Genomic DNA, 268925 nt, shown 5'->3' with positions numbered 1-268925 from the left:
GTGTGTCGTCTCTTCTAGGTAAACAAACAGGGTCTGCTACGTGAATCAGATGGCAACAGGGGCGTCATCATATGTGAAGTTAGGGTTGCTCCTGGTTTCATTATAAATATTCATGTCATAGACTGAGTTTTCTTTCAAAAGATGTTTGAAGTTGTTAAGCCTGTGAAAGTTGATTGACGCATGTAGGAGCACCACCTGAGAAAAGGGATGATGCATAAAAACCTACTACTTTAAAAGCAAACAATCATTAACTGGTAAACTGAAATAAGAAACCGGTGTACCTTCCCATAAATCAACAACATATCAACCCCAAGATCTCACACCTTCCTTAACATTTCAGGCTTGCCATAATTGTTGTAGCCCGTCTGAACAACATCTCTACACCGTCTTGTCTTCAACTTCGAGCAATTAAATTGGGAATTTAACATGATCTGAATTGATAAAAGTAAAGAGATTCTCGTCCGAGCTCTCACACCGTCTATACATACCCAACGAAGCTGAGAAAGCAAGAACTAAAGAAGCATTCAATAGGAGAGAGTGGGATGTGTGGGATTCTGGATTTGATTATATGATTGGTTATGTTGATTGCATTAAAGAAGGAGAATCGTAAGGCTCTATTCTCTATCGCCAACATCAAATACAAAGAAAAGCTATAAACCAGTGTTTTGAAACCCGACTCAGACACTGAATCGGATGATTGACCGGGTCACTGGGTCATTGGGTCAACCGCGGATGAACCGCATATTAATAAATGAATTAATTTTATTATATAATAATATATTAGCTATGATCTTATTCTTTTTTATCTGTAAATTAAAAATATAATTATAAACTAAGTTAAATAAAAAATAACTTACTCACCTTTTTCCAAACGTATATTGTAGTGTAGGGGAATAATAAGCTTGATCGTCTTTGAGTCTGTTTTACGGATGTGCGGGTCAAGCACGATCATGTTTACTCACATTTCTTGCAAACGTAAATTGTAGTGTAAAAGAATAGGAAGACAGTAATAAAACTGAAATGTTGGCTTCGATTTCCATCTGGTCATTTTTAATGAAACTTCTTTTGGTTATTTTTTTCCTTGAATGTTTTTGGCCTTTTTAATGAAACTTTTTTTGTCATTTTTTTCCTTCAATATTTTATGACAAAAGCTTGAAAAAACTATTTGAGAGAATTGACCAATATTATATAATTCAGATAAAAATTATTTAGTATTTGATATTTCCATTACTTTTTTCTTAAGAAACTCGAAACATTAGCTTTTTGCAAGTGTCATATTAAGATATTTTACGCTGGTTAAAAAATTAAAAAACATATTAACATATACCCATTTAAAGCAGAAATCATCAAATATAAATTACTTGGATAAAATTTTATTCAAAAAGGTTAAAATAAAAATTCAAAATCACATTAAAAATATGGAACAATATTTTTGAAACAAAAATAATAATCATAAATGGCATTTTTTATAAAACAGCTGAAGTATAAACCACTACAATCTAAATCTAGGATTCCATTACCCAAAAAAAGAAAAGAAATAAGAAGCATTTTTTATCTAAAAAGTCAGCACACAGATTCCATTTTACTTCTTTTTAATAACATTTGTCTCCTTTAATTAGAAGTTGAATTTTAGGTGTCTTAAAGACCTCTCTCTTCCTCAAATGATTCACTTGTGTTTAGGTCTTTTTAGATAAAAAATCATTAATAGTAGTTGCAAGAAAAAATGATTTTTTTAAATAATACTTTTAATAACGTCAGCAAAACACTAAACTCTAAACACTAAATCTTAAACCCTAGAGCTTTGGATAACCTCTAAACTTTTGGATAAATCAAAAACCCAAGGGTTTAGGGTTTAAGGTTTATGATTTAAGGTTTAGGATTTAGGGTTTAGAATTTAAGGTTTAGGGTTTAGTGTTTTTTTTAAATCAAGGATTTAGGATTTATCCAAGGATTCAGAATTTACCCAAAGGTTTAGGATTTAGGGTTTAGAATTTAAGGTTTAGGGTTTAGTGTTTTGGTGAATGTGTTAAAATATATATATATATATATATATAATATATATATATATATATATTCAAAATCAAGGATTTAGGATTTATCCAAGGATTCAGAATTTACCCAAAGGTTTATGATTTATTATTTAGGATTTAGTGTTTTGCTGACGGTATAAAAATATTTTTGCAACTACTATTATTTTTTATTTATTTTTAAATTTAAAATTTAAAAACATAATATAATATGACAATATCTTTTTTTCCTTTTAAAAAAATATTCAATATGAAATAACGAAATGCTATTAGTTAGTGAATTTATAGATTCATCGTAGGGGTGAACCAAGAATAATTCCATTTAAAATGAGTAATTTTTGGGTTCATCCCCTAGGGTTTAAAAAAGAAACAAAATATTGTCAAATTATATTATATTTTTAAAATCAAAAGATAAAAATAAATAAAAAATAATAGTAGTTGCAAACAAAAAAACTTTTTAAAAAGTTATTTTTAATACCATCAGCAAAACACTAAACCCTAAACTTCACAAGAGAATCAAATAGATTAATATTGGAATGCAATTTTGGATCCTCTAGACAGCCTCACAAGCATAGATGTTATTTGCAGATCAATCCACTTTGTTTTTTCCATGTTTGTACACTTTGCATTCAATAAACATAAAGAATAGTGCTAAGGCAATAGTTAGATGATTAGTTCCAAGAAAAGCTCATAGTCCTCAAATGACTCAATTTTGGATCAATAAACAACACAATTGACACTCAAAAACAAACGAAATATTAGAAACTACCTCCATAGACTCAAAGAACAATGTCTCCAGTGTTTTAGAGTCTAAAGTTGGTCAAAGAAGTAAAAGAAATCGAGAGTAAAACAAAGAAAATAAGAAAAATTACCTGCAGGTAAGAAGGGTGTCGACCGAAACAGAGGGTGGTGTCGATCGACATTGCTGACCACTCGAAGTTGATCATCAAAAAATCAGCCACCTGATCTCTTTATTTCTCCGCATTCGCCAAATAGATTATGATGGCACACTCTTTCTCCTTAGATAGTTTCAAGCCCAACTTCAGTTCTCGAACGTCGTGTTTTACTTGTTGGCTTGTTAGTGCAAGGGATGTCCCTCAAGCACTGTTGCAACGATCGCAGCACACTCATTGTTCACCTTCGTGGCCTAAAACCGATTATGCCTAACATGACCAATCTTTTTTTGTCCATTCTCATTTCATAGTAGGAGTTTTTCTATCTAAAAATTCACACCTATATCTTATCTAAAAGCATACATCATGTATTTTGGTCATAGAATCAATCTTTTCTATCTGTACATGTATTTTATGAGGTCAAATCCTTTTTTTGTGGTTTAATACTATAGAACACTAATATATAAAAAATATGTGTGTTTTAGACCTTATTGATTCAGGTCTTGGTTTGCGAGTAAACCTCAAGTACACCTCTCCATCTCCTCTAGATAAAGCTGCATATTTGTCTGACTGTTGATCTTGATTGGAGATTCTTTTATCCCCAGTTTATGTCAACCGGGCAAACTATATATTGTTCTTTTAGGGAATCTTAGGAGTATTTCAGTAAAAGACTAACCCTCTAGTGCCACCTATAGGATCCAAGATCCACTGGTGACCGATAGGACCTCCATGTGATTTGCCAGAGTCAAATGGCGTTGAGCACATCATCTGAAGACAGAGGAGAAGCAGAAGCATATCAGCGACAAGAGTATCTTTAACAAGCTCTGTAATATGTGACAAAACTGTCTCAGCAGCAACTTTCCTTAGCTCACCAGAATCCTACAAATAAATTACATTTAAAAAGTCATTAATTTAGTGGGAAAAACAGCTTTTTGTTGTTGCATATGAGCACACCTCTTCAGCAACTAATGAGACAGGTTCATTTTTGAATTCCCTTTCAAGAACAAGGCTAACCACCGCCTGCGACCCTAGAAGAACATTTCCTTTGTTACAACTTACATCTATGAGCCAATATAAAAGATAACCAAAAGGAAGGGCTAAACCATAATCAGGAACTGTAACAGGACTATCATCTGATTTTTTTTTGACTAAAAACGCTGTAATTAGTTAATTTTTGCTTTTGTCATCAAAATTTTTAAATGTACAATTAAGTATAAATATAATGCTGAGGGTATCTAAGCACTAATGATGCTCTGAAGCACTACGTTACAGTCATGTTAGTCATAAAGAAGATTTTTTTATTTGTCATAACAAAAAATCTATATATATGAATAAATAAATATATATATTAGACTATGTATTACTTTTTATTTAACATAACTATAAAATTATGTAAATTGGTGTAAGTATTTACCAAATTTAATATGACTGTTTTGCATTACTGAGAAAGTAATATTCTCTTTAAATTCAATGTCAAAAACCGTAATATAACACATGTAAAAGGTATTTCTCTTTTAATACAGTAAATAATGATAAAAGAAGAAACATATATTAACAATAACATATTCAGTTTTAATGTGTTTAGCTTATTAACTGTTAAATTTATATGTTTATATAGTTTTGTTTGGATATTTACATTTGAGACTTTCTCTTATTTGCTTCGTTTTTATATTGAATCACATTAAATATTTAAGATGGTAGTAGATGTATAGTCGATTTTGGGTACATTTGCATAAAATAGTATAAACCTACCAATATTAAGAAGAAATCAAAAGATAACATGATAATTTGACTACTTTTGTTATATTTTTGCTTATATTTTGCTTATATATATGTTACATATATTTTATATATAGTATATTTTTTTGTAAAAAGAAATCTTCTTTAGATTTTTGTAATGTTTATATATAAATATATCTTTATAAGTACTTATGTATATTTGATATGTAAAAGAGACAAGCCTTTAAATGTACTTGATAACTAGTATAATAACACTTACGAGTTGTGCATAAAAGAAATTAGAGCTTGACCCGCACGTCTGTGCGAATATAGGATTTTATTTATATTACCAAATTTATAAAATTATTGCTTATGTGTACTCGACTCTATTATTACACAATGTTTTAAATTATTGATATGTATTTTTCATCGGATGTTTATCAATAGAAATTTAATTTAAAAACATTTGATGCATAAACTTTTTATTTTTAATAAAAAGATAGATGAACATCCTAAAAATGAGTAAATTGCACATACCTTTATAATATGAATGAAATATTTTATAAAATTTATTAGTTATATAATAAAATAATAATTTCAAGATTTCTAAGTACTAAAAAATATTTTTAGAAATCATTTATGTTACATTTTCCATATATGTTTATATATTAAAATTTAGCATTTTGTTAAACTAAGTTTTGTTATTAGTTTATTTTTTTCTGGAATATATGAGTCCATACATCTTTTATCATCTACGTATTAAGATGTGTCTATTATTAATAATGATTATTAGATAATATATTTTATTTTGGGTTTTAAAATAGATATAAAATAAGATGGTCGCTCCAATTATATCATTTAGACCCGTGATCAATTTATAGGTTTGGACTATGAACAATTTTTATTCTTAAGAAATGCCTTCTTTTTCAAGAGCTCGCTCGAATAAAATAAATGTTGAGAAATTAAACCAATATATACCAATGGCAATAACCTAAAATCCAAGGCTTCACCATCAAACACAAAATAAGAATGTAATTAAACTTTAAGTGTGCGATACCTTTGCTTCTCCTGTTTGGTATGGAATTTGCTTAGCATCTCTTCATACGGATACCCTGGGCGCAGGAAGATCCTCAACCTTGTCAACAGCAACTACAACACACACATAATCAAATCAGTGTCAGTTTCAAAAACGTTTCAACACCAGCTCTTTCAGTCAAATCGTAACTGGTTACACGCTCAAGGTAGTATGCGTCTCCACAACATAGCTCATGTTTTGTGGGCTTCGACCAAGGATGTATCCATTTGAAGGGGACGACACAACACAACAAGATCAGATCAGATAAGTGTTAAGCCCCACCATTTTACTCTTGTTATTTCTGAAATTATAGGTAATGAATTAGAAAAGGCTTTTTGATTATGAAGCCCAAGAAAATGGTCTTCATAGATTATATTTTAGGATCAAAAGCAAAAGTGTCGAGAAATTTATTATTTTGAACCCCAAATTTAAGAGAACATTAAAGATAACATGATAACTTTACTATTTTGTTATATTTTTCTTATATTTTCCTATATTTTTATATGATAATTTTTTTGTAAAAATAGCTTCTTATTTTAGAGTTTTGTTACATGTTAGATATACATTTTGTTAAAAGATTACATATAAGTAAAACTATAGTTGAATTTGCGTGTTTGCGCTGGTTTTGTTTACAATTTTGTAAGTAAATTTTTTAATTTGTTAATATTTTATGTTGTATATAATGAATTAGGTTTCTTATTTGAATAACATAGAATTGAGAATTATAGTTACAGTAAAACATCATCACCAACATACAGTTGGTCTGTGAAGATCCAGCTTCATTAGATGTATCACTAAAATCAAAGTAGAGACAAGATTCAATCATAAAATCTTCAGACAAGACCAGTTTTAGCAAAGTAAGAAACTTGTTTAGTAAGAAACTTGTTTAGCAGAAAGAACAAGTTTTTTACTTTTGTAAGAGACTGATTTGAAAATTTTATGATTGAATTCTGATTTGAAAATTTTATGATTGAATTTTATCTCTACATTTTTATGCAACTTCGTACCGATTATCTTTATTTTTTCTTATTATATTTTACAAATTAACGCATGCCAAATTACTTACAATCGATAATATAATTTACACATCAAAGAAGATTCAAACTAATACAATGTGTACAATTAATTATATTTGGCTGAAGTAAATTAAAAATAGTTGTACTTTAATTTGAAGAAATATACGTACCATAATATATCCGAAAATGAGTTACTGGAGAAACACAAATTTTTATTTCCAAAATCAAAAACTTAATAAAACAATATTATATTATTATTTATAATATTTTTATACATTTAAATTATATAAAGACTCAACACATAGTTAAATAAATATGAAATTCTGAAATAATACTATAGAGATATTAACCAAATAACTATAACAATTAAGTTCTTTTGTATAATAAATATATACTACTGCGCCCTGCACAGAGTGAATGAATTAAAAAGAAAATAATTTAATATCTATAGATATTAGAAACTCAAAAGTCACAAATATTATATAAAATAAACTATCTTACTATAGTGTGCAGGCTTATATCACGTAAGCTTAATTGTTTTTTGTTTAATGAAAAAGTTTGTGTAATTGGAAAAAGGGTAATTGCATGAAGAAAAAAACTGTAACAGTAAGCCAGGACTTGTATAAATGTATTATGGATTTAAAAACATAGGAAATAGAATTATTGTATTCATAATAAAATTATGATGATAATTATTAAAGCAACATAGGTAATAAAACAATAAAACACCAAATCATGTGAAAATTGTCTTCGAAACTCCTCGCTTGCAATCCTATGGAGAGAAATAACAATGAATAAATTTACCAAACAAAATATACTTATTTACTCATTTCTACAAATTGAAATGATATACTTCTTTCTGAGAGTATCGATTTCTGGAATATCATTGGGTTCAAAAATGATTTTTGAAAACCTAAAATGATTTTCGAAAACCTTCTAATGTTAGTAACGTTCTTCAATTTTTCTTTTCATGATAAAGAAAACAATGTCAGCAATATTACGGGGATATCATATATTCAACACAATTTTTATTTTGTACGAAATTCAGAACACGTAAAAAGATGTTAAGTGAGAAATTTACAACTCTTTGCAAAATATTTTCTAGGTTCATTTTGAACCATTCAACCAACAATCTTTTACAAATCATAGCACAAAAGAACTATGGTATAGTCTCAAAAGAAACCAAAAACCAAACAAAAATAGAAGCTATTCTTGCATGACTCTTATAAAAATTTATAATCTTTCTTCACACTAAACTTACACCATACTCCTACTTAAATACATCGATGCATTATCTCCAGCTCCACACCATTCCCACTCAAATCACAATTTGATCACCACCAACACACTGCCAACCAAACACAAAAAGACATGTCTCTTCTCGTTTTCTTCCTCTTCACCATCCTTGTCTTTTCAAGTAAGTCCATCAATAAATCATATGCTTACATTGTTCCCTTTGTTTCCTCCCATACTTGAGATAAATTTTCTTAATTTTACAGGTTCATCTTGCTCCGCGACTCGGTTCCAGCATCAGCATAGGTACATGCAGAGGAAAATAACGCTAGACTTGCCAAGCAAGATTGGCATCAACTACGGTAGACAAGGAAACAACCTTCCATCTCCATACCAATCCATCAATTTCATCAAATCTATCAAAGCTGGTCATGTCAAGCTCTACGACGCGGATCCAGAGAGTCTAACACTCCTCTCTCAAACCAATCTTTACGTCACCATAACCGTTCCAAACCACCTAATCACTTCCATCAGCACCAACCAAACCACAGCTGAAGATTGGGTCCAAACCAACATCATCCCTTACTACCCACAAACCCATATCCGATTTGTCCTTGTCGGAAACGAAATCCTCTCCGTCGAAGACAGAATGAACATAACAGCAAGCGTCGTACCGGCCATGCGCAAAATAGTGACTTCTCTAAGAGCACATGGCATTCACAACATCAAAGTCGGGACAGCTTTAGATATGGATTCTCTCCGATCAACGTTTCCGCCGTCGAACTCAACTTTCCGGGAAGATATCGCCGAATCGTTGATGTTTCCGTTGCTAAAGTTTCTCAACGGAACGAACTCTTACTTCTTTATCAACCTTCATCCTTACTTGCGTTGGTCAAGAAACCCTATGAACACGAGTTTGGATTATGCTCTGTTTCAAGGAAACTCAACTTATACCGATCCTCAAACCGGTTTGGTTTACCGTAATCTTCTAGACCAAATGTTGGATTCGGTTATCTTCGCCATGACCAAACTCGGTTACCCACACATTCGCGTCGCAATTTCCGAAACCGGATGGCCTAACTCCGGGGACATCGACGAAACCGGCGCCAACATACTCAATGCAGCGACGTATAACCGGAATTTGATCAAGAAGATGACCGCAATTCCACCAATCGGTACACCAGCTAGACCCGGTTTAGCTATACCGACATTTGTTTTCTCCTTGTTCGACGAAAACCATAAATCCGGTTCGGGAACACAGAGACATTATGGAATCCTGCATCCGAACGGGACACCGATCTACGAAATTGATTTCACGGGTTCAAAACCCTTAACCAGATTCAACCCATTGCCTAAACCGACGAACAATGTTCCATACAAGGGTATAGTGTGGTGCGTACCGGTGGAGGGAGCTAGCGAGGCTCAGCTAGAGGAAGCTTTGAGGATGGCTTGCGGCCGAGGCAACACGACGTGTGCGGCTTTGGCTCCGGGAAGAGAATGTTACGAGCCGGTCACTGTTTATTGGCATGCAAGCTATGCGGTTAGCTCGTACTGGGCTGAGTTTCGTACCGATAACGTTAGATGTTACTTCAATGGACTGGCTCGAATGACCACGGTCAACCCTGGTGAGCCATTTTCTTAAAAATATTTTTTTTGACAAAGCTTAACTTTTTTTTAGTAAAGTCATGGTTCATGTAATTGATTAAGGGTATTCGTGGAATTATCTTGTAACTGACAAATCTCTTTGTTTTGTTTTCTAAGGACATGATCGCTGCAAGTTTCCAGGCGTTACTCTTTGAGAAAAAGAAGACTGAAAGAGATTGAAGAATGATTAAGGCTGCATTATTCGTATTTATCCAATGTTGTTTCTGCCTTTTATATTGTTTCGTAATGTCGAAAAAAACAAATAATTAATAATTTTTAACAAAAAGTAAAGATCACTTTCTCTCTATCAATTATAAAGTATTGATTACCATTTTTAACTGAGTGGACATCTATTATTGGACTTTTTCATTCAAATAAATTACAGTAATTAAACAAAAACAAGGTAAAGTAAACCACAACAACAGTCTTCCAGTTTCAAAAAAAAAAAACACAACAACAGTGTTTTTAAAAAAGGTGAAATCACAACAACAGTTAAAAACAATTACTTACTTTATTTTATCGTCTTGAACCAAAAAAAAATATATTTTATTATCAATAGTATAAAAAGCTTAAAATGATAAAAGATAGTTCATAATCTAGATTGCGTACAAGCATTTATACTAATTAAATTTTTTATGCTATTTATGCATGAAGTAAATAATTATTTACATGTTCTGAAACAATCATCATGGACAAAAACATATGGTTGGGTCATCATCGACAAAAAAACATATAGTTGGTCATCATCGACAAAAGCATCTGTGGAGTCGTATGTCATGTGATTGCATTGAATAACCAAAAGTTGCAAAACAAAAAAAAATGTTTAAAGAAATAAACACAGAGAAAAAGTAAAAACTAGGAAGAAAATCAAATCAGTAAAATCTCCTCGTTGACAAATAAATGAAAAACAAATCTCCTCCACTGAGAGCAGGCAGACATGATCTTTCTAATCTCCTCCATTGTAATGTAACGACGAAAACGATATTTTGATTAGCGTCACTTAGTGTCTTTACCTGCTTCCAGATCTCTCTCTCTCTGTTTTGTTTCTTCTTCTCTGAGAAGAGGTCCCCCCATCTTCTCTCTCTCTCTCTATGTGCAATTGCAAATGCCAATTCATCTGAAACCTGATTGCTCCTTCTTCATCGCTTCCTTCCCGTTTCTTCGCGCGTCAGCGATGACGTCAACTTCCTTGGGACCTTCGATGCTTCTCTCGTACGGCTCTTCTTCCCGTGAATTTCATGATCTCCGGTTCAGATTGAATTCGGGTCATCGTGTTCGAGTTCCTTCGTTCCGGAGATTTCGGATTCACTGCGGGTCCAAGGTGGGTTCAGACTCTAATTCCGCTTTTTTTTTTCTTTCTTGGAATTGATAAATAATACTGTGACTGGAGAACAGAAATAATAATTTTATTTGTGTTAAATCATTACAAATCTTGTAGTGGTTGAGAAGTCTTTTCAAACTGTATATTTGGTTTTGATGAATAAAGTGTTTTGCTTTTCTTGATTCTCTGGGGTTCATCCGTCTCTGGTATCTTAAAAGATGCTCTTCCTCACTAAAACCAAGGTATGTATGATTCAGGAAAAGGACGTGACGGCAATCATTGAAAGCTCTTCATTGTCAGGAGGAGATGCTGCTGTGGTGCGCTCTAATGAGTGGAAGGCTGTCCCAGATATTTGGAGATCATCTGCTGAAAAGTATGGTGATAAAGTTGCACTTGTAGATCCTTACCATGATCCGCCTTTGAAATTGACATACAACCAGGTTGGTTTTCTCGCCTTTTTAGTCTTATTCTCATACAAGCAGAGAAGAATCATAAGGAGATACTTTTTTTCTTTTCTTCTTGAACTTTCGCATGAAACATATTTGTTTAATGATTTAGAAGCTCTGTACTGCAGTCAGCAAGCAAGGTTGATAAAACATTTATTCTTTGGTGAGAGACAAAAGAAGTCATTCATCTTGTTTACTTTGTTTTCAGTTGGAACAAGAGATTTTGGACTTTGCTCAAGGATTACGTGTTGTTGGAGTGAAATCAGATGAGAAGATTGCACTTTTTGCTGATAACTCCTGCCGATGGCTTGTTTCTGATCAAGGTACGAGGTTATTGTTATGGAACATAGTAGAATATCAGTGTGAAAATTAGTCTGTTGCTCGTTAATCTATAGGAAGAGCATGAAATCATCAAGGAGACTGATTTCATAATTTTTTTTTTTGATTCAAGATTTCATAAATATTTGCATTACCAACCTGCGCTTAAACACATTTACCATTAAACAACAATCTTTCAAGTTACGTTTGAGTTGTTTTTGCTCGTTTCCTTTATTTGTAGTTCTTCACTCATCAAAACACCTTATTACAATCTTCTTTCTTGTTCTGTAGATGTTATAGACGGACAGACAAAATTTCCAGTTGTAGAACTTTGGTTTATGCTTCTTCCTTTCTGAAGAGTTTCGACTGAAAAGTATTTTCGTATGGTTAAAACTGCATATTCGAAGAAGCAAGTCTTTTGTAGAAATTTGATGTAGTATTCTCTCAGTTGGTGATAAGCTCTCACGTTTGCCAGCTTATTGTTGCAATAATTCTAATGTTCACTGCTCTTTCATTTCTCCTCCCCCTGCAGTTGTTAGTAACGTACTGTTTATCACTTTATTTCAGGTATAATGTCCACAGGAGCAGTCAATGTTGTCAGAGGATCTAGGTCCTCTGTTGAAGAGTTACTGCAGATATACCAACATTCTGAAAGGTATTTATGCTATCATAATATACTAACTTGAGTCTAAGGTTTCTCAACTATTGACAAATTTTAATTCCTGTTTAGGAATTAATTTTCAGATTAGGCTTAGTTCTCATTTATCTTATTACATCTGGAGCTCCTATAAGATCTTTTGATCATACTGTGTCTGTTCAGTTGTCGGCGCCAGGTTTGTTTGCAATACAGAGATCAAGAATTTCAAGTGATCTGTATTTTGCAGTGTAGCCCTCGTTGTGGACAATCCTGAGTTTTTCAACCGCATCGCTGACACATTTACTTCCAAAGCGTCTCTGAGGTTTTTGATACTTCTCTGGGGTGAGAAGTCATCATTGTCTACACAGGGGATGCAGATTCCAGTTTACAGCTACACAGAAATTAAAACCCTAGGACAGGAGAGACGTGCAGAATCATCAGGATCTAACGATACAAGTACGTTGAGGATCTAAGTTTTTTTTTTGTCCCTAAAAGATTATCCTGATGCTAATAAAATGAATTACTCTGTAGGTAAATCCATCAATCCAGATGACACGGCCGCGATTATGTATACCAGTGGTACCACCGGGAATCCCAAAGGCGTTATGCTTACACATCGGAATCTCTTACACCAGGTTCAAGCTTATAGGCACAATACTTCTTTGCAAGCGTTTATTTGGTGATTATGTTCCTCTTCTTATCAGGAATAGGTTTGAGCTTATTAATTGTTTTCTTAAAACACTTTCCAGATAAAACATTTATCCGCATATGTACCTGCTGAAGCTGGCGATAGATTTCTAAGCATGCTGCCGTCGTGGCATGCCTACGAACGTGCTTGCGAATACTTCATATTCACGTGTGGAGTTGAGCAAATGTATACGTCTATAAGATTCTTAAAGGTGATTCTCATCCTCCAGCTTTTATTCAGTCCGTATTCTTTTCCAATCGTTGTACCTTTATCAAGTTGTGTTGGTTCCCTTTTAAAGCGATGCTTCAGTTTGTTTTAATATTTTTAACAATGGGAATAAATATATATTGAATACTCATATCTTACCTTTCAAAGTAAGATGTGAAATTTTAACGGATGAATGATTTCGAGTATATCATTCGACGTTGCTCCTTTTGGGTTTTAACTCGTTTTTCTATTTTGTGGTATAGGATGATCTAAAGCGGTATCAACCACACTATCTTATATCCGTTCCTTTGGTATATGAGACACTTTACAGGTTTGTCACTTTTCAAGTTAACATTTTGCACAGTAACTCATATGATGACCTCTTAATGATGGATTGTATAAATAAAGAAGCTTGATATGCGTTTGTATTAATAAGTCTTAAATCTATTTCCTCATGGCTAAGGGACTTGTAGTTAATCATTTGCAAGCATGAGTTGGTTGTTAACCATCATTTTCCTCTCTCTTTTATTTTTGTTTCCTCTTTTGAGCACTGCAGTGGTATTCAAAAGCAGATTTTCACAAGTTCAGCTGCCCGTAAATTTCTAGCACTTACATTGATCAAAATCAGTCTCGCATATATGGAGATGAAGCGAATTTATGAGGTTTTCATGACACATATGATGCTCCTCTTAATATTTGTCTTTACCTTACAGTTTCTCTTAAAGAAGTTTTTTCTGTTTATTCCCTTTTTTTGTGGTGCTTAAGGTTCTTTTATTGTCTGTGGTCTGGTGTACAGGGTATGTGTCTGACAAAAGAGCAAAAGCCTCCAATGTATATTGTTGCTTTGGTTGATTGGTTGCGAGCGAGAGTAGTTGCTGCTTTATTGTGGCCATTACATATGTTGGCCAAAATATTAATCTACAAGAAAATTCATGCCTCTATTGGGATATCAAAGGTAATACACAATTTTCTATATTTCTTGTCTTCTGTCTGTTAGATTTTTAATATCTATTACCAAAAGTATTTCTAGTTAATACTGATTTGATTTTTGTATGTACAGGCTGGTATCAGCGGAGGTGGTAGTTTACCCATTCACATTGACAAGTTTTTTGAGGTGATTTCTCTTGGAAAACTTAAAAGATCATTTTCTTTTGTTGCGTTTGAACATGTGAAAAAGACTTGGTTTCAATATCCTTGCAGGCCATCGGTGTGATTCTACAAAATGGTTATGGCTTGACAGAGACATCCCCGGTTATCTGTGCACGGACGCTTAGCTGTAACGTAAGTCATTCCTGCTCTCGTTTTGTAATTTCAGAAGAAAGCTAACACCTAACTTGACGAGCTACTTGATTCTATCTCTTTCCATTGAGCTTCCAACTCTTTTTGGTTTACTTTTCCTTGTATGGAATTACAAGCTCTCAATTGTCATTATGATTAATCATTTTCCTTTTTATTTCGACTCAATATTGTAATTTGTTTCGTCTTTTTGTTTTCTTGTGAAGGTTCTTGGCTCAGCTGGGTATCCAATGCATGGTACAGAGTTCAAAATTGTAGATCCTGAGACTAATGCTGTTCTTCCTCCTGGTTCAAAGGGCATTGTCAAAGTCAGAGGCCCACAGATTATGAAAGGTTATTATAAGGTAGTATTGTACTAATAACTTGCTTCTCAAGTATCTTGTGTAAGTGATTTTGCCTCAATGATTAAACCTTGTTTTAACTCGTATATTTCTGAATTGATGTGTGGCATCAGAATCCAACAACCACAAAGCAAGTTCTAAATGAAAGTGGGTGGTTCAACACAGGAGATATGGGCTGGATCGCTCCTCATCACTCAACAGGAAGGAGTCGCCGTTGTGGAGGTCTCATCGTTCTTGAAGGCCGTGCCAAAGACACTATTGTTCTCTCCACAGGTATAATCCGACTACACAACATGTTCAAATGCAGTAACTGGAACCCAAAATAGATTATCGATAAAATTTATCGTCACTATAGGTGAAAATGTGGAACCATTGGAGATTGAAGAAGCTGCCATGAGAAGCAGATTGATTGATCAAATCGTGGTTATTGGACAGGTGCCTAAACTCTCTTTAAAGATCTCAGTATCTGCTATTTCTCGTATTTATAACAAGCATCTCATTCACAGGATCAACGACGACTAGGAGCTATCATAATCCCAAACAAAGAGGAAGCAGAAAAGCTCGATCCTGAAACATCCCAACTTAGCAACGAAAAATTAAAGAGCTTAGTTTACCAAGAACTGAGGAAATGGTAAAACCAAAACATCACTTTCTAAACTTCATGGTAAAATTAATTGATCTTATATTTACTCTGTTTGAACAATCTTGCAGGACATCAGAATGCTCGTTTCAAGTCGGACCAGTCTTGATCGTGGACGAGCCCTTCACGGTAATTATATATTTAACTGTTCTTATAGATGTTTTGGCTTTATTTAATTTACGATCCAAAAAATTGGAAACATGTATGTTTTATGACACAACATTGCAGATAGACAATGGCTTAATGACACCAACGATGAAGATTAGAAGGGACAAGGTCGTGGCTAAGTACAAAGACGAGATTAGTCAACTTTACAATTAACTACAGTTTGATTAATCTTGTTCCTTTGTTGATGTAATTATAACAATAAAAGCATACTCTACTAAGAATATGCAAATAATTAACAATTAAAATGCTGGTAAATTCTTGTATTATTTCTGATCGTTTCTATATTTAATAACCAACCAACGAAGATTTCGAAACAAACGGTCATCTTTTGTAAATTTGAGTTCAAACGGAGATTGTTAGATAACAACAACAAATGTGTGAAGTGACAAAAGATAACAAACAAAAGAGTCGTTGTTTAATCGCTCTCACTGACTCTGCCAACTCACGGGTACAGTAACGTGCATTTATTCGAGGTAAATTATAATTCATTATCTAGCTAAGAAATAAGTTGACTATGATATTCAATATGTTTTCTATCTTATTTGTCAAAATACCTTTTAAAATTACCGATGCAACCATTTACTATTTGAATTAATTAGCCAAATGACCAAATTCATGTTTAGATAGAATAACCGAGATTAAAAAACAATTAACTATCAAACAAAGTAACAGCTGACATGAAACTAATAATGCACTAGGTTGAGATCTGCGTCTTGCGCGAACTGAAATTTCTATTTAATAATTTGAAAATATGTATCAAATTTGTTTAAAAGTTTTGTTTCGGTTCTTTATGTATTACACCATATGTAAGTAAATAGTTGGTCATGCATAGTTTTATAATCTGTCTGAAATTATAAAAACAAATTCAATTATAGTATGTAAATTTTTTTTATTCATATGGTATAAATTAAATTTTCATACTATAATGGGATATTATTGATGACTATGTTGACTAATTAAACAAACAAAAACATAATATTATTTTTAATAACTCAGGGTATAGTTATCTCTAAAATATAAAGGATTAATATACAAAAATGAGAAGGTTTCTTGTGTAAATGAATATTTGACAAAAAAAGAGACCTAGTCATTTTAATTGTTTCACAATTACGAAGTGAATAAAATAGAAAACCATATATGATTCTTATTTAAGTTTTTGGCTTCAGTAACAAAATTTCAGTTGGGGTTTCGTGAAAATTGTGTATACCCATATTTTGCTGACCTAAACATCGGGTAACTTAATATTATGGACTTCAAGTATTCTAAAAAAATAAGTTTACAACGCAAAAAGCAGAGACGATTGAGAAAGAAGGTTAGGGTTAGGTACCTCGTTGTGGGTATTAGGCCCAAATTCTTAGCCTAATTCACTTCTAGCCCATAAACAAATCCTGCATATAGAAATAGAAAGCACGTTAGTTTCCTTTTCTCCTTATGAAGTCGGTTAACTAAATTGTTAACACAATTAGTAAAAGGAAAGCCAAGGACGGTGGCTGGAGTTATAAATAGACAAGTAGTCAAAGCTTTAAAATTATCCGAAACACAAGAAGTTGAACAAAGAGGGAGTCGGGAGAGAGATCGGGTAGAAGAAACTTAGGAGACATTGTTCGAATCATGTCGCTCCGGGATAGAGTTTCTTTGATCTCTCATATTCTTTGTTGTCTTTCTTATTGAGCGCTTAGAGCGTTTGTGTAAACCCTTTGATTGATAGTGGATGTTGTGGGAGACGGTTCCTACCCCAAAGGTACCGCAAGGGAACTGGGTTAAAAATCTTGTGTCGTTATTTAGTTAAGCAATCAAAAGATCGATAAATTCCTAACAAGTGGTATCAGAGCAATTCAGGTTTTGATTGCGGGTATTAAAGAAATCAAGGAGTCTGAACAGAAATCGCAAAGAAGAAAAGACAATGGGACCTATCTATTCTTCGAGGAATCTGCGATCCATCGTCTCCAAAGATTCAAGGTTGAAAGATCAAAGGGTAATAGCACAAGGCGTCGAAGCAGTAACATTCATCTCAAAGGAGTTGAACAAGGTCGGTATCGAAAGTCTTCCTAACAAGATTGGAAGTTAGGCGGCGGGTTCCATTACTCATGGCGGTACAAAGTGTGTTCAAGGTTGATCTATGGAAACAGGAAGTTGTTACTGTCTATGTTTCAAGGGGTTTTAGATCAAGGTGGAGATGATGTTAGAGCTTCAGTTATGGTTTGATGAAAGACAATAGTGTTTCGTGATCGTTCGTGAACGTCGGAAGAAGTCGACGAAAGAGCCATGATGAAGGGCTAAAAGAAGTTAAGGTGTAGGAGAGTGCTTTCGTTCTCAAAGTTAACTCGCAAATATGTGACATGGGTCTTGTGTCGATAGTCTTTCTAACACAGGAGTTAGACGGCGTGTCCTATTTGAGTTTAAATAGCGGCGCAAGATGGGCACATGTTATGTTTGCTGGAGGAGGAGAATTCAAGACAAGAGAAAAGGAGTTCTGTTACGTCACAGTACGGTTGTCACAAGACTGATGGGCTGTTCGTATGTGAAGCAGATTCTAGAGAAGTGGAAAGGTTCTTGGACGTCTACTGGCATTAAAAGATGGTATATGTAGCTACAAGAAGGTGATCACATGTGTCTAAAGCCTGACACAAATGTTAAATATAATGCCATGGTTCACAAGGTTATGAATCAAGAAAAGCAGTGAAAAAAAAAAAAAATTCAGAAAAGACATAAGTAACTTTGAAGGATCCAAGTTCCAGGTGGAGTTATTAATATTACAAGGCTGTAATACAGGTTCAAGATAGAATTGTGATTCCAGGTGGAGCTACAAAGTTAGGGGGTGTCTCGGTTGTCTTAAAGTGCAAAGACATAATCTGAGTAGAAGGTTTATCAGCTCATTAGGCGTGAGTTTAAGAAGAGAACAGTAACTGCTTGAGTATGATTCAAAGGGAGAAGGCGTGTGAAGAAGACATAGGTCCAAGAAGATGTAAAGATGTCTACAGGTTCAAGCATGATGATGTTGCAACAAGATTAAAGAGAAAGCTTTCACGAGAGAGCGGGTGCTTGATGATGGTAACTGACATCTAGAAATCAGTGTTGCCGTAAGAAGGATACGAACACAGGGAAGCTCAAGTAAAGCTAAAGAAGAAAAAAAACTAGCAGTGAGGCTCAAGACTGTTAGAAAAGGGATCAGGTTAAACAAGAAGTTTGGACTGGGAGTTTGTGTCGAAAGTCTGTCTAGCGGGTTAGCTTGATGGCGTGTTCTGTTCGGGATAACGGCGGCACAAAGGGGCGTCCAAGACTGTGTTGTTTTAATACACAAGGGTTTTGAAACAGAGATTGCTTTAATATTTAAAGCATGTACGGTATTGTTTCAATGCAACAGATTCAGGGAAGAATTTGATTCTAAGATCAAGTGCACATGATATGAATCAAAAGGATATCAAAGGGAATCAAGTTGCAAGGTTTGATAAGAAAAAAATCAAAAGCTCAGAAGTATGGTGAGTGAGAAGGTTACCTGCAAAATTATGAAGCTAGGGTGGAGAGATATTAGCTTCAGATGGAGTAGCTGCAGGAAATCAAAAGAAACCGAGATAGAGTTTCATAAGAGTCTCAAAGATTGGAAGAGACAAGGCATAAGAAGATGCAGGTCAGGAAAAAGGGTTTACCTGGATTATCAGTGTAGCAGAGTAGTGAGTCGTTGCAGACACTGCAGGGAGATGAAACAATAATGTTTCAGAAGTAAATAAAAAGAAACCGATTAATTCATGTTTCATGTGATGAGAAGGGAATCTGTTTCAAGTCAGAGAAATTAAAAGGATAAGTGGTTTACCTGAGAATCTGAAGCCAAATAAGTTATTGTCTTCAGGTGGAGCTCACACGAAAAGTGGCTAAGAGTTTCTTAGGAGATGCTGTGAGATAAAACATGAAACTTAAGTGCAGAGAAGGAGACGCAGAGCATCGTGGAAGCAGCTGTGAAAGAATTTCGAAAGAGAGTTCGAGATTAAATGAGATTCACATAAGGCTAGCATCAAGGATTGATGCAGAGGTTCAAGGAGTTTATAATCTCAAAAAGTAAGAGCTACAGTCATCGGGATAAGGGATTGACTAAGAGCAAGTGGGTACCTGAGATTACAAAGGGTTGGCATCGGAGGAGTATGCCAGAGGATGCAAGGTTGCATCAAAACTTCACTATCAAGGGAAAGAATCAAAGGATGTTTGGGATGGACAGCTTGACGAAGCCGAGAACTCCAGAGTTCTTAAAATTAATTAGCCACGAAAGTCTCACCGGAAAGTGAAGACATATTGATCGGAATTGCGGCTAGGTTGGTTATCTCGCCAAGAATTGTTGTGACGGTAAAATGGCGACTGTGGTGTCCGTATCTCCGGAGGATGCTAATGATCAGCAAACAGGTTGTGTTTTTCACCATCAGGAAAATAAGCATGAGGGAGAGTCGCGAACTCTCTCAAGCTCATAAGCCCAAGGTGGAGTCACTTGCTATGGAGACTGACATCAAAGGAAAACTCGTCATATTTGCAGGCTTAAGAACAGAGATTCATCGAGACACCGGAAGTATTGTAACTGGCCGAAATCTCATGTGAGAAGCGATTGAGGCGTGAGGGAGAGTCATGAATTTCCCTAGCCTGAAGATGGAATCGTTTGTCTAGCCAGAGCTACCTAATATGGAGACTGGAGCTCAGGTCACTCAAATCGTTAAGCTTGTGGAGGTTGCTGTCACTGCAGGTGAGGAAGACGAAGACGTCGTATCGTATCAACGAGGAAGGAGAAAGGTAGAGAAATCGGAATTTGGGCCAGGTGGAGTTTGTGGGTATTAGGCCCAAATTCTTAGCCTAATTCACTTCTAGCCCATAAACAAATCCTGCATATAGAAAGAGAAAGCACGTTAGTTTCCTTTTCTCCTTATGAAGTCGGTTAACTAAATTGTTAACACAATTAGTAAAAGGAAAGCCAAAGACGGTGGCTGGAGTTATAAATAGACAAGTAGTCAAAGCTTTAAAATTATCCGAAACACAAGAAGTTGAACAAAGAGGGAGTCGGGAGAGAGATCGGGTAGAAGAAACTTAGGAGACATTGTTCGAATCATGTCGTTCCGGGATAGAGTTTCTTTGATCTCTCATATTCTTTGTTGTCTTTCTTATTGGGCGCTTAGAGCGTTTGTGTAAACCCTTTGATTGATAGTGGATGTTGTGGGAGACGGTTCCCACCCCAGAGGTACCGCAAGGGAACTGGGTTAAAAATCTTATGTCATTATTAAGCAATCTAACGATCGATAATTCCTAACACTCGTGATATTTTTGTTTAAACAACTCCAACAGTAAACGGTTAGTTAAATTAAGAACAAGTCCATTAAAAAAGTTGGATCATCTGAGCGAGGTGTCTAGTAAAAATGATGAAGTTAAAACTGAAACACAGAAAAAAAACTCTTTTTAAAAAAGTTGTCTTCACATAAGCTTGGTTTAGGATTTATAATGTCTTCGGTATAAAAAATTTATGCAATTAATCTTAGAATCTAATGGTAATAGCAGTAGAAAACCGTAATAAGTAGGAAAGCTGAATATTAATATTAATAGCCAAAAATAAAAGTATTAAGAAAAAGGTGCATAATATTCTAAAAAGCCAAACATAACAAATAATTAGGAAAACTGCATATTATTCTGAAAAGCAAAACAATTTAAATAGAAAGGTAAGGCTGCATAGTGTTCTCAATACCCAAACGGAACTCAACTTCGAATCTTGGTCTGCCATCAAAATGTTATGGCTGGAATCCTGAAAAAAAAAATTAAATTGAGTAATAAGACAATGGTTCTTCATTTAAAGGGTGTAAAGTTAGAAACATTAAGGCTGAATGAAGGTTACCGATTCCTGAGAGCTTCTATTTCAGGAATTTTTGGATTAAACAGAATCTTTAAACATCCTTCGGTGTTTGTCATAAACTTGAAGCCACCTAGAAGAATATTAAACACTTTTATATGAGTCTAATATATAAACACTAAATAAATGCAGAAGTATTAAAGGTATATAGTTAAAATTTACCTTCACCCCACTGAATTTGCCAAAATGTTAAAACACACAGAACAACATTAGTATTTGTGGATGTCCAATAATGATGCAATTCCATAGCATTACTTCCATAAGCAATACTGTCTGCTTGATGACATCTACAAAACGATCAGAAAGATATATATGGCTTTAATTGACTATTTCGTGAGAAACATAATATCTTATTTGGATTAAAAAAATACTTACCAACCAGATAGCCAGTATTTAAACTGCCATCTAAGATCTCTGGGAAATTCTCGGGTCAAAATCATGTTAAATTCATTGGCAAATCCTAGCTGCTTTTTAGACGGGTAGTGGCAAGAAATCCAATCTTATAGGCATGCTTGGTTGTCCGGTAAGAGCAACATGCGTAAGTGATAGCAAATTAATTATAATCTTTGAGTCACTTTTATTTAGTTTGTCTTCAAACTGAGCCACCAGTTCTTTCTTAAGACTGACATGGATTTTATCCCATGTAAGTAATAAAAAGAACGAAAAGATGTTAACGTATGCAATAAGAACAATCAATTTAACGAAATGAAAAACAAAGCGATATATATAGTTGATAAACTCACGATGGAATCAACCAAAACCAAATCGTTTCACTACTCTGAGCAGAATATTACTTCCATAGGCGAACAATTTTCACCTTAATTTTCCACATAGACTTGCAGAGTTTCAAGTGAGACACTTGATCAAAACCAGCCATTTTTTAATCACATCAAGTGTTTTCTGAATGATTTGTTTTGCGTTCTGTTACATAGAGAGTAAGATGACAGTTACATAGTAAACATAAAACTTAGGGTCCAAGTGGTTCAATAATACAATTTTTTAGAATATACACAGTAATTACGTATTAAATATTCTTTAATATTAATTATTCACCTATATACTCAATGATTACAGTTAAAAGATAAGGAAAATTTTGTTTGAAAACGAAATCGACATTCAAAATCAAAATATTGATATCATAAATGATTCGCAATTATTTTTCAATCACAGCTGAGTTTTTTACAAAATTATTTTTTCATTTTTAATTCTTGACTTTCCAATCACGGGGGAAGATTTTGAATTCGAATTCTATGTCTCTAATGATTTCTTAATTTATATAATTCTTCGTAGAAATATATTTCCCTTATATTATTATAGATATAAATTAAGTTTATTTTCTAACATAAAAAACTTGTAGTTTTGCATAAGACACCATGGTGTTTTAAATAATGTTAAACGACATGGCGTATAACTCATATAAACAAAAGGTATGAATCAATAATTAAATCATGTCTTAAACCGATATGAAATCGAATACCATATTTCCTTCAAATATGATATACATTTTGTTGGTATGTGTGGGATTTTCACTCATCAATTTTTGGTTCCCAAAATAAAGAGGAACAATCAATATATGAGATATATTCTTTGATTTATGCGATTAGACTCATGAACCAAGGCTAAATTGAAAAAGTTTCATATGTTATTTTGTAAATAATAATTTAGGACTGTGATGAAGAATTTACATTTGTTTGACAAAGTAATATGGTTTCTTTGATAATCGCCAGACCAAATAGGCACCCTTTAAAAAGAAAGACTATCATTTGTTCATTATATACGACATACAAATTTATGGACAGCGATGAAGATGTTAGACTGGCTCTTAGAGAATAAATGATATATGATTGGAGTAATATGAAGATGAAAAGAAGTAGGCAATAGAATAAAATAACGCTAAATAGTGTATAGATAGTCCAATATATTCCAGTGAGACAATAATGTAATTATTTTAGTCTTTAAAGGATATTTTGTAATATATGCTGAGAAGCCCTGATAGAACGACACATGAGCTGATTCTCTTGTAAATAACTTGTAACTTTAAGGTTAGTCTGCCTCCAATATTCCCCAATTAGTACATAAGGATGATTTGGTTTCGGATCTGAGAGAATTACATATTTTAATCTTGAACCTCTTGAATATCAAACAAAAAACATTTCTTACTGTATCCCATATTTAAGTTTAAACAACCTTAAACTTAAGCAATATAAATGGTAATACTTAGGTTCACCCCTGAGGTGAAATTATAAATTCACCTCTTTCCTTATTTCAATTATATTACCATAAATATTAATGTCACATAAATAAATAAATTATAAATTACAAAAGAAGTAAACTTTAAATCATAAACTCTAAATTCGAACTCTAACCCCAAATTTTAGATTTTTAATTTTAAACTCAAACCTATACCCTAAACCCAAACTATATAACCTAAATCCTAAATCAAAATTTAAATACTAGACCCTAAACTCAAACCATAAACCCTAAACCCAAACTCTAAACCCTAAACCCAAACTCTAAATCCTAAATCCTAAACCTTAAACCCAAAATCTAAACCCTAAACCCAAACTCTAAACCCTAAATCCTAAACTTTAAACCCGAACTCTTTGAAAATTTGGGGTTTATGATTTATAGTTTGGGTTTAAGGTTTAGGATTTAGGGTTTAGAGTTTGGGTTTAGGGTTTAGAGTTTGGGTTTAGGGTTTATGGTTTGAGTTTAGGGTCTAGTATTTAAATTTAGATTTAGAATTTAGGGTATATAGTTTGGGTTTAGGGTATAGGTTTGGGTTTAGGGTTTATGGTTTGGTTTAAAATTTAAGATTTAAGATTTAGATTTAGGGTTTGAATTTAGAGTTTATAAATTTATTTTTTGTAATTTATAATTTATTTATTTATGTGACATTAATATTTATGGCAATTTAATTGAAATAAGGAAAGAGGTGAATTCATAAGTTCACCTCAGGAGTGAACCTAAGTATTGTTCTTATTTGAACTACTATTTTTGTAGGTTGTTATATCAGTAAAACCATTGAAAGTAGAAAACTGGATTCTTCCAGAAATGCCAGGGCTTATCACTGACTTCTTGATTTCCCTCGATGATCGGTTTTTCTACTTTGTGAACTGGCTCCATGGCGACATTCGTCAGTACAACATCGAAGACCCTAAGAACCCTGTTTTAACCGGACAAATTTGGGTAGGAGGATTACTACAAAAGGGCAGTCCTATTAAGGCGGTTAGAGAAGACGGTAGCACTTACCAATTCGACGTACCTCAGATCAAGGTTTGTTGTACCCTCCAAAACTGAAATCTACTTTTTTTCTTTTCTTTAGAGCATTTGAGTTTCATTTTATATGCATTATCTACAACCTCTTTTTAATATGTCGATGTTTGAAGGGGAAATCTCTAAGAGGAGGACCTCAAATGATCCAGTTGAGTCTCGATGGGAAAAGATTGTATGCAACGAACTCGCTCTTCAGTGCGTGGGACCGTCAGTTTTACCCGGAACTCATGGATAAAGGATCACACATTATTCAGATTGATGTTGATACAGAGAAAGGTGGTCTCTCAATAAACCCTGATTTCTTTGTTGACTTTGGTGATGAACCTGATGGTCCTGCCCTTGCTCACGAGATGAGATATCCTGGGGGAGACTGCACCTCTGATATCTGGATTTGAATCTGCACCCATAATAGAGTAAGCTGAACTTGACTCGTTATATTTTGTAATGTATCTATCTATACTAATAAAGTAGACTTTTTTATCTCCTTGGGGGGAAAAATGCCATGTGGCATTTTCTTTTTAATAATTAAAATATTTTTCCGACTTAAATTTAATGAATTTTGGTATTAATTGTGAAATAATGGGGGGGGGGGGGGAAGGGAGGTTAAACTTTTCTTGATACATGTCCAAGTGTTTATAAGAATGTTTTGAATCTGATTCAGATCCGTAATTGAACTGATAAATATGTGATCCAATAGAAATCAAGTTTGGGTTTTATTGCAGCATTGGTTGAACCAATAGATAATTTTTATTTTTACCATTTTTAGTTTAAGTTGTATTTTGAAATTATTTTTTATATTCTAAATTTCTAATTAAAATTTTGAAATTTCGGTTTTACTGTCGTCTTCCTTTTCTTGATACATGTCCAAGTGTTTATAAGAATGTTTTGAATCTGATTCAGATCCGTAATTGAACTGATAAATATGTGACCCAATAGAAATCAAGTTTGGGTTTTATTGCAGCATTGGTTGAACCAATAGATAATTTTTATTTTTACCATTTTTAGTTTAAGTTGTATTTTGAAATTATTTTTTATATTCTAAATTTCTAATTAAAATTTTGAAATTTCGGTTTTACTGTCGTCTTCCTTTTCTTCTACACTACAATTTACGTTTGCAAAAAAAGTGAGTCATGATTGTGCTTGAGCTGCACGTCCGTAAAACAAACTGAAGTACGATGAGACTTATTATTTCCCTACACTACAATTTACTTTGGCAAGAAAGGTGAGTAAATTTTTTTTATTTAATTTTTTATTTAATTTAATTTAATAAAAATCATTACATTTTTAATTTACAGATAAAATAAAATAAAATCAAATGATCATATGAATTACAAAACAGAGTTTGGATTGTTGAAGAAGAAAAACTTGGCGAAATTGATTATAATAAATTAGAGAATGCTCTTACTGAAAAATATCCCAAAAATGATGAAGTGACAAATTTAGAAAAAAAATTGTTGGTAAGTTTTAAAATTTAGAGAAAACCAAAATTAGTTGATGTGATCTGGTGTTAGTTTATTTTTGTTATTCTGGTTTATTTTGGATTGGAAAATGTCTTGATTTTTTAGATGTCATAATTCTTATGTTACAACTTTTTAAAATAGTCTAAACTATTTTTAGATGTCATAATTCTTATGTTACAACTTTTTAAAATAGTCTAAACTATTTCTTAATATTTTGTATGTACACTTAAAATTCTTAACTTTAGTTTTTATATATATTTGTTTTCATAGCTAATATATTATTATATAATAAAACTAATTTATTTTTAACCTTCAATTCATCTGCGATTAATCCAATGATCCAGTGATTCGGTAAATCATCTGATTCAATGTTCGGGTCGTGTTTCAAAACACTGGGTTATAGGATTTTTTTGTATTTGATGTTGACGATGGAGAATATAACCTCTACAATTCTCCTTCTTTAACGCAATCGACGTCATTCATATAATCAATCCAGAAATCACATTCATCCCACCATCTCCTATTGAATGCTTCTTTAATTCCTGCTTTCTCAGTTTCATTGTATATGTATAGATGGTGTGAGAGTTCGGACGATACTCCTTTTACTTTTTCCAATTCAATCATTGTCGAATTTCCAGTTTCATTGCTCGGAGTTAAAGACAAGTCAGTGTAGAGATGTTCAAACTAGGCTACAACAATTTTGGCAAGCTTGAAATGTTAAGAAAGGAGAAAGATATTGGGTTGATATGTTGTTGATTAATGAGAAGGTACACCGATTTCTTATTTCAATTTACCAGTTAATGATTGCTTACTTTTAAAGTAGCAGTTTTCTTATGCACCATCTCCTTTCTCAGGTGGTGCTTCTACATGCGTTAATCAATTTTTTCAGGTTTAACATTTTTAAACATTTCTTGAAAGAAAGCTCAGTCTATGACACGAGTATTTAAGATTCCAACTAAAAAAAAAATTTACGACTATTAATTTTTATTCTATTTTTATTAAATCGATTAGTAACAACTACTTATGCTATTTTACTTTGAACTAAATAACTTAAAAAATATATATTACGGTCGCTAGTCATTATAAAAAAATCAGAAAATATTATTTTTTACATATTTTCATTTTACATATTTTATTTACTAAAACTATATAATAAATTATAAATTTAAGTAAGAAAAAAACATACAAATCCGGCGCGTAGCGCCGGAATATCACTAGTAATAAATAAGAGGTGGCTAGATTTGTGTGTTTGATCAAGACAATGAAAAGTTGAAAACTTTTTACTTTTTCGTGCCTTAATATGTGATGGAAAACTTTATAACTATAATTATGTTAACGCCTTTGAGTTTTGAACACTTACGTAACATTACGTTAGAATCACATTCAGCCATAACAACAATATTTTTATGGTTCAACTCTAGTTTATTTTAGAACGAATCATTTTATAAATGTATAATTTTGATATTATCGCAAATATTTTTAAATATATAGATTACATTTAGTATTATATATTGTGTAACTCAATAATTTTATTGGTTATGTTTCTTAATCGATAATATTAATATATAATAATTTGTTTAATCTATTTTATTTTGTTATTAACTGTCGTTACGTACTAATATATTTTTAAGTTCCGTACAATAAATCCGAAGTTTGAAATGATCAAACAGAGAATCTCCTTCAATAAGTTTTTTTTTTTATAAATTTCTGCAGTTTACATACAGTTTAAATTTTTATTCAGTTATACTATAGAAAAGATATTTGTTAAGGCTAATTTAGGGGGATTACTGGTTTAAGAATTTTAAAGAAATTATAAAATTTTAAGAATTCATTGTTATTGGTATATAAATTTTAAAAATCCTACCAAAATCCATTGTTATTGGTTTGAAACTTTTGAATTCCATTCAAATCTTTTGTTATTCAAAAAGTTTAGTTATTATTGGTTTTGATATTCTACTAAATTCTATTGTTATTGGGAGAAAATTCATTATATTTTTACTCATAAGAATAAACTTTGAAAATATCATATATACACGTTTTGAAATCTGTGTAATAATAAAAGCACTCATACCGCATATTCAAATTATAAAGACGTAATACACATGTTTAAGCAATCTGCAGTATTAGACCTAGCCATTTCTCCGTAATATCTATATTATTAAAACTGAAATACAAATTATATTTGTTTGGAAACATGTGTAACAATTATTAAAAAGAAATTTGTTTAGAAACATGAATAACAGTTTTAAAAGAGGTTTGTTTGGAAACTTGAATAACAATATTAAAAAAAATATATAATGTTGTTTAGGAAACATGGATTTCAGTATATTAACGAAAAACGTAATGAACTTATGTTATTAAGAAAAATTGGATGTCCATTATATTATGGGAAACTCTCTATTTGGACCAGCTTTAAAATATACGAAAATGAGTTAATCTAATTAACTAAAACATATTTTGTCTAAACTAACCATTAAAAAAAATTAAACTTTATATACATATTTCAAATCAAAATAATGATTTAAATTTAATTTATATCAAAAATTGATCAAAAATATACATATATTCAAAAAAAATATTTTTACTAAAATATTTTCCAGTAACCATTATTAAAAAAATTTCAATATATATAAGAAAAATATAATACAAAGTCCACTTTCATATAACAACTTAAATTATGTTTTTATATTTCACATTAAATTTTTAAAATATAGATATTTATATGATGGTACATATTAAATACTATTAATTATAAGCTAACTTATATGATGGTACATATAAAATACAATTAATTATATGATGATACAAATATAATATATAATAGTGACTAGGGGTGCGCGTTCGGGTACCCACTGGGGTTCGGTTCGGGTTTTTTTGGGTTTTGGGTTTTCGGGATCAAAGATTTCAGACCCATTCGGTTATTTCTAAATTTTGTTTTGGATTTGATTCAGATCTTTGCGGGTTTGGATAACCTATTTAAATTACTTTTAAACTTTTTTAAATTCATTATATACTTTAAATTTCTTAAAATCTATAAACTAAATAATACATTACATATAAATTTGAATAACATATGTCAGAATACCTAGACTTAACATATAAATTGATTTGGTTTAAATATTTCGGATAGAGAATCAATCATTATTTTAAGTATTTTTGTGTTTTGAGTATATTCTAACTATTTTAGATATTTACTTTTGACTATCTGTATATATTTTCAAGTATTTAAATCAACTTAAAAGTACCATATATATTATGGATTTTTTTATATATATTAAATCTAAAAGAAATTAATATACATAAGTATATAAATCTATTTCAGATACATTCGAGTATCTGAAATACTTTGGTTCAGATATAATTTGGTTTCAGTTTGCTTGGAAACTTGAAGAACAGTATTAAAAATATATATAATATTGTTTGGAAACATGGATAGCAGTATATTAAGGGGAAAAAATAATAAATTTATGTTATTAAGAAAAATTGGATCTCCATTATATTATGAGAAACTATATATTTGGTCAGTTTTAAAATATACGAAAATGAGCTAATCTAATAAACTAAAAACATCTTTTGTCTAAAATAATCATAAAAATATAAAATTTATATACATATTTCAAATCAAAATAATAATTTAAAGGTAATTTATATAAAAAATTGATTCAAAATTATACATATATTCAAAAAATTATTTTACTAAAATATTTTCCAATAACCATTATTAATTTTTTTAATATATATAAGAAAAATATAATACAAAGTTCAAAACCATTATGGTTTTTATATGTCACGTTAAATTTTGAAAATATAGATTATTTATATGATAGTACATATTTACTATTAATTATATGATTACTTATATGATGATACATATAAAATAAGATTAATTATATGATGATACAAATATGATATATAACAGTGACTAGGGGTGGGCGCTCGAGTACCCATTCGGGTTCGGTTTGGGTTTCGGGTTCCGGGATCAAAGATTCCAGACCTATTCGGGTATTTCTAAATTTTTGTTTGGATTCGATTCGGATCTTTGCAGGTTCGGATAACCTATTTAAATTATTTTTAAAAAATTTAAAATTCATTATATACTTTAAATTTCTTAAAATCTATAAACTAAATAATATATTATATAAAAATTTGAATAAAATATGTCAGAATACCTAAACTTAACATATAAATTGATTTAGTTTAAATATTTGGATAGAGAATCAATAATTATTTTTAGTATTTTTGGTTTTTTGAGTATACTTTAACTATTTTAGATATTTACTTTTGACTATCTATATATATTTTCAAGTATTTAAATCAATTTAAAAGTACCATATATATTATGGATGTTTTTATATATATTAAATCTAAAAAATAATATAAATAAGTACATAAATCTATTTCGGATACATTCGGCTATCTGAAATACTTTGGTTAGGATAGAATTCGGTTTCAGTATACTAAATATTTTTTTTTTGAATAATTTAGATATTTAATCAATTTTGGTTCGGGTTTGATACTATTTTTTAGATCGGGATCGATTCGGTTTTTCGGATTCGGGTTTTTTACCCAGCTTAATATTGACATAAAAAACACATAGCAACATATTTTGTAGGAGATACATCCACGTAAGCGTGCAGATCAAAGTCTAGTTATAGTTAGACCTCTATATTTCTCTGTATTTCTTTATATTTTTCTTATTTGACCTTTGATTTCGAGAAGATTTCTTTCTCGGTTGATTTTGTATATGGTGTATTAAAACATCATAATATTTTGTTTCATAAAACAACCGTCTGATTCAATAATAGTGGAGAAACAAAAATTCATATGATAACAATAGTTTGATTCAATAAATCTGGTGAAGAAACCAAACTCAAAAATTAGAATAGTGTTTCGAAAAAACAAAAATTCAATGAAAACAAGACTAGATATCCCTTATTTATTATTAATAGAGAAACATTGTAAAAGTTATAACCTGTAGTTTGTACTAATTAAAAAGTGTCATATTGAGCTGTCACATAATTATAGTGCTAATTTTGCTTACGTGGTGGCTTGAATATCAATTGAGAATTTTGTTAGTCCAAAATTAAACTGCTAGGTAATATTATATTATATAGTATGTTCATTATAGACTATTCATTTATCAAATTGAAATTTATTATCTATTATTTTCTTAAATAAAACCTACGAAATTACCTAACGTGATTAAAATATATATATGCCAATTAATGATTTTAAATAATAAAGATTTGCTAAGAATATGTATACTTTCTATCATGTTCGTTTAATTCTTTATTATTAAAATAAATTACACTATTACATTAATCATATAATAAAACTTTAGTTTTTTTGTATATGTTGTATTTTGAATTTTTCAAAACAAATATAAATTACTAAAAGTGTTAAAAGTATCAGATAAACTTTTGTGATCAAAGTTTAAATTTTTTTATGTAATAAGATACAATGATTATGAAACCATATGAATAAATAATTTTATTATAATAGGTGATATATATATATGTATATATATATATTTCATATCGTTGAAATTAAACTATTCAGCATATGAAAATACATAATTTTGACATTTGCGTTGAACATATACTTAAAAGTTAATATTTTAATTTTGAAATATTTATTTTTTTAAATGATTGTAAATTATTGAAACCACTAAAAGTCCACATTAAAAATAATTCCTTGGTGTAAAATTTTGTTACACAAATATGCAAATAATCATAAAATCATATAAATAGAAACCTCATTTAATAAATATTCACATTAAAAGTATACTATAATTTTATGTCAATATCATTTTAATTTAATGATACATCATATACATAGATAAGATTAATGGTTTTGATATATTTACCTTAAAATGATTGCGAACAAACAAAAGTGATCATTAGATTTATATGCACACGCCAATTTATTACCTAATAGTAAATGATTTCTTAGTTATTTAATATAAAATTATTATTTTATTATTTCATAAAATGCAGAAAACATAAAATAAGTAATAAATATAAAATTGATGACAAAAAGTAATAAATATAAAATATTTATTCTGTACAAGACGCAGATCTTAACCTAAATATGTATCTATTTAATAATTTTAAAAATTAAAAATTTCTAAATCTCAGGCAAAAACAAAAGAACAAAATGAGAATAAACTCCAAAATCAATATTTATATTGAGCAATAACCAAAATGAAAAATGCGACATAAAAAGAAAAAAATATTGAAGATATATAGGATTGTCACATGCATGTAAGCTTCTTATAACCATAATTAACTTTTAAATTACTAAATCATGATATAAACCGAGCTGACATAGTTTTATTTTAACCAAATAGTAGGCCTGAGATTCTTCGGTCTAAACGTTAGGTTCTTATGCGATAAGTGATTTTTTGACCTAAAATATTTTTAAAATTAGATCAACTCATCAGTAAAAAAATGTAATTAACAAAAAAATTAAAATATTTGTTTAAGGGCCAAAAATATTAATTCGATCAAAAATATAAATTTTATTTTTCATGTAATATTTCTTATATAATTTTCATATAAATTTATCATGCGCAAGGCACATGTTTTATCGTAGTTATCATGAAAAAAAGGGAAACAAACCAAAGATAACACAAAGAACTATCCTATAAAATGTATGTTGTGTAACACCAAACAAGACTTAATATTCTCTTGAACATGTCTATTGTGTAACAATATTTTGAACTCTAACCAATAGTTAGGAGAAATGTACTCTTCAACCATATATTGCCGGTATCTCACAGACATATTTTCACTCTAATAAGATCACATAGCTTAAGAAATGATCCTGGATACATAGGATATAAAGATCGACAGTGTTCCGGTATCATTGTGTCAATTACGTGATGGTTATATATATGGTTCAACTACGTGATGGTTATATATATGGTTTACTAGGAGATTTGTTTTGGAACTTTTTTAGAAAGATTGTTATACTTAATTATAAGGAGACACCTTCTGAAAAATATTTTATGCAAATCCATACTAATCAAGAGTAATTCTTGGGTTCACTCCCTAGGGTAACCCACCAATAGAAGTTCACCATTTTGTATTTAATATCTTTTAAAAAAAGAAACAAAATATTGTCATATTTTTAAAATTAAAAGATAAAAATAAATAAAAAATAATATTAGTTGGAAACAAAAAAACTATAAAAAATAATTTTAATGCCGTCGACAAAACACTAAACCCTAAATACTAAATCCTAAACCCTAAATGTTATATCCTAAACCCTTGGATAAATCTTAAACCCTTAGATAAATCGTAAATTCTAGGGTTTATGATTTATCCAAGGGTTTAAGATTTACCCAGGGGTTTAGAGTATAGTATTTAAGGTTTAAGGTTTAGTGTTTTGCTGACAGTACTAAAATTACTTTAAAAAATCAAGAATTTAGAATTTGTCCAAGTGTTTAGGGTTTACTCAATCGTTTAGGGTTTATGGTTTATGATTTAGGATTTAGGATTTAGCATTTTGCTGATGGTATTAAAAGTTTTTTCTAAAACTTTTTTTTCAACTACTATTATTTTTTATTTTAATTATTGAGTTTTTATCTTTTAATTAAAAAAACATAATATAACTTGACAATATTTTATTTCCTTTTTAAAAGATATTAAATATAAAATGGTGAATTTCTATTGGTGGGTGAACCTCTAGATGGGTAGAGAGTGAACCCAAGAATTACTCACTAATCAATACAAAATATTTCATGGAAATTTGGAAAACATATATTAACTCAACTTAACTTCTAAAAATCAGTCAACTTATAAAGCTACTAGAGTTTTTCAAAATTCTGATTCCAATAACCCCCCCCCCCCCCCTCCCCTTACCATTTTCATGTTGTGTTTGAAAATATACTTCGGCATTTATCATTTAGTATGTTGCGGATTGTATAAGTAAATATTTTGTTCAGTTTAAATAATTTAGCCATATTATTTTTAGTATATTTTATACATAGAACATCTATCATATTATTTTAGTATATTTATTTTTTACAACATTTTTTAATTAAACTAATGTATTATTTTACCAAACAAACTGAAATTTTTGGCAAGATTGTTTTATACTTTTCTGAACATATTTTGAAATAATGAAAAATAAACATTTAACTTGTAGTTAAAATTTACTTGGCATTAGTATCTTTAATGAATTATTAAAATTTTAAAGTTTTCATATAGCATATTTTTTAAACAACCCTGAAAGTAAAGGTTAATTATATATATACTATTATATTTTGTATATAATCTTTTTTAGATGGTGTATTGTTGTGATTTTTAAAATAAGTAAATAGATAATATATAGTTGTAGATATAAAAGTTTATATGTTAACAATTAAATAATTTTCAGAATTTTAATCCTTTTAAACAGTGAATTAAATTTTATTTATTTATTTAAATGAAAGTATTTTTTTAAAATATGTTACTTTACTAATTTAATATAATTTTCATATTTAGTTCATATATTGCTTCTATTTTAATATAATGTAGACGATAACTATAAATTTATAATAAACGCTTAGAATTATATTTTCTAATAAAATTTAAGTTAATATTAATTTATAATATTATTTTACTAATAATTAAGAAATTAATCAATGAACTAATTGTTTTTAAAATACTTAAAAAGTTTAGTTTTGTTTGATGTCTTTCAACATATTTTGTTATAACTAAATGTAAAATATAAATTTACATTTAAAATGGATTTCTTATTAGTATCCTTATAATTATTAATAATTAGAAATGTTATACGTTTAATAGGTTAACGTAAATAATCAATATATGTAATTGATGAAACTGACATAGTATGGGTTTTTCTGTTAAATTAAAATTTTACTTCTCTATTAATAGAGAAGATACATAATATATAGTTGTAGATATAAAATATCAACATATGTTAACAATTTTATTGTTTTTGCATTCAATTTTATATAATTTACAAATTTTAACCCTTTTAATCAGTGAATTACATTTTGTTTATTTATTTAAATGAAATTATTTATTTAAAATATGTTAATTTACTAACTTAATATAATTTTCATATTTAATTCATATATTAATTTTATTTTAATATAATAAAGACTAATTATAAATATATAAAAATATCATAGAATTTTTTTTGTTTTATAAGAAATTCTTAAACATTAATTTATTGTAATATTATATATTACTAATTACGAAATTGATCAAAGTTTTAAGGGAAAATTGCCAAAATAACCTAAAACTCGATTTTAGATGCAAAAGTATACTCCAATTGTAATCAAATGTAGAAGTAATCCAAAAAGAAAAGTGAAATTATATCCAGCCCCTTATCATCAAATAAAAAATTGGAATACATTTTTATGAATATAACCATTGAATTTTTGTGTGGTTTTGTAAGTCTACTACGATAAGACTTTGAGGAAGTCTTTTCATATAGTAGACCTTAAAAATAATTTATGAATTTGTATAAAAATATTTTTTTGGGAGAAAAATGAAATTACATAATTATAAACCTTTGTAAATGATATAAATTAAGATCTAGTAAAATTGAATTGTTTTCAATAGAGATGAATAGATGTAGTGAGTCATATTCTTTAGTTTAGAGTTTGGTAACATATGTCGTAGTATTAAAAATAGAATAAAAGTCTTGGTTGAAAATGTTAGATTGGTCCGACAATTGACTCAATCACTATGCCGAGTAATGTCTGGTTCTGTTTTTAAAACATTGATCTGCATTATTGACTTGATATGCATTTGATCTGCATTATCGATTTGATATGCATTTGATCTGCATTATTGTGTTCTGCGTCTCCACTCAAAGCCGAAATTGATGAATCGCTGATCAAAATCATAAAAACATGACAAATAAGCAAAATTATATAAAATCATGGAGAACATAAAAATCAGCAAAATCATTTCTCAAATAATAATATATATTATAAATAAATATGTGAATATTATTTTATTTACTAATTGATAATACCATACAATTTTACATCATTTTAAATTGATGTCAAAATATCAACGAAGATTTTTAGAATATTCTACTAATTTTAAAATTTTAAAATACTAAAAACAATTACTAGACAAAAAAAATCCAAAACTAAAATGCAAATTGATGTAGTAGAAAATAGAAAATGGAAACATAATTTATCCAATATGTCAAATCATAAAATACAATTAAACTAAAGTTACTAACAAATATTGATGTGTTTGATCACGATCACCACCATGGTTTCCAACATTTTGAATATATACTGACATCATCATTCTATTTCCTATCATAAAATAGTATAACAAATTTTCATATGAATATTGATTGATAATAGTGGACTGAGACAGATGATTAATTTAGATTCAAATGAAATGAACCTTAAATCAAGGAAATTCGAATATTATTTACACTTAAACGTAATCAAGGGATGATGATATGGGAAGTTCATATAAATATGTATAAAAAAAGATAGATGAAGTGTGGAAAAAAGATATGAATAAATAAGAGATAGAGAAGATGACATGTGTACGGTGGCAGATGAGAGTTTGTTACAGCAGCTAACAAATGGTATATACTCTGTTTCGAGATTGTTTTACATTTTCATCCAGAAAAACTGTTAGAACTTTCTCTTTCTTGAATTCTGTAAACATATCATCTCATCTTCGTTTGATGGTTGATTCTCTTGCAATACCTTCAACTTATGAGAAGGAATATTTGTTTTATGAACATCAATTCCTATTTCAATAAAGATCGTAGTTTGACTCTTTCAAAGGTATCAGAAGTTTCATCATCCTTAGAATCTATGGCAGAAACGTGAGGACAACAGTTGTTGAAGGAAGCAGCCGTTCGTGAAACTTCAGAAGCAATCGGTTCACAAATTGAAAGGATGGAAGAAGTGATTGCCGAATAGAATAACAAAATCGATAAGAGTGTAGCTGATATGTTCGAAGCGACTCGGATTATCTCGCAGAAAACAGAGAAGGTGATCACGAGTGTCGAGAGATGTCAGCGCGATAAAACTCCGGATGTCTCTGTGATGCAACAATTTCACAATACGGTCACCGATCATCGAAATCTGGTACTACTCCTCACTATAACGGAATAACGTTATTAGATCGCCTGGATTTTCCACGTTTTAATGGTGATAAGATCAGAGATTGGCTATTTAAGGTTGAAGAAATCTTTCTTACTGACAATAATCCCAAAGATCTGAAAGTTAAAATTTCTTCAAATCACTTTGATACGAAACTGTTGATGGACTGGAAAACATATCGAAACTTGTTGATCGAAAGATTTGAAGAAGTTTTGGATGATCCTATAGCAGATCTGAAACAACTATAGGAAACATATGGTATTGCAGAGTATAACGAGAAGTTTGAAGTCATTAGAGCGCGGGTTAAGCTGTCAAAGCAGTACTTAATCAGTGCTTTTCTGTCTAGATTGAGAACTGATACACAGATGCATGCGAGAATGTTTCAGCCTCAATCAGTGTGATAATGCTATTTGCTTGGAAGGTTATATGAGATGGCACATCCTAAGAAACAAGTGGCTTAGTCAGGATATAGAGCACATTCACCAAGAGTGCGGTGAATTAAAATAAAAAAGGAGAAGTGAAGTCATTGAGATGAGTGATAGAAGAGCTAAGGGACTATGTTACTTCTGTGATGAGAAATTTTGGCCTGCTCACTACTTAACTCACAAGAAATCTCAGTTGTACTTACTGGATGCCAACAAGGAAGAAGAAGAGGATGCGGAAGTGAGAGCAATATTGGATCAACAAGAAGAATGTTATACTGCTCACATATCTGTCAATGCTATAGTTGGCATTTTGGATTATTCGACAATGAAGGTTAAGGGAGTTCATGGGAAAAGACCAGTGTTTGTGTTGATTGATTTGGGTTCAACACACAATTTTATGGACACCAGAGTTGTTGAGAGTTTCGGTTGTAGTGTGAAACCACCTGGATTGGCGAGAGTGACAGTTGCTGATGGAGGACAATTGAGAGTCACAGGGAGGATGAGAAGCTGAGACGAAATTTTTAAAGTCATGTCTTTCAAGCAGACTTTATGGTCATTGCATTGGGGAACTGTGACATGGTGTTGGGAGTTCAATTATTGAGAACTTTGGGTCCTATCCCTTGGGTCTCGAAGAGTGACTTGAATGGTATTCATCAAGGTTCAGTATGTGAGTCTAAGGCATACGAGATCATCAAAATCAAGGATTCTGAGCCACATTTGTCGATGATATATGTTATGAACCTTGTGAAGAGATGGAAGTATAGTTATGTGTTGTTGAAGCAGTAAACGGTTCATCAAATATGAAACTTGTAATACAACTACTCTTAACAAAATTTGCAGAACCAACAAAGTTACCACCATTCAGAGGGAGCTAATCCAGTCAATCAAAGACCATAACGGTATGTGTTGTATCGGAAGAATGAGATTGACAAAATGGTTCAAGATATGTTGAAGAGTGGAACAATTCAACCGAGTTGCAGTCCATACGCATCGCCTATTGTTTTGGTTAAGAGGAAAGATGGTACATGGGCTCTGTGTAGACTGTAGAGGGTTGAATAAATACGATCAAAGATAGGTTTCATATACCACTTATTGAGGACTTAATGGACGAGCTTGGAGGTTTGGTGATCTACTCTATGATACTTACGTGCAGGGTATCATCAGGTAAGAATGGACATTGATGATATACATAAAACAACTTTCAAAACTCATAGTGGTCACTATGAGAACACGAGTGACTTGGAAGCCTCGCTCCGGCGAGTCTCTCTGGTTCGGGAGCGACCTCGGGTGGTCGCTCTGGAGAGGTCGCTCTGAGATCGTTTCGTACTCCAAATTGATAAAAAAGGCGAGCGACTTCAGAGGCTCACTCTAGCATGGTCGCTCTGGTCGGGAGCGACTTTATCACGTCGCTCTAGAGAGGTCGCTCCAGGGTATTGCTCGAAGGAGATCACATCGACTTCATGGCCTCGCTCCGGTCGCTCTCATCTCGTTGCTCGTCTAATAATCACCTTTAACTCCTCTTTTGAGCCTCAAATGCACCAAAACATCCCCAAGAACTCCAAGTAGCACTCCAATACCTGATAAAGACTTATGTATGCAAAATGCAACCTAGAAATGACTAAATCCTAGTCTAAATGATCAAAATGCACATGGATGAATGGGTAAAACAATGGAAATATGCAAGATATCACTCATCCCAAAAGCATGGGCTTAAGGCCACGCCTTATGGGCCTTTCAGCCGGATGAGGGCTCGTTGGGCCAATATCGAATCTGTAAAACGATCGTTCACTTAATACGCTCAGGTCGAATGGGTCCTTAAAGGCGATCGATCCACTTGATTGGTCTTTTGGCGTTAACAAGTCAAATCCCATTGTTCGATGGGCCTTATTGAGAAATGTTAATTTCCTCTCCAACATCGGTGACGGTATACTTTACTTGGAGAGGAATAAAGAAGAAATTAGGATAATGGAAGATTTTTGAAAGAGAAACTCAAATCTCGACAACAAAAAAGATCGAAAGAAATATGGAAAGAAAGGGAAATATGAATCTGCGGAAAATGATAATGCAAAAGACCTTGGACATTCGAGAAAAGTGATCTAGAAACAAAAGTACTTAGAAATTCATGTTAGCTTTAGAGAACTTGAAACGTAGGTGGTTTGACCGGCAAATTTTGACTTATACGTTTTTCACTTCGTTCTTTTTTTATCTAATTGTTAACAGATTTTCGTATGATCTTTCATGTAATTCTGCTTTGAATTATTATATTTGCAATCAATAAAATGCCATTGTGCAACTTCGTCTTCTTTATTGTCCATCTTGTTTGAGTGTTTGTACGGTTACACAAAGAATTCAGAACCTCAAAGAAGGTTATGCTTTCTTCTAGTATAAATTGATTGTGCGAGTTTGGCCCTTACATTGGACGTTATGGATTGAAGTCTGGAGACTGGAATTTAGAATAAATTCTGATTAACATGGGGATAATTATCGTTGTCAAAAACCCAAGCCTAAAAATTATTGTAGTTTAAAATAAAAGCCTGGTAGGTCGAGGACCCAATAGGTTAAACCTATGGCTCCACCCTCCTTTTCTTATAAATAGAGATCTCTCATCTCTTTTCTTTCCCATCAGAAACCTATGACGAAGCTTTGTATTTCAGAGAGATCAAAAAGGCCTAGTCCTCAAGGTTATTTTCTCTTCTCTCATCGATTTCTCTCTTCGCCCTCCCCTAGCGTCATATCTCTCTCCTTGATCTGGACAACCACAATCGCAAAGACGTCGGTCGTCCAGTGCGACCACCGAGCCCATGATTGGTTGTTGTTGTGTGTTCTTTGCTCTTCTTCTTCAGATCTGTGTGTAAGATCTACTCCTTTTCCAGATCAATCTCCATATCTACATTCCAGATTAGGGGGTCTCGAAACCAGTTTCTTCTCTTGATCTTATATATTTCATGATGCTGAATTAAGTCTGGTCGTTCGTGTTTGATGTTTGATTGGTAGATCATAACGATTGCTAGGTTGATATATGCATATCACATACTGCATAAGAATCCCCATATTGTTGAAGGACTTAATTGACTGATTGTGTTAATGTGAGAGACTAATTGATTGATGTTGCTTGATGATTGTTGTTTATGAATTGTGTGTGAACTAGGTTGTTAAAAAGAACTGAACATGTAGGTTATTAGACATGTATTGGATTAGATTATTGATGTTAGGTTGAGACTATGTGATGTTTGTGATTGGTGAGAATTGTGGTTTGGTGGATTGGTGGAGAAGAGGTGTGAATGAGAGGAATGCTGGTTGGGAGAGTAGTAACATTTTGTGTATGGGCGTCGACCTTGGCCTAAGGGTGACAACAGTGGGAAGTGGGAAATGTAATGATTTGTAATTGTGATTATGCATGTTTTGTGATGAATTCTTATGAATCTAATATTGTAATCAAATTTCCTTGCATGCGGCTAGTTAGTTCTCGTTCTGCATTGAGTCTTTATTTGTTCATGTGAGGAGGCTTGTTGAAATGTTATCTCATTGAGTAATCCATTTTTTCACCCTTCCATCTCTGCTACCTTGCGTGTAAGATTGTAAGTAGAAGTGTTTTATGGTTGGATTGGTGGATTTTAAAAAAAAGGAAACTCACCTGGGACCCTTAGGATCATTAGTGGGACACGATGGCTTGTCTTAGAAAACTCACAATGTCTCTAACCCCGCTCTCTGAACCCCATAGCTGTTTTGGGGGAAGTGGCTGTTATATCTGCATCGCCCAACATTCGGCGAGGTGAAGAATTTCATCATGAAATACTTCATTCAAGCCACAGCTTATCACATATTGAAAGAACGAAATAAGAGACTATGGAGAGCTTCATATTACATCTCAACAGCTACTCAGAATGGTAGATAAAAATCTTCAAAAAAAATCTCATCATTGGCTATTGATTTGGACAGAGAGCTGAACTAATGGAGGAATGCAGTTGTGGCTGGCCAAGAGGCTATCATGAACTTCTATTTTAAAAATATCTTTGTAACTCAGCTATAGAAAATCAAAAACTTAGATGCATCTTTTGTAAAAACAAATTTGATTGAATACAATTTTACATTAATTCAAAAAAAAATCCAAAATTTTCATAATATACTAATTTAAAATTCAGCCAATCATCACAATAGTTTTAACCTTTTGCAAGATTTTTCAAAGCATGACATTTTGCAAGATTTGACCAAATACAAATTTATTATTCTATTTTGCAGATTTTTTTGTATACTTAAGAAATTATGTATATGAAGATGCAATTTGCAGAGGTGTTCTGTATCAGTTCGTGAAGTACTACAGGAGGTAGTACAGGCGTGTCTCATGAAGATGAAACTGAATGGGAGATCGGGTTTTGTGATGTGTGTGGACTTGATGAGCTTGGAAAAGGAAAGAAGATATGTGATTGAAGACATATGGACATTTTCCATAAAGCAAAAGGGAGTTTACTTGAAGATGAAGTTTTCCATTAAGGTAAATGGAAAGTTATCTTATGTGTATTGGAAAGACTTGGAGAGCAAGTGGAAGACTTGGAGAGCGAGTTAAAGACGTGGAGAACAAGTTCTGGTCTGCTATATAAGGAGGGATGTGCCTTATGAGAAAGCCATACCTCATAGAAGAGAGAGAGGTGCTCATTGTATATTGGTGTTTGTTACTGATTGGTGTCGAAGCAGTGTCTGTAGTAGTTGTCGATGGAGTCCGATGTTGACTTAGTTTGGTGGCGTTGGTATTGACGCTTTGTGTGGTGGAGTTAGCCATCGTGTGTGGAGCTCGTGAGTATCTTCGTGTGTGCTTGGGTGATCAAGCTTGGTGTCATTGGTGTGCGCTAGGTGCTGACGTACTTGGTGAAGTACTTCCGAGAAGTGGAAGATCGAAGCCTAGACTCAGGGGGAGTTTAGCAAAGGAGGTTTCATTGAAGAGGTCTGTGAAGATTGCAGCTGTAGAAGACAGTGTGCTCTGGCGTGTCCGGATGGGATCTGCTTTATTCCTAATCTTTGTAGATTGCTTCTTAGAAAAGAGTGGTAAACACTAGTGTGTGTGTTGTACCATATAGCAATTGTAGGTTGCTCCTTGTTCTAAGTCAATGAAATCTGGACGAGGTCCCGGAGATGTAGGAAACGAACCATGTTAACAAACTTTGTTTGCCATTTACTTTCTGCACTAGTTTTTGTCGCCTCATCTGCACTAACAATATATGCACTTGTATATGATTCCGCAGTATGACCATTTGAAAGCATAATGTTTCCAACCTGCATGTGGTGACTCATGGGTTTAGGATATGGGGCTCTCGATCGATCTTTGTAAGCATGGGCATATTTCTTGGATCCGAAGATCTGAACCAGTATTTATCCGAAAAATCGGGTGTCGGATCGGATCCGGGTGCAAAAAAATATCCGATCAGATAAAGTTTTAAATTAGTTTGGGTACCGAATTGGACCGGATAATATCTGGAATCCATACAGGTACCCGAGTATACCCGACTTAAAGCTTAGTAAAGGTATGTTTTTTAGTTAGGAGTTTAGACTATGGTTTTATTATCTTAAAATGCTATGATTTTTTTAATTTGGAGAACTATGGTTTTGTTGTCTTAACATGTTTTTGTTATTGTTTTGTAACTTTTGTTATCATGTATATGTTTTTCGGATATTTCGTTTATGTTCGGTTCTTTTGGATTATTTTCGGTTCTATTGGATTAAATGGTTTGTTGATACACTAAGAACTGAACCGAATCCGTTATTTTTTTGGTTACTTCGGATGTAACCGGGTTTGGATTCGACAGGTATCGAACCGTATCCGAACCGAAATTTTAATCGGTACCATTTTCTCTAGTTCCAATATATCCGAAATCCAAATAACCCGACCCGGATCCGAAGCGGTAATCTGAATTCCCAGCCCTAGGTCTTTGGCCTGGTGAAGGAACTTGTTCATACGCTAGTCGGACTTAACCAGGACGCCAGTACTAATGCATATATAATGTTTTCTTAAGTACCTTTTATTTTAGTACCTTTTATTATCTATCCATACGTGGGGTTTATACGTTGTCTTAAAGTACCTTTTATTTTAGCTCTACTGAGAAAAGTGTTTTCAATATGAATCCGTATTTAAACTTTTTATATAAAAAATACATTATAGGACACCAAAAATGCTAGATGTACAAGTTTAACATTTATGACATATGCATAGAGATAGATTGATTCGACGTAAGTAAAACTTGGTACTCAATTAAGTAAAGCAGTGTGTTAGGTGAAGTGCGGTCCCTCTCTAGTGCTGTTTCCACTAATAAGTTTTATCTTGAAATACTATTTATGAAGAATAGTCCCAATGTGGCGTTCCATGCTTATTTAGTACTCATATAACCCAAGATCCGTCTCCGGAGGTCACTCTCTTCTCTATTCAAAGAAATGGAGACACAGCCTTTTAAGAACTTCTTGACCATTACCATCATCTTCCTCTACCTTCTTGGACACGTCATGTCCAAGTCCTCATCATCACCATCTCTGTGCAATGGTATGGAGGGGGAGTGCAGCACCGTGGTGGAGGCTGAAGAAATGACAGTGATAATGGAGTCATGGTCAAGCCAGAGATTGATGGAGGAGCAGACGCAGACGCTTTCATATAAAGCTTTGCGGAGGAATCAGCCTGCTTGCGACGGTGGCAACCGCGGTGAGTCTTACTCCAGCAAATGTCTTCCTCCGCCGTCTAATCCTTATAGTAGAGGCTGCTCTAAGCACTACCGTTGCAGGGGTGATTCTTGACCATTCGCCATCATTTATGACTCTATATGTTGTTTAATTGTATACTCTTTTTCTTTTAATCCGATGTTTATGAATTTGAATTGTTTTGGTTTGAAGTGTAATTTATGAAATTGGGGTTTCTTTTGTTAGATAAAAGAAAGTGTTGGGTCAAAAACTTTTGACCTAGTCGGCGCCAACTACTACGCCTCTTATCACGAAATCTATTGGAGTGACCAAAATAAAATAATCCGAGTCACCACCATCAAATCAATCAATACCAACTAACTTTATATTTGTTGCAGGGTTGTCAAAATAAACTATAACTCATGAGGCTCAGATCAGCTCGATTTTTTTATGAGTATGATCTATATTTTTTAAGCTAATTTAGTAAATAAACTTAATGATCGAACTTAAATTAGATCACGAATTATATGAACGATTTTTAATGAATATGAGCTAACTAATGAGCTTGGTAGTTTAATACTTTATATATATATAACTTCTATTTTTCTTATGCAAGATAGTTTCTATATGAATCATATTTATTTTCTAAAAATAAAATGTAAAACTAAAAAGTAATAAATATTATATATATATATAATGTAAAGAAATATTGATATCAATCCACATATCATATATCCTTAGAATTAAAATATAAAATTAAATATCCCTAACACTCTCATGCGGAATATATATCTTTACGATTTGAATAGATGAAGAGTTTGAAGATGAATCATCCAAAGATTGTTATGTGAAATATATTTTTGGTCACTGATTTAGCTTTGATTTAATATATTATTAGGACTTGGTTTTATTCAGTATTTAATATTAATATTTTGGATTTTTAAATTTAAATTATATTATAAATAAATTATTCTATATTTTACTTTTTAATTATTTTAAAAATTTTATTTTTATTTTTGATCGCGAGTTAGCTCATTTAACTCATGATCTAGATGATATGAGTTCGAGTTTGCATATTGAAGCTCATATAATAAAGACTTATTCTTGGGTTCACCCCCTAGGGTGAACCTCTAGGTTCACCAACCAATAGGATTGTGTCATTTAAGATTCAGTATCTTTCAAAAAAAGAAATAAAATATTATCGAATTATATTACACTTCCAAAATAAAAATTATACTAATCACAAAAACAAAACTTTTTAATCTAAAAAAATATTTTCAAAAAATATTTTTAACGCTCCCAACAAACATTAAATCTTAGACTTTTGGATAAATCTTAAATTTTAAGATTTATCCAAGAATTTCAGATTTACCCAAGGGTTTAGGGTTTACCCAAGGGTTTAGGGTTTAGGATTAGGATTTAGGGTATAGTTTCTTGTTGATTGTGTTATAAATAGTTTTTTTAAATCAAAGTTTTATAATTTATCCAAAGGTTTACTAAAGGATTTAGGGTTTAACATTTAGAGATTAGTGTTTTTTTGTGGTATTAATTTTTTTTTGAAAACAAAATACTTATTTTTTCCATTTAGTATTATTTTATTTATTTTTAATTTATTTTTTATTTTTAAAACGTAATATAATTCAGCAATATTTTGTTTCCTTTTTCAAAAGATGTCAAATTTGAAATAACTAAATCCTATTGGTTGGTTAATCTATAGGTTCACCCTAGGGGGTGAACCCAAGAATAACTCTATAATAAATGAGCTGAGCTAAGCTAACTCATGAAAGATCCGAGCTTACCATGAGCTGAGCTGAGTTGAGCGATCTAGTTAGCTCATTTTGACATCCCTAATTGGTGGGATCCATAGTTTGGTACTTTGGTCATGTGGGAATCAAGGGCGGAACATATAAGCATTTTTCTTAGTCAGAGACCAGATCAAAGTAAAAATTTAAAAATAAGATGGACGTTCGCGTATCATTCGGATTCGATTTGAATCTATGAGTTTTGGTATTCGGACCTAGAGATTTAAACACATTCAAATACTTATAAGTTTTGGTGAAGGTTTGGTTTAGATCTTTACATGTTTAGTTCGGACTCAGATCCGTTTAAATTATGTAAACAAATTCAGAAATCCACACATGCCTTAAAATTTTCAAAATCCACGGTTGTACGGGATTATTTATATTTGTATTTATAATTTATGTTTTTCAATTAAAATTTTATGTTTTGATGATATTTATAAACCTTGGTTCATGTTAGATTATATTTTTTTGGTTTTCAGTCTGGTTTCGATTCGGCTACGTGTTTTAGTTTTCAGTTCAAGAAATAAAGTAATAGTTGGGTTATTTATGGATTTGAATGTTGTTATTTTGGTTTTTGGTTTGGTTCATCTAATTTTGAAATTATACTTTATTTATAGTGATTTAGTTTGTGGGCTTTGTGGATTATTTTTATTTATAGTTATGAATTAATATTAAAGAATATATGATGTTTGTTATGTATTAAGTACTAACATAGTTTTAGTTTTAGTTTGGTTTTGATGTTTAGAACCACAAAATTTTCAAAATATAAGATATTATCAAAATTACCGAATACTTAATATTCATTCCAACCCATGATTATAGCACAAATATAAAATACTGTAATATTATTTTTGATATTGTTACTAATATTATTTTTGATATTGTTACTAATATCAAATATTTGGCATCAATGGAATCTGGTAATTTAAAATTAAAAAATGCACAGAATTAAGGATATATATTTGTTTCAAAGACATGATTCTATTATTTTAATAATAGATTTTGAATTTCAAATAAATAAAAATATATCTAAAACTATATGGAATGATACGGTTAAAATATATTTTGCAGCATGCTATATTTTCTTAGGAATATACGATGAGGGAATAACACGCTAATGTTGTGTTTGAGTATATAATAGAGATTTAAAAATAAAATATGCGACATGGTTATGAATAAGAAGTTGATGTAATCTAAAGCTACTACATATGAGCAACAATGACTAATCTATATATTATTCTATTAGGTGAGATTTTAGTAAGTCAAAATCATTTAATTGGGTGCATTGAATCTAAAATTTAAAGTGATTTGATTTTTAATGAGTTTTTAGATGATTGTAGAAGAATTAGAAAATTTGATGTGATTTTTGTTAAAACATTCTATAATCTCATCTAAACATTGGGATTTGGATTTATTTTTATAACTATTGAACTCCCCTCAAACATTATAGAAATACTTAGAGTATTCTAAAATTTCCAACTTAAATTTGAGGCAATTCCTCTCATGCCCATATTTCTCACTCTTCAATCTCTATTAGACAGTTTTCTTCTTTTAATTTTATGTGTCTAACGAAGAATCATAAAATTAAATCGGAAACGTGAATATTTTTCATTTGATTTATAGAATTTGATAAAAATATTTCAAAAATAAATAAAAAACTGTTTTTTCATAGTTTCACGAAAATCATCAAAATATGATTAAAAATGATTTTAAATTTTTTTTTTCAAATTTGAAAGGTATAGAAGTTAAATACTTATCCATGGGTTCACTAATCCATAGGGGGGTTAGGGTATAGTTTTGAAAAGGGGGGAAGCTTTGATTAGGGATTTTGTGTTTTGATCAAAAATAAAATTATGAAAAAAGGGTATAAAAGACTAAGGGAGCCCATAGAAGATTGTATGTAGGAAAATAGGGGTACAGGAAAAGTTGACTCCTTAAATTTTTTTCAATAACAGTGGATTTTAGAGTGCATTATAAAATGTCAAGTTCAATAACACAGGATTTTAAAATATTTATTTAAATCTACGTTTGAATAACAGTGATTTGTCTTTTTAATACAAATCACTTCAAATTCTTAGTCGAATACACTCCCCTAAATCTTGGTTTTTGAGTTCATAATTTATCCATGGCAGATGACCATATTGATAAGCTTTAACCTATCGGTTCAAAACATGGAGCAACAATGACTAATCTATATATTATTCTATTAGGTGAGATTTTAATAAGTTAAATTGATTTCTCTCAAATTAATCCATTCCGTGTTTGTTTGGTTCAGTTAAGAAGTAAAGTTTGTTACTCAAATACTAATCCAAACCATAATCACAACATGTTCAATAAGTCTAGATTAAAAACAAAAAAAGGTAAAATTTTAATAGGATCATAAATTAATAGATTAGATTTGGTTCGAATTAGATATTCGGATAGATAATTAATACGTATTTAACATATTTCTGGTATTTCAGTATTTTTTATTTCTTTTACGTAAATATGTTAACTAGGACCGAAGTTCGCAGCCCGAGCCTGCCCATCCCTTAAAGTTATCAGTTTTGGGTTTAGTTTTACGAGTCCAAAAATTGGACATGGGCTAATCCCATTTAGGTTTTAAATATTTTGGTCTTAAACCGCTGGACCGAAATCTCGAAACTTTATATTTTAATTTAAATATATTATAATTCTTGCAATCAAAATTATTTTAATATTTTTGATCCAAATTCTAATAAACCAAATATGAAAGTTGTTGATGCACCTTATTCTTTAATCATTACAATTGTCATATTTTAAAGTTTGCAAATGTACCTTTTTGTTTTATTAACAAACATGTTATTTTATAAAAAATTAAAGTATGAAGCATTTGAATATGTTTATCTTAAATTTTGTTCTCTTGTATATTTAGTTTTTAGTCATATTTGATTATTTAAATATTATTAAATTTGGTTTATTTATAATATGTTTTTAAAACATACGATAAAAAGTAAAACACTTTTGATAATAAACTCTCTAACCCAAATTGGTAGCTCCACATCCATATGGACAATAAATGACGTCTGCTTTTGAGTATTGCGTGCAAGACGATCCGCCATTGAATTTTGTGTCCGTGGAATATGAATGAGGTATGAGCTGATGAAACTTCTCTTCAATATTGCAAGATCTTCCGAATAACTTGCAAAGGCTGACAACTCTTCTGGTTTCGAAACCATCTTCACCAATTGAGAACAATCCGTTGCAAGTGTAACAGTAAACTATCTTAGATTTCTCATATATTCCATTTCCCAAATGAGCATCTCTATCTCTGAATGTAGTGGCGACTGACTTGCTCATTATTCCTTGATCTCATTAAACAATCAAATCCTTCCAAAATGCTATACCATCCTTGTCCTAAGTATGGTTCATGCTTCTTCCATGAACCTTTCGTGAAACACCATCTCCATGGGATAATCAGCAATATTATTTCTGCTGACGAATCAGTCTGATGAGCTCCATGAGAAAGTGTATTATGTGCCTCAGACCATAGCAATGCCTCTCTTTCTGCCAGATTTAAAGTATCCCTAGGATCAATATCCAAATTGCTAAAAACCTTGTTATTCCTTCGTTCCATATGTACCATCATATCCATGCAAAATGATAGTCACCCATTGCCGGATAAACTCTCCAAAATAAATGATCCATGTTTGCAAAAAGTGAATGGATGGGAAATATATCAGGGTTCGATGGAATTCTTGAGAGGGCCCAGACTTGGACTGCCAATGGGCATTCAAAAAACACATGATTTATGGATTCCTCAGGGTCGCCACATCGTCACAAATTGTATCCCCTGGAATTCCTCTTGCTCTTAAATTTTTCTTTACCGCAATACATTCTGATATCAGTTGCCATAAAAAATGTTTCATCTTAGGTGGACATCTTACCTTCCAGCAGAAAGCCTTCTAAGGATTGACCAAGGGCCCATACTCTGGTAACATATTTTCTCTATCTAGGTATACTCGTTCGATTTGATATCCAGATTTAACCGTGTATCTACCTTTGTTAGTGAAATGCCATCCATCCCGGTCTATTATCGGGGCTCGAATTAAAGGTATACTCTCAATTATTTTCACATCCTTAGGCTCCACCAATGTCCGAATTACCTTTAAATTCCATGTTCTCGTTGTGGCATCGATGAGTGAGTCCACTGTCAGATCCGGGTAAAGATTGTGTTGATTTTTGTTTGCTGGTCTCGGGCAAGTGGATGGGAGACATGGATCATTCCATACTGAGATGGAGGATCCTGATCCCGCACTTTTGATTAGTCATTTTTTAACCAGAGATCTAGCAGAGATAATACTACGCCACCCATAGGACGACGACTACAATATAATGGATTCCAGGGGCGATGCATTCCTGAAATAATGACCCTTAAAAACTCTAGAGAATAGAGTGTTTGGTTTCTCTATTAATCTCCAAAACTGCTTCCCTAACATGGCTGTATCAAAGTTTATGAGATCTTTAAAACCTAAGCCACCTTCATCCTTCGGCCTACAAACTTTATCTCATGATTGCCAGTGCATACCTCTAGTGTTTCCCCATGAACCCCAGCAGAAATGTGCCATTGCACTCGTTAGCTTCTTCGTAACCGTTTTCCGTATGCGAAAGCAGGACATCACATGATTTGGCAAAGCCGTTACCACATATTTAATAATTACTTCCTTTCCACCCTTAAAGAACTTTAAACTCCATCCATTTATTCTATTGTTTAGTCGATCCTGAACAAAACTAAAAACTTGTATTTTTGATCCTCCTAAATTCTCAGGGATTCCCAGTATGATCCCATGCCTTCCAGGTTCTATATCCCTAACAAGTCCCGTAATTCCTGCCTGGTTGACTCTTCTATCTTGTATCCAAACTGGATCAACGATTTATCAAAATTTATATGTTGGCCCAAGACCCCTTCGTATTCCTTTATAATCCTGAGATTAGTCTAACATTCCTCTTTCTGAGCTCTAGAAAAGAAAAGACTAACATCTGTAAACAGCAGATGTGAAATCGGGAGACAAGCTCTTGCAACCTTTATGGCCGCTAACAGTTTTTGTCTCTCAGTTTTTTTAATATTTGCTACCAATGCTTCCGTACACATAATAAATAATAAGGAGATAATGAGTCCTCCTGACGTAGCCCCGCTGTGGAATTATATGTCCTTTTGGTTGTCCATTCAATAATATTATATACTGTACCGAGGAGATACATTTATTTCATCATCAGTTGGGTCCAATGATGATGAAACCCCATTTTGGATAGCAATTCCTGAATAAAACTCCATTCAATTCTATCGTAAGATTTACTCATGTCCGTCTTGATAGCCATATCTTTCCCTTGATACGATTTGTTGGTCCGTAATCCATGAAACATTTTCTTAGCAGTGAGTAAATTGTAAGAAATCAGTCTTCCAGGCACAAAGGCCGATTGTGTCTCCGAAATAATGGAAGGAAGACACACATTTAACCTCTGACATAATACCTTTGAAATGATCTTGTATCCTACATTACATAAACTTATAGGTCGAAGTTCTTTCATCCTAGTGGTCTCTCCGTTTTTGATATCAAGCAAATATTTGTAATGTTTTAGCCTTGGATCAAAAGTCCCTGAAGTTAAAAAAATTGTTAACCATTTCCACTAGATCTTTTTTTATTATATGCCTAGTGTGTTGGAAGAAAAGAGCCGTCATTTCATCCGGAGCAAGGGCTTTCTCTAGATGCATCATAAACAATGCTTGTCGGACCTCATTCTCAGTTGCTAGCCGGAGTAGACGCTGATTCATCTGAAGGGTGATAGTATTGGGAATCTCATCCAAAAACCCTTCAAACTCTGAGGGGGAAGTTGTCTGAAATAAAACATCAAAATAATCCACTACAACTTTTTCTACACCTTGTTCTTCAATAATCCAGGTACCATTAGTATCATAAAGCCCCATTATTCTATTTCGAGCTCGGCATTGTTTTGTCAGGGCATGATATAAATGGTGTTCAGATTTCCTGATGTATACCACATATTTCGACTTTTCTGATGTCAGTACTCTTCATCATCCTTATATGCTTCCAGCAATTTCCTAGATACCTCCAATATTTCTTCATGTGTCCTGTTGTTATCAGTTTTTACCTCTTCTAGTGTTTTTTGAAGCTCGCTAATTTTCTCCTTTCTATATGGTGGATTATTCTTTCGCCATGTAACGATCTCATGTTGGCAACCAACAATTTTTGATACAAAATCCCTTGAATTCTTCGCTGGCAACTAACCCCAACCTTTCTCAATTGATTCCATAAAACCATCATGTCCAATCCATCTTTTATCGAACCAAAATTGTCCCCGTCGTCTTTATACCTTATTCTCCAGATAGGCCACTACTGGCCTATGGTCAGAATCCACCATCCTTAAATATTATGTGTACAAACATGGGAAAAGTGTGTGCCAATCCTCATTCACTAATTAAGGTGCGGCCAATCGACATTTAACCAGTACTTTATTTCTTCTTCCTTGCTATGACATCTTGTTTCCTAGTGCCGGGAATTCCAATAATCCAGTATTCCTGATCATATTCTTAAGCAATAAAAAAGATCTTGCATGCCATAAGGCTCCACCTTCTTTTGGGTTTAATTTGAGTGTTGCTCTTTATTTAAGTTTCGTCCGATCGTGTTATAAGATCTTGATTTGGAATAAAATTGGTTTCCTTGGTTATTGGTACTGCTTTGGATGTGATCCTTGGTTACATTGGTGTCTACGACTTGACTGCTCAGACTACATACATTCACGGCCCCCAAGGTTTATTAGATGTGGGTACTATGGAGAAACTAAGGTGTCTGGTCTCATTAAACCGAACACAGTCACAAACAGGATGCATGGAGACGCATACATGTGGGCATACGAGGACATTGAAGAATGAGGACACTTGGGGTTTGGATAGTCAAAGGTTATTACATACGATACGAGTGTTTGCTTTATGGGGGTTTTAAATTGTGACTGGTATGGCCTTTATAGGGGGTCATGTCTCACTATGAATTCCACGCTGGGGCTCCAACAGTTTCAACAAATATGGAGTTAGGATACTAACTCTCGGGTACGAGTGATAATACGAAGCTCCTCATTGGTGCAAGGGGTTATTTTGTTATGTGTATGTTCCAGTTTAATGGTAAACAATTTTGCGCATACAAAGTTCTTTTATCATATACTCAGGAAGGAAAAGGGTGTATTGGTATTGATTATTTTTGGCTTCATATTACAATGGATATGGTTTCAACGATGCTGGATTCATGTATCTCGGAAGAAAATATTAAATAAGTTTGTGTTATCTAAATTTGCACAGGTAGGACCGGGTTCACTCGAGAGGAAAGTGATGAAATCACCATTCAGGTTTTGCAGAGATTTAGGTTAGAGAAACCTGTTGCAGCAAGAGTAGAAGGGAACTGAGATTCAAGCAAAGGAGCAAACAAAAGGAAAAAAACTTTCATTTACATGTAATTAGACAGAGATAAACAAACTTATTTCTCAAAAATGTTTTTTTTCTCAATTTTCTTCACATAACATCTCCAAAGATGTGTTATTTCTATCAAAGGTGTTTTAACTAAAAATGGCCTAAAGCATTCTCAAATCCTCTTGACAATTTTTTTTCGAATACTCCCTCCGCTTAATATTAAGTATCGTCGTAGAGAATTTTTTTCTGTTGCAAAATAAGTGTTGTTTTTGCATTTCAATGCAAAATTTATTAATTTTATTCTCTACCGTATTTTTTATTAGTTGAAATATGAGTAGGTGTATGGGTAATGATGTTTTTATATATAAAATATGAAAAATTAAATGATTTCTTAATCTATGTGCAAAAGTCTAAACGACACTTAAAATAAAACAGAAGGAGTGTTGTTTATGTTTGAATAATAGTGAATTTGATATAGTTTTTATAAATTTTAAATTGAATAACACAGGATTTCAAGTGATTTTAACAACTTTGCCAAAATTTCATGTTCAATAACACTTGATTTGAAAAAAAAAAAAATCTAAATCACTACTTGAATTACACAGAATTTTAGTCAAATTCCATAATCTTCTAAAACTCCTGGTTCAAATAGTGAATTTGATATAGTTTTTATAGATTTTAAATTGAATAACACAGGATTTCAAGTGATTTTAACAAATTTGCCAAAATTTCATGTTGATTAACACTTGATTTAAAAAAAATAAATCTAAATCACTACTTGAATAACAAGGGATTTTTATTCAAATTCCATAATCTTCTAAAACTCCCGGTTCAATTCCTCCCCCCCCCCCCCCCTAATTCCCAGAACAGAAAACTAGTATTTACAAAGTTACACCAAAAGAAATTAAAACGGTTGATTGAGAGAAGCTATAGCTTAATGTTTGGGAAATTGTCAAAATAGCACATTCATACCACTTTTCATGTTTACACTAATCATTTTTACTAGGGGTGGGCACTTTACCCGATATCTGAAGCCGCACCCGAACTCGATCCGAAAAACCCGAACCGAAATAAAAAAATACCTGAACAGGTATTGATTTAGGAGAGTTTGGATATCCGAACCCGAACGGGTAATACTCGAATCCGAATGGATATCCGAAGATAACCGAACATATATATATTTACCAATTTCTAGTTTTCATCTTTCATTTTATTTAAAATATTTATATTGATGTCACACATACTTTAAAATTATATAATATACATATAATTACCGAGAAAAATGATTTTATATTCACTTAAAATGAATATCAAGTTTTTTGTTCATGTATTAACAAAAGTTACATCCAAATTCTAAAAATAGTAGCCAAATGAATGTCTATTTATTCTTGAAATTTATTTCCAAATCTATTAATAATTCAATCTATTAAAAAAAATAAAAAGTCAGTTAATCGAAAACTAAACTTTTAAATACAAGAACCTTAACAATGAAATTTTTTTCTTTCAAAATATTCTAAATATCCGAACCCGACCCGAAATAACCGAACCCGAACTAAAAATACCCGAATCCGAGCCGGAGTTCAGAAATACTCAAACAGGTATTATACTCTTATACCGAAATACCCGAAAATCCGAAATACCCGACCCGAACCCGAACGCTCACCCCTAATTTTTACCGTCACTTTTAAATAGGAAAAAAAACATTTCTAACCTTAATATTAACTTTGACAAAAAAACATTGGTTAACTAATCTAAACTTAGGGTTTTGATTAAACCGGACTTTTTGCTTCTGGACAATAAGTTACTTACGGGAAATCTGGCACAAGCATAAACCGGACTTTTTGTTTCTATCAGAAACAAAACAAGATTTTGGGTTTGTCCAAGGATTTCAAGCACATTTTGGTTTTGATAATCTGGTTACGGTGGATCCAATTGGAACGAGTGGTGGACTAGCTCTTTATTTTAATAATGAGTATCGCATTAAAGTCCTCTATTCTAGTAATCGTATGATCGATGTGGAAGCAGAGGTACTTGGGAAACGTGTTTTTATGACATTTGTATACGGAGAGCCAGTACAAAAACTAAGAGACCAAGTATGGGAACGTCTATCGAGATATGGATCAGCTCGATCGGAACCGTGGTTTATAATTGGAGATTTAAATGAGATAACGGGTAATCATGAGAAAGAAGGAGGCAATATAAGAAGTCTAGAATCATTTGTTCCTTTCAACGATATGATTCGGAACACAGGATTGTTAGAATTACCAGCACGGGGAAACAAAATGTCATGGCAAGGAAGAAGGAATAAAGTTATGGTGAAATGTTGCCTCGATCGTGCACTAGCAAATGAAGACTGGCACACACTATTCCCATGCTCCTATACAGAGTATTTAGGATTGGTGGGGTCTGACCACAGACCTATCGTGGCTTTTCTGGAGGATAAGATTCAGAAACGTAAAGGACAATTTCGGTTTGACAAACGGTGGATTGGTCAGGATGGGTTGATGGACTCCATTGAAAGGGGATGGGAGGCTACATCAAGGAATACTACCGGTGAAAGTTCGAACAATTTTGTCTCAAAGATAATAAGCTGCAGGCATGAGATTTCAACATGGAGAAAAAAATAATCCGCCTTATGGAAAGGAAAAGATTGGTGAGCTCCAGAAGGCTCTAGAAGAGGTACAAACGGATTCTACGAGAACTCAGGAAGATATAATGGATATTACCAGGAAGTTACAAGAGGCATACAAGGATGAAGAAGATTACTGGCAACAAAAGAGCCGGAATATGTGGAACACGGCAGGGGATCTGAACACAAAATTTTACCATGGATTAACTAAACAACGGCGCACCAGAAATAGAATTGTTGGTCTCTACGATGAAAATGGCAATTGGGTAGTTAAGGATCAAGGCCTGGAAAAAGTTGCAGTCGATTGCTTCGATGATTTGTTCCAAACAACTTCACCAACGGAGTTTGGAGGTTTTTTGGAGGAGATAGTACCAACCATCACTCCTCAAATGAATCAGCGGTTAATTAAACCAGCAACGGAGGAAGAGGTGCGACAAGCTTTATTTATGATGCACCCAGAGAAAGCTCCGGGATCGGATAGGATGACGGCCCTGTTTTTTCAACACTCGTGGCACATAATTAAAAAGGAATTATTGGAACTAGTAAATGATTTCATCACTTCTGCTGAGCTGGACACAAGGTTAAATATGACAAATATTTGTCTCATCCCAAAGACGGAGAGGCCAACAAGGATGAAAGAACTAAGGCCCATCAGCCTGTGTAACGTAGGATACAAGATTATTTCGAAGGTCTTATGTCAGAGGTTAAAAGCGTGTCTCCCATCTCTTATCTCGGAAACTCAGTCCGCTTTTGTGGCCGGAAGACTGATTTCTGACAATATACTTATTGCCCAGGAAATGTTCCATGGTTTGAGAACAAACAAGGCTTGCCAAAACAAGTTCATGGCTATTAAAACAGACATGAGCAAAGCTTATGATAGAGTGGAATGAATCTTTATTCAAGAGGTACTAGCAAAAATGGGATTTGATCATGTCTTACTAAACGGTCAGCCGAAAGGGCACATTGTACCACAGAGAGGTCTGCGACAAGGAGATCCTCTGTTGCCTTATCTATTTATACTCTGCACGGAGGCTTTGATAGCAAATATTAAAAAAGCGGAAAGAGAAAAACAGCTGACATGGATTAAGGTGGCCAGGGCATGCCCATCTATCTCACATTTGCTATTCGCAGATGATAGTCTCTTCTTTTGTAAGGCTCAAAAAGAGGAGTGTCAGACAATCCTCCGAATATTGAAGGAATACGAGGCGGTATCAGGACAGCAAATAAACTTTGACAAATCATCAATTCAATTCGGACACAAGATTGAGGAAGCGGACAGATAGGAATTGCGGGATATTCTAGGGATACAAAATCAAGGAGGGATAGGCTTCTATTTGGGCATTCCTGAAAACCTAAGCGGCTCAAAAATACAGGTTTTTGGTTTTGTTCAAGAGAGACTAAATAATAGAGTCAACGGATGGACTTTCAGATTTTTCTCAATGGGAGGGAAGGAAGTGATCATAAAATCAGTGGTCACAGCCTTACCAAATCACATCATGGCCAGCTTTCGTATACCCAAAACTGTTATAAAAAAGCATACGAGTGCAGTAGCTAAATTTTGGTGGAGTCCAGGGGGATCAACTAGAGGTATGCACTGGCAATCATGGGACAAGGTTTGTCTACCCAAGGAAGAAGGAGGCTTGGGTTTCAAAGACTTCACGGATTTTAACACAGCTATGCTCGGAAAGCAATTTTGGAGATTAATAGAGAAACCTCAATCTTTATTCTCCCGGGTTTTCAAAGGTCGATATTTCAGAAACGCATCGCCTTTGGAACCCATCCGATCATACTCGGCGTCTTATGGATGGCGAAGTATTGTTTCTGCTAGATCTCTGGTTAGCAAAGGACTAATCAAAAGGGTGGGATCATGATCATCCATCTCTGTATGGAATGATCCATGGCTCCCATCCACCCGCCCGAGACCAGCAAATAAAAATAACCACAATCTTTACCCAGACCTGATGGTAGACTCACTCATCAATGAGAATTCAAGGACATGGAATATTCAAGCACTTCAGAATCTGGTAGATCCTGAGGATGTAGACATTATTCTAAGTATCCCGTTAAGCAGAACTCTTTTAATGGATCGGGATGGCTGGCACTTTACAAACAATGGGAGATACACAGTTAAAACGGGTTATCAGATTGAAAGAGTGTATCCAGACAAGGAACGAGTCTTATCACAGTTAGGACCATCAATCACACCTTTGAAGGCTTTTTGTTGGAAAATAAAATGCCCACCTAAAATGAGGCATTTTTTATGGCAAATGCTATCTGGATGTTTAGCGGTAATGAAGAATCTCAGTGCAAGAAGAATAAAAGGAGATACTATTTGCACAAGATGTGGAAACCATGAAGAGACAATCAATCATGTATTTTTTGAATGTCCCCCAGCTGTACAAGTATGGGCCCTCTCGAGGATCCCATCAAAAACCACTGAATTTTCCGTGCGACTCATTATTTGCAAATATGGACTATCTATTCTGGCGCGTTCTCCCAGTAGTTGATGATCATCATTTTGCATGGATATTATGGTATATTTGGAAGGCAAGGAATGGAAAAGTTTTTAGTAATTTGAATATTGATCCACAAGATACACTTAAAGTAGCCGAATCTGAATCCCGACTCTGGGCAGAAGCGCAAGCTTCTATTATCTCAGCCGGCAGCCCCATCTCCTGTATTAGTAACACCAGTCCAAACTAATACAGGTAGATGATGTTTTTCAGATGGATCATGGAAAGACAAGGATAAGTTCTCGGGTGAAGGGTGGTACAGTACTCTGCCAGGATTTGAGGGTTTGATGGGAGCAAGAAACACAAGGGCGAGTTTATCTCCACTGCACGCAGAGATTGAAGCTCTCATTTGGTCAATGGAATGTATGAGGAACTTAAGGCAGTACAATGTTACTTTTGCAACGGATTGCTCGCAATTGGTGAAGATGGTTTCGGAACCAGATGAATGGCCAGCCTTTGCAAACTATTTAGAAGATATAAGAAGCCTGAGGAGTAGTTTCAATACTACGGAGATCATTCATGTACCAAGGACGAATAACAAAAAGGCGGACAGTCTAGCACGCAGTGCAAGAAAGCAATCGTCTTACGTCGTTCACATGGATGCGGATCCCCCTGTTTGGTTAACAGAGTCAATATGAGTCTGTAATGCTGCTGACAAAAAAAAATAAAAAACTTAGGGTTTTGAGTTGAGAGGTGGGTACGGTTTAGGGTTCAAAGTTAGGATTTAGAGTTTAGGGTTTAGATTTTAGGTTTTAGGATTTAGGGTTTAGAATTTCAAAAAGTATAATTCGAAAACATAAAAGAATATATATATTTTAAGGGTTTAGAGTTTATAATTGAGGTTTTAGGGTTTAAGGTTTTGAGTTTAAGGTTTTGAGTTTAAGGTTTAGGGTTGAGGATTTAAGGTTTAGGGTTTAAAGTTGAAGGTTTAGGATTAGAATTTTGAAAAGTATATAGAAACAACGATATAAGAATCTTTACGAGTTTAATGAATAATGTATTTTTGAAAATGTTCTTTTAATGGTGGTAAACATAAATAACGGTATCATCACTACAAAAAAATGATTATCTAACATCAGTTATTTTTAATATTTGCATTAGTTATAAATGATGTAATATAAATTTGCATCACTTATTTAAATGACTTTGAAAGTGTGATGCAAATAATTAACATCATTTTATTAAAAACTGATGCAAAAATGATAAATATTTACATCAATTGTTATAAGTGATATTAATATGTATCAATTCAAAGAAATGATATTAAGATTTACATCAATTTTGTAAATGATGTTAGTTTGATATCAATTAAAATAAATGATTTAAATATTATTTACCAATAAATGGCGAAAATTAATATAAATTTCGAATTAAATTTTTAATTATTATATAATTTAAAACCATCGGTTTAATTTTTTTTGTTTATACAATTGGTGGTAAAATAAATTAAATAAGCTCAGTAAATATTTTATTATAATTAAAATTTTAACTTTTTTCCATTGACATACAATATGAAGAACAAGGAAAAAAAGAGGAACAAAAAAAAAGAACATGAATTCAGAGGACAAAACGAATTGTTAAACAAATAACAGAAATCTTCTTCTTTGTATTCATCTTCAATCTCTATTGTTGTTGTAAAACTGAATTGATTCAGTATGTTAAGAGATTCATCAAAACATTCTCCTTTAGACGCATTTCCCATCCCTCAGCCAGCCGTATTTCCCAGAACCTGTTAAGATTTACCATTGAACTAATATAAAAAATCCTTTTAAAACAGTAAACAGAAGAAAATGAATATAATACACAAAAAAAGATTTAGAAGAAGGACAAAAGAAATGTATTATCTTCCCAGAAACTTTTAACAGGTTCGTGTGGCTCCTTTCAGATCCTGCATAAGAAGAAATACAATCATCATCATCATCATCATCATCATCATCATCATCATCATTATCGTGATTTATAAGAAAAAATGCTTAACTCTTTTGACTTCTTTGATAAATCAAATAGTCTGGAACAACAAAATTTAAACTGATAAAAGATTTTAAATTTGAGAAAAAGAGGAACGGATGAATGAGACTCTGAGAGGATCTTGATAGCAAAATAATACTCCCTCTATCCCATTTTAAGTGGTGTTTTAGGATTTTTATTTTGTTCCATTTTAAGTGATGTTCTCACTAATCTAGGTAGAATTTAATATGATTTGAATTTTATGACCAATTATAAAATACTGTATTTTTTTATTATTGGTTAAAATAGTTTTATTTAATGTATTTTTATGTTACTAAGATAAACTACATAAAAGTATGTGTTTTCTTAATCTATGTGCAATAACCTAAAACATCACGTAAAATGGGACAGAGGAGTACTTGTTTTTTTTGTTTAAGATGAAACAGTTATAGAAGATCATGGGTTAATTAAATTAAAACCACAAAAAGTAATTAAAGCTAAAAATAGTAACTACTTCTCGAAAATCTAAATAAAATTTTAATAAGTTTTGTATTAGCATCATTTATTAATGATGCAAGATTTGTATCATTTTAGTAAACAATGTTAACCAAAAAAAACTGATGTATCAGTTAACTAAATGATATAAATTTATATAATAGTGTCATTTTTGTTAAAGTGATACAAACTGATTGAAATTATATCATTTAATTAAACTGATGTTAATTCAAGTAATAATAACATCAATTACTATAACTGATTTTAAACTATGAATATTGGTATCATTTATAAATAAGTAATTTAAACTAATATCACTTATTCTTGTGATACAATTTAAGTGATGCATTTCACCCTTTTTTTTTTGTAGTGCATCAAAATGGTAAAGTTAAAATTTCCCTTACTATTTTTTGCTTTAATTTTTTTTTTTTTTTGTCAACTGATTTATTACTTGAAAGTTACAATGGCTTAGAGCCAGGATATTACATATTGCTGAGAACTTATCCTCGCTCATTTTGCTAACTGATCTACATGTTGAACAAAGTTTCTAGGAGGAGAACTTTTCTCTCTCTTCCCTAACTTTTCTCTCTCGAGCATTTAAAGGCGACTCTGCTATTTCCTCCGACCGACGGCGCGTGCGCGCGCGTTAGAGCGCTCCGTGACCGGACGGCTCGGCGGGACCCTCCTCTCCTTCCCTCTCGTCTTCTCTTTGCTTCTCTGCGTTTCTTCCCACTCTCTCTGCTTTGCTTCAACTTCTAGATCTGGTGGTGCGTCGGCTTCATTCTTCGCTGCAGAGAGGCTCTGTCTCCGGCGTAGATCAACCGGGTTCCGGAGGTTTGGCGCGAGTCGAGTGGTGGTTCTGTCGGAGAAGTCGGCTTTTAGGGTTTCACAAGTGGAGCTTTTTCCCTGTAGAGATGGTGGCGTGTGGAGGCGTTGTTTGGCTCACTCCTCCGACTTTCGTGTGTCTTTGGCTCCGTTTGGTTGGTGGGTGAGTGGTGTTGGAAGAAGACTGGTCTGTTTCATCCTTGGTGTCTCGGAGGAGCGCGGTCTTCTCTTCTCTCGCCGTGTATGCTCTGGAGATTGCTCTATCTCAGAGGCGAGTTAAAACCTCTTGCAGCTGGCGTGTGTTGGGGCTCGGGGTTGGCTCGTGGGGCGCTACTTGGCTGCGATGTCGGAGGTAGTCGTCTATGGCTTCTTCGAGGCGGCTCTGTCTCCCCCGTTCATCCTTTCTTCTCTTCCGGCTCTCTGATTTCAGTAGTGCGATTGGAGCTTTGTCGACTAGCTCAATCGTGCTGTGTTCTATGTTGAGAAGTCTTGCTGGTTCCGTACCACCGAGTTCAGCTTTTTTACGTCAAGGCTTTCCTCACTTCGGTTCTCGGAGAAGGCGTCTGGCGAAGAGTACTGAGCTCTCTCCGGTCTGAGAAAGTTAAGCTCTTCGGTGGTCCAGTCGACTCGGCGACACATCCCGATGCTGTGTGCTTTTGCACATAGTAGTGTTGTTTAGTATTGTCTTGCAGGTCTTGGAGCACTACTGGGTCATTAGCGGCGACCATCTTGTATCCGATTTCTTGCATTTTGGCTTCAGGCTGACGTTCTTTGTGACTGTTTCGCTTGGAGTCTATGGGAGGTGTAGGCGATTGTTCAGGTGGCATTGGAGCGATTTTCACAGGTTTTGTTCTAATCCCATCGTCTATAGTTCCCGCGCGTTTACCGGCAGAGTGGCGATTACAGGTTCTGAGGCGTTCACTAGATGCTAGCTACTCCGGAGATTACACGGATATTCCCGGCATCCTAGGAAACTAGGAGAACCTCACATAGATGTGGTTTAGTCAAAGGTTGAGAACGGCATCTGGTATCTTAGGAATTTCGAGAACGGGTTAGTGGAACGTGCCGGGTTAAGTGGGTGGGCGAAACGATCTTTGTAATTGAATGTTTCTGAGATGTTTTGTTCTAATCAGCCTTGTAATCACACTTTGAATTCCCGTTTAACGGGCAGATTAATATAATTTTCATTTAAAAAAAAAAAAAAAAAAAAAAAAAAAGTTTCTAGGAACATGCTTAAAAGTAAAATTATTCAGTCTAGCTAAAGCAAGGACATCGTGGACTATAGTAGATGCTTCATTCAGTTATTTCTTTTGTTCTCTCTTTGCAATGAGATGTCCAGATTGTTGAATAGCTGCGCCCAATCACCTAAGAACATCACATTCTTATAATGTAGAGCATGTAATTGTTGAACAGCAAGCAAAATAGCCATTGCTTCAGCTTGTAAAGCTGTTTCTGTAGGATCAATTGCTGAGCTACCTTGGATGAGGAGAGTGCCTTCTTTACTATATAAGGACCACCCTATACCTGCTAGTTCATTAGATGTTTTCCAAGATGCGTCAGCAATACAGTAAAGCATTGTATCTTCTCCAATGATGTCGCTGGTGGAATTAGGAAGAGTTGGTTGAGAGGGTAGCTGCGGCTGTTCTTTGAGCTTCATAGCCTCATCCCATAGTTTCTTGTCGATGATCGCTGCATTAATAGTATGGGTAATATGCTCTCTCTTATTTTGGAACAGCAGTTTGTTTCTCATCTTCCATATGCGCCATCCAAGAAGCAATGCTAGGTTATTCTTTGTGTCTCCCATATTCTGTTGCAAGAGTACCTGAACAAAAGAGATGAGATCAAGGTCTTCATCCAAATTTATTGATAGGTCCGTGTGGGAAAGCGTCCAGATTTCTCTAGCAACAGGACATTTAACAAGCATGTGAATTATACTTTCTGCATTTTCCCCACAAGTTTGGCAATCTACAGGAACTTTGCACCCTCTTCTTCTTAGATTATCTGCTACTGGTAAGCTATTGTGAATTAATTTCCACCAGAAATTTTTAATTTTCGGTGGAATATTACATCTCCATAACTTTTGTAGCAATTGATTTCTACTTTGTATAAGAGAAGAGGAAGAAACCTGAGAGAGTTGGTTGGATTGTGCTGTGTCGGATAATCTTTCTTGCTCAGAGTCGATCTGACTTTGGAGATGATAGCCAGATTTGACTGTATATGAGCCTGTTTTGCTGTATCTCCAATATAGTCTATCATCTGAGCCTGTTATGCTTGGTCTGAGACGCATGATTCTTTGAGCATCTTCATAATGGAAAAGATTGTATAATAGGAAAAGATCCTGAACTATTAGCGAAGGAAAGCACTGACTAAAAACTAAAGTTGTAGAAATTTTATTTTCCAAAGCTAACATATTTCTTTTCAAAAAAAAAATTTAATTTTTTGGTATAGATTCATTGAATCTTCAAATTTAAAGCAGACTGTTTTACAAAAATGGATTTAGAAAGAAATATTGCTTTCTAGAACATATAGAGCCTTTGCCAACCATAATTCTACAGCCAAGCTTGTTCAAATCACCACCATTATAACAATTTCAGTTAAGATTCGCTTGATTCAGTTTAGTTTTATTGGGTTTGAATATTTGCCTAACTCTGTAAAAACTGAGGGATGCCAAGTTGATAATAAAGTCTAACATAATCTGTAAGTTTAACATAGAGGAGATTTTGAGTTTTCTTAATTTTGATGAGCACCACAAACGAAAAACCACAAAACTTGATGAATCGTTGAACTAGAGAGCGATGTTGAATCCCGGATGAACTAGGGCTTGTACGAAAGCTTCCATACCTCTCTGACATTTGAGGAGCCATCTGTGACTTCAGACACCAAGGTTGAAGCAAGAACGCCTGCAATTAAATCGATGCAGTGTTAGTAAAACGGGTACCTTACCATTGTAGAGGACGAACAAACAACAATCCTTGCTTTGTATAGAACATTCTTACCGTCTTTCTCAATCATAGACAGGAACTGCCTCGTCCCTCCACCAACCCCGAAATAGTACTTCTTTGCAGCCATGTACACTGCTCCATCAGGATAGGCCAAGCACTGCCAAAAGAATCAAAGAATCAAACCTTGGATGAATCTTTAAGAATGATCATATCTAGGAGACTAGGATAAAACGAGAGTGTACCCTTTTGATCAGTTCATAGAGACTTTTCTGAGCAGAGATGGAATAAATCGTCTCAGCCATTAGAATGATGTCATAACCACCCTTCTTCTCAGTCTCACCATCATTAACTAGTGGAAGAAGCTGATGAACTTCACTCCACTCACCAGCAAAGAAGCGTACTTCTATATCACTATCTGAAACAGACGGAGACTTCTGGGAGAGATTAGCATTCAGATTGGGAATGGTGAGACATCGAAGGACCTCAGCATTAAAGTCCTGGAAATGAACTGCATCCGCACCCTGGACACCAAAAGGAACAAAGATCTAAGAACATGGTTTTAGCCACATTGCATAATAAAAGAGCTGAGAAGAATCAGCTTACCTTGAGACGCGCATAGATTCCTGGAAGTGCATGACCACAACCAAGCTGAAACCATAGATTCAACGACTTAGACGTGAATTACAATAACATGAACATATGATACAGCCTATTCAATGAGTCATCATAGTTGTAATGCAATATATAATATATCTCTCTCTCTTAATATTAAAAAAAAAAGAGGATGAAGAAGCAATGTGGTTACCTCGAGGACCCGTTTTCCAGGGAATGATATGTTCCCAATTTGTGACTCCTTTTCAAGAGCTTTGACAAGATCTATAGATCCTTCCCAAAGCTTAAGCCCACCTATAGAATCGAATAAAGATGAAATGAAACGACGCAAGATCACATGAACCATATCAAGAAGGATCAGTTTACCTTCATATACTCCAGGAACCAAATCCGAATTAGGCAATCCAAAGACCTCTTTAGTGTTCACACGACCCTAATCACCGAAACAGAGACTGAATACATTCACTTCCATATGGACAAGATCATCTTCAATGGTTTAGTATTTAGCTAATTCAAGTAGTATGAGTTGAACAAAAAAAAAGCTGACCTTCAAAAGAGTGACTTCGCCGATATTCACTTTATCTACTGTGAAAGCAACGGAGGAAGACACCTACTGCGACGGAAATCAAGAGCTGGGAAGTTACGGGAGAAGATAAGAGACAAATGAAAGGGACGATACCTCGGAGGAGAATACTTCAACAGGAGGAGGCGGTGGAGGACGAGGTGGCTCTGGTGAATCGAAGAACCCTAAACCTTGGGATGATGACTTATCGTTCGAAGAAGAGAAAAGCTGAAACGTCGCCATCGATGAAAGCTTCGGCAGCAGCTCTTCAACATCAGAGCACAAAGGGAAACAAATAGAACCTCATCGTACCGTCGGTATAACGCTCGATTTAACGGTTCACTAAACCAAGGGAAATTTTCCCATTTACCAAGTTATTACTATCATTATATCATTACTCATGTTTATCTTTACTAAATGACAGATTAACTTCTTTTCATAATTAACTTTTTACTAAGAGCAATTCAAACTTCATTCTAAAACCCACTCCAAATTCCATTTTGCAGTAAAATCATCTTCAAATCTACTCCATTCCAAAACCCAAAATGAAATAACAATTATTCAAAATATCTAGTAAAACAACTTATTACTCCAAAATAAAGTTAATTTTTTTATTTATAAAATAATTTTCTACATTTAAAATTTTTGTTTTTAATAAAATATTATTATAAATAAGTATATTAATATTATTTTACTATATAAATTATAGAATTTACTGTCAAATTTTCTTAATTATATAAACAGCCATCTAATGAACTATTTTATGTAATAAAATATATATATATATATATATATATATATATATAATATAAAAAATAAAAGATCATACATATAAAAGTAAAAGATAAGCACCATACAGAAAAAACATAAAATAAAATTTACAACATAAATAATTACTTAATAATCCAGTAAATCACCTCCGGTAAAAAGCGAGGTTTTTCTCGGAATACTTGGTAACTTCGATTGCATGCACTGGCATGGAAAAATTATTCAACCGCTTGTGTGGGATAATATACTGGTCACAGTGGATCACCGATGATAATTCTTGAAGCCGTTGCTGATCATGATTTTTGGATATAGCATGCATATTTCGTAATGCTGGAAACCAGCGACAATATCAATGTCTTGAGAGTCTTCTCACATTTTCTCTAATCTTGCTCAAAGTGTTGTTCCTCATGTTCATTATAACATACAAGGAAATGAATATAACATCGGCTATTACTTAGCTGATTGTATATATCCAAAGTACTCCACTATATTGCAAACTATTCAAGAACCAATAGGTCGAAAGAAAAATATTTGCTATGCAACAAGAAGCATGTAGGAAAGATTTATAACGCGCAATTGGAGTTCTTTAGTCTCGGTTCGCTATTATGAAAGGACATGTTCGTTTCTAGAAAAAATGTATTCCATGATATTATGACTACATGTATCATCTTAGATAACATGATAATCGAGGATGAACATGATCTCGATGCACCAATTGAAGTTGAAAGAGAAATTCCATCTACAAAAATCGAAATTATAGGAAATAATAATGTGAGATTCCAAGAGTTTTTCCCCATTTTTTTTACTTCGAAATGCATTAGTTGATCATCTGTAGAAAAATTACACTAATTCTAATGAATAATTTAAATTGATGTATTATTGTGTTTAAGCTATGTAATGTAATTTTTAATGTAATAAATATTTCCTTTTTAAACCTTGTCGAGTAATTTTATTTATATAATAAAAAAATAATTTTGGTTAATATTGTATTTAATAGAAATGTTACAAACTGAAAATGAACTGTTTTGTAAATAGTATAAATGAAAGGATATTACTAATTTTTAAATAAATATAAAATATAATATATTTGAAATTGTGACAACCCTTCATGTGGACCTACCGGTCCCGTAGACCTCAGGTTCACAGCCCGGTAGGGCACCAACCCCAACACTTCCATTATAAGCTCTTACTGACTCCATAATTAGCTTGTTTGTGCTCTTGGCATCCCTCAAACCACCCTTTAATTGGTGACAGTTTATCATATGGGAGAATTGTTAAATGGTGGATCTTGGGTTCGAGGGATACCAAGTTTACCAACAACCTAATTATGAGCTCATAATGTAGGGGTTGGGATCGGTGCCCGCAAGGCTGTGAGCCTGAGGTCTGTGGACAGGTAGGTCCACGGGACGGATTGTCACAAAAATATTCAATTTTGAAGTAGAAAATAGAGTAATACATTGGAGCAAAATTCAACTCCATTTTGGAGTAGAAAATAGAGTAATACATTGGAGAGGCTCTAAAGTGGCAAAATATTCTTATACCTTTTCTTTATAGATATATAAATATCAATAATTATTTTTTAAAAAATAATGCTTTTCGAATTATAAATTTTCAAAATTCAAACTTTTTTAATTTTTTTCTTTTTTTCTCTTTTTTTGCAATTCTTCTTAGAAATTCAAAAATTTCTTTTAAATCTATTTCTAAATTGTTTTTTTAATTTTTTAGGTATTTATATATTTATTAAAATTCTAAATCCCACATTCCAAAACTCCACCCCTCAACTCTAAACTCTAAGGGGGGTTATTGGGAGAAGAATTTGTATAGAGTTTGTGAATTTTAAGAGTTGATTGATTTTAAAAGTTATGTGGATTGTGAAAATATATATACATTGACTTATAGAATTTGATCATGATTTTCTTAGATTTGTCTAGCTTTTCATCAACTTGGATTACCAAACGAGGTTTCATTAAAGAAACACACTTGTTATATATAAAGAATAATAACAAAAAAATTTTAAAAAAATATTTCGAATTATAGTTTTCAAATTCTAACATTTTTATAAAATTTTTGTTTTTTTTTAATTTTCTTTTTGAAATTTGAAAATGATTTTCCAAACTATTATAAACTTTTTATTTAAAGTTTTTATATATATAAATTTAATTATATATTGAAAATGATAAACATTATAAATATAAATTATGTTTTCAAAAGTGTAATGGTATACAAAATGTAATGAATTATAGATTTGGACATAATTTGGTAAAAGTTGCACATGGATTTTGAAAATCACATGGATACATATGATATTTTGAAAGTTGAGTCTCATGAATAAAAATGAATAGAATTCATGTCCCAATAACAATAGATTTAGTTAGAATTAGAGAATCTATAATAACAAAACTTTTTGAATAACAATAGATTTTGAAAATTCTTAAACTAATAACAATGGATTCTATTAAGATTTATGAAATCCAAGAACCAATAACAAAGGAATCTCAAAATTTCCAAAATTCATGAAAATTCATCTCCCCCCCCCCCCCCAAAGTCTAAATTAATTAACCATGGGATTAAAAGTATCTATTTACCTCTTTGAAAATGAGGGTAAATGTGGTTAAAATAAACATGAAAAGTGGTATTAGGAATGTGTTATTTTGGCAATTTCTCTTAAACGAATCAGTTATCTATAAATTCGCTTATCAGAGTATTAAATTCATTTGATTCAGTTTAGATTTTTGAATACTTATTTAGTTATTTATTGATATACCATGAATCTGACCTACTTTTAGTCATAGTATATTAGTGTTTTAAGATATATTTAATGTGTATATTTAATCTATTTTGGAGTCTATATAGCATATTTATAGGTTCATGAGCAATTGGAAAAAAGATAGTGATTTTGGAGCATTTTAGAGATTACACCCGAGAAGACCAAATCGACCACCTTAGATCGACACGGAGAGACGCGCGTAGGTCGATACACCTTCAGTGTTATCGATCGATATTAAACCGCATAAGCCCGGATTTTATCCGAGAGACAGAAAACGGAAAAGGTCAGAGGATAAACTTGATGTGGGAACATCTTTCTTCTCTGGTTTTGAGTTCAAAGAGGCGGTGTTACAGTATACTCTGAGAAAAGGTCGAAATATAGAGCAAAATAGGTGGGATAAAACGAAATTTAGCTTTAAGTGTGCGACGAGAGGAAAGTGTAAATGGAGAGTTTATTGTGCTTATGATGAACCCACTCAGAAGTGGTTGGTGAAGACTAGGTACATATGTCATAGCTGTACACCAAACGGAAAGTGCAAAATGCTTAGAAGTCCAGTTATAGCAAGGCTGTTCCTTGATAAACTGAGGGAGGATGGTAATTTAATGCCTGAGAAGATTCAAGAGATTATTAAAGAGAAGTGGAAGCTAATAGCTTCAAGGAATCAGTGCCAACGAGGAAGGACTTTGGCATTGAAATGGCTTCACAAGGAGTATGCAGACCAATTTGCACATCTTCGAGGTTATGTGAGTGAGATTGAAAGGACCAATCCAGGTACGAGTGTAGTCCTTGAAACTATCCCTAATGCTGCTGGGAAGATATGTTTGATCGGTTCTATGTTTGCTTCGAGAAGCTTAGAACGTTGTGGAGTGGAACTTGTAAACCTATTATAGGTCTTGATGGAACATTTCTAAAGCAAGAAGTGAAAGCCATATTACTTACTGCTATAGGACATGACGAAAATAACCAGATTTATCCGTTTGCTTGGGCTCTGGTACAAGGTGAGACAACCACATGGCTCTGGTTTATCAAGCAACTCAAACGGGATCTCAAGCTAGGAGATGCAGAGAAATTTGTTCTTCTATCCGACAGCTCAAAGGTAAGAATTCAACATTTAAATACATTTTTTGTCTTATATCAATTATGAGTGTCTGAAGCTTTATAATTGTGACATTACATGGTCTCATAAGCGCCATTGAATCCGAGTTACCAAAGGCTGAGCATAAAAGGTGTGTTAAACACATTGTTGAAAACCTGAAGAAGAAGCACAAGAAGAAAGATCTTTTGAAACTCATGGTATGGAATCTAGCTTGGAGCTACAATATCACTCAGTTCGAAGAGCAACTCACGAAGATGCAGGACTATAGCATGTCACTATACGATGATGTTATGAAACTGGAGCCGAAGAAATGGTCCCTGCCATACTTTAAACTTGGAAGCTGTTGTGAGGACGTTGATAACAATGCCACTGAGTCATTCAACGCCACCATTGTCGGAGCTAGAGCTAAGGCGGTTGTGCCTATGTTGGAGACCATCCGAAGGCAAACCATGATCAGAATTGCAAAGAGAAGAAAAAAAGTCTCTTAGGCGCCAGCAGAGGTTTACAAAATATGTGGTGAAAATGCTTGAGGAGGAGAAAGAAGATGCTGACAAGTGTATAACGACTCCTGGAACTCATGGTGTGTTTGATGTACGTCTTTCAGGACAGACATATGACGTTAACACTAATAGGATGACGTGTACGTGCGGGAAGTGGCAGATAACTGGTATACCATGTGAGCATGCGTATGGGGCGATGATAGATGTGGGCTTAAATGTTGATGACTATGTCTATGAGTTCTTCTCCACGTATCTATGGCAACAAACTTGTGGTGAGTCCATCAGCACGGTTAGAGGTCCACGTTTCTGGATGAAAAAGGATAAGTACAAGTTGGTTGTAGAAGCACCTGAGCCTGCACTTCCTGGTAGGAAGAAAAAAAATAATTAAGAAAAAGAAGTTCCCGAGATTCAAAGGTAAAAATGAATCTCCAAGGAAGAAGAAGAAGAAGGCAGTATAGACTCTTGGAAGGAAAGGTCGCACCATGCATAGTTCTAAATGGGGAGAAGCTAATCATAATGCAGCAGGATGCAAGATACACCCGAAGAAAAAGATCAAGAAAGAACCCAAGGAGAAAGTATATTTACTGTTTTACTTGTACTCGTTTACTTGTTCTCGTTTTGGTACTGCTTTCTAACCATTTTATCTTTGTTGTAGGAACAAGGAAGCAAGTCTTTGTTGGTACAACAGTCTCAAACAAGTGAAGACTAAGGAGGAAGATGCAGTCTCTATGCAGTTATGCTAGTACAAGTTGTTTTGTCACTGTTTTTTTCAACTTGTAATAATTCTAAGATGCGGTTATGCGGCTATGGATGTTTTCTCACTGTTTTTTTTCACCGTCTCTATGCGGTTATGCGGCTATGGATGTTGTTTTTCTCTTGTTAAACAGAATGTTGTTTGTGTTTCAAAAAAAAGTGTTGTTATGTGTTTTAAATCTTCGATTCAGTGTGTTTGTACTACTTATTTTGTTAAGAGATGATGATTAACATGTGACAAACACAAAATAATAGCTTAGAGATTTGAAACACAGATAATAACTTAAGGTTTGAAACACAGATAATAGCCTTAACATCATTCCCAGTCACACAATTACAACATTATCCATTAATCTTCTCTATTATAGAGCTTTCCACAAAACCATCCAATGGTTCCAATGCATCCATAGAAACGCCATCATCTTCCATTTCTGGACATCATCTTCAAACCTCTTCTGTTGCACATGAAGCATACGGATCTGATCAAGGAACGCCTCATCCTCCCATTTGAAGAGATGATGATCTTCATGTTTTCTCTGCAACAAAAGCAAACAATTTGTCAATCATACACACCTCATCTAATCATGTGAATCCACATTCTGTTTACATGTCTAGCGACTACACACCGATAGAATCTTCGGTACGGGTTTTCATTCGTTTTGGACACAAACGTGTCGATCTCTCTCCCACACCAACAGCCTGTCGGAACTCCATTAGTCTATCGCCTAGAAGTCGAATCGTGATTACTCATCCCTTCAAACGAAACTCAATTCGATTCCTAAACCCTTCTCCCAAACTCAGACGAAGAACTTTTTTCACGAAAACCCTAGAGAATCGTCGAACCCTAAGCCCCAATTTCTTTTTTTTTCTATCGATTTGTGTTTGTGTCTGGTTTTTTTGTCCAAAATATTTATTGGCTTTAAAGTCGGGTTAGTCTTAATCGGGTCGCTCACTGGGCAATCGTTTTTCATTAAACGCGTTTTAGTTATTAAATGTGATTTGTTTAATCTGTTCCAAATTGTGGATAATTGATAAAAAAAATTAGTTTAAGAAACCAATTGATGAGCCGAAAAGTCTGGGTAGAACGAGTGTTGGTGCATATAGTACAGGGGGTCAATTGACGCCAGTCCGATATTATATTATACTTTTATATATATTCTTATTTGAATTACATGAAATATTAATTTGTATTAGAAACACCTGTGTAGAGTAACAAAAAAAAACTCATATTTATAAAATATAAAATGCAATTATTTAAAAATAGAAAATTATTATTTTATAATTTTAATTATATATTTCAAAACAGAAAATTACTATTAATTTTAACTTTATTGAAAAATAATAATCATTGAAACATTGTATTTATACAAATGTAATATATTTTTAATATATGTGAGCAAGTCAAAAATATTATACAAATTAAGTCAACTGAAATTCATCGTTTTAATATATGTGAACAAATCAAAAATATTATACAAATTGAGTCAACTGAAATACAGATTAGTAAAAATGTAGCAGAATGAGGTATTAATAAAAAAAAAATGAAAAAGGTGTTTATTTATATATTTACGGCCATCTAGAGAGCTTCCCCCATCACCATCCTTCCTGCTCCTTCCGATTAGATCCATAGATGAACGGCGCATTAGGTAACTCATCCGCATCCGTTAACAACGGTGGCGGCGGAGATGGAGCAGGAGGACCGGCACCTTTCTTGGTAAAGACGTACGAGATGGTAGATGATTCGTCGACGGATGAGATTGTATCGTGGAGCTCCAACAACAACAGCTTCATCGTCTGGAACCACGCGGAGTTTTCACGCCTCCTTCTCCCTTCCTACTTCAAGCACAACAACTTCTCTTCCTTCATCCGTCAGCTCAATACCTATGTGAGTCATCGCTAAAATTGAAGTTAGGGATTTCGATTTCGATTATTAGAATGTGTTCTTGTTAATAGGGATTCCGGAAGATTGATCCGGAGAGGTGGGAGTTTTCAAATGATGATTTTATCAAAGATGAGAAGCATCTTCTCAAGAATATCCACAGGAGAAAGCCTATCCACAGCCACAGTCACCCACCTGTTTCGTCCGTGGATCAAGAAAGAGCCGCTCTGCAAGAGCAGATGGACAAGCTTTCACGTGAAAAAGCCGCCATCGAAGCTAAGCTTTTGAAGTTCAAACAGCACAAGTCAACAGCAAAGCATAACCTAGACGAAATGGCTGAACACGTTGACCATATGGAGAAGAGGCAGGAGAAGCTGATGAGTTTTCTGGAGACGGCGATGCGGAATCCCACTTTTATCAAGAACTTTGGCCGTAAAGTCGAGGAGCTGGATGTTTCAGCTTACAGCAAAAAGCGAAGGCTCCCTCAAGTTGAGCAATCAAAGCCGCCTTCTGAAGATTCCCATTTGGATGATAATAGCAGTGGTAGCTCGAGACCTGAGTCTGGAAACATTTTCCATCAAAACTTCTCTAGTAAATTGAGATTAGAGCTTTCTCCAGCCGTTTCGGATATGAACATGGTTTCACACAGCATACAAAGCTCCAATGAAGGAGCGAGTCCCAAGGGTAGTGATCCAAAAACTACACAAACAAGAAGAGAAGGTTTACCGTTTGCACCTGAAGCACTAGAGCTTGCGGATACCGGGTCATGCCCTGGGATATTACTGTTAAATGACAAAACAATAATGGAGCCCTTGCAGCAGATGATAACTTCTTCAGAGGAGACTGACGGTAGCTTTTCATGTCATTTAAACCTTACCTTGGCTTCTGCTCCATTACCAGACAAGACAGCTTCGCAGATAGCTAAGACGACTCATAAAAGTCAAGAGACTGGAAGAGTTACTGAGTTAAACTTTAACTCAATAGAAACAAGTGCAGCAAGTGAGAAAAACCGAGGTCAACAAGAAGTTGCAGCTGGAGGAGGTAAACAAGCAAATGCAGCACCTCCGGCTAGGGTGAATGATGTATTCTGGGAACAGTTCCTAACAGAAAGGCCAGGGTCTTCAGATAACGAGGAGGCAAGCTCCACTTATAGAGAAAACCCATGTGAAGAGCCAGAGGAGAAAAGAAACGGGCATGTGATGTCACGTAATACAAAGAATATCGAGCAGCTGACCCTGTAACGAAACAAGACCGGTAATACATCCTTAAGCTTACTCCTTTGTTTGGTTCCTTGTACTAGTTGTTTGATGGATATGCTAGCTTTCTTGATACTTGCATGATGTTGCGCAACTATTTGGTTGTCTAGGTAGGCATTGTTGACAAATTCTTGTATCAGAACTTTGCATATGCATCCCTATTCTGTTTGGAAATCATCACACATTGATTAGAAATGTGTAACGCTGTACTAATTAGAACTTAGTATTGTTAATTAAACTCAGCAGGTTGTCATCTTACTCAATACGGTGGAACTGTAACCAGTTTATGCCAATGTAATCTTGGGAACTCACCCATTTGTTTTTTTCTTCCAGGTCATATCAACGATAATAGTCTGTGGTACTGGTAAGTATTGAAACATTGGACTGAAACAGCGTCTAAAGAGTAAGTAGCCTTGCATAAACGTATGTATCCTCACCTTTTTTGTTTGTTTCGACACTTGTAATTGACTGTAGATTTAAGAAATATTGACTTATTAGTTTTGTAACATTCTTTGCTCTTTTGCAATTCTCACGCAACGTTGGCATTTCCTCAACAACTAAAGCGATACACGCTAAAAGTTGAAGACCAGACTTTGTTTAAAAGTACAAGGGAAGATCTCAAAAATGATGTATACAGTAATCTCTGAAAGCTATCTTGATTTTTCAGTATAAAGATAATAAATTTAAGGTCACCACCACCATCCTGGGATGCTTTCAAAAGTATCACCTGGATTCTAGTCTCCTTGACTCTCGTTTTGCTCTCTTTGTCAATTACCTTAGTTAGATACCAAAGTGAGTGACAAATTATTGTTTTCCCACTACGATTGATATCCACAGCGATATTATCTTTTCTGTGCCCACACTATGATTGTACAAATCTTTCAGGCTCCTGAAACTGTACAATTAGGTAGATAAAGTACAAAGTCAAATCATCTGCTAAATCCACAAATGATATAAGCTAAACAAAACACACCCAAATCCACCTTAAGGCATTTCTCTACAACATGCAACACATGTTTCTTTCAGTGCTCCTTCCATTTCGACTTTCTTCATTGTGTAAGCAAACACTGCTGTATCTCATGGAACATTCTCTTCAGTTATCAACAACAAACTTAAGATACTTAAGTTGTGCTTAAAAAATAATTAATAAATTATTTTAAAATATTACATCATACTAGCAATAAAATAATTATAATTTACCATTAAAAATTATCAAAATATTATAATTATTATTTCCAAATAAAATAAAGTAACATGTTCTTGATTATTATTTTTTTATAAAAGAACTTATGTTATAGTAAAGTATAAATCACAAATATACACAAAATAAAAATATTTAAAATTGGAAACTAATTAGAAAAAAATTCCTATATAGATTATTTTAATTTTTAAAACTATATAACTATTATTTTCTGTTTGTTTATTAGTTATTAAATATTGTTTGGATGAAGAATTTTTTTTCAAAAAAATAATTGTTAAAAATATGTGAAATTATATTTTACAATTGTTTTTCAAAATTTATAGAAATAAAATTAATAACAAATAAATATGTACATTTTTATATTTTATTATTTAAATGTATTAAAACATTAAGGTTGTTAAAAGAAACTAAAAATATTTTAACTTGTTTTTCAATTATTGAATTTTTAAAATATAAATTTTACTATAGTTTTCAAATATATATATATATATATATATATTATATATATAACATACATATGCATTTAACTAGTGTTGATATATTATATTTATATATTTACAAAAGAAGTTTTCGTTACACATTTCTAAAAACCAACAAAACATGGATTTTGGTTTTTCATTGAAAACTTGGTCAAACATCTAAAAATGGACGAAAAAGTAGTTTTTGAAAATAAAAACCAAGAACCAATCTACAAACAGAAACAATCAACCTATAAATAGAAAGAAGATACTACCTTTTTGCATAGCCAACCAATAGTAGGTGTACTATTCCATCAAGATCTATCATATAGAGTAATAACGAGAGGTGGGCACGGAGCGGATATCCGGAACTTTAAGAACATCCGTGATCCGATCTGTTCTATATGAATAATCTATTTTTGATCTGATCCGATCTGTAATTTTCCAGATATCTGGTATTACGGATATCCCAAAAAATCAATATATTTTAGCGAATATCTGATTCGATCTGTTAATCCGGTAAAAAAATAAATTTTTTTTTTGAAAAATATTAAAAGAGAAGGAATTTTTAATATAAAATAATAATATTTCATTACAACAATCTTAAAATTACATACTTTTAAAAATTTAATGACCAAATAATTATTTTAGTGAATAAAATAACTAAAAACTATATAAAGATATTAATTATGTAAATTTTATATATACATATATATGCATATGTACATTACGGATCGGATCGGATATCTGTTTTTTTTAAATGAGTATTTGTGATTTGCTCTTTAATTGACAAATATTTAGTTTTAGTATTTGCTTCGATTCGTAAAGTTAATGATATTCAGATTTTTTCGGATTGACTCAGAACGAATAACGGATCGAATCAAATTTAGTGTCATGGTCAAAAAAACCGCCGGTGTGGCAAATCCATTTTTGTCTCATAAGAAATCATAAACCGGTTAGATAAGTCATATTATGGTAGATTGTATAATCCGCCTCTAGTAGGATATAATATTCTAGTAGAAAACAAAATATTATCTTCATAGATTATTGGTACATAGGCAGATTTTATGATTCCGTGTTAGTAGATATATAGGAAACATTAGTTCATGAAATCTACCGTAGCTCAAATCTTAAAGAAAATTGTAGTCAATTCATTCTATAGTGATAGAATGATTTTCACTTGGTAGATTTCAGGGTCTACGAGCAGCAGACATATATGTAATTAACTGAAACTACAATTTACATATTCGTAGATAGTAGATTTTCTTTTATGTTTTCTGTAGATCAAAAAATGAAATTGTATTCCACTAATATTTAGTCAACCAAATTTTTTTTATATGATTACTTCGTTTTATGTACATTTTGTATATTTTTCATATTTTTTTGATTCTTAAAATAATTGATATGAATTTTGAAAATTAGTCAAGGATATTTGAATACAAAATAGACCAAAAAGAGATTTATGACAAATGGACAATGTAGCTGTTTTTTCTATTTCGTTTTGGCAATTTTCTATTATTTATTAGCCATAGGCATACATCATTTTGACTTTTGATTTTTTGATAATCTAGTTATTTCACCAATTCCTAAAGTTCTACTTCTCGTTCACTTGCATACCGACCTGTGATTTGGCGATCTAGACATAATATATTAGAGGGTAGAAAACTACCCGGTTTTTCTAATTTTTGTTTTTCCAAACTCTAATTTATAAATCGATTGCTTTGTAAATGACATTATTATATATTTCAATAAAAATAACTAAGTAGATGATGGAGACGTCAGACTTTAAAGCAATCAATTTTTTTCGTTAAAAATAGAATCACTACACATGTTATAATCCGTAAAAGACAAAGTATCTACAAGTATACTTTCATCTAATATATCAGGGGCTTGATAATGTAAATATAGTGAAAAATAAGAGGTAACTAGATCATGACCCGCTCGACCGAGCGGGAGTCATTTTTTTTTATCTTTGTTTTACTAAATGTTATACATGATCGCCAATGTGTATTAATATAAAATTTTGATAAATAACAATGTGTACTAATGTGTTTAAATAAGCAATGTGTTTAATTACTAAATTTGATTTTTAAATTTTATGATAACGTAAAGTAGATATTTTCTGTATTATTTAAAATATATAGTGCTATATATTTTGTATTTTCAACATTTATCATACAAAACTTACATTGGGGTATTATTTATATGAAAATATGTGTAACATAATATATTTATATATTATATAAACATATGCACACCCGCACGGGTTTTATTTTTAAAATGTATTCTATATTGTTTAGTTTTATGTAGTATCGAGTTTGTATAATTCAATTTTGTGTTTAAAGAACAATATCAAAACTGTTTTTCGTATGTAAAAATAACATTTTGCAAGCGCGAGTTGTGTCTTTTTATTGTAACACAAAATTTTATATAAAACTTATGTTTTTTTGTACATTACGAAATTTAATTTTTTAAAATAATTATTACGTAATTTCAGAGTGAATTTTTTCTCTAAGGTCTAATATATTTTGTGTGTAATGGTTCAAAGCATTTTCGATATATATTATATTTCAGTTTGGTTTGTTTTTAGTATTACTGTATAAGTATAATACTATACAATATTACTATATTCTATACAATGTATGAAGCTATGTGTTATTTGTTTTAAAAAGTAGATTAGGCCCAATGTAGTTATAAGAATAGTCATATCTTAACTACGTGTCAGTGGTCAAGTGGTATGTGCTCCCTCGTGTTGTCCGCAAGGTCGAGGGTTCGAGGCTACCTCTTGCAGATTTGTGGTGATTATCTTGAGGAACCTTTGGGCCCAATACGGAGAAGCCCAGATCTGCTGCGCGTGGCCACTGGTGGCTTAACATGGGGTGATCACCAGCCCTCCTGGATGTCTTCGGCGGGCTCTCTGGCGGGCAATGCCCAGATTTCCGAGACGGTCATTAGGCGCTAGTCGGATTCCTCTCGAGGTATTCGGATACCAGGGTCATCAAAAAAAAAAAATAGTCATATCTTTATGTATGTATCTATGACTTATCTACCTAATGTTATTCGTACTAATAAAATTAATATGGCTAATGAAAATATACTGATCAATTTAAAATGAATTGTATAGGGTAATTATAGAACGATTAATATTTTTTAGTATTCTTAGTATATATCTTATTTAAATCGACATGTAATAAATGTAAAAATCATATATGGAATATTGACAAAAAGAAGAATTGTATTTAAAGAAATACATCAATGCAAAGTTAGACTATGGTACATATTATATATAAAGAATGAGACATTTAATTTAAATATATGAGGTTCACTTTTAAAAATCCACCTATAAGAAGTTGTAATGTTCCTGTTTTAATAAGATAGATAGATCTAATAGATTAGATTTCGAAAATCTCTTTTCTCTCAGTCTTATCACAATGAAAGACATTGAAATGATATAAGATCTTTCCTGGAATCTTTGTTCAATTTCATCTTCTTCCTTCCGCTTGTTTAGACACATTTTGAATCGTTCATCATTCATCTGTTTATTCATGGCGTTATGTTTTTTCATATTTTTTCCTGGATTTGAGCATCAGTCTCATCATTTCGTCTTGGATTTCTCTGTTTTAAGTTCAATCTCAATTCAAGTTTGATTCAATTCAATTTTGTTAGATTCCTTTTATGTAGTTTACTTTCCGATTGCGTTTCCTTCTGATCGAGCTTTGTTTTTTCAATCTATACAATATTCTGATTGTGTTTCGTCTTGTTTACAATCTGTTTTAATCATGTTTCAAGTTTCTATCTGATTGAAAAATTTAATGTGTTTATTCAGCAGTGGTATTTGCGGATTTCTTCTGTTTGATTTCGCGTTTGTGCAATTTATCCAATCAGAGTTGATCTATCATAGTCAGAGTTGACTATTTATTTTGGATCAGAGTTCATCCGTGTCCATATTTCTTGAGCTGGATTGTGTTAAAATTATATTGATATGATAAATATACCTTCGACAATGTGTAATTTTGTCGAGTCTTATACACTTTCAGAAGAGTCACTTGTTGGTCACAAGTTGTTTAGATTGTAATTTACTCTTTTTGTTATCTAGGATTTTGATTGTGAAGGGGAATTGAAGCCTGAGTAGACCGAGCAGCTGTCCACTTCTCCTTCTTCACCAAGTTATGCTGCCTTGGCATTTGTACCCAATCAAAGACGGTAGGACGATCCTGCTGTATCCTAGCTTTTATCGCCAGAGAAGGACAATGATCTTTTTCATGAATGAGCATGCCACAAATGGAACAATGCTTAAACAACATCTCATACTTGATTTCGACTGTAATCTCATCACCTTCTGGAGATTCAGCCTTTCTAGTGAATTTTAAGGGCCTGCGAGTATAAACAACGATGAGTATTATTAATATAAGGGATAATTGGAAATTTTCAAGTTCGCCCTAGGAAACCTCTCAGGTCCGAGTCCCGATGTGCGCCGCTTGGATGGATCTCCTCCGCTCTGCCTAGCTCTCCACCCCCTGAAGCAGCCCCTCCCCTCCTTCGTGATGATGATGGTGACTGCTCCTCTCTGTCCGCTGTCCAGGCCTCTTCCTCCGCTGTGGCCCCGGCCTCCTCCAGATCCACCGCCGTACCAGGAGCCCGATGGATCTCCTCCGCTCCTCCACCCCCTCCACCTCCGCCTAGCTCTCCACCCTCTCCACCTCCGCCTAGCTCTCCACCCTCTGAAGCAGTCCCTCCCCCCCTCCGTGTTGATGATGGGGTCTGCTCCTCGTTCGCTGGCGTCTCCCTCTACCGTCCTTCCGCCAGAACCACCGGACCCTCTGGATATACCTGCGGCGTTTGTCCCTTTTCGCTTCTACTTCACCTCTACCAGTATCTCTCAAGCCAAGACCCGAATATCAGATCTCGATTTTCCAACTCCGACGCTTGAGTCTCGAAGCTGCGACGCTCCCATACATCTCCTCGTGCTTTTACCCAGATCTCAACTCTTAAGCCTCTACCCAGGATGGCTATAAAGACTGGTGATGGTGATGGTCTCCTAGTGTCTACAAGTGACACTCTGTTCGCCTACGAGCTCCATTCTCCTGTGATATACAGGTTTATATTGGGTTGTGTCGATGACATTCCCTTCGCCTACGGGCTTTTTTCTCCTGTGATATACATGTTACTACTACTATTTGGGGGTGTTGACTGGCCTTCAATCAGGTCTTGTTTCGACCTCCCTACCACTCTTCCTTTTGAGGTAGAAGAGAAAATCATAGTCACTTTTACTCCGATGAATATGGATGGTGCGGGTTATGATTTCCCGCTTGTCCCTCATCTGAATCAGTCTTATCTCCTAATATTTCCTCCTATAGAGAGTGAAATGGATGAACAAGTTTCGTTGGTATTGCAAGGATCTTCCTCCCTTCGAATGCTCTCCTCTGCGTATGGTGCAGTGGGTGTGATCTCACGGGTTACACTAGATGCGGTCTTGGAAGAAGCTTATGATGTTGTGATACGATTTCATTTGGTTTCTGTTTGGGACTTGTATCACCTTTCTATCCCCTATTTTCATGTTGTTGTTGTGTTTAGTTTGGCTGTCAATAGCCTAGTTATTGTTGTTAGTTTGGCTGTCAATAGCCTAGTTGTATCCTCCTCTGTTAGAGGCTAAACATATTTAAATGTAATGAAAGTTTGGATCGATCAAAAAAAAAGGGATAATTGGAAAAAAAGACACTTTAAATTTTTTTTTTTCACTTTAGGACGTTTTATACTTTTGGCAATTTTGGACATGTTTTACCATTCGTTCATGAGAAAAATAATAAATTTAAGTAGAAAACTGTACAAAAATATGAAAACTATTAGAAACATAAGTATGACAATTTATATGTTTAATTTTTTTTTTCAAAAAAAATTTTGAATCATATTTTATTTTGTTTTCTAACCGAGGTTAGAATACACATTCTAGTAATCTACTTTATCTATGAATTATAAGTTTTATACATCGCTATACCCAGGGTATCAATACTATTAAAACAGAAGTACAAATAAGAAATACCTCTTAGATTTGCTTAATATTTACAGTGGAATACCATTAAATTAATTAAATATTTTTTTTGTTTTTCCTGTTTAATTTATAATTTCCTAATTTGAATTTTAACTAAAAATCAGCTATAAATTAGTTCCTCAAATCTCCATATCAAACACTGTCAATAATTAGCATCCAAAATATTGCCTAAATTTGTGCTAACCAATATATTCTACATACATAATATCTTGTGAACTTAATTCACGTGATTTTCCCTGCAAAATGGGTTAATGTATATTCTCCACTCTAAGGTTTCATATATATATATAGGGTTTACAAAATAATTACTCAACTATTCGGGTAGCGGGCATTTATCAATTTTTTCCTTTGCATTTAGCAATTTAATATAACCTAATTTAATAATAAAAATCTACACAAAGTTAAGCCCAATAGTAATTTGTTATCGGTTAAATTGAATTGGTATTTTCATTTTATTTTCTTACAAATTATAATCTTAATATGTTATATGTTACAGAGTAGATAGAAATTGAACAATTATTTTATTTTGTTACAATAGTTAAAACTTAGGGATAATTTGAGAAATACTCTAATTATATTTTAAATTTTGAAAAATACATTTATCTTATTCAGTTTTGAAAACTACACTTTCTTGTATGTTATAAGACATTTTCATCCTGACTTAAGTTGTAGATACAAATTTATTAATTAATTTAAAATTCAAAGTAATATATATAATTCAAAATACTATAAATAAAGTTATTATAATAAATTGTTTTATTGTTTTATTGTTTTCAATTGTTCTTCGTGACCTTTGCTGGTATTTGCATTGTTCAAGTTACTGCCACTTAGTATTTTTATCACAGATAATGATAAATGAATTGAATCTCCTTTCTTTGGCTGTTCATCCATTTTTTTCTTTTTGAAACTTGTGTTCATCCTTTTTTACATCATTAAAGTAGACATTTCTGTATTGTAATCAAGAACAGTAGAAAATTTACGACAAGGGTTCTTCTGCCCTCCATGTACTTTAAGTTCGCAAAAAATGTAATTTCTTCTCAAAAATTGTCTTGTGCTAATCCAAATTGGAATTTACAGTAAATAATAAATGGTGATAAAGAGAGAAGAAATACATACAGGCACTATTTGATTCTCAAAATTTTTATCTAGGTGGTTTCATGTGTCTTTTTTTCTTGTAGAAATGTTTCATGAGTTTATATCGTATATTAACCCAAAAAGGTGTCTATGTCGTATATGAGTATATCAAAACAGAAACAAGGTTCTGGTCAAAGGAAGAGATCCTTTAGCTATTTAGTAGAGAAGTTTTACGCATCATTAACTGATTGTTTTTGTTAATTAAAGGATCCTACGGAAAGGATATGTTAACTGTGATGATATGCTGTAACGTTTGTTTAGGTAACCGTGAGGAAGATTATCTACTTTACATTGGTGAGGAAGAGTTTTTTTTCTGAAAAATAAAAATTTGATTGTTGATAGAATTTCAACGTACTGTTTTATGTTAAAAATAAAAATCGTTAGTTAAGATATTAGATAACCATAAACATTAAAATTGGATAGTGTCATTTCACTGATAATGAAGTGTATTTTTCAAAAGAAATTAAATATGGTGTAGTTTTCAAAATATAATCTTATTTAAGGTCGTTTTTCAAAATTTTCCCTAAAACTTATGTATCATATTTTGATAACATACTAACTCATAGTTGTCTATTTTTCGTACTTTTAATTCAAAGCAATTGTTATTTATATATCTTATACATATATAACTTTATATATATAAATGTTGGATTGTTATATGATATCTAATATCGGTGATAAAATATATGAAAAAACACAACCAAATAAAATTACTCAATGTAATCTAAAATATACTTCATGTGTACCAGTTTAAGTGGTGTTTAAGGTTTTTCCATAAATATTAATAAAATATAGATTTCTATACGATTTATCTTGGTTACATAAAAATAATATTAAATAAAATTAATTCAACTAATAAAAAAATTACAGGATTTTTTAATTGGTTACAAATTTTAAATTGCAATAAATATTATCTATAATAGTGAAAATATCACTTATTATGAAACAAAATAAAAATCTTTAAACACCACTTAAAATGGTACATATGGAGTAATAATTATATAATACAAACTGAAATTCGCCCTCAATATTCTTTAAATATTACAAGTCTATGTCACTAATTTAAACCATGTTTAACACTTAAATAAAACCATTTAAACATAACTTAAATAACTAACCAAACTGTACATAGTAAGTAACCAAACAAAGGTCAATTCAATCACATTACTAAAACCAGAATTAATTAAAAGCCTTAACCACTCATCACCCATTTCTTTAAGCAATACGAAATCTTATAAATTTGGAATCACACCAAAAATACAATGGCATCTTCTTATCGTACACTGTTCCACTATAAATTTATAACCTTTTATGGAAAATATAAACCATATAATTATCATATATTCAGTCAATGAAAATTCAACTAAGAACATATTATTAGTTCGTTATTCTTTGGATTACAAAGTGAGTATAAAAACTAAGAAAAACAACTTTTCTAATTTGAATACTTTTTTCATAAATAACTCCAATTATTATTATATATTGAATCATTTGGACAATATCGACAAACAAACATTTTCTATATCATAAGCATTGGTCAATATCGACCAACAAACCTTCTCACGATACATTTAAAAATATAATAATACATAATTAGTTATACGGTAAACATTAAAATATATATATATATTCTAATTATAAAAACAAATTCCGTAACTATTTCAAAATAAATATAAATATAAATATACCCGCACGGGCGTGCGGGTCAAAATCTAGTATAACGTTATATATACTTTCTTGTCATATATATCTTAAGTAGATTTTATAACGTTACAATCTAGCAATATGTTTTCACTCTACCTAAGGATATATAACGACATATAGCCAAAATTCTATGATGTACCTTACTTATTTTTTGTGAAACTAAGCTCATGTACCTTTTACCTTATGTGACGTTTTATGAAGAATATGATTTCCACGTATTCTACTGTGCTCTGAGTTAGGTAGGATACGTTTCTAGACAAATCCGAAAAATATGGAAACTTCCATATTCGGTTATAGATGCTTCATAAATCTATCCTAAACATTTTAGAGAATATTTTCTCCACGGTTTTTCCTCCTCCCATGATCCCTTTATCGACATATCTTCTCTTCTTCTTCATCGTCCGATTCTCTTCTCTCTTTTCTCCATCAGTACAACATGGTTCTAATCTATGTAAATCTGTGAATGAATGTCTAGTTGCAGTGACGAGTGGAGTTTCATGATAGACAAAGAAAAGTGTGGTCGAATGATTACACTAGAAACTACTACCCGTCCGATGAAACTACTTGAAGAAGAAGACTTCGATTTCGATGTTTCTTCGGAGTGATCGAAGAGGAAGATGACGAAAACGAGGTTAGATACTAGGAGAAATGAAGAGATCGCTGGAGAGGAGAAAGATTGATGAATCTCCGTAAATCGCCATGGAAGGCACCTCGGCGGAGAAGACAAGGCAAAAAGTAAAGAAAGGAGATTAGGGTATCGATTTACCGGATGTCTCTCTTTTGTCTATTTTTTAAAAAACTTTTTACTAATTTAACATTATAAATTAATTACGAAAATCTAAATCATATATTATAATTCAACTTAATTGATAATTTAAAGGTATAATGGTATTTAAAGGGTTTCAAAATCTTATTTTCCTAAAATATTTAATTAAAATTATAATGTGATAATGTGATAAACCGGAGAAAAAGTGGCTCTTTTTCCCAATTTTTTCTTAATATAATAATATCTTAGGTTTCGTTGGTTTTGTACGAGTTATATTGGTCAAATTTAATTAATTAGATTAGCCCAAATTAATTTAATCAAAAAAAGGTTAGCCCAAAAAAAAAAGAAAACACCAAACCGACGCCGTTTGCGCTCGGTTTTCTCGAGGGCTGAGGGCTTCGACTTTCTCCGCTACAAGTTTCTTCTCCATTTTTTGTGTTTGCTTCGACAAATAAAAGTTTCATCTCCAAGGTGAGTTTTACAGCCAGACGATTTTCGTAGGTCAAGCCGGAAACTGAGTCTACTTTAGAAGTTTAGGGATTGTTCTCTCTTTCTGGTTTGCCTAACATGATTCAGAGCACTAGTCAACCTTAAACCTTTCTGCGAAATGTGAATAAGTATATCCAAAAGACAATACGAGAGAGATATACTCTTAGCTTTCTACTTGCTGTCGTTAAGTTTTAGGTCTCCGTTGCAGTCAAAATCTCTATATTTGTTCGAGTCTTTTAATCATTGTTTGACTGTATCATGGGTGCAGATGGCTAGATGGGATCAAATCTTCTCCCTACCTGTGCAAAACCCAACTTTGCCAGAGTTCTCTTCTGCGGATCTCGTCTGGTCCAAGGTTGAAGGTTACAGAGAGAATATAGACAGATTAGCCCTCATCCCTTACACGAGGGTTAATGATTTCGTAAGAGGTGAATCCTCCAATAAAGATTGCCCTACCAGCTTCCATGTTGAAGCTAGACGACGTAAACCCAAAGAGAAAACATATAAGGCCAAAGTTGATGGCATCTTGGAGTATATCCTGTAAGTTACTTACCACACTTACTCTGTGAGAAACAAAAAAAAAACAAACTTTGGTTATAAAATTAGTGTTTTTTTTTTATAATTTTGTGTGAGTAGGTATTGGTGTTCCTTTGGACCAGATGACAATAGGAAAGGCGGATCTGTGCGGCCATGTAGGAGCACATACGTTCCCAAAAAGAACAAAGCAGGTCGGCCTAATTCGAAGAGAGGCTGCAGGTGTCACTTCATTGTCAAACGCTTGATTGCTGAACCAACGGTGGCTTTGGTTATTTATAACCATTACAAGCATGTGGATGAGAAAGGGTTGCCCTGCCACGGTCCACAAGACAAAAAGGCGGCGGGGACGAGAGCCATGTTTGCTCCTTATATATCAGAAGATCTTAGGTTGCGTGTGTTGTCTTTGCTCTACGTTGGTGTCTCTGTGGAGACAATAATGCAGAGGCATAACGAATCGGTTGAAAAGCAAGGTGGTCCGAGTAATAGAGATGATTTGTTAACCCATAGATATGTTCGAAGACTTGAGAGGAGTATTAGACGTTCGACGTATGAGCTGGATGAGGATGATGATGTTAGTGTCAGTATGTGGGTTGAAAGTCATCAGAGCCATGTGTTTTTCTACCGAGGGTTCTCTGGCACAGAACCGTTCTCATTGGGTATTCAGACCGAGTGGCAGTTGCAACAGATGATTCGATTTGGGAACTGTAGACTTTTGGCTTCAGATTCAAGGTTTGGGACTAATAAACTGAAGGTCAGTTTTCTTACTGTTTTGCATCAGTCGCTAAATGTGTGTGCTTTTATATATATATATATATATATCTTATCAGTATATGTGCTGCGTTTAAATTTCAGTATCCTATCCATAGTCTTGTTGTGTTCGACTCCGAGAACAAGGCTATTCCAGTGGCTTGGATAATTGGACCGCGGGTTTCAAGTGGAGATGCGTATGGATGGATGAGAGCTCTTTGTAACCGAGTCCATGCCAAGGATCCCTTGTGGAAGGTGGCTGGGTTCATAGTTGATGACCCTTTGGCTGACATAATAACGATCAGGTTGGTTGCTTCAAAGTCCATTTCTTAAGTAGAAAAACGTATTTTCTAGAGTCTACTATACCACAAAAGCATTTAGCTTCAGATGAAGATAATTACTGAAGTATTTAATGAAGCTGCCATTTGGTAATTTCAATTGTGGATCAGACAACAATAGGTCTTGAATCGTTGGTTGGACTTGCCATGTGCAGAACGCTTGACATGGATACTGAACCTATTGTTCTCTTCGTGAATTAGAACTTTATTGAAAGCATAGTTTCAGACAAGGAACCATAGTGTCAACCCTCACTATTATATTATCTGATGCTATTTCTTGCGATGTTCCCAGGGATGTGTTTCAGTGTCCGGTATTGTTTTCGTTTTGGCGTGTTCGCCATGCATGGCATAAGAACATAATCAAGAGATGTCCAGACACAGAGACTCGTGTCGAGATTTCAAGACAACTTGGTCAGGCCGTCGATAAAATCTGTAGAAGGCAAGGAACAACCACATTGTTTGAAGGTTTAACGGAGCACTTTGTTAATAGTCCGGAGTTCGTAGAGTACTTCAGAGCTGTTTGGTCTCCCAGAATAGGTTATTTTCGAATCTACCTCTTTTTTTTTTCCTGTCTACTCTCTACCTGCAATGTTGTTAGACCCTAAGTATCAAATGTTTATATGTAAATTGGTTTCCTACATTTTACCCTGTCATCTCAAGAACTGACTGTTTCTTCCAAATCTATAATAGGAGCTTTGACAAGTGCTTTACAGACTCTTCCCTTGGCAAGCCAAGAGATCTGTGCAGCGATGGAGCTTTACCACTATCAGATGAAGTGCAGGCTATTGAATGAGAGAGCCTCTGAAGCTTATCAGCGTACTGATTGGTTGGTCGATAAGTTAGGAACGAAAGTACATTCTTACTTCTGGCTTGATGAATATACTGGAAAAGATGATTTTGCCAGGTACTGGAAGGAGGAATGGGTGAGCGGTTTGACTTGTTTCCGAAAAGCCTTGAGTATACCAGATTCTGATGTTGTTATCTCTGGTATGTCTGCAAAAGTAACAGATAAATGTGATGGCAACGAAGTTCATGTTGTGTGGAGTCCAAGTTCCCATTTTGGGGTTTGCAGTTGCAGCTGGGCAGAAAAGGGGTACATATGTCAGCACATGATCAAACTTGCACAAGTCTGTCGTGGAAACCGGACTGCTAAAGAATCTGCTAGCCTTCTACAGTATTATCAGACCTTGGTTGATCTGCTTCACTGCCCACCTCGCGACTCCTTGTTTCGTGATTACGCAGTTTCTTTAGCCGTCTCTGTGGAAAAGCAAATCAAAGCGCTTGGCGATATGTCAAAGAGCGATGCTAGTGAAGAGACTGTGCAGAAAGAAGTTGCTGACATAGAAAGATCTAATGGTAAATCTCTCGATGAATCTGGCGAAGTAGCTACTGATTTGGATGGAGAGTTGAGTAAAATGCCAATGAGTAGGGTTAGAGGTAGACCCTGCTCAGAAGATGCAGAAGACTCTATTTCCCCTTCTGAAATGGAAATGGATCCTTCACTATGTCCAACCAAATCTGGTTCAGAAGATGTTACCTCTACCGTGCAGAATGAGACAGACATCGCCACAGAGAATCATGAAAGAGGTGCAAAAAGGTTGAAACTTTGCAGCACCCGAGCAAGGGAGTATGTCAATGAATGATGGTAACCGAGCCGAGATTGTAGCCAGAGGTTCCAAGATTTGACTGACCATTTCTTTGAGCATAGACAAACTGTGAAGCAACTTATGCTCAGACTCGGGAAACTTGATTAGCTATGATGATGTGGCTCCTACAAAGAGGAAACTGAAAGAAAAGTAGACATTGCATCTAACCTACAGAGTGATTGAGACATCCCAAGTACATTTGCTTTGGTCTGAAACAGCTCTGAAGTAATCAGGAGACTTTTTTGTACTGTCAATCAATCTGTTCCAGTTTTTTTAAGACTTGGTTAATAGATTATGAAATTTACTTAGGTTGTGCGGTGGATTTCTCAAGGGCTAAGTACCTTTCGCACATAGAGAAAGTGTCCTAAAATGCAAAATGCATCAAGCAAAGTATCTGAAATTCTACTCCAAACTCTATTTTGTAGTAGAATTCATCTACAATTTCACTCCAGAACCTAATATAAAATAGAGTAATAAATATGATTACTCCAAATATGGAGTAAACCAACTCATTACTTCAAAATAGAGTCAATTTTTATTTATTTATAAAGTGGTCCTGTATGTTTAAATATTTTTATTTTTCATAAAATATTATTATAAATAAGCATTTTAATATTAGTTTACTATATATATTATAAAATTTACTGTTAATATTTCTTAATTATATAAATAGCTATATAATGAACTATTTTATGCAACAAAATATATATATAATATAAACACACAAAAAATCATACATATAAAAAAGTAATAGATAAGCACCATATAAAATAAAATGATAGTATTTCTAATGAATAATTTTAATTGATTTATTATTGTGTTTAAGCTATGCAATGTAATTTTAATGTAATAAATGTTTTCTTTTTAAACTTTGTCGAGTAATTTTTATTTATATCATAAAAATTTAATTGTAATTAATATTGTATTTAATAAAAACTAGATTTTGATCCGCCCTTTTTAAGGGCGGAACATTTTTTCAGTTTTTTTTTCAAAAATGATATAGATTTGTATTTATGTTATGATTTTATTTGTAATTAGATGAATCTTTTGACAATATATGATAAAACAATACATGTCTTCATAATAATGGTTTGAGATTTGATTATTTCATTTTGCTCTTTTTTATGACAAAGGGTAGTGATGATTTGTGTGTAGATATGTTTTCTTTTTAGATATAGTTACAAAAAGTATAGGACCGGACAACTAGAAAAAACAACATTAAATCTATTTAATTCTAATAATCATATATATGTAGTGGTGTATAATGTAGGTATACAATATTTTTATTGTAATTAACATGTATACAATACATGTAAGTATGCTGTACATCAAATTTTTTTAGTACATCTTGTTTTTTTCTTTTAGTTTTAGATTTTTAGCTGTAAATTAATTTTTTAAAGCTCGATATATTTCAATATTTTTTAACCCGCACGTTCGTGCAGATATTTTTATATTTTATAAATTTATTTAATATTATTACAAATATTTTAAATATGGAATTTCTATTTTAGTGTTATATATTGTGTAATTTATCATATTATTGTTTATATTTCTTATTCGGTAATATTAGTATATAATTATTTTTTAAAAACATTTTACTTTGTTATTAATTTTTGTTACTAATACATTTTCGAGTTAGGTATAATAAAATAAAAATATGCAATACTCAAATAGAGAACCTCATTCACAATATGTTGTTTTCTTTAATTTATACATGTTGCATATAATACATTTTTAAATTTTATTTATTTATATTATAGAAAATAAATATGGTTAAGATAATTTCTATTTACATGTTGTGTTTAAGAAAATATACTTTAACATATCTTATTTTAGTATTTTACTGGATTTATAAGTAAAAACATTTTTTTTGTTTAAATAATATAGTCCTATTATTTTAGTAAATTTTATACATAGTAGTATCTATCATATTATTTTATTAAATTTTATTATATAGGATATTTTTTGGAAGTTATGATATTAAGTTTTAAAAAAAAATTAAGACGTCAAAATATTAGGTTGCTTTAATTTTCACAACATATAGAGTTAGTTTTTTCCTGGTACATTTTTTGAAAGTTAATCTTTATTATTTATGATTTTTTCTTTTGTAAAATTTGAAATACTATCATTTTGAGTTTTGAATATTTATTTTCAAAATTTTATATTTTGTCGAGAAAACTTTGGAAAATTACACAACTATTTTTTAGTTTGGAATAATACATGAATTTAATTTTTTATTTGTTACAACATTAATGTATTATTTTATAAAATATTTGAATTTTGGTAAAATATTTAAATCTTTTATCAACATATTTTATTATAATTAAAATAAAATAAATTTATAATTCAAATTTGATTTTTGTCATTAATATTTTAAATGAATTACTAAAATTTTATAGTTCACTAATAACATATTTTAAATAGTATATGAACTAAAGGTTATTATATACTATTTTATTTTTGTATAATAAAGTTTTTAAAACAATATATTGTTAATAGTCTCAAAATAAATAAAAAGATAGTATATAGTTGTAGATGAGAGATAATTTTTTTTTTTTTTATAAATTTACCTATTTTAATATATTTTCATATTTAATTCATATAGCACTGCTATTGTTATATAATACAGAATATAATCATAGAATTTTAAAAAATATTATAGAATTTTTTTATTTTTGTTTTATAACAAATTTTACTTAACATTGATTTATAATTATATTCTTTTACTAATTTCAAAATTTATTATTGTGGTATTTATAAAAAATATTTAAATTTTTAACCAAGATTTTGTTAGATTCTTTCTCAATAGATTTTGTTATAATTAAAAAAAAAAATCAAATTTGTAGTTGGTCTATTGTTATAATAATTAAATATAAAAAATATTTAAAATTTGGTATTTTAACCAAGATTTTGTTAGATTCTTTCTCAACAGATTTTGTTATAATTAAAAAAAATCAAATTTGTAGTTGGTTTATTGTTAATGTAAATAATTAAATATGTCACATTAACTAATTCTTTCAATATATTATGAATGTAGATGGATTATTGAGTATTAGGGAGTTCGAAAAATAGGGAGGATATTCGTTTTGGAAAAGATAATATACTTTCAAATATATAGGAGATCTTGTCACTTTAATTAAGGTGTTTTACAAATAAATGTGTGCAAGTTGCTATTGATTAATTGGTGTGCAAGTTAAGTTAGTATAAATTTGATAATATCTAGGTACAATTCTTTGTATTTAAGTTTAACGTGTATCGAAATAAATTGCTACAATATGATTTAAATAAATGTAACATGTAATTTATAACTTCTACTATTTTTTTGTAATACAGTTCGATATCAAATTTTGGCACTTATATTATATGATCGAAGTCTATATAATGTCATATTATGTGCATAATGGGAGGTATCTACTCTTGTATAACACAGAATCAATCAAGAAGCAAGTAACATATTAACAAAAAAATGGGGTATAAAAACAGTCACATATATAATCTATTATAGTAAAAAAGAAGAACCAAATATATATAGATGATGAGGAAGGTGTTACGATGACAAAAAAAATATTGAATGTAAATATACGGTCGGTCTATTTGAATTGTAATATACCCTAATTCAATAAATTGTGTGACGTTTGGTTTATCTAATGTAGAGTTCAAATCATTGGTCTAATTTAAGTAAACCAATCAACTTTATGCATGTATTATCTAATATCTAATCTTGTAATCTTTAATTGTCGAATAATTAGATATGGTCCATAAATCATGTTATACCATGCCAAAATTTAAATGAGAACTTTTACGGTAGATAATTTTTAGGACTCTATTTTAATAGAGTAGATGTTACAAACCAAAAATGAACTATTTTGCAAATAGTATAAATGAAAGGTGATATCGCTAATTTTTAAATAAATATAAGACATAATATATTAGAAATATCATATTTTGGAGTAGGAAATGAAATAATACATTGGAGAAAAACTCAACTCTATTTTGGTGTAGAAAATAGAGTAATACATTGGAGATGCTCTCAATCAAGTAAATGTAGATCGTTTATAGCACAACCCTTATATTAACCACAATGTGGTGGTCTAGTGGTATGCAAGCTTTGGGATTGTTAAAAAATCCGAGTTCGAAGGCATCTTACTATATTTCACCATGTGGCCATGCGGATATTGGCTTATCTTACGGCTCATTTAAATACACAGAGCGAGGGTCTATCTATAAACTACACCACCCCTACCTTTGAAGAATTAGTTTGGGCATTTCCATAGGCCTTGAATACTCCCAAAATTAAACAATAACAATAATAATAACTCTTATTATTGACTAAGTTATAATATAATACTAGAACTTGATTCGAGCCCCTGTGCATGTGTTTGATTTAACTTGTGTTCAACGTAAACTCATAAATCGCTAGTTTTACAAAAAATATCACGTATATTTTTATGTTTTGTAATTTTCATATAGAGTAGAATATATTATTTTATTATATAGATGTTTGATAATATTTATTTTATTTGTACATAATATTATATTAAATATTAATATCTTCATGCAATTTGATGTAATTCTACTATTCATATATTAATCAGATGTTTCTTTTTGTTAATTTATTTTTAAAAACAACATACTAACTTTTTAAAAACTTTTTGCATTATTTTCTATGAATTATCATCAATTTTATGATTTTTTTTTTTGAAAACTGAATTCTCGATATTTTTATATTTGACCAAACTAAATAAAGTAATACTATATACTAGGTGATGTTCTCGTGCTCATGCACGGATATAAATATTTATAAAGTAAATATACTATAATAATTAATTATTATATACTTTTAATTTAAAATTAATTTATAATTTGTATGCATAATTTATTTTAATAATATTATATTACTTTAGTTAGACTTATTATTTTAGATATGTTATATTTAGTTGGTTTTGTTGTTTTTTATAGTCGATTTAATTATCATTTGGGTATATTGGATTACAGCTACTGCTCTGAATTCAATTGTAATATTTTTATTTTAAATATATTAAACTTATGATATATTTTCTTATTTGCATTTACGTTGGTTGTTGATTGTTGTTTTAGCTATATAAATATATTTGAGGAAGATTATGTATAACTTAAGATATATTGTGCTTAGAATGACATAAAAATAAATTTAAATGTCTGATTCCAAATTATATATATTAATCTAACAATAATATCTATAGTCTCATGCATATATATAAATAGTACAAAGAACTAAATCGTAGCAGATGGTTAATATTTTATTTTCATTTGTTAATATGTTTTGCACCATCCTATGATTTACATTTATAAAATAAATTATTATTATAAAATTATATACTTTATTGTAATTAAAAGTTAAATCTATGATTTTTGATATAAGTTGAATTAGTCAAGCCACTTATGTTATGAGTATATTGAGTTACATATATGTTTTCAAATTCCAAGTGAAGTATAACTATTTTATGATAATTAAGTAAAATCAAATTAATTTTATTTATTATTTAAATGTGTAAGTATTTTCATAATATTTATCAAATTATATGTTAATTTTGCAAAATATTGATATATTAGAAGATAAAGCGATGATCCATAAGAAGTTGCATACATAAGTAAATAATAAATTGTTGCAAACTCATGAACACATATCAATATATACAATAATTAAAATATTTATAAATTCGAAATAATTCTATGCCTTAGATTTATTAAATGGTGAACTGAATATTATTTAAATAATCGGAAAAAATTAATTCGGATTTTCTTTGGTATTTTGATTATGGTTATATAAAATTTAAAAGAAAAAATAATACTAAGAAAAAAATATTTAAAAATGATAAATTATAATTTACCTACTCGTTAAAATATATAGTGTTAATTTATCTTAAAATATTTGTAATTATTTGATCAAAAATTAATGTGTGTTGTTAATTTATATTTATTTTTAATATCTATTTAAAATAAGCAGTTAAAAAATTTTGTGATTTATTTTAGAAGTCATATAATATAAGTAAAATATAATTTATCGATTTTTGCTGTAATTGAAAGATATTATAGTAAATTAAATATATAAAAATAAATAAAAAATTTCAATAATACTAATTATAAACTATTTTTAGTCAGTTAAACATATATCAGTTTATGTTACTTAATTATTTTATCTATTCATCTAAGAAAAAAAAATATATATATATATATCTAAAAATATTTCTATTACTTTGAAAATATATACTTTTGTATTGTTTAAAATTATGTTTTAATAAAATAATATTTATTTTCCTAATATCAAGATTATCTGTGTGAAACTTTTTTTTGTGTAATCACATTATATAAAAATATATATATTTTTCATCACAAAAATAGATATAAAGAAATATTTTATCACTTCAAAAGTATATTTTATGTTATTTAAATGAAATCCTATTTTGTGAAGTTTCCTCTTTAGTGAAATCATATTATATAAGCATATATTTTTGTTTTTAATTTTTTTTAATCTTTATAAATATTTCCTTTTTATTATATACGTTATTTTTAAAATCTTTAAAATTAAATTAATTAGAAAATTCAATAATAGTATTTAAATGTAGTATTTTAATTAATTAAGGGTATCATTGTAATCTGATTAAATTTTGAAGAATGAGACTAACCAGACGGTGTTCCATTATATTTCTCTTTCAAATCTGATTAACTCATAGGAAATTCCGGTCACAGATTTTGCTAACTAACCATTGGCAAATGCTTCGGTAAAATCCTTACGACTGTTTCTGTTTGGATTTCACGTGTATCTCCAAGTCTAGAAATCTGCCATAACTCACATGCTTTTGATTGTGAGCTCTCTGTTTGGTAGATAGCACAGGTTCATCAAATTACTATAGCTGATGGCCAGGATGTGGTTGTTCAAGTTCGGTACAATGGTATTAGAGTGATCATTTTGGAGGTATCTTAGTTCTTTTGAAGCCTTTTAAATGACTTGAAATTTTCGCCAACTCCTCATCTCTCATCATTTCTTAACATGACTTGAAGAATGCAAAGTCCATCGTTCAGTGGATTACGTAGGCGGAACAACAGTTCTATATGATATGATACACTTGCATAGATAATGAATAGTTGTGCATTTGCAGTAAACCTTTTAATCGCCTAATGTGATCAAGTTCTTGAGATGAGATAGTGATTTTGTGCTAGACTTTATCGGATTGATATTCATCTCCTTTGTTCTTTCTTGGGTAGTTCTTATGATCTTATCAAACCTTTGGATTGTAGATTTACAATGTTCTCATCTTCGCTCGGTTTACCCATCCCTATCTCATTTGTCTGTTTGTAAAATTTGCTTTGGTTTCTTTGCATTTTAAATGCATTATGGCTTATTGGTTGCTGACTCCTATCGAGATAATCTCCATTTTGCTTAGGCTGTAGAGATCGCATGAAAGACGAGTTATGCAAGAGGAGCGCTTGAGAAGTTCGGCAGGTCCAGTGGTAGTAATCTTCTGGAGCTGTTTTCTTAACGTCAGTGGTGAGATTGGAGGAGAATCCGGCAGAACTGCTAATTGCTAAAGTCCCAACACTCGCCTTACAAAATAGAAAATCTCCATATATATGTTGTCATGATTCTACGGTTTACTATGTTAACCGATACAGACCAAACTTAATACACTTAATTTTTTATTATTTTATGGTCCCCTTGCTAATTCAATGCATCAAAGAATTTATATTAGCTACATTCTTGCTATAACAAATTATAAAAACTAAAATAGCCTCTATAAATAAATAGTACTAGCATATACAAATCATATAAATCAGAGGCCACGGCAATAGTCCAACTAGAGAAGCTCATGTTATGTCCATTAATGCATTCACATAACCAAAATCACCTTCCATTATATGCATAAACACACACAATTTATTAAAAAAGTATAGCCAAATACAAAAGCTCAAAGATAATTCAAAACAAAATACAAAAGCTCAAAGACAATTCAAAAGACATGATCTTCATTCTCAACCGTCCATCGAGTGATTTGAACTTGGTACAAACAAACCAACTATATTAGAGTACATATTGGTTTATTACGGTTTAGCTTGGTTAAGTGTAGACCAATGTATAAGGCTTACTATAAATACTCATGTATGTACATTGTTATCGTTAACAGAAATAATAAGAGTTTGTTACGATCATCTTCTTCTCCGTTGATCAACTCCAAGATGGTATCTGAGCCTTGAGGCTGAAACCTCAAGCGATCCATTTCTTTCCTTCTTTCTTTGACCTTAGATTGATTGATGCATCTCTCGATCGATCTCTTCTCTGTTTCTTGATCATCGTTTTCGATCGAAATCTGTGAAGATGGTGGTGGTTGCACGAAGATGATCGCGTCGCATCGGGAGATAAGCACCGTCGTCAACTCGTCGAGTTTCTATTCCGGAAGACTCAGCTCCGACGTCGCATGTATCTCCGATCGTCACCGAACTACCTCTGGATAGCATTCACTCACCTTTCTTCCTCACCAGTGGCGATAATCCAGGTCTCTCTATCATCTCAGAAGTATTAGATGGTACGAACTATGATAACTGGAGTATAGCGATGAAGATTAGATGCTAAGAATAAGCTAGCATTCATTGATGGATATATAGTTAGGCCTCTCGAATCACATCCTCATTCCCGGATCTGGTCTCAATTTAACTCTATGGTCAAATCTTGGATCCTCAATGTTGTCTCTAAACAGATCTACAAAAGCATTCTCTGATTCAATGATGCAGTAGAAATCTGGAAAGATTTAGAGACTCGCTTTCACATCACTAATCTTCCACGCTCCTATCAGTTAACTGAGCAGATATGGTCTTTACAGCAAGGATCAATGGACTTAGGGACCTATTACACCACTCTAAAGACGCTTTGGGATGAGCTTGAGGGTGCTAATTGTGTTGAAACTTGTCATCATTGTGACTGCTGCAAAGCTACTGAGAAAAAGACAGATCATGCGAAAGTCATTAAGTTTCTTGCTGGTCTAAATGAATCCTACCTTGTGATCAGGAGTCAAATCATCATGAAGAAAAACGTTCCAGAGCTCTCTGAGATCTACAACTTACTGGATCAGGATTTTAATTAGAGAAACCTCACTCCAGTATTGAATGCAACTGCTTTTCATGTTAATGCTTCTGATCAGTCTACTCTAGCTATGCCTGTTATCAATGCAGCTCAGTCGTCTGTTCCTCCTAAACAGAACCGACCAATTTGTGCTCATTGTGGCTATAATGGACACACTGTGGATACTTGTTACAAGATCCATGGTTATCCAGTTGGGTTTAAGCACAAGAACAAACAACAAGCTGATCAAAGTTCAACAACTCCGAAGTACAACAATGCTAAACCTATTGTTGCTCAGATGGGATTTGTGGACTCAGTTTCTAATGTTGTCAACAGCCTTACTAAAGAGCAGATAGAGGGAGTTATTGCGTACTTCAACACTCAGCTCAAGCCACAAATGATGCAAGCAAACTGCATCGCTTCTACTTCTGGAGGCACAATCACAGCCCTTCCTGGTATGGCTTTCTCCTCCTCTACACTCTGTTTCATTGGAATGTTGAAAGCAACCAGAAATGCTATGTCTTCAGAGACTTGGATAATAGACAGTGGAGCTACACATCATGGTGCTCATGATAAAGATCTCTTTCTTGATATCACTGATTCTATTAGTACCTCTGTTACTCTTCCAACCGGTCTTGGAATTAAGATTGCCGGCATTGGTACTATCAGACTTCATGATTCTCTGATCTTACGAAACGTCTTATATCTACCAGACTTTCGGTTGAATCTTCTGAGTGTAAGCCAGCTTACAAAGGATTTGGGATACAGAGTAATGTTTGATCCGGGTGCTTGCTTTATACAGGATCCTATCAAGGGCTTGATGATTGGGAAGGGTGAACAGATTAGCAATCTTTATGTTCTGGATGCAGTGGACTTGGCTGGTTCTACATTCATTCAACAGCAGTATGCTTCGTGTTCTAGTGTTGTTGTTGATGTAAGCTTGTGGCACAATAGATTGGGTCATCCATCTATGTCTAAAACCGACTCTATTATAGATGTACTTGGATTCAAGAAAATCAATAAAGAACCTTTTTCACTGTGTCATTTGTCCTCTTGCAAAACAGAAACGCCTTCTCTATAACTCTAAGAACAACATGAGTGAACATGCCTTTGATCTTCTTCACATCGACACATGGGGACCTTTCTCTGTGTCTACTGCAGAAGGATACAAATACTTTTTGAAAGATAGTCGACGATCACACTCGTGTAACTTGGGTATATCTCCTACGTGATAAGAACGAAGTGTTAACAGTCTTCCCTGAGTTCGTTCAAATGGCAGAAACATAGTATAAATGAACTCAAGTTTGTGGATTTTTACAAGAAGAAAGGCATCATCTCCTATCATTTTTGTCCAGAAACGCCAGGACAGAACTCAGTGGTAGAGAGGAAACATCAGCACATCTTGAATGTTGCTCGTGCTCTGATGTTCCAATCACATGTTCCTCTTGAGCTCTGGGATGACTGTGTACTCACTGCTGTGTTCATCATCAACCGTCTCCCTACGCCTCTTTTGCAAGATAAGTCACCTTACGAGGTTCTTACTTCTAAAAGAGCTGATTATAATGGCCTTAAGGTCTTTGGATGTCTTGCTTATTGCTCAACATCGACACAGAGCAGACATAAGTTTCAGCCGAGAGCAAAACCTTGTGTGTTTCTTGGTTATCCTGTAGGATACAAGGGTTACAAGCTTCTTGAATTAGACACGAAAACCATTCATATCTCAAGGAATGTGACGTTTCATGAGTCAATCGTTCCTTTTACGAAAGATCAGATTGAGACTTATGCAGACTTCTTCTCCTCTGCTTTATCTTCTGATCCTACTTCTGCATCAAATAGTGACTCACCTGTACAAGATAATGTTGAGACTATAGTTGAGAGAGAACCACTAGCAGCTGATAGATTATCTAAGGCAGAAGGAAAGAAGATTATTGAACCTATAGTTAAGAAAGAATCACTCGCAACTGCTGGATCATCTACAGCAGAAAGGAAAAGGATTTCAAAACTACCTGCACAACTTCAAGACTATTACTGTAATATATCAGAGAGTGATACTGAGATACCCTATCCACTCTCTGCATATACTTCTTTTGATAGTCTTTCGGAAGATTACAAAGCTTATATCTGTGCGGTTGCCTTATATCCAGAACCAACAAGTTTTACTCAAGCCAAGCGATTTGATGAATGGCTTAACTCTAAGAAACTATAACAACGTCAGTTGCCATATTAACAAGGGAAATTTGCCTATATGGAACAAAACACACCACTTCTTGTCCCCTTAGAACTAAATCTATGAACTTTGTCCCCATAGAATTAACATTAATGAGTATACATTTCTGTCCTTCACTTTAACCCAAGGTAATAAAAAACAAATAAAATATGCCTAAGTAAAAACATAAAAGGTTAAAAAAAAGGGAAAGCTCATTTGTCTCCGACTCGCGATCTTCTTCTCGAAGAGACGAGTTCTTCCTCGCCGTCGACAGCTTCCGGCTCTGAAATTATTTGTTGGTCGGAGAAGTTAATCTTCTCTTCACATCCCTCCATCGTCCTCCTTCTTGCTCTTTCCTCTTTGAGAACCGTCTAAGCGCCTCCCGAGAAATAGCCTCTCCTCCCCGAGAACCATCGGAGTTGTTGAAGCTCCGGAATAGCTTCTACTCTCCGAGAAAGGACGATTAGGTTCAGAATTGGCTTCTTATGCTCTTCCTTCATCTCGCTTCCCACAATTTGAAGGTTAGGGTTTGAAATCCCCTTTTCGATTTGGATTATAAATTTTTTTTTTTCGTTTTTGTTTATTTGCATGTACTAGAAAGAGATGACATTGTTTAAACCCCAAATCGATTGAACTTATTGTTATTGATTGTAGTTTGTGGTTGAGTTGATTGTGAGTTGCTTCTAGCTTGTTGTCGAGATGATGGTAGCTTGTTGTCAAGTTGATTTTGAGTTGTATTTTGTTTGTGATATTGTCTTTATTAAGGTTTATAATTCTTAATACACTTGAAAAGGCTAACCAACTTGAGATGTGAGAGCTCGATTTTCATGTTTATACTTGACATGTGAGAGCTCGATTTTCATGTTCTAGTTGATTTGTGTAATAGACTAGTAACTGTGAGATTCTTATCAGTTTACTTATCTCTGTTTACTTAAAGGAATGGCTAACTGAGTTTTTGATTTCATATTTATTAGGAATGGCTTATCAGTTTCCTAAACGCATTCACGAAGAAGGAGTTGAGTCACAGATTGACAAGATTAACAACACATGTAGACGGACGCTTCTGGACGCAGTGAAGATTGCTCTCAAAGATGAATATGACGAAGTCTTGAAAGACCCCGTCTTCGGTCCGATTCTTGCAATTGTAGAGAACCGGCTCATCTACTCGGGGAAGATTATTCACAGCTTCATATGCAAGCAGCTCAGGGTTTCGAAGCTTCACGAGCTCTGGTTTCTTTTTGCGAAGAGGCCTCTTCGGTTTTCTATGCAAGAATTTTATGCTGTGACTGGATTGAAGTTCAAGGAGGAACCCGATGTAGACTTCATCAACTGGAAGGATGATAAAGGGTTCTGGGCCACTGTGCTGAAGACAAATCGGAAGATCAACTTATATTGTGTAAGGGATGAGCTCCTCAAGGTCTGTAAGGAGTGGACGTATGTGGACAGATTGATGTTAGTCTATCTGTGTATTTTGCAATTCTTCCTCATGGCTAAGGACTGGAAAATATACATCCCTCAGGAGTACATTCGGTTGGTTATGGATTTTGAGAAGTTGAGGTTGTTTCCTTGGGGTCTTCGCGCTTATGATGAGCTGATTGCTTCGATTCTCAGAGCTAGGGAAGATCTGAATACGAAGAACAGTTATGTCTTGGATGGATTCTCATATGCCTTTCAGATATGGATTATGGAGGCAGTTCCAGACATTGGTTCTATGGTGGGTACGAAGATCAGAAAAAACATGACGAAGATGAGATGTAGGAATTGGAAAGGTAATGGAAAAGTATCATACCAAGACGTCACCAGTCTAGAGTCCCACTTCGATAAGGTAACTCTTGTTTCTTCTACTAATATTGAGTTAAAAATCTTTTAAAAAAATTTGTGCTTATAGTTTCGTTTGTACTAGCAGGGAGAGGTGTTTGCTTTTATATCATCTACTGGAAATTTAGATGTGGTTGAAAGTACTGACTTCGTTAGGGAAGATGAAAAGAAGGACGAAAGAGTGGGACATATTCTTGATTTGATCAATGCCAAACATGATTGGAAGAAATTCGCTTGGGAAGTTGAAGCTTTGCCTGCACATATGGAGCTTTCTGATTCTGAGGAAGTACAAGGCGAAGATGTCTCAGCAACACATGTGGAGGAACCGGCTGTTGTTGCGGAGGAAGCAGCTGCGGTTCCAAAGAGGGGCAAGCGCAAGCTAACTGACCCTGGTGCCGAGTCTCGAAAGAAACAACTTCTTTGTGAACGGGCGGCTGAACACAACAGTGGTGTCTCCGGTGAAATGAAGACCTTCATTGAAGATTTGTTCACCTTTTCTTTCAACGCTTTTAAGGAGTTGGTGCAAAAGGACTTCAATCAGCAGTTTGAGAAGGTCACCAATGAGGTGGGTCAACTTAAAGAACAAGTGTCTCAGCTTATGGGTCCTTCACATACAGTGGAAAAAGGCAATGCCTCTGAGATTCTGTGTCCTTCGGCAACCCTTGGGAAAGACAAAGCAAACACATCTCATACTCCGGGTCCTTCAGCAGCAAAAGGAAAAGGCAAGGCAGCTGCAACTGCGACTCCTACTCCGGTTCGTCGAAGCTCTCGACAGGTAAGAGAGGTAACTAAAAAATGAAGCTCTATGATGTACTTGTATCTGTCATTTGCTATGTTGACTCTTTTGTAATATGTAGGATGAGTTATCTTTTGTTGTAATGTCCTTGTATTGTGCTATGTTGTATATCGGCTTGTATGAAATGAACTCATGACGATGACATTTGAATTTGAGTATTAGTGTTATGCTTGTTTCTGTATTTTGAAGCTTTTGTCATGTATTTATATATTTTATTTTCTGTATTTTGCTATGGACAATTTTGTTTCAATATTAATGTTATACTTGTTTTTATTAACAGGATGAAAATGAATTGTCGGAATTTTTGAGGAATTTGACCAAACCATCGACATATGTAGATAAGGGGACCCAAGTGTCTTTACAAGATGCCATGGGAAACCTTTCTCAAGCGTCTCATGTTAAAGGTTTTGATGCTTCACAACAACTCAATGGCGAAGAACCAGGTGAATGGGCCACTCCACTGTCTTCATTTAAACCTACTCTGAAAGACGTGGATTCACATGAGGACCGGATGCATGATCCTGATTACTCACTGGTCTTTGTCCCCGAGGATTCATGGACCGAACTAGTTCAGTGGACCACAACTTCCAAGTAAGTTTATACTTCTTTTTTTTTAATTTTACAATTGTATCATTATGAGACTTAATTGTGCACTGCAGAAAACTGAAAATTGGACCATCTATGCTCACAAGTGAGTTAGTAGCTCGTGTCATGGGTCCTACAGAGTGGCTGAAGAATCATGTGAGTTATTTACATGTTGCTTATTATTTTCATTACACCAACTTACAATCTTTAAAAAAAAATCAGGAAATTGATGCTATGATGTGGTTATTCACTGAGAGGACTTCCTTGCGGCGATGGCTTCCAAATAAAGTGGCATTCATGACATGTTTTTTCAGTAATCAAGTGAAGAACTCTTTCCTAGAGTTAAAGAAGGACATCCAGAAATTCAAAAATTCAGAACTGCTACAACAGTACGGCATTGGCGAACTTCCAGCACACGGTCGAACAAGACTAATGTGGGATCTAGGCCTGGGCATTTTACCCGGACCCAAAGATCCGACCCGAACCCGACCCAAAAAACCCGGTCCGGATAGGAACCGATCCGGTCAAATTACCCTATCGGGTCTTGTTGTAGAGAACCCGCGGGTCTTGGACCCGACCCGACCCGAATCCGAAACCCGACGGGTACCCAAATTAATAATATAAATTAAATAAAATGAATCCAAGGGGAGTCGAAGACGGGTTATTTGTCTATAGAGCAAGGGGATCAACCACTAGGAGACAACCAATTATTGTTGTACCTCGCACATTTTAATATATATACACATTTTAATATAGTAAAAACACAAATTTTAAATAAAATTTCAAATAGTTTCGGATATATTAATATTTTCAGATATTATTTTTGTATTTTTTAGGTATTTTTATAGGTCAAATCCAAACCGAACCGACCTGAACCCGAACCAAAACTGAACCGATAAATTCTAGTTACCCGAATGGGTCCAACTATCTAAGACCCGACCCGACCCGGACCCGGTACGATCCGAACCGATCCGAACCGAAAATTTAAAATTACCCTATCGGGTCCTAAACTCCTGAACCCGGTAGACCCGAAACCCGAAATACCCGAACCGAACCGAACTGATACCCGAAATGCCCAGGCCTAGTGGGATCTTGACGTTGACCGCATGTATGTGCCTCTGAATGTCGGTAACCACTGGATCTCTATGTGCGTCAACTTTGCTACTCGGTCGATAGAGGTATTTTGACTGTGAGGGACTGAAACACAAAAGCGCAGTGGAGCCATTTGCAGTTCTCATCCCTAGAATTGTCAAAGCAGTTCAGTCTTCTAACAGTCGGCAGCTTAATGTCAGGAAGTATACTATCACGTACGCCTCAATGCCCTTTCTGAACAAGAGTAGCAGTGATTGTGGAGTATATGCTTTGAAGCACATTGAATGCCATCTTCTAGGCTTGGACTTTTCTGTGGTTAATGACGAGAACATTCGTGAAGCGCGGCACAAGATTGCTTATGATCTATGGGAAGCTGCAAACGATCCTGTCCTTATTTTGAGAATGGCCAAATTCACTCCTCCAAAGACATTTACAAATCCTCTTGTGGAACTTGAATGATGTGCTTTCATTTATAACTTGTGTAGGAAGTAATTGTCATTTGTCTATGTTATTTGACTCTTTTAGTTACTCTTTTTACTCCTTTAGTTACTACCTTGTTTCACTATTTTATTTGAGTCTTTAAGTTTCTCAACCCATTTTTATATCCTAAAAGACTCATATGCGTTGTCAAGCCCTATCTATACCTTAAATTGCAGTAAAGTAAGCAACCGTTCTCAACCCCTATCTATACCCTAAAGTAAAGTAAGCAAACATTATCTTCGGCCTATCTATACCCTAAATGGCAGTAAAGAAATCAAATGTTGACAACCCTTATTTATACCCTAAATGATACGAAAGTACATATATTCGATGTCATTGTGAATAAATCAGAATAATCAAAATAAATCATAATAATCAATTCAAATATTTATAATGGAAATACAAACAACTTGACCCTAAAATCTAATCCGATTACAAGTACTGATTTGCCCTAATTATATGGCTTATATAAGACCATACAACGGCCACAAACCCTACATATCTTTTCTCCGACTTGTTCTTAAAAAATCTCCCCTTCTCAAAAAAGAATGACGAACAGGAACATCAATGAAGGCATCCCTTCGAGATGCTGGTGTGGAAAGGGGATTGTCACTTATGTTTCAAAAACGGAGGAGAACCCATACAGACGATTCTTCAGATGTGAGATTGGTTTACAGGTATATGGATTGTCACTTTTGTTCAATCTAATATTCCATTACTTCTCGTTCTACTATATTGAAATTCAATTGTTGTGTGTTTTGAAACAGAGAAAAAAAGAAAAATCATGTTTTTAAGTGGGTAGACGAGGCTCTGGTTGATGAGATTGAAAGGATGACTGAGCATCAGGCGAGAGTTGACGAGGAAATTGAAGATCTGAGAATTTCTATGAAGAAGACAGTGCAGGACGAAGTTATGAACCATAAGAATGCGCTTGATGTAGGATGCCTAGGAACCTTTTTCGGTTTATTATGTCTCTGGTCCAAAAATGATTGATATTGTAATGGTTTTCTAATACAAATTGAATTTTTAAAGATTGAACCAATCTGATTTCCAGTTTTATTGTCATGTCTCGAACAGATTATCATAAGCAATCTGAAACATATCTTTGATATTCTGATTTCGACAAGAACAAAAATTAAACAAAACTTTCAAAATGGTGATTCAACAAGAAATACTTAGTAACATATCTTTGATACATCTTCTAAACCGCCGTAGATGGTAGATTTGATTTACTAACACATTTACCCCATTTTTGAAATTATTATTCAAACATCTTTTGAATCAAAAAATATTTTTCACACTTGCATATGCTTGTCTACATCAACTTTACTATTTTCCATATTTTTGGATTTGTAGAAAAATTTATATGAATTTTTATATACAAAAAGGGTACTCAATGTCCAAATGTGACAAAAGTTGATTTTGTTCTAAGGGGACAATACTATAGCTAAGTTGTTCCATATTGGCAAATTTCAAATGACGACATGTTCATGTTACTTCCCCTAATGATCACGTTTATGTAAAATAGTGTTCATGCGTAAACAAAATTGATAACTATCAGATTAGATTCTTTCACCTCCTGTTACTTTATGTAAATATCTAATACTACATAAATACTTTTATAATTTTAACTATATATTTTAACTCAAATAAAATTCTAACAAAAACCTTCTATTAAACTAAAATTAGTAAAAAAAGTATAACATAATCCAGAAATATATATATATATATATATATATATATATATATATATATATATATATATATATATATAATTAAATAAAATAAAATATATGAATCTTTCTGCAAGTTTGTTTCTTTCTACTAACAAAAATGAAAAAAAACGAATCTCACTGGTTTTTTGATCATCCAAACCCGAAAATCACAAGAAATGATGTAAAACTACATCTAACTATTAATTTATAATTAAAAAAAAATTACTAAACAAAAAAATAATCTTTAACAAAAGAATCATATTAAAAATATTAAGTAGTATTTATTTAAAACAAGAAAAAAACAAAAACAGTTATTCAGATAACATGGTTTGTTTAGAAAATCATTTTCTAAGATATAATAGGTAGTAATTTGTTTTTAAAAGAATAACCAATTTTCAGATAATATGGTTTATTTAGTCTTCAAATCGAATAATATATAATTTTTTAACAAATATGTATATTTTTAAATAATAACAACTAATATTAAATATTTACTTTTATTTACTGCAATGACTAAAATGTGTAAATAAAAGAAAATACTTAATTTAATATTCATATTTCCAAAAAATTCTAATTTGTCATATTTTTCATGTTTCCAAACAGTACGAAAAAGTACTTCAGTTTTAATAATACACTAAATCTTGACCCGCCCGACTGGGCGGATGTTTGCTGTAACTTATAAAAATATTATCAATTTATATCAATTTGGAAATTTTTGGATTTTATAAAGTATGGTCCACGTTCTTCGATATCATATGATTGTTATTATATTTAATGTCCCGAAAAATACTAATAACTTAGTATATATATGTTTATATATATATATATATATATATATATATATATATATATATATATATATTTGCATTGTTTATTTGATATTGTAACCATAATATAGAAAATTTGATTAAAAAAAACCATAATATAGAAAAATGTAAATTTTAAACTAATACTGACATATCTATCGTATCAATGGACAACAAATCTTGTTTGAGAAAAATATAATTTTACCTATGTATTATATATACACTATAAATATCAATAATTATAATAAACAACCAATAATTATAATGGCCCAATAAAAGATCTAGTTATCAAAATGGATCATAATAGCAATTAATGTGACCGAATTCTATAGTAACCATTTTTTATAGTTTATTTGATATTGTAACCATAATGTAGAAAAATGAAAATTTTAAATTAATAATAACATATCTATCGTACTAATGGAAAACAAATCTTGTTTGAGAGAAATATATTTTTACCTATGTATTATATATAAACTATAAATACCAATAACTATAATAAACATCTAATAATTAAAATGTCCCAATAAATAATCAAATTATCAAAATGGTTCATAATAGAAAATATGGCCCAATTCTATAGTAACCGTTTAATTCTATAAGCCCAAGACAAGATAGATGTTATCATTATGTACAAACAAAATTTTAATTTTTTTTAACTCTGCAATTCATGTTGTCAAACAAAACTAAAATGTACTTCTACTTTAGTAAGATATATTAGATTTTGACCCGCCCTTAAAAAGGGCGGGTATATTTTTTGTTGGAAAATAATTTTACGTAAAAAAAACTTATGATTTTTGATAAATTATATATTTTAACTTTTTATGAAATTTATCTTAAATTTACTTATATAACTTATTTTTGTTATTTTCAATATGACTAAATTTTAGAAGACTCTAAATAATTCTAACCCGTAATATGATCTTATTTATTTAAACCTAAGTTAAACTTATTTTACACTGATTTTTTTAGTTTAAATAAAATATTTTATATCTTCAACACTCTTGTATTGAAAAATTCATTTGTGCGTTTCAAAACATTTTATATAATTCTATTAAATTTAGTTTATGTGATTTAGTTTTTATTTTAAATGAAACTATTTTTAAGGAGTTGAGATAATTCAGACCCGTATTATGATTTTGTTGTTTAATCATTTGTTATTTCAACTTGATTTTATTTTGAGGTTTCATTTAATAAATGCTTTCAAATAATAAATAATGTGAAAGATTTTTTGGAAAGAAATAGTGCAAACATTTAGGAAACAAAATTTTCAAAAGGCTAAAAACAGAATTATATTAAATATCTTTGATGTAATTGCAAATAATGATTTTTGATTGGTTGCAAATAATGATGAGAAAAAATTAAATGCAATTTTTGTAATTACCAAGAAATTTCAGGGGCAGATTCATAAACAGTCATCTGCTTTAATAGTATATATATGCATAACCCACATGGAAACTTTTCTCGATCTATGTAAATAGAGAAAAACAATATTTAGGTTCACCCCTCGGGTAAACCTTTTAAATTCACCTCATTTTTAAAATCTACTCAAATTGCCACGTAGATTAATAAGTAAAAAAATTAAATACATTTTCTAAAAACCAAAAACATTTTTAAAATAAGATAATATCAATTTTAACGATGTTAATACCGCAAGTTAAACCCTAAATCCAAACCATATACCCTAAACCCTAGACTCTGTACCCTAAAATAAAATCCTATCCCCTAAACCAAATACTAAACCCAAACCCTATACCTTAATTCAAATGCTATACCCTAAAATAACACTCTATACCTAAAACTAAACCCTAAACCCTAAACCCAAACCATATACCCTAGATTCTAAACCCAAATCCTATACCCTGAACCAAAATCATATACTCTAAATTTAAACCCTAGACACTAAACCCTACACCCTAAAATCAAACGCTAAACTCTAAATCTAAACTGTTTAGGTTTAGAGCTTTGTTTTAGGATGTAGGGTTTGATTTTAGAGTATTGAGTTTGGGTTTAATATCTGGATTTAGGATATAGAGTTTTATTTTAGGGTATAGAGTCTAGGGTTTAGGTAGGACTTAGAACTTGGGTTTAGGGATACGGTTTGGATTTAAGGTTTAGTTTGCGGTATTAAAGTCGCTAAAATGAACATTATTTTAGTTTAAAAGATTTTTTGGTTTTTAGAAAATGTATTTAATAATTTTATTCATTAATCGACGTGCCGATTTGATTGGTTAATAGAAGTGATGTGAATTTAAAGGTTCACCCAAATATTGTTCAATAGAGAATACATTGTTTTGAACCACTACAATGATGAATTAATTAGTAATGAGTACATTGGTATCATTGGATTTGGAAAACTTTTCAGACTCAAAACCAAAATAGCAGCAACAATGGCCGTCCTTTGAGCCAACAAAGTGTTCACAAAATCCTCCTCGTCTGTATCCTTTAAACCTACAAAACTCATTACATGTCGTTGAGTTCTGGCACGGTTGTTGCAGAAAACATTCTCTAGCTTGTCCTGTTAGGTCATAAAACGAATATTTTAGCAAAGCTTAAAGTACAAATAATCACCAAGTGTTTTACGAATCTTTATATCTGTTCTTTTTAATCAAATGATGCAAAAGAGATTTTGCAATATAATGAAATTAGCTATTTTTTTGTTTGCTAAATATAAGATTTCCCAATTAGTCCTTGACTTAAACAAGGGCGGGAAAAAATGCTGGTTCACAAGTTAGGTATTCATCGGACCAAAGCCAAACTTTAGCTTCAGGGTCTAACTAGTTCAAACGCAGCAGTTGCGGTTGTGGTTGCGGGAGTTTACGGTCACGGATGGTTGCAGTTTCTAGCGTTATTTAACGTTTTGTATAACTAGCACAACGTTTAAAAATTGTTGCGTTTGCATGATATTTGTGATTAGCTGATTATGAGATATTACAACGATTTAATAATAAATTACGAATATAAACATATTATAACATTATAAAAATATAAAAAAATACTATTTTGATAAAATATAATAATTATTAATATAATATAATTAATAATAATATTTTGTTTATTTATTTAATTATTTTAATTAGTTGAGAGTTATAATTTTAATAATTTGTTTTTGAATATTTATATTAAAAATTTTAAAATAATATTTTGTTTTGTTTTATATGTGTATATCTTTATATTTGTATGTGTATTAATTTTTAAAAAATTCTAATGAGTAGCTAGTTTAAAGTATTATAGAAACAATTATGGTATTGTTTGTGAATTTAAATTAATATATAAAATGTGTTTATATTTTTATTTATAATATTTCCATTTTTAGATATTTAATTTAAAATTCAAGATATTTTAAAAAATAATTTTATATTTATTTATCTAACCACAACCGCCCGCAACAATAGCTGTAACCAGCTTTTGATTTTAAAAGGTTCAGAGCGGTTTAAATCAATTTGTAATGGTTTGTATGATTGTTTTGAAACGCTGTCAACCGCTACCAACCGCAAAAGCTACGTTTGTAGGTAATAGCGGGGAAACCAGTCAAACCCTTAATACTTTTGTTTCAAATGTGTATCGAACCCAGAGAGCACAAGTTTAAAACATAACTTTAAGCCGAACTACAATGGGTCATCTAGGACTAGGAATATGCTTACTCTTATTTTTCCTTCTATTATTAAATTGAAGAAATAAAATGGATCATCTAGATAGATCATATAAATGAATCATATGAATGGAAATGACAAATGGTGAAACAAACAGTCCCTTAGGGTTTTTTTCCGTGTAAGCATGCCGATTTATTTAAATTTTATTAATGTTATATTTTAAAAATACATTTTATTCATAATTTATAGGTATTATCTTTTTAATAAAAATGTAACCATAATATTTTCTTATATCTCAATTTATGGAAAGAGCTCATAAGTAATCCAAAATAAAATAATTTTTAATTAATATTGAAGGCAAAATACTATCTATTCATAGTTTGTAAATATTATGTATTTCTGAAAAATATAATCATAGTATTTTAATTTGGTATGCATATGCACCATGATACTATATAGTATAGACATATAAAGATAAATCATTATTTAAAGCAATCTATCTTATCTTATCTTATTAAAACAGAAGTACACATATAGAAATACCCTTAGTTTTCAAATTTAATTACATTTCTATGCCACTGAGAATTAAATTGAGTTTCCTATTTTAATGCTTGTCTTTTTCAGTTAGATTAATGTATTTGCCTTAAATAAAATTGAATTAAATGTAATTAAATTGAATGTCATATTTTAATGCTTGTCTTTTCTAATTAAATTAATGTGTTTTCCTTAAATAAATTTTAGTCAAATGTAATTAAATCAACTTAAAATACATCTATATTCAAAACTATTGAAACAAATATTAACAAACTATTTTTTTGTCATCTATATTAACAAACTATTGAAACAACCTAAACTATGTAATTTGTTTTTAAAAGTTAGCTTCCACGTTTTTGGTGTGATAATATGTATACCATATATAAACAAATTAATGATTACTACTATAACTTACGAATAAAGTATTTTGCATATATATAGGCTGATTCACTTGTGTTTTAAACTTCTTAATTATAAATTTTTTGGAATATTATCATCAATTTTTTTTATAACAAGAATATTCCAGTGATATCGGCTTCATGTTTTGAAAATAAAATTTATTTTATTGCCATGATTTTGTTAAAATAGACCGGTCAAATTATATCCTGTCCAATTTTTAGAATATTTGTAATTTATTTTTAGTTTGATCCAGATTTATAATATACTAATAATACATTTCAATCATACAATTAAATATAAAAAAATGTCAATATAATTTTGATCCAATATAGTATATTAATATATATGTACATCCAATCTTTTTGTATAGTTACATAACTGCTGCAACACATATCTAATAAAAATATATAATACGATACAATAACAAAATATATGATATACATAAATCACTAAATAAACATCCGTACGGTCACACGGATCAAGATCTAGTTTAATTTTATTACCTGAAACCATGGGTAGATAGATGGAAACCAACACCATCAAGGATATGAGAGATAAAAACTTCTTGGTTGCCATAGTTATGTTGCTAAAAGATGGAGTAAATCTTTGTTAGAATATAGTCACTTCAAAATTACAAAAGGAAAAGAAAAACACCTACTAAGGTTAAAATTCACAATCGTCGTTAATAGAGCTTTCATGGCTAACAAGAATATATCTATAGTATGAATAGATTATAGTTAATAGTAGAGCTAATAACTTACAAATATGTAAGATATGTCGATCTTAATGATTTATTCTTACACTGTTTGATAAACAAGAGTCTTCGTTATCCTTTTCAAGAAAACATTTCAGTATTTCTTTCAAAAGGAGACTTATTTATAATCTAATTGACGAGATTCAGGTTTGTTAACAAAATAAATAAATCCATTTTTATCATATTTTTGGTCAAACACTTGACTTCACCTATATTTAGTATCATGCTAGATAAATAAATGCATTAACATCCTATCCAGCTATTCAAATTTTTAATTGACTTCCCAAAATGTATAGTACATTTTCCATAATACAAATGTTTTTAATTTATTTTGTTGTTAAGAAAGTCTTGGTCAAATACTTAGCTATTAATTGTTTGAGTAGTTTTGTTATCTAAGTTTTAAATTTGAATTTTAATTTTGAAGTTGACTAATCATTTTCTTCAATCAATTTTTTTGTTGTTGCTAAACTGTAAATATTCATCAATAAAATGGAACACAATAACTTGTAAGTCCTAAAAAGTTGAAGACTTTAGGGAGTATATTCAATTAAACATTTGATGTGATTTGATTTTTAATGAGGTTTTAGATGATTTCAATATGCTGCAGAGATTTAGGTGATTTTTGTTAAATTCTAGAATATCATCTAAACTATGAGATTTGATTTTTATTTTTTGTAACTAAGAAATTCCATACAAACACCTTAAAATCACCTGAAAACTTTAAAATTCACAATTTAAAATATTTTCAATAACTGTAAATTTCATAATATTTTACGAAATGTCAAGTTCAATAACAATGAATTTAAATGAGTTTTTAAAATTCATGTTTCTGCAAGAACCCAACAAGGGCGAACGGCACCTATCTATCGATTCCTTAGCACAACCCCAATGAAAACTGATGACGTTTCATGACACAAACTCAACAAAATCCTAAGACAAATTAGACCAAAATCCAAAATCTAAGAGTAACTGTACTCAACACTACCAAAAGTAAAGATGAAAATGGGTTGAAAGGCTGCTGAATTACATCCCATTGCATCACCAAGTCCTGCAACTAACTTGGTTAAAAGAGAAAAAGTAACATAAGCTCCATCCCTGGGATGATGCAATTCTACACACTCTGCCACCAAAACCCGAGCAATCCAAATGACAAGGGGGATAAGCAAGATGAGACACTCCTACTCAGCCTCTGAGACGCAGAGGTGTGATCGACTGTAATTCAGCACCAAGGGCACCAAACAATTGAAAGTTTAATTAACACCCAGATGAAGCGACATGGGACGAGACTCAAAAACGACGGGATCAATTTGCAAGAAAGAAAAGAAGAGAATGTGGTGACCGAAAAAGGAAAGGAGGAAGCAGCTGCGACTCAATCATCCGGAGACATAAAAGACTCTACGCTAATAACCGAGCAGTAGACACACAAGCGCTGTCGCCAAAGTTATAAAGCTGACACAAGACTCTTTCATAAACATTGAAGTCGCCAACGATAGGGAGAAACACTAAACACGAATGCTCTAAAACCGTTGAAGCCTCCTGAGGAAAGAGGAAGCAAGAGTTCTTTGGTAAGACACCAAGTGGAAGAGTAACCCACGCCACCGTCCATTCCACCGGAACTTCACCATCGAATAACCTTCCCACGGTGAAAATGGCTAATATCATTTAAATGAAAAGAGTGTACCGTTCATGCTACATTCCATGAAAAGCTTCCGCCATAGGCCCCATTAATATATTAAATTTTTAGAGGCCCCAATTCACCGAAATTAATTAGTTTAGTATAGTAGAGTTTATATTTATGTTTTTGATTCTTTATTTTAAACTAAATTTTCTTCTAAAAAATATTTTCTTACAGAAAAAATAATAAGTTTTCATGAGTTTTGTTGGGGATAACTAAATGAGGAAATGACGGTATTTCAGGAACGCCTCACCCCTGGAACCGATCAGATCATACTCTCTGTCATATGGTTGGCGGAGTATTGTATCGGCTAGATCTCTGGTTAGCGAATGACTAATTAAAGAGTGGGATCAGGATCATATATCTCTGTGTTGAATGATCTCTGGCTCTCCCAACCATTCGTCCGAGACCAGCAAATAAAAAACAACAAAACAATTACCCTGATCTCACAGTTGATTCCCTCGGTAATTCAACTTCGCGAACTTGGAACTCGCATTCAATTCAGGCTTTGGTAGATCCGCAGGATGTCAAAATCATTGAAAGCTTCCCACTTAGGAGGATCAATATGGCGGATAGAGATGGTTGGCATTTCACCAAAAATGGGAAATATTCGGTGAAATCTGGTTACAACGTGGAAAGGGTTTATCCAGATAAGGAAAACCACCAGCATTGATAAGGCCAACAGTTGATTTTCTGAAAGCGTTTTTCTGGAAAATAAAGTGTCCACCAAAACTAAAGCATTTTCTATGGTAGCTGGTATCAGGATGTATAGCAGTCAAGAAAAATCTGAGAGCAAGAGGTTTACAAGGGGATATTTGCTGCGATAGATGCGGGCCCCAGAGGAATCAATAAGCCATGTGTTTTTTGAATGTTCCCCAACACGTCAAATTTGGGCACTCTCAAGGATACCGCTGAACCCAAATTTTTTTCCCACCCCTGCTTTATTCACAAATATGGATCACATATTCTGGAGGGTTAATCCAAAAATGGAGGATCATCAATTTGTATGGATATTATGGTATATTTGGAAAGGAAGGAACAATAAAGTTTTTAGTAATCTTGATATTGATCCCAAGGAAACACTACGATTGGCGGAAACGGAGGCAACACTTTTGGCTGAGGCAAACATCACAACCTGTAGAGGCTAAAAGTATTCCAGCAAGTCTAGGACGATGGTGTTTTTCTAATGGTTCATGGAAAGAAAACGAAAGTATTTTTCGGACAGGGATGATATAGTTCTTTAGAAGGTTTTACCGGATTAATGGGGGCACGAAACGTAAGGGCTAGTGTGTCTCCTCTTCATGAAGAGATTGAGGCTTTAGTCTGGGCTATGGAATGTATGAGGAATTTACTTCAATTTCAAGTTACTTTTGCAACAGATTGTTCTCAATTGGTGAAGATGGTTTTGGAACCAGATGAATGGCCAGCTTTTGCAAGTTACTTGGAAGATATAAAGAACCTCCAGCAGAGTTTTGTTAGCTCCAAGATAATTCATGTACCAAGAACACAAAATTTAAGGGCTGACAGTCTTGCACGCAGTGTCAGGAAGCAAACATCCTTCGTCGTTCACATGGATACGGAGCTACCCGTTTGGTTCACAGAGTCAGTCTGAGTCTGTGTCTATCTTGATGACAAAAAACTAAATGAGGAAAGCATTCAAACTTAGAACAGGATCCTGACCTTCTTCTCATAACTCGTCAATTTCTCGTTTCCGGACCGGGTATTCATACCTTAGGGTAAAATGGAAATTTTTCTAAAGGGAGATATTTCATTATTTCAGTATATAGAGGAATCTAACCTAGTTTTTTTTACTATATGAACCTATAAAAGAGATTCCTAAAACCTAGAAGACGGGGATCGACTATTCTACACCTCAACTTTAGCAGCGGAAACTAGAACTAGGGTTTCAGGGCCTATAAGTTGTATTTTCTCCTCTATAGATCAATAAAACATAACATTTGTTCCATATTTCTATATATAGTTTCCGTCGTAGCCCGAAGAACCTTACTTTACCCTGAGAGTTTGGTGCTAGAAAGAGGGTGATAACTAGGACTAAGTGACAATGATCTGAAGTGCGCATGAGGCGTCTTTGGCCATAATAGCCGAAATAAAATTATGAGCCCAAATACAAGCCATCAAGGGAAAATTTCTAAGATGCATACAGCCCGAAAATAGAAATACCCCTAAGGATATTCCATTAACTATCTCGAATATTCAAATCTTGAAAGAGAGGATGGAAGAATACTCAAAGTAGTTGCAGCAGAGCGTACATAAGCTATCACAGCTCAAAGCTAAGAACCTACTTTTCTGAGAGGAAAAATCAACCCTCAACTCCGCATGAAAGAAATGAAGCAGATTTCTGAACCCCGCATTTGATCTATTAAGCTATTGGATAATGCGGTTGAGGGAAGAGCATGATTGAGTTGGGTTCACCACTGAATGGAAAACCGGACGAAGGGACCAATATCACGCACATAAAGCAAAAAACTAAATAGAATACATTGATCATTCTAACACCGACACCAACACATAAATGAATGAAGCAGCCACTACAAAGAAATCAAAAGAAATGAAATACCTAGAATAAGTCTTTTCCAAGAGATTCAAAGCGGTATGCTTGCTTATAGAAAGGCTTCCTAGTGTCGCTCCTCCTATCATGAGAAGTGCTCTTAACTCTTGTAACTCCCTTTGTCTTTATTAGGAACAGATGGACATCCTATGGATAAGTGTAATCGAGATTCTAAATGAACCAGGGACCCAAAATACTCCATAGGTGTGGTTGAGAGGCCAGGTCGGAATTATGTGTTGTTTCCTCGACCAGGAAAAAGTTTCCCTTTAGCTTAGGATAAGTGTAGTTAGTTCAGACTAGTGTAGGCAGCTAAGGTTAGTTCATTGTAGTTCAGTCAGCTCAACCAAGCTAGCTGACCAGCTCGACCCAGCACGCTAACCATCTCAATTCCCAGCTCGGCCAGCACGACAAGCTAAAGCGGTCAGGTTTGGTGATATCACTCAAATTACCCTAAGGAGTGACTTTTACTCTCTAAAATAAGAGGTTAAGTTGTAGTACTTAGGGATTGAATCCACAAGAAGGTAAAGCACATAATAGATCCTAATCAGCAGTGATTAAGTTAGGTAAATTATAAGAATAGTAAATAAGCAGGGTGAACAAGGTAAGTTTTCTTAAGAGATTTATTTGAGGTTGTAAACAATTATGAGAAAGCGCTAGATCTAGGGTTTCAAGTAAACATGATTATAATGAATGATATAGAATACTTAGGGTGTCAATTTTAAAACTCGACTTCTTATGTGAAAGTATTCTAGCTTCCGCTGTTGAATCAATCCTATTGACTAAGTCCAATACCTCAGCTGTCACGTTTTGATATGGATCAAACGTCGATCGATGTTATGGTAAGAGCGTCGATCAATGTTCTCTTAGACAAGCTTTAGCGAGTTGATCGATAGGTTCACTAGTCTTAACTAGATCAGCTGCCACGTTTCTCTAGCAATCCTAATTCAAGGGAATCTATTCGGGTGCAGAACCTACTGTCGTAGTTGTCCACAATCCTAAATTCAGATTTCTAGTTAGCTACTCTAGAACACAAGCCTTACAAGCAAGTCCTTAAAGAATATTTATCACTTTAGCAATTCTATAGTTGGGCTAATCCTTCATAATCTATATGAACCATATATCTAACAAGTGAATTACTCAGACATAGCAAAGTAAATCATAGAAATCATAAATATAAATTGCATAAATAGAATAAGATAGAAAACTGGAGTTTCAATACAATGCTCTGAAGGTAGAAAATTTGCATATGTAAATCATAGAAATCATTAATATATTATAAGTAAATCATAGAAATCATAGAAAAACCGAAGTTCCACTACAATGCTCGACAAAATGGTTGACCAGCAATCATGCATAACCAATCATTATCAATGATGACCATCAACGTAAACCACAACCATCAGAATCAATAAGAATCATCACGACTACATCTAAATATGGTGGTATTCTCTAGTTTCAATTAACAATACTAAAACATACTGTGTTCATTCACTTAACTCCCCACCTAGTCATGCTACAACCAATATTTTAATCAAGCATGACCAATCAAGATAAACCACAACCATGACCATCATTAAACATCACAATATCTCATATTTCCTTTGCATTAAAACAACAACCATAACCACAAATGAACTTGGTATTTCGAAATGAGATAAATACACTATTCAGTCACATCGTATTTCGGATTGCCACGACGAGGGTAGGAGCCAAAAATTATTTTATGCATTTTTCAAATTAAATTATTAGATCAAATTATGATGTACACTACAAAATAATTCTACATAATAGATTTCTTAGCAGATCTACATATGTGAAGACTTCTTTTATTACGTGTAGACTTCCGAAGGATATAATCGTAAAGTAACTTTCTAGTTTTTTTTTGTCATAAAAGTTAAATAATAATTTTACCACCATTTTAGGTTGGTTTTCCATTTAATTGGATATGTAGTATACTTTTGTGTTTAAAATGAATATATAGATTGTTTTTGCAAATTCCTCATTATTTATTTTGCTTTATTAGTAGTAAATGTTTATTTTTCACATCTTTTTCTATTTTCAGCTTATATTGGCTATAATAGACGTGTGAACACCAAATTATAAAATTTAACTCAAACTATTATAAATTCTTTATATTACGTGTTTCAATTTTGATGGATCTTCATATGAAAAGCGGCATTTCAAATGTAATTTTATTTATATTTTTGGTGTACGTTTTTATATTTTCTAAAGAAAATTTGAACAAACCTAAAACCATTATTGGATTTTAAATTTCAGATTAGTCATTTACAGGAATAAATATCTATTCTTTTTTTTTAACACTTTGTGACGGAATAAATAAATAAATAAATAAATAAATATGAATAAATATCTATTCATAAATCATGTTTTAGTAATTTTCATTTATTAACTTTAAATTTATTTTAATAATATTTGATATATTTTTAGTATATTTTAAATTTGGTAAAATAATATGTAAAAACGGTATTATTTTAAGGTATGCAATAGACGCCATATGAATCCGGCCGAACATTGACTACAATAATGAACTAATTAGTAATGAGTACATTGTTATCATCGGATTTGAAAAACCTTTCTGAATCTAAAACAAGATAGCAGCAACAGTTGTTGTGATTTGGCTTGTTTGTATCCTTTAAATTTACAAAACTCATCGCATGCCGGTGAATTTTCACATGGTTGTTGTAGAAAACATTCTTTAGCTTGTCCTGGTTAGGTCATACAAAAATATATCAGCAAGGCTGTAAGTACAAAATAAGCACCATAGTGCTTTACGAAATTTTTATAAATTTCAGTTATTTTTTTTAAATTGTCACCTAAAAATTAGAGAAAATTAACTTGCATTATAATTAGTTAACTTATTTTTTGTTTTACAGAATATGAAACTTCCCAACTAATCCTTGAGTTACGGAAAAAAAGGCAAAAATGCTGGTTCACCAGCCTGGTATGAACTTAAGCGAAATTATGTTTTAAATGGTAATCAAATTCAGGGAGCACAAGTTTAAAACGTAAGCAAGTCAAAGTGAGAAAATGGTATTATTATTATCCCTTAACAAAATTTAACTATATATATTATATTATATATATATATATATATATCCTAGATTATTGCTAATACAGTATATATAACTCTATATATGTATATCCTAGATTATTGCTAATACAGTATCTATAAAATAAGCCTGTTGGGTTTTTTTATTGTAAGCATGCCAAGATTATTATTATGTTTTGTAATAAAAGTACTTATTTATTTTCTAAATTATTAAAATGTTTTTATTAAAAATAATCATTTTCTCATAGCTCAGTTTATGGAAAGAGGTCATAAATTATTAAAATAAAATAATTTGATATTAAATATCATTTAAATTCATTAGCTATTATTTTTAAATATAAAACATTTCTAAAAAACAAGCAATCTTTAACATAGTATGCATAGACAACCCATTGTTTGGTGGAGAAGTCCCATCTTTCCGAGAAAATATAATTGAGTCTCACATTAACTATGATATTATAGAGTTGTAAAGATAAAAAGAAATTTAACTTCATTACCTGAAATCATTGGTAGAAAGATTTAAGCCAACACCATCAAGTATATAAGAAATATAAACTTCTTGATTGCCATCCTTATGTTGCTAAAATATGTAATAAATCTTTATTAGAGTACAATAAACTTAAAAATTTAAAAGAAAATAAAAATAAAAAGCCTATTAAGAATAAGATTCAAATTCAAAGTTGACAATTTTCATGGCTAATAAGTTGTCTTTTTATTTATATTTTTGGTGTACGTTTTTATATTTTCTAAAAATAATTTGAACAAACCTTAAACCATTATTGGATTTTCAATTTCAGATTAATCATTTACAGGAATAAATAACTATTCATGAATCATGTTTTAGTAATTTGCATTTAGTAACTTTAAAGTTTTTTTTATAATATTTGATATATACTTAGTATATTTAAAATTTAGTAAAAATAATTTGTATAAAGGGTATTATTTTAAGGTATGCAATAGACACCATATGAATCCGGCCCCGTAATGAACTAATTAATAATGAGTACATTGTTATCATCGGATTTGAAAAACTTTTCTGAATCTAAAACAAGGTAGCAGCAACAGTTGTTGGGATTTGGGCCAAGATAGTGTTGACAATATCCTCCTTGTTTGTATCCTTTCAATTTACAAAACTCATCGCATGCCGGTGAATTTTCACATGATTGTTGTAAAAAACATTCTTTAGCTTTTCCTAGTTAGGTCACAAAAAAATATATTAGCAAGGTTTTAAGTACAAAATAAGCACCATAGTGCTTTACGAAAGTTTTATAAATTTCAGTTAGTGTTTTTAAATTGTCACCTAAAAATTAGAGAAAATTAACTTGCATTATAATGAGTGAACTTATTTTTTGTTTTAAAGAATGTGACACTTCCCAACTAATCCTCGAGTTAAAGAAAAAAATAAGGGCAAAAATGCTGGTTCACCAGCCAAGTATAAAACTTAAGCGAAATTATGTTTTAAATGGTAATCAAATTCAGGGTGCACAAGTTTAAAACTTATAGCAAGTCAAAGTGAGAAAATGGTAATATATATCCTAGATCATTGCTAATACAGTATCTATAAAATAATCCTGTTGGGTTTTTTTCCTGTAAGCATGCCAAGATTAATATTATGTTTTGTAATAAAAGTACTTATTTATTTCTAAATTATAAAAATGTTTTTAATAAAAATAATCATTTTCTCATAGCTCAGTTTATGGAAAGAGGTCATAAATTATTCAAATAAAATAATTTGATATTAAATATCATTTAAAGTCATTAGCTATTATTTTTTAATATAAAATATTTCTTAAAAACAAGCAATCTTTAACATAGTATGCATAGACAACCCATTTTTTGGTGGAGAAGTCCCATCTTTCCGAGAAAATATAATTGAGTCTCACATTAACTATGATATTATAGAGTTATAAAGATAAAAAGAAATTTAACTTCATTACCTGAAATCATTGGTAGAAAGATTTGAACCAACACCATCAAGTATATAAGAGATATAAACTTCTTGATTGCCATACTTATGTTGCTAAAATATGTAATAAATCTTTATTAGAGTACAATAAACTTAAAAAATTAAAAGAAAAGAAAAATAAAAGCCTATTTAAAACAAGATTGAAAATCAAAGTTGACAATTTTCATGGCTAATAAAAAAATCAATAGTATGATTAGATATGTAGGTAGATAAAGATAAAACTAATAACTTACAAATACCTAAGAGTTCTTAAGGATTTATTTCAAACTGTTTGATAAAAAATTCTTCTTTACATTTCGTTCCAATAAGACATATTTATATTCAAATTGACGAGATTCAGTTTTGTTAAGAAAAGTTATTTAACCATTTATATCATGATTTTCGTCAAATATTTTCATATTTCTTGTATAATCTTTAAAAAAAGTTATATGACGAGTTCTCAAAATAAATGACCTTCAGAGAAGAACGACGAAACTAAAAAATGGCTTCCCAACGTTCCATCCATCCACCATCATTTGAGGAAGGCCGAGGTTTGTTCAAAACCGACTAGCTCTCCATATGGCGAGCGCGGTTCGTCCATACCGGCTCGCCATAAAATATATAATTTTTGACATATCTTTCTATTTTCAGCTGATATGGGCTATAATAGATGTGTGAACACCAAATTATAAAATTTAACTCAAACTATTATAAACTCTTTATATTATGTGTTTCAATTTTGATGGATCTTCATATGAAAAGCTGCATTTCAAATGTAAGTCGTCTTTTTATTTATATTTTTGGTGTACGTTTTTATATTTTCTAAAAAAAAATTTGAACCAACCTTAAACCATTATTGGATTTTAAATTTTAGATTAGTCATTTACAGGAATAAATAACTATTCATGAATCATGTTTTAGTAATTTGCATTTAGTAACTTTAAAGTTATTTTTCTAATATTTTATATACTTTAAATTTAGTAAAAATAATATGTATAAAGAGTATTATTTTAAGGTAGCAATAGACGCCATATGAATCCGGCTGAATATTGACTACAATAATGAACTAATTAGTAGTGAGTACAATGTTATCATCGGATTTGGAAAACTTTTCTGAATCTAAAACAAGGTAGCAGCAACAGTTGTTGGGATTTGGGCCAAGATAGTGTTGACAATATCCTCCTTGTTTGTATCCTTTAAATTTACAAAACTCATCGCATGCTGGTGAATTTTCACATGGTTGTTGTAAAAAGCATTCTTTAGCTTGTCCTAGTTAGGTCATAAGAAAATATATTAGCAAGGCTTTAAGTACAAAATAAGCACCATAGTGCTTTACGAAAGTTTTATAAATTCCAGTTATTGTTTTTAAATTGTCATCTAAAAATTAGAGAAAATTAACTTGCATTATAATGAGTTAATTTATTTTTTTGTTTTAAAGAATATGACACTTCCCAACTAATCCTTGAGTTAAGGAAAAAAATAAGGGCAAAAATTCTGGTTCACCAGCCAGGTATAGAACTTACTCGAAATTATGTTTTAAATGGTAATCAAATTCAGGGTGCACAAGTCTAAAACGTATAGCAAGTCAAAGTGAGAAAATGGTATTATTATTTCTTAACAAAATTTAATTATATATATATATATATATATATATATATATATGTATATATCCTAGTTCATTGCTTATACAGTATCTATAAAATAAGCCTGTTGGGTTTTTTCCTGTAAGCATGCCAAGATTAATATTATGTTTTGTAATAAAAGTACTTATTGTTTTCTAAATTATAAAAAAAAATTTTAACAGAAATAATCACTTTCTCATAGCTCAGTTTATGGAAAGAGGTCATAAATTATTCAAATAAAATAATTTGATATTAAATATCATTTAAAGTCATTAGCTATTATTTTAAATATAAAATATTTCTGAAAAAACAAGCAATCTTTTACATAGTGTGCATAGACAACCCATTTTTTGGTGGAGAAGTCCCATCTTTCCGAGAAAATATAATTGAGTCTCACATTAACTATGATATTATAGAGTTATAAAGATAAAAAGAAATTTAACTTCATTACCTGAAATCATTGGTAGAAAGATTTGAACCAACACCATCAAGTATATAAGAGATATAAACTTCTTGATTGCCATACTTATGTTGCTAAAATATGTAAGAAATCTTTATTAGAGTACAATAAACTTAAAAATTTGAAAGAAAAGAAAAATAAAAAGCCTATTTAAAAAAAAGATTCAAAATCAAAGTTGACAATTTTCATGGCTAATAAGAAAATCAATAGTATGATTAGATATGTAGGTAGATAAAGATAAAACTAATAACTTACAAATACCTAAGAGTTCTTAAGGATTTATTTCAAACTGTTTGGTACAAAATTCTTCTTTACATTTCGTTCAAATAAGACATATTTATAATCAAATTGACGAGATTCAGTTTTGTTAAAAAAAGTTATTCAACCATTTATATCATGATATTGGTCAAATATTTGACTTGACCAATATATATTTCCATATTCCTATATTTTCAAAATTATATTTTCTTGTTTAGACAATATTTATGGGCTAATTACGTAAGTATATATTGATTGTTTAACTAGATTTATGTTTGTTTTCATATTTTATATTGTAGTCTTAAGTTTTAAGTTTTAAGTTTTGATTTTTAGTTTTTGTATTTTACCTTTTTTGTTTTAGTTTTTGATATTGTTTTTGATTTTACAGAGAACAAAACTAACGTCTTTTATGTTTTGGATATTTTAGTGTATAATGCAATAAAAATTATAATTAGTTGTGTAGCCAAATTGTCGTAATGGCTTTTTTAGTTAATTTAACCAGTTGAGCAGTTCTTTTGTTTTGTAAAAAAAATTATTCGATTGAACTGTAACCGGATAATACAAGCATTTAACTGTTCGGATCAAAATCGGTCATGACGGAATCAACGCCCGAAAATCCTCGGAAATTAGATCTTCAAACCGAAATTCTTGTATAATCGACCTTCGGAGAAGAACGACGAAACAAAAAAAATGGCTTCCCAACGTTCCATCCATCCACCATCATTTGAGGAAGGCCGAGGTTTGATCAAACCCGACTAACTCTCCATATGGCGAGCGCGGTTTGTTCAAGCCCGCTCGCCATATGGTGAGCGCGGTTCGTCCAAACCGGCTCGCCATAACATATTTATTTTTTGACATTTTTTTCTATTTTCAGCTGATATTGGCTATAGTAGATGTGTGAACACCAAATTAAAATATTTAACTCAAACTATTATATACTATTTATATTACGTGTTTCAGTTTTGATGGATCTTCATATGAAAAGCTGCATTTCAAATGTAAGTCGTCTTTTTATTTATACTTCTGGTGTACGTTTTATATTTTCTAAACTAAATTTGAACAAACCTTAAACCATTATTGGATTTTAAATTTCAGATTAGTCATTTACAGGAATAAATAACTATTCATGAATTATTTTTTAGTAATTTGCATTTAGTAACTTTAAAGTTATTTAAATATTATTTTATATATTTTTAGTATATTTTAAATTTAGTAAAAATAATTTGTATCAAGGGTATTATTTTAAGGTATGCAATAGACGACATATGAATCTGGCCGAACATTGACTACAATAATGAACTAATTAGTAATGAGTACATTGCTATTATCGGATTTGAAAAACTTTTCCGAATCTAAAACAAGGTAGCAGCAACAGTTGTTAGGATTTGGGCCAAGATAGTGTTGACAATATCCTCCTTGTTTGTATCCTTTAAATTTACAAAACTCATCGCATGCCGGTGAATTTTCACATGGTTGTTGTAAAAAGCATTCTTTAGCTTGTCCTAGTTAGGTCATAAGAAAATATATTAGCAAGGCTTTAAGTACAAAATAAGCACCATAGTGCTTTACGAAAGTTTTATAAATTTCAGTTATTGTTTTTAAATTGTCACCTAAAAATTGGAGAAAATTAACTTGCATTATAATGAGTTAATTTATTTTTTGTTTTAAAGAATATGACACTTCCCAACTAATCCTTGAGTTAAGGAAAAAAATAAGGGCAAAAATGCTGGTTCGCCAGCCAGTATAGAACTTAACCAAAATTATGTTTTAAATGGTAATCAAATTCAGGGTGCACAAGTTTAAAACGTATTGCAAGTCAAAGTGAGAAAATGGTAATATTATTATGTCTTAACAAAATTTAACTATATATATATATATATATATCCTATATCATTGCTATTACAGTATCTATAAAATAAGCCTGTTGGGTTTTTCCTCTAAGCTTGCCAAGATTAATATTATGTTTTGTAATAAAAGTACTTATTTATTTCTAAATTATAAAAATGATTTTACTAAAAATAATCATTTTCTCATAGCTCAGTTTATGGAAAGAGGTCATAAATTATTCAAATAAAATAATTTGATATTAAATATCATTTAAAGTCATTAGCTACTATTTTTAAATATAAAATATTTCTAAAAAACAAGCAATCTTTAACATAGTATGCATAGACAACCCATTTTTTTTGTGGAGAAGTCCCATCTATCCGAGAAAATATAATTGAGTCTCACATTAACTATGATATTATAGAGTTATAAAGATAAAAAAGAAATTTAACTTCATTACCTGAAATCATTGGTAGAAAGATTTGAACCAACACCATCAAGTATATAAGAGATATAAACTTCTTAATTGCCATACTTATGTTGCTAAAATATGTAATAAATCTTTATTAGAGTACAATAAACTTAAAAATTCAAAAGAAAAGAAAAATAAAAAGCATATTTAAAACAAGATTCAAAATCAAAATTGACAATTTTCATGGCTAATAAGAAAATCAATAGTATGATTAGATATGTAGGTAGATAAAGATAAAACTAATAACTTACAAATACCTAAGAGTTCTTAAGGATTTATTTCAAACTGTTTGATAAAAAATTCTTCTTTACATTTCGTTCAAATAAGACATATTTATAATCAAATTGACGAGATTCAGTTTTGTTAAGAAAAGTTATTCAACCACTTATATCATGATTTTGGTCAAATATTTGACTTGACCAATATATATTTCCATATTCCTATATTTTCAAAATTATATTTCTTGTTTAGACAGTAATTATGGGCCAATTACGTAGGTATATATTGATTGTTTAACTAGATTTATGTTTGTTTTCATATTTTATATTGTGGTTTTAAGTTTTAAGTTTTGATTTTTGGTTTTTGTATTCTACCTTTTTTGTTTTAGTTTTTGATATTGTTTTTGATTTTACAAAGAAACAAACTAACGTCTTTTATGTTTTGGATATTGTAGTGTATAATGCAATAAAAATTATAATTAGTTGTGTAGCCAATTTGTCGTAATGGCATTTTTAGTTAATTTATCCAGTTGAGCAGTTCTTGTGTTTTGTAAAAAACATTATTCGATTGAACTGTAACCGGATAATACAAGCATTTAACTGTTCAGATTAAAATCAGTCATGACGGATTCAACGCCCAAAAATCCCCGGAAATTAGGTCTTCAAACAGAAATTCTTGTATAATCTTTAAAAAAAGTTATACAACGTGTTCTGAAAATAAACGACCTTCGGAGAAGAACGACGAAACAAAAAATGGCTTCCCAACGTTGCATCCATCCACACCCATTTGAGGAAGGCTGAGGTTTGATCAAACCCGACTAGCTCTCCATATGGCGACCGTGGTTCGTACATACCGGCTCGCCATAACATATTTATTTTTGACATCTTTTTCTATTTTCAGCTGATATTGGCTATAATAGATGTGTGAACATCAAATTATAAAATTTAACTCAAACTATTTTAAACTCTTTATATTACGTGTTTCAATTTTGATGGATCTTCATATGAAAAGCTGCATTTCAAGTGTAAGTCGTCTTCTTATTTATATTTTTTGTGTACGTTTTTATATTTTCTAAAAAAAAATTGAACAAACCTTAAACCATTATTGGATTTTAAATTTCAGATTAGTCATTTACAGGAATAAATAAATATTATGAATCATGTTTTAGTAATTTGTATTTAGTAACTTTAAAGTTATTTTAATAATATTTGATATATATTTTTAGTATATTTTAAATTTAGTAAAAATAATTTGTATAAAGGGTATTTTTTTAAGGTATTCAATAGACGCCATATGAATCCAGCCGAACATTAACTACAATAATGAATTAATTAGTAATGAGTACATTGTTATCATTGGATTTGAAAAACTTTTCTGAATCTAAAACAAGGTAGCAGCAAAAGTTGTTGGGATTTGGGTCAAGATAGTGTTGACAATATCCTCCTTATTTGTATCCTTTAAATTTACAAAACTCATTGCATACCGGCGAATTTTCACATGGTTGTTGTAAAAAACATTCTTTAGCTTGTCCTAGTTAGGTCATAAGAAAATATATTAGCAAGGCTTTAAGTACAAAATAAGCACCATAGTGCTTTACGAAATTTTTATAAATTTCAGTTATTATTTTTAAATTGTCACCTAAAAATTATAGAAAATTAACTTGCATTATAATGAGTTAATTTATTTTTCGTTTTAAAGAATATGACACTTCCCAACTAATCCTTGAGATAAGAAAAAAAATAAGGGCAAAAATGCTGGTTCACCAGCCAGGTATAGAACTTAAGCGAAATTATGTTTTAAATGGTAATCAAATTCAGGGTGCACAAGTTTAAAACGTATAGCAGGCCAAAGTGAGAAAATGGTAATATTATTATGTCTTAACAAAATTTAACTATATATATATATATATATATATACATATCCTAGATCATTGCTAATACAGAATCTTAAAATAAGCCTGTTGGGTTTTTTCCTGTAAGCATGCCAAGATTAATATTATGTTTTGTAATAAAAGCACTTATTTATTAATAAAATATAAAAAATGTTTTTAATAAAAATAATCATTTTCTCATAGCTAAGTTTATGGAAAGAGGTCATAAATTATTCAAATAAAATAATTTGATATTAAATATCATTTAAAGTCATTAGCTATTTTTTTAAATATAAAATATTTCTAAGAAATAAGCAATCTTTAACATAGTATGCATAGACAACCCATTTTTTGGTGGAGAAGTCCCATCTTTCCGAGAAAATATAATTGAGTCTCACATTAACCATGATATTATAGAGTTATAAAGATAAAAAGAAATTTAACTTTATTACCTGAAATCATTGGTAGAAATATTTGAACCAACACCATCAATTATATAAGAGATATAAAATTCTTGATTGCCATACTTATGTTTTCTAAAATATGTAATAAATCTTTATTAGAGTACAATAAACTTAAAATTTTAAAAGAAAAGAAAATAAAAAGCCTTTTAAAAACAAGATTCAAAATCAAAGTTGACAATTTTTATGGATAATAAGAAAATCAATAGTATGATTATATATGTAGGTAGATAAAGATAATACTAATCTCATATACATTATTTGAGAAATGATTTTGCTACATGTCATTTCTACAATCAGTTTTACAAAAGAAATATGATATGGCTATTAAAATTGATGACATGACTTTCGAAAAAATATGACATGGATTATTTCATTTAATGTTGATTTATATTTTTAGTAAAAATTTTATAATATGGTAATAACTCATATTTGAACAAAAAGGTAGTAACTCATACATTACATTTAATATTGATATTTATTTTGGTAAACTTTTTTTAAATATGGTAATATCTCATACATCATCTATAAAATAAATATATTCATATATAACATTACGAATTTTGAAATACTATTTTATTTTATTTTATATAATTATACAATTGTATTACTAAAGTGGGAGGTGGAGGTAGATATTTAGGTCTACCGGAACATATAAGCTGGAAAGCGACAAAATCTACAGTTTATTCGTGAGAATGTACTGTTGGAACTATTTTTTTAGCAATGTATTCATATGCTAAAAATAGAGTTATTGTGAATGAGAAATGGAGGTCTAATGGGTGTGATTTGAGAAACTTGTATAAAGTTACAAATATACACATTAGATATTTGGATTTGGGTTTTGATTTGTTAGTTGAACTTAATGTTCATTAACTTAATCATATAAACCAAATATATGTGATCTTTTATATTGATAAAATATAAAAAAAGAAATCCATTTAAAGTATATTATTTTGTTTGAATGAGTCAAATAATAATAACTATACTCTTTAATTTTCTTGGTCAAAATGTGAAATGAATTCACATATTAATTGACAAAAATTAAAGTCTCCATTAGTGCACCATGGAGGTTTCATTTTATGTTGAAAAATGAAATTTGTGCTTCTCATTATTTTCTATATAAAGCCTCATGGCAATGTAGAAAAAGACACACAGCATGTACAACACAAGGTCACAGGTTGGCACACAAAGTTTCTATCTCAAGCGGGAAAGGAAGTTCTGATCAAGTCAGTAGCACACTCAATGCCAGTTTACTCAGATGAATGTATTCCAGTTACCAGTATCTATTTGTTCTGAGATCGACAGTATCTTATCGAAATTTTGATGGGGAACACATGATGGCAAACGTAACATGTCATGGGTTTCATGGAAGAAACTAGCAACACCAGAATCTTTTGGAGGCATTGGTTTTTGTGATCTCCGCATATTTAATCAAGCCTTATTGGCAAAACAGGTTTGGAAGATAGCACAATGTCCTTAGAGTCTCATATACAGAGTACTAAAACATCGGTATTTCCGTAAAACAACGATTTGGGAAGCGACAAAAGGATATCAGGCGTCTTTTGGATGGAAATCTCTCCTACATGGTAGGGAGCTACTGAAATCAGGTTTACAATATTGCATAGGAGATGGACACACAACAAAACTTTAAGATCCCTGGTTACCAACGACTCCGCCACGAGCACTTAACCTCCTGCCTTATACAAATCCTCAGCTAACCGTTGCAACATTGATAGATCCCCAAACAAACCACTGGGATTTCGAGAATATCAAGGATCTAATAGAAAAGCAAGATCACCACCTTATTCTTAAACTATATCTTCCATCGATCAATGCTAAGGATAGTAAACTCTGGAGTCATACAAGAGATGGAAATTATATTTTCCGGTCTGGTTATCATGCGATTTTAAAAAGCACTACAACATCATCTGATACTCAAGTGCCTCGCCTCTCGCAGTATATCCAGACCTTGCAAAAAAGTGTGGATGTTAGATATACAGCCGAAACTAAAACATTTCCTCTGGCGTCTATTATCCCGTGCACTATCTATTAAGTCTTCACTACGGCAGCGACAAATTAATGTGGATCCTTTTTGTAGTCGTTGCTGTAATTTAGAAGAAACACCAGAACATCTTTTCTTTCTTTGTCCCTATGCACAAGCTGTATGGAAACTATTGGAACTTCCTGTTTCAACTTTGTTGGATCCTAATATCTCTTTGGAAGACAAGTTCAGAGAACTTTTAAACTACTTTCACAGCGGAAGTATTCCCCTATTGGTTCGTTATCGTTCAATTCGGACACTGTGGCGTCTATGGAAAAGTCGTAACGATCCACTCTTCAATTCCAAAGTGTGGTCTCCCACTCTCCACGAATAGTTCATTCTAAGATCGAGGAGGATATTGCAGATTGGCTCAAATTTAACCAGGTCTCACCAACAACCATCCCATCTCGTTGTGTAAACTCAAGTCAAAACAGAATGAAACACCGGCAACCACCATCGGTAGATTGGGTTAAATGCAACTATGACGTCTCTCACTATAGTGATTCTCAACCTTCATGTATGGGTTGGATAATTAGAAATCATTTAGATATTGTGCAAGAATGTGGTATGGGTAGATTCGAAGGAAGGCAAACAGTGGAAGAAGGTGAATGAATGGCACTGATTTGGGCTTTACAAGCCACGTCCTGCTCGGGATACAAGAAAGTAATTTTGAAGGGGATAGTATTCATGTGTTAATAAATGCATACAAGAGCAGACTACAAATTTACGTCTCCAACAATATATCAACACAATTCACGCTTGGAAGAATCTTTTTGAAGAGGTGACATTTGTTAAACTATATAATCTAATCTCTCCTTAATACATTCCTTAATACATTTACATAAGTTAGTTATTTGTTAGTTATTACACAAAGAGTTGTAACTCTTCATGAAGAGGTGTGTCTCTTCTATTGTATTGATTCGATCTCTATATAAAGATCAATCATTTGTTGTAAACATTATCACAGAATCTCAATAAAGACAAAGTATTTCCATACAAGTATACAAAATTCGTAACTTGTTGAATAAGTCTAAAACATCTATCTTATTTCTTATTCCGAACTCGTGTGTAACACACTGTGAACTTTGTGTAACACAAGCGGTTGGTAAAAGATTAACATGGTATCAGAGCTTTACGTTTGAGAGGACGAAGAAGAAAGCACTATTGAGAGAAACACTTTGCGTGGAGAATAGAGGATTTTTTCATACGATTTATCAAGAAGGATGACGATGCAAAATCACAATCAAGTTATACCCATATTCGCTGGGGAGAAGTATAACTTCTGGAGCATTAAGATGACAACCATTCTCAAGACCATGAAGTTATGGTCTGTGGTTGAAGAAGGCGTGGCAGTGCCACCAGCACAAGTGAATGATACCCCTAAGACAACGAGGGAGAGATCGCTTAGAGAAGAAGCGATGGCGAATGATACGATGGCTTTGCAAATTTTGCAAACTGCCGTATCAGATGAGATCTTCTCACAGATTGCAGCAGCATCAACATCCAAAGAGGCGTGGGATGCATTGAAGGCAGAGTATGAAGGCTCTCCTCAGGTTCGTTTGATTCGGCTTCAAACGTTGCGAAGGGAGTATGAGAATCTGAAGATGAACGAGGATGAAGACGTTAAGACCTTCACAGATAAGTTGGTTGCTTTGGCAAATCAATTAACTTATCATAGAGAGCAGAAGACCGATGTTCAACTCATACAAAAGATACTCATCTCTCTCCCCGCCAAGTTCGATAGCATAGTCAGGGTATTGGAGCAAACAAGCGATTTGACTTCAACAAGGATGGCAGAGTTAATCGGGATCTTGAAGGCTCAGGAAGCAAGGCTGGCTGTAAGAGAAGAAAGCACAAGTGAAGGAGCATTCGATGCTCGTGCTAAACAGAAAAATTCTGGTGTCACACACGACAACTCAAAGCGCCGTGGAGGCAAGAAGTGGTGCGGTTTCTGCAAGAAGAACAACCACAATGAGAGTGAGTGTCTGAAGAAACAGAAAAAGGATGATCCAGAGAAGGATCACAAGAGTGACAAGAAGTGTTACAACTGTGGTAAGTTAGGCCACTTTGCAAATCAGTGCTACTCAAAGAAAAAGGAGAAAGCACATCTAAGTCTTGAAGAAGAAGACTTGTATGAAGACCACACGTTGTTCAGTGCGAGTGAAGCAGCAACAACAGTGATGGAAGATGTCTGGATAGTTGACAGTGGAGCAACTAATCATATGACAAAGGAGGAGAATTATTTCTCAAAACTTGATAGGAGTATCAAGGTTCCAATACAAATTGGAAATGGAAGCATGGTCATGACAGCCGGTAAAGGAGATATCACTGTTATAACCAAAGGTGGCAAGAGGACGATCAGAAATGTGTTCTTGGTTCCGGGTATGGCAAAAAATTTGTTGAGTGTTCCACAAATTGTTTCAAGCGGATACCGAGTGAACTTCCAAGAGAATAGATGCATCATAGATGATGCAAAAGGCAGGAGGATAATGGATATCCCAATGACTCACAAAAGCTTCAAGATCAGGATGAGATCGGCTCAAGAAAAAGGAGCCATGAGCGCAAGTGAGCAAGCCAAGATGGAGACATGGCACAAGAGACTTGGTCATGTAGGCGACAAAAGGTTGCAACAAATGCAAGACAAAGACTTGGTAAAGGGGTTACCAAAGTTTAAAGTCAAGAAGGAAGCATGTGAAGCAAGTAGGCTTGGAAAGCAATCAAGCAAGAGCTTCTCAAAGGAATCTCAAACTAAGACAAGAGAAAAGCTTGAGATTGTGCATACTGATGTATGTGGACCGATGCAGCACCAATCTATTGATGGAAGCAGGTACTTTTTGCTATTCTTAGATGATTATACTCACATGTGTTGGGTATACTTCATGAAGCAAAAGTCAGAAGCCTTCTCACTGTTCAAGAGGTTCAAGGCAATGGTAGAGAAGCAATCGGATTGTTCCATCAAGACGTTGAGATCAGATGGAGGTGGTGAGTTCACTTTACAAATCTCAGTTATTGTTTTTAAATTTTCACCTAAAAATTAGAGAAAATTAACTTGCATTATAATGAGTTTACTTTTTTCTTTTACTGAATATGACACTCGCCAACAGCTCTTACGGCCGAAGCTTACACCTATTGTAAACGCTTTTACGCAGATTTGGAATAAGATCTTCGTGCTCTCTTTTTTTCTCTACGCTTTAGTATTCTAGTCTGCTATCATATATCGATTGCATAGTGCGTGACCCCATAGTTTTCCGGGACATTCAGGGGAAGCTAGGTTTACTTTGATTTCCTCTGATTAATAATATTGATGGTGTGAATTTTGGTTTCCACAATTTGATGTTAGGAGGAGGGGTACAGATCTATCTCACTCGCAACCACAACATGCTCGACCAACTATGACTACATACACTCAAAAAATGTGCGACAATAATACCGTTGACGCCAGCATTGAGAAAAATCCTGCTGGGGATGCCTCCACGTCACTGCAGATGCAAACACTGCGGCATTCAAGCAGATTAAGGAAATGTTCGCATCTGCCCAGAAGAGGTTGGACGAACAAGATAAACTCATGGGCTCTCCCGCCAAACAGGTTGAAACTCTAACGGCGAGAAGCAGGAGTATCCTTCCTCGCAGGGCCACTAAGGTCCTCAGCGGGAGACGGCTCAACTTTGAAACTCCATCGGACAGAGCTGCAAACGCACGGAACAATTAGTCAAGACAGAACCCTGACGAACTAACTCCAACTGCCACGCAGCTAGCTGCGGAAAATTTCCCACCTCCCACTCGGAACAACGAAGATAACGAGGTTGAACGCATTAACTTGGACATCAGTGATCAATCCGATCCGTCGGAGGAAGACGCTAACATACATCCAAGAAGGACGCGAAGCCAGTCCGCTCGGCAAGATGCGTCGCTCGAAAAACCCATGACCAAAGAGGAGGAAAATATCTTCTGGGTCTAACAAGATGAACTGGCAGAGAATGAGGCACGGATCAGCAGCAGAAAACGCCGGAAAACTCGGAAAACTGCTGGCGGTGAGAATGAGATCCACGGTCTCTGTGAATAACATTGTAAAACCGCAGAAGAGGTGAATGCAGTTAGATCGCAAGTTCACCATGGAACGAGCACCGCTCCCGAGATCGAAATACTTCTCTAGGAAGCGCAAAAAACACCGTTCACTGATCGCATCACAGAGAACCCCGTCTCAGATCTTGGGAAAATCAAAATTCCCGTGTACAATGGCACCATGGACCCAAAAGCGCATTTGCAATATTTCCAGATCGTGATGGGGAGGTACTAACTTAGGGGGCGCAAACAAGATGCTGGCTACTGCCTCCTCTTCGTCGAAAATCTACAGGTAGCTGCACTCAAATGGTTTTCTCTCTTGAAATGTAACTCCATGGGAAGGTTTCGTCAACTTGAATCTGAGTTTCTCAAGCAGTACTCCATGTTTATGGATAGAGAAATCTCTGATGTCGATCTTTGGACGAGCCGCTGCACGATTTCATAACCAGATTCAAGCTGGTAATGGCGAGAGACACTGGAATCAGCGACAAGGTAGCAGTCGATACACTCAGAAAGACCATCTGGTTCAGGTCGAAATTCCGGCAATAGATATCCCTTGAAAAACCGCATATGATCCAGGATGCTCTTCACAAGGCAACAAACTTCTTCATGATGGAAGAAGCGATGAAAGTCCTTTCGCAGAAGCAAAATCCGCAGAAATCTTCGGCGAAAAATAAAACATCTCGTAACGACAAGTATGTCCATCATGAAGGGGAAGATGCCCAGGGGGAGCACAACTACGCTATCAAATCGGAACAAGGTAAAACCTCCGGGAATACTTGGACTAGGAAAAAATACAAGGATAACTCCTTCTGCGAGTTCCACCCGACAAGAGGCCATTCTACGATGAACTGCAAAGTTCTCAGTGCGATACTGGCCGCAAAGCTCCTCGGTGGCAAGCTCTCAAAAGTAACATGCATAAAAGATCTCCTGCTAGATTTCGACTGTCCACCGAAGACTGATAAGAATCCTATCTCTGAAAATGATTCCCAAGAAAATTAATCGGGAGAAACGCGGAAGAAGGAAGGATGATAAAAGAAACAACAACAATGGTCTCAGGGTGAACATGATCATCGGAGGATTGCAGTTCTACCATGACTCAGTCTCATCCATCAAAGCTTACCATCGGAAAGCTGATATGCCATGGATTTTACCTGATTTTAGCCATGGTATATAGGAGTTTTAGGATAGATTAACTATGATTTAAAGTCTAGATAGCGTATTTACAGGTTCATGAGTGATTGGAGAAAAAATGGTGATTTTGGAGCACTTTAGAGATTTCATCCGTGATGACCATATCGCCAGCACTTGAGGTCGACACGGAGAGAGATGTTGATTGATGCACACCTTGTTTCATCGATCGATGGAGAGTACACAGAAGCCTAGTTTGGTCACAGCCGACTTGAAGCCCAAGACTCCATCTAATTCCCAAAATACCCATGACGAGCTTTAACCTAATATTTACAATATTTATACATTGCCTAAGTGTTTGAAGCAGAGAGAGCTTTTTAGGTTTTTCATAATTTTCATAGCAAACATTTTACGGCTTTAGAGAGAGACAGAGAGAGAGAGAGAGAGAGAGAGAGAGAGAGAGAGAGAGAGAGAGAGAGAGAGAGAGAGAGAGAGAGAGAGAGAGAGAGAGAGAGAGAGAGAGAGAGAGAGAGAGGAGAGAGAGGAGAGAGAGAGAGAGAGAGAGAGAGAGAGAGAGAGAGAGAGAGAGAGAGAGAGAGAGAGAGAGAGAGAGAGAGAGAGAGTTGTCTTTGAGAGCTTTTTTGTACTCTATAATTTCTATTCATCTATCTATTCTATACAGTTTTATTTAATGATTATGATATTTTGCTTTGTCTGAGTAAACACCTTGTTAGGTTTAGAGTTCAAATAGGTTTTGAGGGATTAGCCCCAAATATGAATACTTGAGTTGTGATATTCACCTTTGAAGATTGTTCTTAATGCTTGTCTAGGATTAGCTAACCTATACTTGAATAGTGGATTTATCCTCTGATCTATCTTCTCTGAGCTAGGACTAGCTAAGACAAGCGAGAACTGATTTAGCAACCCTAGTGAATTGTTATCAACCCGCGCATAAAGCTTACTAGAAGCGCGTCGATCGATTCTCCAAATATCTTCTGATATCTTTTAATTTGAAATTTAATATATATATATATATATATATCTTTTAATTTGAAATTTAATATATATATATATATATATTAATTTTTTCGAAAAATCAGTTTAGAAAGATCCAAACAAGATCTTAATTTTCAAAAATTATATGTAAATATTTTCACTAATTTCGTAATTAGTTTTGAAATATTATTATACATTAATATATTCAGTTATTGTTTATAAAATTAAAAATAAATATTATATCCTCTTTTTATATATTATATAATCACAATCAATCATATTAAAAGAAATTTATTATGTTGATCTAAATATTTTAACAATATCTTAATTTTCAAAAACTTTATGTAATTATTTTCACTAATTTCGTAATTAGCAAATAACTATTATTATGATGACAGAACGGTTTAATATTACGAGAGTATATAACACATATATTAACATTTACATACCTTAAACTTATATATATGCAATAATATATTATGTAAAACAAATAAACGTAAAAATATTGCTAAAGGAGATCCAGTTTTAAAGGGCGAGTAAAATTTAACATAAACTAAATACAAAATAATTTTCAAATATATTTTTTCAAGCATATAATAATATGTTTAATAACTAAATGCAAATACAATAAGATAAATATATAAAAAGAAGCAACAAATACTTGTGATGATTTTAAATAGTTGATTATTTAGAACATGTAAACTATAAGTTATTGTTTTTGAAGTAGTTATATAAACATGCAAATATTTAAAATTAAAAATGCATACCACTAATGATGTAAATAAATATATATGCATATAAAATAGAAAATAACATATACGCGGTTGCTCGGATCAAGATCTAGTCTAATCTATTAAAATAGAATCCTATTTTTTATCTACTGTTAATAAGTCATTAGTATAACCATTTACAGAATTAGCTAATATGATATATTTGATTATTTACATTAGTAATAAATCAACTATAAATTTTATTTTTTATTTTTAAATGATAACAAAATCAGTTAAAAAAGAATCTAACAAAATCATACTAACATTTTAATTTTTTATAAAATAAGACATTTATTAATTTCCTAATTAGTCATATACAACTATTATTAATCAATGTTAATTATTTTTTTATTATAAAACAAGAAAAAGAAACTATATGCTATTTTTATAGATATACAATTATATTCTTGATTATAATAAAATAGAAGTGCTATATGCATTAAATATGAAAAAAATATTAAATAGGTAAAATAATCTATTTTATTTTTAAAAAATAGTTTCATTTAAATATATATATCACTCATTATTAAAATGGGTTAAAGTTCATAAACTATATATTATTATTATACAAAAATAATTTTATTAACATAGTTTAAACTTTTATATCTACAACTCTATATCATCTTCTTCTTTTTTCAACTCTCAACAATATATTTTTTTAAAATGTTTATAACATTTAGTTCATATACTATTTAAAAAAAATATTTTATTAAAAAAACTATGAAATTTTAATAATTCATTTAAAATTAATGACAAATAAAATTTTAATTATAAAAGTTTTTTGAAAAAAAAACTATAAAATCTTACTAAAAGTTCAAATATTTTGTATAAAATAATGTAGTAACAGAAACAAATTCAAAATTCATGTAATCTTCTAGGCTCAAAAATAGTTGTGTAATTTTCATATTTTTCGTGAAAGAAACTATAACACTTTTAAAATAAATATTAAAACTCAAAATGATAATATGTCAAATTTTAAAAATATAAAATCATATATAAGAAATAATAAATTTTTGAAATGTAACACGAAACAACGAACTATGTTAAAATTTAAAGTAATATAATATTTTGAAATCTCAATTTAATAAAAAATAAAACCATATTTCATAACATCCAAAAATATCATATATCAATAAATTTAATAAAATAATATGATAGATACTACGTATAAAAGTTACTAAAATAATAGGGCTATATTATTTAAATAAGACTGTATTTACTTATACATCCCGTAAAATACTAAAATGATATATGTTAACATATATGTTTTTAACAACAACATGTAAATATAAATTATCTTAAATATATATTTTTTGATAATATAAATTAAGAAATTTTAAAAATATATAATTTAAAGAAAAAAACATATTTTCGATAATATAAGTAAATTTATTATTTTATTATACCCAACTCAAAATAATATTAGTAAGTAACAAAATTAATAACAAAGTAAAATTTATTAAAAATCATTATATATTAATAATGCCGAATAACAAATCTAAACAACAGTATTATGGAATTACAAAATATGTACTATTAAAATGGAAAAAAATTTAAAATAGTAATAATACCAAAATCAAATATTTATAAAATGAAAAATATATATCCGTATTGATGTGCGGATAAAAATCTAGTTTTTGTCTTAAAATGATGTATTATGGAAGAGAATTTTTTTTTTTGATGTTTTTCTTTATTTTGATGCACTATTGGAGATGTGCTGAATAATAGAATGATACTTTGAGGTTAATGAAAATTGAAATTGACAGTGGTTTGATAAAAATAACTGGTCTCAGAATAAAAACAGGTGTAAATGCAATAGCCAATAAGTGTTGACAGTAGTGTGTGTGTGTGTGTGCTGTTTGGATCTGGAGATGCGCGTGGAAGAGCGTCGGTGGATCTGAAATTCTGAACTATGCAGTCTAACGTCGAAGCTCAGATCACAAAAAAAAAAACAAAGGGTGGTGACGTTAATTATACGTTTGTTTTTTTTTTTTTTGCTAAACATAATTATACGTTTGTTTCTAAAGGTTTGTAATATTTAAAGCAACCGACGGCAAGAACCATATCAATTATGCGACGATGTGGGCTACTTTTTTTAGAGACTTATCAAATATCTCTATTAAATTTTTCTTCTTATTTTTTCTTCTACAAGAATAAGCAGAAAAAACCTAAAAGACATAAAATAAATACAATTGGTCCAAAAGATTAATTCCTAAGAAAATCTATAATACAAAAGAAAAATCTATAATACATAGTCCAAGTCTTCGAACAGTCATGTCAAAAAAAAAACTCTTCGAACAGTCCAAGTGACCAAACAAAAACCCTAGCGGCTTTTTCGTCAGATCCGCAGTGGACGAACACACAAGCGTCGATAATAGAACCACCAACATCACACCAAAGTGGAAAAGGAAACCAAGGGGAGAGAGAACCATATCGAGATCCACAACAGCAACACTGCCACTTTGGAGAAATGAATACCCAAATTGGAAGAAGACTATGTATGAGTAAAGAAACTTCTTGAAAGGGATTAAAAAAGAACGAGAAAATTACGACGTCTATCCAATCAAAATCCATTGTTGGAATCCCCTTACATGCTCATCGCGGTCCTCCAGAACGGAAGACTTACTCATTAATTAGCTCCATTAGTTCAAGTACTTCCACCAACAAATGATTCACTACTTCAAAACAACTACCAGCACACGATTCACGGATGTATGTTTTATACAGATGAAATATAAGTGATTGTACATTGTGTTTTTCTATATTTTTATTAGTTAAAAACAAAATGTTTACCTCTAATTACACCATTTAACCTTTTTAGCTCTACTACAGTTCCAGAACAAGTTTGCCTCACCTCACCTCACCTTACTTTATTTTTTAGTTTATTATTATTTTATTTTACTTGTAAATATTAATAGCAAAATAGTAGTTTTGGATGGTGACATATTTGCGTGTCATGGTACATTTTTGTTGTCCTGTTTAGAACATTCAAGACCAAAAAGAGCAAACACAAAAGCCAATTGTAGGAGATGGTAGGATGTCACGAACCTTTCACTCTAAATATCAAGCGAAGCTAGGGTTAATAGATAGATACTCCAGTTCGAGTTAATTGAAGACTTTTTACCCTTCGCTATTTTTTATTTAGGAGCTTAGATTTTGTCTAAGCAAACCATGACCTACAAGAGAAGGAATAGTCACACCGTTGGTTTTGTATGTTACCATGTCGACACCACACTAGAACTTAAGGAGTAATTAATACTTATATCGTGTTTATTGAGTCCAAAACGAATGATTTCTATCAGAAAAATAGGGCTTGCTTTTCTTTTCTTTTTGTTTATTCAGTTAGGTGGGTTTCCACTTATACCGTTTAATTCGGAGGTTGGTGAAATTCACCAATAATAAGATTTCCTCGTCTATCTACCTACCACATGGAAAATTCTCCAAAACGTGATTATATTTATACTTATTAGGGACCTAATTATTCTCTCAATTCTAGTTTCTTTAAATTTTTATTCTTTTCTTAACATATCATTTTATATTCTAAATCGTCAAAACAATATTTTTAAAAATTACTGAGTTCATAATTTTTAAAAATTACTGAGTTCATAACAACGGTAACTTTGCAAGCTACTTTTCAACTTACGAGGAGATAAAACGCACGTAAATGAACAAAGGTAGCGACTTGCGGTGCAAATAAGAAAATGAAAATCTTTGTCACATCACATGTTGATCCCAGATCTGCTACCACCACCACTACGCACACTAGTTAAGTACCACAAAATCAATTTTAAATACGAAATGACGAGTATAACCTTCACCGACTCACTAAACTACAAAACCACCTACTCACCACCCCCTCCTCATGGCCCATGTTCTGCCTTTCATTTTTTTCTAGTACATTAATTATTTTATTTTCTGTTAATAAAATTAGAAAATTTCCTCGGTCCTACTACTTCAACTACTTTGTGTTATGACTTACCACTCATGCATAGTTTTCTTTTTTTCTTTTTGACGTCGTGTTATGTAGCTACTACAAAAGGTTTAGAGAAGAGCATTACCAACTATATATTTCATGGGAATATGTTTGTTTACTAAATGTGTATTTAATGGCTCTGTAGGATAACACTTCAGTTATTTTCTTCATTTTTGTTTTTGACATTCGGTAATATTTGCGGTTACACTCTCTTTTATATGAAGTGCTTTGAAAAGAATTATGATCAAGAAGCTTAACTAAAGACACCATACTTAATAAAACCATATGGGTTCCACTATCTTTGTTTTTGTTTTTGACATTCGGTAATATTTGCGGTTACACTATCTTTTATATGAAGTGCTTTGAAAAGAATTATGATCAAGAAGCTTAACTAAAGACACCAAACTTAATACAACCATATGGGTTCCTGGTGGAGACTGGAAGCAAATAAATCCATCCTTACTTTTAGAAGTTCAGCACCTTTCGCATTATTGTTGGCTTCTGATCCCGGAAACTGTGTATCCTATGGCTTATGCGTGAAATTGTAAGTTCAGTATTTTTGTTTCGATTTTTTCATATGATTAAAAATATAACCCTGTCACCCAACTAACTATAGGGTTCGACATTGGTCTCTCCTATTTAGGTATGATTGGATGTTATTGTTTGAGTAAAAAAATTAGAGTAATTTTTAGCTCCCAATCTCACTTAAACATCCAATCAGTATAAAAAAAGATAAAAAAATTCCTTTTAAGTTCCGAAAAAGAAATATTTGACTTGCTTTTTTTTTTCTTCACCTTCTTTTTTTCCAGAAAAATGTAGATTAAACTAGGTGCACACAAGAAATTAGGTAACATAAAAAACAATTAATTATTCTTATATCACTATTTTTAATATTATTAAAATAAATTGAACAATCATATTAATTATACAATAAAATATTAGATTTTTTTCACATCACTAATTTTCGTCTAACTTATTGTTCCTTCTATTTTTCTTTGAACACCTGTATTTTTTTTGCTTTTGTAAAACTGAATTTTGAACACCTGCTGTTCCTTCTGTTTACGTTTATGCTATGCATAGGTATGGGCACGGAGCGGATTTCCGGATTTTTAAGGATATCCGTGATCTGATTAGCTCCTTAAAAATAATCGTTTTTCCGATCCAATCCGTGATATTTTGAATATTCGGTGTTATGATATCCAGAAAATCAGTATATTTTATCAGATATCCGATCCGATCTGTCGATCCGGTAAAAAATAATAAAAAAATATTTTTTCAAATAAATTAAGTAAAAAAGAAAATTTTTCACATAAATTCATTACAAATTATTTTAAAACTAAGTACTTTGGAAAATTTAATGACCAAATAATTAATTTAGTAGATAAAATAACTAAAAATCTATATAGAAATATTAAATTATATATAATTTCATATATACATATATATATGTATATGTACATTATAAAATGAATATTTGCGATTTACTTCTTATTTGGCGGATATTAAATTTTAGTATTTGCTTCGATTGGTAGAGTTACGGATATCCTGATTTTTCGGATCGAATCGAAACAAATAACGGATAAAATTAAACTTTACGGAATTTTATCCACCCTTAGCTATGCTACCTTACTCTATTTGATTTCCTGTCATACCGAAAATATGCCGCTGAATCAAGAACATAGTTTCTCAAAGACTACTTTAACATATGTTCTCTAAAAAATATATCATTTTCTTAAATTACAAACATTTGAACATAGTATCCATATTGGGCAAGGATAGGAAGTTTAAATAAAAGTTCTGTTTTGTCTAAATTTTTGTAAATAACAATTCTTTCTTTTGATGATCAATAAATTTAACATTTCATCAAAAAAAAAATATATCATTTTCTTAAATTACAAACATTTGAAATTATTTCTTTTCCATGTTTGTCTATCAAAAACAAAAAAAAAATAGCTCAGCAAGAAAGCAAATCTCTCTTTTTCAAAAGCAAATTCTTAAAGAAGAAAAAGTTCAAGAGAAATTTGTTTGGTAAGAATGCAAAATAGTTTTTTCTCAACAAAAACAAATGCAAAATAGTTTGACCAAAAAAAAAAGAAGAAGAAGAAGGCAAAATAGTAAAAACGAACCCGATATTCCTACTACCACACACACACCTAACCAACCAACACCAAATTTAGAAAAGAGGGTCAAATCCGTAACTATAGCACTACCACTTGTCTCCTTTTAAACACAACCGCCTTCCTCCCATCTCAGATCTCTCTCTCTCTCACTCCCTCCCTCCATTTCCCAGATCTCTCTCAGAGATGGATCCAGTCTCAGCCTGGGGAAACACCCCTCTCGTAACCGTCGATCCAGAGATCCACGACCTCATCGAGAAGGAGAAACGCCGCCAATGCCGCGGAATCGAGCTCATCGCCTCCGAGAACTTCACCTCCTTCGCCGTCATCGAAGCTCTCGGAAGCGCGCTCACCAACAAATACTCCGAAGGCATGCCCGGTAACCGTTACTACGGAGGCAACGAGTTCATCGACCTGATCGAGAATCTCTGCCGTTCCCGCGCTCTCGAAGCCTTCCGCCTCGACTCCGCCTCATGGGGCGTCAACGTCCAGCCCTACTCCGGATCTCCCGCCAATTTCGCCGCCTACACCGCCTTGCTCCAGCCTCACGATCGTATCATGGGGCTTGATCTCCCCTCGGGCGGTCACCTCACGCATGGGTACTATACGTCTGGTGGGAAGAAGATCTCTGCTACTTCGATCTACTTTGAGAGCCTTCCGTATAAGGTGAACTTCACCACTGGTTACATTGATTACGATAAGCTTGAGGAGAAGGCCATGGATTTCAGGCCTAAGCTCCTCATCTGTGGTGGTAGTGCCTACCCTAGGGATTGGGATTACGCTAGGTTGAGAGCTGTTGCCGACAAGGTTGGAGCTCTTTTGCTCTGTGACATGGCTCACATCAGTGGTCTCGTTGCTGCTCAGGTATATTGCCTACTCTTACTTGTTTGTTTGATCTGGTCTAAAACTTAGATCTGGATTTGTAGAGCTCTGATTCTTAATCATATCTGTTTGCATTCATGCATCAGATCTAGTGCTTTCAGGGTGTATTAACAAATGAGATTGTTCCAAAGAACGAATCATATCGCACTGTTAAAATGTATTTTGATCTGACTTGAGTGTTATCTTTCACTCTCCAGAAAAAAGTTTTGATTTTTTTTTTAATTTTCAACACCTTTAGGCATGTTTAAGTGAACATAACATGGGAGCTTGTAAGTTTGATTAGGGCTGTGACTACTCTAATGTTAGTTTCAAGATTGTGTTTTGTGTATTTAATCACAGAACTAATTAAGTTTTATGCATGTTCACAGGAAGCTGCAAACCCCTTTGAGTACTGTGACGTTGTGACAACAACAACCCACAAGAGTTTGAGGGGTCCAAGGGCTGGTATGATCTTCTACAGGAAAGGCCCGAAACCACCAAAGAAGGGGCAGCCCGAGGGTGCTGTCTATGACTTTGAGGACAAAATCAACTTTGCCGTGTTCCCTGCGCTTCAAGGTGGTCCTCACAACCACCAGATTGGTGCTCTAGCTGTTGCGTTGAAGCAGGCTAATACTCCTGGTTTCAAGGTTTATGCGAAACAGGTGAAAGCTAATGCTGTTGCCCTTGCAAACTACCTGATGGGCAAGGGATACAGTATTGTAACCGGTGGAACTGAGAACCATCTTGTTCTTTGGGATCTTCGCCCTCTTGGATTGACCGGTAAGTGAATTATATCTAAGACTAAATAGGCACCTTTGAGACCATATGTTATACAGAATTAGTCCTGATGTTTTTTTTTTTTAAAACTCTGCTTCTGTCAGGTAACAAGGTCGAGAAGCTGTGCGATCTATGCGACATTACTTTGAACAAGAATGCTGTCTTTGGAGACAGCAGTGCTCTTGCTCCTGGAGGTGTAAGAATCGGTAAGCGAGTGAGATTGATCGAAATGTTCTTGAACCTCCCTTGGGGAACTTTGAAATATATATAAATAATGTTTTTTCTTTTGTAGGTACTCCTGCGATGACATCAAGGGGATTGGTAGAGAAGGACTTTGAGATGATAGGAGAGTTCTTGAGCCGATCAGTGACGCTGACATTGAACATCCAGAAGGAGCATGGTAAGCTGTTGAAGGACTTCAACAAGGGTTTGGTGAACAACAAAGAGATCGAGGAGCTCAAGGCTGATGTTGAGAAGTTCGCTGCCTCCTATGAGATGCCTGGATTTCTCATGTCTGAGATGAAGTACCAGAACTAGAGATTTCCTCTCTCTATCAAAGAGTAATCTTCTGTTATCTCTCTATATAATATGCTTTTGTAGGGCCGCCTGATTGGAATTCACAAGGCGAAGAGATAAAGAAACAAACAGTAAAAACAAAAAGGGTTTTCTTGAGTAATTTCTTCTTGAATGTTTTTATTTTCTCTTATTGAAATTGTTGTATTTTGTTGGCTTTTAATAATAATATCAAGCGAGTTTTAAAATTGTGTGTTTTGTCTGGTTTGCGATTGGTGTGTCAAAATGCTTGTAGATTTTTATCCGAATGTATGAACAAGTAGCATACTGCATACCAGAATAGCTATAAAAAGTAGATAAGAACAGGCAAAGTTGTATGACTAACGCCGTGATTAGCAAAGTGCAAAGGGAAGGATTTGCTGAAGGCAGATGGATCTGGGGGTTGGAGGGTGAGTCGGAAGCGGGAGCGGGGAAGTGTAGCTAGAGCTAGCTGGGAGCAGAAAATAAAACAAAATTAAGAAAATTTGAATTTAATGTATATAAAGAATTTTAATCTGAGAAATAATTTTAATCTATAAACTAAAACTTTCAAATTTATATATCAACGAGTTCTCAACAGTGGCGGACCTAGGATTAGTTTTTAGGGGTGTTATTATTAGGTTTGGCCCAATTTAAAACTTAAATAAAGAGATAAAAACAGCAAATATAGAAGTTGAACCTGAGTTACTTAATTAAAGGGATGTCAGGAGGGGAATAATCAGACCAACTGAACTATATATCTTTCAGTTACTTGGTGCAAACATGGTAGAATATATTTTTAACCTGTGTCATGTGACACCCTTTTGACCAATGTAGGTCCGCCTCTGGTTCTCAATATAGTCAATTTCGAGTACCAATCATATATATACAATCTTTTCTTTGTGTTTCTTTATTAGCATCTAATAATTCAAACACAATAATTTCTCCGTTCTTACGAATATCTGGTGATTTCATACGAAGCTATGTATGTCATTCACCACAATAATTGGGTTTGTAGATCAGTGTTAGATTTCTAATGATAATTTCTTTCTACAGTCCAAAAGTTCTCATCTAGGACTGGTCTTGAAATTTTGGTAAAATAGATAATTTAGTTAAGTGTTTAGAAACTTTTTTTTACAAATTTGAAAGTTTATATATATGTAAAATTTTCCAAATATCTTAAGGAAAATAGACAAATGTTTCACCAGCCTATGTTCAGATTGTTGTTTCTGAAACTGATAGAACACGTAAAGAGCTGAAAGATTACTTGCTTATTCAATAGAAACATAAACCCTTATATAGGTCAATACAACGAAATAGATAACTACTAAAACCGATAACACCAAACTCCTAAACTTGCTCTTCAAGTCAATCTAACAACTGGATTAATTCAACTTAAAACCAAATAATTATCAACTCCTAAAACACCGGAAAACACATTAATCTTTATTCTTCAATTCCTCCCCTAAACTGATACCCCTTCCAGTTTAAATCTTGCTTAGCGCCAACTCCCAACTTCTTCCTTAGCTTCTCGAATGTCTCCAACTTCACCGCCTTGGTCATGATGTCTGAGAACTGATCTTGTGTAGAACAGTACTCAAGTTCAATGACTCCATCATTTACCAACTCACGCAAGAAGTGATACCTGACATGAATATGCTTGCTCTTGCCGTGCAGAACCGGGTTTTTTGATAGCTTGATAGTGGAGCTGTTGTCACAGAACAGAGTAGTACCTTCTTCCTGCTTGGCTCCAATTTCTTCTAAAACATTTCTCAACCAAACTCCGTAACAAGCTCCATAAGCTGCAGCTACAAACTCTGCTTCTGTCGTTGACAATGTCACAATAGGCTGCTTCTTTGACGCCCACGCTACTGCTCCACCTCCTAACATAAACACATAACTAGATGTGCTACGCCTATCGTCAATATCTCCTGCATAGTCATTGTCTGTGTATCCAATCAGCTTCACTTCTCCTCCTCTTCTATACTGAATTCCATACTCAAGCGTTCCTTGAATATATCTCAGTATCCTCTTTGCAGCTAGCATGTGTAGCTCATTAGGACTTTCCATGTACCTACTGACCAGATTCACAGAGAAAGTAAGATCCGGCCTCGTCACTATCAAGTACCTTAGGCTTCCAATCAACTGTTTGAACATGGTTGGATTAACAGTTTCTCCAGCTCCTTCCTTAGACAGCTTCTGTCCTGGCACCATTGGATTCTTTACTGAATTACTCTCATCCATTCCAAACTTCTTCAGTACCTCACACGCATACTTTTGTTGATTGATGAAGATTCCATCCTGGTCTTGAATCACCTCAACTCCCAAAAAGTATCTCATCAAACCGAGATCAGTCATAGCAAACTCTTTCATCATCGAGTTTTTGAAACCTTCTATCATCTTGACTGAACTTCCTGTATAGATAAGATCATCAACATACAGACTCACAATTAGAATCTCCTCCCCTTCTTTCCTCACGAACAGAATGTGTTCACAGTAACACTTCTCAAATCCTTCTCTCTGAAAGTACCCCTCTATGCAATTGTACCATGCTCTCGGAGCCTGCTTTAAACCATACAAAGCTTTCCTCAGTTTGTATACTTTGTGTGGTTCATCTTGTGCTTCAAACCCTTCTGGTTGCTCTACATAGACGTCTTCACATAACTCACCGTGCAAGAATGCACTCTTGACATCAAGTTGAAACACCTTCCATCCTCTTTGAGCAGCCATTCCCAAGATAGTTCTCACTGTGTCCCATCTAGCAACAGGGGCAAATACTTCATAGAAATCAACTCCATACCTCTGATGATACCCCTTTGCCACTAAACGAGCTCTGAACTTGTCTACTTCCCCTTTCTCGTTAAACTTGGTTTTGAAAATCCACTTCACACCTATAACTTTTCCTCCTTCTGGTAGAGTTACTAGCTCCCAAGTGTCATTATCTTCAATAGAGTCCATCTCAGCTTCCATGGCTTTTCTCCATTTTTCTTCTTTAACAGCTTCTCCAAAATTCTCTGGATCATCAGAATTTGTAAACATGACTATGTTCCATTCTTCGTCTTCTTCAACAAACAGCCCCATCTCTCCTGAAACATAATCTTTCATCCACACGAGAGCCTGTTTACGTCTTCCTCCAGATTCTCTTTGGTTAGCTCCATTAGAGCTTCTCTCACCCGTATTATCTTCTTGTGTCTGATCACGCTGTTCCTCTGGCTCAGGTTCAGTGTTTGGATTCTCAACAACTTCTGTTTGTGGCTCCTGCTCCTCCTCTTTGTCGTCTAGTAACTTCTCCCAGACGTTACCATTTTCTTGTTGATTTTCTTCCCACTCCCAACCGCATGTTTCATCATACTTGACATCTCTGCTGATTATTACTTTCTTCGTATCAGGGATGTACAGCCGATATCCTTTTGACTCCTTGCTTACTCCTACCAAGACGCCCTTTATACTCTTCTCATCAAGCTTGATTCTTCTCTCATAAGGAACCATTGCATACGCCACACAGCCAAAGGTCCTAAGATGTGATATAGATGGCTTATGACCTCTCCACTTCTCCTCTGGTGTGATATCTTCCAACGCTTTAGATGGACTTCTGTTGAGGATATGAACTGCATATTGAGCCGCCTCTGCCCAGAAGACTCTAGGAACTGACATTCCCATCAACATACATCGAGTCATGTTCATGACTGTCCTGTTTTTCCTCTCTGCTATCCCATTTTGCTGTGGCGTATATGCAGTTGTTACCTGCCTCTTAATCCCCTTCTCTTTACAGTAATCTTCAAAGACTTTAGAGTTGTACTCTCCTCCGCGATCTGACCTGAGACATACAAGTGGCTGTCCAAACTCTCTTTCAGTTAGAGCCTTGAACTCTTTGAAGATCTGTAAAGCTTCCGACTTCTCTTCAATGAAGTAAGACCAACACTTCCTGCTATAGTCATCGATGAAGTTTATCATGTATCTCTTTCCACTTGTCGAACTTGGGTTAATAGGTCCACATATGTCAGTGTGAACCAGCTGAAGACCTCTGCTAGACTTCCATGTGCTCTTCTTTGGAATACTTTCTCGGTTTTGTTTTCCCTTCAAGCATATTTCACAGATTTTTCCTTCTCCCTTTGACCTGAACTCTGGTAGTCCACTCACCAGTTGTTTCTCAGCCATCTCATGTATACCTTTGTGATTGAGGTGTCCGAGTCTTTTGTGCCATAAATCCTCCTCTTTTGTCTCAATTACTTGCAGATACTTCTCTTCTCCTTCATTCTTTCCTCCTCTCATCTGAGCATGGATCACAAACATTCTGTTTTTGCTCATGGATGCTTGCATCAGAAGCCTCCTCTGTTGTTTGTGCCAGATCACACACACATCATTCTCAATGATTATCTTTAAGCCTCTCTGCTGAAGTTGACCCACGCTTAGTAGATTATTCTTGAGCTCTGGCACATAGTATACAGAGGTGATGATTTGATTAACACCATTAATTCTCACACTGAGATTTCCTCTTCCTTCTACGGTCATCTTTCTATCATCTCCTAGCTTTACGTTGGTGCAGAAGCTTTCATCAAATTCTCCAAACAATCGTCTGGTATCACACATGTGATTGCTGCATTCGGAATCAAGAAACCAGACATGCTCCTCCTCTTCTTGCTGCTTGATTTCTACATGAGCCATGAGTAGTACATCTTCTTCAAGTTCAGCATAGTTGGCGTTCTTTTCCCAATCATGACATTCAGACTTGTAGTGCCCCTTTTTGTGACACTTGTAGCATTCAATAAACTCCTTGTTGTAGCTAGAGTTTCCTCTTCCTCTGCCTTGATAGCCTCCTCGTCCTCTAGAGTAAGAACCACCACGTCCTCTTCCACCATCTGATCTCCAATTTCCTTCAGTTTTTAGTGCTTGTTCTTCTCCAACATGTCTGACTAGTTTCTGCTCATGTACCATCAGAGAACTTTGCAGTCCATCTATTGTGAGCTCCTTAATGTCATTGGACTCCTCAATGGCACACACCACGTATGTGAATTTCTCCACCAGTGTTCTTAAGATCTTCTCCACCACTTTAGAGTCATCCAACTCTTCTCCTAGGTTTCTCATATCATTCACCACCATCATGACCCTTGAGAAGTATTCTGCAATTGCTTCGCCTTCCTTCATCTCAAGTACTTCAAAGTCACGTCTCAGTCTTTGAAGTTGGGCATTTTGAACTTTTTGGTTTCCTTGATACTTCCTCTTCATAGACTCCCAAAGCTCCTTGGCTGTCTCCTTCTTCAAGATAGTCTTAAGAACTAACTTATCGATTGATGCATACAGATAGTTCTTAACCTTGAGATCTTTGAGCTTTTGCTCTGTTATCTCTGTCTTTTGAGCCTCCGTCAGAATCACACTGCTGTCTGGTCTCGTGATACCTGTCTCAATGAGACCCCACCATTCTTTAGACCTAAGCAGATTCTCCATCAACATGGCCCAGTACTCATAGTCTCCGTCAAACTTCGGAATACTAAGTAACGAATCCCTTTCAGTCATTATAGCTATCACAGATTAGTAAGAGGCTCTGATACCACTTGTTGTTTCTGAAACTGATAGAACACGTAAAGAGCTGAAAGATTGCTTGCTTATTCAATAGAAACGTAAACCCTTATATAGGTCAATACAACAAAATAGATAACTACTAAAACCGATAACACCAAACTCCTAAACTTACTCTTCAAGTCAATCTAACAACTGGATTAATTCAACTTAAAACCAAATAATTATCAACTCCTAAAACACCGTTGAAGAGATTGATGTTTTGCTCTCATCTTTTGGTGGACTTCCTCGTCATTGGAGAGGATTGATATTTGAGTTTTGACGACACGAATCAAAGTAGCCCTGATATCCCAAATCACCGAAAATATATTTCTTCCCCATTTGTTCAAAAAAAAAAAATTCTTCCCCAAAGGAGTAGAAGAATATTCATCGAATGGAGCACAACATGTTAATATTTTTTTCTCTCAAAAAAAAAAAGAAAAAAAAATTCGAATCTTGGGCTCTTCCTGATGTCTCCACATATATATTGCCCATGTTGAAGTTAAAAATCACACGAGGAGAGATGCTTCCATAAGTTTCAATTAGTGGTTTTGAATATGGATCAGACCGGGTTAAATCATGAACCATAAATCAGTCTGAATTGGATAAATAACAAAGCTCAGTTAATGTTAAACCGGTTAAAAATTCATATCAAACCGTTAAAATCCTGGAAATTTGTGACCGATCAAATTCGGGTTCGTATATAAACCAAAATTTTAAAATAAAATCAAGTTTGTAAAAAAAGAATAAAACAACGTTGTAACTCATTTTTTTGCCATCTTTGCAACTCACAAATTACAAGATTCACAACCATAAATTTTCACGTCGAGGTATTGTTTATGTCTAATTCTAAGTTTGTTTAAATATTATTATATAATCACTTGTGCAGAATACTTTAATGATTCAAATATTAACATTCATGAAATTTCAAATTTGTATAAAAGAACAAAGCATTTTAGTTGCTTAAACATTTGATTTGATATGATATTTTTGCAAATAATACATATATTATATTTATAAAATTAAATTGAATTTGGTTTAACCTAGTTGAAACGAATCGAACCATTTTGACCCATGATCTAAAAATTCTCCGGTTCTTTTGTCGGTCCACCGATTCCAATATATTTTTTATCACTGGGAACTTTTAGGGCGTCACTGAATTTCATATGCAACCACTGTAAATAGATAATAGAGAAAATTCCATAAAAATATGGGGAATTTTCAAAAATACCACTTTGAAGGTACCATTATTCATCTTTACCACCACTAACTACACATTTTCAAAAATACCTTATTTATTAAAATGTTAAAGACTCTTATATCTTTGTTTTTATATGTTTTTCAAAATTTTAATCCAAAACTCTAAATCCTAAAGCCCCAATTCTAAACCCTAAACCCTAAATCTTCAACTCTAAACCCTAAACCCTAAACTATATACCCTAAATTCAATATCCTAAACCCTAAACCCTGAAACCTCAACTATAAACCCTAAATCCTCAACTCTAAACCCTAAACTTTATACCCTAAACCCTAAAACATCAAATCTAAACCCTAAAACATAAAATCTAAACCCTAAATCCTAAACGTTCAAATCTAAACCCTTCATTAAAAGTAGTGGTAAAAGTGGTTAGTGTAAACATGAAAAGTGGTACTATGAAAATGGTATTTTTGGCAATTTCTCTAAAAATATCCATACTAAATTTTATTAAACATTTTAATATCTAAAATTTTCCACTACCCAGTTTAATACTCTAACTAATTATTTTGCTTATTTTAATACTCAAACTTTTAAAACTGTACTCACTTTAATACCCAAACTTTATTTATTTTAATAAAAATATTAATAAATTTCAGCAAAATTTTTTAAAAATCTGTAAAATTTACAAAAAAAACCTCAGAAAATTTAGGATTTAGCATTTAGAGTTTGAGATACAGAGTTTTGTTAACGGTGTTTAGGTTTTATGGTTTAAGATTTTAGAGATTTATAATTTAGAATTTTACAACGTAAACTTTTTTTTGATAATTAATATTATTATTTTTATTTTTTTCATAAATAAAATATGAGTTGCAACTCAAAAAGAAATTAAGAAAACTTCCAAGAGTCCGAAATTCATTCAGATCCTTCCCTCCAACTCCAACTCCAACTCCAACTCCAAGGTAATAATTCTATCCCATTTTTTTCTCTCTCAAACAACTAATGTCGTCAAGTTGGGGAGACGAGGAGTTTACAGAGGAGGATCTTGTCGCAATCGAGGCCATCGAGGCTTCCCATCTCTCCCAATCATCGTCGTCTTCGTCTTCTTCGACCGTAAGGCCTGCGACCTCAAATCCGAATCAGATCCGGCGCCGCCAATTGCCTCGTTCCATCACTTCTCCCACACCCTCTAAGCGATTTCCACTCTCTCGTTGCAGAGGTAAATTTCTACCTCATCAACGAACGCTTCTCTATGGATCCTTTCTCCATTCGTTTTGAATCTCCCCGTCTTATAAATTTCTCTTATCCTTTATGTTAAATTTTCGCAGCTAAGAATTTTCCAGCGATGAGGTTTGGAGGTAGGATTTTGTATAGCAAGACTGCTAGTGATGTTGATAGGCGAGCAATGCAGCTTCTTAAGGTTCTCGATACCAAGAGAGATCATTCTGGACGTGCTTTTATTGGCTTTGATATTGAGTGGAGACCCAATTTTCGAAAAGGTATTTTATTATGCTAACCATCCCATTAGGGTCTTATCTTGGTCTCTGCTCCTTTTAAGTTTCAGTTTTATATAGTATTGCAATGTTCAGTCAAATGCATTTGATCTCGTTCATTACTGCATTTTATCTCTATGGATGCGTCTCTTCTCTTCTCTTTAGATCATAAACAGCTTATGGTTGTTATCTTCTTTCTTGATTATCTGAAGAAAGTGTAGATGGCTCACTTGTGTAGTCTCCATTGCTTCATGCATTTTATACGCTACGTTGCTCTTAAGCATACCTCTTATACTCTTCTGCTCATCTATGTTGTAATGATAGTGTTTCTTGAAACTGTAAACTTTTTATCTATTTATTTATTTTTTTGAATGAATGTTAAATTCTTATTCTTTTTATATGTTGTCCTGCACTTTAGATACAAGATGATCTTTTGGTTGACAATACTTTGAAATCTCAACCACGGATGCTTCAACTCATGTCAATTCTTTGAAGATCTTATTATGATGTAGACGACGGGACATTTTCATCAACTCTTTAGTGTTTGCTGGTATATACTGATGATTAGCGAAAATATGGATATTTTTTCAGGTGTTCTCCCAGGGAAAGTGGCAGTTGTGCAGATATGTGTAGATAATAGTTATTGTGATGTCATGCAAATTATCCACTCTGGCATCCCACAGAGTCTCCAACATCTTATTGAGGATTCAACACTTGTAAAGGTTTGTTTAACATCTTGGATTGATCAAAGTTCTTGTTTGCACGCCATGTATGCTCAAGCTCTGAATACTCATATGTAGGTAGGTATTGGAATCAACGGTGACTCTGTGAAGCTTTTCCATGACCATGGAGTGTCCATCAAAGATGTCGAAGATCTTTCTGATTTAGCCAACAGAAAAATTGGCGGAGGTTTGAAAAAATGGGGCCTTGCGTCACTTACTGAGACACTCGTTTGCAAAGAGGTACCACATGGGGCTTTGTTGATTGCAAAAGCTTGATCCTAATCTTCTCTTAACAACTTTGGGATTACTCTCTGCAGCTCCTTAAGCCGAATAGAATCAGGCTCGGAAACTGGGAGGTGCGTCCTCTGTCAAAGGAGCAGTTACAGTATGCAGCAACCGATGCTTATGCTTCTTGGCATCTTTACCACGTACGTAAAACCATCTTTTCTTACGGAAAGACCTTAACGCAAAAGTTACACATCGGTCTAAGTATAGTTCTGTTACATGTCTGAGTTGTATTTGATGAGTTAGAAGCTAACAGAGAGCGTTTTACATATTCGCAGGTGCTAAAGGACCTTCCTGATGCTGTGGATTGATCATAACGTGGACGACGTACCTTAAAGGTTAACTACTAGATGCAGTTCTGACGGATTTGCAAAAGAACATTTGAACATTGTATCTAGTTGCAGTCCATTTTAGTCGTAACTCATGCTCGGTTTACATGTCTCTGCGCTATATGATAAAGTATAAAGTCCTGGTATGGTTAACAATCGAGAAACCAGGGGCTTTGTGGTAAGCTCTCTGATTCAGATTTGGAATAACAATGTAAAGATTTGAAAAGCTCTTCACGGTCTCTTTTTATGTTCTTTTTAAATAAATCTTAGAAACTCAAAAAGCACAAGAGCTTGATAACTAGGGGAAACTTATTTAAGGAAAACAGGAAACACAAATATGTAAGAGTTGGACCACAAGATGGAATCAAAAACTGACAATGCAATTCCATGCAAGCAAGTCTTGTCATGAAAATTGAAAGAGTTACTGATAAGTTTTGAACATGTAGACACAACAGTTACCGTAACTAGTAGATTTACCGCGTCATGAGAATTGATAATAAATTGAAATAATAGGATTGTCCAAAGAAATTAAAAAAACATTTAATTTACATATTTTTTAAAATATGTAGAGGTTTGAAGAATTCAATGTACTCTTTTTAGAATTGAGCCGGGCATTGATAGAGGTCTGAAGTCTACCTCCAACAATATATGAGATTACATGTCTAGTATAGAGTCTTTATAGTTATTTATACATTATTTTATGTATATTTCAGAAACTAAGGTCATCATGGGCTTTATGTTCTTAACAAAAAACTATATCTTGAGTTTTCTGATTCAAACTTTAAATACTGGCATGAAGATTCGAGAAAACTAAATTTACAAAAAAAAAAGATTCGAGAAAACTATCACCAGTCTCTCGAAATTATCAGATAGACAAATCCAGTGCGATCTCAAATTATTTATGGGTTTGTTCAAAAATTATTAACAGCATATTTACAAACACAATAAACTAGGATATGTGAATTTATATGAAAAATATTTAACAAATATCGTATGGAAAAATAAAACTTATATTCTTAATCGAATTAATATTTTGGCATTTAAACAATTTTTAAATTTTTTTTGTTAAGTTCATAATTTATTTACTAGAGATTATAAAATATACATAAATAGAATTATACACTTTTAAAACTAATTTATTGTGTTTGTAAATATGCTGTGGACTCTATTCGACACTTCCATTTGCTGGTGGTATTAGACAGCCCTCTGCACAATTGCACAAACCACACAAGACTTTGACACATGGTAGGAAATTCTTTGGAAAGCGAAACAAAAATCAAAGCAAAACTGTATGGAAACAAAAGCGGACACTGCAAACACATGAAAACAAAATTGTGTTTAACCGGAAACTTATTAAACCAACAACATGAACACGTAAATATAAAACAATTTCATAACTTGAGGATGATCCAAGTTTTACCATCTGTTAAGATAGACCGGCTTCACACTTAAAACCAATTGGTTTTAAGTGTGAAGCCCATCTAGCTTAACATAGTATTAGAGCCCGATCCAAATAATCCAATCCGATCCACATCGATGTAGCTTAAAGTTGGCCCATCGATCTTTATCCAAATATTCTGAGATTGACGCTGAAAGAGCTATCATCTCGAGGAGGCGTATTAGACACAAAGTGTTCCACATCGGGTATTGGAAAGGATCTTAGTAATATATAAGATAGATGAACCACTCCACTAATCACCAATTGATTTTAAGTGTGAAAAGCTCATCTAGCTTAATACCATCTACCACTTGACTGTATCCAGGAAAAGCTTGTTTCAAGCTATCTATGTAGTGTTCTAGTTCAATGCAAGCAATCAGTATAACATTCAATACCTCGCTAAAGCAATTTTGAGAATACCAGGATCTCATAGAAGAAAGAAATGATTACTTTCAATGTAAACCATAATACACAGATCCAAGTTACGCTTTAAGACAATAGGATGTCGGAAGAGAAGACTGACACATATGATTTATAACAAGCATTAAAAAAGTTGAGACAAAAGCTTACTGGTTTATATATTATTGCAAGGAAACGCTATCCACGTATGAAGTGATGCTTGGATTAAGAGTGAATGATCTTTATGAACCAGTCACGTTTATATGAAATGAGGATGTGACTGATGGTGAGTCCACACACAACACCTGATGTATAACCTATTGCAGCTGCAATCCAGCTCCGTACTTGATCTTGTTCTTCAATTTTTTCATCTTCTTTCTCTTGTTTCGTTGCTTCTTCTTCTTTTTCTCCGCCGCATGTTACTTGGAGAGGCGCACCACATAGCCTGGGATTCTCAGCGAATGAAGAACTATTTTGGCTCTGAATTTGTGTTCCTTGTGGTATCGGACCTTCAAGCCCGTTGTAAGAGAAGTTCATCCACGCCAGAAATGTGAGTTTTCCGAGCTCTGGTGGGATTGCGCCTGATAGACCGTTATGAGACAGATCTAGTGATTGGAGATTGGTCAAGTTCCCTAGCGATGGCGGAATGTGGTATGTGAAAGCATTGTTAGACATGTTGAGCACAATCAGCTCTTTGAGTAAACCGACTGATTTTGGAATGTCTCCTTCTAGTCTGTTTCCAGAGACATCAATAGTTTTGTACATTGTGAAAACACTCCCAACCAGCTCCATCTTCATTCCTTTGTTCGTCAGACCCACTGAGTTGTGATAGTATTCTAAGCGACGTCCGGCAAACGTACTAGGTAGAGTATTTACAATGTCAATGACCGATGACATTACACTCCAACCCGCAAAATAATCTGATGGCAAAACTCCAGTAAAGAAATTTGCCGAAATGTCAAATATCCGTAACTTTGGGAAACTCAAAGAATCTCCAATAAAAGAGATTGGCCCATGGAACTGGTTAGACCGAAGGACAAGAATCTCTAGATTGGGCAAAAAACTCAACCAGAAAGGAAATGTGTCATTGATCTTGTTATCTTCCATGTTCATAAACTTGAGGCGACTGCAATTGATAAGAGACTTGGGGAGTTCTCCTGATAATTGGTTTCCACCAATATCAAGTGATATCAGCGAATCACTGATATATTCCTCTGGAATAATGCCAGAAAGACTGTTACCCTGGAGATGCAAGATCGAAAGAGAAAATTTAAATTTCTCAAAGCACCGAGGAATAGAACCGCTGAAGTTGTTGTTGGATAAAACTAGTGTATCAAGATCAACCAGTTCGCATATTTGCCAAGGAATCTCTCCTGAAAACTGATTATAAGATCCTGTAAAGTACATCATAGATGTTGGTAACAAAGGAAATGGTTCCCGAAATGTGTTTGAACTTATATCAAGCTTTTGTGTTGTAGATCCTTGAATAACATCCACTGATCCTTGAAACCCACTAAAGGAATTATGAGAAATGTTTACATACCGCAGCACTGGCAGTCTCCATAACCACTCTGGTACCTGACCTCCAATTTGATTGGAAGAAATGTCCAAGTAATACAAATTGGTTCTGTTTTTTATAAACTCAGGAAACTCAAAAACATTGCAGGATGATAGAACCAATAATTCTATGGATGAGGAAAGATGGATACTTTCACTAATCTTCAAATTAATCCCTGAAAGATCCAAGTCTCGAAGTGACATGAGATGTGAGAAAAGATTCAAGTCAACCACGTTTCTTGTGTTCATATACGAGAGATCAAGAAACGTAAGTGACTTGAGATGCAAGAATATGCTGAAATCGACCATGCTACCCCTTGTATTCCAGAAAGAGAGGTCAAGTAACTTCAGGCCGACTAGATTTGATAAAGATCCGGGGATTGGACCACTGAAATTGTTTTTTCCAAGGTATAAAGTTTTAAATCTAGATGGTGAAGAGATATTCCCAATTTCAAGAGGACCACTGAATTTGTTTCTTCTCATCCTAAGGTGGATCAACGAAGGGATCGCTAAGAGAGTCGAAGGAATGGATCCAGAAAATGAATTTCCACTAATATCAAAATACTCTAATTTCAAGAGGCTACTCATGTTAGATGGGAGCATACCTTTGAACTGGCTAGATTCAAGGTTGATCCATGTGAGCTCGCTCAAATTGAGTAGCTGACGAGGAAAGTTCCCACCAATATTGGTTGTTGCAAGATTCAACTTGCTGAGTTGCTTTAGGTTGCCTAACGAATCTGGTAGTTCACCGGTGAATTCATTTCCAGAAAGATCGAGCTCTTTGAGATAAGAAAGATTTCCCAGTGAAGAAGGAATCTTTCCAAAGAAGTTGCAGCTAGTAAGACTCAAAACCCTCAAATATTTGAGGTTGTCGACGGATTCTGGTATAATACCCGAAAGGTTTTGGGAGCCAAGATACAGACTCTGAAGATTTTGTAGTCTGAACAGACTACTATTTGATCTCAAAGGGCCACTAAGAGGACTTCCCCAGAGGTCTAACACATCAACCATGCCTGTATTATGATCACAAGAGATACCATCCCAAGAACAGCAATCAGTGTTGTTCCTCCAGCTCCATGGCTTCGTCTCAACATACGTCCCATCCAAAGAATCCACATAGAACTCGCTCTTGAACTCCCAAAGAGCATCCCTCTGGTCTGGACGACACAAGGGCTTAACAGGAGAAGGAAAAACAACTACTAAATATGAAAGGGAGAAAATCAAACACAAGCTCCATAGTATCATCATCCTTTTCTCAGTAAACGAATGCATCATTTTTTTTTGCCTTTTTTATTTGAAACGAACGATGTTGGGGACTCTAGATCATTGGATTATATCATGTACTTGTGTAGAAATTTTAGGCCAGACTTGTCAAGTCAACAAACAACGACTTTTAGTTTCCATGTAAATGCTCCACAAGGTCATGTCAACAAATTGAATATTCAAGAGTGATTTAGGTTATCCAAATGCAAACTTTTTTCAAGTCTGATAGTTACTTATTATTAGAAACCGCAAATTGATATACTTTTGGATTTTCCCATTTTTAAGCCGGGGTATAGGTTTGTTAGAGTCTTTATTATGAATTAGTGGCTTGTCCGCCTTCCACGCGGAAATTTTAACGTTTGTTTAATTTTACTATGAATTTTTGTTGTTATATATTATTGTTTTTACTGAGAATTAGATTTTAGAGTTGCTAACTGTGTTATGCCAAAGAGTTGAATTATATTGTTTAAACGTAGTTTAGTTTAGTCAGTGATTTATTTATATATACTAATAAAAGTAAACAGATAATAAATTTTATTTATTGTTAATGTAAACGGCGTGGCTTCAAATGAAAACAACTTGTACGTGTAGGGTAGATGGTGTGATGAGTTGATAAGTAATAAGAAGCTTCAAATGAATTTGTTTTTTATTTGCTTAAAAATTGCATAGTTTCATTATGAACCATTTCTGATGTTTTGCTAGTTATCTTTTGGTCTACTGTCTACAGCAGTGTTTTTAAAAAGAAAACAATATGTGAGTAAGTGTAGGGTCGATAGTGTGGTGAGTTGAATTTTTTAGAAATGAGAACTCGCCTGTTGATTGCGTGAATGTTAATTAGCTTGTCGTAAGTGCTTGCTCATTTGACGGGCTAACTTGGCCTTACCTTTGCAGATTGTTTCCATAGGCGTGCCGATACTGGTAACTTTGGTGTCATGTAACCATGGCCAGCTTCACACACCGGCTGCGTTGGCGTTATGTTTTTTACAGATTTTACAAATCAGTTTCAGGAAAACAAAACTTCCAATGTGTACCACACCTTGTTCTTGTTTAGCTATGCATGATGGAGACTTGTTGTTGTTAGACGATCCCCTCACTAGCTACTCTTATATTTCTCTAGCAATGGATTTGTATTTTATAAGCTACTCTCGTTTGTAAAATAACTTTTTATGATTTGTAGGCATGTGTAGTCATTTTTATTAATGGGTTGATGATGGCAGACATATAATGATTTAAATGATGAAATATTTGTGAAAGACTAATAATTCGCTATGATACCTTGTCATTTAATATTACCACGGTGTTAAATCTAGCTGCTCTTATGAACTGTAAATATTGAGGCCTCTTCACTCATGACAATGTACTAAAACTTGAGGCAGAAAACTGCATAACAATGAATGAATAATTCATTCGTAGCCCCCTAACAACTACACTCTTACCCCGATTGAGAAGAAGATGTGGAGCAACATTTGGAAGATAAAAGCTCCAGCAAAGATCAAGCATTTCTTTTGGAAATCACTATCCGGTGCTCTGGCGGTTAAAGAACAACTTCAAACTAGAGGGAGCCCAATTGACCCTACTTGCCAAAGCTGTAGAGCCAGGGTTGAATCCATTTGTCACGTCCTTTTCCTATGTGATAAAGCTCGACATAATAACATCACATCCTTGCTTTGGGCGGTAGAATGCATGCACAATATGCGACATAATAACATCATCTTTGAGACCTCAACCGAGGACACAATAGAGATCACGTCTTATCCATTGCTAGTTCCCAGTCTTGGCTACACCACCTCACAAATCGTTGCCTTGCTTCAAAAGATAGAGTGATGGAGACTGGATCATGCAGCCTATGAACGGAACGGAGCAGCGAACAGGATTGCGGAATCAGTTACAACGAGTCAGTGATACCAATCCTACATAGCAGCCCAAGGTCCAGCTTAGCTCCATTCCCTTTTATCTCTTGAAGCAAAAGGCTGATATCATATTCGCCCTTTGGTCCCACGCTACTATCGAGCGTTCTCCTATGCTCTCTTGCTGGGTTTTGGTTTTCCTGTTACGGTGCCTAATGGCATCTTATTTCCTGTTTTCTTTACGTTTTGTTTGAGCTTGTGGCTCTGCTTCCTTTCTGTTCCTCTGTTGGTACCAAAAACTATGGATAATATGTTTTGATTTCAGCGTTAAAAAAAAAGAAAACTCATTCGGCGAGCAATCATTAGCTGAGCATACTTGTACTTACTGAAATGTCAAACATAACCACCTGAAAGAAAATGTGTGAATGCTCTTCCTCTTGAAATTTCTCCATCGACATTAAAGCCATGTTAAATGTGTTGCACACTATTCACTTACCTTCAAGAAGCGGAGTAGAAAAGATAAACACAACGACACTCTAGAGATAGGGTTCTAGCAGTAAGCAGCAAAAAAGAAGAGTGGAAAGTTAAAAAGCAGGCATCAACGTGTCGTTGTGGATATAAGGTTCCTAGATACCAACAAAATTAAAGATCACAAGTCCATCCATTTATAACAACCTCAAGCCCCAAGAAAATGAAACATACCATGACAGTGACTAAACGCACCATCCAATACAACCGGTTAGTTCATGCGCTGTAAGTTTGGATAGCTTTATGGAAAAGTGGGATGCAGTCCCGTCGTGCTAAACGCCTCGATTTGTTTTTAAAAATCTGATTAAGATAAAACTTGGCAGAACTGGTACGATCACTGGAATGGCTAGACTGGTAAGTTCTTAGGATGTGCGTAACAGATTCCATCATCTTAATGTTATCAAAACTCATGGTAATAATGAAAGAGCTGAAAGTATCTTATCCAGGGAGTACCATTTTCAATATAGACATAAAGAAAAACTAAATAAGAAACATTAGAACATGCACATCAAGGATCTCTCAGACCATTTCTGAAGAATAAAAAACAAAAAGAATACGGAACAGGAAGGAAAGAGAGATAGACGTTTCTTCATAAAGAAATTTTCTTAATGTGGGAAGAGATGCATTGTTTTGCTGTCAATGTATCAGTGGCTATAATTTCTTTTATAATTCAAAAATTATATGAGGGACTTTTTATGGTACCTCACCATTAAGGATGCACTTAGTCTGCAGAATACTTATGTCTCTAGAACAAAGAGGTTATGGAGTATAATCCATCACTCCACCGTAACAAATCATGAATATTATACTTGGAAAATGTGCAAAGACAAAGAGTTGAGATGAAAATATTTGAGCAAAGATGAAACATTTTAGCTCTCTCAGGGTCAACGACCCAAAGCTCAGTGAGTTTGTCAAGAGCCATGGCTTTCTTAGCCTCTATTGATTACAAAGTCGAAGGGCCATCAACAAAGAAGTTGCGGCCATGTCTAGGTCTTGAATTCTTAGACTCGGAAAACAGGTTCTCAGACTTAGTAGCAGATGGTCCAGACCAAGATTTTATCTGACAACAACTTCCTGAACAATAGGAAGTCTTATTATTATTGACTACGAAGCTAACTCCAACAAAAACACAAAACGAAAACGACTTATTGACGATATTACAATAGTAATTTAGAAACAAAATAGTTAGACTATAACATAGTAGATATCATCAGGCAACCGATGCTTGTATTATGGAGAAGAGCCAAAGATTCTCATAAACCAGTCATGTCTGTGCGAAGACAGAATATGGCCGATGACGAATCCACAGAATACACCAGGTGCGTAAGCTATTGCAGCTGCAATCCAGCTCACGGCTTGATCTTTTTCTTCCTTCTCTTCATCTTCTTTCTCTTGCTTTCTTGCTTCTTCTTCTCCTTCGCCGCATGACCTTTTGAGAGGAGCACCACATAGCCCAGGATTGTGTGCGAATGAAGAACTATCTTGGCTTTGAATCTGAGTGCCTTGTGGAATTGGATTCAAGCATGTTGTTGGAGAAGTTCATCCACGCCAGAAACGTGAGTTTCTCGAGCTCTTGTGGGATTGAACCGGATAATCTGTTTTGGGATAGATCTAGAGACTGGAGATTGGTCAAGTTTGAAAGAGATGGTGGAATACGCCCCATGAAAGCATTGTTTGACATGTTGAGCACAATCAGTTCCTTAAGCAGGCCGATGGATTGAGGAATGTCTCCTTCGAGTCTATTTCCAGAGACATCAATGGTTTTGTAGATTCTAAAACTACTCCCAAGAAGCTCCATCTTCGAACCTTTGTTCGCCAGAACCACCGACTTATGGTAGTTTGAAAATGTAAAACCAATAAACCTATGGAGCTTATCATATTCAATGTATACAACCGACGACATTGTACTCCAACCAGCAAAGTAATCCGATGGCAAGACTCCACTGAAGAGATTTTCTGAAATGTCAAAAATTCGCAGCTTGGGGAAACTCAAAGAATCTCCTGGAGAAAATATTGGTCCGTGGAACCTGTTAGAACGAAGAACGAGAATCTGTAAATTCGGCAACATTCTCAGCCAGAAAGGAAACGTGTCACTGATTTCATTGTCTTCCACGTTCAGAAACTCCAGTTCAGTGCAGTTTATCAGAGACTTGGGAAGTTCCCCTGACAACTGGTTGCGACCAACATCAAGTGATATCAAGCCGACACTGAAAAATTCCTCTGGGATATTACCAGAGAGGCTGTTGTTCCGAAGATGCAAGACCGAAAGGGTAGTGTTGAAGCTCTCAAAACACCGAGGAATAGAACCGCTGAAATTGTTGTTGGTTAAAACAAGTGTCTCAAGAGCCACCAGTTCACATATTTCCGTAGGAATGTTTCCTGAAAACTGATTATCAGAGGCTAAGAATAGCCTCGTAGAATTTGGTAACAAAGGAAATGGATGTTGGAAACTGTTTGAACTTATATCAAGCATTTCTATTGGACTTCTTTGAATAACATCCGATGGTCCTTCAAAACCACTGAAGAAATTCTGAGAAATATCTAGATAGTCCAGTCCCGGCAGTTTCCATAACCACTCTGGTACTTTCCCTTGGAATTGATTGGAAGAAATGTTTAAAAAGAACAAACCGGTTTGTGCTTGTAGAAACTTGGGAAATTCAGAAATATTGCAAGATGATAAAGCCAACGATCCGATAGGTGCGGGAAGATGGAGAGTTGAACTGATTTGAAGATTATTCCCTGAAAGGTGAAGTAAGATAAGTGACGTGAAATTTGAGAAAAGACTCAAGTCAAGGATACTTCTTGTATTCAGATGGGAGATGTCAAGTAACGTAAGTGACTTGAGATGCAAGAAGATGCTGAAATCCACCATGCCCCTCTCAGTGTTCCAAAAAGAGAGGTCGAGATATGTGAGCCCAACTAGTTTTGATATAGACCCCGGAATTGGCCCACTTAGATTGTTTCCTCCGAAGGATAATTCTTGAAGTTTAGATGGTGAAGCGATATTCCCAATCTCAACAGGGCCACTGAAGCTGTTTTTCTCCAGGTTAAGACGGATCAATGAAGGGATCATGAAAAGTGACGAAGGAATAGGTCCAGAAAATGAGTTTAGGCTCATATCAAAATATTCCAGTTTGGAGAAGCTGCTCATGTTAGACGGGAGCATACCTTCGAACTGGTTAGAACTAAAGTCAATCGCCGTGAGCTCACTCAAATTGAGTAGTGCATGATGAAACTTCCCACTGAGCTTGCTAGATGCAAGCAGCAACTTTGTTAGTTGGTTTAGGTTGCTCAATGATTCTGGTAGTTCACCAGTGAAATCGTTACCATCAAGATCAAGATGACTGAGATAAGAAAGATTTCCGAGCGAAGAAGGAAGCTTCCCTAAGAAACGGCATCCATAAAGTTTCAAAAACCGTTAAGTATTTAAGCCTGCCGATGGAATCCGGTAGAATGCCCGCAAGATTGTTGGAGCTAAGATCAAGGCTCTGGAGATATTGTAGTCGAAACAGACCACTATTAGATCTCAAGGGGCCACTGAGAGAACTTCCCAAGAGATCTAACTCAACGACATTGCCGCTCTTAGAATCACAGGAGATACCATCCCAAGAACAGCAATCAGTGTTATTTGTCCACCTCTGTGTCTTCTCATTAGCCGCCATCCCATTAAAATGGAACTCGTTCTTGAACTCCCAGAGAGCATTCTTCTGGTCTGAACGACACAATTGTTTAGCAGGAGAAGCAAAAAACAAGAAGTGAGTTAAACAAAGAAAAAATTAAACACAAGCTCCACACTATTATCTTCCTCTCACTACAAGAATGCATTGTGTGTTTTGTTTTCAGCTTTGATTTTTTTCTTTTTGTTTCTTTTGATGTGAAAAGAGAGAAGTGAAAGCTTGTCTTAACAAGTCTCCTGTGAAGACTTTTTTTTTCTGAGAGAACGAAGTCTCCTATGAAGACTTAATTGATGAATGGTCCACAACGTTATTTACCTTTCAGAGTATCCAAGCGACAAACAACGACTTTCTGCCGTGTGTGGTGTTTTAGTCAATTGCTTCCCAAACGCTCTGTAGCCTATGAAGATTTCTTAGTTCTTCTTCGTGACAGTGAAAATGGCAATGACCCCACCCCACTCCCCCACCCCCTACCCCCTATAAGGACAAGTCTTTGCCATTGCGAAATTAACTTCTAACTAGATTTTGAAAATATTTCTAGAAATGTTGCAGTAAATGTGTGTTCGGTTTCATTTGAAACTTCAATATTATAGTGTATTGCAAATGAGCAATATTAATTTTTATTTTATTTTCCTAAATATGTTAAACATTGCTTGTATATTTTTTATTGTGCAAGACTTTAAATTTAGCAAAATAGATATAAAAGGATATATTGTATTGTCCATATATTTTGTATCAATACTATCAGATGGATATTTATACATATAATTTTATATTTAAAATGTGAATAATAATTAATTATATATAAACAAAAGATGTTATTATATTTTATAAATATTGGCAATTTAAATACATGCAATGTTTTTCTTCCGATCCGGATACAAAGTCGAACCTCCTAACCCGGTAAGTAGGGGTGTCAAAATGGGTCAAATGGGTCAACCCAACCCATAACCCAAATGGGTTGATTGTTAATGGGTTATGGGTCAACCCAACCCATTATTAAATGGGTTGGGTTGACCCATGACCCATTAAATTAAATGGTTCATATGGGTTAATGGTTGACCCATCAACCTAATAATTCAATAAACAAGTAAACAGAGACTATGTTAAAAAATCACGTTTGCATAATTCAACAAGTAAGAAGAGACTTAATTAAACAAGTGCTAAGAAGTGACTTACAAATATAAAATCTGGTAACATAGTCTTGTAGAAATGTAAAATTTTTTAAAAAAATAGTTTTATGATGTTAAAATCCACAAAGAAAAACAGAAACGTTTGGTAATAAGAAAAAACACATGGGAGGACTCGGAAACTAGTTCGTCTACATGAACCTGCCATGCCAAAAAAAAAAACAAAAAAACAAAGACAAACGTGATCATTAACCAGCCTGAACCTTCTTCGCATCTTCAATGAAGAAAATTGATCTTTCAGGTACCTGTAAATAGGCAAATGCAAAGTCTCCACAGCATATGATCAACAAAACCCATCAAGTCATCAACATTCATACCTCAAAGGGTGGAGAGAGTGAGAGACGAGAAGAGAATCAGAGCTTCAGGGCTTCAGAGCTACTTGCATTACAAGTAAACGTGACAAGAATTAAACTGAACCGAACTTCAAAGGGTTGAGATGAAAAATCGAACTGAATCACTAAAAAGCAGAAACAAAATCGACATGTATCAACAAAGCTGTATGATGAAAAATCAAAACCCACTAAAAGTTAACATTAACCAGAAGAAATCAGGAAGAAGTTCATGTGATTAGTAAGTAAAGTCAACCAAAATGGTACCTTTAGATGGAGGATGAGACTGAGAAGAACCTCTGGAGAGAGCTATGAGAGTGCACCTGTACAAGGAGTAAGATACAGCTAAACTATCAACAATACACGAGAACACAAACGCCTTCACACGAGAACAAAATCACAAGGCGTAATAAGAACAATTACCACAGGGTCTGAGAGTGAGTCGTCGAGAGAGATCGATGGAGAGACTCTGAGAGGAGAGAGGCTGAGACCCAAATCAGAAGAGATAAGCTTCAGAGCTTCAAAGGGTTGAGAGAGTGAGAGCAACAATCTCTATCTCTTCCTGTAGAAAAAAATAAAAAAAATCACCAACCATATAATTACTTCAGAGTTTGATACACAAAGCCACAATTGTATAAAAAAATAAAAAAATCACCAACGAAGCGTGAAACAAAGCAACAATACATGACCATTGACCACAACAGTGATTGCACAAGAACACAAACGCCTTCGCACGAGAATACACGAGAACACAAACAAAGTAATGCTAAACTATCAACAATACATGACCACAACAGTGATTGCACGAGAACACAAACTATCAACAATACATGACCACAACAGTGATTACATTAGAGGATGAGAGGAGAGGAAAAAGGAAAGACCTTCAACGCAGTGAAGAGACTCTGAGAGAGATGAGAGTGGGTCGTCGAGAGGGTCTGAGAGAGATGAGAGAGAGATGAGATGGGTCGTCGAGAGAATCGATGAAGACGAGTTGAGAGAGAGATCGATGGATCGATGAAGACGAGTTGAGAGAAGAGAGAGATCGGCGTCGGAGAAGAGAGAGGTCGAAACCCAAATCGGAGGAGATGAGAGATCGAGCCGGAGAAGATGGATCGCGAGAGATGGAGAAGAGAGAGATCGAGCTCGGACGGCGGATGTCGATGAGAAGAGAGAGAGATGATGTCGATGGAGAAGATAGAGATATATCTTTTTTTTAATTAAACCAAATGGTTAAGAATTGACCCAACCCAATAGATCCATTTAATCTGTTAACCCATAAACCTGCTAACCCATACATCTGCTAACCCATTAATCTGTTAACCCATTAACCCATTGGATCAAAAATAAACAGTTCATTTGGGTTAATGGGTCAATTTGGGTTGGGTCAACCCATGGGTCATGACCCATTTTGACACCCCTACCGGTAAGTAATACGGTTTGGGTTTTCTCTGTTAGTGAAAACTCTATGAAACCTGTTACATCCCTTAAACCCGTGTATGAAGATTCCTTAGTTCTCAGTGACAGTGAAAATGGCAATGATCACACCCTCCTACCCCCATATAATTGTATATTTAAAATGTAAATAATAATTAATTATATATAATAAACAAAAAATTGTATCTATATTTTGTAAATATTGAAAATTAAAACTACCGTGAAACCTTTATAAATTAATAATGTTGTGACTAAACCAAAATAATTTATTAATTTATAGAGATTATTAATTTATCTATATAAAATAAATTATTTTATAGAAAGGTTTTAGCATATATTAATTTATAGAGTATTAATTTAAAGAATTTATACTGTACATGCAAATTTTTTCTTCTTCATCTGGATCCACAGTCGAACTTCCTAACCCAATAGGTAATCTGGTTCGTGTTTTGTCTGTTCGTGACAACTCTATGAAACACGTTCAATCCCTTAAACCTGTAAACTAGTTAAACCGCTTACCGAACCAGTGAGTGACTTAATTTTTTATTGTTGTTGTGAAACTGTGTTTTATTATTGAATCAAAGTGTTCCTTATATAGGAAATACATGGCGACATGGGCCTAAATACAATGGGCCATAAACGGACCAAGATTACAAGTAAATATCTAATGGGCTGGACATCCATAAACATAATATTCATAACACTCCCCCTTGGATGCCAGAACCATATAGAACTTGTAGTGTGCTTAATGTTGCCTCATTAAAACCTTACTCGGAAAACCCAGTGGGACAAAACCGAAGTGAAGGAAAAAGAGTACAACACACACTACTCCCCCTGTTCTGGACCTCCGTTCTTCAAGTCTGGCGCATGGACACTTTGATGGTTTAGCTTTCATGGGCGCCAAGTCTTGAACTGGTCCTTCTGTTGCCACGTCCCAAACGGATAGGTAGACTTCATAGATGTGTAGTTGGTGTAGACATGGTGAAGAAGTCGGCTAACATTTCTCATGACTGAACTTGTAGTACTTTGTGCTTCTTCATCATTCTCCAAATGTGTATAACCTGTTTGAGACCTTGTATAAACCTGTAACATTTATTAAAACCAAACAATCCCTTTTCTTTTGGGTTTGGTTAGTATAAATCAATCTCAAACTTTTAGTTCCTTAGAAGGTAACTTAGGATATATTGATCATGTCCCATTGTCTCATGTTCGGACATGCCAAATTTATCTAAGTAAAGTGCCAATAACACTTATGGCAGGGGACGTGTATGGCTTTAGTATCAATGTCTTATGGTCTGAACATATCCATAAAACTTATCCGACCTAGTATGGCTTGCCATATCAAGGCGCCAATCATATCAATACATTTTTTTGGTCGGATGTGCATAAGTCTTAAAAGTACTTATGTAAAGTCTTTCATGGACCAAGGACACATGCCTTGTCCATAGCCATACCACGATTTGAATATAGTGGTCACTGGAACCGGTTTAGTCGGAACAGGATCGAGGAGACCAAGCCGGAACGGGGCCGGAACAAGACCGAGATGATTACATGGTCTATCTTTCTTAGATAAATTTCGACCATGAATGCCTTAGTATATCCATGATCTACTCGGATCATGCTATGTCCATTGTGTGTGTCCCGTTCATAGCTTTTGACCAAACTCTTCATGAACCTTCTTTATTATATGTCCATAACTTGTTCATGAATGGCTATCATGCTATAATTTGATGTTCATCAAAACTAAGCCACTTTTGGATCAATATGCCGTTCCCCTTACTATGGACGTTTCAGGTCGGACAAGACCGAAGGGAACGGATCGGAACGGGCTGGACTAGAACCAAGATGATTAAGGTCGAACTAGGTTGGACGTGATCCTAGTTGATATGGGTCTTTGGTCGTGAATCTGATGGATTCATCCTCTTATTCTCTTTTGACCATATCACATTCTATTCTTGGTACTTTGGATCATAGATCTCAATACATATTCATGGCTATCATCTCCACTGTAGATCATTGTATTCTTATCATAGCCTGTCCAAGAATCAATCAATCTAATCATCCTTTCTTTAAGTATGAACACAAGGAATTTCCTTCATAATATATGCATGGAGTGTTCAGGGACGTTCTTATAGAACTCCTTTCACTAAGTATTACTTAGTCTTTATCCTTTACATGCATTATATGCCTTATATGCAGCTGCCTTTCGTTTCAGTCCATGAATAGCTTAGGAACAAAACTATTCTATGAGAATTTCTTTTCTCATCTTTCTGATACTCTTATCATTTCTTTATCCAGTGATCAATCATGCTGCTTACTACATTTCCCTTTTCTTATATCCAGACATTTATCACTTTCGGATTTGTAGTAGCATCCACCACATAGGAGTATATCTCCTTATAATCTGTTCCTTGGTCTTTGTGAGTATCCTTGTGTAATAAAGCCATTCCTTGAATGCTTTAAATAGGAATATGAACACCTTAGTCCATGTCTCACGATTTCTTTTCCTTTCCCACACAGGACCCATCTTCCTTATTTGGTATGATTATGCAAAGTTGTTAAGTTGAGAACTAAGAAGAGTTTCTTTTGGTTATGAGTCCCCATCTTCAAACATTTTCTCCTTGGTTCTTGAAAGTTTACTTGTGGACAAGTAAAGGACTAGTGTGGGGGAGTTGATATCTTGCATATTTGCATTGTTTTAGCTATTCATTCATAAGCATTTGCATCATATAAATTAGGATTTAGACATGTTTAGGTTGCATTTGGCATACATATGTCTCTATCAGGTATTGGAACACCACATGGAGTTCTTGGAGACATTTGGAAGCAATGTGATCAAAAGGGGGTGAAAGATGAGCATGGATGGAGGCCTTAGAGAAATCTTCTGTTTCTAAGATTTTGTGGAGACACAGAAAATTGAGTTAGCTTTCTAATGGAAGTGGTTTCAAGTCATTTGGAGATGTAATGGAGAAGTTACGATCAATTTACTAGAGGCATATCCATCATGGTCGAGAACCGCAGAGTGACCTTCCGGAGCGACCCCCTAAGGTAGCTCCCAACCAGAGCGACCAACCAGAGCGACCCACCTAAGTCGCTCGCGTTTTCATCGCCCGGAGACACAAAAATGGAGGCTGGAGCGACCTCTCAGAGTGACCCCCCAAGGTCGCTCCCAACCCCAGAGCGACCTCCTGGAGTGACCCTCTGAGGTCGCTCCGCGTTATCTGCTGCACGATTTTATTATTTTTCAAGGACCTTTTTGCAATTGTTGTGCACGTTTTTGCACTTGGAAAACCTAATGTTTAAGTACTATGTAGCCACCATTTGGCATTTTTATCTTTTATCTATTGAATACACAAAACTCTTTGAAGAAAGTTCTCTTTTGGATTTGATTGTTCTTGTGTTCTTGTGATTTTCTTTTCTAGTTCTCTATATGATTCATCTGAAATCCACCATGGGTTTAAGAGGAATCATGGAGATTAGTGAGTAATCACCTTTGGATTCATGGGTTAGGGTGATTAAGGGTGATTAGGCTAGTTCTAGGATGTTTTAGGTATAGATCATACTTGTTCCTTGCATAGTAGAGTGATCTTAATGCATCATTTGAGTAGGCCACTCAAAGGGTGATCTCTAGGCATTTCTCACCCGACAGGTGTTTGATGAAATGCCTGAGTCAACTCTCCTAGGCTTTTAGTGTACTTTGCCAAAGAGATTTGTTGTTAAAGATGCTAAGATAGCTAATAGACTTGTTAGTAATGATTGCTTGCATGTTATTCAACCAAAGACATTTGATGTTTGAGACATGTTAGCAAATGAGCATTCATCTAGACATAGAGCTTGCTTAGAATTGTGTCTAGGCTTAAGGTTGATAGTTTGATTTTTCACTTACATTCCTTAGTTCGAAACCTGATCACCCAATGTCTAAATCTCTATACCCATGAGTTCCCCTTTCCAATAGCTTAAAAGTATCATTTTTATTGCTTTGCATTAGCTTTAATCATTAGTTTAGAAATCATCAAATCACTGGCTGCACTTAGATTAGGCAAATACTTGCATTTTCTCTGCATTTGAATCCCTCAGAATTGGTTCAACAACTTACTACCACTATACTATCATTTGACTTAGGAGCCTCAAAACTCCTAACATCAACGGTATTGGAGAACAAAACAGTGTAACTGATCAAGTAGTGAATAAGAAGAATCAGGAGGCACAGAAGGAGATACAAATGCAAAAGAAGAGAAAAAGAAATGTATCATACTATACTGTAATTTAAAATAGTATGAAACATATGACGCATGATACTGTTCATCTTCTTCCCCAATTCAATCCATCGTTCTTTTCACCTAGATCTTCTGTGAAAACTTTTTTTTTGTGCAACGGATCTTCTGTGAAAACAATTTCCAGTTTTCAAATTAAAAAAAATGATATCCTACGTATGCCGCACAGCCGAACCATTTATATTTGATTTAGCTTCTCTGTTCTCAAACTCAGATTTCCACACACTTTCTTACAATCCCTCTTTTTGCCGTATGCAAGATATTATAAAGTAGAAACAAATTTTTCATTTTCAGGATAAAGAGATCAAACATTCGTTGGTGTTTACACGTGCCTAGAAAAAATATTTTTGGCACTTTACACAACAATATATAACATATCATAGCCAAAGTAGTGCTATGGGTATAAACTTTTTTTCCTTTTCTTATGTATACGGACTCTAATTTCCTTATTAATAAAACATGTAATTTTATATATTTTCAAGATAAAAACATAATTACATATACACATAATCACCATTCAACCAATAGAAAAATAAATTGGAGAATCTTATTAATAACTTTTGCATTAAAATTCTAAAACGACATTTATTTTGAAACGAAAATGTTTTCCCTAAAACGACACTTAATCTGAAACAGCCCTAGGAGTCACTCACCGATGTTAACACGAACCAGAAAAAGGGAGGCACTCACCCAACAAAGTCGATAACTAACAAAAAGTAGTAAATTCTGACCTGTTTTTCAAACAACATATATATTTTTGTTTTATATTTATTTTAAAAATTTAACTTTCATATTTATGTTTTTTACTTATATTTGTGTTTTTCTTGTAGTCATAGTATTTGATTAAAATGATTTTCTTAAATGATTAGTAAGAAGATTTAATAATTGTAAGTTTCAAGAAAAAAAGATTTAATAATTGTATTAAAATAGTTGAACTAAACCTATGTCTATAGATCATATTCCTTATATTTCTAATTGTAAGTAGCTTTGTTTAAAAACACAAATATTTAGAAAATTATTATTATTTTTTAAATATCATTTAATCAATTAATTCAACTAATGATAAAAAACTTAACATTATTTCAATGATTACACAATATTGATAAATGAAAATAATATATTGAAATATGTAAACTACTTATATTGTGAAACAACTTTTTTTACTAAAATTACTTACAAACAAAAATAAAAGGAATACTAGAATTTGACTCGCTTTTTCAAAGGCTAAAAGTTATTTAATTTTTTTTTTTGGAAATTTTTTAATTTTTATATTTAGATTTTTGTGTAATCACATTTAAATTAGTATTAATTTTATTTGATATAATAATCTTTTAAATAAATAAAATATGTTATTGAACCAAATATTTATCAATTGGACCTTATACTATTTTAATAGAATAGATATGTCAAATTGGGTCAAGAAAAACTGACATCCCTATAATCAATTAGTTTCCCAAAAAAAGTTCTAGTTCCATTTTATTTTAAACCATGCGGAAGGTTTTACACATACGCGTAGATTTATAGAAAAATAGATAATCTCAAATCTTGACCAAAAAAAAAGAAGAAGAGACAAAATATGGAAAGAAAACAGATGTAGATCTATGGAAAAATAGAATTAATTAATGTTTGTGATGTTGTAGGGACATCACATTCGGTGAGAACATGTCCTGAGTAGCTCTACAAGATCCTTGACTCCTTGTCTACTTTTTCGAATAATTTATCGTTTCTATTGCCCCGAGATATCAGATTATCCAAAAATAAATATTTATATCTAGTTACGAGTCCTTAAAATTTATATTCCTAAAAAATGGAGATGATTCATATTGTATACATTCAGTAACAGAAAGATATCTTGTCTGGTTGGAATTGTCAAAAGTGGCCATGTCTATGTCTGGACACTTAAAGATGACATAATTATATCAAAATCCCCACATGTAGGATAACAGTTATCACAGCGCATATGATATTATCATATCAGATTCTTTATTACTGTTACATAACTGATCTACCAAACAAAAATGTATCTTTTGAGGAGCTTTTATTCTCCATGCAAAGACTTATAGCTCGGGCTTATTGTTCGTTTTTAAAACACAAAGACTTGTAGGTGTTAAATAGTATTGAATCCTTGGGACCAGGGGCAGGGACGTGGGCATGAGTCAAATGCCCCGACTAAAGCTTTATTTTCTTTAAGTTATTAACTCGAAGTCCATGATAATATTCCCCGATTAATTCAAAACCCACTATAATGCTTCCGACTAACTCAAATCCCATGATAATACTTTCAGCTAAAACTCATTCTGGATATGTCCCTACTTAGGACATCAACTTATCAGGAAAAAGAAAGTTAATTAAACGGTTTCACCTACGTGTAACATTATAACTTACCACCATCAAGCGCCTCTGCTCTATATATACATATAGACACAATAGCCTCATCAGATCCATCACCTACAAATATATATTACAAATCACAAAGAGAGAGAAATGTATACATATATTAACTAGTTAGTTCAAGATCATACATATAATAAGCTTAACTCAACTGAGCATCATGGGTCAATCTCAAGAAAAGGGTCAGGGTCAGGGTTCTATATACAACATGAAGTTATCAACGGTGGGTGCAACCAGACCGACAGAAACTGGTACGACCCATGAACCAACCGGTTTAGACCTAGCTATGAAGCTCCACTATCTCAAGGCGGCGTACATTTACACGCCCGAGATGGCACGTGACTTGAGTGTGACACACGTGAAGGAGGCTATGTTCAAGCTGTTCGACCAGATCGCATGGACCACAGGAAGGTTATGGCGGAGAGACTCGGGGCGTCCGTATATCAAATGCAACGACTGTGGTGCGCGTTTCGTGGAAGGTGAATGCAATTTCACGGTGGAAGAGTGGCTTAGTAAACCGGACCGGTCCGTTGATGAGTTTCTGGTTTACCATCAACCTGTTGGACCGGAGTTGCCTTTCTCTCCTCTGATCTATGTTCAGGTAATTTGACTACAAGAATTTTATCTTCCTATTCTAACAAAAACAACAATGCTCTCTTCTTTAGTTTGCATATTCTTTAGTCTCCCTCTCTCCATTTATGAATGTATTATTGACCGACGTCTATACAAAAGGCCTATAACAGTTATGATATTGTTTATGCAATCAATAAATGATAGTTTAGACAAATATGATACTTTACAAGTTGACAACAGAAAACACCTTTAAAATTAAGGTTATCGAAATATTTATGCTATGATTTTCATGAAATGATGAACTCGTTTTTGTAAAACGTAACACATAATTACAAGATTTGAAACTCTTGTCCAGAACATTGTGGTCTAATGATAAGGACAGACTCCTTCTTACACTCAGATTACGAATTCGAATCCTGTCGGAAGGAAAGTTATGATGTTTCTAGACACTACACGGATATGAACTCATGCTTTATGATTCATTTGCATACCCGGAAAAATAGTTTATCCATAAACTGCACTTTTCTTTAGAGATTAGTCTGACCCTTCCATAGGTCTTGAATACTCCCGGATTAATCAAAAAGAAAAAAGATTTAGAACCCAACCTTTTTATGAGCTATAACGGAAATATTGCATTCTAAATATGTACACCCCATATAGTGAACCGGTTTATTCTCACCTAAAATTTAATCTGAATAGTGAAAAAAGGAACACTACATATATTTAGCAGAACCTAAAAAGAGACAAACCATGATACAGATTTGGGTCGGGTCATTAAACAAAGGCAATTAGTAGGTAAACTGGACTAGAATTTAGAGAATTCTATCTTCGGTTTGATGTTTCTTTCTGACCATATGCCCTAATCGAGAAAAACAGATACAGACACATTTAATGTTATATGTCCTGTCATCAGAAAAATTTAATACACGAGAGATCTAACCGTACCAATAACTTGCATTAAAAGGCACTGCCACATTAAGGGCCGCATTAATTAAAAAACTCAAGACATTTCAGACAGATGTATTGTGGGCAGAACCGGGTTTAAACTGATATTTTTATTCATTGCTTCCGAGGGTGTTCAATCCCTAGTTAGGTTTCGATTCGATTTTTTGGTTTTTTGATATTCTGGTTAGTAAAATATGTAGAGCATTAGTATAAGGGTGTATTAGTAAATATGTAATCCCTAGTATTTGTCGTTGTACACAGTATATATACTGTCTTATACATTCTAATAAACTCAATTTAGCCAATCTCTGTATATGGTATCAGAGCTACTGATACCTAGGGATCTACTTTTTTATTCAACGCCGTCAAAACCAAAAAAAAAAAAAAAAAAAAAATTTTTTTTCGTCACTGTTCATCGTCTTCTTCGCGATGTCAACATCTCCAGCTTCATCAAATGAAACAGTTCTGGTGTCTACTGATTCTCAGAACCTCTTTAACGTTAACATGACTAACGTTACGAAACTTACGGCCTCCAATTTCCTCATGTGGAGCCGTCAAGTTCATGCTTTGCTCGATGGTTATGACCTTGCCGGATTCATCGACGGCTCAAATGTTCAACCATCACCGACGGTAACCATTGATGGCGTTCCTGCCACCAATCAAGCTTATACACTCTGGAAGAGACAGGATAAACTGATTTACAGTTCCCTACTTGGAGCGATCACAGTTTCCATCCAACCGATTCTCTCGACGACGACGACGTCTGCTCAAATCTGGGAGACTCTGTCCGCGACTTACGCCAAGCCCAGCCGTGCTCATGTTAAGCAACTCCGACAACAAGTCAAGTCTTGGACAAAGGGCACTCTCTCGATTGATGCCTATGTTCAAGGTTTCACAACACGTTTTGATCAGCTTGCGTTATTAGGCAAGCCTTTTGACATTGAAGATCAGATCGAGTTTGTACTCGATGGTCTCTCAGAAGACTACAAACAGGTTGTCGACCAGATTGAAAGCAGAGAAACCACTCCCTCTCTTACGGAGATCCATGAGAAATTGCTCAATCATGAAGTCAAGCTTCAAACCAAGACTCCAACTCCCTCGCCTTCTCCCATCACTGCCAATGCTGCTCAGTTCCGGAACTCCTCGAACAACACCAATCGCAACAACTATCAAGGTTCGAACCGGAACACAAACAGAGGTGGACAGACATGGCAGCAACAGCAGTTCACGCCACGCCCCGATTCAGCGCCTAGAGGTTACCAAGGTCGGTGTCAGCTGTGTGGTGCACACGGACATAGTGCACGGCGTTGCTCTCAGAATCAAAACTCCATGTATGTGCCGCCTACTGGTCCTCGCTACAACACTCCACCTCCAACTTCGTGGCAGCCTAGAGCAAACATGGCAGTGGCTCAAGTGTACAATCCTAGCAATTGGATACTGGATAGTGGTGCGACTCATCATCTCACTACGGACTTGAACAATCTTGCGATTCACCAACCATACACTGGAGGAGAAGAAGTCACCATAGCTGACGGTTCGAGCATTCCCATCTCGCATACTGGTTCCTCTTTTCTTCAATCCCAAACTCGATCCTTTCCCTTGCAAAATGTTTTATATGTGCCTAATTTACAGAAAAACCTTATCTCCGTATACCGTTTGTGCAATACTAACAATGTGTCTGTTGAATTCTTTCCTGCCCACTTTCAGGTGAAGGATCTCAGCACGGGGGACCGGTTGCTCCAAGGCAAAACTAAGAACGAGTTGTACGAGTGGCCAGTAACTTCCCGCAATACCATCACCCTATTTGCTTCACCCACACCAAAAACCTCTATCACCTATTGGCACTCTCGCTTGGGACACCCATCTTTTTCTGTTTTGCAATCTGTTGTTTCTCAGTTTTCTTTACCAGTTTCAAATTCTTCTCAAAAACAATTACCTTGTTCTCATTGTCTTATTAATAAAAGTCATAAGCTTCCTTTTCACACAAACACGATTTCTTCTTCTCATCCTCTCCAGTACATTTATTCCGATGTCTGGACTTCTCCTATTATTTCTGTTGATCACTACAAATATTATCTTGTTTTTGTTGATCATTTCACCCGATACACATGGTTATATCCTCTCCAGAAAAAGTCCCAAGTTCGAGAAACTTTCATACAGTTCAAGGCAGTGGTTGAGAAACACTTTGCTCTTCCAATCCGAAACCTTTACTCGGATAATGGAGGAGAGTTCTTGGCATTGCGATCATTTTTGGCGTCTCATGGCATCTCCCACTTCACCTCCCCACCTCATACTCCTGAACATAATGGCATCGCCGAACGGAAGCATCGCCATATTGTTGAAACCGGTTTAACTCTACTCCATCAAGCCTTGATACCGCCTGAGTACTGGACTTATGCTTTTGCAGTAGCTGTCTATTTGATAAACCGTCAACCCTCTTCCGTACTCAACAACCATTCCCCATATGCGAAGCTGTTCAACAAGACACCAAATTACCTTAAACTCAGAGTCTTTGGGTGTGCGTGCTTTCCGTGGCTACGTCCCTATGCGAGCAATAAGTTGGACACGAGATCATTAAAATGTGTCTTCCTCGGCTACTCTCTCACGCAGAGCGCCTATCTTTGTCTCCATGTTTCGACAGGCCGCATATATACCTCTCGACATGTTACTTTCATAGAGTCTGAGTTTCCGTACACCACACCTCCTAAAGTTCAAACCCAAACCGATGATCAAGCTCACCCTACCTTCTCGCCTCCTACCATGATTCCCATAGCCAAGCCATCACTCGTACACTCGTCTTCAACGCTTCCCCCAGGCCAGGATCCTCACCAGACGACTTCGTCGTCAACTAGTTCTGCACAGGCAGAGCATCACGTCGAAGTGGGTACAGGTCAGAACTCTCCGGACGCATCTCCAGGTAATGTACAAACAATCCCTACCTCACATGCCGAACCCACACCAGAACAAACCTCACCTACCTCATCTCCCGAAACAGCAGTTCCACCGAACATAACTTCCTTACCACCCGAACCTGCTCCGCAACCTGATATAATTCTTGAACCCGAGAACCAAAATGCCCATCCTATGAGAACTCGTTCCAAGAACAACATCAGTAAACCAGCCACAAAGTTAACCCTTTTAGCCCAAACCACAAAGCCTCAAATTTCTATACCCACGACCCTCACCCAGGCCATGCGAGATGAAAATTGGCGACGATCGATGAGTGTTGAATATGATGCTCAGATTGCGAACCATACGTTTGAATTGGTGCCACCAGCGCCAAATCAAAATGTAATCGGCTCTAAATGGATTCATACTTTGAAATACTTACCTAATGGTGTTCTTGACAGGTATAAGTCAAGATGGGTAGCTCGTGGTGACAAACAAGAGTATGGCGTTGACTACGCTGAGACGTTCAGCCCAGTTGTCAAGTATGTTACTATCCGATTAGTTCTTCATCTTGCTGTTACTAGAGGCTGGTCACTGAAACAACTTGACGTCAACAACGCTTTTCTTCATGGTACTCTCCAGGATGAAGTTTATGTTTCTCAGCCTCCAGGCTTTGTTGATCCAGATCGTCCTCACCATGTTTGTCGGTTAAAGAAAGCGTTGTACGGTCTCAAGCAGGCTCCAAGGGCTTGGTACCAAGAACTCAAAAGCTTCTTATCGCAGATGGGCTGCCATAACTCGAGTGCTGACACATCGGTGTTTATTTATCTACACGGCTCTCATATACTCTATGTTCTGGTGTACGTCGACGACATTATCATCACTGGTAGCAGTTCTTCTTTAGTTGACGCCTGCATCCATGTTTTGTCCTCTCGGTTTTCTCTCAAGGATCCTACCGATTTGCATTACTTCTTGGGAATAGAAGTAACTCGTACCAGCTCTGGGCTCCACTTAATGCAGCGTAAGTATATTATTGATCTGCTTACAAAGATGCACATGCTGGACGCCAAGCCTGTTTCTACGCCTCAAGCCACTACGCCACGCTTATCTCTCTCGTCCGGGACAGTGCTTGACAGTCCGACAGAATACAGGAAGCTGATTGGTAGTCTCCAGTACTTGACCTATACACGACCAGATATTGCTTATAGTGTCAATCGTCTGTCTCAGTTTATGCATAAACCGACTGACATGCACTGGCAAGCAGCAAAGCGAATTCTTTGATATCTGGCAGGGTCCTTATCGCACGGAGTCTTCATCAGCAAGCAGTCTCCTATTCACCTTCACGCTTTCTCCGACGCTGATTGGGCTGGAGACACCGACGACTTCGTTTCCACCAATGCCTACATCGTATATCTTGGCTCTACTCCCATTGCTTGGTCTTCTAAAAAGCAGAGCGGTGTCGCGCGCTCATCTACGGAAGCTGAGTATCGATCAGTAGCTAATACGGCAGCAGAACTATGTTGGATCTCTTCTCTGCTTACTGAGCTTGGAGTCACACTACCGTCTACGCCCACTGTTTACTGTGACAATGTCGGTGCCACCTACCTTAGTGCGAATCCGGTTTTTCATTCAAGAATGAAACACTTGGCACTTGATTTTCATTTCGTCCGCGACAACGTACAATCAGGGGCACTTCGAGTCACTCATGTCTCCACCCGGGATCAACTAGCAGATGCTTTAACTAAACCATTGGCAAGATCACGGTTCAATGAGCTTATGTCCAAGATTGGAGTGATGAAACTCCCTCCATCTTGAGGGGGTGTGTAGAGCATTAGTATAAGGGTGTATTAGTAAATATGTAATCCCTAGTATTTGTCGTTGTACACAGTATATATACTGTCTTATACATTCTAATAAACTCAATTTAGCCAATCTCTGTATAAAATATAACTACCATTCTAAATTTAAATTTACTTAGATTCGGTTTATATATCGTCGGTTTTTTGTTTATTCGGTTTTATATCAGAAAAACATAATTAATTCTTTTAGAATCATATTATAAACAATTTAGAGTCATATTATTAATACAGCCATTTACTAAAAATATTATTTTTTCAAATAAAAGAACAAATAATAAAAACGCTTCTACCATCAACTAAAATGATAAAATTTAGAACTAAAATCAAAACTTAAAATTTTGAAAATAAAAATAAAAACCAAAATAGAAACATGAAAGAAAAGTTTTCCACTCTTCCATATTTAGTGTTCATCAATGTCATGTTTCTTCGATTGAACATGAAACTCTATTCGTCTATAGATAAAAAAATCGTGATGAATTTCTACTAAATGTTCTCAATTAAATTTATAACTTTCACTTCAATTTAGTCAATTTTAAAATTAAAAAAAAAAAAAGAACTAAAAAATAAGAAGTTTCGACTGCGATGAATTGCTATTTAATTTTAGTTCAAGTGTTTTACAAATTAGGGGTTCTTTATTACTATAAAAATATGGTAATAGTTATTAATAAAAATCAACTTATATAACAATTAGATTTTCATGTGTCGTTATAATATATATATATATATATATATATATATATATATATAATTATATGTTTTTCATCGGTTTTATTCGATTTAATCGGTTATAAACCAAACCATATTCAAATCCTACAAATTTTATAAAAGTGTATCTGTTCGGTTTATATGGTATTTTACTAAAATCATATTGTGCAGTAAATTTTGGTTTTACCATACTGAACCGCCTTAATTGCTTATTATATATATTTAATTATATGTTTTTTTATCGGTTTTATTCGATTTAGTCGGTTATAAACCAAACCATATTCAAATCCTACGATTTTTATAAAAGTGTATCTGTTCGGTTTATATGGTATTTTACTAAAATCATATTGTGCGGTAAAGTTTGGTTTTACTATACTTGAACCGCCTTAATTGCTTTAGAAATCAGTATGCTACTAAAATCATTTTGATCTTAAACATAAACGGTAAAAAGTTGCTAAAACAATAAATGTCTATAAAAATCGACCTAACAATTTTATTGTTTTTGTTCTTTTCTATACTAAGACTGTATTTTCTCGTTCTTATTTGAGAAACCAATTTATGATATTTTTTTTGCAGTTACATACTCCATCCGGTTTTATATAACGTTATGCACCTTTTCACACAAAATAACGTATCTTGTACCATACTCCTCTGTCATTCTTTTTTTTTGACCGAGTATCATTACTCGTAAAGAAGTAGATAAGCTGAATTTATTAACTAGAAATAATAGTATAAAAAAATCATTGTTATTATGTTTTTCATTTTTGAAAGACGTCACATATATTGAAACAAAAGAGCGGTTTCAAAAAGTTACAAAAAAGCTTTCAAAACGTCAGATAAACAAAAAGGAGGGGGGGGGGGGGGGGGGGGGGGGGTATACCCAAAAGTATATAACTGTTCTACGCTTCATAAGTATTTTATTAAGAATGAATTAGTTGATTATCCCGAAAAAATGTTGAAATTAAGAAAATACTTATGATGTAACAAGTATATAACTACGCTTCATAAGTATTTTATTTAGAAAGAAAGTTGATTATCTCGAAAAAATGTTGAAATTAAGAAAATACTTATGATGTAACAAGTCTGTGTCTATAAAAAAAGGTATCATGATAAGAGATTTAAGGTATTTATTTAAATAGAGTATAAATTGTGGATAAGAAGTGCAATTTTTCTTTTATTTATTACTATATAATTTATAAAATCTTTAAATCATAGTTTCTTATTATTTAGGTGAGTAGTATAAATTTATATGAAAAACCATAACTTGTATATTCATAATATTCTCATTTCTACATATTAATTCTTAGAAATAAATACTGTATATACGTCCATACGTTATATGGTATTTGGCTGATGCATAGTGTATTTTAAAACACTGATCAATATGCATTTTTATAAAATAACTGCTCATCGGTTTTGTGACATACATAATTATAACCATATTTTCTTCCCATATGTAAAGTAAACCTCCTTTGACATGAAAATTGAATATCCCGAAAACCTTAAATCGTTTTCACAAAACTAACATAGTCGTACTTTTTCTCGCAAAATACCAAATCTATATAATGTTGTCAAATTGAAAATGTTTTTTTTGAAAAACCTTGAAAGTTTCCTTTATACTGATCGTAGCCTCGAACAAGTCGCTACATTTTTTTCTAGAAAATTTTTAAATTTGTCAAAAAAAACAACCGTGAAAGTGTTTTTTTTTTGCGTAAAGCCAAAACCGTTAAAAGTTTGTTATGGCTAAAATATTGAAACTGTCTTTTTCACCAAAACCTGGAAAAAATCATTTTCTCATAAACGTTACGAACTTGCATCAACATATATAATATATATCAACATATATAATCTAGATGTTGACAAAAAAGAATTATTTTGAATGATTTTTTTTCTGAATGATGATAGTTAATAAATGAAAGAAGAATGAGAAAGGATTATAAGAATACATTAAAGAACATCACAGTTTTTTTTTTTGTTTTCCTTAATTTGTTTCTGCCAAAACAGCTAGAGATACATTTAACTTTTTGAAACATTTGAGAGCATAAAACCATAATACTTTAGAACACAAACCTATATAATTTTTAATGGCTTTCAAAGCAAAGTTTGTTATCAACCCCTTAGATCGTAGTAACCCAAAACTGAACTCATGAATATTGAGTAAAATGAAAACTAAACATACATAGTAAATAGAGCAAACCAACAAAACAAAGAGACCTGTTTCAAAGTAAAAACACCTGTAGAGTTTAAGTAAACCGATCAAGAATTAAAGGCAACGCAAAAAATAGTCTTATTTTATTACATAAATTTAGGAATAAGTAGAAAAGAGTGAGAATGCCATGGTTAACCAGTGTGGATAGATGAAGATACGGTTTCATAAAATATAAAATTTGTATTCATGAATGAATTTATCAGTAATTAAAAACAAGATAAAAAGGCATAATCAGTTTTGAAATAATACTTTTATTAACATAAATGGAAAATTTATATATAAAACGTTATATTTAAAAATATTAATGCTAAAATGTATTATTGAAATTAGTTTTATTATTATAGTATTAATTAGCATTAGTTAACTTATATGACTCTTGATTTAGTTAACCAAGTTATATAATTACAAACTGAGCTAATTCAAGAAATATTATCATAGTTACTGAAAATTAACAGCTAAGGTGATGATTGTTTATACAGTTTTTGGATTTTAGTTTTTTTTTTGTTTCTAGATTCATGAAACCAAAAACCAAAATCTAAAATTTTGGTTTTTGGTTTTTTTTTTTGGTTTTTGGTTTGTAAATTCTATTTTTTTAGATTTTGGTTTTTGGCTTTTCGATTTTACTAAAAATTTGAATTGTCTTTATATTTTGTTTTCTCTAAATTTTGATTAGTAATTTATTTTATTTAAAATTTATTTTATTATTTTAAGAACTTCACTCATAGGTTAATTTATTTTTAGCAAACATTAAATTACTAAAATAAATATCATTATAATGAATAATACCAATAGATCTCTCAACAAATATGTACATTTCACGTAATATTATTTTTGAATAATTAATTTTATTTTATTAACAAGTTATTTTTACTTAACCTTGTTGTCTGTATTTTAAAGATTCTTTAAAAAAATGATTGAATGGTTATTTTAAATTTTGGTTTTCTATCTAATAAAAATATTAATAATAAAATTATCATTTTAAAAAGTAAAAAAGAAAGTATTATACTAGTTAGTTCTTATAATTTATAGGCATGAAATAGTAAAATGGTTAAAACTAATTTCCTTACTAAAACCTAAATTATCAACAGCAATATATACATATTATTTTCATAGTTAACTTGTAATTAATAAAATTTATTTTGTCGATAAAATTGAAAATTTATGAGTTATTTTGTAGTTCAGTATAGTAAAAACATTATGAAGATTAATTTATTATTAGGTAAATTATTATTCACATATTTTAGTAGCTTGAGTAAATTTAATCTTAGTTTTGAGTAGAATTAATATGACATGGATGCTTATGTATTTAATACTATTTAAAAAAATATATATTATTTATTTTAAATTAATTAAATTTTAAATTTATTTTATCTGGATGTTCAGTAAGTACACTGTCATAATAAATAATGGTAACAATACTAGAAACTACTGGATATAATATTTGTAATAAAATGAAAAATTATCAAAGTAACTACTAGTTATTTAGTAAAACTTAGATTTTGGTTTTTGTTTAGAAAGGGGTAGTTATTTTAAAAACTAGTTTCTCTAACTTATAAAAAAATTACTTTCTTACAAATTTTTGGAAAATAGTTTTTGGAAAACCAAAAACCAAAAACTAGTTGAAAAGCTGTGAACAATCAAAATCTTATGGGCAAAATTTGGTTTTTCAAAAACAAAAGCCAGATTTTTTTTTTTTTGACAACAAGCCAGAAATCATTTCAAAAATTGAAAATAATCAAGCTCTAAATTGAACGAGACAGTTCATTTTAAAACCAAACCTCTTTGTGTTTTCTTTTTTGAACTTTGTTAAACCCGCTTCATACGGTAGACTAGTAGTGCGCACTAAACTCTCGAACATTATTTTATAAAATCAAAAAACAAAATAACCATCACCTTATCTCGTTTTTGTATCCGCAGATGACCCGGTTTAAATGCAGAGGATTAGCTTTGGCCCTGAGCTGGGCCAACATCATGGGGGATTCATTCTCTTTACTCTATGCCTTCAACTTATGGGCTAAGGTCCTTTCAGGGGACAAAATCAATGCCCTCGAAACTTCTACTATGGACAGAAGGTTTCCCAAAACAAACCCAACGGTTAAAGACCCGAAATCAATAAAACAGGTTGACCCGGTCGGAGATCTCTGGATCACTCCGAACAACAAGAAAATGGCGCGTTACTGTTTCAACCTCACCGTCGCCGACCAGATCTCACCGCATTTTCCGACGAACGGAGATGATCAGATTCCGGTGTTCGAAATTCTCGCGGGAATCATATGGAAAAGCATAGCTAAGGTTAGAGAAGCTCCAGAGCCATTAACTGTTACGATCATCAGAAAGGATCCGAATGATCTGAAACCTATCAGGTCAATTCGAAACAGTCAGATGATAAGCTCCGTACACGTGGATTTTCCGGTGGCTGAAGCCAGTGTGGAGGAGTTAGTGAGATGTATGGAGAGAGCGACGGACGAGAGATGTGGAATCGATGAGATGGAAGAGAGGTGTGATGGGAGTTTGGATTACATTGTTTACGGAGCGAAGCTGACGTTTGTGGATTTGAGTGAAGTCGATTTGTACGAGGCGAGAGTGATGGGGAAGTCGCCGGAATCAGTGTACTGTAATGTTGAGGGGATAGGGGAGGAGGGGCTGGTAGTTGTTTACGCGGCGGCGAAATCGGATGAGAGGGTTGTGACGATGACGTTGCCGCAAGAGGAGATGGATTGGGTAAAATCGGAATTCGGGAAATGTGGTTTGATCAACGGCTAAGAGCATCTCCAACCCTTCTCTATATTTGCCTCTAAATGCTATAATAGAGTAAAATTTACTCCAACCCACCTCTATTTCTTCCCTTAAAATAGAGATTTGCTATTTTTTCCTCTATATTTAGGGGAAAAAATAGCATTCCTCTATAATAGAGGCAAATTTTTTTATTTACAAAGTAGTCCTCTAATTTTTATGATTGTAACTAAAATACTTGTTTATAAAGAAAATACATTTAAAAAACATTCAAATATTTATGAAAAAATTATCCAAAAATATATGTAAATATAAAAACTAATAGTAATAATGATGGTTAGATAATATGTATCTTGTTTTATTATTTTTGTTTAATGTCTTTATGTAATAAAATGTTTCATTTAAATAATATTTTAATTTTATGAAAAAAAATTCAAAAATTATAATAAAGAGGTTAATTTTCAGCATTTATAAGTTAGAGGTGTAAAATGTAAAATAAAAAAAGAATCTATTAAGAATATTCCTTTTTAGAGGAAGAAATAGAGGAATACATTGGAGAGAAACCCACCTCTATTATAGAGTTCCTCTATTATAGAGAAAAAAATAGAGAAATACATTGGAGATGATCTAAGTAATAAGTAAACGTGAAAAGACGAAATGTTGTTTTATTTTCCTTTCGTGATTTAAGATTTATGTGCTGCTGAAATTATATCTGTTAAACATTATATTTGGTGCTTAATCCTCGGTTAAGCGAGGATTGTAACGTTTTTATAAAATTATTATACTAGATTCTTTTCGTGCGGATATTTTTTATTTTATAAATATATAATTTTGATATTTTCGTAGAAATTTAAATATATAATTTACATTTAACCTAATCTAGTGTTATATATTCTATAATTATACAATTTTATTGTTTAAACTTTTTATTCGTGATTATTAATATATATTGATTTATTTATACATTTCATATTCTTATTGATTCTTATTGATTGTTATTAATTATTAATATATTTTAGTTTGATACATAAATTATAATTTGAAATAATCAAATATATAATCTCCTTTAATATAACTTTTTAAGTTTTACAATTTGTATATAATACATTTTAAAATTTATCTTAGTTATGCAGTAGATTGATATTTGTTTATGATATTTATTTTCATGTTTGGTTTAAAAATAATATTTTAATATTTATCATTTTAATAATTTACGAGATTTTATAAATAAATACATTGTTATGTTTTTTTCCAGCAACAAAATAAACTCATATGCTAGCAATAAAACAGACTCATATAGATTTTGCAAACCAAACTAGTGGCTACATATCCAAATGGACGACAAACGACAGTTGTTTTATTTTACTGTGTGCGACACCCTTGAATACATTGTTATGTTTAAATAACATAGCTTTGTTATTTTAGTAAATTGTATACATAGTAGTATCTAGCATATTATTTTAGTAAATTTTATCAATATATGAAATTTTTTGGATGCTCTAGTAATAAGTTTTCTGATTTTTTATTATTAAATTAAGATTTCAAATGTTATATTACGTCTGATTTTTACAACATAATTTTTTTGTGATCCATTTCAAAAATTATATTTTATCATCTATGATTTTATCATTTATGAAATTTGGAATACTATCATTTTGAGTTTTTAATATTTATTTTTAAAAATGTATACTTGGTCAAGAGAAATTTAGAAATTTACATAATTTTGTATAGTATTTATTAACATATGTTAATAATTTAAATTTCGTATAAAATATTACATAGTTTACGAATTTTAACCCGTTTTTACGATGATTAATAATCTTTTTTATGAAACTCTTTCAAAAAAATATATTTTTGTTAACTACCAGTTGGATATATTTTTCATATTTTGTTCATAAAGCATCCCCATTTTACTTCAGTATAGACTATAATGATAAATTTATAAAATAAAACAATTTTTTGTTTTATTATAAAATTTTAATTAAAATCAATTATGATAATATCGTATTACTAATTACAAAATTAATTAATGCATTATTTTATAAAAGATATTTAAAATGTTTGGTAGAAATTGATTAGATTTTTTAATGGATTTTGTTATAACTAAAAGTAAAATTCAAATATATTGTTAAAGTTGATTTACTAATAATATCTTTATAGATTATTAAGATTTAATATAAATAATTAAATATATCACATTAAAAATTAAATAAATGGTTATACTATGATCTTTCAATAGTAGATAAAAATAAGATTCTATAGATTAGATAAATAAAATCAAATAATCATTTGTATGGACGGTAGGGTACACGAAGTTAGCGCTACAAGGTATATAACAGTACTAATTAGTTTCACTCATGAAATTGGATGGTATAAGTTTTGATAGTAAGTTTAGAACAAAATCTGAACAAAATTTTGAATAGAATTTCTAACTGTATCGCAATATTAATGTTTACCGTCTCAAAATATCCAACCACAGCACCGTTTCTTTTATAGTTTTTCTTAAGTTTATCTCTAAGTTCACTTAACCAATAGTAACTTACCAATTTCTATTTAGTTTTTTGGAAAAAGGCAAAAATATTAGAAATAAAATTATTTACAGAATAAATAAGAAAAACAATAAATTTAACGCAGTCGACTTCTTCATCGACTACAGAGGTTGAGATCATGATGTGTTTGTGATTTTCGAGTCTTCAGTTCATTGATTTTAATAAAGGAAAACAAAAACGACGAAGTTGCTAACACCGTCCGAAGTACTCGTAATCCTAATAATCCATATATAAGAACCTTCTTTTCACAATTTTTTTAGTGAAACAACAGTATTGATAAGCCTTTTTCAAATAAAAAAGGTAGAATTAGTAATTTATCCACACAAGGGGTTCAAATTAGAAATCCACCATTGAGTTGACACAAATGCATATTCCAATACCATTTCGGTTACATTTGGACGTTTTTGCCCCTCTTACGCAATCTTTTCTCTGCTCTCTTCTAACATTCCTTTCCCTACAGCTTTTTTGTCTACTTCGGTTCTCTCTTTCCTTCCAGCTCACTTCTTTTCTTCTATCTCCTCTTTTTTCGTTTTAATTTTTTTCTTTCTATTTCCATTCTTTTTTCACCAACATTTTTTTATTTTATTTTAAAACTCCAAACCTTTAATGATCTTCACTTATTATTTATCTTGATGCACTAATTAAAAATTGTAATTGACTGCAGAACCTTAACATATTTAAATATATATTAAGAAATATTGTAACCGTAAAAATCATTGGTAGCATTTAAATAATAAACCATGCTATATTTATATATAAACTGAAATTTTGTGTTGCAGAAATTATTAAATGGTTATACATGTTTTTGTCCTTAATCAAACACATGGTTTATATTATGCTAATAAAATAGGTACCAGATAACAATTTATTTATCTGATAACAAACTATTTATCAGATAATATATTGACTCACAAAACATACATCAATTCATTTATTATCTAACAAACCAAAAATAAAGTCTCTTATTCAACTAATCATATCGACTAACAAATTATGTATCAGCTGACAAACCATAAAAATCAATTTGTTAGTTGATCATGATTATATGCAGAATGTTAAAAGAATCAATCACATATGTAATAAAGAAATAATGTATCTACTACAAAAACATGTATTTTTTTGGCATCAAAAGCATGTATTAACTAACAAATAATGTAGTAGCTAATAAATCAAATATCAAGCAAAATGTAACCTCTAATAAGCCATGTATCATCTAACCAATAATATATCTGCTAACAACACATAAATTACAACACATAAATTATAACACTTAACCACATATTATCAATTTGCAAAAAATAAACATTAATAGCTAAAAACATTCATCTCAAATGGCTATAGAAAACAGAAGATACATTAAAACATAAGTTATATTGGATAACAAGTAAAATAGCTGCTAACATAAATGTTATATATCTAAATGTTATATATCTATATAAAAAATCATGAACTTGCTAGCCATCACTCTGGATTTATTTTCAAACTCCTGCAACTTCCAAATTTTGGGAAGAGACTTCATCAGCTGATCCCTTTCAAGATCCTACACAACTTCCACCTACACCATCAAAACTAAATCGGATTTTTCATATGATTTTGAATGACCATAAACCACATAATATAACATTCTGATATCAAATATTGAGAATTTAAAATGATCAATCAAACATAGAAAATAAATTAAAGGGAACAAAAAATTATAGCTGAAGAACATAATATAAAAAGTAGTGCAAAACAAATTTTAAACAAATCTGAGATGAATTTCTTTCTCATTTTTTAATTATAAAGATTTCTTGGTTTGAGAATTGAAACAAAAACTAAAAAAAATAAGAAGATGGAGGAGAAAGAAAAATACAGAGAAATGAAAAGATAAAGAAAGAGATGGTTCAAAGAAGAAAGAGATTATAAGAGAAAAATGAATTAAAAGAAAAATTTGTCTAACACAAATAAGAATCTGACGCAGCTAGTGACATGAAAAAAAAACTGAAATAAGGATAAAAGCGGAATAGAAAATAGTTTAACAAATAGAAGGCAACCTCTTAATTTGAATGGCATGTGGATGTATAAACGTATATCAATACTAATAGTAATAATAGTGTTGGTTTTTGGATCTTGTTTTGATCGTGAAAAGTAACTTGAATTTTTGAAGTTAAAGTGTTTTGTTGGCTAATAATCGTATATCAGTGTTTTTCGGCCTTCTTTTTATACACTTTAACTTCATGAATGTTGATTTGGGATTACTGCAGCACGATATGGCTAACCTTAAGAAGAATTATGTTTTATTTAACAAAGAGATAAAAATTATGTTTTATTATGTTTGATAAAATGAAAAATAAATTTTAACTTAATTTAAAATAAAATATTAAATTACTGAAATCAACATTTTAAATATGAAGGTCATATTCATAAAAAAAATTGCGTATATATTATTAGTTATATCATATAATTTACATAGAATTATACTAATATATTTTAGTTGATCGTTTTTATTCAATTTATTCGGTTTGATCGATTTATATATAAAAACAATATTCATATACCACAGTTTCTTAAAACTGGCATTCATTCGATATATTATGTATTACCAAATCCAAACCATTTTTAATATTTCGATTTGATTTGGTTTTACTGGATTGACCACCTCTAACATATAGTAATACAATAAATCAAGAATGCTAAATTTAGGATAAAAAAATATTTGTGATAATATTACATAAACTTAACATAAAGTGATTTAAAGGTTGTAACTCATGAAAATAATAAAATAAAACTAGCATCATATTCTAAATAGGAAAATTGACTTCATAAATTAATTATCTTCGACACTATTTAAAGTTATTATAACTTATAAATCTTAAATTATTTAATATTAACATATAAGACACGAATTTTCTTATATCACTATTGTCAAATATCAAATAATTTAATATTTTTAAGTTATATTAAGTTTAAGTAGTATTAAGAATTATTAATTTTAAATTTACAAGGATTATAGTAAGTAAAAGGTTTTAATAATTAAATCTCTCAACTAAAGATAAATCGTAGTTAAATCCTTCAACTAAAAATTTTAAAAAATAAATCTTCAGTTTTAATTTTCTTCATCTCTGTCGGTATTGGGAAAATTCCATAAAAATACATGAACTAAATTTTGTTAAGCTTTTTACTACCCAGTTTAATACCCCAACTAATTATTTTGCTAATTTTAGTACCCACACTTTTAACACTGTATCCACTTTAATACCCAAACTTTATTTATTTAAATAAAAATATTAATAAATTTCAAACAAAACTTAATAAAATCTCAAAAATATAATAAAAAAATTAAAAATTTTAATTTTATTTTAAGATTTAGAAAAGAAGGTAGATAAACCATGGAAAATTTGTTTTTTTTAAATAAATGAATTTGAATGATAAAAATAATTTTCGTTTTTATTTCAGAAAACAAACTAAATACAATATTTAAAACTTAGAAATTTTATTACAAAATTTAATATTTTACACTATTTAGTTATTTTTATTTCTCAAATTATTTTGTAAATTTTAGAGTTTTTTAAACTTTATTTGAAACTTATTAGTATTTTTATTAAAATAATTAAAGTTCGGGTATTAAAGTGGGCACAGTTTTAAAAGTTTGGATATTAAAATGAGCAAAATAATTAGTTGGGATATTAAACTGGGTAGTGAAAAAGTTTAGATATTAAAAAGCTTAACAAAATTTAGTTCGAGTATTTTTATGGAATTCTCCCGTCGGTATTTTAGACAAGAAGATAACAAAAATTAACACAATAAAAGTTGAATGTTTATTTTGTAAGATTTTTAGTTGCCTGAATTTTCTTGCGATTCATTTTTAGTTGTAGAACTTTTTTTTTACGATTCATCTTAGCTGAACCCTGTGTTTTGTTCGTGTCCTACTCGTTCAGCATTTGTTGAAGCCACAACTCGAATTCGGAGATTTCGATGGCAAAGCTTAACACTTGAAACCACAAGCAAAAGAAACTTATTTAGTGATTAGGTTTTGTGATGTGCTTGCACATTATAGACACACAAAAGGATTTATAATTTTATATTATACAATATATACAGATTTGCAGGTAGTTACGCTAAAAACCTATAGTAAATTAAGGAGGCCAGATATGGTGGTTGTGTGTTAAGAAGTAGAATCTTCAGACATGTGATGTTGACGGCGCATTCTAGCAGCCCAAGACATTGCGTTGTTTTCTTTTTGATTGCTTCTTTTCTTGAGCCCTGAGAGCTGAGTTTGCCATTTTTTCTTCCACTCACTCTTCTCTTCCACAATTTCCTGCTTCCGCAAACAATCACCAGAAACTCAAAATCAATTCTGGATTTGTTACAAATGGTTTGGTTCGGTTCAGACATATTCGAAACATGATTGAAAAATAAATGATTGAATTCTGAAGTCATGGAGGGTCAATTTGAACAGAAAAAAAAAGTCGTGATAAGAGAAGCAAGTTGGAATGTCAACATTCTCTATTCCACTGCTTTAAACTAATCCTAACTTTTAATTAAAAAAATCGACACATTTTCAACTAAACAATAAATGGGTATATAGTTTTGGACCATAAAAAATCAAAGGGTCAATTCTGGCGACAAGGATTTTCTTCAAAGAAAAGCTTCCGGTGACAAAGATATACAATATTTAATAGGTGGAGCGGTTTTTTTTATTCCAAATCGAACTTCCTACCTAAACTCGAATTAAAAAATCAAAATTCAATCCGATTTATTATATAAAATTATCCGACAAGAATTTATGAATTGAGTACTTTGGAGGTGGATACAACTCAAATCAAACTGAAGTTTTTTTTTTTAAAATTAAACTGAACTGACTGAAGTTAATAAAATATATATATATATATATATATATATATATATATATATGTATATATATATATATATATGTGTGTATATTATATCAAACTGAAGTTGATTAAATATATATATATATATATATATATATGTTAAGGTAACTTATATATTCTAGTATTCTAAAGGTTTTGGTAATTTATTTTATCTGTTATTTTGAATATCTTTAGTTATTTTAGGTAGTTTAACTAATTTTCATTAATTGTAAATAATTTATATATTTTAAAATTTTAGTTAATTTTATTACATTTAAAAAATATATTTTGGAATTTCAGTCATTGTTTGCAATTTAATCCTTACGAAACCTAATTTGATAATTAGTAAAACACAAATGGAATTTATGAGCACGATGTTGAGAATCTGAATCAAAGGAACCAAATTTGACAGATGCCGAAACACATATGCCTAATATTTAAAGTAAATTTCTCATGACTAATAAAAGATAAATAATAAAACTCCGTGAAAGAATGAAAAACTTGAAATTTAATCTTTGTTTAGAAATTTATGGCGACAAAGATAATCAGTATTTAATTCCACTATATAATTATTATATATTTATTAAACTATAATATTTATTTCAGAAATTTATTGAAATTTTATGAACGTAAATCCCTTACATATCGGAAAATAGAAAAAAACAAAAATTTCTGAGGATAATATTGAATTGTCCATATATGAACAAAATATCATAATCAATAATATCAACATCGCTTGGATAAATTTCTGAGTGTGACATAATTAAATTATTGTCTTCTCCTAAAAATTTTAAACCATACATCCAAACACTGGTCCTGATTTCTTTTAATTTCCATTCGGTTTATCCCGAAAATAAGTAAAATAACCGAAACCGGTTAAGATTCTGGGCAGAAACGGATATCGTAGACGAAGAAGGATGTGAATAAAGGATATACCTCATCGTCGTATCGATTCCGGCGTCGTCCTGAGAACGAAAATGAGAATCCCATAGACAAATCTCTGTCGTAGAGAACTCTCCGGGTAGGATCCGAAAGAGTCTCGTAAGCTTCTTGAACCCTAATAAACCGATCTGTGTATTCCTCGACCCGATCCGGCGGCGAAACATCGGGATGATACTTTCGAGCAAGCTGTTTATACGCCTGTTTGATTTCCGGGAGACTAACGGATTCGGTGACGCCGAGGAGATCGTAGAAGCTCAAATCCTCCGATTGTTTTACCGGGTCGTCGTGAATGAGCCGGGCTTGGATCCGGGTTGATACGAACCGGTTTCGGGTTGGGTATGAGAGGGTAGTAGAAGGGAAAGAAGCGGGTAGAGAGGAGACTGGTCGTTTATAGAGGAATGGGTAATGACTGGTGGCGAGAATGGATGATCCTTTGTAGCATCTCATTGTTTCGATTTGAGGTTTATGTTTATGTTTTTCGGGTTTGTTGACTTTTGGTGATGTTCGGTTGTGGAGTCCAATGTCGAAATAGTTAGAAGTGACCAGAGGAAGAGCCGAAGAGGTAGATGAAACAGTTTTGAAGTTTTTCTATAAATCTGAGGGGCAGTTCTGTCATTTTATATTAATTAAAAAAACAGTCGTAGTTTTGCGACTGAAAATTCGAGAAGGAATATTTCCTTTTGTAGTTTCTTTCTGTACTTGGAAAAATAGTTCCTAAGATGGCAAAAAGAATGAAAAAAAAAGAATAGCTTTAACTCTCTGCACACTAAAAAGAATCTAAAGGAAATAAGCTTAAAATAAGCAGTTTGGTAATTCGAGTAGGACTAACACGAATGTTTCTCTGGTTTTTGGGTTTTATGGTCGTTTCAATTTGAAAGAAATACTTTTCAGATCTTTGCGGTTTGTTTAGTCCGCTCTGGTCTGTCGGTTGTAGAGATTTGATTATCCTTAAATGTAATGGTTCGGTTGTTTCTATGACCCCGTGATATATTTATAACGCTCCAACCGCCACGACTAAACTGTTTTGCAATCCAGTTCATTCGGTCTGTGGATCATATTATATGCGACGGGCAGTGTCGGCCCTGAGGGGAAGCACAACAAGCACCAGCTTCCAGCCCATCCAAAAAAACTTGAAAAAACCAGCCTTTTTAAAGCAAATTATTGATATATATGTATGATACTTTAGTTAAAAATATACAAAATAGGCCAACTTTTAGAAAATTGCTTGTGGTCTTTCCCATGTCAGGACCGCTACTGGCGACGGGTAGTGTCTTAATTTACTGATTTTACAATCAATACATATTTTCTTGTGTTTTGAACTCACTTTTACAATACACCGAATCATTTTACCTTTTTACTACTCTATTCCAAATACACTTAACTCAGGAATTATAAAAAATGTGTAACCAAAAAATTAAGTACATTTTAGTGATCGAGATAGCCAAATCGATTCTCTTAATCATTTATGCATATACCAAAAATTGGGATATTACAATTCACCTCCAATCACAGAGCACAATGGTCCGGTTGCATACCACAAAAGTTTTTAGACGCCTATCGGATTAGAACCGAGATGACCAACCAGCTCAGATACCACTTGTAATTCCCCGACCATCCACGGCTAATGGGCCTCCCACTCCCGCTCACTCAGCTCGTGGGACGATACTGTGTGACGGACGGTGCATTAATTTTTTTCTAAAGCCCAAAAGTCTTGTTCAGAGACCTGCAATCACCACGTGACTTTTCTGCCCCACTCACACGATGCCGCGAATCAGTCTCCGGCAGTCATCCAACCTTCCACTTCTCTAACTCAATCACACTTAACTCTGGAGTTCTAAACGGATGTGTGACCAAAAAAATAAGTGCACTTTAGTGATATATGTAGTCAAATGAATTCTCTTAATCCTTACCACATATACCAGCAATTAGGATGTTACAATATTATGGTTTTTATGAGATTTTGACCATGACATAATAAGTTCAGCTTTAGAGTAACGAGTAATTGTAGGTTTAAGTAAATTTTAGAAAAGAAAAAAGCTTTTGGAGCATTTGGACCTTAAGTAAAACTGGAGATGAAAACCTGACTTTGGAATCAACCAAAGGACCTGGTGTTGGTTGACATTCATCGTGAACAAAGCTACATATGAGATTTACAAGTTTAAAAAAAAATTGTAAAATGGCCCAGTGGTTAAAACATAATTACAAGCAATTCCAAATCATGTTTTAAACTATAATTAGACTTGTAGAAGTTTTTCTAAGAGTCAACGAGAACTATCGTATATTATCAGATGTCTCGTGAACTATGACATCATTCTATTTATCTCCAGATGTGAAGTTTCATCTTTATTTCTCCACAGATGTTGGTTTTGTTAAACCAAATTCAAAATATTCAATTCTTGATGGTAAACCGAACAAACCAAAATCTTACCAGGAATAAAACCTAACCCGACATTACATTTCCTTGATAAACCTGAAAATTCTGAAATCCCCAAATCAGTTTAGTTGAAATTAGTAAGAACCCTAAAACCCTCTCGTTATGTCTGAAGCTTAGAATTCTACAGGTCTTTGATGAATTTGGTAAAATGTCTGGATTACACATCAGTCTAAAAAATTCCAAACTATTTATGGCTGGTGTGTCTTTGTCAAACCAAAGTGATATCACTGCACACTTTTTCGTTTGAAACAGGAAGCTTGCCCGTTCGTTATTTGGGTTTTCCCCTTATGAAGAAGCGCATGACTATAACTGGTTATCTGCCTCTAGCGTAGAATATCAGGAAAATAATACACTCATAGAAATGAAGGTTTCTATCCTGCGCATGAAGATTGCAGTTGATAAATTCAGTCATAACAAGTTTGGTAAATTTTGGATGGCGGATTTTCGGCTCCCTAGTGAATGCCTTAAGGAAATAGAAAGACTATGTGCGGCCTTCCTTTAGTCTGGATCAAGGTTGTATGGCCGGAAGGAAGAGATATCCTGGCACTAAGTTTGCAAAATGAAAAGTGAAGGTGGACTGGGCATCAATCCGCTGAAAGAAGCTAACTTAGTGCACTGTTTAAAACTGATCTGGATGATTTTTTCATCTTGAACATCATTATGGATGAACTGGATCAAGGTCTATCTGATCAGGAAAGGCTCTATATAGACGACTAAATACACTCAGAAAAGATCATGTGTTTGGATGAAACTTCTGAAATATATCGAGAGATTGCAAAGTGATTTCATCGAGTTGAGGTAAAAAAATGGTCTGACAACTCTTTTTTTGTTTGATTCTAGGTTGCCAAGGGGAGGTTGTGGGATATTTGTGGAGATCAGAAATACATAGATATAAATATTGCAGCTGATGCTATAGTACATGAAGTACTTCACGGGCATAGAAGAAGGAGACATCGAACAACACTGTTCAACAGAATGGAAGAGGTAATTACCATCCAGAAATCTATGATAGTGCAAGAAGAGAACATTTCTTTATGGAAACTTCAGGAAGAACAATACAAACCAAAATTCTCAACAAAAAGAACATGGTTAGTGCTAAGTTTATACATAGTGTGGCTGAGATAAGGCAGTGTGGTTCTGTTATGCAATGCCGAAATGTACATTCGTACATTGGGTCTGGATGCATGACAAGATAGAAACAGGGAAAGAATTCTTAATTTGAACCTGAACATAAACTCAAAATGTGTGTTTTGCCAGTATCTACTTGAGACGCGCAAACACATCTTCTTTGAATGCCCGTACTCAGCAGCAAGTTGGGAGACACTTTACGAGAGATCAATACTCATCAAAATAGCATGAGCTTTTCAACTCATCTCGGCCACCTGACAACAAAAGCACCAAAGTTCATTCTTCAGTATGTGTTTCAAGCAACCTTATATATTATTTCGCATGAAAGAAATGCAAGACACCATGGGCAAAAGCCCTCTTCAGCAAACATGTTTATTCACTTGGTGGAAAAAATATTCAGAGATAGACTCACCACAATTAAAATAATTGAAGATAACACAACATATGCTTATAGAAAATTTTTATTCTTGGATACTTTCAAAATAAAATGTATCTGATGTAAACCAAAAATTTTGATTTAAATAAATTTAACATTCAATTTAAAAAAAAAAGTAATCAGCTTAATTTCTACATAACAAACGAAATAATTATATAACCAATTATGATATGTTTGGTACATTAAAAATCACAATTGAAGAAGATAATGAACAGTACATAAAGTGATGATGTACAGGAACATAAATAGGTTTCTTAATTTCCATATCTATATGTTTGTGTTTCTGATCAAGATCGGTGTAATTTAGACCTTCAGGTTGTGATAATGTAAATGGGTGCTTTCTTTCTGTTACGTTTCAAGCTTTATAGGCTGTAGACTTTTCGTACACAATGACACAATTGATATTTTGGTTGTTTTTCAAATGAAAGTGAGGATGGTGAATAACATAGGTTTCTGGGTTTTCAGGGTTCTTCAACTAAATAATATTTCATTTTTCAGGCTGCCATGCTTGAGGAAGAAAAACTGATTTTAGTCTAGCCTAATTATAAATCTGGTGGTTTTTGGTTTTATTTAACGTTTTTGGGTTTTAATTGGTTTTAATTTAATTGATTATTAGTTAAATGATTAATTATATATATAAGTCTGAAGCTTTAATATTGTGTGTGGTGGGGGGGGGGATAAGGCTTAAAAATATATTTATGATAAATAGAATAAAATTACGGTTCGAGAGATATCCAATGCTATACGATAGTTCTTGTGAAGAATATTCATCGACCCAATATTATTTTTATTATACTCTGATTTGGAGAAAGAGCTATTAGAGAGAAAAGTTAGAACTCATACCTTGTTGAGAGAAGATTGTTATCTTTATACAATTTATTCAGATTATGATTTGTGTTTCTGATATAATATCTGCTAAGTTCACTTGTTAGATCTAGGGTTTTCTCAAGGGCTAGTGATGAATTGTTAGAGTTGCTTGAATTATTTTTCATCTAGATTGATCACCTATTAGATATTATGATAATTGATAGATACAAAAGTATTATTGATTCCATGCACTAATTTAGATGATCAAAATATCTATATACAAAAGATTTAATTTAGAGATTCTGTGAACTTATCAAATTTGTTCTTAATGCTTGTCTCAGTCGATTGAATTTTCAAAGAGATTTGAAACTCGATAAAGTCTCGAAAACACTTTAGAAAACTACGTACAAGTGTTTGTAAAATGTGTCAAACACTTCCAGATTTTTGTCTCGGTGTTTTGGGGTTAACTTTCCCATTGTTGAATGCTACCATTAATGCATCCTGAAGTTGCTTGCATTCCCTGGTGTTGTGTCCTTTTCTTTATGATAATCACATAATTTATTCCCATATAAGGCTAAGGAATTGGTGCTTGAGGAGGTGGTCCATCTATCTCCATGTCCCACACCTTCCATGGTCTCTCTGGTGCTACAAAAGCTGGATCGATTTGCTTGTTTTCGGAAACAAAGTAAACAAGATTGTTGTTCTTATTCGGTGTGTTGTAAGAATGCTGCCTCGGTTCTTGGTAAGTGTCCATCAATTTCGTTGCTAGATGTTTCGTTGCATTGTGCTTGAGCAGGAATGCTTCCATATCCATTGTGATGAAATTGTTAGGGTGATAAAGGGTGTCTTGTAGAGTTATGGTCTTGTTTACGTAAAGGTCGTCCCAAAACTTTGAATTTATCCAGTGTGTTGTGCAGAGCTTCCACTTCTGTGTCGTACGGAACGTGCATTCTGGAGACTAACTCCTTGAATTTCTTCATTAAAAAGAATGACATTGGTTATAGTTAAAAGGTTGTTTCATTGTGGAAACTTATATTTCTAATTATGTTTTAATAGATTAGATCGGATCTCACACGCAGGAGAGGTTCGTTAATTTGTCGAAAACAAAATTTAAAAGGTCACATAGATTCTAACTGCAGAACTGGAAAACGAAACATAGAAAGCTTTTTAGTGCTTTTTTTTTCTAAACACAAAGAGATACAAAGATAAATCTTTGTACAAGTTTTCTAAGGGCGAGTTTATGTGTAAGTTTTTAATGCTTAAGTTTATGTTTGTTCTTTATTACTCTCTCTGTTTCTGAATAAGTGTCATTTTAGAGTTGTGCACACGGATTAAGAAATTATTAAATTTTGCATATTTTTCATACAAAAACATCATTACCCATACATCTCAACCAATAGAAAAATAAAATGCAGAATAAAGTTAACTAGGTGATTTTCCCGTGCGCATGCACGGATATAAATATTTATAAAACTAATATATTAAATAGTTTACTATAACTTTTTTATTTTTAAATTACTATGTAATTTATATTGTAATCAGTATGCTATTTTTTCAAATAATATTTTTTTTTTTTAATCATAGGTATAATTTTGGATATATAAGATAATATCTAATTTTCCGATTCAACCATAATTTGTTTAATCTATAGATTAAAATATTGATTAATTTTGTTGTTTACATTTAATTTGATATTGCCTTAGATTTGTAAATATATTTTAGAAAGATTATGTATAATTTAATATAATTTATTTTTTAAATTAAATAGTAAAAATAAATTAAAGTTTTAATTGACTCAAAGTTACTGATATTAATATAACAACGATAGTATTATGAAACCTCATGCATATATATAAATTATAGAAAATAACTTAGTTGCAATAGTTGGTTAATATATATTCATAATATTAATTGAGATCTCATATTAGTTAATAGTATGTTACATTGTTCTATAGTTTATATTTATAAAAATATTAATATGAACAATAATACATTATATTTAGTTAAGTGTTTGATTTTGTATTAAAAATTGAGATTAGTCCAATTACTCATTTTGTGGATATATTGTGTTACATATATTCCTTCAAACTAAAATATATTATTTCTAGTTTAACTCAACCAAATTGAATTAATTGTATTCCTTTGGTTCTTCATCATAGATATGTAAGTATGTTACTATCTTTTATAATTTGGTATATGTTAGTTTGCAAAAAAAAAATTAGAAAGTAAAGTCATGATCGGTACGAAGTTGTATAAAAATAACTTATAAACTTATAAAGTCAAGATTATTTTCTGAACTTTCTTTTTTTTTATAAAATTACATCACATATAAAAATGTTTTCATTATAAATTTTCTAAATACTTTCTTTATTATATATTTGATTTGGAAAAATATAAAGGATACTTAATTAGAAAATAAAAAATGCATTTTTATTCATTAAAATATCTTGTGTTATGTTATTTAATTTTTTTGTAATAAATTTGAGAAATAGATTAATTAAAATAAAATAATTATATTAAAATATATATTATGTTGTTTAAGATTATCTTTTAAAGGGATAAATATTTATTTACTCTAAAATCAAAATTATTTTGTTAAGTTTCCTTTTAATGAATCGCATTATATATATAAGATATTTTCGTTTTTAAAATTTAAATTTTTTTTTCATTATATAGGTTATTTAGAGAAGGAAACCAAAATAAAAAGGAATTTCTTTCTTGTCGGAAATGAGACATTTATGCATCAAGCAGATTCTACACCGCTCGCCCAGGAAAGCGGTAAGATGTTTTGTCCTTGTCGGAAATGCAACAATTCAAAACTGGCAACTCGTGAAAATGTTTGGAAGCATTTAATAAATAGAGGTTTCATGCCAAATTACTATATATGGTTTCAACTTGGAGAAGGTTATAATTATGAAAATGAAGCTAGTAGTAGTAATAGCAATTTTCAGAATGAACCGGTTGATCATTTGCATAATCAACATAGATACCATCAGGAGGAACATATGGTAGATAATTATGATAGGGTTCATGATATGGTAGCTGATGCATTTGTTGCTCATGACGATGATGAAGTTGAAGAACCTAACATAGATGCAAAAAAGTTTTATGAAATGTTAGATGCTGCGAATCAGCCACTTTACAGTGGTTGTAGAGAAGGTCTCTCTAAATTGTCGTTGGCTGCTAGAATGATGAGTATTAAAACTGATCATAATCTACCTGAAAGTTGCATGAATGCATGGACAGACTTGTTTAAAGAGTATTTGCCGGAAGACAATGTCTCTGCTGATTCTTATTATGAGATTCAGAAACTAGTTTATAGTCTTGGGTTGCCTTCTGAGATGATAGACGTTTGCATCGACAACTGCATGCTCTACTAGGGAGATGATGAGAAGTTAGAAGAGTGTCGATTCTGCAAGAAGCCACGATTCAAACCGCAAGGACGAGGACGTAATAGGGTACCGTACCAAAGGATGTGGTACCTACCAATTACCGACAGATTGAAAAGATTGTACCAATCTGAGGAGACTGCTGGAAAAATGAGATGGCATGCCGAGCATACTCAAACGGATGGTGAGATGACTCATCCATCAGATGCAAGAGCTTGGAAACATTTTAACAAAATATATCCACAATTCGCTAGCAATAGCCGAAATGTGTATATGGGATTATGCACGGACGGATTTAGTCCCTTCGGTATGTCAGGGAGACAATATTCATTGTGGCCAGTCTTTATGACGCGATACAACCTGCCTCCAGATATGTGCATGCAACAGGAGTTTCTGTTCTTGACCATATTAATACCTGGTCCGAACCATCCAAAAAGGTCTCTGGATGTCTTTCTATAGCCACTGATAAAAGAGTTGAAAGATTTGTGGTCAACAGGGGTGAGGACGTACGACTGCTCAACGAAGACGGATTTTACGATGCGAACGATACTTTTGTGGACCATAAGTGACTTTCCTGCTTATGGGATGTTGTCTGGGTGGACTACACATGGGAGATTATCTTGTCCATATTGTAATGGAACGACAGATGCATTTCAGCTGAAGAACGGTAGGAAGACAAGTTGGTTCGATTGTCACCGACGATTTCTTCCCATTAATCATCCTTATCGAAGAAACAGGAAATTGTTTAGGCAGAAAAAGGTTGTGAGAGACACTCCTCCTCCGTATTTAACTGGAGAACAAATTGAACAGCAAATCGATTACTACAGAGCTCAAAAAACAGTTCGTTGTGGTGGTAATTGGCATGTTCCCGTAATATGCCTGATTATTATGGAGTTCAGCACAACTGGCACAAGAAGAGTATATTTTGGGAGTTGCCGTATTGGAAGGATCTTCTTTTGCGCCACAACCTAGATGTGATGCATATTGAGAAGAATTTTTTTGAGAACATCATGAATACAATATTGAATGTTCCAGGGAAGACAAAAGACAATCAAAAATCGAGGTTGGACTTGCCTGATATTTGCTCAAGACCCGAGTTACATATAAAAAGCAATGGACAAGTTCCTGTACCGGTATTCAGATTATCTTCAGAACAAAAGTCGGTCTTGTTCAACTGGGTTGCATCAGCAGTGAAGTTTCCTGATGGGTATGTTTCAAACCTCTCTAGATGTGTTGAAAAGGGCCAAAAGTTCTCCGGGATGAAGAGTCATGATTGTCATGTCTTTATGCAAAGAATACTTCCCTTTGCATTTGCGGAGCTACTTCCAACAAAAGTATATGAAGCACTTGCAGGTAATATATTATTACTCACACTAATTAATTTCTTAATTCATTTTTCAAAAATATGTACTAATAATTTGCTTAATTGTTTTTGGAATATACAAAGCCATTGGAGCATTTTTCAGGGATTTGAGCACTCGCACTCTTAAAGAGGATGTCGTAGAAAAACTTCACGAGAACATTCCGATCTTATTGTGCAACTTGGAGATGATATTTCCTCCCTCATTTTTTGACGTCATGGAGCATTTAGCTGTCCACCTCCCGTATGAGGCATTGCTTCGAGGACCAGTACATTATGGATGGATGTATCAGTATGAGCGGACCATGAAATATTTGAAGGGAAAGGCAAAAAACCTCGCAAAGGTTGAAGGTTCTATAATTGCTGGAAGTTTGACGGAAGAAACATCTCACTTCACATCGTACTACTTTGCACCTAATGTACGGACCCGACAAAGAGCTCCAAGAAGATATGATGATGGTGGTGTTGCCCCAACATATGCAGTTGCTGGTGTTCCGGATATCTTTAGCCAGATTGGGCGAATGGGTGGGAAAACGAAAGAGGTTTGGTGGTCGAGTGATGAAGACGCCCATAGTGCACACACTTACATTCTACTTAATTGTGAGGATCCATTTATGCGCTATTTTGAAAGGTAACATATATGGAAAGTTCTAAACTAATTGTAATTAAAATATATTTTTCAAATGATGATATAACTAATAAAATATGTGCATTTTACAGCCTATTTGTTAGTCAAGTCCAAGAAGCTATCCCAGGTATATCCACAAGTGAGGTAGATAAAATGAAAGATCGATAATTTATTAAATGGTTGAAGAGTCAGGTATTTACTCCAATCCGATATTTGTTTCGTCCACGGGATGTAACGAAAGACGTTTGTTTCAATGTTCTCTTTAATTTAATTTTGCAGGTTGAATATGAGGATCCAGATTATCCCATATGGTTTCACGAATTAGTTCAGGGTCCACTTGCAAAGGTCACCACATCACCAATGTATTTCTCACGAGGCTTTACTTTTCATACGTACGAGTATGGTAAACACCGGGCGACCAGCAATTATGGAATTTGTGTGAAAGTCGAAACAGATTTCTACGGGATCTTGCAGGAGATTATTGAAGTGGAATTCCCTGGGTTATTGAAGCTGAAATGCGTCATATTCAAACGTGACTGGTTCGACCCCGTGGTCAACAGAGGTGTTCGATTTAACAAATTTGGTGTAGTTGCTGTCAATGGTGGACGGAGGTACAACAAATTCGAGCTTTTCATATTAGCTTCGCAAGCAGACCAAGTTAGCTTCCTACCATACCCGAGGTTGCGAGAATCTGGAATAAGTTGGTTAGCCGTTATCAAAGTTACACCCCGTGGACGAATAATCGGTGGAGAAGAACCACCTTTGCAAGAAGAACACATCAATGAAGTCGAAGAACCTGAACAACAAATGGAAGACATCCTACTCATTGATCCGTATAATCATGAGTATGAAGATCTTCCCGACGATACCACTGACGGGGCTAGTGGGGAAGAGTTTAATGAAAGTGATGATGTTTCTAGTGTTGAAGAGAATGATGATGTATCTGAATGATGATGTAATTTTTTAAACATATTATTTATTTTCAGACTTGATTAATGCAATTGGGGTTTAGGGTATGAGGTTTGGTGTTTGAGATTGAGTTATAAGTTAAAGGATGTTTGAGGTTTGGTGTTTGTGGTTTACCTTTTTAGGGATTTTAAGGTTATCGACGTTAATTCCTCGTAAAGAAAAACACGGGCCTTGCAAAATCCACGTAAGCTGATTTCGTCGTAAAGAACACGTTAAAAATAAACACGGGCCTTGCAAATTCCACGTAAGCGTGCGAGGTCTTTACGACGAAATCAGCTTACGTGGAAATAACAAGCCTTTTAGCTGTTTCGTCGTAAAGACCTCGTTAATTTACGTTGATTTAACGAGTGTCGTGTTTAAATCCCTAAAACTCTAAACCCTAAACCCCAAACCTCAATCTATATATGTTTTCACTTAGCAGACACAATAAACATGTATAATTAACATTGTATGATTAAAAAAATTAAGAATTTAAAACATCAAACCCAAAATTAACCAAAACTTCCTTAACTTATAAGTGAATCATATATAAGGTTTACATTGCTAAACTCAATTCACTTAAGAAGACTTAATAAACATGCATATTTAAAATTTCTTGAGTAAATTAACTAAACACATATAGATGTTACTAGTAATGGGTTAGGGGTTTAGGGATTTAGGGTAAAGGGTTAGGGGTTTAGGGATTTACAAAACAACCTCGTTAAAAACTCGTAATTAACGTGTCATTTACGACGAAAAAAGAAACAATCCTTGCTAATTCCACGTAAGCGTGCGAGGTCTTTACGACGAAACTTGCTTACGTGGAATTAGCAAGGATTGTTTCTTTTTTCGTCGTAATAACCACGCTAGTATACGAGGAATTAACGTGTTTTTATGAAATCCCTATACCCTAAACCCCAAACCTCAATCTATATATATATATACGGTTTCGATTCACTTAAAAAATAAATTAAACCTATATAATTAAAATTTCATGATTAAACAAATAATTAAAATTAGGAATTTGGGGTTTAGGGTTTAGGGAATGTAAAAAACAAATGCTAAATCCACGGTTTCGTCGTAATATCCACGTGAACAAAAAAACACGGGCCTTGCAATTTCGTCGTAAAGTTAAAAAGACGGGCCTTGCAAAATCGTCGTAAATTATGACACGGGCCTTGCTGTTTCGTCGTAAATTTACGAGGAATTTACGACTCTATGTAATCTTATATATACACGCGAGAACCAGCCACTTCATTTCGTCCCAATTTCCTCTCCTACACCTCTCAAGGTTCTCTCTAATCTCTCTCTAGAATTAGGTGGTTTAGTTTAGTGAATTTAGATAGGTTTATAGTTGATTAGGTGGTTAGTGTAGAGAATTTTGATTAGTTTGATTTCTTCTACTTGTTTTTTCTAACAATCTGAATTTTTTTTCAGATGGTTAGAAATAACAAGCAGAAGAAAACCCCCCACTACAGTCAGATGTTCTGTGGTGATCCTGCTGCTGGATCATCATCTTCAGCTCCCGGTTCCTCCATCCCGGAGATTGTCCCGGAGTCTCAGTCACAGCCACCACCGGTTCCTCCATCTGGTGCACCACCCCCACCTGCTGCACCTCAGGCGGTTCCAGATCCGGTTGCACCCGGATACATTCATCCGGAGTTGCGGGTGCCGCCAACCGCTCCTTTTGCTCGGTACACGGTTGAGGATCTTCTCGCTCAACCAGGCCGAGCCGGTTTACCGGTTTTAGACCCCGACCGACCAGAGGGGACTCTGTGGTACGTAATTTTTTTTATTTAAATATTTTTTCAAATTATTAATAATTTTTTTAATACTTTAACTTTGTTTTTTTCAGGTTTGGGGTCGACAATTCTGTCGCTACGAGCGTATCCGATATCATCAAAGGATACTTCTCCGAGGCTCACCCAAACTGGAAAAAGACGCCGCACCACGTTAGAAACACGTGGTTCAAGATGTTTGCTGTAAGTTTTTTAAATTAATTATTTTATGTTTAATTTTTATTATTAACTTTTATTTCATTAATATTTTTAACTAATTATTAATCTTTTTTGGGTTTAAAAATGCAGCAAAGATACCATTGGTCCATCGGGGTTCACGAGGACGTGAAACGGGAGTTCACCGCAAAGGCGAAGAAGCGGTTGTTGGACACCGTAGGCAACTGGAAGGAGGACTGGATCTACAAGGGTTACAAGGACGGGCAACCCGCTGAGCTGACCAAGGATGTCTACAATGGTCTCATCCGTTACTGGGAGCTGCCATCATCCATTGCGATCTCCAACGCCTGCTCCGCCTCTCGTAACACCAAAGACGAGCACGGCAACGGCCCGATGCTTCACTGTACGGGTCAAAAACCCCATGCCCGTGTCCGCTTGGAAATGGTAATTAATTTCTAATTTTTTTCATATTAAATATTTTAATAATTAATATGTACTTATGTATATTGATTCTAACATTTTAAATTTTAAATATTTTCAGGCCAAAGAGACGGGACAACTCCCGTCTCTTAAAGAGCTTTACGAGAGGATCCACAAGACCAAGGCGGGGGTATTTGTGGATCCGAGGTCCGAGCAAATCTACAACGATGTCGTTGCTCGGATTGAAGACCGCCAAACCCAGCTGACCCAGCAATCTCCCGATGGAATACCGGTCGTATTATCCACTCAAGAAGTGGATCAGATTTACGAGGAGGTAAAAATTTTACCTTTTAATCTACTTTTAATCTATTTTTTAAAAATTATTAACATTAAACTTTATTTTTTCTTTGTAGGTCGTCCCTAAGAAAAAGGGACGTACGTTGGGAATCGGTTCCATCAACGATGTCCCAAGAGCGACATCGTCTTATGGTCAGAGACGAGCCGACGAAGTCACTGAGCTGCGTTCGGAGTTAGACTCGACGCGGACTCAGTTGGCGTCGACGCAGACGGAGTTGGAGTCTACGCGCCAATCATTCCAAGCTCGTATGGGTGGAGTGGAGGGGTTTCTGGAAGTTATATCTTCTGGAAATCCCCAATGGGAGGAGTTGTTGGCGGATATGCGACGACGGAACCCGGTTCCCGAGCCTTCTCGTACTCAGCAGCAAGAGGAGGAACTACAGAGGAGGAGTGAAGACCTCTACCGGGAAACGATCCACCGCCCCGGCCCGACTTAGTTTTTTTTTTCTGTGTAATATTAAAATTCCAAACTTTTATTTATATAATATTTTCGGTTTTTATTTATTCCAAATTTTTAATATTTTCGCATTAGTAATTATTTATATTTCTAATATTTTTGTAATAATTATTTTCTATAATATTAAAATTTAAATTTAAAAAATAAATCAGTTATACAAATCGAAGCAAATTCCTCGTTAACTCACGAGGAATTAACAAGTAAGTCGACGTGTAAAGAACGACGAAACCTTACGACGAATCTACGTGTCAGACTCTACGTTCACTTTACGACGAAAGTTTACGTCTACTTTACGTGTATTATTTACGTTTACTTTACGAGTATTATTTACGTTTTTCTTACGAGGATAATTTACGTGTATTTTACGAGGAAATGTTACGTGTCGTTTACGTGGAAACTTAGCGTCCACTTTACGTGGAAATCTACGTGTCCTTTACGACGAAATATTAACCGTCCTTTTACGACGAAATGGGTCCCTCGTACTTTTACGACGAAATGACGATTAAATATCCGTTACGACCAAACTTTAACGACGATATGCGTTTCCTCGCTAAATCGTCGTAAAGACGTATTTACAACGATTTAGCGAGGAAAATGGGCATCGTTAAAATCGTGTTTTCTTGTAGTGGATTTAACAATTGGATTTGGATTTAGGGATTCAAGTTTAGGTTTAGTATTTAGATATGAGGGTTGGGTTTAAGTTTTATGGTTATGTTTCATATGAAGGTATTCTATTTGTTTGTTTGAGACATAGTAGTTTTATAAATGGAATAGATCATGTACCTAGGCACAGTTAACATGTACATGGAATAAAGTGACTGAGGTTATTAAATAGAATATAAAATATATTTTTTTTTTGTAACTTGCTTTCATAAATTTAAAATAAAGATTGAAAATGTTTTACAAGCTCAAGGCTATAGTTCTTGAAGAGCCCATCAAAGAAGCCCAAAATATTTTGTCTAACCATTACCCAAAAGAAGCCCAGTGTTAAAATAAATTAGTGATCGATGAAACCAAGTAGAGAGGAGAACAGGGAAGAAGATGAAGGGATGAGTCTAACGAATATAAGATATATTGGAAAGATTTAGCATAGTAACATCGATGCATATTGAATGTGTATGAGATAAATAAGAGTTTGACGTAGCTGATTTTACGTGAGGTGAAAATAATGGTGTTTCATTCCTATTTGTCATGCATTCTTTCTTTTTTTCACCGAAAACTTGCTAATACAAAGGATATAATCGGATAAAATATGAGACAAAAACTAGTTACTTAATAACGTCAAAATCAACTCTACTTTCTTAATTTCCATCGAGAATTTGGCTACTGAGCAAATTCACCCAATATAAAATATTGTGACTTCCCTTTTCTAGTTGATTGTGGATTTCCGTGAACAGTTTACGGAATACTGGCGGCTTCGAATAAAAAATTTCAGGCTACAGTGTATTGTTTCGGCAATTTCTTATTGTTACTTTTCCTTAGTGCTACCATACTTTTTCTTAGTGGTACAGTGGTACTGGTACCTTTTCCAAGTGAAGACTACTTCGTGGAGCATTCATAATGGAAACTAATAATCTTACTTTGTGGAAATATCTTATCTTGTTTGGCATATAATCTTCAATCTCCCATTTTTTTCACAGAAAACAAAAACAAAAGAAACAACAAATAGACTTTATGATGCATTCTTGTACCCAAAGGAGGAGGATGACATGGAGCTTGTGTTTAGTATTCTCTGTTTATAACTTAATACTTGTTTTTGCTTCTCATGCTACGCACTTGTGCCGTCCAGACCAGAAAGATGCTCTTTGGGAGTTCAAGAGCGAGTTTTACGTCGACGGGTTCCACTCTGATGATACGCCAGTTGATAAGAAGACAGAGAGGTGGAGGAACAACATTGATTGCTGTTCTTGGGATGGTATCTCGTGTGATCCTAAGACGGGTAAAGTCGTTGAGTTAGACCTCATGGACAGTTTTCTCAACGGCCCTTTGAGATCTAATAGTAGTCTGTTCAGACTACAAGATCTTCATATTCTGAATCTTGGCTCCAATAATCTTTCAGGTATTCTCCCAGATTCCATCAGCAACCTTAAATATTTGAGGGTTTTAAGTCTTAGCGGTTGCAGTTTCTGTGGAATGATTCCTTCTTCACTCGGAAATCTTTCTTATCTCACTAATCTTGATCTTTCTCATAATGATTTCATCGGCAAGTTCCCTGATTCAATGGGTAACCTTAGGAAACTAACAGATTTGGGACTTGACCATAACAAGATCAGTGGGAACTTTCCCCATGTGCTACTCAATATGAGCGAGCTCACTCAGATCGACATTGGTTCTAACCAGTTCGAAGGTATGCTCCCATCTAACATGAGTAGTCTCTCCAAACTGGTCTATTTTGATATAAATGAAAATTCATTTTATGGATCTATTCCGTCATCTCTCTTCATGATCCCTTCATTGATTCAACTTTATATGGGAAGAAACAGCTTCAGTGGTCCCCTTGAGATTGGGAATGTCTCTTCACTATCTACACTTGGTTTTTTATCAATTGGGGAAAATAATTTCAATGGACCAATCCCAAAACTTATATCAAAGCTAGTTGGGCTCTGGTATCTTGACCTCGCTTCATGGAACACAGAGAAGGGAAAGGTTGATTTCAACATTTTCTTGCAGCTCAAGTCACTTACGTTCCTTGACCTCTCTTATATAAATACAAGAAGCATGGTTGACTTGAGTCTTTTCTCGGATCTCACGTCACTTGGTTATCTGGATCTCTCCGGGATTAATTTGAAGGTCAGTCCAACTCTCCATCTTCTCTCACCCATTGAAATATTGACTTTATCATCTTGCAATATTGCTGAGTTTCCCAAATTTCTAGAAACACAAACGAGTTTGTCATATTTAGACATTTCTGCCAATCAAATTAAAGGTCAAGTACCAAAGTGGTTATGGAGTCTCCCACTGCTGCGGTATGTAAACATTTCTCAGAATGCCTTCACTGGTTTTGAAGGATCAGCTGATGTTATTCAACGAAGTGAAATAATACTTCTTGATATAAGTTCAAACACATTTCAAGATCCATTTCCTTTGTTACCAAACTCTACAAAGTTCTTTTTAGGCTCCAATAACAAGTTTTCAGGAGAGATTCCTAGGATAATATGCAAGTTGGCTTCTCTTGATACACTTGTTTTATCTGATAACAACTTCAACGGTTCTATTCCTCGGTGTTTTGAGAATTTCAGTACTAAGCTTTCAGTCATGCATCTCCGGAACAACAGTCTATCTGGTAATTTCCCGGAGGTATCTATCGGTGATCACTTAAAGTCACTTGATGTTGGTGGCAACCGGTTATCAGGAGTACTTCCCAGGTCTTTGATCAACTGCACCCGCCTCGAGTTTCTCAATGTGGAAAACAACATGATTAATGACACGTTTCCATTCTGGTTGAGGTTTCTTACCAATCTACAAGTTCTTGTCCTTCGTTCTAATGAGTTCCATGGGCCCATATCTTCTCCTGGAGTTTCTTTGAGTTTTCCCAAATTGAGAATCTTTGACATTTCTAAAAATAGTTTCACTGGAGTTTTGCCATCGTATTACTTTGCTGGTTGGACTGCAATGTCATTGGTCATAGACATTGTAGATATTCTGCCGAGTAGGTTTGAGGGGCGTGACTCTGGGAACTTATATAACTCAGTGTCCATGACGGCAAAAGGACTAGTGATGGAGCTAGTTGGTAGTGGTTTCACAATCTACAAAACTATTGATGTCTCTGGAAACAAACTCGAAGGAAGTATTCCCGAATCCATCAGTTTACTCAAGGAACTGATTGTGCTCAACATGTCAAACAACGCTTTTACAGGCCACATTTCACCATCTTTGGAGAACTTGACCAATCTACAATCATTGGATCTATCTCTAAACCGATTGTCTGGAGAAATCCCACCAGAGCTTGGAAAACTCACATTTCTAGCGAGAATGAACTTCTCTTACAACATGCTTGAAGGTCCAATACCACAAGGCACTCAAATTCAAAGCCAGAGTAGTTCTTCTTTCGCAGAGAATCCGAGGCTCTGTGGTGTCCCTCTCCAAGAAACATGCGGCATAGGAGATGGTGCAACGACTCAAGAGCAAGAAGATGAAGATGAAGAAAAGGAAGAAAAAGATCAAGTATTGAGCTGGATTGCAGCTGCAATAGGGTATGTACCGGGTGTGTTTTGTGGATTCGTCATCAGCCATATTCTGACTTCATATAAACGTGACTGGTTCATGAAAATCTTTCACTCTTTTGCTTAATATAAGCATCAGTTGCATGATGATATCTACTTATGTTATAATCATGTTCATGCCGCTTTTTTAAAATAATAATGTAATGTCGCAAAGAATTCGTTATGCAAAATTTGTGGAGAGAGCGTTACAACAGATTATTTGTTTTCAAACAGCGTAGAATCATTTTCTTTCGTTTGGATAAAACTTTCATTAAGAGTTAGTAGCATTGAGTGGTGGTTAAAGAGGACAGGGGAAACAGTCTCAGGGTTCGTTTTCACACTTGTGCTTCTCTTAACGAATCTTCTTTTTAAAAATAAATCCAAAGCTTCAGTTTATACATGATAGAGAATAAAAAAATAGCTTCTACTTCCTCAAACCTTGTCACTAGCTTGCTATTTCTCATAGTTTTCTCCGAGTATTTTGAATTTTTGATGAGATTGGTGAAGCTTTGCCATGTCCAGCATTCCTCTCCAGCTCTCCTTCGGATGATATATGTTGCCTGATATCATATGTTCAATACTTGTTCAATACTCAAAGATAGGGGTGTCAAAATAGAGACAAATTAATGAGTCAATCCAATCAATCTAAACCATGGATCTTAATAGATAGAAAAATTGGTTACAAATGGATTAATGGATCGATAAATTTAATGGATTAGGTTAAAATAGTTTGGATTGTAATGGATAATGAGTTAATTGATGTCAATTTTTTGCATTTTATTTATATACAATATTTAATTTAATAATGAAATTTTATTTATTTATTTATTTAATTTAACTTTTAGTTATTTCAACTTTTTAGTTATGAATTTTTAATAAAATATATGTAATTTATTTAATTAATTGTATGATATGCTTTCATAAAATTTTTAATTATAATTTTTTTTGATGTCAATTTTTAGCATTTTATTTATATACAGTATTTAAATTCTATAAAATTTTATTTATTTAAATGAATATATATTTTATTTATGAAAGTAGAAATAAAATAATTCATTAGTTTAATTGTTTTGATATTGATTGAAATTATTTTGTAGTATATATACCTGAACAATAAGATATACTTATTTTCAATTTTCATAAATTATTTGAATGTTTTAGTTAATTATTTAATTTATCAAATACTTTGAAAGAAAATTTATAAAAATAATTAAAATGATAAGATTTTAATAATTTTCTTGGACACAAGATTAATTATTATGTTGTTTGAAAACATAGATAGCAGTATAATATTGTTTCCATGTTTATATTTACTTTATAATAGAAGGGTGTTTTTATTTTTAAATCCAAAAAGAAAAGTTGGGTTCAAATGAATGTTTCCATCTTAATAAGAGAAGTTGGAAACAAAATTAATTATTGTGTTGTTTGAAAACATAGATAATAGTATAATATTGTTTTCATAGTTACTTTATAATAGAAAAAATATTTAATTTGAAATCTTACAAAGAAGGTTGGACCCAAAAGAGTGTATCTATTTTTTGTTGACAACAATATCTAAACTATGATGTATATCCTACCGGTTCAGATAATCAAACCGACGGCATAGAATCAACATAAAACACAGCTGAATGGGAACTCCTGGCACGTAGTGCAAACTTATCCGCCGTTAAATTTGTTGCTCTTGGTATATTTTGGATCTTGAAGGTAGGAAAGAAATTCTTGCGAATGTAAAATAAGAGAGATTTTAGTGTCATAAGAATTAGCTATGCAAATACAAAAACGTTCAGTGGAAAAAATAGGTTTTCTCTCTAGCTTGTGAACCGTCGCATCTGACTCAACTCTTAGATCTTGAGGCCTTTTCCGGCTGACGGTCTCTGCTGCACTGTGAGAAAGCCTCCATGTTCTCTCTTTACTGTAATCATGTGTCTGTAGGTTTATGAGCTTCGACGATGATGGTTGTTGACATAGCTTCTCTCCAACGGCGATGGGATTGTGGTTTGATAGAGTTGTGGTCAGTTCTTGGCTCGTTCTTGGTGAGGTCGACTTTTTTGTCATGGCGTGTTCTCTCCATATGTGGCGTGAAGCTGATTATAGATCCAAGGGGGTTGAGTCTGGTTGGTTGGGTTCACCTTGCTGTGTCGTTGGTTTGAGGGTCAGTCTTCAGCTTATATCGGTTTGTGGCTCAGTTTTTAGCTTTTGGTAATCCTCAGTAAAGATGTGTGTGTTTGCTGCTGGCTTGTTCATGGTTGTTAGCCGTGTTTAACAAGTTTGTGTTGTGGGGTTTCTCTTTGGTTTTATGCTTGATTGAGTTGTTTCAATATTGTTTCTCTATTTCTTTTGGTGTTACTCTCCTTTGTTTGGACTGCCGGTGTTGGACCTTATCTTGTTTCTGGTTCGCAATTCTTAGCTGTTTCAGATGTGGGTTCTTCATTGTTCATGTTTGGTCTGGTAGTCTCTCAAGCAAGGCATCAGAGGTTTCTTTGCTCTTCCTTCCAGTTGCAGCACTTCATCTTCGGTTTTAGATGATGTACAAGAACTCTTGTTACCCGTGTTCGTGTTTAAGTATTTTTGGAGTGGATTCAGTATTCATGTTTCTTTTGAAAATCCAGTTGGGCTCACTTATTTTCCGATATGGATGGACTAAGTACTGGTTTGTTGCTGCGCTAGTTTTGAGGATCCTCCACCTTTATGTTTTGACTCTTTGGATAGGAGTTTATTTTAGGTCCCCTATCCGTTTTTATCAAATTTTTTCGACTTGTCTCTATTTTTTGTTTAGAAATCGATGTATTCTACGCTTTAGACTGTAATCATCAAGGCTATTCCCTTACTTTTGTATTGGAGTGTGGCTTATGTTTTAGAATTCCTTGTCGATCTTTTTTAGTTGTCTAGTATTTTTTTGTTATGTCTCTTGAAAGATTTCGATCTTTGCCGGCTTCTGGGTCCGGAAGAAAATTGTTTCTTGTTGACTGATTTCATCTGTTTTAATAAAATCTTCGGTTGGCAAAAAAAAAATCAGCTATGCAAAAGTTTTATTGGGTAACACAATTTAATAGTTGTTTTGAAAAATTCTGTTACGTCATCTCCATTCTCACTCCATTTTTTATTCCATATATAGAATATGACTGAGAAATAATGCTTTTATTTTTTGTTTACTACCTCATTTCTCACTTCATCTATAAATTAAGTAAAATATGGAGTGAGAATAAAGATGCTCTCAGTCCGAATATGTGTTTTTTTTTTCTTTTCTTACTAATCAGAGTAAATAAAAGTTCTGAATCAAAAAACCAATACAGTTGAATAGAGGGACCTAATTGTAAAAGGTTGTAAGTAATCTAATGTATTTATAGTTGTAACATAACGAGCGTCGTTTAGTTTGTTTCACATGCTCCCATAATTCAGTTACACTTTAGCATCTCAAATCTGGCTCTTCAGATTCAGTTCCACAAAAGAACCCTAAATTTCACAATCCCTTTCAGAAAAGAAAATCAAAATTCCTTTCAAAAAGGAAATCACAATTACGTGTGAGACTTGAGATTTTTTGTGTTTGGGGTAGGAAAAAATGAAAAAGGTGAGATGCGAAATCGAATATTCCATTGCTACTTAGATATTTTGTTTCCTCCCATTAGCGTGTCCTTGTCTCACCTTCCCTAATGGGTTAAAATCGCGTGTGATATTCGAGGATTGTGTAAAATTTTTTAGATTTGTGTCCTTCTTGCATTCGTTACTCTAAGAATATTTTATTAATCGGAGGACGAGTAAATAGTAGTTTTATGTGGTGAGCAAACGTAACGTATAAAAAGCTAGTTTTTTTTTATTCTCCCATTCGTGTAATAACTCATGAACAATCCGTGAACAGATCCTTTGATTTTCTGTTTCATAAGTCATCTTTTGATTTTTTGTTTAGATTTGTCTTCCTTCTTTTTTTTTTGTATTATTCTACTTGTTATGCCATTTTGTCTGGTTCTCAAAATTTTCTGATATTTTTAGATGTTCTTTTTTTTAATTCCGAATCTATTGTTCCATGATTGGTCAAGGCAATTGCTAAGTCTTTCAGTAATATTCTCGGAATATATTGAGTCTTGTGTTGATTCTTGATTATAAACCGTAGTTTGCTTGAGTGTGACTACTCTCTTCTGATTCTTCTTTGTTTTTTGTGTGTTAGATGCAGTAAGCTATCTATCTGGGAGTGGGAATCTTTCATCACTAAGAAACTTTTAACTCATCTGGATTTGTATAAAAGCAAAATATCATTACAAGATGGAGGAGATGTCACCTGATAATATACATGGACTCATTTTAGCTGTGTCTTCCAGTATATTCATCGGTTCTAGCTTCATCATCAAGAAAAAAGGTCTCAAGAAGGCTGGTGCCAGTGGACCCAGAGCAGGTTCTGACTTTATTTACTCTTTTGCTCTTCAAAATTACTCTTATGTGTTTAACTGATCTTTCTCTTTCTTGATCACAGGTGAAGGAGGGTATGGGTACTTATGTGAACCTTGGTGGTGGGCTGGGATGATAACCAGTAAGTTCTCTGATCAAAATATCTGGCTAGACAATGTTTTTTACATGTTTATGAGTTTTGATCAGAAGCACATAACTGAATTCTGATCATTATGAGATTGATCTGAAACCAAACCACATATTTGTAGTGATCTGATTCATTTAAAGCTGTTTCTTCGGGAATAAGGAGATAACCATAGAGTAATATGATTGCAACGATCTTAATTTACAGTGATTGTTGGGGAGATAGCAAACTTTGCAGCCTATGCATTTGCACCTGCTATTCTTGTGACACCTTTGGGAGCGCTAAGTATCATTTTCAGGTATCTGTGTCCACTATGCTTAATCTCTCTCCGGTTGTATCTTTCTTAAACAACCAAAGTTTACTGAAAACAGAAACCTTGTTATGCAGTTCAGTGCTTGCACATTTTATTTTACAAGAGAAGTTGCATATGTTTGGTATACTTGGCTGCGTCCTCTGTGTTGTTGGATCCACAACGATTGTCTTACATGCACCTCACGAGCAGGACATTGAATCAGTCAAGCAAGTATGGTCCCTTGCTACCGAACCAGGTATAACTAGAGAGTTATAAAAGGTCTTTACTGTTTTGTCAAACAAGATAACAAGCTCTGTTTGCTTGAATGTCTTTACTAGGTTTCCTTGCGTACACTGCTCTGGTGTTAGTTGTGGTACTTGCTCTAATCTTCTATTACGAGCCCCGTTATGGGAAGACGCATATGATAGTTTACGTTGGGATTTGCTCATTAATGGGTTCTCTTACTGTAAGTTTCTATCTATTTCTTGATTATATTTTCTCCTCTGTTTTTATGTTAAGTGTCTCTGTCTCTCTTGTTAGGTTATGAGTGTTAAAGCTGTGGCCATCGCCATAAAGCTGACATTTTCCGGGATGAACCAGTTCAAGTACTTCCACGCATGGATCTTCATCATAGTAGTGACCATATGTTGCCTTTTGCAAATCAACTACTTGAACAAGGTAACAACAACAAGATCCAACACTGTTCCAAAAACAAGAAACCCTTAGTTTTTTTTTTTTTCATCTTTGCAGGCTTTAGATAATTTCAACACCGCAGTCATATCTCCAGTGTACTACGTAATGTTTACAACATTCACCATCTTAGCTAGTATGATCATGTTCAAGGTAAAGATGCTGAACTGATCATAATTTACTAAAAGACTATTTTATTTCTATATTAGGACATCAATCGTTATCTGTTTATGGTTCCAGGACTGGGCTTCTCAGAGCGGATTGCAAATTGCCACCGAGCTATGTGGCTTTGTGACCATTTTATCAGGAACCTTTCTTCTCCACAAGACAAAAGACATGGGAAACAGTGCCAGCATACGTGGCACCACGGCCCAGTCTCCTAGAGAGACTCCTGTGTTCATCAACTCAGGTTCCACTCACAGTACCAATTCCAATATTTAGGCTTTTGATTCTACAATTCTACGGCTAATATGGTAGGTCATCTGACGGCTTTGAACGAGTCCACATAAGTAACAAAAGGCCTCAAAGAGAGCTTTCTTGGGGGTGGCGATTTTTTTTTTTAAAGAACAGAGGAAATGGGGTTTTGAAGGTATACTCTGTTTTAGAGGAGGGGAAGGTTTTGAGCATGATTTGTTAGAGACATTATTTGATTTATTGCTTAATGTTCTTTTTATTTAATTTTTGTTTATCATACTATGAGATATATGAAATTATTCAACAAAAAGTTATTCGTTTTGATTAACATTTGTAATCGAAGGCATTTTTTTGTAACCAACATGTTTGGGGCTTAGACCAAAGCAGTTTATTTGTAAGAGAAACCCAAGTTCCACTGCCTAGGATTCTTTTTAGATATGAAGACAGTCACCAGGCTGTCACAACAAGAAAAGTCCAACCAACGTTTTGTCTCTAAACCTTCAGCTGCAACAGCTACTTGAACTGAAAGTAACCTTCACAGTAGCTTCAAAGAAAACGACAGAAGATGTAAGGATGCGGCACCTCTCACAATCCAGCTGAAACACCGTTTTGATGCTCTCATAGATAAGGTTTACTGAGCTCAGCTATGATAACTAATAAAATTGTTCTAGATCTCCTCTCTTATTCTACATAATCAAACGTGATGCATGGTTTTGGTAAGTTGAATAGACATAATGTTTTCTGAGACTTCATCTTTGTTATTCAAGTTCGTTGCTTTATCTTTTATGGTATCAAACCATAGAAGAGAATCATGATCTACTTATATGGTCTTCTGATTAATCAAGTTGTCACAATGAACAGTTTCTGTCAAGTCAGATGCTGCTAGGTAATGTTATAGTGCTCAGCCTCGTCCACCGCCATCCATATTGACATATTGTCCATATCTGAGATCAGGTTTAAGAAGAGAGCATTCAAACCACGCTTAAGAATGCATTTTGTTATTCAAGTTCCTTATTTATCTTTCATAATTTAGTCTCTCTGTCTTTGCTGCTTGAACTTCAGACCAAGATCCGGGGCTCTACATCTTTCTCTCTTAGCTTTCATCGATGACGTGTCTGTTTCGAAAGCTCAAAAAGAGAACTGGTAAGAAAAGTTAACAAGAAAAGGATAAAACCTACGTAGCCATAGCGAGTTGAGAGATTAGTCTACAACTTGGAGATAAAATAGCACATGACATTGCTTTATGAAGAAGTTTTTAATGCCATTTTCCGAACAATAGACCAGACAAAAGACCTAATAAAAGGAACAGAAAAGTTGCTGGTAGTGATCATCATCTTCCGTAGTGGAGATGTGACTGAAGCGAAGCAGACAAGGGAAGATGGGACATGAGAGTTGGGTCAATTTAATTAATTAATAATGTGAAAACAAAACTGACTTCACTTTCCCTAACTAAACAAAGTTCCACGACTCTTCTCTACCTTTTGCCATGTGGTCTTCTTCTTTCACCCTTTTGGAGTTATCATTATTTCATGATACTCGCCTAAGTACAGCTTTATATCTTCTTTGACCTCTCCACAAAAAAAAAAAACAAATGGGTCTCGAGATGAGACGGGTGCCCATAACAAGTAGTACCCTCGTACGTACTTTGGCCCGACCAGTTTCGTGAAAAGGAAAAATCATTATTTAATATCTGTCTCTTGGGTAGATATTTCGAGATTCTTTGATTTGTATTCTAAGATATTTTGAATGATACTAGTTGACGTGTATTACAAGTGTTTTAAGTTGGATATTGTCGGATGAGCAACCAACGGATGAAAGAAACTGACATGATACGTACTTAACGCGGTTCAGTGGGTACTTGCTATACGGAACAGTAAAAATGCTTGTGTGTAGTGTTTTTAACTGAGATTATATTAAGAGGTGAACATGTTACATCAGATATGCAAATCATCAGACTAAACATCATCTGATTCTATAGGAAATAAAAAAACAGCAAATAACAATAGTCGACATAGCCCTAGTGAGTTACTCTTGTCATCATTCAGATTCAACCGATCTACCAAGTCGGCATAGCCAATGTAAAGATAAAATTAAGTATGTTAAGATGCATAGCCGCGTTATACAACAAATTATATTACTTGCTACTAATGTTTTTAGTTTAATTAATGTGCACCATTCATCTGTTAAGTCGACGTAATGTAGCCATTCACCACATGCACGTAGCCATGTAGGACACAGTACCTCTCAACATCCCAACAATAATTAAGCTATAGCTTCCTAAAACCCAAATGCTTAACTGATCTGTTTGCCAAAACCATGTCCTTGTAGGTCACACACACTACATGAAATACAAGTTGTTATTATTAAAACCTTTCTGACTTTAGCCAATATATATAGACCCACATTTCGCTCTAGCTCACAAACCAAACTCAAAACCTTCTCTCCTCAAACAAGATCAAGTTAACTTTACGTAAGCCATTAATTCAGAGCTTTTTTTCTTTGTTTCTGATACTAGAAATGGCATTCTTGAGGAGTCTTTTTGCTACTAAGCAAATAATTCGTCAGTCTCTTTCTACTGAATCATCAACACCCAAAGGTTTCTTAGCTGTCTACGTTGGAGAAAGTCTGAAGAAGAAGAGATTTTTTGTTCCGGTTTATTACTTGAGCAAACCATCTTTCCAGGCTTTGCTGAGGAAAGCAGAAGAAGAGTTTGGCTTTGATCATCCAACCGGTGGTTTAAGCTTACCATGTGATGAAGCTTTCTTCTTCGCTCTTACTTCTCAAATTCGTTGAGCCTACACAATAATCAAGCTGTTTAGGAGGAATACACATTGTAAATAAACTACACTTTAATATTTTGAAGTCGTGGATATATGTACCTATGTATGAAACGAGAAGAATAATTCAACATAGTTAAAAAGGCAATTCAATAGAATATTGTGCTTTCGATTATCGTACTCTATTTACTCCATATTTTAGATGCAGTCAAATTATACACACGCGTTTTGTATCAGCCATATTATGCATATTCGTGTGAGAGGTTTAATTCAACAAAGAGCTTATTTTCCTAAATGCTGAAACACTTGTATTTATGAAGGTTGAAAGAATAAGATGTATTCTGTCTAAGTGTCGGATTATTAGTTAACTCATGGAACGAATATGAAATCGACTGAGTGACGGTAGGCTGTCACGGAACGATCAGAGCATGTGTAAGGAAAGATCCAGACCGTAAGGAAAATTAAGGAAAGTTCGGTCATTCGGGAATGCAGATTCTAAATAAGGAAAGTTTGACTTGGCATTATTGCGGGGTAATATTAAAAGAGGGTCGGATAAACGGGAGTCAGCTAAGGAAATAATCGAAGATATAAGATAAGCTATTGTGGTGATCTTTGACCAAGCCAAGTAATGAAACTGGCATTAAGTGATCGGCTTGATGGGGAAATCTTTCACCAAGCTAAATAATAAAACCACACTAAATGTCCGACTTGGTGAACAAGTCCAGAAAGTAGTATAAAATACACCTTCAGCTCTCATTTCTAAATATAACCAAGAAAAACATATTTAGAGAAAAGTTAGAGCAAGAACGAGCTGGTAGCGAGAGAGAAGTTTGAGGAGAGGAATCAAACGAGGAGGAGCTATAGAGTTCGTCGTCAGAAACACTAGAAAGTTCAGAGTCTTTGAATCCTAGATATTCAGTTACGGTGACAATGTAATTCGTGGCAACGTGTTAACATCGTTTTTAGAGAACTTGATACGTCCTAGATTCTGACAGGTATGAGTTATTTATATCCAAAGAAACTTTTTGTCTTTCCTTTACAATGAGAGTCACTCACATGTGAGGCATTTTTTGGTGAGGTCTAGTAATATTTTTGACAAATTTGTTTTTGTGGGAAACAACTTGTTGTGGAAAATGAATTATGGATGACAAATTGTGGATGACGAATTGTTGACAAATTATAGATGACGAGTAACTTGTGGAAATATGAATAAAAAAATGCAAAGAATATGTATGATGGTTTACTTCTATTATTACAAATTTGAAATTTTAAAGAAATTTAACATGTATGATGGCCAGACAAATGGGTCTCGAGATGAGACGGGTGATAACAAGTAGTACTCCGTACGTACTTTGGCCCGACCAGTTTCGTGAAAAGGAAAAATCATTGTTTAATATCTGTCTCTTGGGTAGATATTTCGAGATTCTTTTATTTGTATTCTAAGATATTTTGATGATATTAGTTGACGTGTATTACAAGTGTTTTAAGTTGGATATTGTAGGATGAGCATCGAACGGGTGAAAGAAACTGACATGAGACGTACTTAACGCGTTTCAGTGGGTACTTGCTATACGGAACAGTAAAAATGCTTGTGTATAGTGTTTTTAACTGAGATTATATTGAGTGGATAATGCAATGTGCAACATCGGTGAAATATCATGTCTTATTCAATGGCTAACAGAGAAGAAAAATAATTCCATATAGGGGATTGCGTCAGGAAGATCCTTTATCTCTTTTCATCTTTATCTTATGCACGGAAGTGTTCGTTAGCCTTCTCAATTATGCAGAGAACCAAAGCAAGATAGTTGGGATGCCACCTTCTCTTAACTGATGATAGTATGTTCTTTTGTAAGGCGGAGCTCCGTAAATGTGATGAAATCATGAAAGTCCTTGAAACATATGGGAAAACTTCTGGACAATGTATTAACTTTGAAAAATCATCCTTACTCTTTGGTACGAGAATTCCTGGACTTGTGAAGAAAGACATTAAGGCTTTGACTGGAATTGCAAATGAGGGAGGAATGGGCACTTATCTTGGCCTTAGTGAATCGAAATGCAGACTTTTCGCTTTTCTGAAAGAATGATTATAGAGTCGAGTCAATGGATGGATAGGACGATGGCTATCGAAAAGGGGAAAGGAGGTTCTGATAAAATCTATCTTGCTGGCCCTCCCTACGTATATATGTAATGTCTACATTGTTATTTCCACTTGAGATATATGAGAACCTAGCTAGTGCCATTGCACAGTTCTGGTGGAGTTCGAACCTAACTAAAAGAGGTATACATTGGGTAAAATGGGAAAAGTTATGTAAATCAAGAGAAGAAGGAGGGATTGACTTCAGATTGATTCATAAATTTAATCTAGCTCTCATGGGGAAACAGCTCTGGCGTCTAATGCAATACCCATATTCTTTGTTGGCAAGAGTTCTGAGAAGAAAGTACTACCAGTGTAGTTCGCTTTTGCGACTAAACAAACCAAAGAACCCTTCTTATGGGTGGACGAGTATAATGGCTGTAAAGCCATTAATAACATTGGGGATTGGACAAAAAGTACACTCCAGACATGAGATTAGAGTTCGGGAGGACCTTTGGATTCCAACAATACCTTCAAGATCGGCTAGACCTATTGCACCAATGGTTCATCCGGTGATGCCAATAGTCAACTGATGATAAGAAACCCAAAAAGATGAAATCTGGAGTTTCTAGAGAACTATGTCAATTAAGAGGACATTCCATTGATTCAATCATTGGCCATAAGCCAAGATTATCATCGTGATAAATACTGTTGGAACTATACCAAAAATAGGATGTATACTGTAAAGTCAGGATATTGAGAATTTGCTTAGAGAAGAAGCGCAAGATGTACAAGAGCCTAGTATAACAAAGCTCCAGGCCTTTGCCTGGAAGATAAAAGCTCTACCGAAAATTAAACATTTCATTTGGCAAACAATATCTGGACAACTTGCGGTGACAAGTAACTTGGCCCATCGTCATATGCAATGTGATAATTGTTGTCCTAGATGTTGTGAGGAAAATGAAACAGTTAATCATGCCATATTCGAGTGTCCCCCAGCTTTACAGACATGGGCTCACGCAGCTCCACCGACTATGTTTCCTAGTACTAGCCAATTCACAAATATGGATTACCTATTTTGGCGGAAGAATGATATTGAAGATCCAGAATTGGATAAGGACCCATATCCTTGGATAATGTGGTATATCTGGAAGGTAGGGAATGACAAACTTTTTAGAGGGAGACAGAGACCCAGTAGAAACTGTCCGACATGCAGAGTCTGAGTGCCATGCCTGGTTTGAGGCAAACCGAAAATAACAATGATTGGAGGTACAAACTACGCAGGAAGTCACACTCATAGAGAGATGTATGATAGATGGTTCATGGACACATGATGCACTCTTTAGTGGTTATGGATGGACATGGACAAATTCAGGAGGAGGAATCCAGCTACTGGGTGCTAGGAACCAAAGACGACGTATCTCACCACTATATTCGGAAGTCGAGGCTTTACATGGGCAATGGAGTGTATGTTACAATTATCGTCTTGCCAATCCTTTTGCACAGACTGTAAGGATTTAATTGCGATGATCCAAGACCCTGGAATATGGCCGGGTTTCTCCACTAAGTTGAAAGAGCTGATGAAAGTGAAAGACATATTCACGGAGTTCTCTTTGAATTATGTTCCTAGATCTCAAAATGTAACATCTGATTCATTAGCTAAGATTACAAGAGCCTTCTATAGAAATTTGTATTACATTGATTATTGTATTATGATTTGGTTTTTCAGACCACCTCAAACTCGAGAAATAGAATATCCGTTGACGAAAAAAGAAAAACTGAGATTATATTAAGAGGTGAACATGTTACATCAGAAATACAATCATCAGACTAAACATCATCTGGTTCTATAGGAAATTAAAAAACAAAAAAACAAATAACAATAAACGACATAGCCCTAGTGAGTTACTCTTGTCATCATTAAGATTCAACCGATCTACCAAGTCGACATCGCCAATGTAAAGATAAAATTATGTTAAGATGAATAACCGCGTTATACAACAAATTATATTACTTGCTACTAATGTTTTTAGTTTAATTAATGTGCACCATTCATCTGTTAAGTCGACGTAGCAATGTAGCCATTGACCACATGCACGTAGCCATGTAGGACACAGTACCTCTCAACATCCCAACAATAATTAAGCTATAGCTTCCTAAAACCCAAATGCTTAACTGATCTGTTTGCCAAAACCATGTCCTTGTAGGTCACACACACTACACATGAAATACAAGTTGTTATTATTAAAATCTTTCTGACTTTAGCCAATATATATAGACCCACCACATTTCGCTCTAGCTCACAAACCAAACTCAAAACCTTCTCTCCTCAAACAAGATCAAGTTAACTTTACGTAAGCCATTAATTCACAGCTTTTTTTCTTTGTTTCTGATACTAGAAATGGCATTCTTGAGGAGTCTTTTTGCTACTAAGCAAATAATTCGTCAGTCTCTTTCTACTGAATCATCAACACCGAAAGGTTTCTTAGCTGTCTACGTTGGAGAAAGTCTGAAGAAGAAGAGATTTTTTGTTCCGGTTTATTACTTGAGCAAACCATCTTTCCAGGCTTTGCTGAGGAAAGCAGAAGAAGAGTTTGGCTTTGATCATCCAACCGGTGGTTTAAGCTTACCATGCGATGAAGCTTTCTTCTTCGCTCTTACTTCTCAAATTCGTTGAGCCTACACAATAATCAAGCTGTTTAGGAGGAATATACATTGTAAATAAACTACACTTTAATATTTTGAAGTCGTGGATATATGTACCTATGCTGAAACGAGAGAATAATTCAACATAGTTGAAAAGGTAATTCAATAGAATATTGTGCTTTCGATTTCCATACTCTCTTTACTCCATATTTTAAATGCAGTCAAATTATACACACGAGTTTTGTATCAGCCATATTATGACGAAGTAGTATATGACTAATTAATTATTGCTTTATTCTTTAATGACCTTCTCTTTTGATTATTTGTATTTTATAGCGGATTGCAATTATAAGACACAAAACTGGGTTTCATTTTTTCCTTCTGGGTAGGGGTGGACATTTTACCCAATATCCGAAGTCGCACCCGAACCCGATCCGAAAAACCCGAACCGAAATCCGAACCAAAATAGCAAAATACCCGAACGGATATTGATTTAGGAGAAATCGGATATCCGAACCCGAACATGTAATATCCGAACCCGAATGGATATCCGAAGATAACCGAACATATACATACTTATATTTATATTTTTAGTTTTCATCTTTTATTTTATTTAAAACATTTATATTGATGTTACACATACTTTAAGATTATATAACTAGATTTTGACCCGCGCTTTGAAAACGGGGGTTTATTTTTTTTTTATTTTTTTTAAATTAACAAATATTTAGTAAATGTCATATTTTCATATATTTGTTTTTTTTATAAAATACCTAAGCTTTTTATCTTTCTTTATCGTGTTTCATTTTAAATGAGTATAGATCTGAGTACAATATCCGGACCTGAAGAACCAACCCGAAACCGACCCAAAAATCACGGTCCTGAACCCGATCAGACCCGGGATAAATATCTGAATGAGTTCTTAATTGCTATATCCAAAGAACCGGTCCCGAACCCGATCTAAAATTTTATAATATCCGAATGGGGTTTAATTTCAAAACCCGAAAAACCCGATACCCGAAAGAACCGATCCGTACCCGAAAGGGTACCCGAATGTCCAGGTCTAATGAGTATTTATGTTTAGAAAATTAAACTTTATTTTTAATGAATTAAGTTGGTATAACTCTAATAAATTCATTTTATTATGTGGTTAATTTTTTAAATAAAAAAGATATACTTTTAGTAAAGATTTTTACTTTTCAATGAAAAAATTCAATTTTTTTGTTATGAATGCTTAAATTATATTAAAAACATAATAACTAAGTGATTAATTTTTTTTTTCACTACACAAAATATTAAGAATAGTTGAAAAGAAATTATTAGAACTTGGAGAAAAAATAAGAATTGGATCTGATTTCTTAATCGGTCCAAATGGCCCAAGAGAGATCTGATGTGGACAGTGGGCTGGATCCAAAAAATAACCCAATATGGATATGTTATTAATATTACTTGATTGCCCTTAATGAAATATGTAATGTTAGTAAAGAAGAGGGTATTTTTAGTAAAAAATCCAATAGGATCCTGCTTTAATAGTATAGATATACATATAATTACGGAAAAAATGATTTGATATTCACTTAAAATGAATATCAAACTTTTTATTTCATGTATTAACAAAAGTTACATCCAAATTCTAAAAACAATAGCGAAATTAATGGTTACCTACAAATCTATTTATAATTCAATTTATTAAAAAATAAAAAGTCAGTTAATCAAAAACTAAAATTTTAATTACAAGAACCTTAAAAAATGAAAAAATAATTTTTTTTTCTTTCAAAATCTAAATATCCGAACCCGAACTGAAATAACCGAACTCGAACTAAAAATACCCGAACCCGACCCGAACATGTATTATACCCTATACCGAAATACCCGAACATGTATTATATCCCTATAACGAAATACCCGAAAATCCGAAATACCCGACCCAAACCCGAACGGGTATCCGAACGCCCACCCCTACTTCTGGGGCTATCCCTTTTTCCAGCAAATTATTTGTCTACTAGATATGGACCTCTGTGTTGCACGGATTTTGTTTGTTGTTTTAATTTTGTAAAGAGTATAAAAACAATAAATTATTTTAAAATAGTTTTAGGATTCATTCTGCATATGTTTGTGAAATTTATTTTATAATTAAGAACTCATTTTCCCATATAAATTCAGGTTAATATTTGTATTTTAATAATTATGGCACACAGTTGAATTATTATCAACTTTACTAGGTGTTTTCCTGCACCATGTGCAGTAAAAGAATTTTAAAATATTTAAAATTTTAAATAGATAAATATAAATTATATTTAATTTTTTATTAATATTATAAATTTTCTTTTTTCCTATCAATATTTTAATATAAATTTTATTTAACTGAACATTAAAATTAAGATAAATTTTTTTTTTGTTTATTTGGAATTATATTTAAGAATATGCATGTATATATTTAAGAACAATAACAATAAACGACATAGCCCTAGTGAGTTACTCTTGTCATCATTAAGATTCAACCGATCTACCAAGTCGACATCGCCAATGTAAAGATAAAATTATGTTAAGATGAATAACCGCGTTATACAACAAATTATATTACTTGCTACTAATGTTTTTAGTTTAATTAATGTGCACCATTCATCTCTTAAGTCGACGTAGCAATGTAGCCATTGACCACATGCACGTAGCCATGTAGGACACAGTACCTCTCAACATCCCAACAATAATTAAGCTATAGCTTCCTAAAACCCAAATGCTTAACTGATCTGTTTGCCAAAACCATGTCCTTGTAGGTCACACACACTACACATGAAATACAAGTTGTTATTATTAAAATCTTTCTGACTTTAGCCAATATATATAGACCCACCACATTTCGCTCTAGCTCACAAACCAAACTCAAAACCTTCTCTCCTCAAACAAGATCAAGTTAACTTTACGTAAGCCATTAATTCACAGCTTTTTTTCTTTGTTTCTGATACTAGAAATGGCATTCTTGAGGAGTCTTTTTGCTACTAAGCAAATAATTCGTCAGTCTCTTTCTACTGAATCATCAACACCGAAAGGTTTCTTAGCTGTCTACGTTGGAGAAAGTCTGAAGAAGAAGAGATTTTTTGTTCCGGTTTATTACTTGAGCAAACCATCTTTCCAGGCTTTGCTGAGGAAAGCAGAAGAAGAGTTTGGCTTTGATCATCCAACCGGTGGTTTAAGCTTACCATGCGATGAAGCTTTCTTCTTCGCTCTTACTTCTCAAATTCGTTGAGCCTACACAATAATCAAGCTGTTTAGGAGGAATATACATTGTAAATAAACTACACTTTAATATTTTGAAGTCGTGGATATATGTACCTATGCTGAAACGAGAGAATAATTCAACATAGTTGAAAAGGTAATTCAATAGAATATTGTGCTTTCGATTTCCATACTCTCTTTACTCCATATTTTAAATGCAGTCAAATTATACACACGAGTTTTGTATCAGCCATATTATGACGAAGTAGTATATGACTAATTAATTATTGCTTTATTCTTTAATGACCTTCTCTTTTGATTATTTGTATTTTATAGCGGATTGCAATTATAAGACACAAAACTGGGTTTCATTTTTTCCTTCTGGGTAGGGGTGGACATTTTACCCAATATCCGAAGTCGCACCCGAACCCGATCCGAAAAACCCGAACCGAAATCCGAACCAAAATAGCAAAATACCCGAACGGATATTGATTTAGGAGAAATCGGATATCCGAACCCGAACATGTAATATCCGAACCCGAATGGATATCCGAAGATAACCGAACATATACATACTTATATTTATATTTTTAGTTTTCATCTTTTATTTTATTTAAAACATTTATATTGATGTTACACATACTTTAAGATTATATAACTAGATTTTGACCCGCGCTTTGAAAACGGGGGTTTATTTTTTTTTATTTTTTTTAAATTAACAAATATTTAGTAAATGTCATATTTTCATATATTTGTTTTTTTTATAAAATACCTAAGCTTTTTATCTTTCTTTATCGTGTTTCATTTTAAATGAGTATAGATCTGAGTACAATATCCGGACCTGAAGAACCAACCCAAAACCGACCCAAAAATCACGGTCCTGAACCCGATCAGACCCGGGATAAATATCTGAATGAGTTCTTAATTGCTATATCCAAAGAACCGGTCCCGAACCCGATCTAAAATTTTATAATATCCGAATGGGGTTTAATTTCAAAACCCGAAAAACCCGATACCCGAAAGAACCGATCCGTACCCGAAAGGGTACCCGAATGTCCAGGTCTAATGAGTATTTATGTTTAGAAAATTAAACTTTATTTTTAATGAATTAAGTTGGTATAACTCTAATAAATTCATTTTATTATGTGGTTAATTTTTTAAATAAAAAAGATATACTTTTAGTAAAGATTTTTACTTTTCAATGAAAAAATTCAATTTTTTTTATGAATGCTTAAATTATATTAAAAACATAATAACTAAGTGATTAATTTTTTTTTCACTACACAAAATATTAAGAATAGTTGAAAAGAATTATTAGAACTTGGAGAAAAAATAAGAATTGGATCTGATTTCTTAATCGGTCCAAATGGCCCAAGAGAGATCTGATGTGGACAGTGGGCTGGATCCAAAAATAACCCAATATGGATATGTTATTAATATTACTTGATTGCCCTTAATGAAATATGTAATGTTAGTAAAGAGAGGGGTATTTTTAGTAAAAATCCAATAGGATCCTGCTTTAATAGTATAGATATACATATAATTACGGAAAAAATGATTTGATATTCACTTAAAATGAATATCAAACTTTTTATTTCATGTATTAACAAAGTTACATCCAAATTCTAAAAACAATAGCGAAATTAATGGTTACCTACAAATCTATTTATAATTCAATTTATTAAAAAATAAAAAGTCAATTAATCAAAAACTAAAATTTTAATTACAAGAACCTTAAAAAATGAAAAAATATTTTTTTTTTCTTTCAAAATCTAAATATCCGAACCCGAACTGAAATAACCGAACTCGAACTAAAAATACCCGAACCCGACCCGAACATGTATTATACCCTATACCGAAATACCCGAACATGTATTATATCCCTATAACGAAATACCCGAAAATCCGAAATACCCGACCCAAACCCGAACGGGTATCCGAACGCCCACCCCTACTTCTGGGGCTATCCCTTTTTCCAGCAAATTATTTGTCTACTAGATATGGACCTCTGTGTTGCACGGATTTTGTTTGTTGTTTTAATTTTGTAAAGAGTATAAAAACAATAAATTATTTTAAAATAGTTTTAGGATTCATTCTGCATATGTTTGTGAAATTTATTTTATAATTAAGAACTCATTTTCCCATATAAATTCAGGTTAATATTTGTATTTTAATAATTATGGCACACAGTTGAATTATTATCAACTTTACTAGGTGTTTTCCTGCACCATGTGCAGTAAAAGAATTTTAAAATATTTAAAATTTTAAATAGATAAATATAAATTATATTTAATTTTTATTAATATTATAAATTTTCTTTTTTCCTATCAATATTTTAATATAAATTTTATTTAACTGAACATTAAAATTAAGATAAATTTTTTTTTTTTGTTTATTTGGAATTATATTTAAGAATATGCATGTATATATTTAAAATTATAATCTTAGGTAGATTTTTCTATCTATTTATTTAGTGAAATATATTAAATAAATATATAAAATTGCATAATTGTCAAAAATTAAATAAGCAATATTTATAAAATCTGTAGATTTTTTTTTTGTCATCTACAAAACAGACTCATATAAGAAACTATAAATCGACAATTAATATATTTGTTTTAATGATGATTGATGAGTTATTACCATATTTTTTAAAAGTCCAAATATAAATCGACAATAAATGTAATATATGAGTTATTAACATATTTTAAAAAATTTAACAAAAATATAAATTAACATTAAATATAATTTTCTATGTCATATTAATCTATAAAATATGTCATCAATTTAAGTAGTCATGTCACAATTGTTAATCTAGGTGTTTTCCTGCACCATGTGTTGTGATGAATTTTTAAAAGTTAAATTTTATATTTTAAAATGTAATTTATTAATATTATATATTTTATTATTTTGACCAATAATTAATATAAATATCATTAATTAAGCATAAAATTAATATAAAATATTTTTTTATTTTAAATTATATTTAAGAATATAAATGTATATACTGTATATAAAGTTAAAATCTCAGATAAAAAAAACTTATTTATTTCTTTTGGTTAAATGTATTAAATCAACTTGTACAAAATTACTAAAAATCATATAAAATTGTATAGTTATCAAAAATTAAAACTAAATGATATTTATATAATTTGTAGATATCTAAAAGAAACTAATGATATTAAGATTTAATTTTTTTTAATTCAGAAAATTTAGAAATTTTTAGATAATAAAATTTTATAATTATAAAAGTATAATTATATATATTTCGAAATTCAAATGTCATATTTGAATATATTTGTTTTAGTGATGATTTATGAGTTATTACCATATTCTACAAAGTTTACCAAAAATATAAATCAATATTAAATATAATATATGAGTTATTGTCATATTGTAAAAAGATTTCCAAAAATATATATCAGCATTAAATGTAATTGTCCATGTCATATTTAACCATATTACATGTCATCAATCTTAATAGCCACGTCACAATTCTTTTTGTGAAAACGATTATAGAGAAAACATGTGGCAAATCACTTCGCAAATAATGTTTAGGGGATACTTAGCGTTAGAGAAAATATTCATACCTAAAAATTTAAACCGAACCTTAACCTGAAATAAAAATTAGAGTAAAATTAAATACTTGAAAGTAAAATAAGGCCAATAAACTCAATGACATAATGTTTCTATTAACTTACTTTATGTTGTTCTTCTTATTTACATATATTCTAAAGCTTTATTAGTCATTTAGTGAACTTTGTATTGTCATTTTAGGTTCTTGAAATTGTTGTTTTGTCCATTTGATATCATCTACATATTGGTTTGTCTGGTGTAATATTAGTTGTTTCAACCAATATAAATCATTTTGGATCATCTTTTAATTATTTAAATAATGATAATGAAACCATCACTACATACATCTTATAACTACAAAACATTATGTGAATGTTGAAGACTATATTTATGAATTTTGATTGTGTGAATAAATTTATAAAAAAACATAACTTCTTAACAATTGTATTGTGGAAAAAAACTATAGTTTTGTGGTGATAAATCTTAAGATAAATAAATTATTTTATTATATATCGTAAAAGGTTTTAGAAGACACAGTCTTAGAGATAAATATAAAGTTCTTCTAATTTAATTTTAAATATACAACATTCACAATCATATATATCATTTGAAAACTGTATATAACTAAATATTTAACTCAAATATTATGGTATTTTTTCCTTGAAAGTAGTATTAAAAAGTAATATTCTAGTTATAATATTTTAATCAATCTATCTGTTTTTTTTTTCATTTTGGATCTGTAGTTTTTCCAATGAGTGCTTTATTATATTGTTTTCAAATTACTTGCTTCTCAATTTATAGTAACAATATTCCATTTTATTAAAATGATTTAATCTTAAATGATTTTCTTAATTCATTCTTTATTAGTAATATATTTCCACAATAACAGTATATTTAAAAATGAATTAGAAAAATACTACATAGTAAAAATATAATAATATGACTATGAAGCTTGATTTATTTTTCACCAAACACATATAAAGATCACATATAGTGACAATAATGATAATAATCTAAACAACGTTGCTTCATCACGAAATGATTCATAGGTTGAGAAATAATGCACCGATCATCAAGGAGTACATGACTGACTATAAAGACTTATAAGTCTAAGGCCGTTGTTGAGTGGAATTTTTTGGAGACCATATTGGAGAATATAGGATATGATCGAATTTGTGTTAGATGGATAATGTCTAGGGTGAGCTCGGTTTCTTATACCATTCTACTGAATGGCAGAGGTCATGGTATTATTAGACCGGAATGCGGAATACGTCAAAGGCTTATCTGGCGCCTAAAGAACATTACAATGTCTCATTTCATGTTCATTATGTGTGCAGAGGCGTTGGTTAACGTACTGAATCAAGCTAAGTCTCACGGTCTGCTCTAATACCAATCCGGGCTTATCTGGCGCCTAAAGAACATTACAAAATAATGCCCTTACTAATTTTTTTTTTTTTTTTTTTTTTGTCATCGACTTTACAGACTCAAGAGGACTCTGTAAACCAAACTGGTAACTCTGCATCCATATGCACGACAAAGGTCGGTTGGTTCCTAGCACTTCGTGCGAGGCTGTCGGCCTTCTGATTCTTCGTGCGAGATACATAAATGATATCTGAACTGTGAAAACTTCCTTTCAAAGTTTCGATATCCGCTAAATAAGTTGCAAACGCAGGCCATTCTTCTGGTTCCGAAACCATCTTCACCAATTGAGAACAATCTGTCGCGAAAGTAACCCTGTATTGCCTCAGGTTCCGCATACATTCCATAGCCCAAAGTAACGCTTCGATCTCTGAATGTAAGGGAGATAAAGAAGCCCTGACGTTCCGTGCTCCCATAAGTCCCTCAAAACTCTCTAGAGTGCTATACCACCCTTGGCCTGAAAAAATCCCTTTATCTTTCCATGATCCATCGGTAAAACACCACCGTCCTGGTATGGACGGTAAATCCAGAGATTGTTGGCCTATTACGGGTGTAGGGAGAATTTGTGCTTCTCTCCAAAGCCTTGATTCCGTTTCCGCAAGTTTTAGGGTATCCATAGGATGAATATCCAAATTGCTAAAAACCTTATTATTCCTTGCTTTCCAAATATACCATAATATCCATGCAAACTGATGATCCTCTAATTTCGGGAGAACTCTCCAAAATAAATAATCCATATTAGTAAAAATTGATTCCGTGGGAAAAATTGTGTGATTAGATGGGATCTGGGATAGTGCCCAAACCTGCTGCGCTGGAGGACATTCAAAAAATACATGATTAATTGATTCCTCCGGAGCACCACACCTATCACAATATAAATCCCCTGATAATCCCCGGGAATGAAGATTTTTCCTTACTGGAATACATCATGACACCAATTGCCATAAGAAATGTTTAATCTTTGGTGGACAGCGAATTTTCCAGCAATGCGCCTTAAGAAAATCAACTGTAGGACCAAAAATTGGTAAGGTTTTGCCCTTGTCCGGATATACTCGCTCCACTTGATATCCAGATTTAACCGAGTATTTTCCATTCTGAGTAAAATGCCATCCATCCCTGTCTATGGTATGAAACCTGCTCAATGGTATACTTTCAATAATATTGACATCATCGGGATCCACCAAAGCCCTGATTGCCTGTGAGTTCCAGATACGCAGATCTGGGTCAATAAGTTGATCTACCGTAAGATCGGGGTGACTAAGAACATGATTTTTATTTGCTGGTCTCGGGCGAGTGGTTGGGAGCCAGGGATCATTCCATACTGATATGGATGACCCTGTTCCCACCCTTTTGATTAGTCCTTTGCTAACCAGAGATCTAGCTGAAGTAATACTCCGCCAGCCATATGACGGTGAGTATGAACGGATCGGTTCTAGGGGTGAAGCATTCCTGAAATACCGTCCTTTAAAAACTCGTGAGAAAAGAGTGTTAGGTTTCTCTATCAGCCGCCATAATTGCTTTCCCAGCATAGCTGTATTAAAATCCGGTATATCCTTAAACCCCAATCCACCTTCCTCTTTACTGACACATACCTTGTCCCAAGATTGCCAGTGCATTCCTCTAGTACTCCCTCCTGGACTCCACCAAAATAATAATAATAATAATAATAATAATAATAATAATAATAATAATAATAATAATAATAATAATAATATAATAATAATAATAATAATAATTGCTGTATTTTTAAGTATGTAATGAAAAATGCAATATATTATTAATCTTAATTTTTAACATAAAATATATAAATATAAAATCATATTATTCATGAATAAAAATGTTTTTACGGATCAACTTCATATAACTAAAATTTTTATTCCGTAATATCATTGAAAAATCATTTGTTGATTACTAAACGTATTTTTCGTAGTATTTTCTATAAATAAGAAAAACATAAATCGTATAATATGTTAACATATAATAAAAATACATTAACATCAATCAATTTTTTCCTTTGTGAAATGTCTCACAGACTAGAACCCATTTTATGTTAATTTATTTGTTTAGATTTCATAAATTCTTAAAAAATTATAAAAACTTGCAAAGAAAAAAATATATATATATATATAGAGAGAGAGAGAGAGAGAGAGAGAGAGAGCAAAGAGTTATATACGATATTAAGAGTCGTGTCAGTTTTTGTGAAGATCGATCAAAAATGAAATTTAGAATTCTACTATATGAGTAACTAATAATTTAAGTCCTTAGGTATAATAAATCTTGTTTACACAGCTATTTATAAAGAAAATAGAATATAAAACAATGATGGCAAGAATAATGCCTATTTAAAAATAACTAAAATTTGTTTAATTAAATGGTTTATTTAAAATAGACTAAATTAGTTAGAAAGGGTAACTAAATCATTTATGGGAAAATAAACGTTATTATTCTCCAAAAGAAAAGTAATAGAAGGAAAAAAAATAGTAAAGGAAGCATAATATAACTCGTCGCCTTTAAAACTTAAAGAGAAATTTGGCGCCTTTAAAATATAGATCAATTTTGGTGCCGTAAGCCCTAGCTTTATGGGCTTTAGCCCAGGGCCGACTCTGTCTGCTTCATGGTATCAAATTTCACGCTTAAGGTCACGCTGTTCATCACCTTCTTTTTGCTGATGACAGTTTTCTCTTGTGCAAGGCATATTGGAAGCTCTGAAATTATGCGTTGTCTGAAGCTATATGACGATGCCTCTGGTCAGCAAATTAATAAGATGAAAGCGTCTATCATTTTTGGTGAGAATGTCCCAACTGATACCAAGGACCATGTAAAACACATTCTGGAAATTGACAAAGAGGATGGGGAAGGTAATTATCTTGGCTTACCTGAGGTTTTTAAAGGGTCGAAAAGGCTTATCCTCAGATTTATTCGAGAGAAACTCCAGCATAGGTTACATGGTTGATTTGTGAAATCTCTCTCTCAAAGAAGTAAAGAGATATTACTGAAGTCGGTTGCTCTTTCACTTCCGGTATATGCTATGTATGTCTACAAATTCCCCAAAGGCCTGTGTGGCAAACTGACTTCAGGAATACGAAACTTCTGGTGGAGTAATTGAGGTAAAAAGCTTCGGATTGCATAGGTCTCTTGGGACAAGATGTGCAAGCGCAAGGAAGATTGTGGCCTTGGCTTCCATGATATTGTCCTCTTCAACCAGGCATTGCTTGGTAAATAGGCTTGGCGTCTATTCTCTAATCCTGATTCTTTAGTTGCAAGATTCCTGAAGAGCCGCTACGTCCCAAACGCCTCCTTCCTGCATTCTGGTGTTTATTTTAGGCCTTCGTATGGTTGGAGGAGCTTGTTACAGAAGCTTTGCAAAGTGGTCTCAGGAGGAAGTTTGGTGATGGGGCTACTACTAATGTTTGGACCTCCAATTGGATTGTTGATACAATAGCTAGGCCACTGATGTACAGAGAAAACAATACGGTTGATCTCACCCTGAAAGTCTCAGACATTCTGATTTTTCATTCAGGCATGTAGGATGCTGAAAGGGTCAGGAGAACCTTCTCAGATGAATACTCTGAATATATGCTCAAGATTAGGCCTACAATTCATAAGCCTGACTCCCATGTTCGGGAATTCACTAGGCATTAGTCGGGCGGTCGGTTCACGCCTAGCGAATTAGTGAAAAATCGTTGAATAATCTGGGGCTAATTTTTTATCTTTTTTAATTATATATATAGATATATAACAAAATATGGATATAAATGTCAAAATACTGATAAAAACATCATATGATGTTGTGGTGTAGTGGCGTGTGATAGTGTTGCGTTAGTTTGAGGTTGACGGTTCGACACACCTGTAGTACATTTTAAATTTTAAGCAAAAAAAATTAAAAAAAACATAACAGAAAGTCCCACATTGGTAAGTCACTAGAAGGAGAAGAGCGAAACACGTCTATAAATAATCACTAGTAGTTTCTAAGAGTCTCAACTTGCGATTGGGCTTGCACTGTAAGGCCTATATTTTGCCAAATAGTAAAAAATAATTGGGTTTTAGGCGGATAAAATTGGTTTTAATACCGATTAATTGCTAAACCAGCCGGTTATTCTTTCTACCGATTAGGTAAGACGATTTGGCCTTAATCGCGGTGTTTGCCTGCCGCCGAGCGCCTAGGCGGCCGGTTAGACGGCTAGGCGCCAGCGTTTTCAAAAACAGCCTGACTCTAACAAATGGTGTTTTATGAAACATGGAGGCTATACTTCTCAGAGTGTGTACAGAATGCTGAATACTGCCATTGAAGCAAACTCACCTTCGCATAGAATTTTGCCTCCTGTGGAAAAAAAAAACTATTGGAAGAATATGTGGAAGCTTAAAACTTTACCTAAGATCCATCACTTTCTTTGGTGTATTCTCCATGGCGCCCTAGCTGTGGCAGAGAGACTCCGTTCCAGAAGTTTAAATGTTGATGTAGCATGTAAAGCTTGCGGTCAAGGACCTGAGAGCATTTGTCATGTCTTGTTTCACTGCCCCACTGCATCTGAGGTGTGGCGTCTTGCTCAGATTGACCATCTGGCTTCAGGGTTTTTCACAACTCTGTTTCTTAAACTTTCACTTCCTCATGGCTGGAGTTAGGAAACATAATCATGATGCTGAGCAGTTTAAATTCTTCCCATGGAATATCTGGGGCATTTGGAAGGCTCGGGACCTTTGCTTTCCGAGAAATCTTGAACCTCACCCTCTGAAATTTCCTCTAGAGCCTTGTAAGATGCATAGATCTGGTGCTCCTTAAATGTTCCAAACTTTTCCTCTGGTCATTCCGGCGCCCTACCTGCAGCCTTCTCCTTGGTTGAATGTTGGCACCCTCCACCTGTCAACTCCATCAAATGTTATATAGGTTCGGTTTACTTCGAGTTACCCATCGGTTCTCGATTTGAACCGAACCGATTCCGAAACCCAAAGTATCGTCATACTAAACCCAATCTGGTGTTTTTAATAGTTTAAGAACCAAACAGATCCCTTTTTTCGGTTCGGATCCAGGTTTGGATTTCGGGATTTATGCTCAGGCCTAAGAAGAAAGATATGATATGAAATAAATTTTTATTCATTTAGATAATTTATAATAAAGTTTAAATAAAATAATAAATGAAGGGACCTAGTTTTTGATAGGGGTTGATGTTCGGGTTCGGGTCGGGTATTTTGGATTTTCAGGTATTTCGGTATAGGAATATAGAACCCGTTTGGGTATTTCTGTACTTCGGATCGGGTTCGGGTATTTAGTTTGGGTTCGGTTATTTCGGATCGGGTTCGGATCTTTAGATTTAAAAAAAATCATTTTAAGTTTCTTGTATTTAAAATATATAGATTTCACTTAACTGATTTTCTATTTTTTATAGATTGAGAGATTAATAAATTTGGAGATAACATTTAAAATATATATATATATATATATATATATATATATATTAATTTCGCTATTGTTTTTAAACTTTGGATGTAACTTTTGTTAATACATTGAACAAAAAGTTTGACATACAATTTAAATGAATATCAAATTATTTTCTCCATAATTATATATATACTATATGATCTTAAAGTATGTGTAACAACAATATAAATATTTAAATAAATTGAGAGATATAAACTAGAAATATAAGGGTGAATATACATATGTTCGGTTATCTTCGGGTATCCATTCGGGTTCGGTATTACCCGTTTGGGTTCGGATATCCAATCTCTCGTAACTTAATACCCATTTGAGTATTTTGTTATTTCGGTTCGAATTTCAGTTCGGATTTTTGGATCGGGTTCAGGTGCGGCTTCGGGTATCGGGTAAAGTCTACCCCTAGTCTTTGACACTTGGCTTCTTATTTCGTCCGTTACCATTTGCCGATGGCTCTTTTGGTTTGCCAAGTCAGTTAAACCGGATTTAACCACTTGCCGATGGCTCCTTTGGTTTGGTCGCACTAATTAGGGTTTTTGTTTTGAAGTAATATATAAGGGCTACGAGTGAACTTGGTTATTCTTCTTGAGGCTACTTTTTGTGCTTACCGTAAAGTGTTAATATATGGCTCGTGCTACAAATCCTCAACTTATTCGTCTCTCTCGTCTATCACTATGGCTGGCCGGAAAGGGACGCTTTACTCGTGAGTTTCGATCTTTATACTCTAATCATGGAACATTTCGTGGGATTCTTTCAAGCGTTTTTATGAGGGCATTTGGATATATAGTGGATTTAAGGAACCAAAGTGAGATCTTTTGTGAAAGTCGTTTGAATATGAGTTAAGTTTTAACTGAATACTAGATTTTGACCCGCGCTTTCAAAGCGCGGGTTTATTTTCCTTTATTTTTTTTAAATTGACAAATATTTAGTAAATGTCATATTTTCATATATTTTTTTTTATAAAAGACTTAAGCTTTTTATCTTTCTTTATCGTGTTTCATTTTAAAAGAGTATAGGCCTGAGCACAATATCCGGACCTGAAGAACCAACCCGAAACCGACCCGAAAATCAGGGTCCCGAACTCGATCAGACCCGGGATAAATATCCGAATAAGTTCTAAATTGCTATATCCGAAGAACCGGTTCCGAACCCGACCCGAACCGAGAACCGAATGAGTACCCGCAGATATCCGAAATGTGAATATATATCTAAAAATATATGTTATAATTATATTTATAATTATTTTAATATTTTAAATTAATATTATAAGTTAACTATAGTAGTTATTTTCGGTACTTTTGAGTATTTTTGGATAAAATATGATAGTTTGGATAAAAGTTTATCCAAAAAACTGTATAGAATGGATATTTTTGGTTACTTTTGAGTAATTTGGATACAAAAATTTGAATCGAATCGGATACTTTGGTTACTTTGAGTACAAATAACCGAACCCGTTTTAGATAATTTGGTTATTTGGTTATTTTCAGGTTCTTATGCATGAGAACTAAACCCACCCGGACCCAAAAAGATCCGACTCAAACCGACCCAAAATTTTATAATACCCGTATGGGTTTAATTTCAAAATCCAAAAAACCCGATACCCGAAAGAACCGATCTGTACCCGAACGTCCAGGTCTAATGAGTATTTATGTTTAGAAAATTAAACTTTATTTTTAATGAATTAAGTTGTTATAAAACTGATAAATTTATTTTATTATGTGGTTAACTTTTTTTAATAAAAAAATTATATACTTTTAATAAATATTTTTACTTTTCAATGAAAAAATTCAAATTTTTTATGAATGCTTAAATTATATTAAAAACAGAAAAACATAATAATTAAGTGATTAATTTTTGTTCACTACACAAAATATTAAGAATAGTTAAAAATAAATTATTTGAACTTGGAGAAAAAAATAAGAATTGGATATGATTTCTTAATCGGCCCAAATGACCCAAAAGAGATGATGTGGGCAGTGGGCTGGATCCAAAAATAATGACCCAATATAAATATGTTATTAATATTACTTAATTGCCCTTAATGAAATAAGTAATGTTAGTAAAGAAAAGGGTATTTTTAGTAAAAAACAGAATATGATCCTGCTTTAATAGTATAGATTTAGGATCCAAAGATCTAAAATATTTTAGGGTTCTTAACCTAAGATAACTATGGCATCGATTTATAAAACATTTTATGTGATCTTTCATTTTTGTGTTATTTTGTGGAAGTTATCAGGACCGAAAATGTTCTAGAGATTCTTAACATAATATTGTTAAGCACATTTTAACCCTGGTTTGTAGTTATTAAACCCATTAACACTATCCTTTTTTCATACGGATACTCCTATTACACTAGTAATCTCTGAAGCCCATACGTAGTTTGAACTTTGAACTGTATATTAGAGTGTGACAGGATAGGATTGAGTCACTAATATTTTTAAATTTAATGTTGGTTAGTTCAAGCTTTTACTTCAAGTAACTTTGGTTTGCATAGATTTTTTTTTTGTTTTTGGATGTCTTTTTAGTAACTGATAAACAAATCTAAAAGCTCATTCCTTTGTCTATCCAAAACTCTTTACAGGTCAAGTGTAGATGTCAAAGGAAATGGCTTCCTTGCTCTTAAGAAAGAGAGCAAAGTAGCAGAAACACCAAGTTTTGCTGACCTTCCATTATGTCTCCTGGAAGTAATAATATCTCAACTTGATTTAAAAGATAGCATACGCGCCTCTGCTGCCTGCAAAACATGGCGTGAAGCCGGTCTATATGTCCGGTTGGTAGACAAGCCTCCTTGGCTTATGCACTTACCTAAACGTGGCAGCTCTTTTGAAATGTACGATCCATTGCAAAAGAAGATGTACACACTGAATCTACCTGAGCTATCAAAATCCACTGTGTGTTACTCAAGAGATGGATGGTTACTTATGCGCAAGACCACTTCTCACCAGTTATACTTCTTCAATCCGTTTACTCGTAAGCTCATAAACTTACCAAAGCTTGAGTTATCGTATGATGCAATCGCTTTCTCGTGTGCACCTACATCAGGTACTTGTGTTGTGTTAGCGTTTAAGACTGTTGAGTATGGTACCGTCACTACGAGCACTTGCCATCCCGAAGCAACAGAGTGGATTACGGAGGATATACATTTCTATCTGAGATATGAAAGTGATTCACATAAGCACAGCAATGTAATCTATGCAAACCGTCGCTTCTATTGTATTGGCGATACCGGAGGCTTACATTACTTTGAACCGTCTTCTCGAGAATGGCGTACCATCTACACGTATACATCGCCATGTCCTTTCTCAGGTATGTATAGATACCAGTATGAGCGAAAGAAGAAGAGAGTTTTCTTGGTGGTGCGTAAAGGAGTGTTGTTTAAAATGTACACATGCGGAGGTGAGAAGCCTGTTGTGTATAAGCTAGATGAGTCGTACGATTGGGTGGAGATTAATAGCACTACGCTTGATGGGTTGACAATCTTTACGAGTCTTTATTCTTATGAGATGAGAGTTAATCTCCCATGGATGAGGCATAGTGTTTATTTCCCGAAGCTTCGTTTAAGTTTCAAGTGTTGTGTATCGTATTCGTTTGATGAAGAGAGGTATTTTCCGCGTAAGCAGTGGCAAGAACAGGAGGATTTGTGCCCTGTTGAGAGTCTTTGGATTAGGCCACCTAAGAAAGCTATAGACTACATGTGAAGCTAGAACAATTAATGGTGGCAATGGTGTATGTTAAAGACATAATTCTCTCTTCTTTTTCTTCCATTAGACCAGTTGACATACTTGCATTATTTGTTATGTTTATCTACTTTGATTTATCGAATTCTGTTTCTTTCTAGTTTTTAGATGAAAGGAACATAGATTTCAGTTTATTTATTGTCTTGAAGAGACAAGCTTGTGGTAATGGTGGAAGAACATGACCTTTTTTACCCCAGTCACCTATGGTAGAGGTAGAAGTACCAGTTACACTTCAGTTTGAAATCTTTTTTTTATGATTTAAAAAATACAATTGGTTTCAGTTTCAAAATATACAATTAATTTTGAAATATTTTAGATTATCCCTTATACACTATTTGAAGGATTCTGCCATTGGTTTTCTAACTTATTTACAATGAAATACCATTCTTCTTAAAAAAAAAATATTTTTAAAAATTCTGACCAAAATAAATACAAACCAAATCATTGTTTTTACCGTTTGGAAAAAAAGAAATATATCAAAATATTTTCTCCTCTTTTGTAGGAAAGGAATCTGTCATCAATTAATATGACACCAAAATATGGAAATCTATTCTATTAATTTTGCAGTGTGCCCTATTGATATATGTTCTGTCCAATTATTTTTATTTTTATTTTTATTTTAAGTGGTTACTTATTATTCCTTTTATATAATACAACCATATCTAATTAATTATATTTAAACACTAACACGTTCTATTTCTTTTTAGCCTTCGAATTCTAACACGTTCTATCTCTATCTAATAAAAACAGTTAATTACCTTTTTTCTTCACAACAAAGTTCCATTAACAAAAATCATTTATGACTATTGGTTAACAAAAAAATCAGAAAGACTCCTCAAACCACTAATGAATTTCTGTTAGGTTTCGATGACGCTCAATAGAGTCTGATTATTATTTGAAGTGTACCTTATTGATTCAGTTGACATTAACAACTACAACTAAATAAACATGATCGTCCCATTTGTAATGTTTTGAGATCAATGCTTCCAATATTAAACACATGGATCTTCGCGTGAAGTTAACCTTGGTCAGAGAAAGGTGAAAATAAGCGCAAGTAGAGGTGTTCCGTGTTCACTAGGGTCAGTATCAGAGATCTGTAAAGGCATGGATGTTGGTGCGGACCATGGATTCATATCATATTTGTATTCTGGGTTTATGGTTCTTGCTGGTGGTGTCATTGGTAAAATCAAACGGCAAAAATCAGAAGCCACTGAGATATTGGAGAAGACAACCTCTTTTGCCGTGTTATAATCATAGACGTCCACGTGTCTTAATCATAAAGCTTCGCTGTTAATTTAAATAGGGATATTTTAATTTTGGGCTGGAACGATTGTAACAATTCTAAATCTCCGTATCATTTTCCATGCCCTTTAGGTTTTAGGTTTTTGATAAAAATGGTTAACAACATTTTTTAATAAATATTAATTCCATCACAAAAAATTATGGGAACTAGAATATTTGACCTGAAATTATTGTAAAGACACATTTTTATATTGTTTCTTATTCATAACAGCCCAAAAAATTATATAAAAACAGTTTTCTCAGAAAATGATATTAGCGGAATCACTAATATCAATAACATATCGTTCTAAATATTTGCATACAAATATTCATTTGTATACATATATTTACTTTCACTTAGTTTATAACTATCAGTTTTTTATTTTTATATAAAAAATTGATTGACAAAATAATTTATCATACCTAACCTATTTAAGAAAATATAGAGTCATCTACATGTACAAAATTTAACATCACCAAAAATATTTATAGTCATAAACATAAACAAATTTAAAAATTTACATGTCCTCATTTTGGCCAAACTTTATCATATAAAAGTTTTAAATGATTTGGTATGTAGTATAATCAAATAATATTATTTATATTTTTAGGAAAATGATCAAAATTATATCTGTGCTTTCGGTTAGTTATATTAAAACTGCTTCTTCCTTTTTAACAGTTTTTACATGAGCCTAATAATAATAGTATATATAATCATACTATTAAATTAGAAACATATCCAATTGATAAATAGTTGAGTCTAATTTGAAAAATACATGTAACTTATTAATATAACTGCAACAACAACAAATAAATTCCACAATGATAAATTCATCTTTTAGGAATGTCATATATTTTTGTATATCAAACTCCTTATCATGGAATTAAAACTCCTATTTTAAAAGTCTATCTATATCAAACTCCTTATCATACTAATCTCAATTTCAAATTTTTTATATTTTTTTCCAGCTATTATTTATAGGTTCAGAGATATGAGAGAAAAACTAAATATATCATAGAAAAAATTAAATATTTAGAGATATAAATGGTTACAGCCTCGATTTTATAAAAATTATACTTTTATAAAAAATATAAAACAAAAATATATCCGTCCTTTTAAAGGCGGATCATAAATTTGGTTCAACTATTTGAAAAAATCGACTTGCGGATGTAGGTTATGAGTATTTTATTCGGGGTGGGTGCAGATTGGTAAATTTTGGATTGCGGGTACCCGCTGACCCGAAAAGTATTTAAAAATAAAAAGAAAGTAAACACTTTTTTAAAATATGGTAATTGTAAAAAGAACAATTTAAATTTTTAAAAATATATGTTTTATTATAAATATATTTTTATATTTTTATAATAATTAAATTAAATAATTATTTTAAAAAAGTGTATAACCCGCGGATAACCGTAAAATTAAATAGGACGGATGCCGGTACAAATTATTTTTATGCGGGTTGTGCGGGTCATATTGTTTGACCAAAACAAAATTGAAATCCGCGGGTTTGAGGGTTCGACCGGCAACCAAGCCCTAACCAAACGTATACCAGATTAATTTTTAAATTGCTATTTTTTAATAAAATATATTTTGATTAAGATTACACACAAATATGATTATAAAGAAAAATACAAATATAATCACAAAGAAAACACAAATATGGAAATTAAATTAAAACAAAAATATACCCGCCCTTTAAAGGGCGGGTCAAAATCTAGTATATAATAAAATAAGACCCAAATAAACTATTCTGAACCCGTGGTTACAAAGGCCTAACTAATGTTTAAATAATCATCATTGCTTCAACATGTTGCAAACAAAGTTTTTTGCAAAACGATTAAGGCAATGTAACAACAGGTTATTATATAACTATAATCTGTCATCAATTAATATGGTAAACTCATGCATGGTTCAACTTTACAATTATATGACTATAACCGACACCAAATGTTATCATCTCTTAAAATCCAAATTAAAAATACATTTATACTATTAAAATAGAATCACCCACAATATTCTGCCAATACTTTTCTAATTTATTTACAATAGATGTCACTTCTATATTTATGGCTATTTAATTATATTAGTTATTTTAAAGATATTTTTGGATACTATCTAATAATAATCATATATATAATTTTATTTGTGTATTACATATCCAAAGCATTTATTTCGATCTATAAATACATAAACAAATGATATATTCGATTTATAATTTTTAATTTTAGGTATTAATATTACTATAAGTATAATTATAACTAATATAATTATATTTATATGTTTGGATATGTATATTCATTCGGTTCTTGGTATGTATGAGGTTTGGTATTGAAAATTATTTAGGTCGGATTAAATCGAGTTAGATATCTTGATTCCCGGGTTGTTTTCCAATCGATTTTTCGGATGCAGATATTATGTCCAAATCGTATATTAGGCAAAAGTTATAAGATATAATTTTGTGATTAAAAAATTTTCAGTGAAATATTTAAAAGAAGAAAATCTCGCGTTTTTAAACTCGGGTCAAACTCTAGTGTCTATTAAAATCAATTTCATTAAATAAATATAACATGACATACTAAAATGATGACATGACATATAGTTAAATGTGACATTGATAATTAAATTAAATGTTGATTTATGTTTTTGTTAATGTTTTTAGAATATGGTAATAAATTATACATCAATCATTCAAATATATATATAAGTTAACTTACTATATAATAAATTTTCGAAACTAATATAAAAGAACTAACAAGGTAATAATTAATTAACTAAAAATGCACGACTTTCAAACAATTATAACTATAGAAATCTAAAACATGTGATTTTTAAAGTTCAGTTATGTGCTACATATCGTGACAAAACAAAATATATGCTAATGAAAAGATTCAACAAAAAATATATGTCCAATATGCTATAATATAAATTGATACAAAAATCATTGAAAATGTCCACATATTTACAGATCATTGATCGTAGTGTCTTTGAAACGACAGCGAAGAAAATACCCAAAACTACTAAATCTTTTGTAAGCTCTTCATGGGTTCGCTCTATCTGTCTAGTGGAAGGTGCTCACGGTGTTGTTCACTTAGTCATACGAAATGATTATGTGAATGGTGATGCTTTGCCATTAGCAATCGCCATCAAATGTGCACATATATCATCTTCTTTCAGTCTTAGTGATGAAGAAAGAATTCTGAAAGATCTTCATCTCCTCATGTTATATCTTACTATGGTAGCAATATAACACCGACAGAAAGTTGATCCCTAAGGACCGACTACAACTTGATCCTTGAGTATTGTTCTAGTGGCAGAATCACAGATTTTCTCAAGTTCAGAGGAACATGGATGGTGGAGTGACTGGAGTCTGATGAGCTGTTTACTCTACACATTCTCAAAGGTATCAATTATGTACACTAAAAGAAAATCATCCACTGTGATATTAAACAGGCTAATATCTTGCTTAAACTGATTACTAGCTCATCTATTGTTGGTTGTTTAATGCCTAATGTATTTGATCCAAAGCTTGCTGATTTTGGTTTAGCATTGAGAACAACTTCATATGAGTATGGAGATGGTTGTGGGTTGCAAGAAAAACACTATTTTACATATCTCAAGAACTTTTATATCTGGAAATTTTGATTATTGTGCCGAGATATTGGTCATATGGATGCACTATTTTAGAAATATTTACTGGAAAAAAAACCTTGGAGTGAGTTTGGCTTAACTAACATGAAAAAACTCAAATATGTTATTTGCAACAGCAAAGTCTTATCTGAAATACCCATGTGGTTATCTGATGATGCGAGAGAATATTTAGGAAAATGCTTAAAAAAGGATCATTAAAAAGGTATGATTCTATGAATTTATTGAAACACAAATTTTTAGCTTCAATCTTTGGCCACTCCTACTAGAAAGAGAAGAATGTACTGAAGGTGTAAGAGGTAAAGCCTTGTCTTAGGAAGAAAACTTTTAAAGAGTTTAAGGAACGTTGGTGAAGAATTTTTTTTTTTTTTTTATCAGCGAAGAGTTTATTTCTATATTATGTAAATTATAGCTTTGTGTGTTTTTTTTAAATTTTTAAGTTTGAATGCGTTATCTAATTGTTTGTTCAATGAAACATATTGATTTTACATATCTCAATAAAGAAGGGTTCCCAGTTTATCGCAGAAGAAATGATGGGCGTTTTGTTGAAAACAGCGGAGTTTCTGTAGACGATCAAGTTGTAGTTCCTTACAACCCCATTTACTCCCCAAATATCATGCACGTATAAATATTGAATGGTGCAACCATACAAGAGAAATCAAGCATTTATTCAAATTCATCAACAAAAGCAATGATAGAGTCACTGCAGCAGCGTCAATTTCTAAAGAGGTTCCAACAAATGAGGTGGGAGTTGAGACGAATGTTATAGACGAAATAAAGCGGTATTTTGATTGTAGATGATTTATAAATTCACTAAATTCTTATAACCATCTCATTTTATTTAAGTTTTCAACACTTATTTTACTTTCATTTTTAAATGATTCTTTGGAAAATGTATCTATCACCTAGTGAAGGATCATGGCGAATATTTGGCTTTGAGATTTATCACAGCAGCACAATTGTGCAAAGATTAGCGGTTCATTTACCAGGAGAGCACAATATGACATACGATAGTGATGATGATATTGACAATATTTTAGCAAAAGAGGCAAGTCAAATGTCAGAGCTTTTAGAGTGGAAGAAAATGAATGAACAAGATGAAGAAGCAAGACAATTGAATTACATTGAGTTACCATTATTCTTTGTGTGGAACAAGAAACCTATAGAATTAATGGACAAAATGTAAGAGGAATACAGCTGTTGGGCGAATCTCTTTTGTTTTACCAGGTGCTGGTCAATTATTTTATCTAAAGCTGCTTCTTGCAAAGTTCAAAGGTCCATAGAATATAAAACCATATATTATGATATTAACTAACACATGAAAACCATATTAACATAACCACCACTGATTAAAAATTAATATAATATGGAAATAGATAGCAGATGTGACTTGCAATAGTATATGGCTTCATGTGTATTATACGTTATACATGTTCTAAAGTTTGAATAATAGTTATTAATATGTAGTGCTTGATAAATTTTATACCTTAAATAATTTTCAACAGGTTCTGGTAAATTATTTTATCTAAGGCTGCTACTAACCAAGATTAAAGGTCTCACAAGTTTTGAGGATATAAAAACTGTTGATGGAGTTTTGTATCTGAGCTTTCAAGATGCATGTTATGCTTTAGGCTTCCTTGACGATGACCAAGAGTATATTGATGCTATCATGAAGCTAGCAATTGGGGATCAGCCACTTTCCTGCATAAATTGTTTATGAACCTGTTAAGCTCACAAAGTTTGTCACAACCAAAACATGTTTGGTAAGAAACATAGCACTTTCTTGCAGAGAATATATTATAGGTACAAAGAAGAATTCAACAAAACCCACGTTCTAAAAATATAATTTTGTTTAACCATTTTTCTATATTCTATTTTCTTTCATTTCTGATTTTTTTGTGTCAATTTGCAGACCTAGAGTTATCGTAAGATCAGCTAGAGAATTTAGCATTGCTTGAAATTAAGAAGCTTATGCGGTCAAACATGAGTAGTCTAAAAAACCATACTTCAATACCTTTTCCAGTGAACAATAATGTTCCATCTTCAATAAACATGTTGATTTGTGAAGAGAAGTGTTAAACCGAGCTTTATGCGCTGAAAAGCATCAACATCTACTGACATGACTAACAGATGAACAAATGAATGTTTATGGTCCTATAATGGCATCTGTTGAATCTCAATCTGGAGGTGTTTTTTTTTTTTTAATTTTGGAGGTACCGGAAAGACTTAGTTTTGGAAGACTTGGTCAATACACATCAGATCTAAAGGAGATATTGCAATTAATGTAGCTTCTAGTGGAATGACAGCTTTGCTGTTAGATGGAGGACGAACTGTTCATTCATGTTTCTCGATTCCCATACATGTTAACGAAAGTAATGTATGTAATTTTACCCCCGATAGTGAACTAGGTGAGTTACTATTGGAATCCAAGTTGATTATCTGGGATGAAGCACCGATGTTGCATATGAATTGTTTTGAGTCTTTTGATACAAGTTTGAGAGAAATATCATGAGCAGCAAAGATCCTTAATGCTGAAAGTCCATTTGGTTGGAAGACTATTATCATTGGAGGTGATTTTCGCCAAGTGTTGCTTGTTATACCTAAAGGGAGTAGGGGTAATTGTTCAAGCTTCCCTTACTTCTTCAGTGTTGTGGCACTATTGTACAATACTTTCTCTAATGAAAAATATGAGGCTATCAGTTGATGCAGACCCTGAAGAGAATGAATCCATCAAAGAATTTTCAGAACAGATTTTGAAACTCGGAGATGGAAAGCTATTAGAACCCAAAAATGGTGAGGCTGAGATCAGTATCCCAAGTGATATGCTTCTTATGGACTCACATGATCCTATTTCTTCAATCACCAATGCCATTTATCCATCACTTGTTCAAAATCTAAAAGAAGAATCTTTTTTTAAAGATTATGCAATACTTTGTCCTACTAATGATGTTGTCGTTCAAGGAGGTCAACAATCACATAGATCCTCTCCATCGGGAGTCAAAGGAATATTACAGCTCAGACAGAATATGTCGTTCTAATACTACTACAATCAGAGATTATAATGTCTCAGTTGAATTCCTAAACTCAATAAAAATTTCTAGATTACCAAAAATTGTTTTTAAGTTGAAGGAAAGAGTTCCTGGATGTTTTTAGGGAACATTGACCAGAACAATGGTTTGTGCAATGGGACAAGATTAAATATAACTAAGATGAGAGAACATGTTTTGGCAGCTCAAGTTATTACCAAAATCGGAAGCGGTGATTCACACAATGTATTTTATATTGTCAGAACGTTGCTCACAGCTACAGATGTGAAATTGCCTTTTCAATTTCAACGGAGACAGTTTCCCATATCTCCTTGCTTTGGAATGACCATTAACAAGAGCCAGGGTTAGATTTTACCTCATGTTGGAATCTATTTGCCAAGACCGATTTTTACTTATGGACAACTTTACGTTGCTATGTCAAGAGTTAAAAGTAGAAAAGGTCTAAAGATCTTAATTGCTAATGGAGAAGGAGAAAGGGATACCAAAACAACTAATCTTGTTTTCAAAGTGATATTCCAGAAAATCAGATAATTATGATGCATCTTCAGGTACTAAATATTTAGGTTGCCATATAATATTAATGTATTAATTATTACATAGTTTCTTTACTTTATTAATCCTATTATTTTTATTTGCAGATGCATAATTAAAAGATGAAAAGTCGTATGAAGGTAAATTCTTAAAGATAATTAATCTGCTTTGTGTATAAATTATACATTTTTTGAGAAAATTGTGAGTCTTATAAAATCCTTCATTAACTAATCTTGCTTTCACTTGACAGGAAAATTTCAGGTTATTTGTTTTTTTTTTTACCATTTGTTATGTTTTTAATGTAAATATGAATACCAACGTTTTATGGTTTTTTTTATTTCTTAATATCAATACACCTATGCATTATCTAAACACTTTGTACTATTCTGCTTGGTTATGCAGTAGTATTTCTATAAATGTCATTTCATGATTAGCTAATATACGTTAATTGAATGTAGAGAAGGGACAAGACATATATAAAACAGCAAGTCATCAGCATATACAAAGAGCTATTAGTGAAATGATACAATTTTATTGAATAAAACACCACCAAACATTATAAAGTTTGAAGGATATCTCCTGAGTCCAGGTGTAACTTTTGCAAAGGCTGTTATTATGTCAACAAGAACTCGATGAACTTAATAGAAAGTTAAGACCATGTTGGCGAAACAGAGAAATAAGACAAACTAGATTTTGACCCGCGCTTTTGAAGCGCGGGATATTTTACGATGAAAAATTTCACTAATAATTTAACAAATATTTTGGTTATTTTTAAAGAGTGTGTATTTAAAATATTTTTGCATTTAAATCAGTATTTTTAAATTCAACCCGATTGTGATTATACCGGTTAATCCGGAGATCTGACAATTCAATTTATGTTTTTAAAATATTCATATTAAAAAATCACTAAAACCCGAGACTAACCGATTGAATTGATGGATGACCGATATGTAATCTAATTGGATTTAAATTGTAATAGTTTCATAATTTGTAATCTTATAATCGAAATTTTAAAGTTCACTATTTTGCAATTTATGAAATTATGACGTTTCTATAAAATTTTAAAGAGAAAATGATAGATATAAAATAACTAAGATTAATTATTGTATTATTTGGAAACATTGATAGTAGTATAAAAAATATATTGTTTGGAAATATTGATAGTAGTATAAAGAAATAAGTATATTGTTTGGAAACATGGATAGTAGTATAAAGAAAGGAACATTAGTGACTTAATGTATGTTTAACTATAAAGTATAAAGGTGTATTTAATTTAAAAACTTACAAAATAAATGTTAGGTCCAACAGAATGTTTCTGTTTTAATAAGATAGATAGAAGAGAGATATCTATGCATGATCTATAAAATAGGAAAGATATACAAAGAAATAAATAGCTAGATAAGAGCACAAGAGCCATATCAAAGATAACAAAACTCTCAGTAACAAATTAGCGTAAAGAATTGAAATGTTAAAAGTTAGACGTATGCAGTTAGTGAAATTGAATACTACTCATGTAAATTCTCTGAGTCTTCTTTTTTCTTTTTCTCAAGTAACTCTAAATCGTGCTGCACAAAGAACAAAATGTAAAACGTTGTGGTACAAAATATAAGCAGTAAACACACATAAACCGACCAAGATTAAAAGGTAATTAGAGAGTTGAAAAAAGATCATACCTTGTATTCCTACTTATCAGATTTGTCTTGCTTCTAATTGGCCTCTTGAAACAACAAATAATAATACATTATACATGGCATAAAGATTGGATTGATAATTCAAAATGCAGAATCTCCCTAAGATATATCTATAACATCTTCAATTTTGTTTCTTTAATGATTTCAAGCCTGAAAACAGAACAATTTCAATAAGGTCCAAAGATTAAATAAGCAAAAATGAAAGAAGACGAAGAAAAAGAATCTTCGTGATAAAAAATACAAGATTTCATACTGTGTGATGCTATGAAGTACTTGTGAAGTTACGAGGTTATTTATAATAAATTATTGCGTACTCTTAAATATAGCCAACTATTTTACAATCAAACATGTATTAAGTGTTGTCTAGATTCGATAACTAATGTATCCAGTAAAAGAGGATTGCAAAAGATGAAATTGTTTTTTAAATATTAAATTTGAGTATTATATGGCCAGAGATGGTCATGTTTCTACCAATTGACCAATTGTTTTCGACTGATCAGGTTCCCACCACTGACAGCTTAATTTCTTATTTAGATAAATATATAGTCATAAATCAAGCAAGCCAATTTATAATCTAAGAGAGTTAGCAGAAGTCTTCCATAAAGAGTACTTATGATTAAAAAATAGAAAACTTTTGTTTCTCATGAACAAGTGCGCTTTAGGCAATACTAACATGCCAGCATTATAGAGAAATCATATCGGCGAGCCACTTACTGGCTTTCATGTTTGTATGATGCAGGATCTGAAAGGACAAAGTCAAAGCGTAAGGATGCTGAGAAGGTAAAATGATCTTGTGTGAGTATTTAATCTAACTTCAGTTTGTTAATTTGCATTCTGTTTTGATACCTTTAAATAAAATAATTAAGTACATTAAAGATTTTCCATGTGGGTAGCACGGAGACACACTAGTATTATTATAAAGCACCATACAAACTTTTCAGAAGGAAAGTGATATGCCTACCTAAACTCCTTGGAGACAGCAAAACAACAGAGGAAGCCATGCTTGGTAGCTTATCTGAAGATTGATATTTATATATAATCTATTTCCAAGTCGAGCAAACAATAGTTATCTTCTTAAGTGTATTACGAAGACTGGAAGTTGGAGCAGAAGGAACTTGAGAAATGATCAGACATTCTCAATATGTGCCGACCTAAAATGGCGGTAACTTCTTGTCTAAAAGGTAATCTTTATCTAGCAACATAACTTTAGTAAATAAAGTTAGATGACTTTTTCCGATATCACAGGATAAATAGCATTTAAATATTATTTGTTGTGAGTAAGTTTTGTTTATATTTGAAATTTATAATAATTTGATAAATCATATTTGCTGACAAAAAAATCTATAGAGAGAACTTTGGATTGATTAATAACAGAAAATAACATTAGTTTTGTTACATTATATAAATATTTACACATGTATTTCATAATTATGAAAACGTAAACTTTTTTTTAAAAAAAAGAGAAGCTATCATATATGAATTAGTTTTTAAACTGACTACTTATACGAGTTATGATATTATCTAATATTGAAGTTTAAAAAAGTAATATTCTATTACTTGAATATATACTATAAATATATTTTTGGATTTTAACCAATATTAATTATTAGGTATAATTTAGTTGTGTACCCAATTAATCAACAATATTAGATTAATTTCAAGACTATCAGAATATAATACTATATATCCTTTAAATATTCTCAAGACATTGATATGTTTGTTTATTTTTATATTAAATATGATTTATAACTTAATAAAATTAGTGTTTTAATCAAAATATATCTACAAATTAAGATAATTTGAACACATTTTAAAAATATATGTATAGATAATTTCATTTGCCTTATGGCTACAGATTCATATTTTTATGAAGATGAAATTATGAAACTGGAATAAAATACAATATTATTTCATTATAATAAATTACAAATTAGATATTTAAAATAAAATAACACATATTAAAATATTAAGCCACATATTCTATAAAAACATTATTATAAGTTGTCACAAAATAATATATAATATAATATTATATTATTTTAAAGATATATTATTTTATTTATGTTCAAACTCTTACTTCTGTTTATTTGATTATTTATACATGTACTAAGAGTACAATGTATGTTATATTTATAATAGATGAAATTAACATAACCGAAATATATAGAGGAAACTTAGTTCATTGGAATTATTTGTTTGAGAATTATGAAAATCTCAAAATTGTGATTAATACAGTGACATTCAATTTAATATGTGTATATATTTTCACTGTGATGAATAATGAAAAAACAATAATTAAATTAGAACCCACAGTAAATAGTATGCACATATTAAGTTCTACTAATTAAATCCTCTTAGAAACTGATTAGTGTATACTATGGTATACATTTTATAAAATATAATACGACTTTAAAATATTGGGTCAAGCAAAATATTTAAATTTTATCCTAATATTTATTTTTATTTATTTAATAAAATTTCAAATAATAATATAAATTTAAGTTGATAATTTATCAGTCAACATCATTAAAAATATGACAAATAAGTAAATTATTTAAAATTTTGGAGGATATAATAAATAATCAAAATAACTTATTAAATAACAGTATCTATCTTATTAAAACAGAAACATTATGGTGGATCTATCCTTTATTTTGTAAGTTTTTAATTAAATACACTTTTCTACTTTATAGTTAAACCTACACTAAATCGCTTATATTCCTTTCTTTATATTACATACTATCAATTTTTTCCAAATAAATTATTCATTCCCTTATAATATTATTCATGTTTCCAAACAACAATATAATTAACCTTAGTTATTTTATATCTACCATTTTCTCTATCAAAATTTTGTAGAATTATCATAATTTCATAAATTGCAAAACATCAAACTTTCAAATTTGGATCAAAATGTGAAAAATTATGAAACTATAACAATTTAAATCAAATTAGATTACATATTGGTCATCTATCTGTTCAATCGGTTAGTCTTGGATTTTCGTGATTTTTTAAAAATATGAATATTTTAAAAACCTAAATTGAATTATCCGATCACTGGATTAATCCATATAATCATGGATTATGGTCGAATTTAAAAACACTGATTTAAATGCAAAAAAAATATACAAACTCTTTCAAATTAACAAAATATTTTTAAATTATTAATGAAATTTTTCATCGTATAATATTTTGCGATTACAAAAGTGCAAGTAAAGATCTATAGAAAATAGAATAGAATCCCGACAAATTTAATCGTGCGAGTTGAGTTACTAGATTACTAGATGACTTCCCACGATATCGTGGAATAATATCATTTAAATATTCGATTAGTAAATTTTGTATGTGTTTGAAATTTATAATAATTAAAATAAATTAAATGTGTTGATAAAATTGATAAATAACTCTTGATTGGTTAGTAATGTAAGAATAACCTTGAATTCTATAATATTATATTAATCATCTTAACATATGCATCTAAAATAAAAACAAAAGAAACTACCATATCTGAGTTGTGATATATAAATATATATTAAATTCAGAAATGGTAAGTTTGAAAAGATTATATTATATTACTTGGATATAATATAATTTATTAGGGCTTTTAAAAATATTAAATTTTCATCAACAAATATTAATTATTAGGTATAATTTAGTTGTGTACACAATTAATCAACAATAACTAACTAATTTAAAAACAATTTGAAATATAATATAAGAGATCCCATAAATACTCTCAAAAAATTGTATATTTATTTACTTTATATTAAATATAATGTATTACATAATAAAGTTAGGATTCTACTCAAAATATAACTTTAAATTCAGATTATTTGAAGAAATTTTAGGATATAGATAATTTTATTTCTCTTATAGCTTCATATTCATAAAGATGAAATCATGTAAACTGCAATTAAGAATAATATTATTTTATTATAACAAACTCTAAATTAGTTTTTAAAAATAAACTAACATATTAAAATATTTAGCCACATATTCTATAAAAAATATTTCAAAGAGAGTTTCAAGCACAATATTTTATATAACATAATAAGTGACTTTTTGAAAATATATTTTCGAATTAAGTTATAATCTTACTTCTACTTGTTTAATTATTTATATGTGCACTAAAGATACATTATATGGTATAATATTTTTTTTGTGCAAATATGGTATAATTATAATATGTGAAATTAGCCTAATGGCTCATACAGATGAAACTTAATTCATTGATATTATTTCTTTGACAATTATGAATATCTCAAAGTTTGATCAATACGGTGATGACAAATTAATTATGTATATATATTTTTCTTTGATAAAGACTGAAGCACAAAAATTAATTTACAAACACTGTATAATATTAAATATGATAAAGTTTTCACAAGTTAAATCTTCTTACATATTAATTGATGTATATTACGATATATATTCTATAACAAATATGATTTTAAAGATTAAGTCGAGCTAGATATTTAGATTTCTATCCTAATGCTTATTTCTTCTTATTAAATAAAGTTTAAACTATAGGATAAATTTAAACTGATGACTCTTCATTTGAATCATAAGAACATGATAAACAAACAAAATTATGTAAGATTATAGAAAATATGAAAATAAGTAAAATTACTTCTCAAAAAACATCTTTTGCAAGTCATTATTTTGGTGTGGTTTCTTATGAGTTTTGAGTGTAGCTTTTGATTTGTGTTGATGTAAACGAAATCAGAATTATACATAGTTACATTGACTCGGTATTATTACAATAATACGATAGTGTCAATTATTATATATAGTTCGTTAAGTATATGTTTTCCTTGTGTTTTTGCCCAGGTGTGTATCAGAAGGAACCAAACAAAACATTATTTAATGAATATTTATATTAAACAATTCATTGGTATAATATTTGTTTTTTGTTTAATAGATTTCTTATCGCATGTTTATATTAACAATGATTTATAATTACCAACCAAAATTATTTAAATATAATAAATAAGTAAAAATACTAACTAAAATGATTAAAAACATAAAAAAATAGATTATAAAAAATATGGAGAATATGACAAATAAGAAATACTTGAATTATTTAGAACAAAAAGATAAATAAATTGTCTAAAATATGGAAAATGTGATAAATAAGCAAATTACTTATAATTATGGAAAATATGACAAATCAGCAAAATCATTTCATAAATAATTGATATAAATATAATATGCTTTTTTAACAGATTTCTTATCGCATGTTTATATTAACAATGATTTATAATTACCAACTAAAATTATTTGAATATGATAAAAAGGTAAAAATACTAACTAAAAATATTAAAACATAACAAAAAAATTATCAAAAATTATGGAGAATATGACAAATAAGAAAAATTTGAATTATTTAAAATAAAAAAAAATTGACAAAAATATGGAAAATATCATAAATAAGCAAATTACCTATAATTATGGAAAACATGACTTTGATCAAAACAATAGATACATACTGGATTCCGGTTTATTCAAAACGAGTAAGGCCAACAAGTTGCAATTTCAAGTGTGAAACCGGCTTTGATCAAAATTTGGTCCGGTAGAAACCTAAACCGGGATCTTTATAATCCGCATAAATAGGTTACTAGGTTTAATAGCTTCTTCTGATTGTTAGCCGGAAGCCTCACTGATATCGTCTCTCTCTCGCTCTCGCTCTCGCTATCTGATTCATCGAGAAAAGCTTGTCGCCATGGAAGACGGAGAAAGCTGCCCCAAGCTACCGATTCCTGGGAAGAGAAACATACTAATCACCAGTGCCTTGCCTTATGTCAACAACGTCCCTCATCTCGGAAACATCATCGGATGTAAATTGAATCCTTTATCTCGTCTGATTGCTTGTAGTCGTGTGTGTGTGTGTGTTTCGTTTTGGACTCAGAAGATGCAGTGATTAGTTTTAAGCTTTTGGAATCTGATTTTGCTTTGGTTGATATATTTGCAATTTTTCCAGATTTGATTCTTTTTTATTGTTCTTTGTATACATGCAGGTGTTCTGAGTGCAGATGTGTATGCAAGATACTGCCGTCTCCGTGGCTATAATGCGATATATATCTGTGGAACAGATGAATACGGTACTGCAACTGAGACCAAAGCTCTTGAGGAGAATTGCACTCCCAAGGAAATCTGTGACAAGTAATAACGCATCATACTTATTATACCTTGCCTGCTTTTCTTGTTTATGAGAGCTTTGCACTCTATGTATCATCTATGATAAACAGTCGTTACTGATGCTACCATGTTCCTTGATTTTGTGTGTGCTTTTAGGTACCATGCCATTCATAAAGAAGTTTATGACTGGTTCGATATCAGTTTTGACAAATTTGGCCGGACTTCAACTCCAGAGCAGACGCAAGTGTGCCAAGCAATTTTCAACAAGTTGTTCGAAAACAACTTCCTTTCTGAGAACACCATGCAGCAGGTGAATGATTCTATCCTTAGGTTATAATGATCTAGACCACTCAGTTAGTAAGTCTTGACAAGTTTTTGTCGCCCATTTTTCTTCAGCTTTACTGCGATACATGCCAGAAGTTCTTAGCTGACCGGCTTGTTGAGGGCTCTTGTCCTTTTCCAGAATGTAATTATGATTCTGCTCGTGGAGATCAGTGCGAAAAATGTGGGAAGCTCCTGAATCCTACTGAACTCAAAGATCCGAGGTGCAAGGTGAGCTATGCTTGTGAAATTATTTCTGTTAAAACACATTTACTATTTTGTTGAGTTTCATGCCGCTGCTGCAACCAGTTAATATTAAGCGAAGACAGTTATCATGCAGAATTATAATGCTCTGTGACAGTACATTTCTTTTTCCTATGTTGATAGTATATATTAGTGGTAATGGCTAAGCTGATTGTGCTTTTCATGTGCTTGCATCTTTGTCTCTTCCTTTCTTATTTGCATGACTCACAGGTTTCTGGAGAATAGATGTGCACTGTTTTTGCTGACTTGACTTATTTAAGAACTACTTTCTGCATTTACAATTAATGTGAATGCTCATGTTTTCTCTCTCCAACAGGTCTGTCGAACTACACCCCGAATTCGCGACACAGACCACCTGTTTATTGAGCTTCCATTGCTCAAAGATAGGTTGGAAAAGTATATTGACGATACTTCTGTTACTGGATCTTGGAGTCAAAACGCTATTCAAACGACAAAAGCATGGCTTAAGGAAGGGCTAAGACAGAGATGCATTACAAGAGATCTAAAGTGGGGAGTTCCTGTTCCACATGAGAAATATAAGGAAAAAGTAAGAACATCACTGCTAGCCAATCTCGTTCGTAAACATAATAAACTACATCTTCTAATTCGAATTGTGTTTATAGGTCTTTTACGTCTGGTTTGATGCTCCTATTGGATACGTCTCAATAACGTCATGCTACACGTCTGAATGGGAGAAGTGGTGGAAGAATCCTGAGAATGTGGAGCTTTATCAGTTTATGGGGAAAGATAATGTGCCGTTTCATACTGTGAGTATATAACATTTCAGAAATTTGAAATACGGCTAATTCTTGTTTTTGTGGTTTTACGTTATCTCCTCTTTCTTCATTCTTTTTCTCTAAACTAAGAAATCAAAGTGAATTAAAAATGCCTGCCTGTTCTTCAATCTCCATTGATTAGGATTTCTTCTGTTTTGAATATCTTGGAGACGTGCTTCAAATGTTTTTACTCTTTTATATTTCTGTCATCCCCTGTTATTAATGTTGTTAGGTTTATATTTGTAAATCTGACTATCTCAAATGCCAATACGTTACTATGCAGGTAATGTTTCCATCTACGCAGCTTGGAACTGGGGAAAATTGGACACTGATGAAGACAATCAGTGTGACTGAGTATTTAAATTACGAATCTGGTCAGTTAATGTTTCACGATGGCTTCCACAAATCTTTTTAGGATGCATGCTATTATTTTGAATTACTTTGATGTTCTTTGTTTTTTTTGTTGCATTCATAAAAACAAGAACATGTTTATTGTGTGGGTTGCAGGAAAGTTCTCCAAGAGCAAAGGTGTTGGAGTGTTTGGTAATGATGTAAAAGATACAAATATCCCTGTCGAAGTATGGAGATACTACTTGCTGACCAACAGGCCTGAGGTAGCTGATTTCTCGTCAAAATGGAAACATTTTTTTTCTTCATTCATCATGGGCATGCTTAAGCGTATAGAATTCACCAACACTAATTGGTTCTGGTGATTGGCCCGTTCAGGTGTCTGACACATTATTTTTATGGGGCGATTTGCAAGCAAAACTGACTGGCGAGTTGCTGAACAACCTAGGAAACTTCGTTAATCGAGTTCTGAGTTTTATAGCAAAGCCTGAGCCTGCAGGTTGGTTAATCCTTTCCTAATTCAAGTACCCTTATGAGTGGTAGATGTAGATGACTTTTCAGATTGACATATCCAATTGAAAATATTGGATGTGTTGCATAGTTTTATTGAAACCAGCTAGATATTTGATATTGGATATTTGAAATCTGGGACATCAATCTGTTGTCACATGTTAGCCTGTGAACAAAATTTCTAGTCTATAATGGTATAAATATGCATCTGGCTTGCAGAGTTGATACTACAATTCTGCTGAGCTAGCTAAGATTCCTCTTGCTGTAAAAATGCATGGACATAATTATTAACTGGTCATAAAACATATCTGATGTTCAAGTGCCTTTACATGTGTGAAAAGAATGTTTGAATTTTGTTTTCCAAAAAAAAATAGCATGAAGTTGCTGGATAGCATTAAGTATTAAATTCTATTTAGAAACAGTAAGGCCACTTACTAGAACTTTGGCTACTGATACTCTTGAATAGGGCCAAGACTTTTCCATACCTGCTTTGATGTTTTCCCTGCCTCTTACTATCTCATGTATTAATTTCTTTGAAGGTTATGGATCTATCATTCCTGATGCTCCTGGTGCTGAATCTCATCCTCTAACGAAATCCCTGGCTGAAAAGGTTGGAAAGTTGGTAGAGGAGTATGTTCAAGCCATGGAAAAGGTGAGGAACATTATATGGGACTTTGGTCTGGTATGGCTATCTTAGTTAGTTCCTGGTGGTTTATGGTCTTACTAAAGACTGTGTTCATTTGATATTAGGTTAAGCTCAAGCAGGGGCTGAAAACTGCTATGACCATCTCGAATGAAGGGAACTGGTACTTGCAGGTAATACTCTTCTCATCGTCAAATGTATTAGTCCTTATAAGCTGTTGCAGTCTAACCAAGTTTGCTGTTTTTTTATTTTATTTAGGAAACCCAATTTTGGAAACTTTTCAAGGAAGACAAACCTTCTTGTGCAATTGTCATAAGAACTGCTGCTGGTTTAGTGTACCTTCTTGCACAGATATTAGAACCTTTCATGCCGTCCTTTTCTCGAGAGGTAAGTTTTATTGATTGTCTTCGAAAGTTCGAAACATATATTTCTATTTAATTTTAGTAGAATGGCAAGCGTGATTACTGCTGTCTTTCGCATTTTTTTGTAGGTATTTAAACAGCTAAATTTGCCTCTACATTTTTCGCTCTCCGACGAGGGAATAGCAAGTAGACTTTGGGAGATACTACCTCCCGGTCACAAGATAGGCACCCCAAAACCATTGTTCAAGGAATTGGTACATACCTCTCTTTGATTTTTTCCTTAGAAAGGGCGGACTTGTTTGTATGATATAATGCCATGTAGCATTTGAACTATATCTTGTGGAATACTATGATCACAGACAGATGAAGAAGTGCAACAGTACAAGGATAAGTTTGCTGGAAGTCAAGCTGATAGACGTGATAGGGATGTAGAAGCAGCAAATATGGCAGAGCAGCTTAAGAAAACAAAACTTTCAGGTTCTATATTTGTATCATCAAAATCTTGTTTGGCATATAAGATTAGAGATTTCGAGCCCATCATAGTCACTTGTGCCGCAGTAGCTTGTTGATTATGTACTGAACCGCTGTTTTTCCTCCCAGATGCAAAGAAGCAAAAGGCCTCAAAAGGAGCGGGAACATCCAAATCTCAGCCGGCTGCCACTCTTGAAATTACTATGGCAAGACTTGATATTCGAGTCGGTAAAATTCTGAAGGCTGAGAAGCATCCTAACGCAGATTCTTTGTATGTGGAACAAATTGATGTTGGAGGAGGCGAAATTCGCACCGTTGTTAGTGGACTGGTCAAATATATACCGCTTGAGGAGATGCAGGTTTGTTCTAATTCAATCTCACCAATTAACTTACTTCGTTAAGTTTTCTTTCCAATATCTGTATGCGTCGCTTCATTAATCGATATGACTGTTGTTTCTGGACAGAACCGTATGGTCTGTGTGCTTTGCAACTTGAAGCCCTCGAAAATGAGGGATATTATGTCACAAGCAATGGTTCTTGCCGCTTCCAGTAGTGACGGCAGCAAGGTAAGAAGACTCTCTGACCTGTTCATCATAGTTCATCTTGTTTTGTCTGTGGTAGATAAATTTTTTTTTTTATGTTGCTGGAAACTTTCAGGTGGAGTTAGTCGAGCCCCCGGAATCTGCTATGATTGGTGAACGAGTTAGATTTGCTGGGCATGAAGGTGAGCCAGATGTTGTGTTAAACCCAAAGAAGAAAGTATGGGAGACGCTTTTGGTGGATCTTAACACGAACGAGAACCTAGTTGCTTGCTACAAAGATTTACCCTTTACTACAGATGCAGGTGTCTGCAAGGTTTCATCCATCAGCAATGGCACAATCCGTTAAATCTTTTTTATTTTCCATTTCTATCTCTCTTTGAGGGATAACACATTTCTAAGATTTTCATCTGAAATATTTGAGATACTATTAGCAAAACATGTTCTCCTGGTGAACTCCTTTTTTTTCTACATTTATGGTTCTTAATTGATGGTTTTTAGAAACAATATGTTGGCTTTTCTATATCTACAAGTTGGTAGACTTTTTGGTTATGACCGCTTTTAGAATTGCACCCGGATGGAAATCAACCACACAACTTTATCTTTGTGGGATTAATTGAGATTTTATATTGTTTACATATGGTTGTCGTATTTATCAAAAAGTCGCAGTCACATCAATTTTGTTTTTCGGTCACTAATTTGTGAGAAAAGCTTTTTGAATTACCTAGTTGAATAGACTGTAATATTTGGCTATATATTTCACCATTTTGATTATTTTCATATTACTTATGAGTAAATTTCTTTTTATTTAGGATTATAAAACTGAGATATTTAGAGTTCCGGCTAAGGCTGAGAAAAACTAGCCAAAATACTCAAATCCAAACTGTATTTTACCAATCTAAAGCAGACCCAATTGTATAATATTAATCTAAAATGGAATATGTATTTTATTTAATGAATTAATCAAACGCAAAATTGAATCG

At 33.0% G+C, this 268925-nt stretch overlaps 24 protein-coding genes, 1 long non-coding RNA gene and 1 pseudogene across 32 annotated transcripts; 19 read left to right on the top strand and 7 right to left on the bottom strand.

Annotated features, from left to right (window-relative positions):
• The first annotated feature begins 7989 nt into the window (after positions 1 to 7989).
• LOC108853894 (probable glucan endo-1,3-beta-glucosidase A6) lies at positions 7990 to 9903 on the top strand. The gene is made up of 3 exons (XM_018627371.2): positions 7990 to 8147; positions 8230 to 9588; positions 9725 to 9903. Exons 1-3 carry the CDS (start codon positions 8102 to 8104, stop codon positions 9760 to 9762), a joined length of 1443 nt encoding a protein of 480 aa, XP_018482873.1. The 5' UTR covers positions 7990 to 8101; the 3' UTR covers positions 9763 to 9903.
• Positions 9904 to 10516: 613 nt separating this feature from the next.
• LOC108855602 (long-chain-fatty-acid--[acyl-carrier-protein] ligase AEE15, chloroplastic) lies at positions 10517 to 15987 on the top strand. Its single transcript, XM_018629458.2, has 18 exons — positions 10517 to 10928; positions 11186 to 11368; positions 11583 to 11697; positions 12260 to 12347; positions 12577 to 12785; positions 12861 to 12964; positions 13079 to 13228; positions 13488 to 13555; positions 13781 to 13886; positions 14021 to 14179; positions 14285 to 14338; positions 14425 to 14505; positions 14727 to 14864; positions 14975 to 15134; positions 15217 to 15296; positions 15368 to 15492; positions 15573 to 15630; positions 15730 to 15987. Exons 1-18 carry the CDS (start codon positions 10713 to 10715, stop codon positions 15820 to 15822), a joined length of 2187 nt encoding a protein of 728 aa, XP_018484960.1. The 5' UTR covers positions 10517 to 10712; the 3' UTR covers positions 15823 to 15987.
• Positions 15988 to 44136: 28149 nt separating this feature from the next.
• LOC108851704 (protein RALF-like 32) lies at positions 44137 to 44659 on the top strand. The gene has a single exon (XM_018625164.2). It carries the CDS (start codon positions 44224 to 44226, stop codon positions 44575 to 44577), a length of 354 nt encoding a protein of 117 aa, XP_018480666.1. The 5' UTR covers positions 44137 to 44223; the 3' UTR covers positions 44578 to 44659.
• Positions 44660 to 55706: 11047 nt separating this feature from the next.
• LOC130511383 (uncharacterized) lies at positions 55707 to 57219 on the top strand. Its single transcript, XM_057008346.1, has 2 exons — positions 55707 to 56253; positions 56297 to 57219. Exons 1-2 carry the CDS (start codon positions 55707 to 55709, stop codon positions 57217 to 57219), a joined length of 1470 nt encoding a protein of 489 aa, XP_056864326.1.
• A 3074-nt stretch (positions 57220 to 60293) lies between these two features.
• Positions 60294 to 64656, bottom strand: LOC108855464 (uncharacterized). 2 transcript variants are annotated; one of them, XM_018629300.2, is made up of 3 exons: positions 64235 to 64656; positions 63634 to 63931; positions 60294 to 60730 (listed from the first exon to the last, which is right to left on the bottom strand). In XM_018629300.2, the coding sequence occupies exons 1-3, from the start codon at positions 64517 to 64519 to the stop codon at positions 60582 to 60584; spliced, it is 732 nt and encodes a 243-aa protein (XP_018484802.2). In that variant the 5' UTR covers positions 64520 to 64656; the 3' UTR covers positions 60294 to 60581. The 2 variants fall into 2 exon arrangements, with proteins under 2 accessions (XP_018484802.2, XP_018484801.2); XM_018629299.2 differs by lacking the exon at positions 60294 to 60730 and having other exon boundaries at positions 62689 to 63931.
• A 125-nt stretch (positions 64657 to 64781) lies between these two features.
• LOC108851142 (uncharacterized) lies at positions 64782 to 68192 on the bottom strand. The gene is made up of 9 exons (XM_018624558.2): positions 68114 to 68192; positions 66343 to 66527; positions 66211 to 66273; positions 66030 to 66096; positions 65857 to 65957; positions 65655 to 65699; positions 65294 to 65572; positions 65106 to 65208; positions 64782 to 65009 (listed from the first exon to the last, which is right to left on the bottom strand). Exons 1-9 carry the CDS (start codon positions 68190 to 68192, stop codon positions 64924 to 64926), a joined length of 1008 nt encoding a protein of 335 aa, XP_018480060.1. The 3' UTR covers positions 64782 to 64923.
• A 5479-nt stretch (positions 68193 to 73671) lies between these two features.
• On the top strand, positions 73672 to 75752 carry LOC108855836 (heat stress transcription factor A-5). The gene is made up of 3 exons (XM_018629750.2): positions 73672 to 73994; positions 74063 to 75242; positions 75578 to 75752. The coding sequence occupies exons 1-2, from the start codon at positions 73740 to 73742 to the stop codon at positions 75227 to 75229; spliced, it is 1422 nt and encodes a 473-aa protein (XP_018485252.1). The 5' UTR covers positions 73672 to 73739; the 3' UTR covers positions 75230 to 75242; positions 75578 to 75752.
• Positions 75753 to 87031: 11279 nt separating this feature from the next.
• LOC108848700 (uncharacterized) lies at positions 87032 to 90621 on the top strand. Its single transcript, XM_018622130.2, is given in 7 exon segments — positions 87032 to 87173; positions 87314 to 87585; positions 87682 to 88333; positions 88435 to 88634; positions 88960 to 89204; positions 89358 to 90277; positions 90279 to 90621. Coding segments are annotated over 6 exon segments (2364 nt in total). The 5' UTR covers positions 87032 to 87173; the 3' UTR covers positions 90354 to 90621.
• Positions 90622 to 106932: 16311 nt separating this feature from the next.
• LOC108851140 (uncharacterized protein At4g04775-like) lies at positions 106933 to 107377 on the top strand. The gene is made up of 2 exons (XM_018624556.1): positions 106933 to 107061; positions 107180 to 107377. The coding sequence occupies exons 1-2, from the start codon at positions 106933 to 106935 to the stop codon at positions 107375 to 107377; spliced, it is 327 nt and encodes a 108-aa protein (XP_018480058.1).
• A 3843-nt stretch (positions 107378 to 111220) lies between these two features.
• Positions 111221 to 114007, bottom strand: LOC108851139 (putative defensin-like protein 88). Its single transcript, XM_018624555.1, has 2 exons — positions 113935 to 114007; positions 111221 to 111423 (listed from the first exon to the last, which is right to left on the bottom strand). Exons 1-2 carry the CDS (start codon positions 114005 to 114007, stop codon positions 111221 to 111223), a joined length of 276 nt encoding a protein of 91 aa, XP_018480057.1.
• A 3114-nt stretch (positions 114008 to 117121) lies between these two features.
• Positions 117122 to 117472, top strand: LOC130511381 (uncharacterized). The gene has a single exon (XM_057008344.1). The coding sequence runs from the start codon at positions 117122 to 117124 to the stop codon at positions 117470 to 117472; it is 351 nt and encodes a 116-aa protein (XP_056864324.1).
• A 28352-nt stretch (positions 117473 to 145824) lies between these two features.
• On the top strand, positions 145825 to 148122 carry LOC108854898 (serine hydroxymethyltransferase 4). Its single transcript, XM_018628579.2, has 4 exons — positions 145825 to 146587; positions 146974 to 147364; positions 147466 to 147567; positions 147654 to 148122. The coding sequence occupies exons 1-4, from the start codon at positions 145910 to 145912 to the stop codon at positions 147896 to 147898; spliced, it is 1416 nt and encodes a 471-aa protein (XP_018484081.2). The 5' UTR covers positions 145825 to 145909; the 3' UTR covers positions 147899 to 148122.
• A 7476-nt stretch (positions 148123 to 155598) lies between these two features.
• On the top strand, positions 155599 to 157713 carry LOC108851666 (3'-5' exonuclease). Its single transcript, XM_018625125.2, has 6 exons — positions 155599 to 155862; positions 155972 to 156142; positions 156728 to 156858; positions 156937 to 157098; positions 157176 to 157286; positions 157422 to 157713. Exons 1-6 carry the CDS (start codon positions 155646 to 155648, stop codon positions 157452 to 157454), a joined length of 825 nt encoding a protein of 274 aa, XP_018480627.1. The 5' UTR covers positions 155599 to 155645; the 3' UTR covers positions 157455 to 157713.
• Positions 157714 to 159340: 1627 nt separating this feature from the next.
• On the bottom strand, positions 159341 to 162189 carry LOC108852384 (receptor-like protein 48). The gene has a single exon (XM_018625883.2). It carries the CDS (start codon positions 162139 to 162141, stop codon positions 159535 to 159537), a length of 2607 nt encoding a protein of 868 aa, XP_018481385.2. The 5' UTR covers positions 162142 to 162189; the 3' UTR covers positions 159341 to 159534.
• A 3441-nt stretch (positions 162190 to 165630) lies between these two features.
• Positions 165631 to 168446, bottom strand: LOC108849787 (receptor-like protein 48; annotated as a pseudogene).
• An 884-nt stretch (positions 168447 to 169330) lies between these two features.
• Positions 169331 to 171115, bottom strand: LOC108854176 (uncharacterized). 4 transcript variants are annotated; one of them, XR_008945095.1, is made up of 4 exons: positions 170582 to 171115; positions 170121 to 170259; positions 169614 to 170020; positions 169331 to 169509 (listed from the first exon to the last, which is right to left on the bottom strand). It is a non-coding gene; the product is annotated as an uncharacterized LOC108854176 (long non-coding RNA). The 4 variants fall into 4 exon arrangements; XR_001949845.2 differs by lacking the exon at positions 169331 to 169509 and having other exon boundaries at positions 169557 to 169825; positions 169965 to 170020; XR_001949844.2 differs by lacking the exon at positions 169331 to 169509 and having other exon boundaries at positions 169557 to 169743; positions 169965 to 170020.
• Positions 171116 to 177848: 6733 nt separating this feature from the next.
• On the top strand, positions 177849 to 190036 carry LOC108851519 (protein ECERIFERUM 26). The gene is made up of 2 exons (XM_018624959.2): positions 177849 to 178400; positions 188897 to 190036. The coding sequence occupies exons 1-2, from the start codon at positions 177960 to 177962 to the stop codon at positions 189740 to 189742; spliced, it is 1287 nt and encodes a 428-aa protein (XP_018480461.2). The 5' UTR covers positions 177849 to 177959; the 3' UTR covers positions 189743 to 190036.
• Positions 190037 to 196232: 6196 nt separating this feature from the next.
• On the bottom strand, positions 196233 to 198636 carry LOC108853773 (chaperone protein dnaJ 20, chloroplastic). Its single transcript, XM_018627214.2, has 2 exons — positions 198051 to 198636; positions 196233 to 196558 (listed from the first exon to the last, which is right to left on the bottom strand). Exons 1-2 carry the CDS (start codon positions 198501 to 198503, stop codon positions 196406 to 196408), a joined length of 606 nt encoding a protein of 201 aa, XP_018482716.1. The 5' UTR covers positions 198504 to 198636; the 3' UTR covers positions 196233 to 196405.
• Positions 198637 to 207760: 9124 nt separating this feature from the next.
• On the top strand, positions 207761 to 208677 carry LOC130510778 (uncharacterized). The gene is made up of 3 exons (XM_057007417.1): positions 207761 to 208241; positions 208331 to 208430; positions 208518 to 208677. The coding sequence occupies exons 1-2, from the start codon at positions 207799 to 207801 to the stop codon at positions 208404 to 208406; spliced, it is 519 nt and encodes a 172-aa protein (XP_056863397.1). The 5' UTR covers positions 207761 to 207798; the 3' UTR covers positions 208407 to 208430; positions 208518 to 208677.
• A 5285-nt stretch (positions 208678 to 213962) lies between these two features.
• Positions 213963 to 216793, top strand: LOC130512020 (receptor-like protein 48). Its single transcript, XM_057010080.1, has one exon. It carries the CDS (start codon positions 214050 to 214052, stop codon positions 216663 to 216665), a length of 2616 nt encoding a protein of 871 aa, XP_056866060.1. The 5' UTR covers positions 213963 to 214049; the 3' UTR covers positions 216666 to 216793.
• Positions 216794 to 219958: 3165 nt separating this feature from the next.
• Positions 219959 to 222844, top strand: LOC108853817 (probable magnesium transporter NIPA2). Of its 4 annotated transcripts, none has more exons than XM_018627261.2 (9): positions 219959 to 220145; positions 220740 to 220964; positions 221043 to 221099; positions 221310 to 221400; positions 221490 to 221650; positions 221733 to 221860; positions 221935 to 222072; positions 222145 to 222237; positions 222325 to 222844. In XM_018627261.2, exons 2-9 carry the CDS (start codon positions 220835 to 220837, stop codon positions 222523 to 222525), a joined length of 999 nt encoding a protein of 332 aa, XP_018482763.1. In that variant the 5' UTR covers positions 219959 to 220145; positions 220740 to 220834; the 3' UTR covers positions 222526 to 222844. The 4 variants fall into 4 exon arrangements, with proteins under 4 accessions (XP_018482763.1, XP_056863689.1, XP_018482764.1 ...); XM_057007709.1 differs by lacking the exon at positions 219959 to 220145 and adding an exon at positions 220248 to 220352; XM_018627262.2 differs by lacking the exon at positions 219959 to 220145 and adding an exon at positions 220405 to 220630.
• A 2071-nt stretch (positions 222845 to 224915) lies between these two features.
• Positions 224916 to 225624, top strand: LOC108853539 (auxin-responsive protein SAUR15). The gene has a single exon (XM_018626951.2). It carries the CDS (start codon positions 225016 to 225018, stop codon positions 225289 to 225291), a length of 276 nt encoding a protein of 91 aa, XP_018482453.1. The 5' UTR covers positions 224916 to 225015; the 3' UTR covers positions 225292 to 225624.
• Positions 225625 to 229669: 4045 nt separating this feature from the next.
• Positions 229670 to 230229, top strand: LOC108853565 (auxin-responsive protein SAUR15). The gene has a single exon (XM_018626974.2). It carries the CDS (start codon positions 229751 to 229753, stop codon positions 230024 to 230026), a length of 276 nt encoding a protein of 91 aa, XP_018482476.1. The 5' UTR covers positions 229670 to 229750; the 3' UTR covers positions 230027 to 230229.
• Positions 230230 to 232885: 2656 nt separating this feature from the next.
• LOC130511036 (auxin-responsive protein SAUR15-like) lies at positions 232886 to 233445 on the top strand. The gene has a single exon (XM_057007816.1). The coding sequence runs from the start codon at positions 232967 to 232969 to the stop codon at positions 233240 to 233242; it is 276 nt and encodes a 91-aa protein (XP_056863796.1). The 5' UTR covers positions 232886 to 232966; the 3' UTR covers positions 233243 to 233445.
• A 10793-nt stretch (positions 233446 to 244238) lies between these two features.
• LOC108839017 (F-box protein At4g00893-like) lies at positions 244239 to 247417 on the top strand. The gene is made up of 2 exons (XM_057007418.1): positions 244239 to 244340; positions 246219 to 247417. The coding sequence occupies exons 1-2, from the start codon at positions 244312 to 244314 to the stop codon at positions 247333 to 247335; spliced, it is 1146 nt and encodes a 381-aa protein (XP_056863398.1). The 5' UTR covers positions 244239 to 244311; the 3' UTR covers positions 247336 to 247417.
• Positions 247418 to 263211: 15794 nt separating this feature from the next.
• Positions 263212 to 268494, top strand: LOC108855291 (methionine--tRNA ligase, cytoplasmic). The gene is made up of 17 exons (XM_018629067.2): positions 263212 to 263407; positions 263588 to 263732; positions 263865 to 264018; positions 264105 to 264260; positions 264610 to 264840; positions 264917 to 265060; positions 265353 to 265443; positions 265577 to 265683; positions 265796 to 265916; positions 266467 to 266579; positions 266678 to 266743; positions 266829 to 266957; positions 267061 to 267186; positions 267292 to 267409; positions 267533 to 267762; positions 267868 to 267969; positions 268061 to 268494. Exons 1-17 carry the CDS (start codon positions 263293 to 263295, stop codon positions 268289 to 268291), a joined length of 2379 nt encoding a protein of 792 aa, XP_018484569.1. The 5' UTR covers positions 263212 to 263292; the 3' UTR covers positions 268292 to 268494.
• The last annotated feature ends 431 nt before the right edge of the window (positions 268495 to 268925 follow it).

Source organism: Raphanus sativus, chromosome 4 (genome assembly GCF_000801105.2).
Source record: "Raphanus sativus cultivar WK10039 chromosome 4, ASM80110v3, whole genome shotgun sequence".
Classification (NCBI taxonomy): Eukaryota; Viridiplantae; Streptophyta; class Magnoliopsida; order Brassicales; family Brassicaceae; genus Raphanus; species Raphanus sativus.
Note: the sequence above shows the minus strand (reverse complement) of the source record. Positions and strands in the feature narration are given on the sequence as shown.

Coding starts and splice junctions, on each gene's coding strand:
- LOC108855836 (XM_018629750.2), top strand. CDS start 73,740: ATGAACGGCGCATTAGGTAACTCATCCGCATCCGTTAACAACGGTGGC. Junction 73,995..74,062: donor TCCGTCAGCTCAATACCTAT/GTGAGTCATCGC, acceptor TCTTGTTAATAG/GGATTCCGGAAGATTGATCC.
- LOC108851519 (XM_018624959.2), top strand. CDS start 177,960: ATGGGTCAATCTCAAGAAAAGGGTCAGGGTCAGGGTTCTATATACAAC. Junction 178,401..188,896: donor CTCCTCTGATCTATGTTCAG/GTAATTTGACTA, acceptor TTGTATCCGCAG/ATGACCCGGTTTAAATGCAG.
- LOC108853817 (XM_018627261.2), top strand. CDS start 220,835: ATGGAGGAGATGTCACCTGATAATATACATGGACTCATTTTAGCTGTG. Junction 221,100..221,309: donor GTGGGCTGGGATGATAACCA/GTAAGTTCTCTG, acceptor CTTAATTTACAG/TGATTGTTGGGGAGATAGCA. Junction 221,401..221,489: donor GCGCTAAGTATCATTTTCAG/GTATCTGTGTCC, acceptor CTTGTTATGCAG/TTCAGTGCTTGCACATTTTA.
- LOC130511381 (XM_057008344.1), top strand. CDS start 117,122: ATGGGGGCACGAAACGTAAGGGCTAGTGTGTCTCCTCTTCATGAAGAG.
- LOC130511036 (XM_057007816.1), top strand. CDS start 232,967: ATGGCATTCTTGAGGAGTCTTTTTGCTACTAAGCAAATAATTCGTCAG.
- LOC108855602 (XM_018629458.2), top strand. CDS start 10,713: ATGCCAATTCATCTGAAACCTGATTGCTCCTTCTTCATCGCTTCCTTC. Junction 10,929..11,185: donor GGATTCACTGCGGGTCCAAG/GTGGGTTCAGAC, acceptor TGTATGATTCAG/GAAAAGGACGTGACGGCAAT. Junction 12,965..13,078: donor ATCGGAATCTCTTACACCAG/GTTCAAGCTTAT, acceptor AACACTTTCCAG/ATAAAACATTTATCCGCATA.
- LOC108851142 (XM_018624558.2), bottom strand. CDS start 68,192: ATGGAGTCAGTAAGAGCTTATAATGGAAGTGTTGGGGTTGGTGCCCTA. Junction 65,958..66,029: donor GGTTCCTGGAGTATATGAAG/GTAAACTGATCC, acceptor TCGATTCTATAG/GTGGGCTTAAGCTTTGGGAA. Junction 65,010..65,105: donor GTCTATGATTGAGAAAGACG/GTAAGAATGTTC, acceptor ATTTAATTGCAG/GCGTTCTTGCTTCAACCTTG.
- LOC108839017 (XM_057007418.1), top strand. CDS start 244,312: ATGGCTGGCCGGAAAGGGACGCTTTACTC. Junction 244,341..246,218: donor CGGAAAGGGACGCTTTACTC/GTGAGTTTCGAT, acceptor AACTCTTTACAG/GTCAAGTGTAGATGTCAAAG.
- LOC108853539 (XM_018626951.2), top strand. CDS start 225,016: ATGGCATTCTTGAGGAGTCTTTTTGCTACTAAGCAAATAATTCGTCAG.
- LOC130512020 (XM_057010080.1), top strand. CDS start 214,050: ATGATGCATTCTTGTACCCAAAGGAGGAGGATGACATGGAGCTTGTGT.
- LOC108855464 (XM_018629299.2), bottom strand. CDS start 64,519: ATGTTAGCTTTGGAAAATAAAATTTCTACAACTTTAGTTTTTAGTCAG. Junction 63,932..64,234: donor AATCCAACCAACTCTCTCAG/GTTTCTTCCTCT, acceptor TCTTTTGTTCAG/GTACTCTTGCAACAGAATAT.
- LOC108851139 (XM_018624555.1), bottom strand. CDS start 114,007: ATGGCAACCAAGAAGTTTTTATCTCTCATATCCTTGATGGTGTTGGTT. Junction 111,424..113,934: donor CTATCTACCCATGGTTTCAG/GTAATAAAATTA, acceptor ATGACCTAACAG/GACAAGCTAGAGAATGTTTT.
- LOC108853894 (XM_018627371.2), top strand. CDS start 8,102: ATGTCTCTTCTCGTTTTCTTCCTCTTCACCATCCTTGTCTTTTCAA. Junction 8,148..8,229: donor CACCATCCTTGTCTTTTCAA/GTAAGTCCATCA, acceptor TTAATTTTACAG/GTTCATCTTGCTCCGCGACT. Junction 9,589..9,724: donor AATGACCACGGTCAACCCTG/GTGAGCCATTTT, acceptor TTGTTTTCTAAG/GACATGATCGCTGCAAGTTT.
- LOC108855291 (XM_018629067.2), top strand. CDS start 263,293: ATGGAAGACGGAGAAAGCTGCCCCAAGCTACCGATTCCTGGGAAGAGA. Junction 264,019..264,104: donor CTGAGAACACCATGCAGCAG/GTGAATGATTCT, acceptor ATTTTTCTTCAG/CTTTACTGCGATACATGCCA. Junction 265,061..265,352: donor ATAATGTGCCGTTTCATACT/GTGAGTATATAA, acceptor GTTACTATGCAG/GTAATGTTTCCATCTACGCA.
- LOC108853565 (XM_018626974.2), top strand. CDS start 229,751: ATGGCATTCTTGAGGAGTCTTTTTGCTACTAAGCAAATAATTCGTCAG.
- LOC108851140 (XM_018624556.1), top strand. CDS start 106,933: ATGACGAACAGGAACATCAATGAAGGCATCCCTTCGAGATGCTGGTGT. Junction 107,062..107,179: donor GATGTGAGATTGGTTTACAG/GTATATGGATTG, acceptor CATGTTTTTAAG/TGGGTAGACGAGGCTCTGGT.
- LOC108853773 (XM_018627214.2), bottom strand. CDS start 198,503: ATGAGATGCTACAAAGGATCATCCATTCTCGCCACCAGTCATTACCCA. Junction 196,559..198,050: donor GGAATCGATACGACGATGAG/GTATATCCTTTA, acceptor TTGCGGAAGCAG/GAAATTGTGGAAGAGAAGAG.
- LOC130511383 (XM_057008346.1), top strand. CDS start 55,707: ATGATCGATGTGGAAGCAGAGGTACTTGGGAAACGTGTTTTTATGACA. Junction 56,254..56,296: donor TACATCAAGGAATACTACCG/GTGAAAGTTCGA, acceptor AATAAGCTGCAG/GCATGAGATTTCAACATGGA.
- LOC108854898 (XM_018628579.2), top strand. CDS start 145,910: ATGGATCCAGTCTCAGCCTGGGGAAACACCCCTCTCGTAACCGTCGAT. Junction 146,588..146,973: donor GTGGTCTCGTTGCTGCTCAG/GTATATTGCCTA, acceptor GCATGTTCACAG/GAAGCTGCAAACCCCTTTGA. Junction 147,568..147,653: donor TCCTGGAGGTGTAAGAATCG/GTAAGCGAGTGA, acceptor TTTCTTTTGTAG/GTACTCCTGCGATGACATCA.
- LOC108851704 (XM_018625164.2), top strand. CDS start 44,224: ATGGAGACACAGCCTTTTAAGAACTTCTTGACCATTACCATCATCTTC.
- LOC130510778 (XM_057007417.1), top strand. CDS start 207,799: ATGATATTTCCTCCCTCATTTTTTGACGTCATGGAGCATTTAGCTGTC. Junction 208,242..208,330: donor TTTATGCGCTATTTTGAAAG/GTAACATATATG, acceptor TGCATTTTACAG/CCTATTTGTTAGTCAAGTCC.
- LOC108851666 (XM_018625125.2), top strand. CDS start 155,646: ATGTCGTCAAGTTGGGGAGACGAGGAGTTTACAGAGGAGGATCTTGTC. Junction 155,863..155,971: donor TCCACTCTCTCGTTGCAGAG/GTAAATTTCTAC, acceptor AAATTTTCGCAG/CTAAGAATTTTCCAGCGATG. Junction 157,287..157,421: donor CTTCTTGGCATCTTTACCAC/GTACGTAAAACC, acceptor ACATATTCGCAG/GTGCTAAAGGACCTTCCTGA.
- LOC108852384 (XM_018625883.2), bottom strand. CDS start 162,141: ATGATGCATTCGTTTACTGAGAAAAGGATGATGATACTATGGAGCTTG.